Raw genomic sequence first — 273,218 nt, forward strand, 5'->3', positions numbered from 1 at the left:
CAGGGGCATTTGAGTTTGGTCCCTGGCTGGTTCCTGAGAGCCCCACATGGCTCTTTACCCATTTCTGAGCAGCTGGGGAACAGCCTTCTCCCTCTGGCACAGAGGGCAGACAAGCAGGATCAGTCACTCTCCTCCCCAGTGATTTGTCACCCTGTAAGTGACACATCTTAGTGGCTTTTCCAAGAGCTCTGGCTGCTCCATGGGGAGCTGTGCCTCTGGGATGCTCCTTTTTTATCCTCCTTTATTCAGTTACTACTGAATAAAGCTGAGGATGGTGATGAGCAGAAGCCAGACAGGCTCTGTGCCAGGCTCTCCTTCAGCCACTGCAGGAGCTGAGCCCAAAGCAATGGGAGCCCCAAAGCTTTGTGGATTGTGATTTTCCAAGTGCTGGCCCATGATGCCTATTTCTTGTTACCTTATTTTTTTATTTTTTTTTTTCCCTCTCAAGTCAGAGCAAGTTTATTGAATGCAATAAACATTAAAATTTAAAATTGAATACTGCAACAAGCAATAGGCAGGGCCAGGAATCCTTTTATAGCACTCTGATGGGTGTTTTGACTTGGAGAAAAGCAGAGAAGGAGCTGAATAAGGCCTGAAGTGTCTTTAGCTAGGGTGAAAAAAAATTGCCAGAGATTTGGTTTCAAACCCAGATTTGAAGCAGAGGAGCTATTTTGCCAGGTGGGGTTGACAATGGATTAATCTGGGCAGCCTTGGCTGGGCTGGAAGGCAGCAGCCAGCAAACAGCTTGTGGTGGGATGAGGAGGAGAGTGAATTAAATTACAAACAGAACATTTCTACTGGCTGCCTAAATCACAACCTATCTCATACATTAAAGGCTCTCCTTGTGAAAAAAAAAATTCACTGTTCTGGTAAATTTAAAAAGGTTTAATAAAAAAGACAATAAGAAACAACGACAATAAAGCAAAGGGTTAAAAAGTGCTTGGCACTCTGCAAAAAGCACACCTGGTGTTTTGGAAACACTCTTTATAGAACATTTCTATTGCACCAACTTGATGCATGTTCATAGATCTTCATGCAAATTCAGACTTTTCTATTAACTAGTTTACATTTTCCAGGAACTGTTTAGCCACTCCTTGGATCCACCTTTTTAGAGCACGTGTGTTTTTTGGTTTGTGGTTTTAATCCTCTTCTTATCACCTTTTAATTTGGGCTTTGGCTCCTTCTTTCCACAGAGGGTGAGTGTTGATAATCAGCAGGGTCCCCATCACTTGTTCATTGAATGTCATCCTAACTGAGCACCCAGTTCAAACATTTTAATGTTATACATATAGCATTCATCTGATTCATCTGATTTCATCCATTCATACTTGTGAAAAGCCAATTTTCTACTCTGTATCTGTAAAATCCTTCAGAAAGGGTGTGAGACAGGGCTGGCCCTTGGTGGCACTCAGGGTGTGATGAGTTTGCTGTTCTGCTTCACAGAGTTCGTGTTTGATGGACAAGAAAGTTTTGTCTCTTGAGAAGGGAGCAGGGGCAGCTCATCACCTTCAGTGCCACCTGGTCATTTTCTGGATGAGATACAGCCCAACAAATGCTGCCTGGGGGATTTTCTTTCCAGCTCTTTGTTTGGAGAGGGGGAAGTTTCCAACTAGAGAAATTCCCTCTTAAGCTGCCTGACTGCTCAAGGGAAGGTAGTGGAGATGTGCTGCTTTGGTGATGTTTGCTGCCTTTACCAGTTCTGTCTTTAGGCTCAGTCTCTGCTCTCTGGCACTGAGTCACTGCCTGAGACAGTCCAAGGGTCTGACTGAACTCTGGGAGAGCTAGACCAGCTTTTTATTTTCCTTGCAACTGCTATTGAGCTAACCCTGGGTAGTGTTCCCACTGTATTCTCTTTGGGGGTGAGCTGCTCCTGATGGCAGTTTTTAAGGTTGGCTGCAGAGGATGGTGGCTGATTTTTAAAATAATTTAACTCTTGCAGTTTTCCTGAAGGTTTTAGTTTGTCACAGACATAATAAATGATGTGAATGTGAATAAACAGATCTGTCCCCTACATTCATGTAGCTCTTAAAGGAGCTGCTATAACAACCAAAGGCTGTTGTGAGTGCTTGGAGTGAGTGATGATAAATCATGATCTCTTGCCAGTGCTTTGTGTCTGTATGTTTTTAAGCTTCATTTTTCCTGATGTAAAAATGGAAGTGACATCTGTGTCTAATGTGAGGCTGTGACCTCAGTGAAATGTGCTGATGGATGCTGCCAGGAGACCCTCATGCATCATCTAGGGCTGCTCTGCCCTTGCTCAGCTGCTTGGCAGGCACTGTCAGCATGTCCCAGGGCTCTTTTCCCTGCCTGGGAATATGGGAATGCTGCTGTTTCCCTGGTGCTGGCTGACACTGGCCACAGTGGAGTTCCTGTGGGCAGAGGATGCTCTCAGCTGCCCCACTGTGTGTTTAGACACCTGCTGTGGTGACAGATCTCACCCTCCAGCATGCAGGTATCATCTTGCAGCTGCTGCTGCTGGAGCCTCAGCTTTGCTGGGCCTTTGCTGCTCTGGAGCTTTAGGGCTGAGCAGTCTGCAGCTGGTAATCACCTGAGAGAAGAGCATGGCTTAGCCCTGGAAAGCAGAGAGGGCACCAGATCAGAGACACCCAACTAAACATTAATTTTGTTTCCTCCACATTATCATTGTGTGCTGCTGGAGAAGTCTGCCAGTGCTCTCCCAGGTTTTCTCTCTGCTGTCTGTTTTTCTGGGGCCATTTCTAATTAAGCTAACTACAGAAAATCAGGTTCAGCTTGCTCCCAGTGCATGGAGACAGGTAAATTTTTTTTTCTCCAGCACTGCTACTCTGAGCCCATTCCTCTGAGCTGAGGAAACTGCTGTTATAGATACATTTTATATTGTTGGCTTTTTGCAAATATTAAAATGAATGTTATGTGTATAAGAATGGAAATATTTGTTGTATTAATATAGTTTTCTTTATTTCTGTTATTGATGAAACTTAGAAATAGTGGTATAATACATATATGTTAAGCTATGACATAGCATTAAAACAAAAACTACTTTTGTCTGTATAACCCAAAGACTGAAAAAGATAGCTGGAGACACTTTATTTTTCCTTTTGTAAACTCTCTTATCCAGATGAAGACAGCAGTGACCAGAACTCTGGGGGGAGGAATTTATTGCATTTCTGGTATCAAGGAATGTAAATCTCAATGGCACCAAGAAGATTGATCTATTGGGAAGGGGGCAAGAGAAAACTGAACAGAAGAGCACCAAAGATCCTAAGAAGAATGTATGAATATGTATGAGAATTTATGGATATGCAGTAGGGTTCTGTTTTTAAGGGACAATCCTTTGTCAGCAAGGTGTGCTCTCTTGGCTGAATGCAGAGACATCCATCCATATCTGTATAATTTACTTTATTTTTTCTCCTAATTGGTTTTTTTTATTAATCTTTTAAATTCCATAAAAATCATGTGAACCTCGTTTTTCACACTGCCTTACCCACCTGACTCATACCAAATGATCTGCTCGTGTGGCAGCTGGATTTTGGGGGCACTGTGGGATGGTGTGGCAGCTGCCAGCAGGGTTAACTGTGTGCACATGTGGGACAGAGCTGGGATATCCTGGCAGGCACAGCCACACTCCCTGTCCTGTGTTTGAAGGGCAGGGAGCTGCTCCAGGAACCTGGGGAAGGCTGCTGGTGACCAGCTGCTAACCTGGTGTGCACTTGCAGCCTGCTGTCCCATTTATTAGCAGTTAAAACATGCTGTCTCTGCTCCAAATGGAGTGTTTACAGCATTGACATGAACAGCTGTCCTAGTCAGCCAGATCATAACAAATGGGAGCTGTGGCTGGAGTGTTATTTTGCTGCAAGGGGGCAATACATCTTATTACTAAACAGTGAAGGTCGTGATGGATGGTGATGAGTCAGTTTGCTGTCTTGCTTGATGATCACACTGAAAAATAAACATAAAACCAAAGATGTTTCCAGGGAGCTTTGGCAAAGCCTTGCATTGTACCTGGGAAGAGACAACACTGAGGTTCTCTGGTGTCTTGTCAGGTTATGCAACCTCCTCTCAAGAAAGGATGTGTTAGCTGGGAAAGAAAATTTGGGGAAGAGAGAGGAGGAGTTGCTGGTCAAAAGCTTCTTCTTCCTTGGGAACACTGCAGAGGTCTTGTCCTGGATAACGTTGATTATATGACAGTGTGGGCAGAACTGTGATGTTTGGATCCAGCCTGAAGCAGGGCTGTGTTATTGGGGGAGCTTAGAGCTCAAATTCAGGGCAAGGGGAGGGACTGGGAACAAACTACTACAGGAGGAAAATTATTATTTCTGTGGGGACAACAAAGTCCTCCTGAGGGCCAGGCATATCATGACATGCCTGGGGGACTGTAAGCCACAGCCTCTCTGAGCAGAAAGCTAGAGCAAATGAAATGCTTGTTTAATGCCAGCACAAAATTGGAGGAAACATGTTTGATGGAAAGGAGATGAGTTAGTCTGATCAGCCACCTCTGCATCCATAGAGCAGCAAAGCTCAACCCTGTGCAGGTGTGTTACCTCCAGCTCAGTCACTGCTGGGTTCTGCTCCAGCTCTGAAGGAGCTGCAGATGAGGAGTGTGGGCTGGCTAAGGATGCTGTGTGACTCACTGATGTTTCCAGCACCTTCACCCAATGCTGTCACCCTCTGATCCCCCCAGCACCTTCACCTGATGCTGTGTCACCCTCTGATCCCCCCCAGCACCTTCACCTGATGCTGTGTCACTCTGATCCCCCAGCACCTTCACCCAATGCTGTCACTCTCTGATCCCCCCAGCACCTTCACCCAATGCTGTGTCACCCTCTGATCTCTCCAGCACCTTCACCCAATGCTGTCACTCTCTGATCCCCCCAGCACCTTCACCCAATGCTGTGTCACTCTCTGATCCCCCCAGCACCTTCACCCAATGCTGTGTCACTCTCTGATCCCCCAGCACCTTCACCTGATGCTGTGTCACTCTCTGATCTCTCCAGCACCTTCACCCACACACCTTTTCCCTCCTGTTTTCAAGAGCAGGATTACAAGGACTGCTGGATTCTCTTATAGGCCCTCATCCACCCTAAGGGTGTTTTCTTTTAAATGGGAGCTTTGACATGATCAGAACAGGTGGTGCTGTGATTTCACAGCAGAATAAATGAGTGGGACATACAGAACAGCCCCATAGCAGCCAGTGTCTCCTCTCCTTGGGCAGGTGTGGCAGAGGGAGGCTGGTGTGGGTGTGCAAGTGGCACAGGCAGTGTTGGGAAAACAATTAAAGCTTGTTTACACTATTGACATATCAGCAGGAAAGAATTTTTCCAACTGGATTGGTTTCTCTAAAGGATTGGGCAATAGGGCCAGCATTCATCTGGCAGCTTTTCTTTGAGCACTCTTGCATTCATCATTTGCCCTGTCAGTGCAGAGCAGGGATCTGCTGGGGCAGAGCAGCAGAGAGGCTTGGCTATCCCTGCAGAAAAATATTCCCTGCAGGAAGATATTCCCTGCAGGAAGGTCTTCCCTGCAGAAAGGTATTCCCAGCAGGAAGATATTCCCAGCAGAAAGGTATTCCCTGCAGAAAAATATTCCCTGCAGGAAGATATTCCCTGCAGAAAGGTATTCCCTGCAGAAAGGTATTCCCTGCAGGAAGATATTCCCTACAGAAAGGTATTCTTTGCAGAAAGGTATTCCCTGCAGAAAGATATTCCCTGCAGGAAGATATTCCCAGCAGGAAGATATTCCCTACAGAAAGGTATTCTCAGCAGATATTCCCAGCAGATATTCCCAGCAGGAAGATATTCCCAGCAGAAAGGTATTCCCTGCAGAAAGGTATTCCCTGCAGAAAGGTATTCCCTGCAGGAAGATATTCCCTACAGAAAGGTATTCCCAGCAGATATTCCCAGCAGATATTCCCAGCAGATATTCCCTACAGAAAGGTATTCCCAGCAGATATTCCCAGCAGATATTCCCTGCAGATATTCCCTACAGAAAGGTATTCCCAGCACTGCACTCTGCAGCAGAAGCTGTGGCAATGAATGCCAGCAGAGGAGGGATGAGCTCTCAATTAGAAACCATGAAAGCCAAAAACAAAGCAGCTCTGCTCTGGTGTGTTTGTGGAGTAGATGAAGGACAGGGAAGACTTTAAAAATCCCTGTCCTCTTTTTCCCCCAACACATTCTCCTGGCTATATATTTATATTTAGTGTCTATTTAGCAGAGAGGAGGGGAGGGCTGGCTGGGAAGGGCCTTTGCTGGGAGAGGATGGGTTTGTAATGCAGACAGATTCAAAGACTAACTTAAATAGAGCATTAAGGGAAGAGAGGGAAGCTTTGAGATTGCAGCTTTCTATTCTGGCAAAAAAATAAAAAAAAGGAGCTTTCTGTGCATGCCAGCTGCTGCTGGAGTGCAGGGGTGGCTGGGAGAAGCTTTCATTTGTGTGCACACAGGCACTGCTGAGGGCCTCCTTGCTGATTGGGGGAATTTTTTGGATCAAGTCTTAAAAAAGTCAGGAAGAGAGGGAATGGAGCTGGCTAACCATGTGTGAGTGCACCATGGTGGAAGGAGCAGTAAAGCCACCAGCTTTGGGCTCACTTGCCTTTCTCCAGACATAGCTGGAGCTGTCTGGCCTGATGACCTGCAAGTTGCTGCAGGACTCATCTGGGAAAGATCTGGTGGCTTTGTCTTTCTTCTCAGGTGGGAACTGAGGCTTTGAAGCACTGCTGAGCAGTGCCTCTCTCCCTGCTGCCTGGCTGTCTTCCAGGCTGGCTCTGCTGAGCTCCCATTACCTTGCTCCTGTACTCCTTTCCCTTAAAATCGTACTGAAATTGGAAAGCCCAGTGCTGAAAGATTTGCTGAACATCAGACAGAAGCTGAAATCATTATATACTCCTTTTTACTTTTTTTTCTTCTTGTCAAGGTCATGGTGCATCTGAAGATTTTATTTCTGATTGTTCAGTAAAGATGAGTACCAAAAACTCATCTGCACTAGATCTGTGCCCAGGGATTGTCTGGGTGCAGGCTGCAGGTTCCTCAGGTGCATTTGCTCTTTGGGGTCAGCCAAACCCTGATTTCTTTGCATTTGTATTTTTGTCGATAAATATTGATATTTGAAAATTTCAGTCATGTTGCCTGGTTACCATGAAGTAGAGAAATGGACTTGACTTCTGTGGGTGGAGTGTGAGCAATTCCCGAGCAGCTCTCTGGGGTAGGAGGGAAATTTGGGACCTGTGGTATGGCATGGGGACATCAAAATACAGAGCCAGCAGGAGTGAGAGACTGAAATAGGAGTTAGGTGATGAAATACTTAACTTCTGTGGAGCTGTGTACTTGATATTACATGAAAATAATCTGAAGTCTCTGCACTCCTGTACTAGTAGTAGATAGGAAAATTTATTCTCTGCTACCTCCATATCAGCAAAGAAATCACAATTTGGTCCCACAACACAGACTTTGAGAATCATTTCCTACAAATGCTCTGGCCAGTGAGTCTGTCACTCCAATATTTGCTGAGAGATGTGTTCTTAGCTCAGTCTGTGCCTGGCTGAGTCCTTGCCAAGGAGGGATGGGGATGATGGAAGGGGTGACCTGGGCTGGTGTCGGTTTCTGCACTTAGAGGAGTTTTCCTTCTGAAAAATGCAAATGTGGTTGGAACCAATTTTGTTCAAGAACGTGAACAGACACTCAAAGGACCTTTTTTCAATCTCTCTGTGACTTCTTCTCTAATTGCTAGGATGAATGCATAAACCCTTATACTGAAGTGTTCACAAGAGTCAGTTTACTCATTTTATTCTTCTTCTTGGCATAAAAGTTGTCTTATTAAGCGGGTTTGAACGTTTGCTCACCGAGAGACATGGATTATAAAGCTTCAGAAATAACTTGCATCTGGAAAAGCCAATTAATAAAACAAAAAATTCTGATGTCATATTCTCATAAATTAACAATTTATAGATAACTTACAGTGCTCATGTCATTAGGCAAATGGACTTTAAATTGATTTCAAATTAGTGGGTTAATGATTTCCCACAGGTACCTTTTCAAGGGACAGCTTATGCAAGGTGTTTTTTCAGCAGATGTGCAGGAGTACACTTGTGTCTGTAATTGAGGCAGTAATTGGAGTGGTGGTCACATTTAAGTTCAGTATTGATCTGTGAAAAAAGTGCTGACTGTCTCCATCACTGCAGCAAACAGGAGGTGAGAAAGGCTCTGGGAAAGACTCTTTGCATATTCCTTGTGTTGTAACTTTCTTTTGGTACACATTAACTCCAGGTGCAATATTAAGGTAGCAGTAAATAGCCTTGGAGTTCATAGCACTGTAAAAAAACACACATCTGAATTCTTGTTATGGTTTTAAGAGAGGAAGGTGTCCCCAAATCTATTAAAACTGGGGTGGTGAGGAGTCTGAGGTGGAGTCTGAGGCCAGCCTGAGGTGGTTGTGAGAGCCCAGGAGGCAGCCTCAGTCTCCTGCTGCCACTCTGGTGTCAGCTCTGTCCATCTGACTTTTTGTACTCTATGGTTTTTTACTCTTTGGTTTTTTTACCCTTTGGTTTTGTTTTTTTTTCCTGCCATTTCACTGTGCCTGCAAATGTTGTGAATGCTTTGGGGGCAGCCTGAGTGGTTTGTGTGTGCTGGCACAGGGGGTGCAGCTCAGAGGTGCCAGGGATGGATGGTCCAGTTTGGTCAGTGCTCAGGAGGTCCAGCCTGGTGTCAGCTGGAGCAGCTCTGCTGCCTTGGTTAGCATTTCCATGGGCTTCTGCTGGCATTAATAATGTCACAGTCTGGGCTTCTTGTGCCACATCACCTTTTCTGTCCCTCAGCAGAATTTCTGCTGAATTCCTCCTCCAGGAGGTGAGTGCTACCCCAGGCTGAGTGGCTACAGGAGGGACACAGGGAGAGATGTCCAACCAAGGCCATGGGAGGGACAAAGGGGCTTCCCACACATGGCTCAGGTGTTTTTGGAGTGGGAGGCTGTGGAGGATTCTCTGCTGTACTGCCCAAACTGGCAGCACCCCAGACAATGCCCTCAGTGCCGTGGATGGGCAGGCTGAGTGCCTGGAGGATTATGTTCTCAGTGTCACAGACAATAACTTGTGAATTAAAAGGCCATGGAGATGGATTTTGTTGGCAGTGCTTGTGGAGTGCAGTCTCCAGTCTGTGGCTGGATGTTTACATGAGCTATTGCTTCCAACCTTTGCAAAATTGACCTCCTCCTCGCCATTAAAAATTTATTTTGGATGTAAAGATCAGACTATTGAAATTTAGTGGGAATATCTCCCTCCCTGCACCATACACATCACATTTAGATGTACCTTTCTTGTAAATGCCAGCTGATGATTCAAATAATTTAAGATAAAGCTATAATTTCCTTCTACCAGTGCTCTTTATCAAGTGGAAAGGTGCCTTTAAACAGTGGGTGATCATTGTAAAGATGAAATTTATACCAACTGAGAAGTTATTGCATCCTTTGGCCTTACCTGTGCTTCCAGAGGTGTTGAAAAGAACCTAGAGAGAGAGATTTATGGCAAAGCATCTTTCCACAAGATGGTTTTTTGGCACAAGCTAATGCTGAGTGGCTGGGTATGTGAATGAATTAACTTCCACTGGGGATCTCAAACTGTGCCAAGGGAAATATAGGTTGGATATTAGGAAAAAGTTTCTACACAAAGAGTGATAAAATATTGGAATTCTCTGCCTGGGGAGGTGCTGGAGTCAGCATCCCTGGCTGTGTTTAAAAAAAGACTGGATGTGGCACTGATGGTTTAGTTGAGGTGTTAGGGCTGGGTTGGATTCAATGATCTTAAAGGTCTCTTCCATCCTGGTGGCTCTGGGATCTTGGCTGTATGAAAGCTCCAGCCAGGCTCAGCTGGCAATCCCTGTGTTCCCCCTGAAGAAGTTTCTCCCATGAGCTAATATTTTACCAGACTGGTGGTTGTTACTTAGGAGAGCAGCTGGACAGGGGAGAGACACCACTCCTAATGCTTTTCCTTCATGTCTCAATTATGCAAAGTCTTTTCATTACTATTGCCTTTCTGAAAAGCTTAGCTTCCAGCTTTCCTTGGTCCTCTTTGCCTAATCTGGTTCTTACTGATGCAGCCATGATGAGAAATCTGGCAGCCAAAACCCACAACATAATCCTTCCCACCACTCTCTGTGGTCAGATGTTTTTGGGGTGGTGATCACTGCAGGTGATAATGGCACCAAGTGTGTGCCCACCAAGGTGGTGGCAGTTCTCTTCCATGAAGAACAAGAGCCTCTCATGTTTCCAGCAATCCCCAAAAGCCAGCAGCATGCCTTATTCAGGCTCCTTCACAGCCATGCAATTACCCCTGCACCAAAGCCACGGCTGCCCATGCTCTAACACTACTGCAAATTACACTCATAAATTCAGAGTGCGGCTAATTGTTGTTTTATGGAGTAGATGTTCTTTTGGGGAAAGAAAAATTAATCTGTAAACACTCTGATGCCCTGCTGAGCAGAGGGCTATTTATCCTGGGTGAGGAATAGCCTTCCAGAGCGATGGGAGGTGGAGCAGACTTTTCAAGGGCACTCACATTCCCCTGATGTGGTTTCTGGGCAAATGTGATCTGCAAGAGGTTTTTATAATGTGGGGTTTCACCTGCTGCTAGAGTAATATGCCTTGTGATTACAGTGTTATTACTTTTTCTGGAGGCTCGTCTGGCCTGGCTGAGATCAGGGCTCCCCTGTGCCACCCACTGCCCTTGTGAAGGGGAAGGATGCAGTTGGTTTGAAGGATTACACTCAAAGTGGATGTGACTGGCAGGGGACAGAGGTATCCAGCTCATTCTGCAGGGGAAGTGAGGTGCCTGTTTACCAAGATGCTGTTGTGTGGCATTTGTCACCATTAGGAGGTGCCACCAGAAGGTTTCTGCTCTTCATCTATCGTGAGTCTGTCCTGAAGATTGATGGGAGAAGCAGAAATGAGGTGCTCTGGAGACTTGGCCCAGAGCCCTGATCTTCACTGGCCTCATCCTGCACATGGGCAAATTGGTGCTGAAGCAGCCCCATCATTTTCTTGTCCAGGCTCCCACTGTGGAATGACCCTAGCTAGGGTTCAGCTCCCTCCATCCAGCCCCTAACACTTGTAGGCCAGCCAAAACCTGCCAGTTCTTGTGGTGACAGTCCCAGTCTCAGACACTGCTCCCCTATCCTGCCAGCACCATGTTCTGCATGCAAATACAGCCTTTTAAAAAGCCCAATTGCTGAGCCCTTCCTTCTATTCCTAATTGCATCTCTATACTCAGCTGTCTTCATCTCTGGAAATGTTATGAGTGTGAGTTTTCAGCCCTTTTTTCTTATGATAGTTTATTGTATTTTAATTTTGGTTTCAGTGTGTACTGGCTTGGCAGGATATATGATTTGCCAGGAGGCAGAGAGTGGGAGGTTTTATAAATAAAAAAACCCTGCATCTGCTCCATCTCTCTTCACAACCAGGGGCTGATCTTTGTTGCATCAGGAACAAACCTGGAAAGCTTTTCACTAAAATTTAGGGTAGCAACAGCAAGGTGTGGGTGTAGCAGAGATGAAAATGAGTGCATGTAAATTGTCGAGGCTGTGGCTCTTGGGGCTCTAAAGAACTAATATATGTGTATTTTAATAACTGCAGCCTTTGCAGCAAGCACAGTTTCTGCTGAATGTGCAGAATGTAAACCTGCAATATAATAGCTGGAAAGGTTGTTTGTGGTAGGTCTTGATATTGTTTGGACTGGGCTTTGCTTTGTTTCAGGGGGCTGTAAGGAGACTTTGGAAGATGATGTGCTAATGCAGAATTCAGCAAATAACAGCTTTTTAAAGGTCTTTGTTTGGTAAGGTAAGAGGTATCTGTAAAAACAACACTTTCACTGGCTAGACCTGCATAAGGGGATGTCCTCATGCTGAACTGGGACACTGTAATTACAAGTAATAACTGTGCTTTGACCTTTGCAAATGCTCTTTATAATCAAAATGCTTTTGTCCCTTCCTTGTAGTGCTGAGGTGAAGCATGTAAGGACAGGGGAAGTTTTTCCTTCCAGTGCTCTGGGAGCTGTACTGAAGGTGCTGTCTTTTGCTCCAGAAAAGGATTTGGATGCTGTGGGGAGCTTTGGAGTGACTGCCAAGGCTGGCACACGTCTGGTGAATATTGTATAATTGTATTGTGAATACTGTACAGCTGGGCTAAGATCTGACACTGTGCCAAGTGGGACCTAGTGGGAATCAGACTTAAAGCACATAATCTGCTTTATCAGGCTCTCACCAGGGGGACTCCTATTGTAACACCACTCGTTTAAGTGGGAAAAGTGAGCAGAAGCATTTGAAATGCCAGGGTTGAGCCAGGCTTTCATATAAACAATGTGCCTTTCCCCTGCAGGGTGGGGAGGATTGTGGGGAGTGCCCACTCTGCTGCCAGCCCAGGAATGTTGGAGTCTGAAATACAGAGTATGTGCCCTTGTTTCTGATACTTAGTTATAAGATCTAGAAAAAACACTGAATTTCATACAATATGAAATTCATGAGCATGTTTTCATGGTGATACATGAAAACAAATGTTGAAGTTAGATAGAAAAAGCTAAAAGTGTGTGTAGATTAGAAAGTTTTTAAAATCACTGGATGAAAAAGTTAGTTTAGAGAACAGGAGACAAGATGGAGGATTCAGAGTGTTGTCCCTTGTCCCTTCTTTCTTCTTCATGTTCTTCTCTTAGAGGTTTTTGGGTGGTAATAAATGATTGGATAGAAAATGCCACAGTGCAGCACAGAGGTGATGGCTCATTGGGTCATTAAGAAAAATAATCTATGTGTCTATTGTTAATTGGGTAAAAATAGGTATAAAGATAAAAGAACTGTGTATTTTGGGGCCATTCTGTGCATCAGACACAAAGTGAGCCACAAGGCCTTGTTTGTACCATCAGAAGAAAGAAATGTACCAGATTGCAAAGATTAACCTTGTAACCAGCCTGGAGAGATCAGTTTTGTGATCACCTGTTAATAAACACGAGAAACAAGATTCTAACGAGCTGGGGAGTTTTCTTCCATTCACAAGAACTGAGATAAGCAGGGCTCCCCACCAGGGAGGATCCCAAAAGAATTCAGTCCAAAGGAGGCTGAGAAATCCAAGAATAAAAAGAAAAATACAGAAGAGATGCAGCAGAATCAGAAAAACAGAAAAAAAGACTTTTTAGAGAAAAGTTACAAGGAGGAGCTGATGGGGGGGGTCTCCCCAGGTGCTGGATCACTGCTGGGGTCTGAGCCAGCTCCAGGAGGAGCAGGAGCAGCCAGGGATGGGAACAGCAGTGGAGCACTGGGCTGTGTTCCAGCTCTGCTGCTGGTGCCTGAACTCCTCACAGAGGAGCTGAGCTGGAGCTCCTCAGTTCTGCTGCTGAATCAAGGCTTGCTCTGCCATGGAGTGAGGGAGGAAAAGGCTCTGTGCTGTGATTGCCAGGCTAGAGCAGGTTAGTGCAGAAATTGGAATGCTGGCTCTTGGCAATCAGTCAGAACGAGCTGAGGGGGAGAAAGATCTTCACCCACTCCAAGACCAGCCATTATTTAAAGGCACCAGGGTCTTGGTTTAGAGACAAATTTAGGAGAAAACATTGAGCTGAGTGTTTTCTCTAAAATGAAGGGCTTCAGTAACCTCCCTTTTCTGCCAATGAGGGAAATGACCTGCAGGTCCTGGAAGATCACATCAGCGACCACCCAACTTCAGACTGAAAACCAGAACAGTTCCAAACAAAACAACACAGATGCTGCTGAAAGGATTGCTGATGCAGGCCAGGGGAAGGAAAAAAAAGGAAATTTCTTTCTTAAACTAGCAAAATAAATAATCTAGCCAAAGCAACAGTGTAAGATCTGATGCACAGCAGCCGTGCTGCTCCAGAGGGAATCTCTGAACAGGATCCCCCAAGGCTCCCCACCCCTCAATGGAATCCCTCCCTCCCCTTCACCCCTTTAATGTGAATGCAGAATCCTCTGCATTCACATTAAAGCTACAGCAGCCATTTCTGGGCATGAAGCAGAGGATTAGGAAATACAGTATCCTCATAAAATCACCCCAAGATAGTTTTTATTCCTGGTCTTAGTGTGAGGTTGCTCTGTCACTGTGAGTATGCTCAGCTGAGTTTGCTGTAGTCCCTCTTGGTGCTGTATTTGGGCTCCTTGGGCTTCCCCTGCTGTACTTCAGCTGTGACCTATTTAGATTTCTTGGCAAAAGTTTTCAAGCAGAGCACCAGGCTTTGCAGGCAGTGCGTGGGTGAATGTCAGCAAAGCCTGCAAGGTGTTCGAATCATCCTTTCCAAAACATTCCTTTCCCAAATCCTCCCTTCCCAAAGCATTTCTACCCTGATCATCCCTTCCCAAATCATCCCTTCCTTTCTCAAATCATCCCTACCCAAACCTCACCTGCCCAAGTCAGACCTCCCTAAATTATCCCCACTCAAATCAGCCTTTCCCAAACTTTCCTTTTCTAAAATCTCCCTACCCAAACCCTCCCTACCCAAATATCCCTTTCCCAAATCATCCCTTCCCAAATCTTCCTTACCCAAATAATTTATTCCCAGATCATCCCAACCCAAAACTTCTCTTTCCAAATCATCCTCTCCAAAATCAGCTCTACCCAAATCAATCATTCATAAATCATCCTTTCCCCAATCCTGCCTACCCAAACCATCCCTTCCTAGATATTCCCCATTCAAACCATCCCTTCCCAAACCTTCTATTCCTGAATCCTCATTTCCCAAAACATTTCTTCCCAGATCCTCCCAAAACTTCCCAAATCATCCCCATCCAAAATCAGCCCTTCCCCATATCATCCCCACCCAAAGCAGACCATCCCAAATCCTCCCAGCTCTTCCCTACCCAAACCTCCCTTTCCCAAATCATCCCTTCCCTGATATTCCCCACCCAAATCATCCCTATCCAGATCCTCCCCACCCAAAACTTCCTTACCCAAATCATCCCTACCCAAATCATTGCTTCCCCCAAATAATTCCTGCTCAAATATCCCCATCCCAAAAACCTCCACTCTCAAATCCCATCTTCTCACAAACCTTCCTTTTCCATTCCCAAATCCTCCCCACCCAGATCTTCCTTTCCCAAACCACACCTGCCCAAATCAGCCCTTCCAAAATTATCAGGATCCAAATCATCCCCTCCCACACCTCCCTGCTGAAACATTCCATACCCAAATCATCCCTCTCCAAACCTTCCCTTCCCAAATCTCCCCACCCAAATCATCCCTCTCCAAACCTTCCCTTCCCAAATCTCCCCACCCAAATCATCCCTCTCCAAACCTTCCCTTCCCAAATCTCCCCACCCAAATCATCCCTCTCCAAACCTTCCCTTCCCAAATCTCCCCACCCAAATCATCCCTCTCCAAACCTTCCCTTCCCAAATCTCCCCACCCAAATCATCCCTCTCCAAACCTTCCCTTCCCAAATCTCCCCACCCAAATCATCCCTCTCCAAACCTTCCCTTCCCAAATCTCCCCACCCAAATCATCCCTCTCCAAACCTTCCCTTCCCAAATCTCCCCACCCAAATCATCCCTCTCCAAACATTCCATTCCTGTCTCAAGGAGAGATGTTCTTTGTCAGGGTTCTCAATCCCTGAGGCTGTGCAGATAAATCTAAGATCTGGAAAGAAGGAAGGAAGGAGGATGTGGATAGTCATGGAGACACTGAAGAAGGAGCACTGGGAGGGCAGTGGGGAGAGAGAGGTTAGGAGAGGGTAAGTTGTGTCACATTTTTCATTTGTATAACTTGTCCTATTCTTCTAAGATATTGTGATTTGGAACAGAATCAGCAGAAATTTGGTCTCTCAGCCGAGGCATCAGGAGCTGATGTACAGGGATTTAGCCATCTGATGTTTTTATTATTTGATTTGACAGTGCAGTGTGACTGGGATCAGTCACAGTTTGGGATAGCTTTTCTGAGACACCTGTCCAAGGCAGCATTACCCAGAGCTCACAGGAGCTGGGCTGTTCCAGCCTTTACAGGAATATTGCAGGGATTTTGCTTTGTGAAGAGCTGTGTACTTAAATCCTCTTCATCTCTTTTATGACTGGTGCTGCTCACGTAAGTAACTTTCTCTTCTGATAACTCTGCTCCTTGTGTTACAGGAGAGGAATGTCCATCACTTCACAGGCTAAGGCATAAATTAACTATAAATAATATTAACTATAAATAATATTAACTATAAATAATATTAACTATAAATAATATTAACTATAAATAATAATTAACCAACTTTGCTGGTTTTCTGAAGGCATTTGGCTTGCAGGATGAAATGGGCTAGGCAGCCTGTAACCAGAGTCCCAGTTCAGATCCAGACCAGTGCTGCTGGTCTGGATCTGAACTGGGGGAGTGATCTCCAGGTCCTGGCAGGTCCAGAGCCTGTGTGCTAGGCAGGTATGGGGGAAGAGACCTTTTGAGGCTCCTCAACCACACTCACTCCTTACTGATCCAGGTGAAGACAGCAGCACTTCTCCCCAGTGACTCTCTTAGCAGAACATGCTTGGGACTGTGACTTCCAGCAGGAGAGGTTTGGAGCTTGAGATGTGTATCAAGGATTAAATGTAATTAATGAGGGCATAGATGGAAATGAATTGGTTCATTTATAAAATCATCATCTTCAGGCTACTTAGCTTTTTGATGTCTCACCAGTATTTAATTGTCTTAACTTGGTCTTAATAGAATTATTAGGTTTTATATCTCTGTAGGTCTTGATTTATTTCCCTGCTCTCAATTTATTGGCCTGTGGCAACACTTCTGCTTAGCTTTGATTTTTAGGGGGGGAAAAGTTATTAGACCAGCAAGTTTGTTCTGCATTAGTAAAGGGAATTCTTCTTGACCAAATCATCTATGTTTTGTGATGTAGGTTAAACAAACTATGGCAATACTTCCCACACTGGATGCTATCTTGATGAGTTAATTATTCTCTTTTCCCATCTTGGGATAACCTCTGTCCCTCAATATTGCATTTCTGAGTTTGAGGAATAAAGCTTTTTTCAAAAAAAAAGTGAAATGAAGTTTTGAGCCAAAGTTGGTGCCAGGAGGGTGAAGTGAGGCAGGAAGATAATTATTTTAAGTTTCAGAATTTGTGTTTTGTTCTGAAATGTTTAAGTATGTTTTAAAACAAAGTCTTTATTTTTCTTCCATTTGATACAAACCAGAATTTTCTGGACTTGAACCAACAGGAAATTTCACTTTTCACATCTTTCTCGGTGAATTACAAAGTTAAAGCAAACAAAGAAATGAACTCATTGAATCAAGTCCTTCCCCAGGCTGCCGAGGTTTTGGCTGAGAAAGGAGAGGTTGGCCCAGGATCCTTGGGGATCCTGGAGTTTTTGGAGAATGTGAAAAACGAGGTTCACATAATTTTTATAGAATTTAAAAGTTTAATAAAAAAAAAACAATTAGGAGAAAAAAATAAAGTATACAGATACTGTCTCTGCATTCAGCCAAGAGAGCACACCTTGCTGACAAAGGATTGTCCCTTAAAAACAGAACCCTACTGCATATCCATAAATGCTCATACATATTCATACATTCTTCTTAGGGTCTTTGGTGTTCTTCTGTTCAGTTTTCTCTTGCCCCCTTCCCAATAGATCAATCCTCTTGGCACCATCGAGATTTACATTCCCTGATACCAGAAATGCAATAAATTCCTCCCCCAGAGTTCTGGTCACTGCTGTCTTCATCTGGATAAGAGAGTTTATAAAAGAAAAAAAAGATCTCCAGCTATCTTTTTCAGTCTTTGGGTTATACAAACAAAAGTAGTTTTTGTTTTAATGCTATGTCATAGCTTAACATATATATATTATACACTATTTCTAAGTTTCATTAATAACAGAGATAAAAAAGACTATATTATTACAGCTAAATTTTCTAATCTCATACATATAATATTCATTACAATACTTTTGAAAAGCCAATAATATGATTTATAACATTTATAACATTTATATGCATATGATTTATAGCATTTATAACAAGAAGAAGGTGGCCAGCAGCAGACTGGGGAAGGCATCTTGGCATTCATTCATTTATTGGTGAATGAATTCAGCTCAAAACAGCAGCTGGGGTCAGTGACTGCTCTGTCTGTGGCTGAGAAGACCAAGCTCAGAGCTGCAGGTCAAAAAACAGCAGCTGCCATTACCAGAGAAGCCCTGATAACATAATCCTTTAATAATATCAACATAAAACCAGCAGCTGAGGGCAGAGCTGGGAAAGCTGGCCCTGACCTGGTGTGGATTGATGGGAGAGAGGACAGTGTGTGCCCAGGCTGGGCCACAGGTGAGGGTGGGTCTCTCTGAGCACAGCATGCATGCCTCAATTACTTTTAATTACAATCAATTTTAATTACTGCTGGTTTTAACTTTTTCCCCACTCCAAAGGGAGCAGGAGGATTTGTGCTCCTATTCATGCCCTGAACCAACACTGCAGCTGCCTGCTGGGAGAGGAGGAATCCCCTTTGGAGCTGGGGATCTTGGAGAGCTTGGGATGAGAGGGCTGTGTCCTCCTCAGGCATTGCAGCTTTTCAGAAGTGGGGAATTTGTGCAGAGCATTGAAAATAATGCAAAAAGTGTAGCTTGCCTCTTACTGGATGTGCTGTCCCTCTGCCCCCACTTAAGAAAATATTGCCCTCCAAATTCAATCCTGTAGCCCATTATTCATGAGGTCATTACTGTTTAATTTAATCACCAAATGTCAGCTGAATCCCATTTATTCTGCCAGCTCACTAGAGATTTACCTATTTATTTTACATTTCAAATGAATTGCTCATTATTCTGTCATTCTGGGATTTTATTCTGTAATTTATTTCGCGGGCCCTGACAAGTTGAAAATGAGCCCTGGTTCTTTCCTGTCTCACATGTTAATTGTCAGGTCCATGGCTCAACTGTTTTCTTGCAGGACCAAGGGACCTGACCCTTAATTCAGGGAGGGAGGGCAGCCAGGTTTTGTAATCCCACAGCTGCTGGTGGTGATTCAAATGTGACAAGAAGGAAATACTTTTTCTCTTTCCTCCCTACCACGCCTCTTGGGTCAATGTGAAAGGACAAGTTATCCTGTGCAGCTTGCCCCTGGAGCACATCACAGCAAATCAGAGCTGTGTGGGCATGGGAATGTGTGCTTGAAGTCCTGAGAGAAAGGCTTTAAAAATAAATGTGGGAGAGAAAACAGCATTTCAGGTGCAAATCCCAGCCCTCTTTTAATGAGGTGAGGGTGAAATGGTCCTGAGTGAGGAATAATCCTTACATCTGCTATTTCTAGCTGCAGTTTTCTCTCCTTTGCTCTTGTTTTTGGCTAGTGTTGGTGCTGGACAAGACAGACCAGGCTCCTGTGGTGTCCCTTCACCTGGATGAGGTTTGACTTTCTCTAGTGGGTCCAGGTGTTATAAATGCATATCATATTATTGGCTTTTCACAAGCATTATAATGAATATTATATGTATAAGATTAGAAAATTTAGCTGTAATAATATAGTCTTTTTTATCTCTGTTATTAATGAAACTTAGAAATAGTGGTATAATACATATATGTTAAGCTATGACATAGCATTAAAACAAAAATAACTTTTGTCTGTATAACCCAAAGACTGAAAAAGATAGCTGGAGATCTTTATTTTTGTAAACTATCTTATCCAGATGAAGACAGCAGTGACCAGAACTCTGGAGGGAGAAATTTATTGCATTTCTGGTATCAGGGAATGTAAATCTCGATGGTGCCAAGAGGATTGATCTATTGGGAAGGGGGCAAGAGAAAACTGAACAGAAGAACACCAAAGATCCACAGAAGAATGTATGAATATGGATGAGAATTTATGGATATGCAGCAGGGTTCTGTTTTTAAGGGACAATCCTTTGTCAGTAAGGTGTGCTCTCTTGGCTGAATGCAGAGACAGTGCCTGTATACTTTATTTTTTTCTCCTAATTGTTTTTTTTTATTAAACTTTTAAATTCTATAAAACTTATGTGCACCTCGTTTTTCACACAGGGATGCTGTGTGGCCCAGCTCAGCTCCTTGCAGACAGGTCTCACAGTATAACAATGATTGCTGAGTACAATCTGAGCCCCCTCCAGCCTCTTCCATTTTCCTTTTGCAGAATGCACAATATTATGGAAAACAAATTTTCTGTTGGGATTAGTTCTTTATCTGCCAATTGAGGAGTCTGGGTTTTTTCTCAGTTGCCCTGTAAGCTGCTGGGACCTGTGGGCCCTGCAGTCTGCCCCATTCTAATTCAGTTGAAGAACAGCTCTTCTGTGCCAGAGAGAAGACTTGTTAAGGAAATTCAAAAAAGGCCAAAGACACTGGAAGGAGCAGGAGGAGGAATTTGGAGGATATGAAAGGGTACTTCAATCTTCAGGCTCATTCCTTGGTGGAATATAAACTGAGCATCATCTCAGCTCGATTGGAGCAAACAGATGAAAAGAAGTAAAAATCCATTGTGTTTATCTTTGATGCTTTCCCTGTCACTGACACAAATCCCAAGCACCTCATTGATTTTCTGCTTTGCCCAGCCTGAGATCAGCAGTGTGACATTGCTCCTGTTTGCTGGGCTGAGTTACTGCCTGTGAGTGAACTTCCCTGGCAGGTTGTGAGAGTGGATGAAGTAAAACTGTTTGGCTCTTTTCTTGGACGTGGTATTTTCCCACCCTGCTCAGCTTGGGCAATCAAGGGCATGTTTTGGAATTCAGCATTTACAGGACTGGAAAAAGCTTTCTTGCATGTGCCTCACTATCTCTGCAAGCCAGGACTCCTGTAGCTGTGCTGGGAAACCTGAGGAACTGTAAGGAGCTGAGAGTGACCAGACTGTGCCTCCTTGTCTGTGTGTCTCTCTTCTGATAGCCAGGGCAGTGGCTCTGCAAGCCAGGCTGGTCCAGCTGGGGTTTTCCATGGTCCCACGTGCCCTGTGCAGATCTGTGGGTGATGAGAACGAGCTCTCTGCCTCCTGGTGTGTGTTTGTGGTCCAGGCTGCTTCAAGCACGGAGCACTTTTCAGTCCCACTGTGCTGATTCAGGGCCTTTTAGACCTGGCTGGAGTATGAGCAATTGCAAAAGCACCTAAATGTATGTGACTTGCTCAGGTGCTGATGCCTGGGTTTCCTCCCTCTTCCCATGGTCTGGTTTGATGAAGCCTCCCAGCTGATGAGTAGGAATTGCCTGGCTTGCACTTGCTCAGTCCAGGGAGGAATGGGGTGGCCAAGTGCTCAGTACTTGCCCAATGGCTTGGAAAGCATAATTGTCTATCCAGATGTCAGGCATCTTTATTTCTGGATACTTAAGTACTCTTGACTTGGCCCTAACTGAATTTGTGTCCTAGCATTTTTCTTAATTAGGTTCTCTGATTCCTCTATGTCAGTGTTTAATTGGAGCTTAATTGGGAAAAAACAGTGGTACACATCCTGCTGGAGTAAATGGATTATCTGCCTGTCTCCTCCATGCTCCCCTCTAGGCTCAGGGGAGGAGCCAAGTTAAATTTTGGCCTGTCCTCTCCTTTCAAGGATATGGTCTTTGCTTCCTTCTCTGCTGCCTTGCTGATGCCAGGGAGGATTTCTGAGTCTCTGGGTTGGTAGCAGTCCTGGGCAGGGTGGCTGTGCTGGGAAATTCGTTTCTATTCGAGATTCTGCTGTGACTGGGGCTGAGCAGGCTCTCCCTTGTGCCCCTGGCTCTTTGGGGTGTCATGGGGAGGGGTGCTGGATCATCAGTGGGGGTTTGGTGGAGGCCCTGCCTCGTTGGATCCTGGCAGAAGAAAGACTCTGGAGTGCTGCTGAGCACTCCTGGCTCTGCCTTCAGCTGAGCACGGGATGATGAATAGAGGTTATTGCTGCAAATGCTCCTTCCACCCATTAACAAGTGGTTAATGGCACAGAGATGCAGTAACAATCCCTCAGACTGACTCCAGAGCTGGTATGGCAGTGTCCCTGCCAGACAGCATCTCTTGGTTTGTCCTGAGCCTGGGGGAGCAGTGAAGGGGATGAGGAAACCACGAGGAGAAGCTGGAGTGACACAGATGGAGGGGCTGGGGTGTCTCTGCTGGCCAGGGCATGCAGGTCTCAGCCACTGACAGTTCTGCATTTGTTTCCAGCCCATGTTCCCCAGACACTCCAGGGAAGGCAAGAGCACACTTTGCTCAGTTCTGCAGGGCTGGGGTGGTTGTTTGATGTTGCAGAGCTCCCTGCACCTCTTAACTGTAAAAACTCTGCTCCTTTTCAAGCTCCATAAGCAGTCCTATTACTGAGAGCACTAAGAAAATAAGAGCCCATCCAACATCTTCCCTGCTGGTAACACATTGTGAAAAGCTTCCTTTCCTTTAAAAAGGAACAAAGAGCCTTGCTTTACTGTCAATAGAAGATGCATTTCTCTGGCGAGTGGCATAAAATAAATCTATTTAAATACAGGTAATTTGGTGCAGAGGAATTGATTTTGCTATCATGGTGTGTTAGATAACAGTAATTTCTTTTCTTTTTTTTTTTTTTTTCTTTTAAATGAAAGGCTGTGGGACAGGTCCATGGTTTGTTCCTGTGCACAGCTGAATAGCTGCTTCCCTCCATATTTTTACAGACTGTCTCAGAGGGTTGTTGCTATGTGTCCCTCCTGACAGGTTTTGTTTTTCTGTCCCATTTAGCATGAGAAATGCCTGGCCAGTTAGTCCAGCCCCATGCTCCAGAAATGCTCATTTTGAGTGATCCCATTTCTAAAGGGTGGCATAGAGATGGCAGGAGTAACCCTTCAAACACCCCTTGGCAGGAAGATGCAGGGGCTTAGAGCATCTGGTAATTGCTCCACTGGGTACCTGGGCACTAAATATGAGATGTCTGAGGAAAATGGCTATTTGAGATGTAGAGCTGGCTCATTTTGTCTCAGCTTTTCTCCCTTTATCAATAGGGTTCTGCCATGGTTTAACCCCATCTGGAACCTGAGCACTCCCAGCCACTCACTGTGGCATCATCCCCCAGGGATGGGGGAAATCAGAAAAGGTAAAACCTTTGGTGGGTTGAGATAAGAACAGTTTAATAATTGAAATAAAGCAAAATACCATAATAATTGAAGTGAAAAAAAATAAAAATACAGAGAGAGAGAGAAATAAACCCCAGGAAAGCCAAGTGATGCACAATACAGTTAAAATATTCCCAGCTTGGGCAAGAGGCTTTGTCTTTTGGCCCAGTGGGCACTGTCTGAGGGTGCAGAGAGCAGAGCCCTGGCAGGTGTTGAGTGGGAACAGTGGGTAGGGATGGAGCTGTGTCTCCTTTCCTTGGTGCCTGTCACTCATAGAATCCATCAGACTTTTGAGGGCAGAGGTGAGATGTGAAGGGTAGGATTGAATTATGGCAGGAAAAGCACCAGATTTCTCCTTTTTTATTCAGAATCTTATGTTCAGATTTACCTTTGTGGCCTGGCTAGTCTAATACTGAATTGATTTCTCCGTGCCTTGGCACAGTGTACTGAAACCCTGTCAATACAACACACTTGATTTAATCAGTAAAAAATGGGCTGGGGACTTCAGACTGGGATTTAATCATTGCAACATTACTGGTGACATTTCAAGTGACAGATTCCCCATTAACCTGGGGTACCCTGCTCAGCCTGTTCCTGCAGTGCCCTCTGACCAGCTGGTGTTTGGAGGGAAAGCCCTGCACTGACACTGCTGTTTGTGAGCAGTGATGGGCAAGAGTGAGACTCCAGATGGGGATGGTGCTCCTGCCTCGGCAGATGTGCTGTACCTATATCCCACTGTCAAGCTGCACACTTAATAATGTTTGGCAGCAATCAATTAACACTGTAACAACTGTTTTCTGCCAGGAAATTGCACAGATCAGGGTGCTCTGCCCTGCTGGTGGGAGGCTGGGGCAAAGATGACCTCAGTCAGTAACAGCAGCACCCCCAAAAATGAGGGAAAAACCCTCCTTGCCTCTGAGGAAAGGTCAGCACTGCAGAGGGTGCAGCCTGTGGGCACAATGGGGAGTTGTAAGACACAGGAGGATAAATGAACTGTCTTTTTCCCTTGCTCACATATTTCAGAAGCACTGTGAAACACTTGTCTCCCCTCCAGGTTGGTCAGAAATGAGGGTATTCCCAGTGTATTCCCAGTGTGCTGTGGGGTAGCTCTGACCTGTCCAACTGCATCTCAGTGCTGGTAGAAATACTGTTCAGCTTGGGGTTGATTTGTACTTGGAGGCAGGACATAGCTCTGCAGAGTTTGTAGTTATTCTGCAGTGGTGATGAAGTCTGTGGAAAGCTGAGACTACAGCAGGCTCCAGAGTGTCCAGGAAACCTCACTGCTCCATCTCCCACCAGAGCCAAATGGGTGTGAGGCAGTGAGGTTCTCCCTGGGAGGACACGTGTTGTCCTTGTTATGTCATCTGGGTAGGGAGCTGCTGCTTGCTCTTCATCCCTGGCATTCTCTTCATCCCTGATATTCTCTTCATCCCAGGCATTCTCTCCATCCCTGGCATTCTCTTCATCCCTGGCATTCTCTTCATCCCTGGCATTCTCTTCATCCCTAATATTCTCTTCATCCCTGGTATTTTCTCTCCATCCCTGGCTTTCTCTCCATCCCTGGCATTCTCTCCATCCCTGGCATTCTCTTCATCCCTGGTATTTTCTCCATCCCTGATATTCTCTTTATCCCTGGTATTCTCTCTCCATCCCTGGCATTCTCTCCATCCCTGCTATTCTCTCTCCATCCCTGCTATTCTCTCCATCCCTGACATTCTCTTCATCCCTGGCATTCTCTCCATCCCTGATATTCTCTTCATCCCTGGTATTCTCTCCATCCCTGACATTCTCTCCATCCCTGGTATTCTCTCTCCATCCCTGGCATTCTCTCCATCCCTGGTATTCTCTCCATCCCTGGCATTCTCTTCATCCCTGCTATTCTCTCCATCCCTGACATTCTCTCCATCCCTGGTATTCTCTCTCCATCCCTGGCATTCTCTCCATCCCTGGTATTCTCTCTCCATCCCTGGCATTCTCTCCATCCCTGGTATTCTCTCCATCCCTGACATTCTCTCCATCCCTGGTATTCTCTCTCCATCCCTGCTATTCTCTCCATCCCTGGTATTTCCCTCTGACTTGTGGCTGCCTCTGTGAGGCTCAGTCCCTGTTCCCCACACTGTGCACTGTTCCCTGGCTGCTGAGGGAAGAGATCTCTCTCTGTTGCTCCAGTGGAGCTGAAATGCTGCCAGCTCTGCCTTTCACAAGAGCCCTTTCTTCTCAGCAGGGCAGATGGAAAACCCACCACCCCCTCTGCTGGCAGTCATCTCTCGTTGAAATATAATTTCAAGCCAATACAAGATTCATTCACATCATCAGTGTGAAATGAAGAGGCAAGGGGTTTCCTTGTTTTTCCCATTAAGAATAAACCTGTCCTCTGAGGCAGCCTGCTCACAGCCTGAAATAAGCCTCCCTGTCTGAAGCAGGATCATTGCAGGATGAGTAATTCTTGCTGGACAAGCTTTTTATATATATATATATATATATTTGTTAATAAGCAGGGTTGGTTTTTTTTTTTTCACTTTCAACCCCTGATATCCATTTCTCAGAATCACCAGGTTGGAAGAGACCTTTGAGATCATCGAGTCCAAAACTTTGCATAATTGAAGGAAAAGCATTAGGAGTGGTGTCTCTCCCCTGTCCAGCTGCTCTCCTAAGTAACAACCACCAGTCTGGTAAAATATTAGCTCATGGGAGAAACTTCTTCAGGGGGAACACAGGGATTGCCAGCTGAGCCTGGCTGGAGCTTTCATACAGCCAAGATCCCAGAGCCACCAGGATGGAAGAGACCTTTAAGATCATTGAATCCAACCCAGCCCTAACACCTCAACTAAACCACGAGTGCCACATCCAGTCTTTTTTTAAACACAGCCAGGGATGCTGACTCCAGCACCTCCCCAGGCAGAGAATTCCAATATTTTATCTCTCTTTGTGTAAAAAAACTTTTTCCTAATATCCAACTTATATTTCCCTTGGCACAGTTGAAGTTTTTGTCCCCTCGTTCTGCCAGTGGCTGTCTGGAGAAAGAGACTGACCCCACCTGACTGCAGAAACCTTTCAGGGAGTTGTAGAGAGTGACAAAGATTCTTCTCTCATTGGCAGAAGAAAAGGGAGTTATTGAAGCCCTTTCTCCTTAGAGGAAATGTTCATTCCAGGGCGTTTTCTCCTGAAATTTGTCTCGAAATTGAGACACTATGGAAACTGGATGATATCCTGAGCTGGCACTTGGCTGTGAAACACTCTGCTCTGCCATGGCCAGGATTATGGAGGAGGATGATGCATGTTTGTACACCAGCTGTGCTGCTGACCTAGTAAATAGGAAGTTAGGGGTTTGTTTGGTAGGGGTTTTATTTTGTTGTTAAAGGATGGAATTGGTCCAGTTTGGCCTGTACAAAGCAGCTTTTTGAAGCTGGTCCTGCTGTGTGAGTTGAAAGCATGAATAAAAAGAAACCCTCATAAAGAAGTGATCCTGAAAACTTTATCCTAATTCTATGGATGCTTTCTGCATTAAAGCATTACTGTAATGAAAATGTGTCAAAGGCTTTGCTGGAAAAGCCATTAAAACAGATTAGTGCATCTATCTGCACCACAGAAAGGTCCTTTTAGTAGGACTGCCCATAATTCCAGCTGGGACAAAACAAGAGACTCCTGAAATGCCCAGTGAGCAGTCATTAAAAATGGGGAAGACTCAACCACATGATCCTGCTTTGATTTCAGTGAAAAAAGTGTTTTGACCTCTGGGCTGTCATTGCTGGGGAACATCTGCCTGGAGGAATTAATGAACCTTCATTATATCAAGATAATAGTCACCTCATTTCCCAGGCAGCTGCGGGGAGGAGGATGAGGGCAGTGCCATGGGATCCTGTGGCTTCCCCTTGGTGCCCTGAGCTGTCCCCACCTCCCTGAACACAAATGTGAGCTGGTCACACAAAGGCTGATGTGAGCCAGGGCCTGAGAGGGGCAAGCTCCAGAAAAACTGGGGGAAAGGAGCCCCCCAGAGAGGCAGGGACACTAGTCAAGGTGGGATGAGAAACTTTGGAGCTATAAACAATCACTGGAACAACTTGGATGCCTATCCACATCCCCACCTCTAACAAATACTGGTTTTGTAAACATAAAATCCTCACCCACCTCTGAGACTGTTTTAGGTGAAGTTACATTTTCACATGAAAAATGTGATGAAGAGGAATATCTTGCCATGGTTTCTCCCTCACCCTCAGTGAAGTAATGGAGATATAAAGACAGATGCACAGGGCTGAAGGAGCTGGGGAGCATCTGAGAGACCAGAGGCAGGACATATTTTAGCATCAATGCATTTGAGTTTCTGTCCTAGCAACAATGCAGACACCAGTCCCCAGATCATTGTTTTGATCCTTTTGAGCTGGGAATATAAAAGGAGGGCTCTTCCATATTCAACAGATGCATCTGAAGAAAGAACAAAGGGGAGAGAAAGTGCCAGATCCTTTAACTTCTTCGAGAAACTTATTTTAAGTGGGGAGGGGGAAGGAAATTAGCAGGGTTTAAAAATACAAGAGACAGAGGGGAGGAAAATCGTAATTTTAACCTGTAACTGTCCTCTCTGCTCCTTTCCTTTGCTGAAAGCTCCAGGCTGTGTGTCAGATAAAGGTATTTGGGATGATGTCTGATTTTCCATCCTTTAACAGATGTTTATGTCATCTGAAAAATATACATTGCATTCCCAAACAAACAGCCACAGCTTTTGATGGGTGAAGAGGGACAACTGTGCTTAGGTTTGGGGGCATCTATGAACTTGAGATAATAGCAGCTGCTTTAACAGTGAGACTACATTTTTTCTTCAATGGTTTGATTGTATATATAAATTATAATCCAGTTTTCTCCATTGGGATTTTTTGGGGGAATTCTGGTTTTGTTTAGCAGTTCTTTTAATGACAATGTAGGAGGGCAAGTAGTTTTTATAGTGTGTGCAGCTATGGAAGTGACCACATGGCAGCTACAGGGCTGAGATTGTTTTAACAGAGGTGCCAATTACTGCTGTTCTTGTATTGAATCCTAAAGCAGGTGGAATTCTTCCTCAAGAGAAAATGCCAAGGAAAGTCACATCATAGCTTTGCTGTTTCTGCAGAGCACTGAGCAGTGACTGCAAAGTGCTGCTGCATTTTATTTGCTTCCATTTACAGTCCATTGACTGACCTGCACTCTGCAGGAACAGCCCTGGGATTAGAATTTAATGAGTCAGTGGCAAGGGGGACAGAGACAGGTGTCTCCTCTAAGCATGGGTGAAAGGGCCATTTATGTGTCCTATGAATTATGTTAAAATCCATGGGAGTAGATAACATCCAAAGCACTCTGGCATTTAAAAGGGCTCTCAGTGGTCACCCAGACAGGCACCTTGGGGCTGCTCTGTGTGTCCTGAGGGTTTGGTCCCCATGGGAAGCTGCTTAGGTTTGTCCTGTTTCTGTGCCAAAACAGCTTGTGCAGACACAGGGATCTGCTGTGGAGTGATTGCAGAGGGATTGTTCCAGGGGCAGAACTGCCACGGACACATCAGCTGTGGTTTATGCCACGTGCCAGCTTCCTTTGGGCAGGGTGGTGTTGGGAAGGTAGAATTAGAAAGAAATTATAAATATGACTCTTTAGCCAGAAAGGCTAAGGAAGAAATACAAATGAAAGCATGGTTTGAATAATTCAAATAAACCAGGCTGGTATGCCAGAACACATTCTGTCCCCCAGTAAAACCAAGCTGAGACCCCTCTCCCCACCCTTATAAGGTCTGAAGGACCCTGAGATAACTAAAAATATGCAAAAGCAGCAATTTCTATAGGTCACACACAAATGTTACTGTATTAGTGTACTTAGAAAGATTGGTTAGTGAAGGAATAGAATATTCAGATGTATAGGTTATATAAGTAATTGTAAAAGAGAGTTCTCTCTCTTGGTCTCTCTTGGTCTCTCTTGCTATGCTCTTTTAGCCCTCTTGCCTCTTGCTGCTCTTTTTCCCCAGCTCTCTCAATTTTGTTCTGTCTCTTTCTTAGCAATCTTAAGTCTTGAGCTCATGTATTCATATTTTACCCCTTTTTGTATTGTTGTCTCTGAGCCTGCTTTGAGCTCTATCTGCTGGCTCATAGCAGGCTCTGTCTCTCTCCCAAGCCCTGAAATAAACTTCTAACACCTCACTCGATTATAGAGGTCATTGCTGTGTCTCAGACCGTCCCCAGAAAGTGTCTCCTACAGGGTGGAGCTGTGCCTTGCTTCCAGGCTGCCTCATTTTGGGGAAAAGCAGCAGGTCCCAGCCCTTCCGAGGCAATTCCTGTCCCAGTGCATCCTGCAGAGCCACAGTGCCAGGCTCACAGCACCCCCATCCCATCCTTGCTAGAACCAGCCTTGTAAGGACCAGCCTTGTAAGGACCAGCCTTGTAAGGACCTGCCCAGCCCAGGGAGTGCTGAGTGATCCCATTGGTACAGCTGCTTTGTAACATAAAATAAACCATTTTCTATATCTGAAAGCCTGCAAGGTAATTAATATCCTAGCCATTAAATTCCACTGCAGTATACTCAGTGTTAATAAGCTAGCTAAGAGCTCTGCTTGAAATTAATAAGTTGCAAATGACCTAAGGGCCACTGCTTCATGCTTGCTTTTTACCTCATGTACCCCCCCAGAATTACAGAATTTAAATAGAAAGACAATTTTCATTTATAAACTAGTATAATTATTCATAACTGGAGAGTTTTAAGGAATAAAAAGCTTTTCTGGTTAATTAGAAACTCCAGCGTCTCAAGGAAATTAGGAAGGCAATAAAATCTGGGTTTGACTGAGGTGCACAAATATAAAGCACAAATCAAATGGAAGGGTAATGCAATTTCTGCAGAAATGTTTAAATGCATGATCCTGAGGGTCTAGCTGTCTGTGCAGGGAGCATGAAGCACACCAAAGGTGCAGCTGCCACATGTCCAGACTATTTCCCCAACTCCTGGCTACTCTCAGGGGAGGAAGATAGAGGGGTTTGCTTCAAGGATTGATCAGCCTCTGATCTGAAGGATCAGAAATGCTCTGGAGCTCCCCTGGCACTGACCTGCTTGGTCTGCCTTGAGCTGAGCTGCCTGGGAGATGTGAGAGGGGTGCTTGTACAGGAGCAGAACTGGGCAGCTGCCCTTGGAGTCACAAAGCTGAGATGATTGGGCCAAAATCTCCTCTCCCCTTCAAAAAGGGGGCAATGGTGGGAGAAACTTGGAATGTTTTTATGTGTAACTGGCTTTTGTTTCTTGCTCACATGACAGTCACCTACCAGCAGCAGAATCTCTAATAGATACAAATTAGGACAAGAAGATGTAGAATTGCAGCAATGCTCTGCTAATTATGTGGCTTGTTTAGCAGGACAGCTGGGCTGTGGTTTTGTTCCTGTCTTTTCTAAGGTGGCATTGCTCAGAGATGCTGAGGAAAGGGAGGGAACAGCCTTGGAAACTCAGGTTATTTGCATCCCTTGTATGTGTGTGGGTTGCCTCTGTGCCAAGCTATCAGCCTGATTCCCATTTCCCTGTACTTAGGCAGTTCTCTCCACACTCTGTGAATTCTGGGTGCTTCTGCTGAGCTGCTGTGCTCAGAAGCATCACTGATGTGTACAATCTCCCTGTAGCTCCAGATGCTCATCTTTTCTCCCATCCCTACCCTATCCCTTAGGGACAATTAGGGAAGAGCTTGTAAATTCATAATTGTGGACCTTCTCAAACCCAGATTAGTTCCTCCAGTCTATCAGATGAATACATATTTATAAGTGTGCTTAAAAATGCACCATCCTTCACTCAATGAGGTGTAATGAATCCATCATGTAAATACATGCTCAGGTGCAGAATGGAAAAATCCTCAGGGAATTTTTTAGGATTAATAGAAGGATGTTCTTTGAGTTGCTTGGCTTCTTTCAAAAGTGATAATAAAAGTGATTTAACTATATACAATGCACAGGAGTAAGTTAAAAGAGCTTAAGGATGATCTCACCTATGCTGCTGAGATCAGACTCTGAAAAGTACATCTTCCCATTCATAAAACAAAAGAAATCAGTTATTGATACAAGAAAAGGTGTTTGGCATATGTGAATCTGAAATTTCTTCCTATCTAGTCCCTTTTCTGCTCTGGTAAGACATAACCAGTTTTGTATCTCTAGTTTTCTATGGAACATGTAGTAAAGGCTTTCTGGGGATGCTGGGCTGGCAGAAGCTGTCCCAGTGCTGTGAGCAGGGACAGGAATACCTGAAGCCAGAGCTTTCTGTGTCTGAGGTAGTGCTTGAGGCACAGCAGGTGGATCTGGTGTGACCAGGAGCCTGCTGAGCAGCAGAACCATCGGAGAGATGGGCTCACAAAGGGTGAGGAATGTGATCTGGTGCACAGCAGCAGCTGTGCCCTGGTGGGACTGAGGGAAGAGATGGGAATCCAGAGAACTTTCACTCATCTGGGCTCCACAAGCCACATGTTTGTGGAAAGTGCTACTGCTCTGTGCCTTGGTTTCCCTGGTTTCTCTTGGTTTCTCAGGTCTGTGAGCTACACCTGGAATATTGGCTGTGGAACTGCTGAGTCTTACTGGGCTCTGATAAATGCACTCTTGCCAAGGTTTTACACCTCCCTGTAGTCTCCTGGTGTCTGATGTGTGCCACTGGCCCAGTGGTTCTGTGTTTCTGTCTTTGGGGAAGGTGCTGCTGAGAGGGCTGAGGCTCTGGAGGAGAGCTGGTAGTGATTGCTGTACAGGGGGGCTTGCAGTGAGGGTTGGGGTTTGGGACTGTTCCCCTGGTCAGTCAGACTTTTCTTTCTTCCTCCACGTGAGCACTTCTGAGCTCTGCTGTGGGAAACCACAGTGGGAGAATCCCCTCTCTCCTAAGGCAGGTGCTGGGTCTGGGAGGTGACTGGGAGCAGGCTGAGGAGAAGGCTCTGGGGAGATGTCACTGCAGCCTTCCAGAACTTGAAAAGAGCTTATAAAAAAGGAGGGAGAGTGGCTTCATATCATGGATAGTGATAGGAGAAGGAGGAATGTTTTTAAACTAAAATAGGAGAGATTTAGATTAGATGTTAGGAAGAAGTTCTTTATTCAGAGCATGGTAAACATTCAGAGCACAGGTTGCCCAGAGAAGCTGTGGCTGCCCCATCCCTGGAAATGTTCATGACCAGGCTGAATGGGGCCCTGAGCAACCAGATCTAGGGGAAAATGTCCCTGGCCATGGCAGGGAGGTTGGAACTGGATGGTCTTTAAGGGCCCTTCCAGCCCAGGCCTTTCTATCATTTTGATTTGTGTGTCCATCATTATCACACAAAGTGGTGCTGACTCATGGGGAGCCCTTACACAACCACATCTGTTTTCCTTCCTTGTACTGCAATTTCTCTGTCTGCAGAATCAGCCTTTATTACCGTTTTGAGTGTTTAGTTTAGCATTTTTCTACTCACAAATATATAGTAGTGAATCTTAAAATAACACCAGGGCATGTCTCTAGGACATACCTGTGATTACAGTTAATCAGGGCTCTAAGTGCTTCATTGGGCTGATGCCAGGGCTCTCAAGCACACTCAGAGCCAAGCTTGCCTCTCAGTTTCTTCTGCTGTGAACTTCCTCCAGGTTACTGTTTGCCAGGGGAGGGAAAACTCAGAATTACAGCTGGAAGTGAGCCTTTCTCATCTCAAGTTAGGAAAATCTGCAGACTCTTATCCTGCTCCTAATTAATAGAATCTATTCTACTTTCATTGCATGACACTACTTAACTCCTTAGAAAGGAGAAGGCAATTATTTTGGAGCATTAACAACTATTCTAATTTAATGTTGCATGGAATAGCTGATGCAGAAAGAAATCTGAAATTTTATGGCTACAACTGTCCAGAGTCTGCCTGCCCAAAAGGAAAAGACTTTTTTACCTAGAACAAAGGGAGGAATGAGTCAATAAACAGAAAAGGGGCAAAACATTTTTCTCCCATGTCTCTTTTCCCACAGATTCATTAATTGCTGTGTGCCAGAAGACAGCAGCTGGTCCTTGTCATACTTGTAGAGGGAATATTGTACCCTCAGCTCTGATATTTGCAGGTGAGTCCTGTGGCAGCATTTGTGATGCTGAGTTACCTCTGTGCCATGATGTAATTTACTACAAACCTAGAGATGCTGCAGACAAAAAGCTGAGCATAATAAAAGTTTTCATTTTAGTCCAGGCTGAGCTTGTGTGAATGTTCCTCCCATCAAATCCACGAGCAATAGGGCAGGTGCTGCATGTTACCAGTTGCCACAGGTCCCAAAATCTTAAAAATAAAATAAAACCTGGTGGCACACCCAAGCATGGGACTGCTGGTCAGAACAGAAATCAGTTTGCAGATGAGGCACCTCTTTTATTGCTGGCACACTTTTTCTCCTGAACATTAGACCTCTCTCTTTGTTCTCTGTTTGAAGCCAGCTTGATGGTGCTGTGTAAATTCTCTGGGTTTTTTTCCCCCAGGATCAGGGTTGATGAGCAGCTTTCACGTTCAGACTTGGGATGTTTATTTTTCCTTATCTATATTGCATTTTTACAGGCAGTAAGCACTTCTACACACTAACCTGACAAGCCACAGATGGCGACCTCAGGCTCTGTCTACCAGGCCTTTTAAACATAAATTATGCAATTATCAACTGCCAACTAATTTATTTTTACTTTTAACCCAATAGCCAAACACCTGTGTTCCACACCACAGACTTTTCTGTCCAATCCCCCCAATACCACCCAAAACCATGGAGAAGGAAGAAAGGCAAAGGTAAGAACCAAGAACCTCCATCCTGCCTCTTATTCATTTCTATATATCAAACTCTGTATTTTTCACCCAGTGACTTAACCTAATTCTGTCTAATTCACATATTCACATTCCCAGCTTCTCCACTCAGTTTTAGAAGCCTTCTCCATGGTCTTAAGTTAAACCTGGTGTTCTCTTGAGTGCCTGAGCTTGTCAGCACAGATAAAGGGACATTTTCTGTGCCTGGGACTCCAACAGTGCTATGTTTCTCCTACAAGGTTCTGATACTCCCCCACTGAGCTCTGATACAGAGAATTACTTTTAAATGCCTTTCTAAACCTCGATTTCTTGTACTGTAAGCAGTTGTGGGGCTGTGTATTTGGGATACACAAATACAAATACAATCTGTGTAAAGCTGGGGCACTGCTAGGTGAAGGTGTTCCAGCTGTTCAGGTATGGCCTTTCCAAGGGCCCTGTGCCTGTTTTGGTGACAATTGGGTACAAAACACCTTTGGGGGGTCCAACCCCTTCCCACCTTGTGCTCCTGGGAGGCTGCCACGACTGTCCCTGGGGTGTGGCATGCTGTTGATGGGTAGGATCAGCTCCTTGGCATCGACAGCCAGCAGATCCTTCCTCAATGATCTTTCTCCTATAGTGTCCTTTTATGTTTTTCTTTAAACATTACCATTTCTAAAGTTAAAGCCTAAAGATATTGTTGAAAAGTTTCATTAAATGTTACAGCTCATTATGGCTTTGATTACTGTAATTTTTAATGTGGGATGTGCCTTCTGTAATGTGAGTCTCTTTGTGCTCCCTTTTTTTCTCACATAAAGCAGAGTGTTTTACCATCCAATTACAGTGGACTTCACAGAGGTAGCTGAGGGGAAATATTAATTACCCTTTGTCCCAGCTCATCTCTTGATACATTTTGTAATATCTCAATTATTTCTTTTTACATTCTTCGCATTGTGAAGCCAATGTGTAAATTAAAAACAACCAGGAAGGTCAAGGTTTGGGGAGGGTGTGCAAAATCCTCATCAGCTGGGATTCTTTACTGTTTGTGTTGCTGCAGCAAGGAATCCAGGGCTGGGGCACAGAACTGGGCCCTGGTTCACCTGATCCCTGTTCTGCTCCTGATGTCAAAGGGGTGATGGATTTCATGCCCTAACCTCAGCAACTGACTAAACCTAGTGGTAAATTGGGAGAGCAGAGGAGATGGAAAGATCTGGCTATAGTTCCTGTGGCCAGGTACTCATTGAAGTCCCCTCCAACTCTGTAATGACCATTAATGACTAATTAATGGCTCCCAGTACCCCTACTGATTAACTTAACCAGAGTGGCATGTTGCTGCTGAATATGAATAGATCACAGGCACACAGGTCGAGGTGTGGTGAAAAGAAGAGAGAGTTTATTTCTTCTCCCAGGTTTTATAGGTTTCTGACCACAGCCAGGGATTGGATGGTCAGGATAACACTTTCCCACTGCACTGGCCATGAGAGATGCCCATCACAAGACGTGTAACAGAAGGAATGTACACATATCTATGTTTACAGTTACTGTCCTGGGAAAGTCCTTAGAAAACTTAGCAAGCTCAGAAGCTGAGTTTTCAGGGTGACATCTCACCCTTTTTGGCTTAACAAAAAGAAAAGAAAAAATGAACAAAGAAACTAGCAACATTATAAACAATCAAAAGGATAAATAACAGGAAAATACAATACTCCATACAATCAGAAGGCTGTAATTTCAGGGTGATAGTGGTACCCATGCAGAAAAGGGGGGTCTTCAGGGCATTCAGGGCCCTGCTGGCACGAGGATCCCCCCAGCCTGAGCAGTGGCCAAGGAATCAGCTGTGCTGCTGTGGCCAAGGCTGGGGATGGGTTTGGCTGTCTGTGAATCCAGCTCTGCTGGGACAAGCTTCCTCCCTGGCAGCGAGCACTGGGGAATGCTGGCAGCTCTCTGCCCCAGAGGAGCAGGAAGGAGATGGTTTTCAGCCCATGCTCATGGTGGCCTGCTTGCTCCTCTGGCTCCTGCTGTAATTGACTGAGGCCCAGTGCTTTATAAACTGCACTCTTGGAATGATGGATGGCAAGCCTGCCTTTGCTGCTGCTACCTCAGCAGCTGCAGGTTTGTTTTCTCCCCTCCCCTGCATCAGAGCTGGGATCAGGGCAAGGCAGAGATTTCTCTGACCTTGATCTCAGCATGAGTTTGCTCCTTTTCCTCCCACCCCACCACGCACCTGCTTTCCCCCTTGCCTTGGGAAGGGTCCAGGGCAGAGAGGGCTGCTCAGAGAAGCAGGAGAAGCCTGGGGACAGCCAGGTAGTGCCCCATGGGTGCCAGGGGCTTTGCTGAGGGAAGGAACGAGGAGCAGGCAGCAAACAGCACCTGGCTGGCAGCTGGGCAGAGCCAGGGCAGGGACACAGAGCTGCCCCTCCTGTCCCTCCAGCTGCACCTCTGCAGGGGCACTCTGCTCTGCCCAGTGTTCCAACAGCACTGCCTGCCTGCTGGGCCTGCAGGAGTTGAAATTCCTGCTCTGTCTGGCTCTCCTGTGCATCCCCCAAGAGAAAATACCACCTGGGAGATGATCTGCAGCAGCTTGGTGCTGGGCAGAGGCAAGAGCCAGCCTTGCCATGGGGGACAAGCTGGCCTGGCCCCACTGGTGTGTGTGGGAGGTTCATTCATTGCTTGGTGGTTCTGTGTTACACGACCCACTTTAAAAAAAAGGCAACTTTTTCTTGTCTGTTTTGAAACTGTGAAATGAGGTGCAGTAATCAAGGAGGATTTTAATAACCATCCCAGCCCTGACATTTAAATTACAGATGGCATTTTCAATTAAACAAGCACTCTCAGCAGGCTTAATTTAGCTATCAGTTCTGCTTTGTTCTTTAAGTGTTTCCTTAAAAACAGTGATGAATTTAAAACTTGCTCCAAAGGGAGAAAAAAAAAATAAAATAAGGCATCAGAGATGAGTGGAAAAGGGGAAGCCCCTTCAGGGATTGCTGAGTGTGCAGGGGGAAGCCAGAGGCTGAGTGGATCAGGTCTGTGCAGAGGGTGTCTACCTGTGTTTATAATAATAAATAATAAATACTAAAGAAATAATATATAATAACTCTATAATGCTGTTGTTATATTATTATATTATTAGAATAATTATATTATTGTAATAATATTATATATAATTATAATCCTGTTGTCATCATTATGTAGGAAGAAAAAATTCATTTGCTAAATACATTGTTTTTTCAAAGCATTCTTCAGAGGAATGAGATGATGATTCCTCAGGTCAGTGAAATTCTATTGACTCAGTTAAAAAAATCATAAAAACCTCTTTTCCAGTAATACACACAATGCCTTCAAACTGCACACTAGCATGGTTTTTCAAGGTTTCCTTTTTTGCCCATCCTCCAAAGCAGGAGGTCAGAACTCACACTAGCTTGGCTTACAGCCATGCCTCTCAGATAATGCCTCTCACATTAACAATGCTTATCTGAAACTGAATCTTTGCCTCCCTGAGGCACCTCACACCAGGGGATGGGCAGTGTGAGCCCTGGATGAAGTTACCCCACCCCAGACCCCTTGTGAGGGGTGACCCAGGGGTTCTGATTGGGTTTGAGCCCCTGGAGTTTCTCCCCTGTTGTGTTTCTGGTGGTCCCTAACCCTAAACTCCATCCTCAAAGGTGGAGAGCCTCAAGGGTTCTGTCCCTCAAAACCCCTCACCCTGCCTTTGCTCAGAGCTCTCTGTCTGTGGATCTGAGTTTGTTCCATGCTGAAGAAATGGTTTCATGAACAGAAACCTGTCTCATTCACATGCTGAATAAATGATTTCATGATCAGAAGCCTGTCTCATTCCTGTCCCATGCTGGTTCCCAGTATCTGCAGCTTCCCTGGACATGATCCTGAGGTTGCAGACTGCAGCACCAGTTGTGTTGTGCAGCTGGGACAAGTGCTGCTCTCCAGAGCCTGTCTGGCCCTCTGAGTTCCAGTGGTCTGTTTGGTAACCCAAGACAAAGCTCAGGGCTGCATCTTCCACATCTCCTCTTGATCTCCATGAATGAAATCCTGCCTGAGTTTTCTTGTGTGTTTCCAGTCCTCTGTGGCAGAGCTCACAGTCCCTTAGGTCAGAAACTTCTCCTGTTACCTCCATCCCCAGGTGAAAAGCTGGATTTCTGCCCAGCACAATTTCAGGTCAGCTATCACTCCTGATACTGAAGTGTTATGAATCCAAATTCAACAAAACAATTTGGGAACGTCCTGCCTGGGCCAGAGCTCAAAAAGGGAAAGGGATCAGGAATTGCAATGCCAATATCTGGGTTTACATGAAGGGCCTGGATGCCACAGCTCTCTGAGGGTGTAATTCTCTTGGCCATCATCTGCTCGTGGTCCCCAGCTGGTGACTTCAGTGACAGAAGTGTGTTGCATGAATTGAGGCCAAGGTCCTGCTCCTTCCTTTGGAGGGGCTATTATGGCACTTGGAGAAGAGCCTTTCCCTTTTTTTCTGCTGAAGAGATCACCCACTCCTTGTAGCTGGCACGAGGAGGCTCCTGCATTTCTTTCCAGTGTAAAACAAGGCTGGATAATTTCATCACCGCTAATAACATTTCTAGCAAGGCAAGCTACCATAATGATAAGGGTAATTTAATCTCATGCTTCAGGGATAAGCTGAGCTCAGGAGGGGAATCAGGGAGGAATTCATTTCCCCCTTCCCTGTGGAAGCTGCTTTGCACAGTTGATCATTTGAGTTGAAAGGCTGATGCTCTCCGTGGCACAGGGGCTGGGCTGACCCTAACAGCTGGTACAGAACATCCCTATTTCCTGCTGTCCGTCCTGGCTCCCTGATCTGGGGAAAATTGAGAGCCAAATTCGCCTGCAGTTGTTCCAGAAGGGGAGAGGGTGATGAGGGGAAGGTCCTGAGAGTCCCAGTCCCTTCCAGCCTGCTGGCACGTGCAGGTGTGTGCTGAGAGATGATCGTAGAGGACAAGGGGGACAGGAGGAAGAGGAGAAAACTCTGAAGTTATCCCCTATCAGGTATCCTGTGCAAGGAGCTTGGTGTAGAAAAACACACAAACTTTGATAGTGGTGAATTTTAATGCTCAGCCCTGCTTGGATTTTTAACTTTTTGGGGGCATGAGCTAACCTATAGGTTATAACCTATAGGGACAGGCAATGAAGTGGACAATATGAAGCCAGGATGAGAATACCAACTCTACTAAAATCTGTGAGCTGTGGTAAATCTAAGTCCCAGGACTTAGAAAGTCTCTTCCTATCTGTCATCAATAGCAAGGAGTTCTAATTCCTGCAGTCACATTACAAAAAATGTTCATGGTATTTATGGTGGAAACTTTATTTCAAATACCTTAATTGGAGAAAATCCTGAGTGAGTCAAAACTAAGAGGAGTCTTAGGAAGCAAAATGTGTCTGCATAACTTGTACTCCCAGCTTCTAATTTCATCTAGAGGTGAATGCATTTTAGTGGGGTCTGAGGAGATCTCTTAGTACCTTTCTTTCCCCTCAAAGGAGCAATGTCATTTAATTGCCTTATTTATGCTTGTTGGGAAGACAAAGTATTCTGGGCTGTGGGAATGAGAGGGACTATAGAGAATAATTTCACACAGAATCACAGAACCAGCTAGGCTGGGAAAAACCTTTGAAATCATCAAGTCCAACCTCTGACCTAACATCTCCTTGTCACCCAGAGCATGGCACTGAGAGTCACATCCAGTATTTCCTTAAACACCTCCAGGGACAGAGACTCCACCACCTCCCTGGGCAGCCCATTCCAATGCCCAGTCACCCTTTCTGTGAAGAATTTCTTCTAAATGCCCAACCTAAACCTTTTTCAGGGTTTTAGATGTTTTCAGGACCTTTCTGGTGGGGTCTCACTAGAAGGACCTGGCTGGCTGAGCTGGAGAGAGCAGATGTCTGGCACACAGTGAAAGAAAGATGTCAGCAGACAGTCATCTGCCCCAGCCCTCTCACTGTACTCCATAACTGTACTTTTAAATGGATTTATTTCCTCCAGTGCTCCATTTGGATAGGATCAGGTGGTAGAGTTGTTTCAAGGTCTGTGAGTGGGCATCTGAGACTTTGAAAATGAAATTATATGTTCAAGAGCCATGCAGGGAAACCATACAGAGCAACTTTTTTTCTTTCTTTTTTTTTCTCTTATTTATTTTTTTTTTAAAATATTTATTTCTTTACTCACTTCTAGGAGACAAAACCCTATACTCAGCTATGCTAGTCCTGGAGGGTGGGGTGGTGGGGGCACAGGCACAGGAGGCAAGAAAGCATTTCTATTCATTTTTTACCTCAGAGCAAGTGTGAATTATTCATGGAGCTCCAATGACTCAGTGCTGAGTTGTTTTTTGGGTTTTTTTTAACCTCAGATCTCTCAAGGAACAGGAGAAGTTTGGCCCCCAGGACTTTCAAGGAGTCCTTTGTCATGTACCTTTGTTATTTATTCTTTATAATGAAGCTTCTAGAATTAATTCCTAAGAAAGACAGTGCAAAGAAACATTCCTGTCACTGAACAGTCTTCAGAGCTGTGCTTAAAAGATTTCCAGGTGGCAAATAAATGCCTCAGTGGACTCTAAGTCAATTGACTCATGATGTGATGGATGGTGTCTACTCTTGTATTGAAGCTGTCCTTGATGTCCATCACCTGCTTCCTTCCCTGGCTGTGAACACGGGATGGGAACGCTGCAGTGGGATGCACAAAAGCAGCTCAGCCTGGGACTAGGTCTCTTTTGAGGTTACCAATCCCCAAAGTATTGAGGATATTGAAGTAGATTCAGATTAACAGATTCAGATATCAGATTTCTTGACATTCACTTGCATTCCTGCACGTGCCAGGAGGAACACTGAGTTTGCTTTTCACTGGAGTTTTGTCTCTCTTTTTCCAGCCCTAGCACTCTGTACAGTCGTTGCAAACCCTGTGTTGTTGCTTTATTTTTTTTATGGGATATTTGCTGCTTTCTAAAGGTTCTGTTCCTATTTTTCTAGTGACCTGCAGTTTACATACAGGGTAATTTCTCCAGGTCTCTTTCCAGGTAGGACTGTGATAGTATCAAGTATTTATTTGGGCTGTCTCTGAGCCCAGCCTCAGACTCCTGATTTGCTGTGCATGTCGATGAAAACGAGATCCCTGTGGGATGGGTTGGGATGATGAGCAAGGAGAAGACCCAGAGAGGGGAGCAGTGGCTGCTGTCATGGTCAGGATGGGAATTGCACAGCAGGTTTGAAACAAACCCTGTGTAGCACTGGCAAGCAGGGCAGTGTCTGGAGCAGAGCCCTCTCATGATTGTCTTCATGATTGTCTGTCAGCAGCATCTCCTTTTCTGTAATGAATTTGTCACACCATAGGTACTGCAACTACTCATTTCTTTGAGCTGAAGCCCTCAATGGCAACAAATCAATATAATTTCCTTTGTTTTATCTGGTTTTCCTTATAAATGCTGCTACCATTAAAATCTAGAGGAATCCTGTGCTTCTTCGAATGTGCCACATTTTCAGCACCCCCTTCCCCAGGTGGTGCAGCCAATGCCCTGAGAGTGCATCAGGAGGGATTAGTGCTCCTAGTGAGCACCCAGCCTTCCTGTGAAAGGCTGAGCTGAAGGGTCTTACCTCAGATATTCCAGCAAACAGCCCCTGAGGTGTCATCGAGGAGCTGGTGTTGCCTCTGGGGGTCCCCAGATGTGCCAGTTAACCCCCCCAGGCAAAGTGTCAGAGGCTGGACAGGAAGAAGAAGAGTCAGCTGCTGTGTGCTGCCCCCCCAGACACGACATCCTGCAGGCTTGGCCCAAGACAGGACAAAGGAGGAGTGTTTTCATGTTTATTTCGGTGATTTTGGATCATCACTGAGTCATCCACTCTGCCTGGCCTCTCACACCGAGTGCTGTGTTTTGTGGTGGTGTTTGCTCAGCAGCCTTGGACAGGTCATTGTGCCTCCAATCCCTGTGGTGGGGGTGGGCTGGAGCTGTGCTCTCTGCTCTGCCCAGCCCACTGATAGTGGGTGACTGCTCTGAGGACTGGGGGACACGAGCATCTGTCTGGGGATGCTCCCCGATTTCTTTAAAAGTTGCCTAGAAACCAAACTCAATATTGCTGAACTTCACCAGGTCTGCAGTGCAGAACTTGCTGCACAGGGAAAAGGATTTTTTTTTTTGTTTTTATTATTATTTTCTACTTTTTTTTTTTTTTCTCTCTCTCTCTTACAAGAAATAACTCACTTTTCAGCTGTTGGAGAAGGTAGTAATTGATCTAGAGCTTTGCAGTTTGCCTTCCGGAATGGTTTTTTTATTCTTGATGTAGGAATAAAATTCTGTTAGGTCAAATACACAGCAATAAATACAAGAAGCACATTAACTTTAATATATTGGATTATTCCACTTGGTGGTGACGGGGAAAAAAACAAGATTTAATTCCCCTGGCAATGCAGGCAAAGAAAATCGCTTTCCCTGCCCATGGTTTTTTTTTTCTGTTAAGTCATTTTTGTCTGTCAATGCTGGTGCTGCAGGCTTTGGAGGGGTTTAATTTTACATTTTTTTTTAACCTGGTGTGAAAGTAAGAAGTATTTTCTCCAAGTAAATTGCTCACAAATTCTCTCAAGGCCTTTCATTTCTGGCTGTTGCAGACTCCTTCCCCTGTGAGCTTTGTGGGGCTCTCGGTACTGTCAGAGAAAGGAGGATTGTCATGAGTTGGAAAGGTAGGGTGTGTTTTAGCTTCACTCTGCCATGGCAGTGGGGCACTTCAGGTGTTCTCCTTTTTCCAGGTATTCTGGTGTTGGTTTCTCTTCTTTCCCTGAAACTTCTCAGTTAAAATTAGGATTTGCTTTTCCATGCCAACTATTTTTTGTGATATACCACTGCCCTTCAGTGCCACATCTGTGGTACCTTTCCTCGTGTCCCACACTCCAGGGCTGCCTTAGGGCTCCCACACAGTGGGGAATGTTCCAGCAGTGCCTGAACCACTCCCAGGTGATATTCCTTGCAGTGCTGAAGTCTTTCCTCAGGTCTCACAGTCAGTCCTTGTGCTGAGGCTTCCCTCATTTTTCTGGGAGAGCAGTGACATTAGAAACTTCTCCCACAGTCGTTGCCTTTTCACAGATTTCTGGTTTATATTTTATATTACTTCCTTGCTTGTCATCATGGCAGGCAGGTAGAAGATGTCTCTGCTATGGACAAATAGCAGAAAGTCTGCAACAGGGATTTTGTCTGGGTGAGAGAGGAAACAGCTCACCATGATGGAGAACTGTGAGAAAGCATTTGCAAGGATAAAGCCTTTCTAGCCAGAAAGCTTTGAAAAAAGGCTGGGTGAATCAGTCAGGAGAGAGGTACAGGTGGGAAGGGATCTGAGTGAGACAGGAGAAAGGGACTTGGAGCAGGCATTTGGGTTGTAAGGTTGGAAATGTGTGCTGGTTCCTAAGCATCTCTCTCCTGTGTGCAAGTTGGCAGGAGAGACTGGGGAAAAGCAAGGTAGGAGTGTCTGTAGGTACCTGAGTCTTTGCAGAGTTTTTATCTGCCTAGGCAGAGTTACCAATAAATCAGCCTCCTGCACCAGCACACAAACTCTGTCTGATTGTATTTGTCTGGGAGAAGAAAGACTTCATGAAAATCCTGCTGACAATTAATTGGCTTTTGTTCAGCAAGAGTGAACAAGATCTCATCTTAATCTGTTTCATTATTTCGCCTTGTATGGCACAGTCAACACAAGATTAGGTTTAATTTTCAAATAAAATGCGAAGTCATTACTCATATCTGGATCAGGATTTTATCTGCTTCATTTTGCAGTGCTTCGTGTGTCAATATTAACGAGAGGAGCTGCACTGTGTGTGGTGAGGTGGAAATAGCACTGCTTGACTTCAGGACCTTCAGCAAGGATTGCAAGTAGCACAGCTCTGGTACCATCCTTTCTCTACCCTCAGCTCTTCAGAGAAGAAGCTTTGTGCTCAGGGAGGCTTGGATTTTTATATCCCACTGCATTTAGTGCTTCTGAGCATCTGCAATGTGCTCTGTGGGAGGCACGGCACTGCCAAAGCTTCCTCCCCTCCCTGTCAGTGCCCGGCTCCTGCAGCAGTGGATTTGTTTCCCCAGATCCATCAGCCCAGGGAGAGCTCTCAGGGCTTTATTGCAGGCTCTCAGGGAGCACTGATTGCACTGTGGTTAATGGGTCTGCACAGATACCAGCTCCAGATGAGCTGCTCTGAGTGCCTGCAGGGGAGGTCAGCCAGTGTGGGATGGATCTGGGACTCCTGCCTGGCTGGGGAGGGATGCAGGGGGGTGGGCAGAGGGGCTGTGAGACACACACAGCCCTGCTGCTCTGGGTGAGACTCTTCTGAGTCTTGTGGGCTGCAATAAGGTTAGGAAATACTCTGCAAGGAAAGGCATGTCACTAATTTGAGTGATACTTCAACTCTAGCATAGTGTTGAGCAAATTGTGCTGCTTCCACTTGAATTTGAAAGGCTTTAGTCTATGTTCAGGCAGCTTTCAGTGCTCTGGTTACTCACTGCAGTTTAAAAGGCTGCCTGCATGCAAATCCAAGAGACAACAATCCTTCCAGAGTGTGCTCAGGTGTCCCAGATGGCAGGGATAAACACTGGGGGCTGAGCAGCAAACCACGCCAGCAGGCACTGCAGGAGGGGGAGAAGCAAACACTCACTCCAGCCTAAGCTGCAGGCAGCGAGAAGAAGGTGCAGGGCTCAGCAGCAGACCCAAACCGCAGCACCCAGAGCGCTACATTGCAGCTCCTGTGCATCCTGTGCATCTCCTGCAGCCCGAGTGCCCTCTGCTGTCACAGCCCAGGGACACGGCTCCAGGAGGGTGACACAGCCCCCAGCTGAGCCTGCCTGGCTGTGGATGGCTTCTCTGTGTGAAAAACCAGGTTCACATAATTTTTATAGAATTTAAAAGTTTAATAAAAAAAAACAATTAGGAGAAAAAATAAAGTAAAGTACACAGATATGGCCAGGTGTCTCTGCATTCAGCCAAGAGAGCACACCTTACTAACAAAGGATTGTCCCTTAAAAACAGAACCCTACTGCATATCCATAAATTCTCATCCATATTCATACATTCTTCTTAGGATCTTTGGTGTTCTTCTGTTTAGTTTTCTCTTGCCCCCTTCCCAATAGATCAATCCTCTTGGCACCATCGAGATTTACATTCCCTGATACCAGAAATGCAATAAATTCCTCCCCCAGAGTTCTGGTCACTGCTGTCTTCATCTGGATAAGAGAGTTTACAAATGCAGTTCTCCAGCTATTTATTTATTTTTTCTCAGTCTTTGGGTTATACAAACAAAAGCAGTTTTTATTTTAATACTATGCCATAGCCTAACATATATGTATTATACCACTATTTCTAAATTTCATCAATAACAGAAATAAAGAAAACTATATTAATACAACAAAATTTCTCATTCTTATACACATAACATTCATTTTAATATTTGCAAAAAGCCAACAATATAAAATGTATCTATAACATCTGTACCTGTGACATCTCTTCCTCAAGTGTCAGGCTTGCCCACGAGTGTGTTCTGTGAACAGCACAGGCTTTACCCACAGGCTGCTGTGCAGGGAGCCCAGCAATCCTTGTGCTTGCCAGGTTCTGTGAGAATTTCCAGCTGAACCCACTGGAGCTGCTCTCTCTGGAATTCCAAAGTGTCTCCCTGGTAAGAAAGCATATTTAGGTCTTTATTTCCCTGCTAGGTAAGGACTGAGGCCAGGGGAGTCACTGCTCTGAGGACATCAGAGGAGATAACTGCATGGAAGGAGGAGCAGGGCGAGCTCAGGGCCAAGGATGCTGACAGGTGCACTCCTTTGTCCCCTGAGGTCCCTGTGTGATGTGGGACAGCAGTGGAGGACGTGGCTGCAAAGGGACAAAAGGACAAATGTGTACTCAGGGAGTGTTTCTTCACTAGCCCAGTGCTCTCCAGTTCTTGGGAGGGTTTCTGCTCTTGACAGGCAAGGATAAATAATAATAATGGTTTTCCATCCCACTACCTGTGACCCTATTGATACCTGACCCTGAGATTATCTCATTTTGTGCTAATAACTCATAACACCAAGGTTGTGGGGTTAACCCCTGTATGAGCTGAGTTTATTTAAGAGTTGGACTCTGATCATTTTGGGTCCTTTCCAACTCAGAATAATCTGTCAATCTATTAATCTCTGCTACAGTTTTTGGGTGGATTTCTCTGCTGCAGTAGTTGATGCTTTGCTAGCCTGTCTTTCAGGAAGTGCCATTCCCAACCTCTGTAAACTGATTTAGAAGGAATCAAATTCCTACACTACCCTTCCTTTTACAATTGGCTAGAACAGCTGGGCTGCAAGCAACAGGGAATTCTCAGATGGATTACTTTTATTTTCTCCCCCAACTGTCCCATCCCCAATCTTGAGTTGCCTAGTGGGGGAGAAAACTCCTCAATCTGTCCACAACCCCCCAGGTGGGCAATAATAGATGCTTCATATAGAAAAATTCAATTTGATTTGACAGGAGATGTATGATAGTGCTTCCTTGCCAGGACCCCATATTGCTCTGTTCTGTTCCTCTGCAAGAGACTTGCTGTAGAAGTTAATATGAAAAAAATCAACCAACCAACCAAAAAACCAAAACACACAAAAACCCCAAAAAAACCAAACAAAAAATCCACCACAAAACCAAAACCAGCACAAGAAAACCCAACCAAAACCAACAACAACAACAAAAAAAAAACCTAAAAACCCCAAGAGAGGGGGAAAAACCAAAAGAGAAAACAAACAAACAAACCCCTTTTAACTATAATGGCATTTATATCCAAGATTAATTATAGTGGGCTTTGTAGAAAAGGAAATTACAGTGGTATCTTGTACAACTGGAGACACAAGGTATGAGCAGAACAGGGTTGTTGTGCTGTGCTAGGGCCTCTCTTGGTGCCTGGGAGTATTAAAGCAGCTGGGGTAAGAGGGGTTCACGTGGTGTCTTGGCAAAGAGTGAAATGTTTCTGTCTTAAACTCTCCAGTTCCATCATCCACCTGTTCCCTCCCACTGTGGGTGTTTGGAAAATGGTTCTGTGTTCAGTGTAGCTCAGCACTGCTGGGGTGCCTCGTGGGCATGATGTGCAAAGGAACACTAGCCCTTTCTGCAGCTCTTGTTGCCATGATCAAGACTGGGACAGGACCCTTTTGGGTGGTTTTGGCTCTTTGGGAATTTTTTTCTTTCTTGGATTTTTTTCTTTTCTTGGATGGAAAAGTCATGGATTTTTCAGCAAGACTCAATCTTTGTGTTTTAATGCTCAGATTTCTAAATACTCTGAGTCTGGGGGATGCAAATATCTGATCTAAATCACGTGGGCAGACCTTTTTGTGTCTTTTTTTGTGTCTTTTTGTGTCTTTTTTTGTCTGTACAGCACACATCTGCATTGGTCACTAGTGTTCCCAGAAGATACTGTGTAGTGCCACACAGCTGCTCACTGGTGCTGGCCAGCAGAAAGCAGAAAAAAGTCACATTGAAGTGGTGGGTGACAGCACCCTGCAGCAGCTGGGAGATTTAATACATGTAAGGCCTTTTGTCACAGTTACACTTAGTTTCTGTAATCCTATGAAATTGCATCATCTCAATTTCCATGAGGTCTGTAAGGTGTGAGAAGCCATTATGTCTCTGAATTGATGTCACCTTGGAACTGGCTGTACGTGTATGGTGCAGCCTATTCGGATTTACAGTGTTTGATCAAAATTCAAAAGGCATTTGGAACAAAATATTTATGTGAGCAAGACTTTTTTTTTTCCCCATGTACCCAGACACTCACTTGCTTTGGGAATCTAGTACTGACATGGCTGAATGTGAGGAGTAATTGCTCCCCTGAGGTCAGCAGTGGTTTTTGTGAGCAGCTCTGTGAGCAACGAGGCTGCAGGCACCGAGTGTCTGGGAAAACACCTCTTGGAGGGGAGTGGGAAGGTCAGGACAAGCTTTGCAGGTTGCCTGACAGCCCTGTGAACTTGTGGGGTGCAGGCATAAAGAGAGGGGAGAAAAGGCCTTGGGCAGCTGCATTCACTGTACCAGAGCTGCTGGGGAGGCTGTGTGTGTTCAGTGCTTCAGCCCACATAAACCCCAAGTGGGGACCACGGTCCCACCTCCTATGGACAAGGGCCACAATATCATTAATCCTGAGGTTTATCCTGACTGTAAGATGGAGACTTAGGAGAGGTTCAGTTTAACAGTTGCACTGAGGTATGAAATATTGATCCTCTCACTTTACTGATTCCTTAGGAACAAATGTTTCTTCTGTGGGGCAGGGAGCTGGCAGTGAGCTGAATATTAACTAACAGCTGCATTAAAGACTAAGGGTGGGTAAAACAGCCCTGCATGACAGCGTGTGCAGGGGTAAGGCAAGGAAAATAATTAAATTCTGAACTGATTCTCGTGCCTCCTGGGTCACAACTAAGCTTGAACTCACAGCAGAGCTAGTGACAAGTGAGCTGGAGGGTGTGCAGCAGGGCTGGACTCTGTAGAATCCCTTCTCTACCTTCTCTTTGCCTTGAAAGAATTCCCACTATGTTTGAAATGCACTTCTGCTTGCTGGTACACTGCAGACCCATTGCACATCAAGTGCTTCCCCCAGGCCCAGGGTGCTGGGGAGCAGAGCATGAACCTCTTCCAGGGACACCCACGGCATTACACACGATAAACAACCCCTGCTTTCAGAGAGAACTGCCTGACATGCTCCACACAATCAGCACGGGGGACAAATACCCAGCACACAAGAGGAAATCCACACACAATTGTGTCACTTTATTATGTTTGCCTGGACTCTGGTGTGTGTGTGGCACCCAGCTGCAGCTGGGCAGGAAGCCTGAGGAAGTAGCAGGTACAGTGTCCAGGTGGGAAGCTCCTTCCCTTGGCTGCAGGCAGTAGCAGTCACTGCACATGAAGGGGGGCACTTAAATGGCAGCCCAGGATGGAAGACAGATGGATATAAAAATATAAATACACTCCCTAGGCAACACCAGCTCTGTCAGGGGATGCTCTTCTGAGTGGAATAATTAGCAGGGACAGTCTTGATTCAGGAAAACTCAGGGGTCTGTTCAGGATGGGGCTCACAGCCCTGAGTGATATCAAGAAGCACAAGTGGGAGATGAAGTGCTGTCCTGTCAGCAAGCACGAGGCAGACGTGTACTGCTTGCAGACAGTCAGCAGAGGTGGAAAAGCCAACAGCTTTCTGTGTCCTGCTAGCAGAGTCACACTGGATGACAGGAGGCTTGTTGCATGAAGCATGCAGAGGCCAGGAAGGGCTAAATGAGTTTGCTTTCATTTGTTCCCTATCCCATATTTTTTCTAACCCGTTCCCCTAAGTTGTTGTCATCTCTCTCCCTTAACAATTATTCTCAGATGCCATCTATCTGAGGGAGCTCCCTGAAGCCCCACGGTTGGACACCAGACAGGTTTCTCTTCCCAACACTTTCCTTGATAAATGCATTGTAAGAGAAAAGGATTCAGTATCTCTTGCTTTGCATTATCACTAAAAATTAAACTAATAGCACTGACAGCCAAGCTAGAGGCCCTCTGTGCTAAACAATGCTACCCATTTATAAATGGGAGAAGCCAAGGTTCTCACTGCAGGTCATGGAAACAGGCTCTGGGTTTCCCTGCTGTGTTTTGATCTGTGGTTTTCTTTATTCTTTTCTTTCCACACTAACTTTCAGAAAATAAAGTATCCCTTCAAGTTAAGGGGTGCCCAAGTCTGGAAGCGGGCAGGACAGAGTCTGACTCGGGCTGGGTGCTGGGGACTAGAGCTGTAAGAGAGAAGGTCTGCAGGATTTTTAGGTGATCTGTCTGACAGAGAACATCAGTGCAAGGGCTGAGCCTGAGTCTTGTGATGCATTCAGAAATTCATTCACATTCTTTGCATAGTCCTCTTGAGGAAGGATGGGTGGTGGCTCCTGGCATCTTGCACGCATGTTCCTATGCAGAAAGGCCTTATAGCCAGAAGCAGCACCATGCAGAAACCATCCAAAGGCTAAGGGATGCCCTGAGGGAAGTCAGCATGCAGATCCTGGTTAGGCACAGCTATGGCTCCACTGTCACACTGCTGTTGGTGACACGTACACCGTACCAGCCCTTCCAGAACAGCGTGTCCTGGCCACCGTGCTCAAAGTGGACAAAACGGACCCCAGGCCCATAGCTGGAAAAGGTGTGGGAGATCTTTGGGAAAAGAGACAAAATAGTTGTTAGTAAGTGTTAAACCACAACAAACCTAGCGTTGTTCAGGGCACAGAGCCTTCAGCCCCACTGGCCACATTCAGACCCACCAGGCTGAGTAACAGAGGGGACATTTACAGTGGGAGAAGTTTTGATCACATTGTTCTGAGGCCACTTTATCACTCCATTGACAACTGTCCCAGGTGGACATCACCTTACACCTGCTAGTGGTGACTCAGCAAGTTTCCAAGTTTCCTGTAAAGCAGCCTCCCTTTTCCTTTCTCAGTCATAGGGTTATGGCTCCACAGAACCCATGACAGAGCCTTCTACTCCCCTTGGAGAATTTTTCTGCTTAAAAATATTCCTAATTCATGTAAGTTGAGTTGATACTCAACCTGCTGAGCCCATTAACTCACCTCACTCCAGCTGCCATCATTTTCCTGTGGGATGGTGACAGTCTCACTTTTGTACTCAGCCAGCACATCCTCATTCTCAGAGAGCAGCTTCACGCACAGCTCATAGAGGCAGCCAGCATCCCTGCGTCCTGCATACCTACAAGGACATCCAAGCTGTTGGCATTACCTGGAAGAGCTCTGCCAAGGCTCCACCACACTCACCAAGTTACTGTGGCCTTGGTTTGAGATGGAAATCTGCCATGGTTCTCAGCCCAGCCCACCACCTCCCCTCATTCACCCCAGGAACCTGGGCTCCAGAGTTCATGTGCTCCAACAGTTTAAAGCCCAATATATATGAGGTCTATGTCCTCCCTACTTTTCCTTTCCTTTCCTTTCCTTTCCTTTCCTTTCCTTTCCTTTCCTTTCCTTTCCTTTCCTTTCCTTTCCTTTCCTTTCCTTTCCTTTCCTTTCCTTTCCTTTCCTTTCCTTTCCTTTCCTTTCCTTTCCTTTCCTTTCCTTTCCTTTCCCCTTTCCTTTCCCCTTTCCTTTCCCCTTTCCTTTCCCCTTTCCTTTCCCCTTTCCTTTCCCCTTTCCTTTCCCCTTTCCTTTCCCCTTTCCTTTCCCCTTTCCTTTCCCCTTTCCTTTCCCCTTTCCTTTCCCCTTTCCTTTCCCCTTTCCTTTCCCCTTTCCTTTCCCCTTTCCTTTCCCCTTTCCTTTCCCCTTTCCTTTCCCCTTTCCTTTCCCCTTTCCTTTCCCCTTTCCTTTCCCCTTTCCTTTCCCCTTTCCTTTCCCCTTTCCTTTCCCCTTTCCTTTCCCCTTTCCTTTCCCCTTTCCTTTCCCTCTGCCTGTCCTCAGAGCCTTCCTTAATACTTACCAGTCTCTTACCATGATTTTAGGCTGGGTTGTGTCCATCAGCTCTTCCCAGTAGCCCTCAGCCCTCAGGTCAATGACCTGAGCCTTTCGACACCACCTGAAACACAAGGTGTTAATTGGTATCACAGTCTCTCCTGGGACTGGGGGAACCAAAAATGCCCCCATTCCTGAATAAGAGAAGAAAGCAGCCTTACTCATAAGATGTAACAAAGTATTTATGGACTTCTTCACTAGGAAATTCTTTTCCAAAGTCCCCTGGGAGCTCTTCAATTTTCCAGCCATCACCTCCATTCTCTACCTCTCCCCAGTGCTCCAAGTCTTCTGCAAATGGCAGAAAAGAGACTTGGATGAGTCCTGTGGCTGTGGGGAACCTGAGAATCTCCCACTGGAACCTTCCTCTGGCTTGTGAAAGTTTGATATTGGACACAGCACTGATTTTGCATGTGGATATGGATATGTTAAGCAGAAGTCAGGCAGAAACCTTTAGTCTGACTGAGCCTAATCACACCAAACTTTAACATTCCCCAGCACAGTGCCTGTGTACAAGTGTTTAAGAATGTATTCCAGGAAAATAATTTAGGTATTCTGCACAGTGTTTCAGCATTTTAGTGTCACAGCACACAAAGACTCTGGGAACAGATGCTGATTGCTTTATTTCTAAGTTTTCTAAAGCACAAGTGATATTTCCTGAAGCAATAAGACCTTAAACATTGGGCTTTTTGACAGGGAAACCTGGATGTTGGAAAAGCTTGCAGAAGGTCATCTGTAAACAAAATGGGGAAGCTGTGTTGATACTGCTTTGGTCTATGATGTGTGAAATTATTGCTGCTTGGGTTGTGAGGCTTGGTTACTGCTGCTTATTGCTGAGCAGCTTGTAGCTCTGGCAAGTGAAGTTAGATTAAGAATAATGGCACATGGGGTGTGTGCCCAGTCTCTAACATGGGCTGAGGTGAGGAGGGTAAAAACACAACTGGCCTGAGCTGCTCCAAGGAAAGAAGCCTGAAGGGCTCTGTGGGCTGAGGGCAGACTCAGCCCTGAGCTGGGAAAGGCTTTATCTCTCCTGTCATGGCTTGGCAAGAAGCAATACAGAAACAAATGCCATGACCATTACTGTGTTGGATGTTCTGCACAGGACATCTTTGTGTCTCAAACATGATTTAGATCCCTGCAGAGGTTTTATAAAGTTATTGTCATGTAAAGCCCTTTGCAAAGGCTGATTATCAAAGGCCTTTGTGCACATTAAATGAATTGGCTGCACAGATTTAGTGACTTGACTCTTGGGCAGGGAGAAAATTCTGCAACCTGACAGCAACCAAGATCTATTCTCAGACTAGAGATTGCAATTCTCAGTGACTCGTCATCTCTCTGACACCTTGAAGCTTGTTGTGATGTCTCTCACCTTCACCACATGGGTTCTTGATGAGATTCTTCCTTTTCTTACTCAGGAAGTAAAAGTTTTGCCAGTTCTCTGCATCTGACTCATCTCTGGTGATGCCTTCCTGCTGACACTTCAGGATCCAAAGTGCAGCTCCATCCACCAGGTTTTTCCACTGGCAGCAGACCAGGCGGCACACCAGCACCAGATCCACCGCAGGTATGGAAGCCAGGATCCGGATCAGGACTGCTTCAGGGAGGGACTCCATCCCTAGGGCAGGCTGGGCAAAGCTGTCTGAGAAAGATGGAAAGGAGTGCTGAGGGTTTCCCACCCTCAGCAATGTCAGACACTGATACAGTAGAAAAAAAGGGAAAAGAAATGTGTTATGTGAAGGCATGATTTTGCTTCCTAGCCTCAAGGCCTCCTGTTCTTTAATAACTCAATATCCTAAAGCAGATTACTATTTTTATATTCTAAGTAAAAGCCCTGAATTAAATCTGCCCACAAAATGTATGTATTTGACAACTTCAACTGTGGGCAGTTCCAAGCTGGAACCAGTCCTTCCAGAATCTCTGCTGCTGTAAAAATCAGCTTCTTAATAATGATTTCCTCTGCAGAGGGAGGCACATGGGTGCTTTTTCTGCCTTTAAGAACAACCCTGATAACAAATTCTGCAATGCACTACTCAAATATCAGCATTAAGCATCTTGCCAGCCACCTTTGCAGTGGTTCACTCTGTATCTGACAGGCTTCCCTCAGAGTGCTGGCACTTAATCACCTTAATCAGGAGCCTGTATAAAGTAAACTGAATATAATTCAGCTGAATTTATATGTTACTTATAACTGAAAATAACTCAGCTGATATTCTCCAATATTCTATTGTCTGTGGCCTCCTAACTGGAGGAATTAAGCCAGAAGTGTTTACTTCTACTTCATGTGCTATTTCTGAACCCCAAGCAGCTCTCTGCTGCCCTGAGTTGCAGGTCCAGGTGCTGCAGGACAATGGAAAGATGAGTGTGCAGATTCAGAGCCCATGTCATCTGTGAGGGATGCACTGTGACATTGCTTTTATGTCAGCTGAGTCCTGGGAAACTGCTGAGATTGCAGCAAAACCCCATGGATGCAGCCAAAATCCTCAGGAATGACTCATTAAGCCTGGGAGAGCACTAAGAACACAGGTGAAATACCCTGGCGTGCAACTTAACAAAATACAGCAGCGCCAAACCTGGCAAGGAAGGGAAGAAACAGGGAGTCACTGCTGTAACAGCATCCTAAATCTGGACGTTCAGATGTGTCCTCTATCTGCATTGCACCCAGCAGGGACAAACTGTAATTTAAAATTAAAAAATTTAAAATTCCCTGGCTTTTATGGAGACAGAATTAGTGATTTTTCCCTTTTCCCCACACTTCCAACCCTCAACCACGGTCCCAAAGGCTAAAATGTAATTTTTTTAAAAGCAGGCTGGAGGGACCATGCTGTCTTAAAATTGAGAAGTCTGTCCTGCTCCCTGCCAGGATGGAGCACCGTTAGCCAGGCTTCCTCCCGCACTCGGGACAGGGGTACCTTTCCCTTCCCAGCCCTTATTTTATCCAAGCTTTACATCACGGACATGCTCCCGGGTGGCGCCCACCCCTTGACGTGCTCGGGACACACGCGTGTCCCTCCTGTGTCCCCGGCTGCCCAGGAGACACCCAGAAACCCCGCAGGGACCCGGGGGGGCACCGAGCGCTCTTACCTGGGCGGCGCTGCCCGGTCAGGGTCCGCGGGTCTGGGGAGAGCGGCTCGGGCTCCGGAGATAAAAAGGAACTCGGGCTCTGGTGATAAAAAAGACCCCGGCTCCGGTGATAAAAGGGAGCGGGACCCCGCCCCTGCCCCTCCCCTGCCCCTCCCCTGCCCCGCCCCTGCCCCGCCCCGGCCCCGGCCCGGCCCCGCCCCAGCCCCGCCCCAGCCCCGCCCGGCCCCGCCCCGCGGAAGGTCCCCAGCCCCGCCCCGCCCCCCGCCCCGCCCAGCCCCGCCCCCGCCCCGCCCCGCCCCTGCCCCGCCCCGCGGAAGGGCCGCAGCCCCGCACATCCGTGTCCGGGAGGCGCAGATGGGCGGAGCCAGGTGGGGCCGAGACCGGGACCGGGACAGGGACAGGGACACGGACACGGACACGGCGGGCAGCGGGCCTGGCGCCGGGCGGGCTCTCCGAGGGTCTGTCCGTAACGAGGCCAAACTGCCTTTGCTCCCGGCAGCTCGGCCCGCGGCGCCGCGGATTTCCCCTGGCGCTCCTGCGGCCCGCCGTCTGCCATGACAACCATCGGCGACCTCCCCGAGGACGTGCTGGTGGAGCTGCTGTCGCTGCTGCCCGCCCGGGACCTGCTCCGCACCTGCCGGCTGGTGTGCACGCAGTGGCGCTACGTGGTGGATCTCACCACCCTGTGGAAGCGCAAGTGCCAGCGCGATGGGTTTTATCGTCACAGCTTGGACAGAAGCATCTCGGACTGGAGGATCTTCTATATGCTCTGCCACTTGAAGAGAAACTTAATCAAAAACCCTTCTGCTGAAGGTTTGTTTCGTTATTTATAGTAAAGGACTGAGAGTTTCCGAGCAGTCAGAATGAGTCAGTGTTCTGCGTGCCTCAGCTGCTCCAGGGTGTGTAGCTCTGCTAGGTCAGATTCACAGCTCAACTCCTGCAATAAAACTGCTGTAGGTAGATAGGTTTGTATTTACCAATACTTTGTGGTTTTAGCCAGAAAAATCTGGAGTCATAAGGCTCCAGTGCAGCAGGCAGTGACAATTAATTTGCACTGCGAGTACAGTGTGGTAGTGAAACGATCAGGTATTGGGATTAAACATTTGGGCAGCTGGAGAACTTTTCTTACCAAAGACTTGATTAATATGACTATATTAATCCTAGTTTATTGCTGCTGCTGCTGATTTTCTGATGAGGTCAGAAATCTGCTACCTCCTGTCCTAGATGCTGACAGCCACATTAAAGGTAATGGCAGCATAATGACAGGAGTCACTTACAGCTGTAGGAAAAATACAGTGGATCTCAAAACACCAAGCAGCTTCCTAGAATTCTCCTGTTGCTGATTCTAATGAAAGCTGAGATCCTGCTGGTAGCTGAAGTGAGGTCCTAACCCTCACCTTGGACACCTGTGTTTTTAGAGGACTTCCAGCACTGGACACTTGATAATAACGAAGGAGATGAGTGGAAAATTGAGGATCTGCCTGGAGCTCACGGAAATGATATGCCAGACCCCACAGTACACAAATACTTTGTCACTTCATATGGGTAAGAACTGGATTCCAGTAACCTGGAACTGGAAACTGCTTCCTCCCATCTGTCTGAAAAGGCACCATGGTTAGGAGGCTGCTGGTGGGTCTGAACCTTAGGTCACCTGTGGGAAAAGGAAGGAGCTTCATTAACCCTTTATGCCAGTTAATCTAAAGAGATGGGTACTGCTGAGAGAATTGATCACAGCAGGTGCTAAATATCTCTGCCTACCAGCAACTTCCTGCAATTTTTATATTTAGGATAATCCACATGGGATCCCTGCTTCTCCTCTCCCAAAGGTGGTAGGGAAAGGTTAAGGGTCTGAGAAACTTAATCAACTTACATGACAAGGTCAAAGCTCTGTAACCTACAGGAGTGGTAGGTGTGTCACACTAAGACTTGTAGTAAAAGCTGTCATCAGAGGAGGATCAACAGCTTTTACAAGCACTAGGCACTGGTTTCCTGTTACCAATACATGAGTACAGAGTCTCCCCTTAATCCAGCTTGTAGGTAACTATTCTTTTTATCTTGGGGTGAAGCTAATTCAGTTAATTTTTTTGTCAGGTTCTGGCTAAGGATAAGGATATGGATAAGTCAGGGTTTAGCCAGGGTCAGCCTTGTGGGCCTTCAGGATCTGGGTGGGTATTAAAGCTGTCAGGGAAAGGACAGCAAGAGAGAAGAGATGTGTTCTGTGGAACTGTATTTCTATGTCTGTTTCAGGCCATGCTTCAAGTCTCAACTCATTACCCTGAAGAAAGAAGGCTATTGGAATCAGCTGATGGATGAGAAACGGCCTGAAATTACAGTCAAGGACTGGTGAGTGGAACCACTGAAAATTAGAATTACTGGCATTGGTCTAGAGGTAAGCTAGGCTTCTGGAACTTTTCATGCTAAAAATTCAGTTCTTTATTCTTTGAGAGGTGTAGTTCTTGAGTAAAGAGTAAACAAAATCTAAACTTAGTGGACTACAAGGTGGCAATCTGAAAGGTGATGAAATGATGAGATGACTGAAAGGTGGGAGAGCTTTAAATTCTAGAACTTCTCTATAGCTGTGGGGATGACATTCCTTTTCCTCTGCAGACAGGGATCCCCTTGAAGACTGCTTTTGAAAAATAAAGAGAACTGAATGCTGTATACACAGCCCTGCTCCTTGATTCCTCCTGCCTCTCCAGGTACGCTGCCAGGTTTGACTGCGGGTGCCGCTACGAACTCACCGTGAGGCTGCTCTCCAAAGATTACATCGTCCTGGAGGAATTCCACCCTGAGCCAGTGGTCATTGAGCAGTGGAGTGATGCCAAGTGGAGAGAGGTGAGCAGCAGCCCTGGAGGCAGGAGCTTTACAGCAGTGTTGTGACATTTGTGTGTTGCAAGTCTTACTTGGCCAAAAGTGCCAGTGGACTTTCTCTGCTCTTCAGCCTCCTCTACTCCATGGAGAAGGTGAGTCAGTCCTTGCTGTTGATGATGCTGAAGAAGCAGTTGTGTCCTCAATGAGACAGGTGCTATTTTTAGGTGCCCAGCATTTTCTAGATTATCTCCTGTGGGTTTCTGTGTTGTTTTAGTGCAGTCTTTTTAATTGTTTCTTGGTTTTGTGTAATATTCTATCTAAATAATTAAATAACAAGAGCAGATTTTAGGGATTTTTTTGGATCAAAAATCTGTTTTAAAACTACTGCATGGATAGCCAAGTATTGAAGACTTAACTTTTCTTAAACTGTTAGAGGTGTTTAACTGGTTTGATTTACTGTACATTCTGCATTAGATGTTACTTATACATGCACTTAAGAATCAAGGTTAATATTAGTTTAAGTCAGGATTTTGGGAGAATGAGAAAGGCTTCTTTCCCCTCCCCATCCCCCAAAAAAGGAAGAAAGGGCAGGTATGTTGCACTTTAAATGAAAGATACCTGAGCTCAGGAAGAGCTCATTCTAAGAACTCACACACTGTATTTTTCTGAGTTTCTAGGTGAGCGCTGGTTTATTTACACAAATTCAGAGGAATTCTCTTTTGTCTCCAGATTTCTCACACCTTCCAGAATTACCCAGAAGGAGTTCGTTACATCTGGTTTCAGCACGGAGGCCAGGACACCCAGTTCTGGGCAGGATGGTACGGGATCCGAGTGACAAACAGCAGCATCACCATTGGGCCCCAGACGTCGTTATGAAGCACAGTGCAAGGGTTTGCTTTTACCTCAGGACTGTAACCAGCTGGCCTCAGGTGCACTATTTGCCTGTACTCTCTGGGTGTGTCCTAGCTTTGTCTTGCAGCTCTTGTTCACAGCAGAACTTCTGCAGGCCCAGCCCTTTGGAAGGGCTTCTGTCTTCATCTCCGTCCTCGTCTACCATGGATGCTACTCCAGTACTGGTGCCCTTCCAGAGAAAAACTGGGACAATTAAATATGAGATCTATCTTTTCTAGTTAATACATTCTTATGCTAACACACAGAGTGTTAAAGATACTTTCTTGTTTATGGAACTTAAGAAAGATAAGGCTAAAATGTTTAATTTCAGATTACCAATGGTATCTACAAGGACTCTGCCACAGATTGCTTTGTATGGTATTTTCTTTCCTGTTTTCAGTTTTAAGATTCAGTTAAGATTTATGATCTGCATCAGACACTTCCTAGCACAGGAAACTGTCACCCTTTGTTCCTAAGTGCTGTGTCACTGGTAGTGAATTCCTTGCCCTTTCTGCAAGTGTGTGATCAAAATGGTATCTGCCTTCCTATCCAAAACAGTCCCTTGGTGTTTGAATAAACAGGGAGAGAAAGAGAAGGTAGGGAGTCCCTTCAGGCAGCTGCCTAACAACACAAGAGCCTTTTGATTGTGCTGGGCTTTTCTCACATCACCACTGGTTTGTACTGAGCAGTGTAACCCAATCTAAAATGTTAAAGCAGTGTCCAGCCTTGTTCTAGGAGGAAGCAGGAGGTACTGGACAGGCTAGTGTACCAAATTCTCTGACAAACAAGTTCAGCTCACTGTGAACAGTGTCTGCCACCCTTATATACTCAGAATTAATGCTAAGGCCGTATTCCATCTCCTCTGACAGGCATAGGATTAACAGTGCTTTCCTTACCTATTCTCTGTTAGGAGTAGGATACTTGGCAGGTGTCCTTGCTGGGCAGACAAATTCCACATTGCTAATGCCACCTCTGAGTGAAAGGGGAGAGACCAAGGTTGTACAGCCTTTCAGAGGAACTGACAGAGTCCACATATGGGCCAGAAAAGTGGTGGAAGCTCCACAGAAAATAAAAATACTTCCTCATCAAAGAAGGGAGCCTGGTTTTGACAGAACTCAGCCCAGTTCAGCTGGGGTAAAACTTAATATTTATTGAAGACTACTTGGGATAGTCACAGTAGACAGACACTACATAAGGCCTCACTCCCCCTTAGCACAAATGTTGCTCTCATGGATTGTGTGACAGCTCCTTGCTGTCTGTCACTGCCTGTGTGCAATGGAGCTGCCCTTTTCAGGTGAGAACTGGGCTGGTAATAAAGCACTGACTCCCCAGGGATGCACTGTATCAACTCCTGTACTCTCACACAAGTCAACATGGGAACAGGCTCTGGCTCCCCATCCCAAGTCAGTTCTTTATACAGTGGTAAGAGCACTTAAAACAAAGAGGCAGCAGCTGCTCTACATTCACCCAGAAGGCCAGCTGAAGAGATGGTCATCAAGATACAGTTTGTGACAGATCTTACTCCACTGGAAGATCAGATGAAGCTTGAAGGCAAGGAAGATTTGAAATCAGGTGCCTTTGTGAGCTCGCTCTTCTACGTACAGCTGCATCTAGAGGGAGAAAAAGCAACAGTCCAGTGTTGGTATACAGGTAGGTGAATGGAAAAAAAAAAGAAAGGCCTGCAACAGGCTGAATAGGTGTTGTTTATACCTTCCCCCATAACCAGGTTTCCTGTTTTACTATGAGGAATCTTGCCCTGCTTTGATTACTGGCACAGACATCTGTAAGACTAAGCTACTGCTCACCAGTATTTTTTAAAGTTGTAACACCACAGAAAACTGCAGAGCTGGTGTCAGAGCATTCAAAGTTCAGAACTACAGCAGGTTCAGCACCTCTTGGTCAGAATGTTCTGCTCACCTTTAAGATGTCAGATGTCATGGTTTTCAGGGGAATAAGCCGGGGGTCGTGCATATGCACATCTTGCTCATCAGCGAGGATCCAAGGGAAGTCCTGGGGGCAGGAACACAAGGTGTTACTGCCAGAACCCAGCAGTGCTGTGAGCTCCTCCTCAGCACTTGCTTTGTGTTAAAAGAGACAGACTGGCTGAGGGAACAGGTAATTCAAACCTTACACACTTGTCCCTCATGCTCAACATAATTATTTTCAGTTACAGCATCAAACTGTGAGATCAACCCACTTCACTTACTGCAGAAGTGACGTCTCACTTCTTTAAAGTGAGATGAGTAAGATACACTCTCAGCTGTCCTGAGCTACCATGCCTAGTTCAGTACACCAGGATTTAACTGCAACTCCAGAATGCTTAGGGCATGGGTTTCCATCCTGCCTTGGAAGTCTAAAGGTGGTTCTACTACACCACAAGTTTCCATTTCTAAGCAGTGCAGAACAGACTTTCATTTTGAAACAATTTTATACTTGGCTAGCTTTATTTCTTGTGCCTTAGGACACCTAAAATAACTTGACTCAGGAAAAAAGTTCCTTGTATCTAAGCAAAGATTCTTTAAAAATAGTCTTCCTTCATAAAGTGTTCTGCACAGTTTCCTGCAAGATAAAATGTATTTGTGCCCCCAAACCTACTCCTTACTTGAATCTTCGTCTTTCTTGTTCTTTACACAAAATCAGCTACCACATAGTGGATGGTGGGTGAGGGCTTTTTTTCTTGATTAAATTCAAGTACCTATTCTACATGCCTGAGTATTTCTAAGTGTTTCTAAGCAAGCACTGGGCAGTGAGTATTGTTACAATCTATTTCAAGACTTGAAGTTGTCTGAAGTTGTGGCTGTGTGTGGCAAATGTGTTCAGCTCACCAGCACATTTCACCACGTTTCAAGTACAGTTATGTTGTCATGTGACACCAACCTATGTTCAAAATACCTCTCAGCCTTAACCTTAGAGATGCCAAAACTGCACTGCCCAGTCTTTGCTCTGCAGCTTTTTACACACAATCAGGTGTCCAAGGGTATCACTCACCTTTATCACCTGGATCTTTTCCATGTTGCGTGTGGCAGCCTCCCGTGTGTGAACCAGAACTGTGAAGGTGCAACCTAAGAGAAGTATCAGGTTCCAGCTCAGGGGACAGCTCCCAGAGGATTGGCCAAGCCAAGGAATGCCAAGCATTAGGCTGCTGGGATCCAAGTGACATTTATTTACCTGGGGGGTTGTTGTCCAGCACAGCATCACAAACGCTGATTTTCAGGATGAAGGCACGCAGTAACTGCTCCACGTGGGACAGCAGGGACTCGGAACTGTGGAGGAGACAGCAGTTGTTACTGGCATGCAGCAAAGGCCTAAAGTTGCTCCCAGAATATCTCCCAGGACTGGGTGTTGGATGCCATGGGCAAGCAGGAGTGGAAACCTCACCTAATGGAAAGAAGAGGTGGCTGGGTGATCTCAAAGACAAATCTCTCCACGGGGTGGTGCTCTTTATCCAGGATTACAACCACAACTTTCTCCACGTCGTTCTGCAGGAACCAAGACAAAAAAATCTCTTCCTTAGTACGAGCTGTCTGCTGCCCACAGTGTGCTTCATGTACTTTGATGCAGTGGAGTACACTCAGTTGCTGGGGCCAAGAGAACAAACCTTTATCCAAAACCTTAGTCCAGATTATTCTTAGCAATCAGAAAAAATGCCTTTGCAAAGCCATTTCTTGCTGGGTGGCTAAGGCTGGGGGAGATGAAGTGTGCTAAATTCCTCTAGATCCTGTTTTGGAACAAGGGAGGAAATGCACAGCCATCTCACTGCATCACTCTGGACACCAATGAAGTTAAGATACATTCAGACCATTGCCTAAACAGAACAGCTTTATACAACCACAATTTAAAACAGACTTAATTCCATTTTCTACATGTGCATTCAAATTGTCTATAAAGAGTGAGGCATACAAAGCCTGCCAGCAGCCTCCTGGAATGTTTCATTGGTCACATCCTTCTCTCAAAAAACCTGGAGTCCAGACCTACCTTTGCTTGCTGGTTCACAGCAAAGCATTCAAACTGTTCTGCCACAACAGGTGCTTAAATTGGGATGGATTGTAAAGCAGAATGATAGAATGATGTAAATATACAGACATGTCCTTGTGTGGTATATGAGACAAGCAAGGCAGGGTCTTAACTGCCAGGAAAAGTTATGATTTTAGGTTTTAGTTTTGTTAGGAACTTTTATCAGCTACTATATTGTATATGGTAAATTTGTAAACTAATGTTGCAGTTAAGGTAATATTTATGTTGTCTTACTTTCTATCAAATCCTCTTGCAGTATTTTAGCCCAGGTCCCTGGTTTGAGCTCACCTTCTCCAGCAATGGCTTTACGCAGTGCAGTGTGTCCTGGATGTACTGGTTCAGCTCTGGGTGGCAGGACATCTGTAGCAAACACAGGGAAGAGTCAGAGCTGTGTTTGATTTGAGCCAGGACAATACTAAAAGGGAAGATTTAAACAGAAGCACCAGTGTGTACAAGGCATTCAAGTCATGCTTCAAATAGTGCTGGAAAATGCAGAGTTGCCCATTCAAACCAGCAATTCTTTCAGGGAAGGGTTAATCAGCTGAAGCAGATCATGGCACCCACACAGTTGTTGTATATCTGGAATGTATACCCACAACAGCATATTTGGAATAGCATATTCCAACCATCTCTACTTCCTAGGAAACATACTTTCCTGTTACCTCACTGCAGAGCTGGGCAGCCTTCCACTACTGTTGTCCATGACCTGTTTGTTCCATGAGCACTTGCTGTATCCTCAACTACAGGGCTTTTCTCTCTTATGAGAGGAACTAAGCTCTCCTCAAAAATCAGGCTGTACATTAAACAATCACTTCCAGAGTGTAAGTTTGTTCTGGTGAGTGTTGGCTGTTTTGTTTGTCCATGTGGTTGTCAGCTTCCAGGAAAAATCTCCTACCTGGACAGGTACATTGTATTTCTTCCTCTTCTGGAAGATCCCAATAGGGTAAACTTCTCTGACGTACAAGATGAGGTGAACAGCCACTTCCAGGAATTCAGAAAGAACATCTGCAACAACTGAAAAACAGAAGTAAAGGATGCTGGAATAGGGTGTGGGAAAGTAGAGCAATACCATAGGCTCAGGGGAATTTTTTTACAAGTATTTTTTTCTGCATAAATTCCACCTGCCTCCTCTTAGCTGCAGAAAGTTTAGAGCAACCTACAGCAACACTCCCCCAAGCTCAGTGCCCAAGAGCCTCACAAGGACACCAGCTGCCCTCAGTACAGCACCTTACCTTGCCCAAAGTTAAGGTCCTGCCGTGTGAGAGTGGTCATCTTCCCCAGGCCCTGGAAGTAACCACAAAAGGAATGGTTATCCTCTGGCTCCTGTATTATTCATCTAGTCAGTTCATGGAGCTGTATACCAGGAGACCTGTGAACCCACAGTGAGAGGTGTAAGCACCCCCCATAAGCACAACATGTCCTCAGGAATTACCAGCAGTGCACAAAACTCAGGATGAGAGATCATTCATAATTTAATTCCAGGGGTTTTCAGTCTCTCTCCCTTTCTGGGATGCAGGAAAGTTCAGACAAATACTTTCTAGTAACACAAGAAACACTGTTTTTCTAAAGCTTCACAGTACTTGCCTTTTCTAAGCCCTATCTCCTCCTATAACACAAGAACTTCTCAGGGTTTTGGGTTTATTCTAACACCACCATGAACCATTGCTTCTCCAAGCTTGGAGCTACATCCTCCACTGACACACCATCACACAGGTTCTCACCTGCTGCCACTGCCAACAGCTTCTGAGTTTCTCTGTGCAGTCCCAAGGAACCCAAACCCTGCAGAGCTGCATAATTAAGTCAACTTTGTCACACAGGATTATGGAATACCTCAGGTTGGAAGGCACCCATAAGGATCACAGAGTACAACTCCCTGCTCCTCACTACCTAAAGGACCACCTAAATTAAACTATGTGACCTAGAGCATCATTCAGCTGCTCCTTGAACTCTGTAGGGCTACATCCCTGGGGAGCCTGAAACTTGTGAGCTACAAAGGGCAACACATTATGGTGACAAATTGAGTTTCACATGCCAACAATCAAACAGCAGATGCTGAAGTTCAGCTTCCCAGAAGCTTTCCCTGCATAGCAGACTCCATGCCTTACACAATTTAAGCCACAGTGTACATAATTATCTATTAAAAACTTTAATTTGTTTCATTATTTTATCCACACTCTCTGCATGCAAGCAAATTCTAACCACTAACAGCAGCACCGTTCATGAACTGTAGAGGTCTTTAAATGCCTGTGGAGCACCCTGGCTCCACCAGTAACTCGGGTATCCTACAAAGACTTTTGACAAACCACAAATGTTCCAATCAGCTCTTTAGACACTGATTTTCAAGCTGTTTCAGCTGAAACAAAACATGTTTTTCAGACCTACGAAGAATTTGTTCAACCTGCACAAAACAGGGGCTACTCTCATCCCCAGTTTTTGAAAAACAGAGTTAAACCACTGTATACAAGGACTTCCTGGAATATTAGTGATCTGCTACACTAAATAAAATTAAGGTAGTTAAGCATCTCTCTAGCACTCCAGCCACAGTGTCTCAAACTAGTACAAAAAGTAATAATACAAACTAATACTAGTATTAGTATTAATGCTAGTATTAATTTGTACATATACACGTACAACACAAATACTCATACTAATACAAAAAAATCTAGAGTATCATAAACAATGTATGTTTCTAGGTTTAAGTTCACATCCTCACTTAAACTTCATCCCTTCTTAAAGAGAGGCTCAAGCAACCCGAAGGATCCACCCTTCCACACAGTCACAAAGTAGGAACTCAAGGACTGTGCAGGCTGGAAGATCATGGAATCACACAACAGTTTGGGTTGGAAGGGACCTTAAAGCTCATCGTATTCCAACACCCTGCCAGAAGCAGGGCCACCTTCCACTATCCCAGGCTGGTACAAACTCCATCCAAGCTGGCCTCGGACATTTCCAGGGATGGGGAATACCATGGGTTATACCATGGGTTATACCATGGGTTATACCATGGGTTATACCATGGGTTATACCATGTGCTATAACCCAGACTCTTCCCGTGCCTGTCACTGTAGAGCACTAGCCCAGCACAGCCGGCACAGGCCACCTCAGCAGCCCCGCCGTGCCCTGCCCGTGCCCACCGCCGCTCCCTCGCCCACTCCGGTGTCTCAACACAAGGGAGGGTGGACGGGGACAGCTCCCTGGAGCGTCCCGCTCCCACTGGACGCGCGGCACCGCCTTCCCTCAGCATTCCCGAGCCCCGGGACCGCCCGCTCGCCGCTGCTCCCTCCCGAAACGGGGCTCCTCGCACGGCCCGCCGCCCCACTGCGCCCAGCGCCGGCCGGCCCCGCCTCAGCACGGCCTCCTGCCCTCGTGTTTCCCCCTGTTCCCCCAGTGCCCGTCCCCGTGTCCCCTCCCGGTGTCGCTTCTCGCCCCGGCGCCCCCCCGCTCCCTACCGGGCCCGCCGCCCCTCACGCCCGCCCGGCGCGGGGGCGGTGGCGGCGCGCGCGGGTGACGTCACGCGGCGCCGGCAGCGCCCCCCGGCGGGCGGGAGGAGCGGGCGCGGGGTGGCCGCGCTGCCCCCGCGGGGTCCCGGCACCCCCGCAGCTCCCCCGCCACGCCGGGGCCGGGGGCTCGGTGCAGGGAGCGGGGCTCGCTGAGCCGCCGGCGGAGCCCCCACCCCGTGACCATAACGCGGGGGAACCCCCCGGGAGCGCGGAGCCCGCCCCACCGCGCAGGTGAGCGGGGCTCACCGGCTCACCCGCTCCCCCCTCCACTCCCCAGGGCTGCCACGCCTTTGTCTCCGGTCTTTGTCTGTCCCGTCCGTGCCCGGGGCGGGGACCGCTGCTGCCACCAGCACCCTGCGCTCTCGCACCCACCTCCTCCTTAGCGCCGGGCTGCCCCGCAGCGCGCTGCCCTGGCATGCCCCGCGCTCCCCCTGCGCCCCCCGCACGGCCGGAGCCCCGGAGCCCCTCCCAGCCCCACCTCCCCCCGCACCATGCACCCCGCTCCCCCGGGACTCCCCACGTCCCCGCTTCCTCTCCACATTCCCCCACTGCCTTCCCCCTGTCTCCTCCTCCTCCTCCTCCTCCTCCTCGCGGGTTTGAACACCCCTTGCCCCCCGCAGACCTGCCTCCCCTCCGCCGCTCGCACAGCTCTGCCGTGCCGTGCCGTGCCGTGCCGTGCCCTGCCGTGCCGTGCCGTGCCGTGCCGTGCCGTGCCGTGCCGTGCCGTGCCCTGCCGTGCCGTGCCGTGCCGTGCCCAGCCGTGCCCTGCCGTGCCGTGCCGTGCCGTGCCGTGCCGTGCCGTGCCCTGCCGTGCCCTGCCGTGCCGTGCCGTGCCGTGCCGTGCCGTGCCCTGCCGTGCCGTGCCGTGCCGTGCCGTGCCGTGCCGTGCCGTGCCTGCCGGGCTCCGCCACACCGGCACCTCCGCACAGGTAGGCAGCGCTGCTCGCGCCCTGCTCACCCCGCCCCGGGGTCGGGGGGTGGATGCTCCGTCGAGCTGATTCCCCTCTGCTGTCTCAGGGACTGGGGAGGAGTGGGGGACACCTTCCCGCTTTCCGTGCGCCCCGGAGGAGACAAAGACAGGGGGTGACGGGGATCCCCGGTCCTGCCGTCGGTGGGATGCGCGCGGAGCTCCGGGCACGGCGGCATCGCTCGGGGGGCGAGCGAGCACAGAGCTCGGACGGTGCCGGGGCGCCGTGCTTTCGGTCAGACCTATTGTCACCCGTGCAGGGGAGCGGGCTCCGGACTGTGCCGCCGCGGCTCTGTCACTCGGCTCGCCCCCGTGCCCTGCGCCGTGAGCCTCGCAGGGATGTGCGGAACGGGCTCCGGGGCTCGCGTCCCACCGCCCCACCGCGGGTCACTCCTGCAAGCTCCCTCCCCGCCTCGCTCCTGGAAGCAAAGTCGCCTCGGACAGAGGCACCGTCCCTCGCAGGGCCCGAGCCCCTCTGGCACACCAGGGGATGTCCCGGCTCCGAGCCAGAGATGCCGAGGGGCGACGGAAGCTTTTCCCACCGAGTCATTGTGTTCACAGAGCCGAGCGCTGCCATGCACCGAGCCCCTGGCTACCCGCGGCTTCTCCTCTCCTCTTCCTCTGGTGATAAACGTGAGGTCTCATTTCTGAATTAAATCGGTTTGGCATCAGTTAATGGCTTATTGCAGCTAGTAATTCATCACGTAGAATTTAAGTGACACTTCTCCAATTCACAGCTGAAGTTTTCTGTCAGCCAGAGGGTTTAATGGAAGTGGTTTTGCATTCCCGTCTCCTCTCCCTTGAAGAAGGAGGCATTAATTTTATAGGTACGGTTCAAAGTGAGAATGTCATTCAAGGGGGAATGTTGAAAGCACAGCCTAGCTGTTCTGCCAATCGGGACACATCCATGTCTCCCTCCCAGCAAAGATTAGGGTAAATCTATCCCATTCTTCCCTGTAACACTGACGAGTACTTTCCAGCCGGGTGAGCAATGACCTTTCCTATTGATTGTGTCCCATTTGTCACCTGGCATTGTGCATGAAACTGAAGAGTCTTCTCTGCCATGCTGACAGCAAGCAACTATATCTTGGATGCTAATCTCGGGCTCATTGCTGTTTTAGTCTCATTATTGGGTAGAATAGGCTCTGTTTGAGAGCAGGTCGCTTGTGATGGCTGCGTCAGGCACACTGTGAAGTCCCAGAGGGAAGCAGAGCAGAGGGTACTGCATATTCATGCATGGGCCCCTCTTCCCCTTCAATGCAGTGACTCGCTGGGCTGACCTGTCCCTGGCAGATGTTGTGCTGGGAAGATCTCTGGGCAGGTTGGACTAGGCTCGGAAGAAAGGGTGGCACAGCTGTGGCTAGGGGACACCTGAAGGTGTCCAGTGTAAAGCAGGGGTGCTGGAGCTCAGCAGGGACTCAGGAAGTTCACAAGCCTGGGCTGCAGGAGAGGGAGCTCCCTGGGCTGTGCTGTGTGAACTGATGACTTCTGTTCTGATCAGGAGGGTAGAGCACAGACTGCCAGCCAGAGCTGATGTGTGAGGGGAGTCCCAGCTCCAGCCCTACAACTAATGTTGAGTGAATCAAGTTTCAAGTTGTTTGTTCAATACAAATTGTCCCAGGGAGAGACTTTGTGAAGGGGCAGCTACAACTACAACTACTACTTAATGCCTTGCAAATCTGAATCCTTATGTCCTGTCTCTTGTGCCACTAATGCAACTGGTATATTACTGAATTTGGCCCTTTCTATTCTGGAGTGCTGTCTGGGGATAGCAAAAGTGAGAGAAAACAGCTCAGGTAAAGGAACCAGATGTTTCAAAGGGCAAAGGGAGTGGGGGGTGTTCACGTAGCCTGAATATCTGCAGAGAGGAAATGTCTTGCATCACAGCCATGAGGGACAAGGAAACTTTGGAGTCCTGTAAGTATGAAAAGCAAGATAGGGAGGAATGGTGATGATGGAAACAGGAAACCTAAAAAGCAGGGCAGCTCTGAAAAGGAACACAAAAGGACTGAAGATCTGTGAGTGGGGAATTCTGCTGTTCTGTCATCCCAAGGATGTCTGGGACAACAGCAAAAACAATTTAAATTCTTTGCAAATCAAGTATACAGGAAGTGTTGGAAAGAATAAAAGTGTTAGTACTTTTGCCCCAGAGAGGAAGAGAAGGGCAAATATTACCTGCCTGCTTTGGGAGACCCTAGAAAACTGGGATTGAGCTTTTAGAAATGGGAAAGTCTCTTGGCAGACTGTTTATGAAGCTTTCCAGCATTTGCCTCCAGAAACAGAAAAACAGATGGAAAGAGACCCAGCAGGGAAGTGAAATCTCATTTATCTGCACAATGCCATCCTCATGGCTCCAGCCAGCTCTCTGCATGTCAGCCACCATAGAGCCTACCCCATCCATTCTGCTCCAGGCCTTCTCAAGCCCATCCATCACCCCATGGCTTCTTATTTACAGGGAGCCTGGCACACAAAGCTGGGTTTATTGTCTGTCATCCCTGCCACACAGGCACATACACACAACACCCATGTAGATGCCCATACACTTTGTGTATTGCTGCAGGCTGGGATTGTCTGGAGTCCAGGAAATCTTAGCACACGTCTGCCAAAGTCTGAGCTTATCAGAGCCAAAAAGAAGCCTGGCCCAGCACATGTGCTTGGGTCCAACTTGGTTCAGCCCTTGAGCATGCTAAATGCATCAAGGATCTTGACAATCTCTTGGTTCAAGGGTTTTGTTCCTCTTGGCTGTGACATGAAGAACATGTGTGAAAAGTTAAAACTAGGACTGTCAGATATGATTTTAAGTGAGATATGTGAATGAATGTAAAGCAGGATCTGATGTTCCTGCTTTGTCCAATACAAAACAAATACACCAGGGACAGTTGCAGAGTCTATTTCAGAGCCAAGGTGACACAACTGTATTTGTAGGGGAAAAGCATGCATGAATTTCTGTGTACCTGCTCAGTGCAGAATTACAAATAGAGAGCAGAGAAATAGCAATTATATTAGTGAGTCCAGAGAAGGAGACTTCCTACAGGGAAAGTTATCCAAGATGCAATTTCACTTACAGGATTGTAACCATCTACTACTGACCCAAAATGGACCAGAAACTGTGGCTGGAAAACCACTGCAACTCGCTCCCCAGCCCTGAGTCTTTACTCTGGGCAGCTCTCTGCTGCACTTGTGTTCATGTGAGAGGCAGATTTGCTACCACAGGTGGCTTGTAATCCTGAAGGTATATAAAGCAGTGCAGGGAGAGGGGTGGAACAATAAGGATGTAGGTCTGGTGGTGTGAAGAAATACAGGGATAGCCTTACCTGGCAAATCTATTTCCCTTACTAATACATGAGCCCTAAGAAGAGGACAAATTCTGGGCTTTGTTGTAATGTATGTTTGTTTATAGCAATTTAGGAAAGGTAACACCTTATAAGACCAGACTTCTTTCTGCCTGGTGTGTGTCTCAGGCAGAATTTCATCCTTTGTTGTAGGTGACAGTAAAGCTCTCACCCTGCTGATGTAGCCTGCAGTGAGGCCAGGGCTAACATGGGCTTCTTTTGTGGACTCTGGTCCTGCTAGAAAAGAGGGTGAAGTTTATTTTGGTGCTCAGCCATTGAGGAACCTGAGCACTGAGAACTAGGGATGCTGTTATATTAGCTAGCTGTCTTCTGTAAGTGTGAATTCTATAGGGTAAGAAAAATGAAAGAGGTACGAAGAGGTTTCTGGAATTAAAGATAGATCAGGACATGGAAACAGAAGGCTGGGACTGTTTTGCCTCTAGCACAGCAGTGTTGCATCTAACCAAAACTTGTCCATGCAGTGGTTTAGTTTAGCAAACAGCTCAGATCTCCCCTGACAACAGTGTAGCACAGGTATTTATCTGCATTATTACTGCAAAATTCCCAGTAACAGTAACACAGCACATTAGCCTGCCCACTCTGCCAGTGCAGAGATGAGGCAATCTGTGTTTCTACCTGCATTTTCCTCCTGGCTCATGCCAACAAGACAGCTGGGCAGCTTAAATAAATGCCCCCTATGCTTTGAAGCAGACCTTCTGTTTAACTGCCCTGCAGCATTTAGCTGCCTCCCAGCTCCCATTGAAAATCAAAATGTGTCTGTCAGGTTTACCATCAAAGGGCCATGTCTGTGAGAGTGAGATTGGAGACACCCTTGCATTCTCTTTGCACTTGTTCTCTCCTCTTGGTATTTTGCCTCCAGATGAAAAGGTAAGATGCTCTTTCTAGCTCTTTGAGTTGTTCTGAGTGATGTCTTAATCCAGCTGGTTTGCTCTGGTTGTTAAAGAGAAAATCCTAGGAAAAAAACAAAGACCCCATGGTCTGGGGAAAAAGCAAATGACCCCATGCAGAGCTGTGCATTTCTATTTGTTCTAGTAGTTTTGAAGAAGAACTTCAAATGCTTTTTTTAATAGATTTAGCTGTCAGTCTGGTTTTCCTTTTTTCCACATAGTTGCCAATAAAATAATATTTCTAGCATTATGCCTCCAGCAAGTGAGCTTCCCAGTGCCTCCTAAATCAGTCCTCAAGGAACAGTTTATTGTCTTTTATGGCCAGTAGAAAGACCTGCTTTTTGAAAACTGCATGAAAAGAAGGCCCCTGTGCTGCCTGCCTATTTCCAGGGAATGGCTGAACTGAAAACATGTTCCCAGGCTATGAACAGCAACAGAGAGGAATCTTGGAAAGATTTGGAAGGAAGGGTTGGCTGGTGAGTACATGAGCAGGGCTTTGTCAAGTAACAGGATGAAGGCATCTCTCTCTTAACTCCAGGATGCTGGGCTCCTGTGATGGCAGAGTTTCCACTGACTCAAAATTCTCCACATCTGTCTCTCAGGCTGAAAGAAAAGGGGAAAGGAAAAGCCCAGGCTACTCCGAGGGTATCTTCTGTCAACTCCACAAAAATTGGAGTCAGAATTGGCCTCAAAGGCTGTTGCCTGCTGCCCTTCACAGGTGACAATGGCTGGTGTCATGATTTGATAGTGGTCAAACACCAGGCACCCACAAATGTTTGCTCACCCTCTTATGCTAAAGTTGGGCAGAGGAGAGGGAAAAAAAAATCACAAAGCTCATGAGTTAAGGATTAGGAGGAAAACACTCAAAGGGCGAAACAGATTCAAATTTAAAGGTGTAAGGTATAAAGGTTATTAACGGAGTCAGAGGAGGACAATGAGAAGTAAAAGCCTTCAAAACACCTTTTCCCCTCCCCAGCCCTTCTTTCCCACCGACAGCACAGGGAGACAGGGCATGGAGGTTTGGGCCAGTTCATTACTCGAGATCTTCTCGAGCAAACTCGAGTTCTGTTTGCTCAGGGAGGGGAATCTTTCCTCTGCTATGCCATGGGGTCCCTGCCACGGGCAAACAGCCTTCCCAAAACTGTTGTGGAGTGAGTCACTCGTCCTGGGGTGCAGTTCTCAAAGGATCAGCTGCTCTAGTTTGGGAGCAGAGCTCTCTCTCTCCATCTCTGGGATCAGGGGCCCTCTCTCTCCATCTCTGGGATCAGGGCCCTCTCTCCATCTCTGGGATCAGGGGCCCTCTCTCTCCATCTCTGGGATCAGGAACCCTCTCTGTCTATTCACGTCTCCCACTAGATCACAGCTTTCTCTGGCATCCACCCTCTCTGCTTTGAGCACTTTTCCCACAGGCTGTGAGTGGATCTCTGCATCCCCCGTGGACTTCATGCATGACCAGGGCACAGTTTGTTTCACCAAGCTCCTCACCATGGCCTGCAGAGGAATCTCAGCTCTGGTGCCTGAAGCGCCTCCTCCCCTTCCTTTTTCCCCACTGCCCTCGGTGCTGCCATGTTGTTTTCCCTCACACGTCCTCACTTCCTGCTCTCCTCTGAAGAAAACTGCTGCTCGTAGGTACCACTGCCAACAAGTTCCCCCAGTTGAAGAATGCTGGCAGGACCTCACATCACCAAGAAGTTGATCTGGTCTGGGTTCCGTGTCGGGAGTCGCTCCCACGTTTCTGCGGCCGGCCGGGCGGCCCAGCCGCCATGGTGCGGGCAGTGGCGGCCGCCGCGGCGCGGGCGCTGTTTGACGCCTCTCCTCGTGCAGGGAGCCGGGAGGAGAAGCCGCCGCCGGCCCTGCCCTTCTGCCCGTGGCACGGCTGCCCAGGCTCACCCCGGGCCACCCCAGGATGGCCACAGAACCTCGGCACCCCTGGGAAAACTGCACTTCTGCTGTTCTGATTTTCTTCTAAAATGTGTCATCGCAGCGGTGTTACCAACCTCTGACTGGGCCGGCAGCATGGGCATCTTCAGAGCCATCAGAGATTGGTTCTGTCAGATGTGGTGGAAGCTTCCAGCAGCTTCTCACAGAAGCCACCTCCGTGGCCCTCCCTGCTACCAAAAACCAGGCTGTGCCAAATCAACACACTGGTCAAGCAGAAAATCACCTGGAGAAGGGAGTGTGAGCCCTAAGCAGCAAAGTGACTCTCCTGGTGAACAGATGGAAATCAGGTACAGCCAAGGGCTGAAGTGCAGGAAAAACTGGGATGAGGCTGAGTGAAAAGCTGTGGCTGTAACTCTGTGACAGTATTTCTCAAATGTAAGCACAGGCCTGGTTTTCTGGCAGTCCCAGGGAACTTCGTTTTTAAGCATGTCTTCATGCTGTGCAGAGGGAAGGACAGTCTGGAAAAGCTGCACTAGAAATGCTGCAAATACCTTTCCCCATTTTGTGGGGAAGGACAGGGAAGAATGACTAAATAACTTAATTAGAGAATGCTCTGACCTGTGCAACATCCCAAAGCCATGTCTTGTAACACAAACACGAGGATGAAAGAGGATCCTCAAAAATACGACAGTGAAGCAGAATAAATGAGAACAGTCTTCAGCCATTGTGCTGGTGGACTGAATGAAACTTGGTCCCAATGTCCTTGGGACTTAAATTGCCCTCGCAGTGACAGCCTTGCCTGTCCTGTGCAGGATCAAGGAGGGAAAGTGGGACAAGCTAAAGAAACCTCAGTCTGCCTCTCTGCCCCTTGGTCCTTAGACCAGCAGCCCCTGCTCTGCTGAGACCCTTTTTATTTCCCTGCTATGCCATGAGGTACCAGCACAAAATCTCCCGTGTATTTTCTTTCTTTGACCAATTTCATCCACCCTGAAACAAGCATGTGTGGAAGTCTCTGTCTTGAGCTACTCAGGGCTGTTGCTGGTCCTGTGAGGCCACCATCTGCCCCCAGCTCTGTTCTTTTTGACATCTTCATTGCAAGGAAACCAGCTGTGAGGAGGGGCCAGTGCCCCTGGCCCAGGATGCCAACCTGGCAGCAGACAGCCCTGGCTGGGCAGCTGGTGTGGTGCCAAGCTTAGGAGCTGTGGGCAGGAGCCAGCCCCCCCAGCCCCTCAGATGGTGGGCTGTGAATAGGAGGGTAGGGGGGCTAGTGAGGAATCAAAGGGAAGTGTCCTACTGATTGATGGCCTCATTTGCACATGAAACTGGGACCTCTCAGCCCTGCAGGCCCTGCAGATGTGTCTCAGCTGCTGTAACCAGGGCTGGGAGAAGATAAGCAAAGAGGGAATAACTTGCTTCCAGCTCAGAACACCATAATGGTTTTCATCTAAGTGTCCTAGGACTGAATCTTCATGGCCTTTACATTTCCTAAGTGTTGGTTGTTATTTTTTTGTTTTTCTTTTTCAATTGCAGGTGAGACAGAGCACCCATGGTTATGGAAACTTCTTCCACCTTCTCCTCTTTCCTTTTCCTGTGCGTGCTGCTTCTTTCTGACATCAGTCTTGCAGTCTCCCTGAACCCTGGCACAAAGCTCAAAAATGCCCCAGAGAACAACAACCACCTTCAAAACCAAGAGTTGTGGCTGCAGCAGCCCAGAACTGGGCGCCATCACAGGCAAGGCTCGGCCAAGAAGGAGAGGGTCCATGCCATGCCTTCAAGAGGGCAGCTGGCTGGGGAAGAGACCCTCAAGATGGGCAGTGGAGCTTCAGCTGTGGAAGAGCTGGTGGCAGAGGGCCAGCCAGCAGCCCTGAAACAGAATAAGGATGTGTTCCTGGGGTTTGAATTGTTGTATCCTGAGAGAGAAAACCAGTCCCCGGGCTCTGAGAAAGGAAAGAAGCAGAACCGAGAGCAGCGTCGACACAGCCGCAGGGACAGGCTCAAACACCACCGAGGTAATTGAGCTCCAAGGGAAGCTGGGGCTGTTGTGTCACTGGAAATGAGCATCTCTTGTGTGAGGGCAAGAAGACGCAGCTGTGGTGGAGCCACATGGGTGTGTGGAGGGTGTGGAGTGTGTGCCTGCTCTGGGGAGAAATCTGCCAAACAAAAGAGGCACGAGAAAAAAGGGGAACTGCAGTACCAGAAAATTTTAGTGCTGGCTGCAATTTTGTGAAAATGACCTGGTTTGTCTTACAGGGGGAACTCTGAGAGTCCTTAAGACTTGAGGGGCTGTTTTAGGGTGGCCTGCTTTGTTGTTTTTTTTTTTTCCTTTTTAGTAAACGGCCCAATTTAGGAACAAGTATGTCCAAGCCATGCTCAGTCTCTCCATAACTTCAGAAAATGATGAGAATCAGAAAAAACACAACCCCCACCTTTTGCTTTGAAGACCAGTTTCTTCTCACCAGAGCTTCTGTACTTCTATGTTTATGCTGAACAACAACAACAACAAAAAAAAAATTCAGATTTTGCATATGTGAAATTGCACTGATAACTTTAAAATGTTGCTTGGTTTTGATTTGGGCTGCTTTCCTTTGCAGGTCAAGTTGTGGGTGTGTGTCTCTGTGGTATGAGCTCAGTGTGGTAAACCTTGAGTTCTGTTAAAGGGAGGCAATCTGTGTCAATCTACACTATGTAACAAGCTGGGTGTCACGTCCTTGAGTTCCATCTATCACTCCTTCCTGCCTCAGTAAGAAGAGCTCTATTGTTTTTTCAGGGGACCGACTAAACAGCTTGTGTTAGTAATATAGAAGAGTATGCAACAAAGCTGGTTTGAAGAAATATCTGCAGACTAAAAACAGGGCTTATTTTTTGAGGTTAACTTAAGGTCTATATTTAAATTAATACTTATGAAGAAGAGGGATGTATCTGTGAAGATAATTTCAAGTTAGGTAAGTCCTGATTTGAGCTAAATTGAAATAACTCACTACTAAAATCAAATAAGAACGCATTCACAGGTATTTGCAACAGCTTAATCCAATGCTTTAAAAATGGTTAAACAGGTACATTTTTTTACTCTAGAGACCAGAAAAAGACATGTTTTGCTCCTTAAACAAGGCATAGACATATCTTCAGGAAGGTGTGATTATGTATGTCTTAAGCATGCAAAAACCAAACTGCATATATTCTGGACCTGATTTATCACTGTAATAGCTCATTACTCTGTTTTACAGTGGTCTAAGCAGTGGCTCAGGGTCATGGAGCAGTGGTCAGTGACTGGATGAAACATGAATTCCTTTGACTCAAATCTGTCACATGGAGAAAAGGGGTGAGAAAGGTAATGCCACTGTACCTGTTGTCCTCTGCAGGGAAGAATCCTGATGCTGGGCCAAGCTCCCTGTACAAGAGACCCAAAAGCTTTGAAGAACAGTTTCAAAATCTTCAGGCAGAGGAAGCTACAAGACTGACTCCCACCATGCTCCTCACTGCTGCACTGGACACAGCTGTTTCCACAGAAGAGCCTCCTGTTCTTCCAGCCACTTCACCACGGTCACAGGTAAAGAGACAGCTGGCAACTGTTCTGTACCTCCAAGCTTTGCCTCTCCCTCCACTATCCAACTTCACTGAGTTTCAAGGACCAGAGAGACAGTAAGAGCCCTTGGCTGAAGAGCCAGCATGTCCTAATGCTCATTGCTCACCTTTTGTTCTCACACAGAAGAAGAGGAAACTTCTTTCTTGGCTTCAGCCTCAACAAGGGACAGCTCTTCACTTTTGAAAACCAGATGCCAGGAATCGCCAGTGGATAAGACAGGAGGGGAGGGGGGATCATAAAACCTTTTTAAAGTGTAAAAGCACCATGAAAATTTCCAAAGACTTCAATGTCTCTACAGAAGTGTAATTCATTGTCTGTCTGGCTTTTTTTGTGGTTTGCAGGCCCGTCACAGGCAAGATGGGGATGTAATGCCCACCTTGGATATGGCACTCTTTGACTGGACCGATTATGAGGATCTCAAACCAGAAATGTGGCCATCTGCTAAAAAGAAAGGTGCTAAACCTCCCTGTCCTCTTTCCCAAAAGTCATCCTGTAAGGCTTGTCTACGGTTAGTATTCATAGATATGCTGAAGGACATGAGATCATAGTGATGGGGAAAGAGAGAAGCAGCATAATGCCAATTGAGTTTCATGCTCAGCTTCAGAATGTTTCTCATTTTGGATGCATATTTGGAGGGCAGAGGAAAAATGATAAATGGAGAGTTGAGAAGTAAGGAGGAGATTAGACTATGAAGATTTAGACTTCAAACTTGAAATTTGAGGCTGTTTTTACCCTGGACCAATATATTCTCCAAAATGAAAACACTAGTGTGAAATTTTCTATCAGCACCTTTTTTTCTTTTTTTTTTTTCCCACAGAAAAACGCCGCAGTAAGAGCCCCAACAGTGGAAATGAAACCATGACAACTGAAGGAGAGCCATGTGATCACCACCTTGACTGCCTCCCAGGTCAGGATCGGTTTGGCAAAGTCATTTCTCCAAACATGAGATATTTGAAATCTAGCCCAGGTTTTAAGACATGCATCCTGATTTCTACTACTGATAAGAAGTGGTATGCAGGGGAAGGGCAGAGGGTCTCTAGGCATGTTGTGGGATGATGTCTGCATGATGGAGCTGTCATGGGTGTCAGTAGCCCTACAGGTGAGGGGATACCTGAGCTGTGCTGACCCCTGGTCCTCTGTTGCAGGCTCTTGCTGTGACTTGCGTGAACACCTCTGCAAACCACACAATCGAGGCCTTAACAACAAGTGTTATGATGACTGTATGTGCACTGAAGGTAAGGCCAGCTCTTTGCTCCCTGTCTTGGTTTAAAGGACAGGTGTCTGCCAAGGAAGGCGGGGACCTCCCTTGGAATGGAAAATATGAACCACTTCCCTCTGAATTATTATAACTGAAATGACGGGGCTTTCAGGCAAAGCTAAGGGCAAGGACTAGCAGTTGTTCCCGAGTGTGTGTGTGTGCCCCAGACGAGCAGGGAGCAGCAGCACAGCCCCAGCCCCGGCCGGCTCGGGCGCGTCCCCTGGCGCAGTTCCGGGCACGGCCGGCAGGGGCGCTGCTGGCTCCGGGCCGGGCGGGCCGGGGATTCCCCCGCGCCTGCAGGGGGCGCTGTGGCGGGGCCGCCTCTCCACACGGCAATGGCGGCGGGCCTGCGACGGGAAGGGATGGGAGAGAGGCTCTGCTTCTTCACAAACCCTCGGCAGCCGAGCACGGTGCCCCTCTGCGTGGCAAAATGGGCTGCAGCAGGAGCCTCAGAGCGGCAGGCTGGAATGGCAGAGACCCCCCCAGGGTGGTAAATCGAATTGTAGCACTAAGCCCCAAGCAGTGGCAGAAGCAGAAGCAGAAGCAGGGGAGGGTCCTGGTGGACAGTGGGTGTTGGGCTAAAGTGTAGCAAAATGTCCAAAGCAGTGACAAGAAACTGCAGGGTCTGGATGGGGGATCACTCCTTGGCACAGATCACTGGTGAGGAGTGTTTGGCCAGGGTCCTGGCACAGCACACACCGGCTCTGGGCTCCCGAGTGGCAGAGGAGCAAGCCCTGGTCACAGTGCTGAAGGGGAAAAAAAAAAGAAGAAGAGGGAAAAAAAAGGAAAAGGTAAAAACCACAGGGCAGCAGGATCTCAGGTCAGGCCCACCATACCGTGTGGCTGCCTCGCCAATCCCCCGCTGGAAGGAAGTGCAGTCCCTTGTCCACAAGCCCCACAGCATCCCGGGCTGGCCATCACCCATCACGATATTCCTGCAGCCAGGGTAGGCAGTGACTATTCTGGACACGAAACAAAACCAAAAATGGTTATGGGATATAAAGCATCCCCAAGACACTCCCCAGCTTTTTGCATTGACTTGGAATAGTGGTTTGTATGTAAAAGCAGGAGCCAAGCTCTCCTGCTCTTAGCCTTTCTCTGCCACTGGCTCACAGTGTTAGTGTTGAGTCTTCTAGATATCTTGTTTTCAGTCTAGAAAGCAAAGATCCTGATGCCTAACACAAGAAGCCACAATATATTAACATTTTAGTGGTGCTTTCAAGTATCATAGACTATGAAAACACTGGTTTTTGAGACCTTGTACCTAATATGACTTTCCCAAGTTAATTTCAATTGAGCTTGTAGCAATTTTGTAGATGTGGGAAGGACTCAGGCTTTTGTTTCTTAAAACTATTTCTGAAGAATCCACAGCAACCCTTACTAGGCAGGTGCATTACAAAAGTGTAAAAAGGCACTCTTCTAGTCTAAACATGTTCAGGATCAGCTCCAGGCACTGTGTCTTGCCTGCCAGAACAAAACTTTGCCAAGTTTTGTGACCTGCATTAGCTACCCAGTGATTTGTCCAGGCTGTTTGCCTACTTTTTACCCAGTTAAATGGGTAGCTTTCCTGGAGCTGCAATGTTAAATGATAGGCTTCACCTTGGGCGTGTTGTGTAACACCACAAGGTCCTAATCAGAGATGCCCTTGTGATAGACTATCCTGAAACGTGTTTCTGCAATCCCTAATGAGGCTGCCCCAGGCCCTGCTTTATCCTTAAGCTAGTTACAAGTTGATGGTAAATGTGCATCTTGTGTAGCATAAGAAAGATCCTCAGAGATGGGAGATCCAGGTAAGATAGACAAGAGGCTTAGATAGGAGCAGAGCTCTGATCTTGCATGCTCTCTTAGGAGGCCAGTTTGCCCTGGGGTGACTGGTAATGAGGGGCACAAACCCAACTTTTTAAGGTAGCTGGTCTCAGTGTAGTCCAGAGTCATAACTCCAAAAGACTGCTCTGTGACATCATCTGGGTCTCCAGTGTACAACCAAGGACAGTTTTGAGCTGTCTTATGACAAAACCTTATGACAAAACCTCTGCTGCCTGCTCTGGAAGTTGAAAGAGCTGCAGTTTCTAGAATGATCAAATTAGATCCTGCCAACCCCAATGATGAGATCCTGCACTACTGAAAAGCAGAGTTTTCATGAGAATTATTTACCCATAGGCTGTACCCTGTCTGGCCCAAGTAGTTATGCATTCTGGTGTAACATAGACAAGAAATACCATAAAATCAACCTCTTGGGGCCAGAAACCAAGTAGTTACCATGACCAGAGGCTCCCATTGCCTTCCACTGCCATGGCAGAGTATGTACTTATGGTTTTTACAAATAAAATGCCTTTTTCCCCTTCATACTCACCCATGCTATATTAGCTAGCTTTCTTCAGACTCTGCATATTGAGCATCTAAAACAGAGAAATTAAAGGAGATGAGCAATGGGTTTTGGATCAGACCTCCCAGTAATAACACTTCAAAGATTCTTCCCTTCTCTCTTGAAGCTTCAGGGAAATAAATAGCAAGGGGAGGTCCCTAGTCATTGCTGCTGCACATTAAGTCTATAGTAATTTCCCAATGGAGAGATTGCTTAGACAGTAATGGGAAGTAATAGGGGGAAACCAAGCAGGGCTTCCATAAAATCACTGGAAACAATTGGAATAATTCATTGGTATTTCAAGAAGCCAGTGAAACCTGCCTGAACAATGCATCCCAAACCAGAACAGTGAGCCAAACAGAATGCCAGTGCCCAGAGTGCAATATGCCTTGTCTGTGTGAGGCATTTCTCTGCCACCCTGTTTGACACAGCACTGGGATTGTTCCCAGTGCAGCAGTCTGAGGCAGAGAGATGGTGTTACTGTTGTGGTGAGCCCTGGTCTCTCCTCACTTCTGCATGTCTTTTCCATAGGGCTACGCTGTTATGCCAAATTCCACCGGAACCGAAGAGTGACCCGGAGGAAAGGGCGCTGTGTGGAGCCTGAATCTGCCAATGGAGAGCAGGGATCTTTCATTAATGTTTAGGAGGATGGGACTCCTGCCTCTATGGTCAGGAGCTGGGGTCAAACTGTTTATACCTAGCAATGGGAATTAGAGGGAAAAGTTGAGCAAATGATGGAAGCTGCAGGCTCTGAACATGCCAGGTCCCAGCTAGACTGAAACTCATGTTCATTATAAATAGAATGGCATGAACCTTTTCCATAGCAGGACTGCACTCCCCCTCCCTTCCCTCAGCACATTCCTGCCATTGAACTGAGTCCTCCTCTCCTAGTAAGTAAGCTATGATCATGACTCCCATTCTGATGGTCCTGGCAGGAAAAGGCTCTGCAGTTTCATCTCCTCCTCTCAAGAGAGGCAAGATGTGGAAGATCCTTCAGGGCAAAGGGGATATGAGCTTAAGCTTTGCCCCTTAATTATTGCTTGAGAATAAAGGTAGATAGATCCTCCTTAAGGACTGGGAAGTTCCTAGAAGAGAGGAAATTTGTAGCAGGTGGAAACAGATGGGAAATGGATCAGTGGGAAGCTGCCTGCTGAGGTGAGAGAGGACCCTCTGGCAGACCTCTTGCTCTCTCCCTTTTTCACTGCTCCAGACATATTCCCCAACTGTTACACACTTCCACTTCCTACCTGTCATCTTTGGGACCATCCAATCCCACTCCATCCTTCCTTCCTTTTCTGCTTACAGAGAACCACCTGGTTTCTGCAAGGATGTGGCAAGACATCCCAGCCTGTAGCTTTCACTCATTTAGCTATCCTGCCAGGTCTGTTATTTTTAATGATTATTTTTAGGAGCTTTCTGGGGAAGTGATAGTTTTCCTAGTGAGCCAAAAATAAAGTTTTTGATAACAAGAGATAGGGACAGGCTGTTCCATTGTAGTAAAACCTGTGACATGTTGCATGTGTGTTTCTGTGATATGTAAATAAAGATATAATGGATATCCTTTGTGAAACTCTTCTGCTTTTTGACTGCACCCAAGGATGTGGAGGAGCCAGAAAAGCCTATGAGGAAGTTGGTCAGCAGGTAACATTGATGACTTGAGGTAATCACACAGAACAATTGTGCCACTGGTAGAAAAATTTCTCTGCCCAAAGTTGCCTGTATTCTCAATCAAATTTCAGGTAGCTGTTTCTCCCTAGTGTAGCCACACAGATGTTTAAAACTTCTTTATATTAGTACTTAATTACTGATATATTGGAACAACAAAGGCTACCTGTGTTAACCTGGAGAGGTGGTAGCTGGTGAAGATGTTCTTTGCTACTGGTAACACCCCAATGCCCTGACTCCTGCAGGGAGGAAGCTATGAAGCTTTTTATATCCAAGAGCCTGGAGATGTATAGCACTTTCTTTAGGAGCAGAAATATTAATTGTGGTGCTGTGGGCAGAATCCTCTTTACACAGCTTCCCCAAACCCCCTGTGTTCCATCTAGTTAGTCAAACCTCCAATTTGCAATCCTGTTTACGCTGTGGTGCCACTTTGCATTGTGTATTCACTCAAAGACTGTGAACGTTACACTTTACATCTCTAATATAATGAGTGCCCAGTCATGGCCACAGAGAGATACTGTGAATAGAATGTCACTTCTGACCTGTGCACACCTGCTGAAGGAGGAATTTGTACAGGAGCTCTTAGGCAAAACCTACCACAGGGTGGGATGTAGATGTTTAGGTTTCTGTTTACAGCGTGACAGCCTTAGCACAAAAGACAGAAGTAAAGAAAGGTGGTTTGCCTTCAGCTCCATTCCACAGCAGCAAGGATTCAATTTGTTAACCCAGGGGAGGCAATGCAGCCCCTCCTTCAGTCCAGATGCAGAATAGTGGGTGGTGCTGCCAGTGCCATTGTCAGTGAAAGCATAAAAGGGAAAAAGACTCCTAATTGATCGCATTCAATTGCACAGCTCTCAGCCTCTGGTCTATGTGACACTGATGAGAACCACATGCACAGGCACTATCAAAACCAGGTTTGATATCACACTGCTTTTTAGTGTAGGAGCCAAGATATGGGGAGAAGAGTGCAACAGCAAGTGAGCAGGAAATTTTGCAGGTGTCTTCATCCTTGGTGATGCAGGTATTCCTTGCCTCTTACTCTACATATGGGGTCCTTGTAGGATCATGGACAGTGTTTAAGGCAAGACTGTGTTGCAAATTGTGAAATACAAGCAAGTCTGAATTTAGTCAGAGCTTTTAGACTCTAAAAGGAGACTTACTCCTTCAGTTCTTGCTTTTTCAGCCTTCAGTCTGCTATTAACTCTGAATATAAAGATTATTCTTAATTGGTGGGATTAGTTAAGGTCAGAGAAAATTCAGTTAACTATTATCAGACAAGTCAGGGATTACTGGATTGATTGCTCACATTGGAGTTTCAGAAAGACAGCCTGTGACCAAGTGTCATTCCTGACAAGTCAAGCTGTGGTGTTGCAGAGGTGGAGCAGGAAGGGTGAGCAGTGCTACAGGCACATGCTGCATAGCCACAGCAGCATGAAAAGAAGCAGCCTGAATTATGGATCAGCCAGATCAACTACTGACTTCACAATTGCAGTGCAAAGGAAAGCTGTTGAATAAATAACAAAGTGCAGAGGTGTGGAATGCAAGAGCAGCCTGTGATATAAAACCCCAGGGCAACATTTGTGTAAGTCCAACCCACTTGTGAGCACAGCAAAGCTTTTTAGTGCCACTCTGTGCTGTCTCAAAGGCATGACAGCAGCTGCAGAGCATCACCATCATGGGTTACTTTTAGCAGCTTTCCCCTTCCTTCCCAGTATCTTATAGTCATGGTGCCATCAGTGACAGTTTTGCCTTTGGGGGCATTAGGTCTGAACAAGAGAGAGATACAAATGTCAAGCAAGACCTGATTTATATGTTCTTCTCAACTGATTGTTTAAGTAACTCAAATTAAGAATTCACACAAGCTCAGTTTCTCTGCTGCCCCCAGAGAATTTAAGTCAGAGCCCTTGCAAGATTGTCTATTGTCTTGAAAGACTTTGGACCAGGCCCAAACCAGCCATAGCCCGGCTCTGTGCAATAATTTCTAAAGTTAATCACATAGCATGCATGCAAGAAAGGTGAGTGACAAAATCCCACCCAAAGTCCTGTTCTAAAGCTACTGCTGATAGTAGCCTCTGAGAGTCCAAGGGTTATACATCACTTTAAACTGCTTCTCCAAGGGTGAGAATCATTAAACATGGAAAAGAGAGAACAGCATGCTGATTTGACATAATCATTTCAGTAGCTGCCTGCTCTGCAAGTGCTGTTGAATCTCAGGGATGTTGCTGGTAGTTGCCAAAATTATGACTGCAAGAAAGGCAAGGAGTGGAAGCACAAATTAAAACACTTGGGAATCATTCTGTCTCGGGTCTGTAATAGTCTGCATTCATTTTCGTGCGGAGGTGTTTTATTGAAACCCTCTCTCTTCCCTCCCTCCCCCAGTAATTACCCTGTTGTAAATCCACAGTGTGTGAAAGTGCTTCAATTTGAAACCCATGCTGTACCAAATTGTTCACATCCATGACAGTCATTCTCTGCTACATGAAGCCTGGAAAAAACATCGCTTTCATATTTTTTATCAGAAAAAAAACCCGAGGGCTGTTGTTTTCTTGGAATGTTCTGAGTGAGCATATGTGCTCCATAAAACCACTTCTGGTATGTCAGTTCATTTTCTAGAGTGTCAGTGAATCTTGAAGAGTGGTCTCTTAATGATATCTCAAAGCTTTAGTTAGATTTTAGAAAATTAGAGGAGCAGGTTGTTGCTGCTGAGATCAGGACTTCCAAGTGCATTTGTCAAGACACCACATTAATGTGACCCTCTCCACTCCCCAAATCACCTTGCCATAGTCTGTTTTGCAGTGCAATTGCAGGAGGAGGTTTTCCACCAGCATTGCAAGATGCCTTCAGTTTCCCCTCCAGTCCAGATAATGATTCTGTTTGCTGATTTCCCACTGAGATTTAAAAGGGAGTTTGTAGAGTCAGGCAACTCTCTATATGCCCTTCCTCACTACTGATTCAGAAAGGCTCTGTGGCTAATATATGTATTTGTGCTGAGCTGGTGCCTTCATTGCTCTCAACTCCATAGCCAGGGGCAAAACTCAGAGATACCAGTGTCAGCTGCAGCCTCTAGTTATCTTCAGACTAAACCCCTAGGGAGGGGAAGAAGGGCAGAACTATGAGGGGTGAGCTTGTCTCCACCTCCATGGGCCAGATAAGGACAGCAGGAGCAATTGTATTAACTCCTTCACCTCCCTGTGGAATTGCTATCACCTTATCCACCAAGGGTACAGTGTCCTGAAAATGAAAAGGAAAACATTTCTGCCTTGTTAGCCTCACTTTTATTTTATCAGAATGGGATCCAGCTGTGTATTAGGCTTTTACTCAGTCTGCACAAGACAAACTGATAGATTTTTTGAAACAAGAGATTTTGCATAAAGCAGCTAATTGTTGGGTATTGGTTGCAGTGAACTGAACTCACCTGGAGCAGTCTTCTAGTCACAAAAATCTCTGTATCCAGTCTTCTGCGTCATCTGCTTCTCCCTGCAGGTCTTCTTTAACTTGCTGCTTATCTTCCTTGCCATGTTGTGTTGCTTTATCAAACCTGGGGAAAGGAAGAGAGTGGGTTACACAGAGAGGCAATTTACAAGGTACAAGCAGCACAAAGTAGAAATAAAAAACAAGCAATCCCCAGATCACACAGGTGTGAGAGACATAAATGCATAATGTTGGTTATAGCTCTCATTGTTTTCATATCCATGAGATCATTAAGATATTTCTATGTCCCTTGAGTCCATGATATGCAAGCCCAGGATATAATAAGCAGGGATGAATTAACTACACAATACATTGATGAACAAAATGAAGTAAAGAGCTTTTATTGTACAAGGAGAAATGCTTTGCATTAGACAGTGGACACATCAATTCAAATTATGGCTCATGCTGCATAAATGATAATGAGACTGTCTCAGGCTGAGTGAGAATGCTGAAAGGAGCAAAGACGCCCACGTGCTGCTGCATCCAAACAGTGCTTATCGTTCAGCTGGGACAGTGGAATTTGTCTTCATAACAAACAGTTCTCCTTTAATAAATACCTGTCTTGGCAGAAGGGCATCCTAGTGCACTTCACACTGAGCCAGAAAAATGACTATTCAGTCTGTCTTTCCCACCATCCCAAGTATGATATAATTTTGTCATTTACATTAAAATCCAGTCATTCCTTGACATTACTGGAACCACTAACATTGATCTCATTTGATTCCACTACTTTTGTAGACAGAGGCAGGACTTCTCTGCAAGACACAATAATGGAACTGAAGTCACAGCTCATGCGTCATGTGGCAATAGATGAGTTATATTTCAATCTTTCCTTTGAAAGTGACACATTCAGAGATTCCTGAGGGGACTTTCACAGCCTTTTTGGGTTTTTTATTGTTGTTCTGAGCTATGCAGCCAGTCAGTTTTATCCTGATGCTTTCTAGCATTTTCTAGGTAATTTCATTTTGGCACGTAATGCTTTGCCTTGGGAAATCTTGAAGTGTGCTGCATACAAGCAGTCAGTAACACTCAGGACATGGTCAAGGACAGGCTGGATAGCACTACATTTGTGGCTTGTTTGAGAATGTCTGTCAGGAGATTCAGCACTGCACAATTCTCACTGTTGAACTGGAAATGAGACTGAAGAATGACTCATGCATTTCCACATCCAACTTCTGCAATGAACATCTGACCCAGCTAATTTCTTAGAGGCCCCATCTTTTTTGTAAGAAGGAATAATGACAAGAAAGGAGCTGACCTAGTAAGACATTGCAGTCTTACACTGCAGACAGCACACATTAGGCAAGGATGGGAGGGTTTGAGAAGTGTCATCCTGACCTCTGGGCTCTGTTATTTTGTTTGTCAGACTTGGGGAGAAGGCTGCTGGCATGAACTGGACAGGAAATGGTAAGTTATAGCTGAACTGTGTGGGGTTGAAGTGGTCACTTACCAACTTCTCTAGCTCTAAAATGAAACCAGCTTTCCTTCAGAACAAGAAATTAAAAACTTGTTATTTGTACCAGGTTTTTAGGCAAAGGTTTCAGTCATCTAGTTCTAGGGAAAAATCCAGGGCCAAAGGAAGCAGCTAAGTACCTGCCAGCCATCCTAATCACCTGGCTCAACCCGTAAGACTGACCTTAACTTGACTTAGCTGTTGGGTGACATGGCTGAGCACAATCAGCATCTTAAAATAACATTTTTATTGGTGTATATCAACAGTTTCTTTGTCACTCCTCACTCTCTGGTCACAGATATATGCACAAAAACTCTCTTCCTGCAGAAAGCTCATAAGTCCTTCACAAGCAGCAGCTTTCCTGGACACTGATTACAATCAAAGTATAATGTCCAATCTTGTCTCACTACACAGCATGTGCAAGCAGCAGGAGGAGTTTGGCTGGGTGTTAGCAGCCAACAAACTGATCCGTGCGTATTTTTAACTTAGTGGCGGCTTTGGAAACAAAATCACAGAATTGTTAGGTTGGAAGGGGCCTCCCTCTGGAGATCATCTAGTCCAGCTCCCTGCAGCCAAGGCAGGGTCACCTGGAGCAGGTGACACAGGAACGTGTCTCCAGAGAGACTCCATGCCCTTCTCGGGCAGCCTGTCCCAGTGCTCCGCCACCCTCAACGTAAAGCTCTTTCTCATGTTGAGCTGGAAGTTGTGTTGTTTTATTTTATGCCCATTGTCCTGTGACTGGGTGCCACTGGGAAGAGTCTGGCACCATCCTCGTGGCACCGGCCTTGGAGGCATTACGGAGATCAGAAGCACAGCAGGCAGGCAGAGCAGCCGGACCCCGCCGGACACCCCCAGCCGCCACGGGCTCCCAGCCCCTCACGGAACCGAGCCAAGGCCCCGGCGCGTCCAGAACCGCCGGCACCGCCCGCCGTGGCCGGGCGCGGGCAGGGCGGGCCCGGGGGCGGTGTCCCGGCTCCTCCGCCCCTCGCCGGCCCCGAGCCCGGCCCTGCCCCGCGGAGCGGCCCCGCCGGCGGTCCCGGGGCTGCTGCGATGGAGCTGCCGGCCGTCAGCCTCAAGGTAGGGGCTTCCCCTGGCCCCGGGGCTCGGGAGCGGGGCCAGGGCAGCGGGAGGGCGGCTGGGGCTGAGCCGCGGGCGCTGGGATCGGCCCTCCCTGTATCCCTCCTCTCCTCTCGCATGTCCTCCAGCCCTGTGCCTGCTCCGCATCCTGGCTGAGGCCCTGCTCGGAGCTGCGGAGCCCTCTGAGGAGGGAAAACTGAAGTTCCTGCTTTTTTTTTCTTTTTCTTGGGCAAAGGCTGTAGAAGTTCTGAACGCCATGAAGCCGAGTCGGGGGAGGTTTAAGTTGGATATCAGGAAAACGTTTTTCCCAGAGGGTGATCAGGCACTGAACAGGCTCCCCAGGGCAGTGGTCACAGCACCAAGCCTGAGTTCAAGGAGTATTTGGGCAACGCTCTCAAGCACAGGGTGGAATTCTTGAAGTGTCTTGTGCAGGGCCAGGAGTTGGTGATCCTGATGGATCCCTTCCAACTCAGTGTATTCTATGATTCATGGTTAAACCCACCAGGTGATGACTCCACAATTTGCTCGCTCTTCAGGGATGTTGCTAAAGTGACCAAGGACTGGGCAGAGACAACAGCTGGCTATTAACTAGTGTCCATGGAGGTTTCCAGCTCAGCTGACCAGAGCTCAGCCAAGATAAACACTGCACGAGATCCTCAGGAGACAAAGTTTTTGCTTGTCAGGCAAAGTATCTTAGAAAAATAAGCCCACTTACTTGGGGGTTATCATCTGATGGATAACTGCAATTGCTTCTCCTCTGGGGAGGGCAGGCTCCACTTGAGGGCACTTTGGAAATTTCAGTGAATATCTGATAACCAGAGAAAGGAGATATAAGAGACTTAACCTTACATTTTTCACTTCTGGAAGAAGCACTTCCTTGCTGACAAGCCATGTGGATGTTAAAATCACGCTGTTTGCTTTTGAGGCTGATGTTTGATTCTGATGTCTTCTGTGCTATCAGACACGTGACATTTTCCTCTATTATTTTTTTGTCTTTTACATTTTCAGAGCCCTGAGATTTCTGAGTGTGTGTGCGTGTCCTTCCCCAGCTTCACTACTTTGTGATTTCATTTAATACAGCATGGTTCAGATGCTTTCTTTGGTTAAAGCTTTGCCCAGAGAGTGAAAGCATCACGGATCACATCAGAGTTTTTTTTTGCTGTGAGCAGTGGCCTTGGACCAGGCTGCCTATGGGCTGGATGTGAGAATAGTATTATCTCAGCTACCATTATTAATTCAGCTTTGTACAGGACAGCTTTCATGTGGCTGTATTAAATAAAAGATGGGTATTCATATAATGATGAATACCACTCTTACTAGTTCACCGAGAAAAGCAACTTCCCTTGTTAGAGGCAAGTAAGCAAATGGATTTTTCAAGGCCCAGCATGTGGATTATATTACATTCTGGAAACTAGCTGATACTTTGCTCTGACAAGTTTGGACTATTGTGTGATTCCCAGGGCACTAGGAATATTAAAAGATCTTGCCTTCTGCTTTGTTTTTTAACTTGATTTGATTATTTTTTCTCCATGCTAAAACAACAGTGAAAACAAGGGACATTTAATTAAAAAGTTTGCCAACGCGGAATGGGAATGGGAAATGGAGATAGGGGAGCTGAGAAACAGATTTTTCAATGAATGAGTCACAAAGACAACAAAACTAAAATGTTGCCTTTCTTCTCATGTTTCAGACAACCATTCCCCAATCTCTTACTAGATAAGCGTGTGTTTGTCCTGAGTGAACTGTTTTCAGCATTAAGAAATTCCTTGTCACGTCTGCCAGTTCTGCTCTGAGCTGCAAAGGCAGGAATAGGCAGTTAATAGTTGTACCTACACTTCATACCCAAGTTAGGGCCTGATTCCCTGCAAAATACCACAAAGGTGGGGAAGATTCTTACTCAGAAGGGGCCTGGAAATAACACACACTGCTACTATTCATTGGCATGATCTGCTTACTGGTTCTGTGAGATTATAAAGATGAGCCCGTGATAGAAGTAGTTCCAAGAAAGCTGCATGACTGAGCTGTGTTTGTGCCAGAATGTAGCAGTATCTTAGCCTCAGGGTCTCTCTTTAAGCTGCTTGAAGAGCTATAAAATTAATGTAGCAGGCTTTGCCCTGGAGTGGGTGGGGAATGTTCTCATGGAACAGGATCTACTGGCTTGGTTCTGACAGCCATGCTCAGCAAAACATGGGGGAAGCAGCAGAGCCATACTTCTACCATGACAGCTTGACACCTATGATTATTGAAATAATCATGCAGAGCTTTGAAATATAATGTTTGACTTTGATCAAGCCTAGGCAATGCTCTATAATCCGTGTGCCTGGAAACACACATTTTGTGCTTAGGCAATTTTAAATGCTAAGTCACAGAATCAAGGAATAATAGAGATGTCTGTATGTCATGTGATTAAACCTCCTGCTCAAATCAGGGCAAACTGCAAAGTTAGATCAAATAGCTCAACTCAGAAAAATCAGCTGAGTTTTAATAGAAGAGCAGAGCCATGACAGCCCCATTGGATAGCCTGTCCCACTGCTTAAGCATCTCATTATTATCATTCTGTTATAATAATGAGGAGCATCCTCACAGGTGGCCACTCAGATTCATATTTTGATTTTCTGTGGTTTTAGGTGAATGTCACTCATAGAGTAGGTGAGCTCACTCTAAAATAAAAAAAATACAAAAAAAGTAAGTAAAATAGAAATTTAGATACAACAAGAAAATAATTGTAATTTGGAACTGTTTCATTTTTAACTCAAAATTCAACCTTGTGCTAAGTTCTGTGCTGAAGCATGTTTAAAGGAGTTCCTATTCCAAAGAGTTTCCCATCTAATGAGACCCTGGCAGACCTAGGCTCTTTTTATGCTTGGCAATTAGTTCCATCACATGCTGGGATTTGCAAAGGAGGTAGGAATTCTCCTTAGCTCTCCCCAGTTTCCAATGGGATGCTTTTAATTACATGGCCATCCTTTTTCCCAGAAGAGATGGGGACAAAGGACCTACCTTTCTTATTTTCTGCTCTCACCACTAGTTCAAGTCTTAGGAATTAATGAAGAAATGTATGTCTGTCTTAGCAACAGTCTTAAATCCTTGGACAGATGGAAAAAATTTAAATTCTTCTGCTGTCTTATCAGGAGACTGCCTGCAAATTAACTAATCTCATATAGTAACTGTAGTTTTTCATTAACACTATATTTTCTTTGTTAAAGCATACTAACACCACCAGTCAATTCCACAGTGCACTGAAGTGCTGTCAGGTAAATGGGACTAATAACTAAAAAGGGAATATCTTGGTTTTATTTCAGCAGTCACTCATAGTATCAGCCTGGCTTTATGCTGATGACTAAACATACTTCATAATTTAGTAGCTGCAGTATTGATCTAGACAGCTTTAAATAAAAACCCACCCTGCCTAATTATGTTAACTGGTGAGCCTTGAGGGGTCTTGTGGGTATGTAACATGCAATTAAATACTACCTAATTAAGAATTTTCCTGATGTTGTAATAGTCTCTTGAGGAAATAGTATTTGCACGTCTCCATTCTTATCCAGGAGCATCTTGTATTTTACTGATTAGCAGTTTTTCCATTGTGTCTGTGGTACAATTTGGGAGAAGGGGAAGCGTGAGGGGTCGTGAAGCATTTTGTAAGCTTTCATGATCAATTAAAAAAAATAATTAATAAAAACTTGTCTAATGAGTGATGGAAGTTGGAAGCAAGGTCTAGTGAGTGCTCAGCAGCTGATGGGGCACTGCAGTGAAGGAAGAGCTGGAAGTCATTTGCATTGTGGTGTCCTGGCAGAGCAGTGTGAGCCGCAGTCAGTGGCCACCCCTGGGCTCTCCTGACTCTGCTTCACCTATGCCACAGCTCCACTCTCTTCTCCTACAACTTAAAAAGTTTTGTTTTAAGTTAGAACATGGAGAGATAAGTCAAAGAATCTAGCAGGGTGTCAGTAGATATTAATTTCTTCTTTGTGTCTTAATGTTCCTGTCTGCATACAGCTTTCCTGTGCCCACTGAGAAACTTAGGCTTTTGCTACGTACTCAGTTCCCAATTTTCTTTTCTTTCCTTTGGGAGAGAGTGTGCTTCAGAGGGGTTTTGGTAATGGGGGTTTGCTTTTTTTAGTACCAAGGCCAGCAGAAATGCCAAGCTGAAGCCTTTCTCACAGCTAGGAAAAAATGAAAGCATGCCTGTATCCCATGGATCCTCTGATGTGTCCAGGCTTCAGCCTTTCTTTAGTGAGGCTGATTATAGAGCTTGTCTTCCATATTTTTGTTTTCAAAACTTTTTAGAGAGCAAATATGAGGGATCTCCCTTTGTTGGAGTGACCAGCAGGCTATAGATGTAGAAGAAGCCTGGAGTGACAAATTGTTGTTCCCATTTGCTCTCTGAATAAACATGTAGGGTGTTTCCTTGGTTACAAAAATGGCAAGTGGTGGTGGTGAAGAGAATCCTTGTATCATTTATTACAGTATGATCCTTTCCTCTTGAATTTGTCCCATTAAGCACAAGGGCCAGGATCATTGAAGACACATGCAGAGTACAGAATTTGTGACAGCATTGTCTTACTGCTCCTCAGGGCACTGTTGGACCTGGTGGCTTCACTGGGAGTGAAAAGAGCTGTGTGCTCTGGCAGGATCAGTTCCCAGAGTTCTGGAAGAAGCCTTCAGGTCTGTTAATACTGCAGTGAGGTTGGACCACTGCTCTGAACAGACTGGAAAGAAGTATTTGCTGAGGACTGGAATGAAATTGTGGGAGCTGCAGGCATGGCTGTCCATGGGCTTTTTGGTAATGGGATGCCAGATTGGTCATGTATAAACTGTGCTAGCACAGCATGAATCAGATTGCCTGGCTTTCTGTGCAAACTTGTCTGGAGTTCCAAAATTAATAACCCATTTAGAAAAGGCTAAGTGGTCCCTGAATCAGCTGTGGACAGAGATGACAAGAAGAATGAATGATTACAGTGTAGCACCACAGGAAATACTCAGCAGCAGATGTGGAGAAAAATAGCTTTGTCTACACTGTCCCAGTTGCTTTACCATCTTTCTGCAGTGGTTCATGGGTCCAGGCTACTCTTCCACCCATCCCTTGGGAACAAGAACGTGCTGTTTCACATTGATCCTCCCAGAGTTCTCCCAACATGCTGACCTGTCTTCCTGTTTTGTTTTTTTTTCCATAGGCTATCATTCTGGTACATTGGCTGCTCACAGTGTGGTGAGTGATTAGTGTCTGGCCTGGGGGAGAAGAGGGTATTACTTCAAACTAAGAATGGGGTGTTCCCTGGGAATCAGCGCTCCCTGTTCGTGCCTGTGTGCAGGAAGATCCTAAATATAAGAGTGAGGTGTTTGTATGGGAACAGGGACAAAACCAAACTGTTGCAGGATTATTGTGAATGTGAGCTGGTTTTTTTGTCTCATTTGGTAGGGGATGCATGAATTACATGTTGCCAATCTCCTATGCCTGGGGGAATTTCAGTGTCCTTGCAGTTGGGATCTGGGCCATTGTGCAGCGAGATTCCCTTGATGCCATAACGATGGTGAGTGTATTGGTCTCCCCCAGGCTGCTCAGGAAGAGGGTGGAGGGCAGAGGCTTTGAGCTAGTGATGATTTTCATCTGTTCCCAATAAAGCAGTTCCCTGTTTGGGTGGGTTTGTTGTTTTTTTTTAAGAGAGCATATAAATCTATGAGCTCTGTAAACCATGGTGAGAAGCACTCACTGCCAATCATTTTTCTACTCAGAGAATAAACATACTAGATTCTTCCTTTTTTTATCTGCTGTTGTGACTTGTAATGCCAGATGAGGACTCAAAGTGTTTAATATGCTTGAATTGGAGGGGCTTTGTAAAACCCTTTTCTGAACATTGAATAGATTGGCAAACAAAAAGAAACAATTCTAGAATATATTATGAGAAAACATCTGACAGGAAAAGGCACAAAATACAAGATCATTCATCTAGGAGTATCTGTCTGCCTGAGGCAGTACCAAGAGTGCTGTGTGATACTGGGGTGAAGGATGATTGTGCAACATAGATCTCACAGGAAACAGATGCTGGCTGTTACTGTCAGTGGTTAAACCCTTGTTCTGTTCATGTCCCATTCTCTGTCCTTGTTTCTAGTTCTTGACCGGCCTGCTGCTCACAGTCCTCACAGACATCATTCACATCTCTATCTTCTACCCTTCACACGACTTCCTCAGTGATGCGAAGCGTTTCAGTATAGGCATGGCCATCTTCAGTCTCCTCCTCAAACCTGTGTCCTGCTACTTGGTGTATCGAATGTATCGCGAGCGTGGAGGAGAGTACACCTTTAACATAGGTAGGACATTTTTTCTGCTTCCATGTCAGTGTGGGCCAGCTCCTCAGGACTGCCTTGCACTCTGGGCCCTTCAGCTTGAGCTCTGGATTCTGCCCTCCTTTCCAGGCAGACAGGGTGCTTGCTCTGTATTGCTCATGTGTGTTCTCCCATGTTGTCATTCTGGTGTGTCTTTGGCTTTATGTTTATGTTCTTCCTCTCTCTCCTTGCAGACCTGAGGTTTTTGAAGCCATTTTTCCCACAATGGTGTTGAGCAGCTTTTCCTTCTTCCTCCTTCTGCATTTGTGTGTGTTTGTTGGAGTCTTTTGGGTGTCCATTCTTTGTCAACCCTTTCTTTTCCTTCTGCAAGAAAGTAGAGGCAGTATTTCCTCTGGCTGGATTATGACCAAGAGGGAAATAAAGCTGGATTTCTAACTCCAAGCTTTCTGTGTGCCTCAAATGTCCTATTTATCTTGATTGCTTTGGACTTTGTTCCTCACATGGAATATGGGACTAATGTTTACCTGATGGAAGTTAGCTTGGAGACATTTAATTTTTCCCCTGGTATTTGATAGTGATAATGTGGAAGATTTGCAGAGAGGATGTGTTCTGTCTAGATGTTCTGGGTCTTGGTCAGCTTTGCCAAGCATTCCTGGTACTAGTGCATGCCTGGGCAGCTGCCAGGGATTGATTGTTTGCCAGGGATTGTTTGAATTCATGCTGGCAAAACCTGCAGCTTGTCACAGTTCTATTTGTTATCCTAAGAACACTGTGCAGGACAAAAGATGGTGTACCTGCATTAGTGTCTGGAAGCTGTCTCTTACTCTGCTTTGGTGGCAGCAAAGATCACACTCCTGTGAAAAGAGGTGGAAACCTGCAGAGGAGGAGAAGCCATGGAAGGAAATGATGGCTTAGGGCACTGTGTGCTATTTGCACCTCTCTGCTAGTGGAGTGTGGATATCCTCTCTGCCAGCTACTTGTGAAAATCCAGATGGATAGGTTTTGGAGGAGAGGAGGCATGTGAATCACATGCAGTGCCTTTTTTGTGTCAGTTTTTACTAGCTGCTCACTGTGCTTCTCATTGGGGTTCAACCTGTGTATCCCATAGAAAGTCTAGGTATCATTGAGGAGTTTATCTCATTGCTTGGAATTTGGCAGCACTTCTTTTCAACCACACTATCCCAAACTGAGTCTCCTCTCAGGCACAGGTGGGAATTCAGATACTTTGTAGTTTCACATCCCCTCCTGAATTGCCTTTCTTACAAGATTTTCTGTACTGTGTTGCTGAATGTGCTTGACAAATTTCCTTTCATTCTCCTGCTATCTGGCATTTTCTTTTGAACCCAGCAGTGTTGAAATTTTCCTGGCCTTTTCTGTCTTGTTTTCCTTCTACATGAAGTCCCTCTTTGTTGCTTGGGAGCATCTTTGCTGCTTAGAACAAATCCCTCATAGTCTGGTGGCTATCTGTGATTCAGATTGCTTTCTCCCCATGGCAAATGCCTGGCCCATAGATAAAGAGTTATCCATGCACATTCTCTGCCTCCTCTTTCCCTGCTCATGCCCTGGAGAGTAACATGATTTTGCACAGATAAATTGTTGATAGTGCAGTTAGGAGTACTGTTTGATTCAAATTTGGTGCCACACTTGAGGCATAGCTGCATTGTTGGGAAGAGTGGTTTGTGGATGTAGCATGCCTTTATATCTATGCTGTCAGCTAGCTGCAGTTCCTGCAGCTTCTGGCTCTGTCTGTTCATTTTTCCATGAGCTCTCACACATTTTATCTTGATGAAATACACTGTTGCAGAAACCCGTTGAGCTGCTATGTGGGTCTTGCTTTGCACACAGCCATGTGGCTACTAAGAGAGCATTTCTCAAGGAAAGAATAGCCTTGTTGGAAGGGTGACTTTTCTTACCTCCTGCCTGTTCAGTGAGGATCACAGACCACAGGTGCTGGGACCTGGTAAAATGTGTGCTCCTGAGCTGTTGTTTTCTTCTACAGCATTCAGTTCTTGTGCTCTGACCCAAGATTGTTCTCTTCCTTCTCCATTCAGGTGTCACCAGTGCAGACCAGGACCGCAGCACCTACGAGCCCATCGATCAGCCAGATGTTCCTCCACAGTGGCCTTCCCCAGGCAAGGCAGCCCAGCCGCCGTACTGAGGCACCCTGCAGCCCAGCACAGACACTGCCCTCACCCAGCCCAGCCTCCTGCTCTTCCTGTGGAGCAGCACCTGCTACTGGGCAAACAGGACATCTGATATTTCTTTTGCCTACCTAACGGTTAGGCAGATGGGTTCTGCAGTAAGTCCAGAAGATTTTGGAGGTGTCGTGTTAAGCACAGTGACTCACTGTAATCCCAGTATTCTCCTTTCCTCCCTCCCCCTAAATCCCTTCTCTGTATGTGACTGGATGCACCTTCTGCAGTCCTCCAGTCTTTCCTTGTGCTTCCTCTTCATTTTAAGAGAACCACTCAAAGTACTCCTGGACAAGCAATCTTTAAAAGGCTTATGGATTTCCCTAAAACAATACAGTGTAGCCTGATTTTATGCAGATATATTTCCAGGTAACATGTGGGAGTTCCCAAGAGCTGTTTTTGATGGCATTATTTAACTTCTTGTGCTCCTGGTAGCTGGAATTGGGTTTTATTAAGTGATGCTTTTACACAAGTTGAATGTCCTTCAGGATACTTTAAATGACTGTTGAATGTAGATTATAGACCCTTTGTGCCTTGAAATATCCTTTTGCCTTCAGCTGCTTGTTTTAACAGAACTTGAAATGTTACATTTTTCTAAGAAAACTATAAAATGAACACAGTTTTTCTGTGTTAGAAAAAGTTACACTGGTCACTTTTGTCTCATTTGAAAATGTAGCTTTTCCTGAGGGTTTGGGACTATAGCCAGGGAGGGTCATTATGGGGGAAGGTCTACAGGGCCCCTATGGCTTTTATTCTAAGCTTTACTCTGAGAAGTAGAAGACACTGCTTATAATTGTGTGGGTGGGAAGATGGGCTAGTAAAATGGGAATTGAGAAAAGATAGACTTATTTACACTGTAGATGTGAGTTTATCATTGGGTGTGAAAACTATAGGCTCTGTTGTTACGTGTGATAAATCTGTCCTGCTGTGGCTTTCAAGTAAGATTCTAAAAATAGAAAACCAACTAAACAAAGCCCCAGAAGCAAACAAACAAATAAACAAATAAATTTCAACAGGACTCATTTACAGAAGAAAATGAGTATGTTAGCTTGGTGAGAATTCTAGTGTTAGGAAGATAGGTATTTTCCTGAAGCAAGTTCATTTTCAAAGTTTATATCTGTTATTTTACAACTGCATTTCTCTTGACAAGACCTGCTGCTGTGTTGATTCTTCAGTAACCAAGAACCCTGTTGACTTTGCTCTAACCTCCAGAAGCATGCCATTTGTATTTCTAAAACCAAGCAGTTTTCTCCCAACTTTGATCACTTCACACGTAAGCAGATGCTTCCTTTACTTCGCTGCACAAGCACTACAGTGATTTCTTGGTGTACCTAAACCAAGCACATGGTAAGTGCCATAGAAGTGTTGTGCATTCTTTTTACAAGCTTTACATATAATAGGGCACAAGAATAGGAATTGGCCTGTTCTTGTTGTTAGATAGCAAAGAAGGAAAGAGTAGGCAGAAATTGCTGGGGCTTGTTGAGTTCCAGAACCTTTATGTGATTGGGTTTTTTCAGCTTTTTAGAACTTTACAGAGACAGCATATATCCCTGAATAAGACATTTAAATGCTCAGGGCTTTTTTTTCCTAGACCAGTGGATCACCGAGTGCAAATCACTGCTTTTAATGCTGTGGGGTTTGGGTGTTGGGACAGTCAATTATACCTAGGGAGGCATTCCCAGATATTGTATATTGGAAATACTCATCTAGCTGACCTGCCATGTGTTTTACTGTGGAAAATTTGGTACATTTGGGAGCTCCAGGAAGCCGAGCAAGGCATGAGTAACACTCATCTAACAGTGCCTCAAGGATACCTATTTTGAGCAATAAATCAGCGGTGATGCTAAAAACAGAGCCCTCTCCTGACTGAGAAGGAAGAGAGTGTTTGTATCTGGTTCAGGAGGGCATGAGGGGGTTCACGGACCTGCAGTGCTGGAGCATGGCCTCGCTGGCTTCACCCTGGGGCTCTCAGCGAAATCTCACCCAGACAGGTGCCATGCTCCATGCGGCTGGTTTTGCTTTGTTTTTTTAGATGCTCGGGTCCTGCTGTGCCCGGGGTTTTGGTGGCAGCTCCCCAGGATGACGCCTGGCCCGCCCAGGGCCGGTGCCTCCCTCAGCGCTGGCGGGCTCGGCTACGGCGGAGCGTGAAGAGGAAGACATGGCGCCTGTCCTGAGGCACTGCCCGGGACGGGCACAGCTCCCGCCCGCCATGAGCCCCCCTCTCCCCGGCCGGGACCCGGCTTTAATTAGCCATGGCCCAGAGCGGCTTTCCCCGGCCATCTGTAGCCCCGGTCACCGACCTAATCGCGGGGATAAGCTGCTTACGGAGCCCCAGCTGGAGCGGGCCGAGGGTGGCTGTGGCCGCGAAGGAAGCGCGTGTGGCCGGTCCCCGGGGCCCAGCAGCGCAGCCGGTGCCTCTCGGTGCCTCTCGGGCTGGGTGAGTGCAGCCCTCGGGGGCAGCGGAGCCTGGGCTGTGGGCGAGGAGCTTCTCGGTTCTCGCTGCTGTAGCCTGGGACAGCGGCGGGTGTGCGGGTGGCAGCCCTGGGGAGGGAAGACACCTGTCTTGGTGTCTGATGGTTTGGTTTGGAGAGCTGAGCAGTGCTTGGGAAGAACCCGCTTTCTAAGGCAGATGGAGTGTGGTCTCGGAGTAATCACTGGACCCTGCTTGGAATATGAAATGGATCAGCCTTGGTCTGCAGGGATGGGGAAATAAGCTCTGGGTGTGCAGCCAAATGTGTTTATTATGGGTCTGGCGTTGTTACCGTATTGCTGAAATGGCATTTGCTTGAAAGAGCTTGATTTACCTTTCATGAACTCTGCTATTTATTTCCTTTTGCCTATAACAACATAAATAACTTGATCATCTTAATTTTTATTTGCTTAATTTAATTTGTTTCGGGTTTTAATGCATTAGCGAGTTGCTGTAAAGTGTGTATATTGTAAGCATGCATTAAATGTTTTAGTTGGAATCATAAAAACTAATATAAAATCCATTGGTCATGGATTTTGCAGTTCACAGAACGTGCAGTTTGCCTTGAGTATCTCTTTTGGCCTCAGAAGAAGTTTAAAAAAAGATCTTCATAAAATCGTGTTGTGAAATTAACCCTACTACTTAAAAGTTGTTATGTTAAAGTCCTGAGCAGTAATTTCAGAAGGTGGATAAACATGATTTTGAAAGGATGCTATTTCTTCCAGATCTCAATGAGACTGAAATTAGGAATGAGTGAGGTGAAGGACACCGCCTGAAATAACCATGGTGATGTGTTGAGAACTCGGTACCTAGCAAAAAGAACTGAAATGGAGAGCTAAAAAAAATCACAAGTTATCAAGAAAATAGGTTATTATCAAGAAAATAGATTATGTCCAGATTCTTGAGCATAAGGTAGTCCGGAGCCAGGTTTTGGGTATTCACAGAGGAAAACAACACTGAAAAACATGGTGGGTTTATGTCCTTTTGCAATTTGAATCCTTTGTAACCTCCTTTTGTGAGACATTGCTTGTTGATTGGATATTTCTGGGATGCAAGGAGTGCTTCCATGGAACACCAGTCCACTGCATTTTGTGGTTATATTCATGCAGCGATAGGCACCCTAAGGAAGGCAGCTGTGCTTTGTCTGTTCACTCTGTAGTTGCCAACTTCAACTTGTCTGGAAAAAATAATGGGATCTTTCCGTTCATGGCACCCTTGGTGATATATGAAAGGCAGTAACAGCAGTTCCCAGGGATAATTGCAGCACCGCCTGACTGTCTCCTGCTGCTTTAGGAACTGTGTTTGCTCCCCAGATTGTGGTGATTACTGAAGGAGTTTGCATGTGAGAGGGAAAAATGAGCTGTTACAAACAGGGACAACTGAGCCTCAAATGCTGTCTTAGAAGAGAATGAGATAAACACATCTTGGAAACAGTGCAATTTGACAAGAGGCTTTCTGGGAGTGTGTTTGAAAAAAACAATGGGCATTGATTTCATTGCTGTCTCTTCTCAGATTGACTAGGGGTTTTTAAGATGATAGAGAAGTGTGTGTCTTTATACAATACCATTTTCATTTTTTAAAGGAGAGGTGGAAAAAAATGGTGGTTAGAATGACAGTGATTGACAACTCGCTTTTAAAATCTGAGGGATTGGAAGCACAGTCCTCTCAAATTGCACTTACCTATTAGCAGCAATTTAAGAATCCATTTTCAGCACGAGTGTTATATGTATAACCATCAGACTTAGTGGCTAGACTGCAAAGTAGGTCTTTCAGCTATGCTGTAATTCTTCCAGATTAGGGGACAGTGTGGCTTTTATGAATATGTAAACATGGTTTCATCCTTTAGTGTGGACTAAGAAGAAATAGGTCTGTGTAGCCTTGGACCTTTGCAGGGCTGTAGCATGATATGTGAACAGATCTTCACTTGTAAAGCAGTTAAAGAGAACTTTAAATCAAGGCCCTACCTTTCCTACAAGCCCTGGAGAAAATATGAGTGTGGAGGAGATCTGAGCTGGATTTCCCATCAGTGATGAGGGGTAAGTGTTGTATGCCAGCTGGAACCATGTTGCTCTGACTTCCGTGAAAACATTTTTTTTAGACCTGTTGTTGGTCAGTGTCATGTAGAGCTGGTGAAATGCAAAGCATGCAGTAAAAGCTTCTGCACACTTTGTCTTGGCAGCAGGATAATTCAGCCTTGCTAGCAACAAATTCATTCTGAGTCTGCAGGTGTTTAATGCTGGAAGTCTTTGTTTTCCAGGTTTTTTGTTGAGAACTGAATCTGCCCTTTTCAGTCATACCTGCCAGGTATGATTGTCTGCTGTAGAACAGGAAGAGAGTAGTGTCCATAACACTTTCAGGACGAGACTGGTGGATCAGAGACAAGAAATTCACAAGTACCCAAAGGCTTTGGCAAACTAGACAAGATGAGATAGGAAATACATATGGTCCTTTGCTTATATTTCTTCTTCTTTTCCTTCAGAGCAAAGAAACATTCAGAAGAACGTGAATTTCAATCTGTATTTGGGCACTAGAAGTCGAGTAGACATTTCTCATCCCTGGCCTGAGGCTGCAGGATTTGATGTAAGCCCAGAGACAGCAGCACAGGGCTAGCTGTGTACCACACCTCTGTCAGATGGGAAGAGATCCCAGTCTGAGACAGACTAATCTCTCCTGCCCTTCTCAGCCGTTCCTGGACACTGCCAGCCAGTTCTGCAGTTCCTGCTTGCTGCAGCAGCATAATCTGTGCTCTAGGCTGCAGCAGCACAGCTCTAAGTGTGTGGTTCAGAGAGTCCCCATCTTGCCTTGTCAGTGCTCCCTGCTGTGAATCTCCCCCAGAGGCACTTGCACCTTGAGGCTTGTGTTTTGGAAGGGAGAAGGAGTGAGAGTATTGACTTTCCTTAACACCATCAGGAAGCAAAGGCAGCTGGTAGCTGCTGCATGCCCACTGCTCACCATCACTGTTCAGAAAGAAGGAACAAGAATTGTGACTATCTGGTGGAAAACCAACAGCATCAGCCTTCTGCTGCTTCTTGTATGGATCCTGTGAACCCTTCACTGGTCAATGCACATTTGTCATCCCATGCTGCAGATTCCCCTCTTGGGCATGAAGTGGTGGGTCCTTCTTTAAGGAGCCCAAGTAAAAGTGTGAACTCTTGTCACAGTTCAGCCCTGGGGAATCTCAATCCATCTAATTTGGAGTCTTTTCAGTGTCTTTCACAATCCTCACAGATTTCTGCTGGCTTGTACTGTTCAGTCCAGAGGCTTAAGCAAGAAACTGCTTTGATGGGGCTACGGGCTTCCCTCCCTCTGGAGCCCGAGTCTTCTCCAGCCAGTGGCCATTCATGCTTTGCTCCTGATAATTTAGGTCCCAGTATCCTGACCATGGGAGAACAGCTAGCTGCAGTAAAAACCAGTGCTGCTCAGGCAAGATTGAAATGGGGTGTCCCATTTGCTAAAGACTGGAGCCTTAGTGCAGTGACAAGGAACCTCAGTCCTGCTGAGCCTTTCTCTGTCTCTCACAGATATGGTTACATTGGCTCAAACACATGGAGAACCAACATTTCAGGTGGCATCCAACCACAAACCCTTGCTTCTGGAGTGGGCTCTGGCAGGCTAGTGGATACAGAAGCAGATTCTTCCTTCAATTGCTCCCCTTTCTTCAGATGCCAGTCCCTGGTAAAGCCATCTCTGGAAACTGGAAGTCTTTATGTTCACAGAAAAAGTCATTCTCCTGGAAAGGTTGTTAAAGGAGAACAGACATCTAATGGGGCATCTCCATGTGTTGAGTCTTGTAAGAAAGACATTTCAGCCAGACCAGATCCAGAGGGTCTGCAGGTGTTACTGGAGACAGATTTGGGGGGGGCTCAGATGAATGTTGGTGTAGCCATGTGTGGAACTCCTACAGAAGTGTGTGTGAGCATCACTTCTCATCCTGGCGATAAAGAGCTTAGACCAGGCCAGCAGCTTAGTGTTAAATCTGTAGAAGTCAACAAGTCTCATATTAAGTGCAGCAAAGAGTCAGAAGAGGTGTGTGACTCCAGATCACGAGCAGCCAGAAGAATGGCTGCAGTGGGCAGCAGCCAGTCCAATCCTTTGGGTACACCAGCTGAAGAAAGCTTTAATGAACATTCTGATGTAGATTGTATGAACATGAGCAGAGAAAGAAGGAGAAACAAATACTCCTACCAAAGCAGCCGGAGGAATTTGGAAGCTGATGGCAATCTCAAGCAGTCTGAAGAATGTTCTGTAGAAAGGAATGCCAAAGAACCACGGTGCTGTGAAGAAGGGAGCCAGACACAGAAAGCTGTGCCCAGAGAGGTGAGGGTGTGCTCACTGTGAAGCATCTCTGTTCACAGGTATTACTTGTGCTTGCTTCTGCCACTTGATAGAGGTGCAGAGTTGAGGTACAAGTGATGGTGATGCTTGTCCCTTGTATAGTTTTTTCTTCTCACTGAGTGGCCAGAATCTCGCCTCTTACTGTCCTTCTTCATCCCAACATATGCCTCTTTCCATCTCTTATGCTTCTTCCTAAAGACCAGCTTGTCAACTTGGTTGTTTTGGGAATGTAAACCCTGTTTATATTCTCTGATCTGCATGCCGAGGGAAAGCATTAAACTGGTTTTTACTCTGCACATTGTTGCAGGGTCCTGAGATTTCAGGCTTTTTGTGCCTTTTCATTTCTGAAGTATATAATAATATTCACACAGCAGTGGTGTGGGAGCAGTGTCCAAGGCATCCCACATAATACATGAACTTGAGGCAGTCCTGCTCTGGTCCCCATCCACAATGATGTGTGCCACAAAATCAAATTCTTCAACAGAGTGGAGTGGTGTGAATAACTGTGAATTTCTGTCTCTTGTCTGTTTGCAGATCTCAGAAAACAGCTCCTGGTCATTGAAGGTGAATGAGCAAAGGTAAAAAGACCCTGTGTTTAAGTAGGAGTGTGCTGGTAGTTAACAGAAGAGCACTTCTGGAAAGAGGCTAAGGAGCCATGTGCCTAGGAACATTTGGGTTTAGGACTTAGCCTACATTAATCTGCTGGGCTTGGCTGAGGAGCTGCATCCACTTCTTTTCAGAGGGTTGTCATTTGGAATGGAACATATTCTAAAAAATTATTTTTTTATCTTTTCAATGCTGTCTTCTAAATTCAGCCTTGGTTGTTGCTGGCAATGAAGAATTGTTGGTACCATCAGTGCTATTCTTCGATGCAGCAAATTCCAGTGTGCTCACTGCACAGAGAAGATCAAGAGCTAGACTTACCCATGAGGTGGAATTCAAATTTGTGGACAATACATGAATGAGGTTGCTACCAGTTTAGCAACAATTCCTAAATTTGGTGTGAGATTTCATGTTTTCCATTCTTTAGAGGGAATGATTTGAAATAACCTCTTTACAGCTTGATGGCTGAACTCTGATTGCCACCTCCTGGATGGTTTAACTTTCCCTTCTGTTAACAGGAACTCACCTCTGGTTTTTGTTTTTAAGTTTCTGGCACTTGTGTGACAAACAAATCCTAACAAGGTGTTTCCAAGCCTGGAGGAGACATATCCTTTGGAAGAGGGCAGCCAGGCAGCTTTACAGACACCAGCTGCTTCAGAAGGGCTTTGGTGCTCTGCAGTGGACTGTGCACCAAAGGAGGACACAATTGGAGGTGGCCCAGCAGAGATATGCTTCAACTCTGCTAGCTGCCAGCTTCCAGAAGGTGAGCACTGGCTGGGGACAGTGCTGTGAGCTTTCTGTTGTGCAGTCAGGCAGGGCGCAAATCCTGTTTGGATAGGGAGGAGAGAGGGGTACCCTGTGTGAAATTCAGTGATGTAAACCCTGGTACCAATACTCTGCCTGCAGTTTGTTCTAATCATGTAGTTTCTTCTTCAGTGGAAAGAAGCTGTGGCAAAACAGAGCAAGAAGAAAGCTCTGCAGCCTGAGCCTTACTCCTTTACCCAAAGTTCATCAGCAGGGATTTTTGGAGTAGGAAGATCAGCAACTATGACAACTTCAGCTCAGCATCAGCTTGGAACAGGATACTCAAAGGAAGCAGAGCAGGCTCGTAGGTAAGCAGAGAGCATTCTCTTTCTGTTATCTTGGACAAAGGGAGGTTTACAAACACAGGGAATTTTTTTTCTCAAATGATGGCAGACTTGTTTCCATGTCCTTGGATTTATTGCTGTGCACAAACGCTGCAAGAATTAGTAGTTTAGTGTCAAGAACTAAACAATCCTATTTCAGAGCTTCTGTGCCACCAGTGTTTGCAGTCTGATTTGAGTGTCTGACAGAAATACTCCTGTACTAATTCTTGGCTTCATCTATCACCTGCATATGTGATACAGGTGTAAATGAGTTTGGAGTGAGGCAATACTACAGTGTCTAGCAGTAGTTTGACAGTAGAGGTGTCAAAAGAAAAGCCTTTTGTTGAGGCTTCTAATTCTGAAGGTAGAAGGACAAAAAGAGAGAGGAAAGCCCTGGATTCTGCTCTGTGGACAGGTGGATGTTAAGGCATGCTGGTGGCTCTTTCAGGGTGGAGGGAGAGCTGTGGACACAGCTTTGTCATAGGCAGAGAGCAGCTGAGTTTTGCTGGAGAGCTGAAGCAATCAGAGACATGAGACGCCTGGCTGGTAAGCACACATTCCATAGCCTTGGAACAGCTTGGAGGTATTCACTGTTCCACCAGTTTTTGTGGTTTGTGTCTAGTTGTTGCTTTGAGCTCTTTCAGAATGTGATCTTGCAAGTAGCTGGGCCAGTATCTGTGATGGTGGAGGATGTCCACTCACCATGTCATACAAGTTCCCCCTCATTCCTTGTATTAATTCAGCTGCAGCATGTGTCGCTCCAGCAATGTGAGCTGCCTTCCTTAAGTGTCCTTCCTCTGGCAGCTTGGAGTAAAGCCAGGGAATGTTTGCTGTGTGACACTAAGCTGTTTGAAGTTCTTCTGTTATTTCTCTTCTGTCAATCTCTTCCTGCCCTGTGACACAGCAGCTTTCAGACTGTGGCGCCTGCAGAAGGAGCTGCTGAGCAAAGAGGAAGCCAGGCTTTTGGAAGCCCGGGCTCTGCTGGAAAAAAAGAAGTTACGAAACATTTTCTGGATGTGGCATTCCCGAAGCTTGGAAATGAAACAGGTTCTAACACTGACAGCTCAAATCGAAAGGAACTTGGTCTCCTGGTGAGTTGATGAGATCTGGTTTTCATGTGAAAAATCTGTTTGCTGTGAGAGTCCAAAGAATAACAGAGCCAACCCAGACAGTAGTAGTTGTTCCATCTTAAAGACATCTATCCTTTTGTTTTAGGAGTTAATAAAGATGAAAATAGGGGTAAAAATATGAAAAGGAACTGCTGTGGCCAGAAATGTTATGACTTACCTCCTATGCACTGCCAAAACTTTTTTGTCCCAACTTTTGATGTCCTGAAATACCAAATCCAAGAGCCACTGTGCTGCTGTGCTCTAAGCATGACAGTGGCTTTTTACTGAAATGAACAAATAGAAGCTCATGGGACAGCTTCTGCCTGTCTCTCCTGAACTAAACCCAGCCTTAGGAAGACACATAAGCTTGTGTGTTTTTCAGCATTTTCCTTTGGTATTCTCAGGTGCTTCTGTACATGGAAGGAGACTGTTGAGCAGAAGGCACTTGACAGGTGCAACCTGGCCCATCTCAGAGCAGTATCACTGAGGAAGCACTTCCAGCAGTGGGTTGAGATGCTGCAGGTCAGAGGAGGTGATAAGCAGGCAGTGGTGAACCTCTTCCTGCTACGATGGAGGCGGCATTATGGTGAGAAGTTTGGAGTCTGTGCAGAATCTAAACTTTAGAGGTGGTTAGGCTCCTTCCTCTTCTTGTACACTGAAAACAGCCTGAAAACAGAGGGGCTCAGATGATACAGATATGAACAAACCAGAGTGGGCAGAGAACTGGTTCTGGGTATGTCAGTGAAGGTACAGGGAGGTTTGTCACTCTGCTTCATAAACCAAACATAAACTCTTAAACCTTGCTGAAAAGAAGCAGTTTGAGGGTTGGGCTGGGCTGAGTTGGAATGCCTGCAGACAATCTCTTGTTCTTTTATGTAACTGGTTAAGGAGCAGTTATAAGCTCAGTAGCTGACGAGACTGTGACAAAGAGGCATGAAGGTCAGACATCATGGACTGGAGAGAGACAGATTCTGGAGAAAACAGTCTACTCTTTTGATGACTTCTGCCAAAAACTGAAGCTGCAGAGAGTATATCTGCTGTGGAAAACAAGGCTGTGTGAGCATCACAAAGCTGAGTGAGTGCAGAAGAGCCAGTCCCTGGAGTCCTGCCCCCATTAGTAGTGTCCACTTGACTTTCTGAACCTTTTGCAAGAACCCCTTTTACCCTATCTATTGTCCATCATGTCTGTGCTACTCACCCCCCCTCTGGTGTTCTTCTGTCACTTTACTGTCTCTCTTCTGTCTCAGTTCTTTCTCTCAGACTTTGGAGCAGTGTAAACTCAGAAAAATTTTGAAATTATGGCATCAAAAGTATCTCATGCTGAAGACAGTTGAACAAAGTTCTACGCACTTGCATAGAGCTGTCTATGAGGAACCTCTTGCCATGCTGTTTTCTGAGGATCTCTCAACATCATCTGGCTTTGACAGCAGTGCACCAGCTACTCTGACCTCTCAAAGCTCATTGGAAAAGGTGAGAAGGTCTTGGTACACCCAGACTGCTCTGAGGTATTAAATTGCTGGGATTTTTCAGGGGAAAATTTCTGCTTCAACATGATATTGTCATCAGCAAACTGTGCTTAAAATTTAGTGCTGAATCTGTGGGGTCCTGATGCTGAAATGAAATCTGAAACTGTAAAGTCAGTGCTCTCTGTGCCTTTTCTGGTTCATCATTTAGAGATGTGGGAAGGTGCTGAGCTAGTGAGGTTCCCTTGTACACTTGCTTCCGTTTGTGGCTGCAAGGTGGAAAGGATGAGATATAAAAACCTTCCTCCCTGAGACAGCCCATTTCCCCTTTTCTCAGTATAGAAATACATGCATTTCTGGATTCAGTATGGAAATTATTAGTATAGAAATAACTTTCCCATCACTTACATGTTTGCTCTCCAGAGGTATCATGGCTAGCCTGCAGTTCCTTCTGGATTTGCCTGAATCCTCAATAAAAAAGGGAGAAAATGGCATGGTCAGAGCTGTTAGCTGAGTTCTTGCACCGTGAGGACACTCACCTCACAGCATCTTCCTCCCTTCATACCTGCAGGAATGCAGTCTTAGTGAGAGCAGCCAGCATGGCTTCTCCTTTCTGACTGCTGAGGATGTCACCCACATCTCATGTCACAGCTCTTTCCTGCACCTCCACCAGTGCACAGAGCTGCCAGCTGAGCTGGGTGGGGAGCTGTGCTTGCAGACCTCCTTCTCTGGATCTGGGTGAGTTGGAGATTGTTTTTTGGGATGCTGGTAGGAGTGACCCCTTGTTTGAACTGGCTGAATTCCTTCCTTCTGGATAATCTCTCATGTCATGTCACACCATCCTTCCAGGGGACTTGATCTTCTTCTTCCTTTCCCTCCTCATCCAACCCTTTTGTCTTGCAGAAGAAATAGGTTTGTGGAGAATCAGTTCCAGTCTTTGGTGCTGCAGAGTCCAGATAATAATTCCCAGCCTCTCACCAGTTACTCTGCATGGGAAGAGGTGAGGCTAGAAAGTGCTGTATAAAATGTAAATATACAAGTGTTTTCTGCATATTCAAATTTAGCAAAGAGCCTTTGGGTTTCAATATCAGCATATGGAAGGTCTCACTGCTATTTTATCTTTTTTGTTCTCTCTCAAAGAGAAGATTCGGGAGATTGAGCCTTTTCTCAGGGTAACTCTTCCTCACCATTTGTCAGCTGAGTGGAAGTAGGGCAGGTGTCAAGGATTTAAAAGTGATGTGTTAGACCCTCGTGTCTGGGTGTTCATGTGGGGTGTGTGGGTTAGCAACAGAGCTGGGCAATCACAGAAGTCACAGTGACTCTGAGGCAGCTGAGCTGTGTGGAATAACTGACACTACAGCAGTTCAAGGCCCTTTCTTGCCTTTCTGGATTACAGGGCTTCAGTTCTGACAAGCAGGTGAAGAGTTGCTGGCAGCAAGCAGAGAAATACTGCCTGCAGAGATGCTTCCTTGTCTGGTCAGCTCAAACTCGACATCATGTGAAGGCCCAGCAGTACTGCAGGCACATTCAGCTGTCTCGGTAGGGATCATGCTTTCCAGAAGTTTCTTAAAGCTCTCTGTTTTGAAAGCTTTACACTTGCTTTAATAAAAAAAAAGGAAAATAATTCTCCCTCTAGCTTTTTTTGTCTTCAGTGGGAGTTTTGCAGCCCATTATTTTGGGGTTTTTCCAGCTTCACAATTGTTATATAGGAACACAATAATTTCTGGTTTGATGGGATGCCTCACAAATTAGAGCAAGCCCAGCTCTGCTCATAACAAGTCCTGGTAACTTCCTATCCACTGAACTGGCCTTGCTCTCTTCTGATTCTAGAGCTGAAGAGCACAACAGGCTTGGCACAGCCAAGACAGAACACTTTACTCCCAGCAGCTTGTCCATGTCCATCATTTCCCCTGACATTTCATGGGGAAAGGATGTTAACAGATCAGATATGTTTCCAAAATTCCCTCATGTGTATGTTTGTTGCTAAATATTCCATTACAAAGCTGTGTATCTCTGTGAGTTGTTCCTGCAGTCAGTGCATCAACCTTTGTTCTCCTCAGAGCCTTTCACAGCTGGCACCACTGGGTCATGGAAAATAAAAACCAAAAAGCAGCAGCAGCCTTAAAATACAGAGTTCATTGTTCCCAGATGGCTTTCAGCCTGTGGAAAACGAGACTGGCCCAGAAAGTGGAAGCTGACCGGAGATTCAGGTGTCACATTCACCGGATGACTGCTGATGCTCTGTGGCATTGGCATTCCTGCTGGCAAAGTGAGTTACCCCATCCCACTGCATCACTGGTGTCTATGGAAGACAGAAGCTCTGGCAATGGTTGGGATGGAGAAAGTCACACTTTTGGCTGTAATTCTGTGCACTGCTCCTGTGGAAAGTCACATACTAGTCCAGGAGTCAGTAGGTGCATGTGTCACTGCATTCTTCTGGCTGTCAGTAGGACACGTGCCCTGCTCTTTTGTAGTGCTTTATGTTAGGGAAGATGCTCCTTTGGCACTACCAAAAGAGTGTTCAAGCAGTGTATTCTAGCAGCTGAGGAGTTAAATGGAGTTCCATGCAGCATTCCAAGTTTGAACATGTCTCCTCAGCCCAAGCAGCACGTTTTGCTTCAGTGGGTGTGTCTTTTGGGTTGGCTTAACAATCCTTATCCCTCAAGGAATTCCATATGCTCTTAGTACTTATGCTGTGCCAGGGAAGAAAAACTCCCAATTTTTAATGGAAAACTGCCTTGCAGATAGAAGTGGTAGTAATCTGTGGTGTCTTGAAGGGAAAATTTGAAAGAGGGTCTGACTACTTTGCAGACAAAGAACTACAAGGTGAATTGAAAAGTCTCTAGCTACTGAAGAGGGGACAGGAAATCTTAGCAAGTTTGGTCCCATTTGGTGTTCACAGCAGATGTGTTCTTTGCTCTTGTCTGGACTCTGCAATGGAAAATCATTGGGCTGAGCTCAGGAAGCTGTGTTGTCTTGCAGGGAAGCATGCTCTGAGAGAACTGGAGCAGCAATGGGCTTGGCACAGCTGCCAGGAGAAGAAGAGGCTGGTCCTGCAGATATGGTATTGCCAAACAAGAAAGCAGAAATATGCTGTTTTATTCTGGGAACGTTTTCTCCTGCACAGGTTTGTTTCTTGCTCTCAAAGCATTTCGAAGGGAAGCACTGCATGAAGAGCAATTTATGTAGTAGAATCCACTGTATTAAGAGCAGAGTTTGGGTTTGAAAGTGTGAATAACTCATGCATAAATGAAGATGTGTCTATATTAAGAGCTCTCTTACCTAAAGCCTCACACCCCACCTCATTTTTCCCATTTAAAAATTATTTTCCTTCCAGAACTTGTATTCAGTCTTAGTTACACAGAGTGGTATTTGTGCACTAAGTGAGGGAGAGATGCAAACAAATTTGTGTAGTTTAAAAATTGAAAGCCTCATTTGCACTTCAGTATTTGCTGAAAGGAGTAGTGGGCAGAGATCTTACAGAGCTCTGATGTTTACAAATCTGAGTCTTTTAGGATTGTGGACACAGTGTGTTGATTTTAATTTAATATGAAAAATTGAGTTCAATTTGTTCCTGCAGCAAAGCAATATAAAGCTTACGGAGGGAGAACCATGATGTTCAACTCATCTTGGTTTTATTACGATATAGGTGAAGTTGTAGTCTGTCTTTGAGTCATATATTGCAGATCCCCAAAAGACAAGAATTTAATTTCTTTTCTCTCTTAATTGTGTTCAGTGGCCTTCTCATTGAAAACAGTTTTGTTTGTGCTTTATGTTGTATGAAGCTGGTGCCTGCCTGAAGTGCAGAGAAGTGTCCAGCTATAGTGATACAGGATTGCTGAAGTGTTTCTCTGAAATAATTCAGGAGGATAAGAATGAATAAGATTATTTATGCTAAGGGTTCATTTAAGGCATGAGAAATGCAGGTTTGTCCCTAGTAGGTTTTCTTTTGAATTGCAGATTCAGACTGAGAGGACACAAAGATCTGAAAGGAAAAAGCAACTAAAAACCCAGTAAAATTTTGGTGGCTGTGGTGTTTAGACTCTTCACTTACCCCACCCAATTGCATTTTCCTCTGCAAGTCCATCTGTATGGCTCCCTCGTGGGAATTGTATTTGGGAGAAACCCTTAATGTTGCTCCTTCCTGTTGAGTATGTCTCCATCATTAATCTTCTTTCTGAGTCTCCTTTGATGACAGAGTGCTTCTAATTTCTCACCTGGATATGGCACAGGCTGAGCTCTGTCTCTTCTGAGGGGGGCATTTTTCATGCTAGGATAACCTGCAATAGCTTCTCTTGATCTTCCATAAAGCTTGCCAGGCACAGGATATTTACACCTCTACCCTATGGTGCAGTGGGATGATTTGCATAATGAAAATGGAAAAAGGAACCAAAAGGATAAGCCAGGAGTTGAAAGCAGATTGGATTCTCTGGTTGCAGAGGAAGACTGGCCTCCTGTGTGTCAGCCTGCAAGATACAGAGAGATTATTGTGGGTGCAGATTTACAGTGCTGGTAATACTTAGCTCCCAAAGTTGTTGATTTTTTGGAATAAAAATGTCTTCATCAAGATTCTAGTTGTACATCCCACATACACAGGGCCTCAGTTTGTGACAGCCAAGAAACAAAATCTGAATCTTGACAACAAGCGGCTGTCATAAATTCTGCAAGCCAGGAATCTGCTGGGTTCCATGCTGAAGGAGATTTTAGCAGTTTTACTCTTATCCCATAATGAAAGAAAAAATAGAAACCTTCATCAAGCACCATCTTTCTGGTCAGCTGGTAGCACAGAGGTAGATTGAAGACTGACTAATTAATTATTTCCTTTTTTTTTTTTGTGAGGGCATCCAGTATGTGTACTGTCAAGGCAGCCTAGGAAAAAACATTTGTTTTGTAGGCAAAGGAAAAACGTAGTACAAGATTGGATTCAGTTTGCAGAGGCCTTTGAAGAGGAGGAAATGCTAAAATGGCCAGAGGGAAGCAGAGTCTCTTGGGCTTTGAGTAGGTAACAGTGCTGGGAACCTGAAGTAAAATGAGGGCAGGTTTTCTGCAGGATAGTTGAAGAGTCTGAACTTGGACCTCCCAAAGATGAGGCTCTGGAAAAATACCATAGCATGGAGATCAATGCATAAATCTTGATTGCAGAAGGAATAATAGGAGCAGGCTTTTTTCTTGTTGAATGCTCTTTGGCTTGCTTTGACCATCTATGAAGGACACTGCAGGGTAGGTGAGAAGGTGAAATTAGGCCTGACAAGGAATTGTTACTTTATGTATTTGCTTCTTTTCTGTGCTTGTAATTCTTTTTCAGGTGCATTGTCACTTGGGCCCAGGTCACTGCAGGTAGACTGAGGCAGCATGAAGCCCTCTCTTACTTCAGAAGAGTCAGAGAGCACCGTCTCCTGGTTGTGAGCTTTACAAAGTGGAGGGACAAACTCTTTAGAGCTGAACAAGTGCCAGGAGGGAGAAACCACAAGAGGCAGGAGCCCTCTCCAGGTAAAGCCTGTCACCGCTGGCGAGTGGCTGCAAGAGGACAGCAAGCCCTGCGCCTGGGATCCGTGGCTACTGTCAAACAAGTAAGAAAAGATACAGGTCCCTATGAGACAGTTATTATTAACTCAGTGAGTCACGAGGCACTGAGATAGTGTGACAAGGCTTGTATAAAAACCTGGTTTGATTTGTGGTGACTGCTTAGTTCCTGCTGTGAAATTCTTCACAGACTGCGCACACAACTTCATCACCATAATCTGGCACTGATTGCAGCAACCATATGGAGCACAGCAATAAGGAAAAGGGACATTTTGACCAGAGAGATGAGAGCACTCCTTCCTCTCTGCTCAAAGATAAGATGGGATAATCACTGTCCCTGCAGAGCAGAGTGAGCTGTCAGAGTTGCAGCTTTTTTCAAAAGATTCACAGCTAGCAAACTACAAAGAGGTCGATTGATTTGGAAGGGCTGAGTCAGTCCTGCTGAGATCTCATCTGTGCAGTTTCCAGCCTGGGGTCTAGCACATTAAGCTACCTGCAGAGCTGTGAGCCTGTCTCTCTAAGACTGATTTGTGTGAGTGCTGTGTGCATTGTGTTTACTCTTGGCTGCAGCTGTGTTATTTCTGTTTGCAGGCCTGCAACTACTGGACGAGAGCAGCTGCCTTTTCGCAGTGCTTACGGCAGCGCAGTACCCTCATAGGTGTTAGGAAGAGCAGGAAGATGGCTCTCTCTTGGCCCACGAGTAAGAAGATTCTCCCTCCTCTCTTCCTTTCACAGACCCATGTGGGGAGTGTGGGTGATGAGGGAAGGGGATTAGGGTTTACCAGCTTAATTACTGGAATTCCTCTGTGGAATAGGAGCTCATGGCAATCAAACACAGTGGATTTCTTCTGTGTTCATGAGTTGAAGGACTAAGGGCTCATGGCAGCTTTGATGTCTCCCTCTCTAGCTCCAAGGTTAGCTCCTATGTGATTCCTCTTTTGTTTCTTAGAAAGCAGCAGAGGCAGAGAAGAAGATTCAGCACCAACTGGACTTTTCCCCAGTGCCATTCAGCGCTGGCTGGTGATCTACAGGAGCCAAAAGAGGTCTGGAAGGCTGCTGGAGAGACCTGATGTGGTAGGACCCTCTCGTGCACATGGCAGGATCCAGGGGAACACAGCAGAGGTGGACTTGGAGGATTGGGCTAAGAGGTGTCTCGGGTAAGTGGAGGGCTCTGAGCTTCCTCTTGCTGATACCATCAGGGAAGGGCTCCCTTGTATGGCTGGTAAAACTCATTTGCTTCTTTTGCCTGCAGGAGGAAATATCTGAGGTGGTGGCATCACACAGTGGTACTGCACCAGTACCAGCATGACAGGAAACTGCTCTGTCTGGCAAGGGGATGGCATCAGTGGAGGGAAGCCAGCAGGGTGGTGATACTGGCTCAGGTGTTGGTGAGTGTCTGGGGCCACTGGGGTGGCAGTGATGGGTGTTAATGGGCAAGCCTGCTCTGCCTGTAGCCCCACATACATCCTAAGAGATGAGACCTGGGGGTTTAACAAGTCAGATCCTGGTTTAGTGCTGTGGCTAGTTTTTCCATTGTTCTTTTTGAAATGTCAGCTTGACAAACTGGCATATCCACAGATTTAGCTGTGCTTTGCCCTTACAGATGGGAAGCTGAAACAGGATTTGTCTAGATTGTCTGTAGACTGTGGAAAAAGTTCACAGCAATTATTACAATCTTTGTCCTCATCTGTGTGCCTGATGCATCCCACTGATGTCCACATCTTACCAAGAGCTGTCATTTTTACTTTCCTTTCTGCTCATACTCATTTCGGCCTGGTTCCTGGGCATTAGCTGTGTGAGATGTGCTCTGGCCTGCCCTGGTAACAAGATAATGTCTGTATAGTGTGAGGATATCTGTAGTCACAGAGGAGCTGTGCTGGAGCAGAGTCGGGCACTGTCCTCTCCCCAGGGTACTGGGACTTAGCCACGCTATGCTGGAGAGAGTAGTTCAGCAAGAGCTCTGTTACCAGTGCAAAGTCTTTTAAGAGGGACTCAGGAAAACAACTGGAACAAGGTGGGACTGGAGGGAAGTGAGGTAGTTTGCCTGCCAGAACCCAGTTAATCTGTGTGCTGCCTCTCTTCCTGGCAGGACCAGCAACGGCTGATAGAAAAGGCCTGGAGGGTGTGGAGACAAAGATATTTGCAAAGCTGTGTGGTGCAGAATCTTTTGGAGGAGGAAGCCAGGAGCCTCTTGTGTCAGGTAAGCATTTATGCCTTCTTCAATTCAGTGGTACAAAAAAGCACCCCCAAGGGACAACTGGTGCCCCCTGTATCTCTCTCCCTGCACTTGCTCAGGGAGAATTTGAATACATCAAGGAATGGGACTTGCCAGTAAAAAAGGAAAAAAGCTTCCAGCTTTACATGGGTTCATCTATGGGTGTTTTTCAAAGCTTTGTGTCAGGAGTCAATTTCCCTGACGTGTGCCCCCTTCTCTGCTGTTATTAGTGATGTTAATCCCCTAATCCCTGTCTCTTGAGACCCCATTCAGGGAAGAAACAGGCTCCACATTGGTGCAGGAGGACTGTGCTGACTTGCACCCAGGGGCAAGCAAATCACTATGAATTTGAGTAAGCAGGCAAAGCCTTAGAACTCATACCCAGTTTGCTCCCCTGCCTGCCTCCCAAAGATTGATGTAGGATTAGGTCCTGCTTTAAGGAGGTACTGAAATTAGAGGGTCTTTCTGGTCTTTCTTCTCCCACATTGATTTGTACTCTGCATGCCCTATATTGGCTCCAGGAGAGACAGGGAAAGGTTTTGAGTGAAGGGTGAGGCAGCTGGCAGAGCCATAGCTAGAAGAAAAACTATGTTTACTAGAAGGAAAGCTATGTTTACAGGTTCTGTGAGAATGGCTGCAGCCCCTCAGGGGTAACCCAAGTGTTTGATTTGTCCACTTTCCTCTTTCAGGCCTTTGGAAGGTGGCGGCAGCTCACAGCATTCCAGCGCAAGGACAAAGGATCCTGCTGAATGGAGGGGGCCTGCCTGCAGCTGCTGCTCATTTCAGAACACGTGGAGGATATGGCTCCTGTCACAACAAAGAGCTGGTCCTGTGCCATCAAGAGAGAGAACACTCTGCTCTTACAATAAAAGCAGCACTGCTGGCCAGAAGGATGACAGCCAAAGAACAACCAGGAAGAGATGGTACCTAGTGAAAGGTCCTCTTGAAAGGACTTCTATCTGCTTAGCAGCACAAATGGAAAAGTTACTCACAGTTGTGAGGTTGCATTCTCTTCTTCTCTGGACCCTGCTTTTGCTGGAGTTCTGATTAAAGGTCAAAAAAACCCACCTTACAGATGTTCCTTTTACTCGGTGTTTTTTCCCCCCTGGACAGGAGTTTGGTGTCAAGGGGGAGTATGCAAATAGGGTCTTAGAGATGGGCAGGAGTTTGTGGGTGCTGGATCCTGTTGATTCTGAAGTCAGCACCTGGGTAGGTGCAAACACAGGTCTTTATTTTTATTATTTTTAGATTTGGCTTTTACCCTGGTGGGGGTGGAATTTTCCACCAGGCACCAACCTCCTCCCCCTGTCTAGGTCCATCAGCTCTTCATTAAGCTTTTCAGTGGGTGGCCAACCTCCTGACTGCTTCCTGCTGGTTCATTTCTGTGCTGAATGGGCAAGGTATGAAGAAACCTGCTGGGAACAGCTGAGCACCAAAAGCGTTGCTGAGGCAAGACAGGCGTGTCTGATCCCCAGCCTTCCCATTACTTGCCTCTGTGATTGATGCCTTGTAATTACCCTGGATATATGAGCCCAGTCTCAGACAGCTGTAACAAGAGGGTCTGAAGAATCTGGACAAGGCTTTTCTTCCTTCTTGTTTGAAAGAGATGCTCACAGCATGGTGGGGATCTTGAAATCCCACTGGGAACTGCTCTGGGGTCATTTTCCTAGCCTGTGGCAGCTTTGCAGGATTGTTAAGTACACAAAGCAGTCTCAGTAGCTTTCCCAACCCCTTATTCCAATGCCATGGGGCCTAAGGCTGTTAAGAGTCATTAGGTCAGGAAAGAGAGGTTATCTTTCCTGATCTAAGCTTATCTTTCCCTACAGGCACGGGAAAAGAATACATGACCTTGCAGAATTGAGCTAAATAGCTTAAATCCTAGAATTTACCAAAAGTAAACAGCTACACTTTCTCCACTCTACCATGGAGCTTGGGCCATACTCAGGATATGCATTGAAAGTGAGGGCAGAACTGCCCCAGAAACAAAATCAATTCCCTTGTGCCAGGTGATTAATTAGTAAACACCACCAGTCTCTGCTAAAGCATGGCCTAGTACAAGAGACATTTGCATTTTATTGTATATTATCTAGGAAATACTGTCATTCCTACTTAGTGTTATCCAGAATGGGAATTCCCATAGTCCTATTAAAAAGAAAACAGGAAATACAATACAAGGAGAAAAGTTAGGAAGAGAATTTGAACCTTCTTCTGGAGTGAGTGCAAATGTGCCAGATGATCAACTATGAAGAAATACAGTTTAGGAGTGCAATATAAAAGCAATTTGACCTTCTTTTCCAGGTTGGTAACTGCTGATATAATCCCCTTGCATAGGTACAGCTGACAGGAGTGTTTCAGTCCCCCTGCCAGCATTTCTGGCATGGGAAAGTTACCAGAATCTGTTACTGTAATTGGCATAACCATGAGTAGCAGCTCTTCATCCTGCAGACCCTGGCCTTTGGGCTTAGTCTGGAGCCTGAGCTCAGAGGTTCAGGTAGCTCTGGCTGTTCAGTGAGAATGGCTCAGGGAGCCTTTGTGTTGGGGACAGAAGAGCACAGTGTGGGTGGATCAGAGCAGCACCCTGCTCATGGGTTAGGAGTGTGTCCATTGTCAGCACAGGAGCTGCTGCTTTCCCCAAAGTCAGTGGACGGAAGGAGGAAGAGATCAGAAGAATTTTCACTGCTGAGTTGGAGAGTTCAACAGCTCAAATGTATCCTCCACAACCTGCCAGAGGCAGTTCTCTAGTGGGAAGTCATTGTCCACCAGGTTGACCAAGTAATAGTTGTCATGGATGTACTGGATGATCATGCGAGAGGGTGACTCCTCTTCATAGAGCTTGGCCCATTGCTCAATCCACAGCGCAAAGGCCTCGTCCTGCCATGGGAATAAAAAAAGATTTGTCACTTGTGAAACATCTCCATGTTACTTAATTTAAGATACCCAGTGTTACACACGTCTGGCTAAACTGTGGCTTGTTTCTTCTCAGTAAAAATGGCAAGAGTTGAACAAGGAGCTTTGTACTTTCCAGTCAGTGGGAAGTACCCAGAGCTGAAAGGAGACACATTTGCAGTACAATGGATGGCTCAATGCTGCCCCTGTGCGTGTAAGAGGGGAGGAAGAGCCACTGTCCAGCACCCTGAGGCCTGGTGCAGTGACAGCAGTGGCTCCAGATCCCAATTACTGGGTGCTTTGTGTCTGGGAACAGCTCTTGCTGGAGCTGAAGCAGGAGGAGCAAGACCTGTACCTCTGCAAACCAACAGCCCTCAGCTGTGAGGAGTGTCAGAGACTAAAACTAAACCAGACATTCTCAACTTCCAGGGCATCACAGCAATGTATCCAACAGAAGGGAGGACTCACCTTCCAGGAGAGGAAGCTTACAGGATCCACCACAGTGGGCTGGATGATCTCCCTTCCTGGAAAGATACCCCAGGTGACAGCATTGGGTTGCAGATCTGGAGCATTGGTGATATTCTGGCCCTGCCAAAGGAAGGAAAAACCTTTCTGAAGCAAGTGCTGGAGGAGGAACTGAGTGAGTTGGAAGAAGTGTATTTACCCCCTCCTTGTTAAGGGACCAGACAGCTGCTGCACACCGCAGCTGACCTGCTTTACTTTCCCTTCCCTTCTTCAGCCCTCATGTCTGAATATTTGGTATTTCTCTTTCCCAGGGTGGTGAAAAGAGTGTCCTGTGAATAACAGCTGTACCTTGACATTGACAATGTGGTAGTTCACTCGTAACTCGTACTTCTTCAGCACTTTGAGCAGTGCCGTGACAATTTCGCTGGAGGTGAAGAACTCCAGGTACGCCTGCAGGGAGGGATGGAGAAGGGGGAAGAGAATCAGGGCCTTAAATCACAGCAAAACTGGACAAACACAGGTAAACTGTGACATTTGTAGAGTCTGGGCTGCTTTGTATGTTCATCCCCAGAGACATGTACTACAGAGGCTTGAGCAAAGGGCAGAGCAAATTAGTAAGTGAGCTAGGGAAAAACATAACTGAGGAGAACAGCCCAGGAACAGTGCACTGAAGAAAGCTACACACTTCCTGTTTTGCATCCACACAAGGAGACAAGTTGGAATGAACTCCAGTATTACCACAACTGCTGCACAAGGAAGCAGTCTGCCAGAATGCTTGGAAGAAGCCTGAGCTTAATCTTTATTTTACAGCAGTGTCTTGCCAAGGCAGCCCAGCCTGGTGAGAGCAGAACTCGGGGGTCTCAGCTGGGCTCTCCCAAGCACCACTCCCTGTCCTTGTCTTTTGTTCACAATTCTCCCCATGTGCTTATACAGCCAAATTCTGTGCTTGGCTGCTCCCAACAACTGCTTCCCCTCCCCCCATTTCCTGGCTATTTCGTGAGATGATGGATTTCCCTCACCTCAGGGGAATTTTTTCCTTTGAAAACATAACTGCATTTGCCATCTGCTGGTCTCTGGCTTTACCGTTTGGATCCCTTTTGAACAAGGATGCTTTGTTTTCCGGTATGAGTTACTTGCCTGACATCTACCTTGATGGGATATTCCTGTCACAGTCATTAGGCAAGGCTCTAGGGCCTGAAATACCTGACAGGGGAGACAGGCATGGCAGGCATGACTGTTTGCAGGCCAGGGAAGGAAAGGAACATTATTTGAACAGCACAGTGCATGGGCCAGGGGTAACTGTAGTGAACTCTGCCATACAGAAGGACAGAGGAAGTTTTTAAATACCCCTTTGTCACCATGAACTTGCTGGGTGGTAGGGATACTGCCTCACTGGTTCCCATTTTGTGAAAAACCTGGATGTTTTGTGCATCACTGAATTGGGGGCAGGCACATGTGTATATATAAAATCTCACAGCCCTGCTCTAGAAATAAATTACCAATAGTTACTTGCTGAGAATAACACTGTGAAACTCCACAGATGTTCAATAGATGTTTTGAGGTGGGGAAAAACAGCTGTGAAGTCAGCCATAGAGATGGAATTATGGCTCTTAAGACAGCAAAGGAGCTTTGCCTTATCTCACCAAGAACTCATTATGATAAGGCAAGAGCAGGATTATGTGGATGTGAGCCTGGGACCTCCCAGCCCAACACAAACCAAACTAGGTCAAACTTTGCTGCCTAGCCCAGAGTAATACAGTACCTTTTGGAAAACATAACCTCCACTGGGCCCCCAGCCTACAATGGGGTCTGTGGATGGTTTGCCATTGATGTTTGGCTGGGAGTTGATGGTCAGGATTCCTCGTCTGTTGACCTTCTCCAGTTGGTCCTTCAGAAGGTTGGTTTCAGTAGCAAGAGGGTCATCGTTCCAAGGCATACATGTAACCTACCATGAGGAGAAAGGATGGCTCACAATGGATGTAACAACCCTTTGATTAACCATCTAGGTGTTGAAGGAATTCAGCAGTGTCTTAGGAGGCTCAAACACACCTGCTTCAGGAGAGAATTCCCAAGTTTGGTTCAAGGGTTAGGATATGCACAACTGTAAGAATGACTGCTGAAGTCAATCAGTACTGGTCCTGTCATACTGTAGTACCTTTCCTTTTATGTTGAGCCTTAGCTCTGGCTGCTGGACCCCCTTCAACCAGTGTGCCAACAAATCCTTTTGGACAAAGTGCCAATTCTTCTTTAGAAGAACAATGTGGTACCAGGAGCAAGAGGAAATGTGCACTTATTGCTTGTGCTACACTGTCCATCCTTGCCTGGGCTCTTACTCACCTTGTACCCATTCCTGTTGGGTTCTCCAGTGATGTAACATGTGAACACCTCAAAGACACTTTCCTCACCAGTCAGTTCTTCTCCCCACATCTTCAGAAGCTCCTCCCGGGGAGACTTGCTCTTCAGGTAGAAGAGGTAATAGTCCTTCAGTTCCCCAAAAGCTGGAGAGGAGGAGTTACCCCTGTAAGGGTAGAAGACACACACCTGAAGTCACTGAGGAAGATGAGCTGATTTGGTGATGCAGGAAGACAGCCAACTAGCACTAGAAGTACACAACAAAACCCACCTAGACACCAAAAGTCTCAACATCTTGGTGCCATTCGCCTCACCTCACTCAAATCCAAGCAACAGGGAAGCACTTTGTTACAAAGCCACCTCAAGTGTGCCCAGGACATCAGGCTTTCTTACCACAGCTCTGCCTTACTGCAGTGACAGCTTACCATCGCCCATTGGGGAAGTCATCCCACTCCTGGGTTCGATAGATGTAACTCTTTGGCCTGGAGGCCCAGAAGATTGGCCTGACATCTTCCACTCTTCTCTTGGGGTGAGCACTGACTGCCCAGGGCAGAGGGCGCCTGCATGGGATGAGCAGATGTTAACACAGTTCCTCCGCTGACTTCCCACTAAAGGCTGGAAACCTTTCCCATGGTGCAATTTGCCCCTGGGGAAAAATAACAGGGGCTGAGAGGAGTTCTGTCTGTCAAGAAGTAGGACAGGAAACTCTTCTTCCTTTATGGAAAAAATTTCCTACTTAGTTCCTTCACAGGATGCTCAGGAGGGTCTATTTAATGTTAAGGTACGGGACTAACCCCTGAAATTGGAAAAGGTAAGGGCAAAGCACTATGGGAAGTTATTTCAAGGGAAAATAAAAAACAGCTGTCAATTTTCCTTTGCTTCATCTCGTCTGTGGACTCAGAAGTCCACATTCCCTTTCTCAGCTGCAGAGAACCCTAGAAATACACAGTGGGAGCATACCCCTACCCCATAAGGGGTTGTGATGGGCATCAAAAACATGCTTCTTAAGTGGCAGCTCTAAGCTCTAGGTTTTTTAAGTCCCAGAATGGCTACTTTAAAGCTACTTGACTAAAACAAATTCCTCCCTTGGCTGTCTCCTCTATTCCTCCCAGCTTTTGCTGGAGATCTGTGGGAAGGGTGAACTTGCAATGCAAAAGGTGATAAAAGAAAAAAAGGAAAAAAAGAAAAAAAGGAAAAAAAGAAAAAAAGGAAAAAAAGAAAAAAAGGAAAAAAAGAAAAAAAGGAAAAAAAGAAAAAAAGGAAAAAAAGAAAAAAAGGAAAAAAAGAAAAAAAGGAAAAAAAGAAAAAAAGGAAAAAAAGAAAAAAAGGAAAAAAAGAAAAAAAGGAAAAAAAGAAAAAAAGGAAAAAAAGGAAAAAAAGGAGAGTACAGGGGATGGAGGGATGGAGGGATGGAGGGATGGAGGGATGGAGGGATGGAGGGATGGAGGGATGGAGGGATGGAGGGATGGAGGGATGGAGGGATGGAGGGATGGAGGGATGGAGGGATGGAGGGATGGAGGGATGGAGGGATGGAGGGATGGAGGGATGGAGGGATGGAGGGATGGAGGGATGGAGGGATGGAGGGATCTAACAGCAGCCAACACATTCTGCTCACCTTGGATCCTCTTTCCATATGCCCAGGCGCTTCAGGACTTCAGTGGTAGCCACCTCCCGGTTGAGGGTGTAGAAGTGGAGCCCGTGCACCATTCCACTGTCCAGCAGCTCCCGGCACATGGACACTGCCAGCTCTACCCCATAGCTCCGGATAGCGGCGTCGTTGTCCTTGATGGGCTCAATCACATCTTTGATTTCCTGAGGCACTTCCAGCTTAGAGAGCTTCACCAGCTGGCGCAGGGAGTGGTAACCCTGCAATGAGGATGCAGATTGTCATTTTTCCAAGACCCCTTTTTGCCATCCCAGCAACACAGGTACTTGATCTCAATTTTGTGGCAGGAGATTTAGAATTTGGGCTCCTGGAATCTACTCCCTGGCCCCATCTCTGGGATTGTAACACAGTCCAGGTCATGTCACTTTAGGTGATTTCTCCCCACGTCCTTGCCTGAGCCCAGTATGCTGACAGTGACCTCAGGACTTGCAGACTATTGTCCTTTATATCCCGTTTTGCCATATGGGCACAAGAAACCTTTTCATCTTGTTAAAGCTGCCTAAGAATTTAATTTGGCAAAACACCTACAGCTTTATTACACTCAGCAGTCTCTCTTCCCTGCAATTTTGTGGAGGATATTTTACAGACCTCTCCCAGGCTCTGACCCACAAATACCAAACATCCTAGATCCTTATTCCCTCCCTAAATCCAAATTACTGGATTTCACCTGTATAGGGAAGATGCCAGGAATAATGGGGCAGGTAATGCCAATGGCTTGACAATCCTTCATGAACTTGAGGAAGGTTTCTGGACGGAAGAAAAGCTGTGTAATGATGAAGTCTGCTCCAGCAAAGACTTTCTCCTTCAGGTGCCTCAGGTCTGCCTCATAGCTCTCTGCTTCAGGATGACCCTTGGGGTAGCCTTCGGGAAGAAGGAATGAAAAATGTGGTCAGGACAACATGCAGGAATTATGAAGTATCCAATCTGATTGTACTGTCACAGCCCAGGTCCAGAGAGGGACTGCTGAGCTGATTTCTCTGTCTCAGACCCTAGCACACACTCTGTGACAGAAGGCATTTACCTGCCACACAGATGTCGAAGTAATCATCAAACTCATTGCGAATATGCTTAACCAGATCAACAGCGTAGTTGAAACCTTCTACTTCTTCCTCCCATTCCTCACCAGAAGGATCTGAAAAGAGAACAAATCCACAGTTCTCTCCAACTGTCTGCTGAACTCACATCTGCTAGTTCTGTAAAAACCTCCCAAATCTGCATTTCACCTATGGACTGGTTTTGTCTGCCCTTGAGCTGGAGGGACTGTTAACAAAGGGCTCAGGTGAAACACAGTCTTAGCATTTAATTTCTGCAGCAAGAGGCTCTAAACCTTCTCTGTTTTTACTCTGGAATGGAACACAACAGCAGCACAGCCTCACTACACATCACAGGACAGAAGGATTCACCTCCACGCAGCGCCATGATGTTCTTCAACCCAAGTCGCTTGGCCTTCTGCAGATGCCCTGTGATGTCATCCTTGGTCTGGTTGCAGCATGTCATGTGCAGGATGGTCTCCAGGCCACAGTAGTTCACTGCAGTGTTGGCAATAATCATGGAAGAGGTTTCCTTGTCAGATCCTGGGTCCCCTGCAGGGTGCCACGTCACATCAATGAAGAGGGGACCACCTGCTCCCATACGGTCAAACCTGCGGGGTTTAGAGCTGTGATAGCCTACACCAGGCAGCCAAATCTCCTCCCTGTGCCTCAAATACCTTGCTCACTGCTAGAATGCCAGCAGCAGCATAGACCACAAAAGTGTTGCACTAAGAGTTTAGCAAGTGGCCAATGGAAAAAAGGAAACACATCCTTGAAGGCTCAGTGGGGAAGAGCTTACAGTTTCTTAGAAGATGAGGCAACTGAGGTGTTCTCTGCACAACAGACTTTCTCCCTGCATGCTGCAATAGACTGATAAAGCTTCTGACAGATAGCAATCCCATTCTTTTTGAGATGGGAGACTATGCTGCAGCGCCGTGTTGCCAGTGTGAACTGTAGAGGCCACAAAAACAAAAAGATGGACCAGAACTCTGTTGTGTTCCTAAGTCTGCCTTAAAAAGGAGACAAGGGCTTCCCTAACTTGTCTCTCTCCTGTTCCAAGGTGTAACAGGTCCTTCTGCTTAACATATGGCATTGGCATATAACAATTACAAAAAGAATTATTTCCCCCAAGTAACTCCATGGTAGCTCCTGGGGTTCCAGAATAACTCCTAGCTCTGCTGAGACCTATCAGCTTTCATTTAGTATGTAGATGTGGACACCCATGCCAGAGGCTAAAACTGTAGTACTGAGGCACAAACCATAGTGGCTGGCTGAATATTGAAAGGAAATGGGAATCTGTTTCAGAGATTTTGCCACACTGTCCATCAAGGAATATTTTCTGCTTTTACCAGGTACTTTTCTGCCCAGCATTGTGCTTCAGACCCAGAATATGACATTGGGGCTACCCCATCTTCCCAGGGCATGGGAGAGGGGAAACAACCTGGCCCCTCAGTAATCCCACCGTGACACTTAACTCTTCAGGGCCTCCAAGGAAGACAAGTTACTTGGTGTCCATTACCCTCCTCAGCAGGAAAGCACAGCCCCATTACCTGCTTCATCATCACCTGGAAGGGGAGACAGAGCATGGGGCAGAGCCTGCCTCGTTAACTATTTCCCTGCCCTCCACCACAGATATATCCCCTCTCCTACCCTGCAGCGCTCACCTGGAGATGAGATTGACAGCAGCATTGGCTGTGCGTGGAGGGAAGAACTCCAGGGAGAACCACTTGTCTCCAGCATCCTGCCGGCGGCGCATCTTCTCCCGCAGCCGCTCGTGTCGGTCAGCATCAAGGACGGGCGTCGAGCAGCGCGAGTTGTCCTTGGAGCTCTCGCTTCCGCTGCTGCTGCCGCCATCAGACCTGGAGCTGGAACTGGCACTGCAGGTATGCTGGGTCTCATTAACCATGGTGAGAGCTCTGGAGAGGGGAGCAGAAGGGGCACGGTCAGTACATGGGTCTCTGCACAGGGAAGGTATTGCTGGGGTGGGCAGCAGATGATTAAAGAAGCCTACACCAAGACCCAACATTCATCACCATCGAGGAGTCCCTTTTGCCAGCTTTCACTGTAAGCTTTAGTGGGGGATCTGGCCAAAACACAATAAAAAGTGTATGTGATACTCAGATACAGCTGAGAAGAATAACTTCATGCCACTTTGGTGCAGCTCTTCTCTGCTGGGTCAAATTTGGCTCTCAGAAGAATCAGGTCAACATACTTTGGCCCTGACTACAGCTCAGCAAGCCAGGATGTCCATGTGAATTAGGTGGTGGCCTCTGTCATCTTGTGGCCTTGGGCTGGGCATGCCAGCAGATTTTTTTTTTGCCTACTGCAGCCACTTCTTAGACTGTATCCATCTTCAGAGTTTTCATCCTGTTTGCTCCCAAAAGGCAGCACTGCATTGCAGAGTAGTTAGGAAAGTCAGTGCTAATGGGTCAGGTACTCCAGAATGTTTCTGACATAGCAATACTTTGTGCAAAGTACAGAATCCCCTCTGACCAGGCCATCCCCACAAAGTGTCCTTTGTTTTCTTTGCTGGCATGACACCTGCATTTCCAACCATTAGCCTTCTCCACGAGACACACCATTTCCACAGACAACTGTCCCCTGTGCCAGTCCCATTGCACACACTCAACTAACTCTTTACCAGATACACTGTTCCCTTTGTCAGTAATTGTGGCTGTGTGGAAATAAGGCCAGCAGAGACCATCCTCCTCTCATTGCTTTGCAACAAGATCAGCTGTGTTTGCTTGGCTTTACAGAAAGCAAAACAGCACTGCAAGTCAGTGCTACAAGCAGGTTTAGGAAACCCAACTCCACTTAGCTCCACAAAATGCCCCAACCTGTGCCTTTAAAATGAAGTAGGGATTAAAGACAGTTATGCAAGAGCTAGCACAAAATTTGGATCTGTGTTATTTGCTTTAGTACCTGCCAAAACTAAAAATTGTCACTGGGAAGCAGCATGTTGTCCAAGCATTACATAACTTGGGAGCCCGTTTTGGAGGAAGCGGTTGCATGAGCCAGCACACTTTCAGTCCTTATCATAAGCTCTGTGGGTTTAGTTCAGCCAAGAAGACTTTGAACTCATCTTCTACTGTTTACACTTGAGTTGCCAAGCAAAACCCTTTAGGAGAAAGTCTACTTTTACCACCTGAGGAAACTCTCCAGCTGGCAGGAGATGTGAGAAAGAAGCGCAGGCCTTCTGTTCCAAGAGGAAGTGGGAGCCTTAGATCTCTTGTGTACCAACATAGCAGCTGTGGTAAAAATCAGCAGCACAGACTTAATGACAAGTGAAGCAAACCCAAATGGGTGAACAGTCACAGCCTTGACCAAGCTCAAAGGACTTTGCCTAACACCCACATGGCACTAATCTGGGAGAATTATCCACAAGCACACATTGGTGATCAAGCTAGCGGCTCACAATCACATGCTGTCAACTCCCAGTATCTCATTCCTAGCAAGCATAGCACAGCACTGTAGGTAAATCAAAGGAGCTTTGTTTTCTGATTTGAGATTTAACACCCATCACATGGAAAAAGCGTTCACGTCTTTATGCCTCTATAAAATGAGACTTGCTGTTGAGGAAAGGTCTGTATCTTACTAACAATATCAAATCACAAAGATATGAGAAAGGCTCACTTAGATTTTTGTCTACAGGCAGCATTTGAAACCATTTCCTTACCATGATATGCATCACAAATTTGCTGGCAGATACTTATTGCAAAGAGAAAAAAGATAAACCTAAACAACAAGAACAACAAAGTAAGACAATTTTAAACACCTGTCAACACTCCTGCTCCTGTCTGTATCACATTGCAGAGCTCAAAGATGCGTGGCTCAGCACATTGCTGATGCTCAGCATGGATTTACCTGCTGTGTCTTTATGATGCTGGTGGCATTCAAACTCCTTCCAGCCCCGAGCTGCCACCAACACACAGAGGGTGGGGTCTGCATCCCCCTAAGCTCAGTTTTACCCTCAAGACTAAACTGGGCTGCACCAGATGCACGTTTCTCACAGGCTGCTCCAGGGCCACGCTATCAGGAGGCTGAGCCCCGGGCCCGCGGGCCAGAACAGCTGAAGGGGCAGCGGCTCGGCCCCGGGACAGCCCGGGGGAAGGGCCGGAGGGAGCCCCACAGGCCGCCGGGGGAGAAGGGGAGCAGCAGCACCTGTGGTCGCTAGTGCCGGGGGAGGCTCGGGGCCGGACACTGCAACTCGATCGCCCCTTCGCCTCAGCTGACCCCGCCGGGAGCACAGCCCGGCCCGGAGCAGCCCGGCCCGCCGCGGGGAAGCCCCGGCGCTGCGGCGGCGATAGGATCCCCGTTCCCGGGCCCCGCTCACCTGCGGCCGGTGCCGGGCGCTGCCCGGGCCGCGCGCCCGCCGCTCTTTAAAGGCGGCCGCGGCCGGGCGGGTCACGTGGGGCCCTGCGGCTGCCCTCACCCGACATGGCGCCGCGGGGCGGGGCCGCCCGAGGGCCCGGGGGTGCGGCCAGAGCGGGCCGGCCAGGCGGGACCGGCGGGGCTCGGGGATCGCTGTCGCCAAGGGACGGGGACGCGGCCAGGTGGGGCGGCGCGGGCGGAAAAGGGCGGGAGTGCGGCGGGCCGGTTCTGGGAGCGTGGCCACGTGCAGGAGAGGCCAAGAGGGGCCGCAGGGGCTACGGGGTGCGGCCATGCTGTGGGGCGGGGCCATGTTATGGAGGCGGGGCCATGCTGTGGGGCGGGGCCATGTTATGGAGGCGGGGCCATGCTGTGGGGCGGGGCCATGCTGTGGGGCGGGGCCATGTTGTGGGGCGGGGCTATGTAATGAGCGGACCAGGCTGCGGGGCGGGGCCGGCGCACGGAGTGACGCGCGGCGGGGCGGGGCGGGTCTGGCGGCGGAAGATGGCGCGATGCGGGTGTGGGGCCGGGCTGTGCTGCTGCTGCTGCGGCGAGCGGGAGAGCCGCACCCCCGAGGAGCTGGTACGGCCGCCGCACCGCGCTCTCCCGGTCCCCTCTGACCCCCCCACCCCGGGCTCGTGCGTGCTGGCGGAGCCCCTTCAGCCCGGGTCTCGGCCCGGCCCCGCCCGGCTCTGGGGAGCGCCTGAGGGCGGGCGCTGAGCGCTGCTGTAGTGTCGGGCCCGGCGCCTCAGGGCGCGGTGTCGGCACCTCAGGGTGCTGCTTCTGGCTCAGTCTCTCCTGCGGTGCTCGTCCCGGCGCCACAGCCCGTTCCTGCTCCTTTTACTGCTGGGCCTGGCACTCCACCGCCAGTGCCGGAGCCCCGCGCTGTCCCTGCCCCGGCCCGCATTCCTTGTCTGGGCCTCGTATCCCAACCCCTGAAGCTTTTGCTCCTTGCAGCTGTACGTAGGAGTGGTGCTGGCAGGGGCTCTTTCTGAGTCTAGCACAGCAGAGTGCTCTCTTCAAAATTGTTGTCCTGTGCTCCCCTGTAACCTGTTGCTGTGAAGGAAACAGGATGTGGGTTAGGACTTTGTTGTCGGGAGCTCCTGTATACAAGTGATGTGTGTTCTGGGTGAGGGACAAGCTGTAAGGTAAGACCCTTTAGCGTTACCACAAAGTGGTGATCTGGTAATCTACTCTCAATTTATAAGCAACAATGGTGTAGGACTTCTGCAATTTTGACATTGCTGCCAGTGTTCGTGAACAGCTGTTGATGCATTCATTCCCTTCATGATTTTCCTTTCCTGCATTTGTTTTGCAGACAATCCTAGGAGAAACTCATGAAGAGGAGGATGAGATCCTTCCACGCAAAGACTATGAGGTGGGGAATTAACTAATAACAGCCTAATATTAATATGATAAGAAGTGCAGACAGGTTTTGATCTGTTTGAGTTTGTAATAGAGCAGGTACTCAATATGGATCACTAGGTTGTGTTGGCATCAGCAGAAATACCAGGTGTTGCTGTGCTTGCATAGAACTGTTCCTTGTCTTTGTATGTTTCTGGGATGAAGCCCTGTGAGTAGGTTGAATGGCTGCTCTCAAGTCAGACTCTTGTTGAGAAAATTCATTTTCAGAGTCTGATGCATTTTCTCACTTCTTCAATGTGAGATTCACAAGCTCTGGTGGCCTTGTTTTCTGGTGACTGTAGAGAGCATCTGTACCTTCTTGGTCACTGTTGCCTTTCTGCTGTCTGTGTTGTCATGTTGGCTCACAGCAGGTGTTCCCATATATCAGATTCTCCTGCTTACAGGAGATTTTTGGTTTTTACATCACTGTATGGTGGCCCTGAAGTATTTAGAGCAGTTGCTGTCAGTATGGGTGTCACCAGCCCAGCCTGTTACTGCTTGGCTTGAAAAGGTGAAGATATGGATAGAACTGGTGGAGTTTCATGAGTGTGACCGGGAAACTATTGCTGTTAATGTCCTGCTGTGATAAACTGAAGAATTGATACTGTTCATCTGGAGAGGAGTTCCTAGCTAGAGCTCCTAGCAGTTGCAGTGAGAGGGTGGATATAAAGATCCAGTGTGATCCCCTGCACTGTCAAAGTGGAGACACTTAAAGAAGTATAAAACTGTACAGTGTGGCTTCTCTAACATAAAGATATATAAATCAGTTGTGCTTCTGTTTGTTTCCCTGTCTCTCTCAGCTTGAGCAGTGAAATAGTTCTTTTCTTTCACTTTGTGATTTTCAGGGTCTGAATGATCGAAATATTTAAAGTTGTTTCCAGGAGTAATTTCTCCTACTGTTGTTTGGAAAATCAACAACACTACTGTGGGGGTAGTAATGACTTCTGTAGTCTTTAACAAGGTCTTCTAGACATACTTTTTTCACCATCTGTTGCAGCTGATTCTCCTAAATTGACCTTTTGGCATTTCAGAGCCTGGATTATGATCGCTGTATCAATGACCCCTACTTGGAAATTTTGGAGAGCATGGACAACAAGGTAGGACCTTGTTCTTTCATAAGTTCAAACTATGGAAATTATCTAGAGAAACTGTGGATTGGTACTGTTCAAAGCCTTTTTGGATGTGGCTTTGACACAGCCTGGAAGGAGAAGTTGTTCCTGTCCATGAGCTTTAAGGTCCCTTCCAACCCAGGTCATTCTGTGAATGTCATTCCTCCACTGCAGGAAGTTTTATGGTTTTTTCCTTCTTTATGACAGAAATGATATGTGTTCTCCTGGTTTCACTATTACAAAAAATATTGTGGAGATTATAGCTTCTAGCATCTCTTGTGATCCTTAGGTTTAAAGTGAGCAAGATGTTGAGTCTTTCAGTGTCCTATTTTCAATTTGCTCTTGTCACAATCTTCTGTTAATTTATCCTTCTGGCTGTTGAGCTGTCGAGCCTAAACCCACCTTCCAGAAAATCCTTGTTTCTGTGTTGCTTTTATTTTATTTGATTTTTTAATTTTTTTTTAATTCTCTTTCCAAACAGAAAGCCCAGAGATACGAAGCAGTGAAGTGGGTGCTGGTTTTTGCTATTGGAGTCTGTACAGGACTGGTAAGGATCGTGCTCTTTGGGGAATGAGGAATATTCAGGAGACTAAGCAGGAATAATTTAGAAGTCAGTGGCTAAGGATTAAAGAAGAGGAAGCATTCTCTTTCATGGTCATGAGAGCTTAGTAGCTGGAGTTGTATTCTGGGAATTATAGCATGTTGTTATAGACTATTTTTCAGGAAGCTTTTTCTTTTAGAACTTGCATGGTTTTCTTTTTAAAGTAGTCTGGCAAATCCTTTAATTTTGCAAACAGGAAAACTTGTCCAAAGCAAACAACATAATAAAAAAGGATGACAGTTTATGCCTCAATTAAATACCAGTTTTCTTCTGTACCCTTAAGTATGTTGAGGGTATTAAAAATGCTGCCAGATTAGTACTTTACTAAGGCTGCTAATCAGATGCAGAAGTGCATCTCTTCAGGAATAATTCTAGGATGGATCTGTACCAGTGAGGGAGAGGGAAGAGTTTCTAAAGCTGCTTTACTCTGCACGATGCTTCTTTTGTCTTTTTCATCTTCTGTTCTTCCCTGCTTAAATATTTCTGGTAAAACTAGCTAGAGGGTTAACTAGAGGGTGATATTTGTTATTTGTATGTTGAAATTTCTGATGGCAATTCTGTCTTCTTTTTCCCAGGTGGGCCTCTTTGTGGATTTCTTTGTGCGGCTCTTTACCCAGCTCAAGTTTCAGGTGGTACAGAGCTGTATCTTTTACCTTGGGCCTTGCTAGACTCAAGTGACCTTTTCCTTTCTGTTCCCATGTTTTGCTCAAAACAGCTGACTCTCACAATTCTGACACTGGGCATGTTGTTCATGATTAAGCAACTTTTCAACTTGCTTATGTAATTCAGCCCTTGAAACCAAGAAATGTTTCCAGTATCAGGTACATAAGCAGAGACTGAAAGAATGAGTGGTTTCCCTTATAATTCAGTACTGAGCTTTGAAAAGGAAACCTGTCTTCCTGACAGGTTGTGTTAGCTGCTCTGGTTGCATTAGGAAGCTCAGGCTTGGCTCTTGATGCCAGTGGGAGGCCCAGATATTACCAAGTGATTGTGTGTTGGTGTGGGGAATGTTGTTTTCCTTGACCTTGATCCCTGCAGCGGTGGAGGAATGCACTGAGAAGGGCTGCCTTGCACTGTCCTTGTTGGAGCTGCTGGGGTTCAACCTGACCTTTGTTTTTCTTGCCAGTCTTCTCGTCCTGATCCAAGTAAGACTTCAGTCCATTGCTGCTCTTCACACAACTTTCCTTTCCTCTCTCACAGGTCCTTGATATGAAATATCCTTGCTAAAAACACTTTTTTCCCCAAAACATCAAACTAGCTTCGCAGTGCTATTTGATTTAGCTAAGCATGGTCTCTTGGTCCCTTGCTCTCTGATGAGATGTTGTTGGTCAGGTATGAAATCAGTGTACCATAATGTCAGTGTTTCTTTTCCGTAGCCTGTAGCAGCTGGGTCAGGAATTCCTGAAATTAAGTGCTACCTCAATGGAGTGAAGGTTCCAGGGGTTGTGCGTCTGCGGACAGTGGTGTGCAAAGCTACAGGAGTGCTCTTCAGTGTGGCAGGAGGTAAGGAGGGCTCTGGGGGAAGGAGTCACTGAAGGGGAATAAATGCTTTCCCTGCTTACATAGGGCACAGAAGTCCCTGTCTTTCCAGTAAAATAATTTTGCTTATTTGTAGCAGAGTCATGAGCCCTGAGTGTATTTATAGAGAATAAACAGAATGATCAGGACTATGAGGGGAAAAAGGTGTTTTTCTGAGTGGGCTGGTCAGATGTGAGTCTTTGTAGCAGATTCCAGGAGAGAGATGTGGAATGTTCCAGGACACATTGTCAGGAGCAGCCTGAAGGCAACAGGGCAGAATAACCTGGAGAGTTCAGAGTCCTTGTAACAGTTGTTTTTCAATCATTCCACCCACTTGGAGTGCAGAATCTCTGCAAGTCTTCACAAACATTTGGGGTTGTTGAGTGAGCAGGAGGTCAGCACCTCCATGTGAGGAGCTGCAGGCTTGGCACACTGAGCTGTGCCATGGCATGGGAGTGGTGGGGCATAGGGCTGATCTCTTCTGGCCTTGTCAGCAAGGGAGGGAGGCAGTGGGGTAAGTGTGTTCCCTCATGAGCCCTGTTTTTCCAGGTCTTTTTGTCGGGAAGGAGGGTCCAATGATTCACAGTGGTGCTGTCGTGGGTGCAGGCTTGCCACAGGTTAGTGCTGGCCTGAATCACTGTCCTGGTCACACTTTGTAAGAGTAAGTTTCCATTTCCTGTGTTTCTAAATCCTTACTTTGTTTGTAGTTCCAGAGCATCTCTTTGAGGAAGATCCAGTTTAACTTTCCCTATTTCCGAAGTGACAGGTACTGTACCCAGGATGTGGAGGAGGGGAGAGGAGGATGAGTGAGCAGACTTCCTTGGGAGAAGGGTGGTGGGCTGGGCCAAACCAGTCAGTTGTTTTATCAGTCTCTTTCTAGAGTTCTGCAGTTATTCTGCAGCAAGACAACACCAGGATGTGACTCTTCCAAGCTGCTCTGATCTTCATGCTCACAGATGTTCTCTTGTGCTGCTCAGCAGATCTCTACCCATTTCAAACCTGTCATGTAGATGGTTGAAAGCTCAGTTACTCAACCCTTCTGATTAGGATATAGTACAGAGAAAGCTAGTTCTCCTGAATGTGAACAAATTCTTGCACTTTCATCTCTGTAATTCTTTCAAATGACACTGAAGTCCATGGTTTGGGATAGTTCCTCACACACCTGGCAGTTGTGTAGTACCAGAGTTCTGCTCTATGTTTGTACTCTACAGAAAGAGCAAGATGCTTCAGCTTAATAAACTAATAAATAAAATGGTCTGCCATGACCAGCTTTGCTCCCAGCTCTCATTCCTGAATCCCTGGGATATAGCCATAAATGGGGATGATCTTTTACTTTGCAGAACCTAAGCACCTCCAGAGCTCTAATTTGCTAAACTGAGATTGTTTTTCTCTTCATTTCAGGGATAAAAGGGATTTTGTATCTGCTGGAGCAGCTGCAGGGGTTGCAGCTGCCTTTGGAGCCCCAATTGGAGGCACTCTTTTTAGTCTGGAAGAGGGTTCCTCCTTCTGGAACCAGGGGCTTACATGGAAAGTGGTGAGTGATGATTCTGGCTGTCTGTCTCTTCCTTAAGAAGAGGGCTCCCCTTGGCAGGGGCTTATCCATGAGGGCATTCAGATTATCCTGTCTCTTCCTGAGCTCTCTTGGCAGGAGGGAGGTTATATGCTCCATCAGTGTTCCAGAACTACTACAGACCAAGGGCAGAGATGAGCCTGGTATTATCTAGAACTATGGGACAGCTTCAGGCAGCAGATTTAGTGTACCTGGGAGAGAGGGGCTTTTGTGCCTGTGCAGTCTGCAGTTTGAGCTCTTCCACAGTCAGTTCCTTCCCCCAGGCATAAGTCTCAGCAAAGAACTGACCGTGCCAATCTTAATTTTGGGAACCTTTGTTTCCCTTTTTTTTTGTTTTTTGTTCTACTTCCACAGCTTTTCTGTTCCATGGCTGCCACCTTCACCCTAAATTTTTTCCGCTCTGGGATTCAGTTTGGAAGCTGGGGGTCTTTCCAGCTCCCTGGGCTGCTGAACTTTGGGGAGTTTAAGGTAAGATTTATTGTTACTTCCCCACGCTCCAGTCTCTTCTTAGCCCTATGTTTCTTCTGTCTGTTAGTTTGGAGGCTTCTTTTGACACATGTATTACAGTGGAAGGCACTTGATACTTAGCTGCAATATGTTGATACCCTCAGATAGAATTGGTCTTAGCTACTCAAAATCTCTAGTTATGGAGACAGAAGCATTGGTAGGAAACTGCAGCAATTACTTTAATGCTTTTTTCTACATTTTTCCTGCACAGTGCTCTGAGTCTGATAAGAAATGCCACCTCTGGACAGCTGTGGACTTGGGCTTCTTCATTCTGATGGGGATTGTAGGAGGCCTTCTTGGAGCCACCTTTAACTGCCTGAACAAGAGACTTGCCAAGTACCGCATGCGCAATGTTCATCCCAAGCCAAAGCTGGTCAGGTATATGTGCTCTCTTGAGCTTGCACAGGGATCTCTGCTCCCATAGCAAAAGCATCAGTCTGGAAGTCCCTGTGAGTAGGATTGAAGGAAATCCCAGACTGGTTATTTTAAAAATCACAAAATGAAGCCTACACGGAATTTAAAAGTGAACACAAAAACCAAATATTACAGTTTCTGTAATTTCTAGATGAGTTCAGCGGTACAGAGAGAATTGCAATCCCTCTTATAAGGGCAGTAGAGGGACCTCTTTATTATAAAGGCTGAACAAACCATAGCTTTATGTCCATGCAGGATTTTTTTGTGTCCTTGTCCAAACTGATGTGGAAGGAATAGCTGATCTCACTTTCATAAATCATGCTGGTTAATTAAATCCACAGTATCTGTGCTATTTAGAGAGGGATCTTCTGTGTTATTCTGAAAGTAGCTGTTTGTTTGTTCTAGACATCTCCTAAACACAAAGCTCAGGTTTAAAAAGAAAAAGAAGTGTATTTCAGCAGTTAGAAAAGAGATAGGACTGGGCAGGGTGATGCACAGTCTATCTACCCTTTGACCCTGTAAAGATGTACAGAACATTGTTTCCATGTGAACAGCCTCATTACTGAACCCTGGGGCTTTTCATGTGTGACTGCTGTGTGTTCTCTGGGCAGAAATAACTTCTTTTTGGGGCAAGCAATTAAAAAGGGGAGCTAAGGCAATCCCTGGGAACCAAGTCATAATTCAACTTGATTTGCAGTGTCCCTTGTTCTGATGCTAAGCTACAGTGACTGCTGCTTCTTGCAGCCTTATCAAAGTCATTTGAGAACTGGGAATAGGTTACAGTGCTGAGTGTGGTTTCAATGTATGGTTTGTGTTGTGTCTTTCAGAGTCTTGGAGAGCTTGCTTGTGTCACTGACCACCACCGTCACGGTCTTTGTAGCCTCCATGGTTCTGGGGGAATGCCGGCAGATGTCTTCCAGCAGGCACAGTGGCAATGACACCCTGAGCCTGCAGGTGAGGGATTCTTATGTGAAGATTATATTCCCTGTCATATTGTTCACCGTGCAGAGAAGCACAGGCATGTAATGAGCTTTTGACAGCATGCAGTACATAACAGAACTGCAGTGAGAGCCCATGGAGGGCTGCAGGAGCTTAGGGTAATAATGAAAGCAACATTGTGCTTTTATAAAAAGCAACCCAGGCTCTGAGTCAAGGAGCCCATTGATGTTGCAGGCCCCATGTCTGCTATTGATGTTTGAACTTGCCAAAGCAAGGCTAACAGTAACAGAAGTGTTATTCCCATTCTGCCCAAAGGCTAATGTAGGAGACAGCGAATTCTAAAATTTTATTTGTGTCTTTTGTGTCCTGCATTAGGATATATCAGAGGATGTAAATTCAAGCATCAAAACTTTTTTTTGCCCAAATGAAACGTACAATGACATGGCCACACTCTTCTTCAACCCTCAAGAGTCAGCTATCCTGCAGCTTTTCCACCAGGACGGTGAGTACTTAGAAGAGATTGCCTCATCCCACACTTAAGCTTCAGAGCTTCATCTTACCTGAAACAACACCACAAGGCTAGGAGCATCTTCAGGCCTTCATGGCTCTGGAGGACTGCTAGTACAACTGGTGAAAGTCTCCTTTATGGGAAGAAAGGCCTGCTTTTCCTCTCTTTTCACTTACTCATTGTCTGTGTGTTTGGACTGGGAGGCTCAGTAGCTGTTGTGAGATGAGCCTGCTGTGAGCTGAGGGGTAGACGGTGCAAGACTCTATCTTGGACAGACCTCTACCCCTTTAGTCATGATTCTTCTTGTGTTGCAGGTACTTTCAGCCCAGTCACCCTATCCCTGTTCTTCCTTCTCTATTTCTTACTCTCCTGCTGGACATATGGGATCTCTGTGCCCAGTGGTCTGTTTGTACCATCACTGCTTTGTGGGGCTGCCTTCGGACGCCTGGTCGCCAACCTCCTCAAAAGGTGCATCAAGTGTGCGTGTGAGGGATGTGCTGCAGGTGCACCATGAGCTCTCAGGCAGGTTTTTCTAATCTGAGGGCTCTGTGCTTTGCTCTAGCTACATTGGCCTGGATCACATCTACTCAGGAACCTTTGCGCTGATCGGGGCAGCAGCATTCCTGGGAGGAGTGGTCCGCATGACCATCAGCCTGACTGTCATCCTCATCGAGTCCACCAACGAGATCACCTATGGGCTCCCCATAATGATCACCCTCATGGTGAGTGCAGATTGCTTGAACATGTGCTGGCCCTGAATCCTTGTTACTTTCAGGACTGTCATAAGCAAAGAAGTCTTGGAACAACAACTCAGTAGACCTTGTGTTTGCCATGCAGGTAGCCAAGTGGACAGGAGACTTTTTCAACAAAGGCATCTATGACATCCATGTGAACTTGCGAGGAGTGCCTCTTCTGGAGTGGGAAACAGAGGTGGAAATGGATAAGTAAGGCTGCTTCTCATGGCCAGGCTGTGGGTTAGAGTTTGTGGTGGGGATTTTTGCTCAGAAATGCTTTAATGCAGGAGGATGATGCTTCATCTCCAATGAACCTGGTTGCTCTGAGGAGCAACTGTGAGGGCTGCTGTGAAAGGACTTGTGCACCAGGCCTGCAGCAGGGAAGAGATGCTGAAGCCCTTTTTGAGGGATGTAAATCTGCAGGGTGCATTTGGGAGGTTCAGCAAGAACTTTGTGAAAACATTCCGTTGGACTTCCCTTCTTGTGGAATGTCATCTTCTTCCCAGCTGTTGTTTCTTCCCAGTAGTGTTTAGAAACATTATTATAAATTAGAATATTTTACCTTTCCTCTCTAGTGCATTACTGATACAATGTTTTGTTATAAAAAGAAAACAAATTTAAAAAAACAGATGTGCCATCACTGCTGATACCACAGTGAAGGTGAACATACAGGTAAAAAAGGAACTAGCAGAACTTAACTGCAGCAGATTCCTTCAGGATCTTGTTTAGGGACTGGTTTGTTTCCATGTGTGTTCATCACCAGCCTTCTGTCACTGATGTGATGCATGCAGCAATCTTGGATTTCTGTTTCTTCAGACTACGAGCCAGTGACATCATGGAACCCAACCTGACCTACGTGTACCCACACACCCGGATCCAGTCCCTCGTTAGCATCCTGCGCACGACTGTCCATCATGCCTTCCCTGTGGTGACAGAGAATCGGGGCAATGAGAGGGAGTTCATGAAGGGAAATCAGCTGATAAGTAACAACATCAAGTTCAAGGTAAAGAGTTGCTTGTTTGATAGGTTGAAGAGTAGAGAGATTTGTTTTGCTGTAGTTATTTAGGCTTTTGGGCAGAATTCAGGTCAGAGATAATACAAAATTTTTAAGAACTCCATTCCATTCTCTGGGTGATGGTAGAGACAAAAGAGTGGGGTGCATTCCTAGAGGCAGAAGTTAAGAGGACAAAGTAATCTGTTTAGCATAGACATGGAAACGTTTGGATTTGTTACTGAATTGCACAGTCCTATTGCCTATTATTGCAAGTCCTGCAGCAGGAGTGGTTAATGAACATGTTATGTGGTGGCACAAAGCTGTGACCTAATAGTTCATAGTCATTCTTGGACAATTGTTGACTTGCTTAGTGAGTATGTGATAATTGTTGTATCCAGAAATCCAGCATCCTCACCCGAGCTGGAGAGCAGCGCAAGCGTAGCCAGTCCATGAAATCCTACCCTTCGAGTGAGCTGAGGAACATGTGTGATGAGCACATAGCAACAGAGGAGCCTCCCGAAAAGGAGGATCTGCTGCAACAGATGCTGGAGAGAAGGTGAGGTCCTGGTAGGCACAGATGTATGGAAACAGGGTTTCTCCATATGTTGAGATGTATTGTAGAGAGTGTTTCATACAGTCTCTGTTGTTTCATATGTCAGTGGAGACAGTGCTGGTGTCCATGTTTTTTAGAAGTGATTTGTCAAGTCTTAGGAGCCAGTGCTGTGGCTCACACCTGTGACTAATCCCAGACAAGTGGGTTGATTATGTCCAGCTTCTTACATTTCCTTCCAACACCTATACAGACATATTTCCTGGAGAGGATGGAGTACCTGGGAAGATCTCTGTAGAAACCGATGTCCTCTTGTCTGCAAAAACGTGAGAGCTCTGGAAAGCTCACTTAATCCCAGCTAATGACCTGGTGCCATGATACTGATCCCATGATTACTTTCTGGTAACTGGGCTGAGTCACCAGGCTTGCCTTGCTGTTACTTCCAAGCAGAAGCACAGTCTAGTGGATAATTTCCTAAGTCAGTGATAGTGACTTTCATGAATGGCAGCATCCTGACCCTGACATTTTTCCAGATGCTTCAGCTTTTATTAGAATCTGAGTAATTTGGCACTGAAAATTGCTTTAATAGCAAGTGATTCGAAATGGAGTTATGAGACTGTCCTGTTCTGCTGCTCTGACCACTTAATGGCTCTTGACCCCTCTCTCCTATTATTTTTTTTGTGGATTGAAGACTTGCTTGTCCCTAGCAAGAGTCCCTGAAATGTTCAGGAGAGAGTTGCAAAGAGCTGAAATAGCTGCTCTTTTGGGAGCTGGGGTATGTGAAGCTTGTAACACATGGTGTTAAATCCATCACAGATACACTCCTTACCCCAACCTGTACCCTGACCAGTCTCCCAGTGAGGAGTGGACCATGGAGGAACGCTTCAGACCTTTGACCTTCCATGGCTTGATCTTGCGCTCACAGCTGGTCACCCTTCTTGACCGGGGGGTTTGCTACTCCGAGAGCCAGTCGGTGAGTCTTCCTCTTCAGGAATTGCAGCAGAGACATCCCTGTCTTCTCAGCTGAGGAGGCTGGGAACAATATTCATGGGCTGCCAAAAAGAATATATCTATTTTTACACTTTAAGGAATGCATGTGTATTCTAAAAGTTGCAGACAGGTAATGTGAATTCACTCTTGCAGCTCTTAGAGTAAATGAAGTTGAAAATATCCCTAGGGAAAGGACAGCCAGTGTTTAAAAAGTAATCCAGCAGACTCGTTTGTTTCATGAAGATACAAAGAATATAAGATATGAATCTATGGTATAAAGATATGCAGAACTGGAGAATAGAGGGCAGATATTAAATGCAAACAGAGCACCCAGTGGTATGTACTGTGTGTTTTACTGCTGTGTGTAGAGGTCTTAGCAGAACAATGTCAGCTGTGTCACTGAGATCAGTGAGAGTATCTGAGGCCCAGCTCCCACAAGGCTGGTTTCTGCTGCCCTCCAGTGTCGAGTGTAGATTTGTCAGAGTTTGGGGAGCAGGTCCATTCTCTATCAGCCAGAAGTCTGCATAGGTTTGAGTAACAGCACTTCTGCAGAAGGTGGATGTGGGTGTGGGAGGAGGAGATCTGGGGGAGCAATTAGGGAGCGTGGTTTGCTGTGCTGCTTGCATTGTCTGGAATGGTGACACATGAGTTTCTTTCAATTGCAGAGTGCAAGTCAGCCCCGTCTGTCCCACGCAGAGATGTCAGAGGATTATCCCCGCTATCCAGATATCCATGATCTGGACCTCACATTGCTGAACCCTCGTATGATAGTGGTAAGATATGCACTGCAGTGTGACAGTGTCTTCTGATACATATTTACAACTAAAAACATTGAGAGCATGTTTGATACACTCTTTGGTGCAGTGACCAACATCCTGTGCTCCTCAAGCGCTCAGCCTTCTCTGCATGTGGAAATCCTCTGCTGTGAGGTAACAGTGTCCATTTGTGCTTCTAAAATAAGGTGTTGCCTGTCCAATGCTTCTCAACAAACCAAACCAAATTAGTGTCATATTAGTGCAGAAATAGAAGATGACCACAGTCAAATACTTTGTCCAGGCATCAGTGCCATGGAGGACTTGTAGGAGTTGCTTGTTAATGATTCCCAGAAACAGTGAAAATGCCTCTGGTAAATAACATGATGGTTTTTCTTTCTTAGGATGTCACCCCATACATGAACCCATCACCCTTTACTGTCTCTCCAAATACTCATGTGTCACAAGTCTTCAACCTGTTCAGGACAATGGGACTCAGGCATTTACCGGTTGTGAATGCAGTTGGAGAGGTGAGTCCTTGTCTTGTCTTAGCACAGCAACGAAGCCACAGTATTTGTGCAACATTTTCCATCTTTGGGACAATTAAGATCTTTTCTAACATCAAACAGAAATGCTTTAAAGAGATCAGAATGTGATTTTTTTAGGGCCATGAAGGCTTGATTACTGTGACTGTTGCCATCTTTGGGTCCTAGCCTGCTTCCCCTTTACCTGCAAAGAGCTGGATGTGCATCTCTCCTGTCTCAGAAGCTCTGTGTGGGACAGAAACTGTCCCATTTTCATATCTGTTGAGAGGCCTTGAGCTCATCAGAAGCTACTAATTTGCCTTTCCTTTCACAGCTTTATTCAAAGCCAGGAGCAAAATTTCCTGTATGTCGGGGCAAGAAGCTTTTCTGTAGGAAGGGAGTTGTATTCTGTTCCTACTCAAAGGAGCAGCAAAGCAAAGGAGTGTTTAAATGGTTTGTGCTTGACTCACTGTCCTTGTCTCTGCCATCTACAATGCTCAGGAACAGTCAGTAGATGTCAGCAACCTCCTATAACCACAATGAGGAACTGTTTCCCTTAAGCCTGACCTGGTCTGTGTAAGGCAGCACTGCTTTTTCTGCCTCAGGGTTCCCCATAGTTACTCTGCAAGGCCTGTGAGTTGCACACAGGAGATGTTGGCTTGTCCCATTTTAGTACAAGATGCTCTTGCAGTACCAGAGAACAGCCTAGTTCTAAAATCTTTCCATGTGTAAAATCAGTGAGGTGTTTCATCAGCTGAAATGAGTGGTTTGACTGCATCCACAGCAGGCTGGGAGAGGGTCCCTTTTGTCACCTGCCAGTGTGCAGTCACCTCTTAGCTAGAATTGGCCATTTCTCTGTTTTGGAATGTATCTGGTAGGTGCTATCTGAAGTCATGCCATGTGGAATACGAGAAATGTCTTGAATGAAGCCCTGAAAGACAGCTCTGTTATTTCCAACTGCAGTTTTCACTTCCTGAAGGATTTTACATCCTTATGCCATCTGACATGGGAAGGATTTCCCTTCCTGCTGGTGCCAGACACCACAGCAGTGGTTACACTGTTTGTTTGGGTGTAATTAAATCAGCATCCTTGCCTGGAGAGTAAATGTTGGGAGAGGGGAGGGACTTTGTTTCTGTGAATTTCAACTTGAATCCACTTTAACTCAGCATTGATCAAGAACTGCTTTCAGGTTTCCTCTTTTTGGGGTGTTGAAAAGAACGACCACTTTGTTATGGATGTCTCTTAGTGGCGCATCTCTGATATTGACATTTCTCTTTTCTTCCTCTTTTCTTCCTGTTTAAGGTTGTTGGGATAATCACTCGGCACAACCTGACCCACGAATTCCTGCAGGCAAGGCTGAGACAACACTATCAGACCATTTGATGCCCCTGCCCCTCTGTCAGTGTGGCTTCCTCCCTCCTCCAAGCCTGCACACACGCTCGCATTCTGCTTGGGCCGCTCCAGGCCCAGGACTCGCCGTTTGGCTTCTCACATGCATATCAAGCCTGGGGAACTGGAAAACATCTTGCTTGCCAGAGAATTAGAGGAGCTGCCTGAGCCCAGAGCTGTTGATTGGCCTCAGGCACTTGGTTTGACAACTCTTGATCCAGGTGTTTTCTTCCCCTGTCCCCCAGTTATCTCCTTCCATCAGATGTTGTCCTGACACTGCGTGTTCTGCCGTTTTGTTTTGGGGTTTTCTGGAGAGTTGGAAAAAAGAATCATTTCCCTCCACTGCCCTTACTCTGGGCAAAGAACTGCAGTATCTTTCCCTTCCTCCTGTATGTCTCCCTTTTCCTCTTCCTCCCTTGTTCCTGCAACTGTTGCCTTATTTGTGTGAGAAGGCGGTTGCTGTCACCGCTGAGAGGAGATACTGAAGTTTGCAGATATCAAGTAGCTGCTCTGGAGGGTGGTTTCTTGCAAAAGCAGTATTAAAAAATCCAGCATTTTGGAAATACACCTGTCTTTGCAAGACAGACATACTTCTTTTCTATATATATATATCCTTTGCCCATGTTTTTTCACTCTGGATTCATTAATTTCTGTCCTTCTTTCATGAGGAAGTGTTTCTTCTGTAATGTTTTTGACAGCAGATGACTTTTGAGAGCAGCTCAGCAGATTTGGAGTTCAAAATGGTTACATTTCAGTTACTGTTTGGGTTTATAAATGTTTAATACATTTGCAAAGCATCTCAGAGAAGGCATATCTCTTTCCTGTTAGCTGTTGATATTATTTCCCTCTAAGAGACTGTTCTGAGGTGCTTGGTGGCACTCTACTTTGACATTCCTGCATTTCTTGGCATTTGTAGGCACTTTGTCCTTGCACTGCTCCAACAGTGAGAGCCTGGTGCACCTTTCCAGGTGGAGTCAGAGACCAGGGAACTCCACATCCTGAGAGCATGGAGAAGTGTTGCTGGAGGCAAAAAGAACTGACGGTCTCTGGGCTTGGTTGAGTTATCTCTGTGTCATGAAGGATCTGCTGTAGTTTCAGGCTGCCATAAGGAGGGATACTTAGTGCTGGTGACTAAGGCAGGATCTCCTACAGGTGATAAGTGGGGCTGTCTGTGCTCTAAAAACGTTTGGGATAATGTTTGCAATCTGTAAGGGTAAAATCAGCACTTAGGAACCAGTTGGAGCCAGTTCAGTGCTTTAGCAGGTACCATCCTGGCCAGCACCTGTATTGTTCCAGCAGGTACCTGCCCTCCTGAGTTCTCTGTGCAGATAACCCTCAGTGGGAAGCCAGTGCTGTGCCTCAGGGACTGCAGAGCTGATTGGCTTGATAAAGCACAGAGCATTCTCTCAGCCAAGATCCTGGGACAAGTTACATGGGGAATGTATTCCAGAAAAGCTTCTACTTCAGCCTCTGAGCCATCCAGTTAACCTGTTGTCTGCCATAAGGAGCTGCTTAGGTGGGAACTGGGACAGAAGAAAGGCAATTGTTGATTTTCTCTATTTCCTTAGAGAATAGGAGTTTGCATCAGCTACTACTCTTTGATTTGTGAGTTCTTTCCCTTTAAGTAGAGTAAGGATGTTTGTTCTGTCAGGATAGTCTCTGCAGGTGTTGTCTAAAATGCCTTTTCCCTGAGCTCTGGTCTTAAACTGAGCTATCCCAGGAACCTTCCAGCACCCATTTGCACTCCCTGAAGTTGGACTCTACATTTGTAATATGCTTATGTTAGGCTACCTTTCATTCAAAAGATTTGTGCTCCTGAGTAGTTACAAATCATAGCAATCCTGTGGGATTTTGTGGGATTTCAGATCACTCATGTGGAATTGGCAATCCTGTACTGTTAGAGCACCTGTCAAGAATGCCCTGTGTCCCCCCATGACAAATGTTTTTCCTCTTGCTCATGTTGAGTGTGTGTGGAAGGGAGGGTTCCTCTTCCTGCACATGAATAAGGCTCCTTAGGTTGTTTGCCATGAGCTGGTCCTATTTTATTTCTTTACACAAACAGCAGGGTATTTTGCTGCAGGATGTCTTTGCTGCTGAGGCTAGAGTCGGTCAATTCAGACAAGTCAGGCTGGAGAATCTTGTTGAGGTTTTTCTGGGCACCAGATGCTTCCCCAAGTACCTGTTGGTAGCACTGTCTGCTCTGTCTGGGCATCTTATTCGAATTTTTCAGCTGGAAAACACACCCTTTCATTCTTTCAGTAAAGAAATTTTCAGTGAGGATGGTGGGTGACCCTGTCAGCTGCTTTAAAGGGAAATCTCAGTGTCCAGTTGCCATTCTGTAGCCTGCAGAAAAGGAATGTCAAGTTCAGTTGACATTTGGAGATGCAGCATTTCCCTTCTGATGAGGACTGATGCCAAGGAGCTTGTGTTGAATCCATCTTTTTCTCACACTTCAGTTACTTAATTCCCTTCTTACAACACACTACTTCTACCCTGGCTGTAGTTGCTTAGTGATTTATCAAGAAACTTACTCTAACATAGGTGCCTGTAACATTTTAACAGAGCAACACTAAGGGAAAGATAACCCAGAACTGGGTTAGTTCTGAGGGCAAGGTTAGGGGCTTAGTCTGGGGCCTTCTCCCTTGCCTCGTGGTTTCCTGTGCAGTGTTAATTATGCAGTTTTGAATTATTATTTACTATTATTAATTACTGTGAACCATTCCAATGGTAGCAACTTACCTTTCCATTTGTGGGGTTTTTTTTTGCACTGTTTTTTGTTATGAAATGATGTAAGCTAATTCCATGGTGTGTGTGTATATAAATTGTATTTTTTTTAAATTTGTATGAATATATTTTTATTTGAACTATGGCACTTGGGAAGTATTCATGTAGCTGTAACATGTCTGAGAGTAAAATGTTGTGTGTCTCCTTCAGCACTTTCAAGGCCATTTGATGTTTCTAGTTTTGTTTTATTTTTGCCCTTTATGATAATAAAACTAGTAGAACATGACAGCATCCAAGAGAATGATTTGAAGTAGTTGAATAGCTGCTGTTTGTGAGCTGTGTGGATCTAACAGTTTGTGCAGAAGGTGCCCTGAGCCAGGCAGAGAGGAATGGCTGTGATCCATTAGGTTGTGACCACTGGAGTTCCACATTCTCACAACAGCTGTTTCAAAAGGAGGGAATTGCCATGTTTGATAAGGAGCTGAATTGTGCACATTGTGCTGCTTTTCTTACCTGGGAACTCACCTTCCTCCCAGTATGTTTATGAAAGAGGTTTAGACTACAGTGTGGCACCTCTTGTTTTACCTCTCCAGGATGTGAGAGATCTTAATTCCATCTTTAATGTTTATTTAATTTTTGGCTATCTTTCCTGCTGTGTCCTGCTGTCTGCCTTACAGAAAAGAATTTGTGACAATTTTTGAGTTTTCATCACATGCTTACAGCCAAAAAATACAAGTCTTTGAGCACTGTAGAAATAATCTGACCCAAAAGCTCGCTGCCTTTCCATGTTTCTGTGCATCAGGGGGCTGTGTTGCACAGGATGCACGTGATAGCTCTCTGAGGCTCTGTAACACAGAGTTAGCCAGCAGCTTGTCTGCCTCCTGCCCTCTGGCTCTCCCTTGGTGGGTATCTCATGCCAGGGAAAGCCTGAGTTAGGTAAAACCATCTCTTGGGAGTGAATGGCAGAAAATCTGATTTGAGGAGCTGAAGAAGTGCCACAGTGGTCTTAACTAAGCAGGGAATAGGAGGGATACCCTAGCAGAGGTAGGAAGGAGTCATCAGGAGCAAGGACTGGGGGAACTGCTGCAGCTCTGTGCTGCCTGAGGTGATAAATGCAGCAACACAGGAGGGAATGGGAGAGGTTTATAGACTTGTTGAGTCCAGCCACGTGTTATTGTCCCTGTAACAACACACTGGGGCCTTGCAGAAAAAATTACTGGTGTCCAGTGAGATTATTATTATTATTATTTAAATTTTTGCGTTGCTAGCAGGATACAAGCTGCCTCTTCAGTGTGTGTCCATCCTCACAGGCATGTGCATTCCCAGTTGTGATCATGCAGCAGGCACTGGAAGGAACAGAGGATGGCTGCCCAGAGCTTTGGCTGTTGCAGGGGAGGAAGGAGAGAGTGAAGCTGCTCTTCTTGTCCAGGGTGCTGAAGGGCTTTTCAGCGGCAGTGGGACACACTCAGCCTCCTCTGCATCCACTGCTCAAATGCAGAGTCTGAAAAGGCTTCCTGGGAGCTGGGATGAGACATCAGTGAGCTCCACTGCTGTCTGGGAAGGAAGGGGAGTCAGTCAGTGAGGTCTGGAGATTGAGATCATGGTTTAAAAGTGAGCAGGATATCCCTTTCTCCAGGCTGCTTCAATTCCTGCATGGACTATGGTTTAACACACATCTTACTGATCCTCTAAGCATTTTGGAGCAGAGACTGGAGCCCATATATACAGTTTCAGCAGAAAACAATACTGTGTTGAAAACTTACAACAAACGGATTAGACATGACAACTCTGAGACCTTTGTTGACTCCCCCAGCAGCTTTTTGTTGCCTATATCAGCAGAGAGAATACCTCTCTGGGATGGCTGAATTAACACACCAGTTTTATCTTTCTATCCTCCCAATTCCCAGCATGACTGGCCTGACTCTAGCTGCCTTCTGTTTTCATAAACTTCTCCTCCTCCCCACTCTGCTCTTTAAGTACAAGATTGTGCTGGCTTTCCAAGAGAGCAGTCAGGAGATGGTAATAGAGGGGGGAAATTCTTACAAATCTTCCTTCCTTCCCACATAAAAGTGCAGGACACACTTATCAAGCAGATGTCAATCAGCAAAGGCCTTTGGGGGCCAAGATTCAGGGGAAGTAAATCAAGCAAGCTGGCTGCAGCCAGACTGGGATGTGACCTGGCACAGCTCCACATCTCCCTGCAGCACTGGAGGGTGTGTGCCCTGGACTTCACATAGGATTTCTTAGAGAAACCCAGCAGTGCTGACAGCTCCTCTTGGCAACCTTGCCTCCCAACTTGGATTTCAGTGGAAGCATTTGGTTTAGTGGGAGGCTGGATAGGGATAGTGCAGTGTCTGAGGGGGCAAAGAGATCACTAAATCTGATTTGCAAATATTACCCCATGCCAAGCAGACCCCTATTCCAAACAAGGCTCATGCCTTACAGAGTGCATGGAGCACACTAATGGAATTACTGTGTTTCAGAGTCCAAAGCAAAGCAAGCTGCTGAATTATGCAGGGCCCATCATGGGTACTGTTAGGAAGTTAGAATGAAGTCTGGCAGGGCAGGAGGTGGCAAATGTCACAATAGCTCTGTGGAGGGTGTTAGCCTGGTCTCTCCCTAGTCCTACAGGGATATTTCTTCATTTACATGATGGCTGTTCCCAGGATTGTTCCCTGCTCTCTCTGATCCAGCTCTCTGAGCAACAGTGGCAACTTTTTTTCATCCTTAGGGGTGATGTTTGCCTGTAGAGCTGATCACTGTCCAGTTTCTCCCATTCAGCTTTTCCCAGTGCTTACTCCTGACCTGGCTGTGAGATTTCCCTGAGGGTGCTTTACAGCTCAGTGTGTGTATGGGAGTAGCAGTAAAAATCCAGTCAGAAATGCTTTTTTCCTCGATTGCTTACCCTCAATTAGGTTCTCCCAGACCTCAGGGTCTATTAAAATACTGTCTGCAAGCCAATACAGACTTGTTCCACCAGGAACTGGCTTGCTGTTAATACTGGACCCACCTGGCTTTAGGTCAGTCTGCATTGCCTCTTCTTGCCATTTTTAGCACATTCCACTGAACTAATCAGTGTTTTGTGCCTTGAGGGGCTGACAGGGAGGGACAATTTACAGTGTCTGTGCAAGTTGTGCTTGACTGGGTAAAATTCAGCTCCAGCAAGAGCTATTGTTAGAGTACATGAATTGTTTCTACTTTCAGCAGCACAGGGGAAGTCAGGCTGTTTCCCAGTGCTGGTATGGAGGGGTCCATCTGCATGTTCCCATCGCTGCAGTGGGTGTGTTTGGAAAGCCTTTTTAGAAGACAAAGCTCCGTTGTCCCCACAAGGGCTCCCCAAAGGGTGACTTCACACCCCCTTGATCTGTGAAACTGCTTAAATGCAAAGTCACCGTAGCTTTCACTGCAGAGATTTTCCATGGATACTGCTGGGAATCTTAACCTGGGAATTTATTCTTCTTTCAGGGAAATCTGTGTGGACACTATTCCACAAAGTATTTTATCTGTAGCTGGTGCTGCTGGAAGGAGAGGATTTATATGACACTGTCTGTGGTTTCCTGTTGGAGTGCAGCAAAATTATTCCCTCAGATTGGACTTCTGCCCTTCTTCCCTAGGAAAGAATCCCAAGGCCCAGTGTGGAGAGGAGCACACAGATCCCTCTTGGAGCCCATGTCAGCAGTACAGGGAGCGATTGGGAGGGTGTCAGAAATGTGATGTGTGACATGAGCCCCAGTGAAGTGTTTGCAGCAGCCTTAGCTGTGACTGGCCCTGTGCAGGACGAGTGTGTGCTTGAGTTTACCCTTTCCCTGGAGCTGTGGTGCCTGAGAGCTGTTGTCAGCAGCTCTGCAACACCTGCCTTCCATACCTTATCCTCACCAGGTAGCATTTCTGTCCCCAGGTGCATTTGCACAAGCAGAGTCAGAATTGGACTGTTCCAGCTGAGTCTGTCCTGGTGTTGCCTTCTTAAGCCCTGAACAAGCTTCTCAGGGTACTCAGGTACATGGGAATGAGGCTGGGAATGCCCTGAGATTCTGGGAATGAGGCTCATGAGGTGCTCAAAATAACACAGTCCCTAGCAGTACGTGCAGTCACTCACAGGACAGTTGTGTTGAGCTGGGCTCGATGCCATTGCCAGGGCTCACATGGGGATCCAAGCTCTTTTCTCTTGGGATGCTGACTGAATGTGTTTTTGGCAATATTACCTTCTTTGGTGGGCTACTAGAATATGTTTTGGGTCAAATTCAGCTCCTAGGTGTGAAATCTAGCAACTAAGGTTAAATAAATCTTAATGAGACTTCCAATGTTGCCATTAGCTGTGTTAGAACAGCTTTGTGAGGAGCCATTCCCAGAAAGTGATAAATGTTCTGTACAAGCTGCAGTGCAGTTAAGTGATCCCACCTGCCCTCTCATGAGGAACATCATGATAATATTCAAACCCTTTGAGGAACCTTCAAGAAATTCTGGGAATCAGCATCTCAGCCAGGTGCAGAGTGAGACAAGACACAGTTAATGATGTTATCTTTCTGTTGATGCTCGTAACCTTTATTTGGTCACTGCTAGAAAACAGATACAATTAATTCCCTTTCCTCCCTCTGGATATTTTAAAACTTGTGGAGTGTTACGATTTTATTTATTTCTTTTCATGTAACTTTTGCTTGCATGAAGCATTTGTGGTAGTTCCCATGACTGAATAATCTAAATCAGCAAAAGGACTCTCTTATTACTGAAACCCTGTCTATAGGAGGACTTGTGATGATCTTTCAATGTTAAGCAAGTTGGTTTTTTTTTTTCCCTGCTAACCTCTTAGCATTTTACTGCAGAGGGAAAGCCTCTAGTCAAAAACTCATTTTCATTTTTACCAAGTTGATGCTTTCTCTGTCTCATGTAAGATCCAGGCTTTTACCAGAATATCAAGGAAATTTAAGATTTTTAACTTTAGGCAAACACAAGATAATTTAATGCAACAGACAGGAGAGAGGTCCAGCACAGATGTCTAATGTGTTAGTTTTATTTAAAGATGGTCTGTCAGTGCTAGAGTAAGAAATGTTCTTTAAAAAAAACATCAAATAAATAAATAAATAAATAAATAAAAATAGGAATAACTTTCTGTTGAGGAGCTTAGAAAGCATCTGGCTTTCATCTTGGGAGGAAGGGGTACTGTAAAGCATTCTTCAGAGCAGGGAACAGGGAAGTTGATCCTAATTTCTCCGGGAACCTGCGAACCAAACATGAAATAAATGTTGTTAGAATCTGTTTTTGTCTTGGTGCATGTCACCATTGTCAGCAGTGCTTTTGAAAAACCAGCACTAGCTTAAATACTGGGCTCAGATTAATTCCATTCTCAAACTGTGTCTTTCTAAAGACTTAAAAGGGAAGCTGTTCCCTCTCTGTCCCACGGCACAGGAGAGTTAAATTAAAAGAGAGTAAATTAAAAGTCTGTGCTATTCAGGGAAGTGGCTTAGACAGGACTCACCATTGCAACCCATCCCACTCAGGGAGCCGATCCTATCAATCCTCCTCCCAAAACAGCCAGAATCTCTCATCATCCTGGGCATCTGCAGCCCCCTCAGTCTCTTGAGGAAGGGGTTCCTGTAGGACAGAGGGGTGTTGGGTGCGATCCTGGGTTCAGCCTTCTGGTTGTCACTGTCATCAATGAGTTCTGACTGGATCTCCTCTTGGGTTTTGGGCTCTTGCAGGTCAGGGTTGGACTCCAGGGCTTCAATCATTGCAAACTTATCCTCCAGTCTCTCCAGCAGAGCCTGCAGGAGAAGAATTAAATTAATGAAACTCCTTGTTTTGTGGTCATTTGCTAACTCTTCCAGTGATTCTGTTCTGCATTTATTGATGGTCCCATAGCCCACCCTAGGGACTGACAGGTTGAATCCTGGCCTTACTGGTGGTGGTTGGGCTCTGTCCTCTGCATTATATTTCCCTGTTCACAGTAATTCCATCTATGGGAAGACACAGCTTCACCCTGTGAACTGAGTGAAGCTGCTTGCCACCATGTGTGTCCTACTGGCAAGGTTAGAAGATACTTTGGCAGAGGAGAGGGTGCAAGATGTGGGTTGCACAGGGAGATACCACTCAGCCACCCATGGTACAGTCTGAGAGAACCTCTAGCCACACAGCCCGCTCCCACATTCCCAGAAGTTGCTGATTTGTCACCCCTGGCTATTTCACTTGGAGAAGCTCTTGGTGTTTTCATTAATCTCTGTCCCAGGGATTGCAGGATTGCTACTGCTTAAAGTAACTGAAAATACCTGTATGGTAAAATCATGTGTGATTGCTTCCTGGGTACCATTTGTAATTTGTAAAGCTTTGTGTCAGATAAACTCCTCAAGGGCAGCTCTAATTCCCAATTAGAGGAATGTAATTTCCCATCTCTGGAATATGAATAGAGAGGAATGAGCCTTATGGCTTGCCTGACAGTGAGTGCATTTGGAAGCCACTCTTCCTGGCTGCTGAAAACAGCCCAGAGGCAGCTTTAGCTTCAGTTGTCCTTATTAGCTCAGGGAGTTTGTTCTTAGGGCCTGAGAACAGCTTTGAGAAGCTGGGCACTGGTACCAGCCCAAGGAAAGGTTTGAGCTTTCAGATCCCATCAGAGTCTCAAGTTTGTACTGTGCTGTAACAATGGATTTTCTTTATAATTTATTAAAATTCTTAGCTGGTAACTTTATAGCTCTGGAACAAGACACACTAAATGATTGTTATTCCTCTAGTAATATTTCTATAAGTTTGTCTTTGGGTGCTCCACTTTGCCTCCTCATCGTCCATACACAACCAGATCTCTCAAATTCATAGAGCTAGAGCCACATGGCTGCCCTGTGGAGCAGGGATAGACAGACAGCAGGACAGACAGGACCCCACCTCAAAGTTTTCTGTTTGTTCTTACAGAGCTACTCTGATGATTTTTTACTTCCCTGGAACTTTGTTCCCAGGCAGATGTATCTTTAAAAGAAAAATAACTGAAATGCCAAAGCACATATCCTACAACATCCCAATTTTGGTTCCTACTGCTGTCCAGGAGCTCAGGTGAACCAAACAAGGGAAGATATTTCCCTACAGAGCTTCTCTGAACCCCTTTGTAGAGCTGAGGCTTTGTCCCCTGGCATGGGATGGCTGATGCGGTTATTGCAGTCCAGTCATGCAAAAGGAGGGCAAAGCAACCAGCTCACACTCCAAAAGCACACCTCACACCCCAAAAGTTTAAAATGAGAGTGCTCACCTCCATGCTGGCCAGTTCTTTGGCAGGGCTGAGGCTGTGGATAGGGTTGGCTCTGCTGGGCTGGAGCTGGATGAGCAGCAGCAAGAGGAAGCCATAGAAAAATGAGCCTTTAGTGTCCATGGCGCTGCCTTGGTTGGGAATGGGGAAGTTCAAGCTGTTTCTTCTGAGATGTCCCTTCAAGTCTCTCTCTTCCTTGTCCTGTTGTCTGCCTTCTGAAGCTTGTCTTTTATACTCTTTGGGTGATCCCTGCTTCCTAGGTTATCAGTGGGTTTATCTTGGGCACATTCCAGTCCCACTGCAGGCATGCAGCTCTGTCAAGGGAAGATTCCCTTTATTAGCTGTCATTAGGCAGCAGCTGCTGTTGCTGAGGAATGTTTGTCACAAGTCAGTGATTTCATGTCACTCCCCCTCCTCTTGATACCAGGAGCTGTGATTACATAGTCCAGTTGGAAATTCTTAGCAATTCTCTTTCAAGAGACCCCTATGGTCAGATTTACAGAGATGGGAAACAATCCCAAAACTCCTCTAAACTTTGCTCAGTTAGAAGATTTCCATAAGGAAATTGCCTTTTACAGGGGAAACAACAGGTTTATTTCGTGAAGAGTCAAGAATGAAGATAAATTGACTTTCAGGAGGTGCTTTCCTTCTATATATGGAATACGCGCGGCCGCCGCACGCCACGGAGTGTGCTGAAAATCCCAGATTTTTTTCCCATTGCTGCTGAGGTGATCTCACCACTGAGATTTTGTGTTTTACCAACAAGGGCAGCACCTCCATCTGCACCTCAGTGCACGCTGAGAGCGAGTGGCTCCAGCCCTCAGCGACAACGGCGTCGGCACCGCTGAAAAGCGTTAATGTTTATTAACAGCCAAACGTTTAAATAATGGGATTTCTTTAAGAATTGATGGTAAGGCTTGACCCTGCATCAATAAAATTTAAAGAACAATCAGTCAGATTCAGCATTAATCTTCTTTTACAAGAAACTTGTTTGATGAGAATTTAAATAGATAGCTTTTGGTGTTATTCAGAAAGGTATCAGAATTTTTCCCAAAGAAAGAGTGGGTGAATTTGTGTGTATGTGTGTTTTGTGAGGAGTTAAAACAAAATCTTTAATTTAATATATCAAAAAAAAAAAGTATTTATTTGTTTTGTTACATGCTGAATGTCTTAAAATTAGCTAGCAACTGCCTATTCTTAAATAAGAAATTACAAAAGTACAGAAATGCTTCAAATTTCTCTTCCACTGTTGTCATTGTGCTTAGAGTATAAGTAAAAATTAATCTTTTTACAGAAATGCATGAGTTCTAAATCGTGAAGCAATGGCTTTTTTTTACATTTTCCTAATGTTTCTTGTTATTTTAAATTGAAACAACAACAAATTATGAGTAAGTTGAATGTCAGTCTAGTAATAATTTGTTGACTCTTTATATGAACATAGATCTTGAAAGAATCTCCTGAGTACACTTTTAAAATAATAATAGAATGATAAAATATTTCCCATGTCTTCAATGTCTTAACATGGTGTTTATGTACAAACATGTGCACATACTGTTCACATGATCAGCTCCCAAAATTATACTAGAAAGGACATTCTCAAGGTTGTGAAGTCACACTCAAATGCTACTTTTGCTATTTTTTCCTAATACATCCCAAAGTCAGCCTAACTCTGCATGTGTTCTGATGAAGTATTTTATTATAAGAGCTCTATTTTTCCTCAATGTTTTTCTTTTCAGAATATGGAGGCAATACCAGTTTTTTTCCTATTATTATGTGCTCCAACACTTTCCTATTTTAAAAAATAGCTAAGATCCTGATAGCTTCATTTTTAAAATTAATACTCTGTACTGCAGTGTCTGTATAATTTGTTAATTAGTTACAAGTATTCTCTTCCTGCTGCTCTTGCTGTGTGTATGTTTGTGCCAAGGTGTTTGTTTGTTTTGTAAACTGCAAAAATGGGAGAAGATAAACCAGAATTATTCATTGATTTTGAGTGTGGAATTTAAGATAATTAGAATCTGTTATTGTTGTATTTCTTGTTTCTTTCCTTTCACACCCCCCTACACACTAAGTATTCTCTACTGCTCGCTGTGTACAAAAATACTTGTAGCTTGCTCTGAGTTCTCCTTTGTGTCTGTTTTTTGGGGTTTTTTTTTTGTACAGCAGCCCCTGGAGCACAAACCCAGCAGCAAGAAATGTGAGAAATACAATATTAAAATCTCAGATGTGAAATATTTTGCTTTGAGTGACCTGTCCCTGTGAAACAATCTAATTTCCCACAATTTTAGTCATTAAGTTTGACCCCGAGATTGTCCTTTCTTTACTGCTTCATTCCTTTTCATCTTCTGTGTTCCATGGCAGATAAATAAGATGCAGCAGCATGACTTCAGCCTCAACAATACTTTTCTAGGACAGGAAGTTTTGTGCTGTATTCCATGTACAATGCACTCAAGTGTAGAGATGGGATTAAATGATTGCCCAGCACAGCAGCAGCTGTATTCTCACAGCCAAATTCTGCCCTCAATTATCCATCTTGCAGTTCTGCTAAAGCAGAAATGTCAGAACTCAGCTCATCATTGTTAAAGCTATAAAAGTCACTTGCTTATCTCAGTGTTATCACCTTGGTAAATTAATATGAACTTTATATTAATTATATAAAGCAGTGGAGAGTCAAGATCCAGGCGTTGCCCATGCTCAGCTGGACATTTTCCTAGTGAAATGTCTGCCTTGGCAGGGCAGCAGGGTCTTCTAAAAAGTTTACTGTGACTGGTTTTAGGGTTGGGAATCTGGCCCATTTCCCCCTTCCCAGGGGATGGGATGGGAGGTGTGGTGACATGAGGCTGCCTTAGAGCAGCTCTGGATGCTCAGATCAGAGAGGGAGAGCACCAAGGGTTCTGCTGGCAGCCCATGTGTGGATCCTGTGGTGACGATGGACAGAGCTCAGCTGAGGTGACATTGTCCCTTCCCCTGCAAGACGATGCTGTGTCCTTGTTTTTCAGCCCTGTAAGGCTAAGGACCACAAACCTGGGGGCTGGCACCATGTGGGTTCCATCTGCTGATGGATGGAGCTGCCCCAGGTGCTGCCCTGACCTGCTGCACATCCTGCCGGTGGTGCCTGTTCTCCTACTGCCATTCTGAGCTGGAGAGTGTGAGCTGCTTGTACACAGCCTCCTGCTCTGAGGAAGAGGCTGCAATTGGATTCTTTTCATCTCCCGGTGACCAAACCTTCGATAAAACTATGCCACATCCCACCCAGGCTCTCTCCCTGCATGTTAGTTAGCTTGAGAAGGAAATTAATAGGTGAGGCCATCAGACAAGAATCAAAACACAAATATAAAAATGTCTGGTCATCCTGCAATGAAGTGCTGCCTCATTTCTCATTTTTTCCAAGGGGAGAAATTAATTTTCGGATTGTTTCTCCCGGTGATGGTGGTACATTATCTCTGAGCTGTCCCTTCCTCTGCAGAGCGCAGGCTGCAGGGAGCCCCGGGGCCATTGGCGTCTGTCCCGGGTGCTGAAGCCTTCTCACCCCTTCTCCTGCAGCAGCAGCGCTGCCAGGTGTATTTTTAAAGCCTTGGAGCCCCTCTGCCTTTAGAAACCCCCCTGTGCCAAGCCTGGCACTGATGCGGCTCAGCCCATGGTACAGCGGCGTGTGTAGGACAGTACCTGGAATTAACCCCTATGCTCCGGGGGGGATTCCTGAAGCCATCGGGAAAGGCATGGCTTTCTCACTGCCACGGTCCCATTTCAGTACAGTGTGCAGGGTCACTGACAGTCCTGGAAAGATGCATCCAGCATCCTTGCTGCTGCTTTCAGCAAGCAAAAGGCTTTCCAGGGCGGGTGGGATGTTCTAGGCAGGGTCAGGATGGAGCCCTTAAAGCAGAGGGAGACGAACGCTCTGGAGGGAGTTTTGTATCCTCTGACCATCTGCTAAATGATGACCGGACCGAGCTCCTGTGCCCCGGTACCCGCAGGGACCACACCTCTGCACCGAGCTCCTCTGCCCAGGGCATAGCGAGCAGCAGCACAGAGCCGGGACCTGCATCCTAACCCTATCCCTGCCCCTATCCCTGCCCCTATCCCTATCCCTATCCCTATCCCTGTCCTTATCCCTATCCCTATCCCTATCCCTATCCCTATCCCTATCCCTATCCCTATCCCTGCCCCTATCCCTATCCCTATCCCTATCCCTATCCCTATCCCTATCCCTATCCCTATCCCTATCCCTATCCCTATCCCTATCCCTGCCCCTATCCCTATCCCTATCCCTATCCCTGTCCTTATCCCTATCCCTATCCCTATCCCTATCCCTATCCCTATCCCTATCCCTATCCCTGCCCCTATCCCTGCCCCTATCCCTGCCCCTATCCCTATCCCTATCCCTATCCCTATCCCTATCCCTATCCCTGCCCCTATCCCTGCCCCTATCCCTGCCCCTATCCCTGCCCCTATCCCTATCCCTATCCCTATCCCTATCCCTATCCCTATCCTTATCCCTATCCCTATCCCTATCTATTCTTTTCCCTATCCTTATCCCTATATCCCCCTCTATCTCTATATCTCTATCTCTATCTCTATCTCTATCTCTATCTCTATCTATCTCTATCTCTATCTCTATCTCTATCTCTATCTCTATCTATCTCTATCTCTATCTCTATCTCTATCTCTATCTCTATCTATCTCTATCTCTATCTCTATCTCTATCTCTATCTCTATCTCTATCTCTCTCTATCTCTATCTCTATCTCTATCTCTATCTCTATATCTCTATCTCTCTCTATCTCTATCTCTATCTCTATCTCTATCTCTCTCTATCTCTATCTCTATCTCTATCTCTATATCTCTATCTCTATCTCTATCTCTATCTCTATCTCTATCTCTATCTCTATCTCTATTTCTCTCTATCTCTCTATCTCTATCTCTATCTCTATCTCTATCTCTATCTCTATCTCTATCTCTATCTATCTCTATCTCTATCTCCATCTATCTCTATCTCTCTCTATCTCTATCTCTATCTCTATCTCTATCTCTATCTCTATCTCTATCTCTATCTCTATCTATCTCTATCTCTATCTCTATCTCTATCTCTATCTCTATCTCTATCTCTATATCTCTATCTCTATCTCTATCTCTATCTCTATCTCTATCTCTATCTCTATCTATCTCTATCTCTATCTCTATCTATCTCTATCTCTATCTCCATCTATCTCTATCTCTCTCTATCTCTATCTCTATCTCTATCTCTATCTCTATCTCTATCTCTATCTCTATCTCTATCTCTATCTATCTCTATCATGTAGATTCTGCATTGTTTCTTTGCCCACGGATGTCTGTCCTTCTATCCCCGTTCTGCCCGGAGGGAGCTCAGCTGCCTCCTGCCAGATCCCTTTAGAAGCTGAGGTGCTGCACTGGAGCCTCTGGCTCCAGGCTTTCTGCCCCACAGGTCACCCTGCAGGAGCTGGGGGTCTTCTGAGTGCAGCAGCTGCTCCAGAGGGACAGAAGTGCCCTTAGCCATCTCTCCTGCCTGGCACCAGCTCTTCCAGTGATTTCCTCTCCCTTCACTCTCCATCACTGTTAGGAAGGAGCTGATGCAGTGAAAGAACTTTGCACTTTCAGCCTGTTTGCTCTGCCTCAGACACACAGGAGCTGAGAGCTGGGTTGATTTCCCCTCCAGGGGGCTGAGGGATAGATCATTTCTCTGTGAAGGAGACAAGTGGGAGGAATTAAAAGTGTTCATCTGTCTGCAGCAGCTCTTGGGACAGCAGCTTTTTCATCTCTGTATACAAATTTCTGTGCTATGTGAGTAGACCATGTCCTGAGACTTGGGTTTAGGAGATTTTCCTTCTTTGAAAGTTCCTCTGACATTGTCACCAAACCCTTCCCTTACTTTTCCCTCTGTAAGAGGCAGAACAGCAGGCTGGGTCCTTTCATTCACTGCCTGGATAATATTAAAACAATTTCACTAAGCCTCTGCCTTCTGCCCTCTTCATTTGCTTAGAATGGAATGAAACCAGCAATATCAACTGGTGTGGGACAGTGATTTTTGCATCCAGCTGTTTTAACAGCTGGCAAGTGGGTTTGTTTAAAGCAGCACAGCAAAGAACCTGGCAGAGAAAGGAGATGTGTCTTTTGAAAGCACAGTACCTGAATGAAGGATGATGTCAGGTGAGAGGGTTATTGTTGATAGAAAATGAAAGCAGATCTGGGTGAGGATGTGCATTATCCTCAATTTTGTGTGTACTGAAGACAGGAGTGGAGAAGGATAAAGCAGTGAGACTGAACAGGATCTGTGTGATGATCAAGGGGAATAAATAAAACTGTCCCTCTATTAATAAACTAGCCAGAAGTGAATATTTGATGAGACCAAACCTCAATTGCTGTCTAACATCACTTAAAATCAGGTACATCAAAAGCACACATATTTGAGAAGATATCTGCTTGTTTCTTTCCATGTAGGAGTTCTTTTATTGGAGGCTTTTCTCCTCAGCAACTGCTGTTACCCTGGGCTGTAAATTCATGCACTGCTTCTTAGCAAAGATGGAAATGGCACAGCTCAAGATGAGCTTCCCTCATCTGAGTGGCATCCTCACTTCAAAGCTTAGCTTTGATTATTTAAATGCTAATAGAACTCAGCAAATTACCTGAATTACAAACACACCTGGCTTCAGTCCTGGGGATCTAATTATAGAGCCTTTAATGTGAAATAAATTGTTCTTGCTTTGAGAAAAGTGCCTTTTTAAAATGTTTCCACAAAATGCCAGGTGATGGCACATTACCAGCTCAACCTCTGTAATTGCAACTCTTATCTGTTTCTTATTCATCTTCTGAAGGATTCTGTTCACAAGTGCTCACAGCTCAGACTTCAACCAACTCTGAACTCTTTTATTTTTGTGCAAATAAACTTCACTAGTGCTTGTCCTTCACTGGGTTTTCAGTGAAATTTCAACATTAAAAACCCTTTATGTCTGTGAGATCCTCCCTGCTGTAGAATTACTGGGAGCTGTGAACAAGCTTTAGGCTCAGATTTATTAGAAAGGAGGCTGTAAACCTCCCATTAGCACCAGCTCTACATTGTTTGACACCCTGATGGGCTCTGGGGATTATTAACCTTTCCACCACAGGGGCTGTACCTGGGTCAGCCCCTGGGGTAGCACACCTGAAGAGGGACTCCAAGAAAGCTGGATGCTTTCTGTTGAGCTCCCCCAAGTAATCTGCTTCTTCTTAGCCTAAGTAAATACTTGGTTTTAAGCCATGTATAGACTAGCTATTGGTATGGAATTATGCTGGAAGAATAACACAGTTTTCATTCTGGACTTTAATTCTTTATTTGATTAGTTTAAATCTTAATTTTCTTGTTATTTTTTTTCCTTAGGAAAGGCAATTCAGAGTGTAATAAATTCATTATGGACTAATCCATCAGTGGAGAGCTGTCTATATTGTCTATGCATGTGGCAGCAAATAGTTTTCACAGCTGCTGCTGCTTTGTTAATAAAGTTAATTTAAACAGATTAACTAGCAAACAACATAAGACCTAACCAAAAATGTTAAACAAAGAAGCCTTCAGGATATGTTTTTCAATTTTCTTCTCAGTGCTTTGAAATACCTGGATCTGCCTATGGAAGAGTAGGGTGCCTTTGAATTTCCTTCAAAGGAGGGTAGTATTGTTTTGGGGTTTTTTTGTTTGGTTGGGGGTTCTTTTTTTCTTCTTTTCTTTTTTTTTTTAATGAGTTATACTACTAAGAAAAATTTGTTTTTCTCCTTCAGTGGCAGATCTAAACACAGACTAGTGATGTCTGCTAAGAGAGCTGCCCTTTGTTCAAACTGTGGGGCAGAGACTTGGGGCTTTGTGTCCTGGTTTGTGTTTAGCAGACAGCAGCCCTCAGAATCACTCCTGAATTCTCATGTCTAACTGCAAACTAGGGCTCTGGTTTAGGAATGAAATATGAACAAATCACACAGCAAACCTTGAAGCAAATTCATTACATTATGGAAAACAATTTATTATCTGTGATATAATGAGACTTGTTCATTTATACATTCAGTAAACAAACAGTACAAATGTATTTTCTGTAATTAATTTTCAGATAGATGTTCACAAATAACTACTCTGATACAAACAGGCAGTAGAGCAAAGGTGTGTTCTGTTGGCCAGGTGTATCAGGGGAGAGGTGTGTGCATTTGTACATCAGGTAGAAAGCGAGGGGTGCTTTGAAACACCACAATCCTGTCAATAAAGATGAATAAGTCATAGAAAGATAACCATACAGCATTACACACATGGAAATTAACTGGTTTCTCACTGTTCTAGTGGCAGATTAAGCTCCACTGCTCTGCTCAGAATTTGGATGGAAACAAGTATTCCCTGTGCAGCTGGTGAAAAAGCTCTCTCATCTTCTGATACAATATGAAATGCTTACAGCTGACTCAGAGGAAGGAGGGAAAGCAAGAAAAGCAGAGGTGTGGCATTCACAGATTTTAAGTCTACATCAGTGAATTCTGAGGAAGGTAAAATAATAAACTGATAGGAAAGTAAAACTTACTTTAAGGCACCATTTCCTTGAAGCTGAATTAATGCTGCTTTTTTGCATATTTCTGTAAGTTATACATGAATACACAGAGCAGCAGCCTCTGCCTTTCTCTTACCATAGCAGAGTCAGCATCCTAGTCCACTCAGTGACCCAATTCTGTCTAGTCTGACACCAAAACAGCCCCTGGAGAGCCCCTTTTTTCTTCTGCCTTGGTATCTACGGGACAAACTCAGGAGGTCACTGAAGAATCTCTGGATCGCGCCGTCACCCATGGAAACGTTCTCGGGCTGGTCCCTGGGGTTTGGGATCCACTGGAGTTCAGTGTCTTGCTGATCAAAGACTCCTGCTGGGATCAGCTCATCCTGCTCATGGTCCCTCTCTTCTGAGACAGGGGGCTGCTCCAGCTCCTCGCTTAGCAATTTGGCCAGACTCTGGGAAAAGGGAAGAGAAGAAGGTGGAAAGGGAAGAGAGGAGAGGAGAAGAGAGGAGAAGAGAGGAGAAGAGAGGAGAAGAGAGGAGAAGAGAGGAGAAGAGAGGAGAAGAGAGGAGAAGAGAGGAGAAGAGAAGAGAAGAGAAGAGAAGAGAAGAGAAGAGAAGAGAAGAGAAGAGAAGAGAAGAGAAGAGAAGAGAAGAGAAGAGAAGAGAAGAGAAGAGAAGAGAAGAGAAGAGAAGAGAAGAGAAGAGAAGAGAAGAGAAGAGAAGAGAAGAGAAGAGAAGAGAAGAGAAGAGAAGAGAAGAGAAGAGAAGAGAAGAGAAGAGAAGAGAAGAGAAGAGAAGAGAAGAGAAGGAGGGGTTTGGGGAACTCTCATTATTTCCATATAAGCCATACTCAGTGCTAAGTTTGAGGATGTATTTCTGAGCTGTCAGACTGCCAGTGAAGTCTTTCCTGGAATTGGGCTCATGGGATAAATGATGAAAAATTTGAAAAAGGCCTGATAAAGTGTGAATAAGGAACAAGAAAAAAAAATAGTTGATATCTAAGAGAATTAATGCAATGGCAGGAGACGTGCTGAAATTGGTTCTGAAGGATTATGTTATGCATTTCTTTGCACACTGGCAATTCCAGCTCCCTAGTGCAGAAACTGAAATGTTTTTCTTAATGACTTGGAATTCCTGCACAGGCAAATACACATAGGTACACACACACACTTTTTCTTCTATTTTACAGTAGTCACAAGCAGGGACTGCATTTCTGCAGAGCTGAGGAGGAGATCCTGCAGGTACAGCCCATTAATTCCTTTTTCAGCTAAAACTGGGGGCTTCAGGGAGGAGCATTCAGGTGACTGCTCTAGGGCTTTAGACCACAGTCCTTCCAGAATAATTTCTTTTACTCCAAAAACTTATTGCTACACTCAGTAACAGGATGAGCCTAAATGTACAATCCCCTAACTGAACCCACAGGGAAAAAACCCCAAATATTTTCATTTCAGTTGCCTCATGTGATTAGAAATTTAAATCCAGTGATCAATCACTTTAGTCTCCTCCATTTAACAGCTTTGTGTCTGCCCATCTCAGCATTCCTGCTGTCATGATGTCTCTTTTAGATGGTTTGGAAGAAACAGAGCTCATCTGACATGTCTAATTCCTAAAGAAGAATCTCTTGAGCAGCCCATCACTTACCTGCAAGCTGGAAATGGATCTGGCTCCTGCCTGGTTTTGACTGACAACAAGCAGCAGAAGGAATCCAGGGGAAAAAAGAAGTTTCAGATTCATTTTGGTGTCTCTGACTCCTCTTCCCTTAAGTGTCTCCAGTTCAGTGTTGCTCTGTGTCTCCAGCTATCAGCATTTATATCTTCCTCCAACCCCTCCCAAATCTACCTTTTGAGTTCCTTCTAGAGCAAGGATTGGTTTGAGGTTTTGATCTGTTTTCATCCACCCAGGAGGAGGAGGAGGAGGAAGAGGAGGAGGAGGAGGGAAGAAATAGTTCTCTTTTCTGGTGGTGAATTAAAGGAGCATTTTCCACTTAGGCAATGCAGCATCATTCTGCTGCTTTGGTGCCACTGATGTACAAGAGTGAGCAGAGCTCTGTGTTCCTTGGGCTGACTGCTAAACCTTTCTTTTTCATCCAGAGAAAAACAACTGTGAGAGAACCATAAATTGAGAAAGGAGGTGAATGCTATCCACCACACATTCACCTGGCTCCTTTGTCACTGTCAATGCACCAAACCAGAGTGAGGGGCTAGGAAAACAGGCTGTGTAAGAACTGAGTGTTATTACTTAATAATGATATCACAACATTATAATATAACTTATTAATATGATATTATTGACTGAAGAGGTGAAAGAGTGTGGAGAAGAAGGGAAAAATCAAGTATTACAGATATGACAAGTTGCAGTGGTTATTGGCCTGAATGACTGTGAGTGTGACCAAAACCAGACTGACATGCACAGACAGCTTCTACAAGGCTTAAACTGAGGAAGAAATTCCTCTTTCCCTGGATCCAGCTTAAAATAGTTCCTTTATGTTATCTTTCTCAGTCTCTTGTACACAATTTATATTAAATTTGCAATCAGTCTGAAAGGAAGAACAGGCTTGAAATCTGGCTTCACTGAAAAATGGAAATGTTCCTGAGTATGCAATAATACTTCTTGCCCTTTCATGGCATTTTTGCACCCATGTGATGCACAGAGTTAAAGGCCATCAAGCTGGATCTCAACAGAGAAAATAGAAATTAAGGACCATCTGGCATTTTTCATCTGATATTTGACTTACTGAAAGCTTGCAAACCAGTTTTCAGTATCAACTTGCTGAACCTGGAAGCTTGGAAAAATAATTCCGTGATGTGCCAGCAGGTTTAATGTTTTCAATGTTTTTTCATGGGCAGATCAGTTTGAGGCATAATTTTAAGTGTCTCTAGAAATGGGTGTTGTAAGGAAACAGCTTAAAAACATCCCTCTGTGACAGAAGGGATGTCTGATGTTATTATATTGTTGGGTTTTTTTTGTTCTTGATGTTTGTGAAAAGCACATTTGATATGAATCTTATTAGTAAATGAAATCATCATCCCAGAGGTTTGAGGTGTGCACTTGTCAGGGTAACAACACAGCAAGAAAAGGTCAGAGCAGTTTCAGGTTCATCTTTTCCCCTCTCCAAAAGCCCAGGATTGTTTTGTTGCTTTGATTGGCTTGTCACAGGTCTGTATAATGTGGATAATAAATCTTCTGGACCTCAAGATCTCTGAAGTTGTTCTGGGGCTCTGCTGAATTGTCTCTGGTTGCTGCTGGACATTCATACACCAGTACAGTCCTCATCTATGACTATGTTGGTAAAAGAATAATTAAGGCTGGACAGGGCTTCTAGAGGTCTGTGGTGCAATCTTGTGCTAAAGCAGAGCCAGCTTAGACAAAATTTCTCAATGCCTTGTCAAGCTGAATTTTGGAAACCTTTAAGTAACAGTGATTTACTAATATCTACTTGGAATTTTTCCTGTTGCCATTTGTGTCATTGTCTCTCAATGCACTGCAGCTGGATGCTGTCCATAAGAAAAAAAAGAAAAGAACAAATAAGAACAAAAAGATGTTCCATCTCCCCAGACAATGCCATTCCATGGGATTGTATTTCAGAGTGCTGCATAACCCAGGCAGCGAGGGCAGCTTCAGTGCAGGTAACCCACAGCTGGGTTCAGTTCAGGTTTGGTGCAGTGGCAAGTAGCTAGAAACAGAAATACACCCAGCAAATGTCTCTGCTTTACATTCCAGATCTTCTCAGGGCTCAGATGAGCATCAAACTCAGTGTGTGAATATTCACAGAGATTTATCATTGAGGTGGTGCAGCTAAGACAGAGACTTCAGCACAAACATCAGCCTAGGAGAAGGGAGGAAACCCTGAGGACAGCAGAAAATATTTTGGAGGTAGGAAATGGCTTTGTGTCCCTTTTTTGAAGTGTTCCTTTGTGTGGCAAGTCCTTCATACAGGATGGAAGGAAGAATCAAGAAGGCAGCAGGTTGTGTTGCTCATCTCCAACAACAAATTGTTTCCCAGCTTCCTGAGATATTTCTCCTGTATCATCAGAAATCTGATTAAAGAGCAGGACTGGGCAAACTATTCCTCTGGGGATAGATTCTGATCCTGGAATTGTGTGATGTGTGTCCTCATCCTGTGAGGAAGCTGAGCTCTGAAGCTGATAGCACATCTTAGGCTTAGGAAAGGTATCATGAGAGCACTGCTGCAGTAACTCATCTCCCTCCTCCCTGGCTCAGTGACCCCTTTAGCCTCCCTCTCCTCCCCAGCTGCTCAGGCCAACATTCCCTGCCTGGCTGAAAGGGCAGTGACGTTTCTGCAGTGCTTTTGTCACAGTGGGATCTCAAGCTGGCACCAGGGGCCCCTCACTGAGGCTTTAACATTTAGCTCTGACATCTGCCTGGTGTCCCCCCCCTGCCCTGACCCCTCTCTGCCCACTGCTCTGCTCTGGGGTGTGCCAAGGATGTATTTGCTTTGATCTGTTCTGTGCTCACCAATTAATGCTCACTGATCTCTTTGAATGGATGGAGAGGGGATGTTTTCCTCTCCAGCCCTTTGGCAAAAGAAGGGCCCAAGGCCAGCTGAGGACAAGGAGGGCAGCAGGCTGGTGTTTAGGAGCAGGTTGTAGGTGGTTCTGGAGAACTGGGTTTTGGTCTCAAAATTTTAGTTTTAGGCTTGTTAGGCACATTTATCACCTTCCTCTGATGCTAATGAAGCCCAGCAGGGAAGCTGCAGTGATGGAGAGGAAACAAACTGAGGAATTCAGAGCAAAGGCACAAGAGCCTGGTGAGAGGCAGAGGCCTAAAGAAGAACTCACATTCCACAAATCCTCACCACAAATCCTCATCTTTTTTGGCTAAGATTCATCTCTAGCAAAATGAGCATCAGTTCATCTTGTTTTGGAAAGGTGGGAATGTCTACATGGACAAATAGATATTCACATTCCAGCCAGGACATGGATTAGCTGTGCTTCTAAACCATGTAGGTCTTTTTAGTCCTGTGGCAGCCATTCTTGCTTCCCCATGATTTTTAAATTGGATCTCAGAAATTCATGGGCTGATCTTGCACTAAACTGCTCAGAATCCAAATTTTTCCTTCTCTGTGTTTTGTGAGACACCTTTGGTGCTTGGTCTGAGGTCTGATTTGTCTACATGTTATTATTGCCTTGCTGTAGAAAGGCTGGATTTTCCATGGGAGCAGCTGCACACAGGGAAGTTGTGGCATCAGTCTGCACTTCCTAACTTCTGACAGGAGAAAGAGAACCCTTTGTGGGCAGCGTGGACATGGCAAATCCCCAGCTGTTTCCAGCTATTTACCCAGCCCAACCAGAAGGTCCCTCCTGTGAGATCCCATCAACATCTTTTGGTTATTGAGGTGTGTGGTGACCTCTCCTGGTGAGCAGAGAACGTGCCTCAAGTGTGAGAACAACTGCTAAAACCAGAGAAAACACACCACACACACCGAGAGGTTTCAGTAAAATGATTACTTCATAGTCAAAAACACTGCATGCATTACAACAAGGTTCTGAGTGTCTCTTTTTGGGGGGTTTAGCCATGGAAGTGTGAGTGGCTGTGTTTTGGGAAGGCCCTTGGTATATGTGTGTGGTATATGAATGGTTGTGCTGAAATTTCAAAGTTTGAGTGTCACATGGATGGCTGAGTTTAGTTTAACACTAGATATCTTAATCTGGACTCTCATGGTGGATTTTGCAGAATGTGAGTTTGTGTAAGAAGAGACAAAGGTATTTCTTAAGCATTTTGTCTGGGATAACTCTTGCCAGGTTTTTCTTTGCAGCTCAGCTCGTCCTGGCATGGCTGGGAACAGTGTCACCAGCGCCCATTGATCAAGGTTTTCTTGCCAAGCAGCCAAATCAAGGGGCAAGAGGTCACACTATCCCATTGTGCTATTTATTGCTGCATGCCATTTGTCAGTGTGGAGCGTGCAGAAGGTGAAGCCATTTCTAGAAATGGCCAAACAGCTACAGGAATGAAACAGCTCCTGTCCTAGACATTGCAGGCTTGTTTACTTCCCTTCTCCCTCCCCTAATAGACTGGTGATGCACCTAAAAATAACCTAACTAACTAAAAATGTGATCATTACATAAAGCCTGTCCTCCACAAAACCCTCAGCAGATTTTGTTCAGCCTGTGAGAGTGGCACTGTACATAACCTCAATTTTGTATTCCCAGAGCAAGGTCCCAAGTGTCCAACAGTTTTTGACACATCTCAGATTTGTGGAATGTGCCTGGCTAGAGAGTGTTGTAGGTCAGTCCCTGTGTTTTGAGAACAGGGAGATAAACTACCCTGATTTTTGTCTGGGATTCGTGCATGTATTCTTCTTCCTACAAACATTTATGGTCCTTTTCATCAGTGCTGCCAATCAGTTCAGGTACAACTGCAAACTTGCACGTACCCACTCTTGCTAATTGTGATTAGAAGGCAAATCCCTCATGTCAAGCACTGCAGTTTGTGCCAGGATGGCCTCCCTGGAATTCTGCAGTGGATGCACATTGGGCTGTGTGTGAACAGAGGGCACCTTCTTGCCTTGGGTGGGTGAGCTGCAGTGGGAAGGATGCAGCTTCATCCAGAGCTTGGGGAAGCTGCTCTCTCTCTCAGGAGCTCAGCGTGGCTGTGGTGGCTCTTATCACCCACTGTTCTCAATTTGACAACTCTTCTTTGTTTTCCCAGAAAATACTCACGGTGATTGCCAAGCTTCTGGAAATAGCTGAAACCTTTTGTGGTGGAGGGTGGCATGGCAGTGGGCCAGAGGGGCAGGATATTTTAGCTGTTGCTTCTCAGCCCAGCGTGATTGGCGAGCAGCCTTTCAAAAACTTAACACTCCTAAAGCTGTGATAAGGTGCTCAGGCTGCAGGGCTGGAGGCTGTGTTCATGCTTGAGATAAAATCCGGTGTCAGCACCACACTGACACCTCCCCTGTCACACCAGGCACCCCGTGGTCCTGCCATTCCCACCACCCTGCAAAGCCTCAGCACTGGGGGATCAGGCCCTGTGCTGCTGTCCCCAGGGGCTGCACAGCTCCCTGTGCCCTTGTGGTGACATTGAGCTGCTTGGAGGGAATGCTGTGGGGTGGAAGAGATTTGTCACCAAGGATTGTCACCCACAACTTTGGAGTCAACCCCTTTCCCTTGGGATGCGCTGTCTGGATAAAAGAGTGGGGCAGATAAAAGGGGATGTGCAGAGCTTCCCCCTGGGGATGCAAACACCAAATGCATTCCCTGAAACAGAAATCGTGGGCAGGCAGTTAAATCTTCCTGTGGATGCTGAGGAAAGCAATGATTTCTCCCAAGTTGCTTACAGTCTCACTCCATAAAAGTTAATTTGGAGTCAATTGGTTAGTGTCTATGGGCTGGCAGAGTTTTCTGGAATTAAATAAATTAATTAAAGTAATTTATGGGGGCAAAAGACACATTTGTGTTAAACAACTGAATGCCACTAGAAAACTGAAGCCTTTGCAGCTCTGCCAATGGGCAGGAGAATCATTCCTGTAATCAAAATAGTTTAATCACTGCAAAACCCAGAGTTTAAACCCCTCCTTCAGGATGAGGGCAGCTTCAAAGGCTTCCACCTACACGTGTGGTGTCAGCTTCAGCTCACAAAATCGCTCCTTTGTAATGGCAAGCTGTGTCATTCCCACACTTTCAATGGATTTATATGGATGGGGAAAATGAGCAGAAATTTTCACCAAGGCTTTCAGTTCACCAAGTCATTGGAAAATTGAGGTTTCTAGTTAAGTTAATATGACTGTGAACCAGACTGGGATCAAGAAACTGGTTGTGCTGATCAGCTGCACAGTTACAGCTGTAGCTCTCTCTCCCTCTCTCGAGATGTTTCAGTCCAAACCTTGAAAGATTTTCAACCTATATGGGACTAAAATCCCTACTGTTATAAATGTTACAGCTCTGTTGATGCAGGGAAGGCTTTGGCTGATTGCACAAATAAAACCATTGACCTACAGCTCCCAGTGAGCACAGTCAGCTTTGTGTGCCACTCAGCAAATAGCATTTCTACAGTTTGTTTGTACTCAGGGGAGCAGTCAGGGCTGAGCAGCAGCAGCACATGGAAGGGTTGTGCAGTGTGTCTGTGTGTCCCTGAGAGGCTGCAGGAAATGTTGGACTCATTTTCCTCCATGGTCACCCTTAATTCAGACCTTAAACACCCCAGGTAACATCGCTGTGCCCCTCTGCTCAGAGCAGAATGGCCAAGTCTAAGTTTGATCTCTGAACTTCCTGGGAGCAATTTATTCTGTGTATCCATTCACTCCATCCCCCCAGACCGGGCTCTATCTGCTCTGATTTTAAAGTTGGATGGGAAAGGTATGCAAGAATAAGCAGTAATGGGAAGGTGGGGTAAGAATACAGCCACACAACCTGCTTTCTATAGAAAATATATTTTCAGTGCTTTCTGAAACATGGGAGAACCCTCCAAAGGGCCTTCATTTCAGCACTCAAAATCCATCTCTGAAAAAAACTGCTTTATGAACAGTTGCCTGTGCTTTAAATGCCTTAACTGTTTTGTGAAAACCAACACATCAGTATGGGCTGCACAGACAGAAGCCACAGAACCTCCGAGGCAGAAAATGCTTTTAGTATCCCTTTCCCACTGGAGATTCCTCACATAACTCCTGTGTTGTTTGACCAAGAGGATTTGCTTTACCCTGTCACCTCCCCGAGGATAACAGCACATTTTCTGCGTGGTGTTGAAGTGTGAGGACCATTGTGAGCCATGACATCATATCTGAGGCCAGAGCAGAACAGGAAATGACCAAGAAGGCCTAAAATATTGGCCATGGGAAGAATGAACATTCTTTGGCCTAGATAGGTCAGATGCACCTGACAAGTCTAACAGGACAAGGAGATCTTTCACACTTTAGCACATGATGGTATTTTAGTGCAGAGAGAGGGTTTGTAAGAGGCAGAGGTGAATCAGGGTGCAAATCCTCCAGATGACACACTAAATAAAATGAATGCATAGATGACACATAAATAAATGACAATAAAATAAACCCTCTAGATGACACACTAAATAAAATAAATGCATAGATGACACATAAATAAATGACAATAAAATAAACCCTCTAGATGACACACTAAATAAAATAAATACATAGATGACACATAAATAAATGACAATAAAATAAACCCTCTAGATGACACACTAAATAAAATAAATGCATAGATGACACATAAAATAAATGACAATAAAATAAACCCTCTAGATGACACACTAAATAAAATAAATGCATAGATGACACATAAATAAAATAAATGACAATAAAATAAACCCTCTGGATGACACACTAATAAAGCAGAGCTGCTCTCACACAGTGAGGAGTAAAGGCCTGAATAACTACACTGCTCCAATTCTGACCTTTATTTAACTTCAGTAGGCTTAAGATGAATTCTGGGTCCCAACTTCCAAACACAGCTAGAACAGTAATTCCCCTCCAGATAAATCAGAAAAGACACCAATATTAATGGCTATGGCTTTTTTGGGAAGTGGAAGGGAGGGAAGGTAGTAATAGGAGAAAAACAGCAAACTTTCTTTTCTAGGAAATTTAATGGTGATTTGCAAAAATAAATCATTATTGGATCAAAAACTGAATTTTCAACTGATTTTGTTTTCAACTGAATTTTTAACTGATGTAAACCAAAAAATTAGTCAGTTTAAAAAAAAATAATTTTTAAAAAGGGAGTCAGGGAGGTTTTTAAGCTAAATAATGTGTGAGGTCTTACTCAGTGGGTTACAAAGCTGAGGACTTTTTTTGGTCCATGGTTCCATGGGTTGATCACTGAAGTCAGAGCCAAGATGAACCTTTGAATTCATGGGCTGAGTCATTTGGACTCATTTTTCCCACAGCACAGGAAACCTTGATTAAAGTCCAAACAGACCTGACTTGCAGGTAGGTTTCATGTTCTCTTGCTGCTGGTTTTGTAGGCACTCACTTCTCCAAATTGCTAGAGCACATTCACTCTGTTCATCTTTCACCATGGATCAAGTATTGAGAGCAGAATGACTTTTAAGTCTTTTTAGACTTTTAAGACTTTTTAGATTTTTAAGACTTTTTAGACTTAGCTACTTTAGGTCTTTTATTCTGTATTTGTACGGGGGCCATACAATTACATTTGTATGCCAAGGATTGACCAAGGATTTAAGTATTGCTTTGAGAAGTGGAAATGTGAATCATTTTGATGATCTCGGCTGTAGCCTAAGTAACTGTTTGTATTTCTCCCCTGCAAAAATGTGTGTGTGTTGCACCCCTGAGATAATTGTGCATCTTTACACAGACCTCGAGACATCACAGAAGCAAGAATGAATGAGAGCTTTTGCAGGCACTCATGACCAGCAAATTTCTACTGGAAGAGAGATTCTGCATTTAAAACTTTCACACTTCCCCGCTGTAACACCGTGTGGCTTTTCCAGAGCTATTTTTTCCCACATCCCTAATCACTACAGCTTTAAACCTCAGAACAGACCTCTGCTTGTGCAGCTCTGAGAGCTTGATCTGGTACTCCTTAGCTTAGCTTCAAAGCAAGTACCTTCACTGAGGAAACACCCCTGACCCTCCAGGCTGAGCTTTTCTAGGCCCAGTGCCCACCAATGTGTTCCCTACTGATCCCGCCAGCCTGCGAAGCACAAGCGCTGTGCGGAAGGCAGAGAGCTCGGACGGCAGGAATTCCTGGAGCAGCAAGAGGAGGGGGGCATGAGAGGAAGAGGAGGCTGATACTTTGCTGAAGAGGCCCTGACAAATGGTGCAAGAATAGCAGCTGTGTGTGCTGGCTGCAGATTCCCTTATCGGGGAGCGCGGGGCGCGGGGTGCTGTCGACGCCTCTGCCTCGCGCAGATACTGAGTGCCCTGAACAGCTTCCATCCCCGAGCTTCCCAGGACCCTTCCATGCAGAACCAGGTGACATCACTGCCAAATGCCATCTAGGAGCTTCCTGTGTCACATTCCCAACTGGAGAGCCTCTTGCCAAGTCCTTGTCATTCTACACGGTCTTTTTAGGAACGAATGGTCTAATTTTAACCCTCCTGCCACAAACACCTTCCTGAAATAAGTTCTCGCTCTCTCCTGCCTTGTACATCTACTTGAGAGTTTAAAAACAAAATCCCTCATTTGTAGTGTCCAGAGCTAAGGCCTGTGAGCCCTGGGAAGGAGCAGGAGGCTGTGCCAGAGTCTGGTGTCACTGTGAGACCCATACTGAGCTGTGAGGAGAGGAATGTTCCACAGACACACACTCAGGTGATGCCCATCACAAAGCTGCATGGGTCTGATCCAATCTGAATGAGCTGTTCTGTATTTCAAGGACGTTGCAATAGAAAGAACTTGTTGTTTCCCAGACTGGCTGCAGCCAGATAGGTGCAATAAATGGGTTTAGTGTCCTCTGTGGTGTGCCTAGAACAACTGCTCTAATCACAGCCCTTTATTTTTTGGGGTCTAACTAGGTGAGGCCTGGCCTAGGAGTGAACAAACTAGTTCTGACCCCACTGTGATGTCAGTTCCCCTCTGTTGTGCTGTCCTTGAAGGACAAAGCAGTGACCTGCTTTGAGAACAAGTAAAAAACACAGGAGAAACAGGAATTATTGTGAGATGAGGACAAGGAGTACAAACTCCACAAAATCACTGGGGTTTATGCTCCTGCCTTCTGCAGTTTCCATGGAGGTGAATATGTGAGCCCTTACACCAAATGATCAATACAAGCCTGAACCGTTTTTAATTAGCAGAGTGTAAAAAGCCACATCTTTAAAGAACCCTCTAAACAGGAAAGGAAAATGTGTTTTCAGGCAGCTGCTGTCTTTATGTTGCCCTCTTGGGGGTGACACACAGATCTTTCATGTTCCTTTAGACCTGGTAAAAGCAACTCCTTGTACCTGCAGGTTATTTGATCAGGTAATGGACTCCCTGGGGTCTCCAGTGAACTAAAGGATAAATAGAAAAAGGCAAAAAGTCCTTGGGGATGTCACCAGATCCCAGCCTGACTTGTCCATGGGGCCTTTTCTGGGCAGAACTTCAAGCAAAGAGCAGCAGCCCCCAGGCTGATCCCCAGGGCTTTGCCAGGGTCGCTGTGAGGTGGCCCAGCCCCTGCAGGGTGGGAGGCTGGTGGCCACAGCAGCTCCCCAGCTTGCCCCCACTCAGCTGAGGACTAAAACAGTGTAGGCTCACATAAAGTGAATGAAAAGTGGTTGGTGGTACTGGGTACCCTGAGGGTCGAACCCCTGGTCCCATCTGGACTTCAGTGGATGAAAACAAATGTGAGCTTCATGTGCTGAGCATCCCAGCAGGAGCTGGGAGCACACCAGCACAGTGGTAGAAGGACAGAAGGGACTTGGGGGATAGGATTTATCCACTCTGGGTGAGCACCTGAATTACCCCAGCTCTTGCACAGGCTGGCATAGAGTTTGCTCTCTTCTCTAGCAGGACCATACAGGATCTTTGAAATGTCACTGGCAAGAACTTTGTCGAACTGATTGATTTCAATGAGCTAGTTTTGTCTCCAGCTTCCCACTCTCCTCTCATTTTGACATATTTTTATTAGCCAATTCTTAACACCCTGAGAAACAGTGCAGAGCCTGCAGGTTGGGTCATTTCCCAGTGTGTTTGGGAATGAGGACCAGCTGGGAGCTGTCAAATACTCCAGAACGTGCATATGCTGTTTTCTATGTCATGTTATCAATCTTCCTCTCTTTTTCCTGCTCTCTGGTTTCAAGGCCACATTCCCTTTTATGTCTTGTTAACAAAGACTTGTTTTGGCCTTTTAACTTCTCTGGCCTTCATCTCGAGAGGAAAATGCTGTGATGGTCCAGTGATGTTCCCTTCTCCTTTCCCTGGCTGTGGCTGCGTGTGCCGCAGTCCTGGCTCTCCTGGGGCCCCTTCCCCGGCTCTGTGTCCCCTTTCCCTGGCTCTGTGTCCCCTGTCCCTGGTTCTGTGTCCCCTTTCCCTGGTTCTGTGTCCCCTGTCCCAGTTCTGTCCCTGTCCCGCTATTCTGGTCCTGTCCCAGTTCTGTCCCGGTTCTGTCCCGGCTCTGTGTCCCCCTGTCCTGGCTCTGTCCCGGTTCTGTCCCGCTATCCCTGTCCCGGTTCTGTCCCGGTTCTGTCCCCTATCCCTGTCCCGGTTCTGTCCCGGTTCTATCCCGGTTCTGTCCAGGTTCTATCCTGGTTCTGTCCCGGTTCTGTCCCGGTTCTATCCTGGTTCTGTCCCGATTCTGTCCCGGTTCTGTCCCCTATCCCTGTCCCGGTTCTGTCCCGGTTCTGTCCCGGTTCTGTCCCGGTTCTGTCCCCTATCCCTGTCCCGGTTCTGTCCCGGTTCTATCCTGGTTCTGTCCCGGTTCTGTCCCGGTTCTGTCCCCCATCCCTGTCCCTCTCTCCGGGCCCTTTCCCGGCGCTGCTCGGGCCCGCAGCGGCCCCTGGCGGTGGCTGCGGGCAGTGCCGGGTGTTGGCTCTGCGGGATCCAGCTGTGACCCCTGGGGATCCAGCTGTGACCCCTGCGGGATCCAGCTGTGACCCCTGCTGGATCCAGCTGTGACCCCTGCTGGATCCAGCTGTGACCTCTGCGGGATCCAGCTGTGACCCCTGCTGGATCCAGCTGTGACCTCTGTTGGATCCAGCTGTGACCTCTGCTGATCCAGCTGTGACCCCTGCAGATCCAGCTGTGACCCCTGCAGGATCCAGCTGTGACCTCTGCAGGATCCAGCTGTGACCCCTGCGGGATCCAGCTGTGACCCCTGCGGGATCCAGCTGTGACCCCTGCGGGATCCAGCTGTGACATCTGCGGATCCAGCTGTGACCTCTGCTGATCCTGCTGTGACCTCTGTGGGATCCAGCTGTGACCTCTGCAGGATCCAGCTGTGACCTCTGTGGGATCCAGCTGTGACCCCTGCAGGATCCAGCTGTGACCTCTGCTGATCCAGCTGTGACCTCTGCGGATCCAGCTGTGACCCCTGCGGATCCAGCTGTGACCTCTGCACATCTGGTGAGAGCAGCTGGACGTTTCATTTCCCAGGCTTTGCATCCCATCTGTCGTGACTGATGCAGGATGGCTGAAACATCCCGTCTGATCTTTATGGAAATGAAGTGTTGTGGAGAAACTGTCTTTGTACGTCAGACCCTGAGCTGGACACTCCTCCCTGCAGGATTTCTCTAGCTGGAATATCTCTGTGCCTTTGGCTATTGGGTTGAAATCACCCATAAGAAACTTGAGACTTTGAGTTAGCCTGATCCAGAGCAAGGTTTTCAGTCCAGAAAATGTTTCATGGTGCCAAATTCAGTCTCAGAGTTAAGCCAGACAACCTGGTACAGCCTTAACATTCATCCAGCCCAAGCCTTGCTACATGTTGGGTGTAAACAACACAAAAATCTTCAGGAGCCAAGCCACCATGTCAAAACATCAGCCACATGCAAAGCAAGGAGCACATCACTTCCTTCTTCCCTGAGGAAGGGAAAGGGACTGCTCAGAGTTGATCCAAAGCATGTTTTCTTAATAAACACTAATTGCCATCTATCAAGCACACATATTTTTTCTAATTTAAAAATCCACACTGAAGCCTCTGAAGAGATGAAGATCAGAACAGGCTCAATTTTCCATGCAAATCATTTGCTTCTGATCCTGACCCAGGATTTTCATAACAATTAGAGACAGGGTGGGGCTGCTGTGTCTGTGAGGTGCCCACAGTGCCCAGCTGTCCCTCTCCCCCTGGGGTTCCTTTCATGCCTGGCTCTGAAGGGATATGTGCACCTGAGACATTTTCCCTCTCTGAGCTGAAAGTCATGGCTCTTCAACCACGTTTATTTCTGTCTCTCATTTTCCTGTTTTGGTTTTTTTTTTTTACACATTTGATCCCACTTGCTGAGTGCTGACCAGATGAAAAGATTCCAGCCTTTCAGTGTCAATATTGGACATCAACCTAGATTTATATATGTTTGAATACAGGGGTTGTGTGCTTATGTGAGCACACCTGTGCAGGTTCCATACATCTTTAGTTATATCATCATCAGGCACCTTAAAACCACACCTCAACACCATGCCCCTGGATTCAAGAGATTGACTTTAAAAAGAGGGATTTGGGGGTTTGTTTGTTTTGGAAGTGGCTTTCCAGGATGCAGCATGCTGCAATGTGATTTATCTTTGTTTTCTTTGGTGTGAAAGAATTAGAGCAACTTCCAAGCCACCTTAATGGAAAACTCTGAATCACATGCTTGCAGATACCTTTTAACAGAAATGAAATTGTATTTACACCCACATAAATGTCCCATGTGGACAGGTTCTGAGATCTGGAGAGGTGGGAGGGAAAGTTGTGCTTGAGATTAGCAAAGTACCTTATTAGGTTGTTTTATTAAATTATAATCCTGGAGTGACAGTTGTGGCCACTGATGCAAAGTCCTGCATGAATTGAAGCACTGAATTTGCCTGAAATATTTCTTACCTGAACTGGAGAATGTATTTTTAGAACAACACCTGACCTTGATTCATTAAACACCAATGATGGAGTTAATTCTGTTTCATTCTTTCCCACGTGGAAGTGGGAATTTTTATTTACTTATGTACAAAACCAAACAGTTCTTCATCTGACCTTCAGAGTTCCTACTTCAGGCTGAGCTTGGAGCCACACAAACACTCCTGCAGTGACTTTCTCTGACCTGACTTTAAGAAAGAGCTCTTGCCTTTGACTCTGCAAGGAGTCAATTTATACAAGATTTTCCAGCTGTTCTTATAATAGGTCAATTGAATGTCAAAGAGATATTCCAACCAGCTTCCTTTGAAACCCATAAAATGACTTTATTCCAGGAAAAAGAAATTATTAAAAACCAAGACAAACCACAGCTTTTCAAGCTTGACTTCCTCTTAAATTCACACCTTCATTTGTGTTGCCTTTTGCAACCTTTAAGCACTGCCTTGCTTCTTTTAGAAAGAACTTTAATTTGCTAAATCTCTCTGATGCTCTGCATGAACCTATCAGCTGGGAGAAGAGACCAAACCCTGTCCCCACACTTGTCCTCCTGTTCTCTCTTCCTGGAACTGCTAAAAGAAGGCAGCAGGCAGGATGGGGTTAATAGGATGTGCAGCTCTCTTGTAAATGAATGGAACGCTGCAATTAGAGTTACTAATTGCCAACATGAGGAAGTAATTCAGTTTGCTTTGATATCTCTGAGTCATACATAGAAGAGGAATTTACTGCTCATCCTGCAGAGACTCTTACTCCAACAAGGAAAGAAAAAGAGAAAAGAGAAAAGGGAAAAGAGGGGAAAGGAGAGGAAAGAAGAGGAGAGGAGAAGGAGAAGGAGAAGGAGGAGAAGGAGAAGGAGAAGGAGAAGGAGAAGGAGAAGGAGAAGGAGAAGGAGAAGGAGAAGGAGAAGGAGAAGGAGAAGGAGAAGGAGAAGGAGAAGGAGGAAAATGGGAGAAGTAGCTTGTCTTTCTCACATCTTCCACAAAGCTGGACTGCCTCTTTGCCTCTCCACCAAGCCCCCAGGAGACTGATAATGCAAAAATACATGTCTGGAGAGGAGATTCCACTGCAGGGGAGAGGAGCTGGAAAGACCAAGTGCTACAGAAACTTACTATAAGCAATTCATTGTTGTCCTCACTTCATTTGTATCTCTGAAACAATAATCAAAAAGAGTTACTACCTTCTCCATCAGGATTTTGCTACTCCCTCTCCTGCTATCCAAAGTTCCACATTTTTCAAGCTATAGTTCCCTGGGGAGCTGTAAATAAGCAGCTTGCTGTAAAGTGTCAGTGTCTCAAACTACCCTCACTATTCTGGACTTTGATGGCTGCATTGTGTCACCTACAGGGATAAATCTGGAATGGCTTTCGTGAAGTGAAAGAGTCACACTGCTGTACATCTTTTATTTCCCAGTCATGCTCCTGGTGGAACCCCACCTATAGTTTTTCTACAGGTAATTTCTCCTTTTTTTGAGACACCTTCCTAAATTTATGCTGGTCTTTCAGTTTCCCACATTAACATACTGGCTAAAAGTACCAGGAGCAAAAAGAGAATGTTATTTAAAGGAGCTGTGTGTGCCTGGGACAGCTCTTACACTATCACACCTCATCTACAAAACCTGGAAGAAGTTCATTTTTCCATGATATTTTAGTACCATGTGACCTGCATTCTGAATTGGCACCTTGGTCACCCTCCCCCAAAGCAGGTGAGCCTGGAGAAGGGAGGTTCTCCTGCAGGCTGTGGTGAAAGCCATTCTTCTGCTTTGGGCTCACTCCAGGGGTGACACTCTGGGGGCTCCAGTCTGGTTTGGAGCCTCTCTGAGTGTGAATATCCGGGCTCAGCTCATCCCAGGACAAGGCAGGGCTCTGTGCAGCTGCTCCCAGCCCAGCCTGTTGGCAGAGAGAAACACACACTGGAGCTGCTCTGCACACAGCAGAGCCCTCTGCTCCCAGGGCAAAGATGAAATTGCCACTTGTCCCAGTCTGTAGTGAACGTCTAGGAAAGCTCCCCCAGCCAGGTGTTCACCTCCTTACTTGTTGGACAGATCCCTGGCTACTTTCCATCTTTCTTTTCTTGGAGATTGCTGGATTCCAGTGGCACACCAGGCTGTCATTTTGAACACTGTAATTCTTGTTTCCAAGAAGCCAGTAGGTTTTCATTTTCCCTTTGCCCTGAACAAGAAAAGCAGAGAGAAGAAAACAGCTGTTTTCATAGGATCACTGTGGCCAGAGTTACTCCCTGTCCTGCATTTATTCTCTCTCCTCTCATAAGTGGCTGATCAGGGAGAGAATTATAATTTATGTGCAGTTTGGGTGCTAATAATCTCTTTTGTTCAGAGGTCACTGCTTTGCTGGTCACTGGCAGTGTTGCTAGGGGTTTAAAATCAGCCTTAAACCCATGTCTCGTTGACTGAATCCTTCCACTTTGGGCTGTATTTACACGGTTCCATGCAGCTGCAGACATAGCAGCCATGTTTCAAAGCACAAAGAACACTTTTTCATCAACTTTGAGGAGTGATGTATAGTCACTTCCAGGTGAATTAGCAAAAAAACCTCGAGGATGTGGTTAAAAGTTGGCTTGCTCTTCACAGAAGAGTGATGGCCAAATCTACCATCTCCTCCCTATCCCATTAAATGCCTTTATTGCTGTAAAGTTGCAGAAAAACTGTTACCTTGACTTCAATTTCTCCTCTCAGCTCAATTTCATATGCATCATCTGTGAGAAGGGCTTCATATGTAGCAGAGCTGATGTGGATCTTCTGTGCTAGGATTCAGAGCAGAGCAGGAATTAATGATTCCCTAAATCCCAGGGAACACACACCAGCCCTCCTGCATTTATCAGCCCAGTGTTTGCACCTCCTCTTTTGGCATTAAGGGATGTGACTCTCCATGCCCATGCCAGTCCACAGGAGTTTCTCTTGTCTGTTTGGTAAAACATTTTGCATGTGCAGGGACAGCAGGGATGGCAGCTCAAGGATGTGCTTCTTCCTTAGACCGGTGATCATTTGTTCTCTGACCTGGGATGGTCAGGAGAAAGCTCCTTCTCCTCTAGAGACCTTATTTCACACTTGGCTGTGCCTGGTGTGAGGGGGTTTGGGGTTTTCCCTGCACTGCAATGCCTTGGAGGGGCAGAGCATGGGGCTGGCTCCCGGACACTCACGCAGGCTGGTGGATTCCATGCGGGAAGCTGTGTTTACAGTGTCCCCAAAGAGGCAGTAACGAGGCATCTTGTACCCCACAACTCCAGCTACACAGGGTCCTGAGAAAACACAAGGCAGAGAGAGACCCCAAAAAGAAACAAGTGGTAAGAGGCAGTGAGAAGTGCAGGGCAGTGTCAAATGGCAGCACCTTTGCCAGTCACTGTATCCTCAGAGAGATGTGGGAATTGGGAGTGCTCTGTGCATCTGGGGCTTGGCTGCAGATTTATATTTATTTATACATATACAGATCCTGTATTTACTTAGTGAGAAAAGTCACAATTTGATTAGCTGTAGATAATTGGTGGTGATAAGACCAATACTAAATTGCTTCCCAGACCTTTCCACACTGATACAGGCAAAAGTCATTTCACCCCTTTGCTCCTGCTGGAACCAAAAGAAATATTTATCCTGTGGTGTGGGGAGAGGCAGAGGCTCATACAGAAATGCAGAATCGCTTTCTCCTCTCACAACTGGACCGTGCCTGATTGTGTTTTTGTCCTGCCTTCAGCTCAGCCTGTGTACCTGTGTGTATCCCAGCCCGCAGCTGCAGCCTGCCTGCTGGCATGTGAGGGATCACCACCTGCCGCACAGCTGCCACCAGATCCAGCGACATTTTGGCAATCTCATCGGCGTGTCTGCTGCCATTCCTCTCTGGCAGGCCACTCACCACCATGTAGGCATCCCCAATGGTCTCCACCTGATGGGAAGGGGCACGTGTCACTAAGTGATGGGAACTGAGCTTCCCTTGGGAAAGAAAATCAGAATAAAATTTATTTTAGCTCCTCAGCACTTGCCAAAATGTGGTGTAGTCCCTGTAGGATGACAGGTCTCATATTTCTCCTGGTCTGGGGTGTTTGTTACTCACCAGAAAGCTGAGTAAGGAAGATCTCAGCAGCTTGCAGATTCCTTTCCTGAGGATTTGTACTCACCTTGTACACGTCGTAAGACTCAATCCTGGTGTCAAAGCAGACGTAGAGATTGTTGAGCATCTCAACCACTTGCAGGGGAGTACAGGAGGCAGCAATGCTTGTGAAGCCCACGATGTCAGAGAAAAAGATAGTCACCTGTTCAGGGGAGAAGGAGATGAAGCCAAAGCTCCAGACAACAGTGGTGAAGCCTTTGGGGAGTTTGGGGATTTGTGAAATCCTGAGCACAACAGCCTGCACTTAGTACCAGTCTTAGCTCAATAGATCCTGAATTAACAATTGGCTCTGAATTGTTTTCTACTACTCTGAAAGATAAAATTATTTTTATCTCCAAAGTTTATCACCTGCACTTCTGTGAATACCTCTTGCTAATGGGAGACTGAAAGTCGAATGATTTGAATCTTGTGAGCAGCGATCAAGAGACTTCTTACAGAAGTGGGGTCTCATTTTCCTTTAAAAGGAAAATTTCAACTGTGATAGGGATAAAAGTAGGTGCCAAAAAAATCTGTGAAATAAAATCCCAACTGCTGTCTCTGCTCTTGTTGAATTAGAAAATATTAACTGGGTTTTGTTTCTCTTCAAATGATGTTTTTCATGATAAAGTAATTTACAGAAAAGATTGCTTTTAAAAAAATTAAACTTATAAAAGAAAGAATGGAACTGAGGAGGAGAAATGTGTGTTGCAGCTGTTGGCAAAGAATTTTCTTTGTGCCTGTCTGAATTGTGTCAGTGTTTAAACAAATCATCCTTCTAATACCAATTAATCTGGAACAAGCACCTTTTCACTCTGCCTTGGTTCAGCACTTTTGATGTCAAGACTGTTGTGGATTATAATTAATTGTGCAATTACAGGTTGTTGTTTTGATAATGACACCTACAGATTAAATGCAAACATTTAGTAGCATGTTTCACAGCTGAAAATAAGGGGGTGTCCAGGGAAAAGGAGAGAACAGAATTGCAATTACTGTAGCATGAGGATTTGGGCTGAGGGCTATGCAGCTAAATTCAATACTGAAAGCAGCAATTCTTTTATTCTTCATGTTTTACAAGGAGCAGACTCATTTCTTGCTCCTATGGACTCCTGATCCAGTGGTGCTGGCTGGCTGTTGTGGGTAGGTCTTACATGCAAAGACAACTTGCCAGTTTAAATGTTTGACATTTAAATCTATGCATTTGGAATTCTCAGCTCTTCTTCCTTCCCATCAGCCTAAGTGCTCCATGGCATATTGCACAGCTCTTTTGGGAGTGTTTGGATTTCCATCCACACTCAACTCCAGGTGCAAACCCAGGATCCCCAAATCTGTGACAAGGTAAGTGCTATTTTAGGTGAATACTTTTTACCCTTTGGTGGCATCATCCTTTCTGTTTGCTCACCTGATCATAGTTTTCTGCCTCAACTTTTTGGCATTTCCTTAGCTGCTTGGCCACAGATTTTGGCAGCATCTGGTGCAAGAGGTCCTCAGCTAGGCGCCTCTCCCTCTTCAAGTCCTCTGTCTTTTCCTTGAGGTTCCTGGCATAACTGTGTATCCAATCTATCATTTGCTTGAAGGACATCAGTACAATGGGATAAATGAGACAGGCCACCATCAACAGGCTGATCTTCAGGCTTATTGCACACAGGATTTCCTTGGATTTCCTGCTCAGCTTTTCCTGTCCTTCCTGCAGCAGACAGCTCTGTGCATAGTGCAGTCCCCTTAGCGTGGCCTCCAGGGACACAAAGTCACCCAAGCCCAGGAATGGGGTAAGGAAAGAGATTCCTTCACAGGGGGTGAAATAAAGTGACAGATTGACATTATCTGTCCAGCACTTATGTGCAGTCTCTGAGGAGAGGAGAGCATAGTTCAGAATGGCAGAATGTTGATGCAATGTGGTTTGAAGGCTCACAGGCTCTGGCTGAGCTTTGAGCACGGCTTCTCTGATTTGGAGGATGAGTTTAAAAGCTACGGTGTCTGCCCAGTCAGGATTGTGTCTCATGGCTTTGAGGTCCTCATGGGGACTCCTGAAACGCTCAAGCAGTTCAGAGATGGCCCTGGACAGCACCTGCCTGGCTTCAGTGACCCCTGAGATATTCAATTTGTGTCTCAAGTCACTCATGTAAAATCTACAAATGGAGATTTTCTCCTCCTTGCACTGGCAATTCTCACAGTGCAGTTCAGCTTCACTTGCCGTGCAGAGGGAGTTTAAATTCCCCAAGAACTGAGACTGGAATGATCTGTTCCTTGTGCCTGCTGCTGGGAACAGCCAGCTGTGCCTTTCTTCCTGCAGGACAGAGATGAGGTGAACAGCCCAAAGGTTTTCACAGGACACAAGTTCCTGAAGGGCTTTGCCTGTGCTTTTCCATATTTCCAAGCTGTTTCTCAAATCAAAAGAAATGGCCCCAAGGAGGCTGCAGAGGGAGACCATGCATGCTGCCAGAATCCTTTGAACTGTTTTTCTACCACCAGCATTGGAGGAGGGAAAACACCTAAAAAAAAAAGAATTTTTAAAAAAATAAATTAAAAAAACAATAGTGGTATTGTCTGGTCCTGGGAGTGTTTCTTCCAGCTCCTGAAACCACAGCTGGATCTAGCAGTGATATTTAACAATTCCCATGCATTCTGGAACAAAGCAAAAAGAGCATGCATTATCAGGATGTTTTTTAAAGACATATTTTATTTTATTTTGTTCCACCTGACATTCATTTTAAAAGAAAAGCTGTATTTAAGAGACTGCTTCCTTGACACACTCTGATCTGCAAAAACAGATGAATGATACAATTTTTCTGTGACAAAAAAAGCTAATAAAACCATTTGCTGTAGGTTTTATTCTCTATGATACTTCTCTCCAAATCTTAAAGGGCCATGAAAAGATAGGTTGTTTATTCCCCCAGTGATTCCAGTGATCACAAAGTGGAACTGTTGATTTTTTTAGATCAAACTTTGGGAATTTGTTCTTAATAAGCATTTCCATATGATGAGTAATTTCTGTTGATGTGTTCAAATGAGCTCAGATAATTTTTACAATATTCCCTATATATTTCAGAAGGAAAACAAATCACATTTCTGTTTTGTTTCAGTTTTTACTGAAGCATTTGCACATCCAATTTTTATTGTTTGAGCTTCATAATCACCTTTCTGTCTCTCTCTCATGCTGAACATCATGAACATCCATACTCCATATTTTAGTTTTCAAAACTATTCCATCATTTACAATCTTACACTAACAACATTTATGAAAAAAACTCAGGATGTTATGCTGTAGCTGATGACTCCTGAATAACTGGGTAATCCTTTTTCCCACTGATAAAGAACAAAGTTCTGCATAGTAAAACTGATTGAAAAAAGCCCTCCTCAGATCCCCTGTTCTTTCAGATATAGGAAATCACACTTTTAGTCAGGCAAATTAAACCAAATAAAGCCTATTATTTCTCAACAGAGGCTGATACTAAGCAAAACAAATTCTTGCTGGGCAGATTGGTGATCAATGGCTGTAAAGTAGAAGAAAAGTGATAAAAACACTGTCCCCAAAGATGATAAACAGCCTTGCTTTCTCTTATTAATTTAATGAAATTTCTGTTTAGTAATATATTTGCTTTCAGTCCAAAGGTTAACATCTGCAAAATATCAAACCAAAAGGAACTGCAAACCTAGAAAATGTATCTCTGAGCATTTCTGTTCTCACAATGATCTTCCAACCTTTTCCTTTATCTACTGCTTACCTTTGGCTCACTTGCCCTCCGTTTATAATAATTCCTTTTACTTCTGGGAACATCTACTATGTGCTGGGGGAAGAAAAACACAACAAAAATCCACCTTGATTTTATACTGCCTGTCTTCTATAACAGTGAAAGAAATATAAAGAGGGTGTTTAATTGAGTGCTGAGCTAAAAGTGATGATTCTTCTTCGCTTTGCCCAAAATCCCCGCTGGTGCCAGCGTGGCAGCTCCGAGCTCTGCACCTGAATGACTCCAAAACAGAGACATCTCTTCCCCCAGAGCTGCATCCTGCCCTTCCCCTTGCTGGCTCTGGGATCACAGGTGCAAATCCCCTCTGTAAAAGCGTTTTGTGGAGCTCCTGCACCCACCTGCAGGGATCTGCTGGCTCCTCTGCCTTCCCTCCGGGCATCGCTGCCTCTGCCAGGGTCCTGCTCCAGCCCTGAGTCTCTGAGCCCTCCTCTGAGCCCCCAGGGATCTTCTGTGATGCTCTGGCTCTTCCTTCTGCCCACCCCCTGCACATCTGGGACAGGGAAAAACATCCAGAGTTCTCCCCAAACACAGGCTTGCCAACAGTCAGGAAGAAGTGACAGAGACACGTTTTGTTTTCATCTTGCCAAAAATACTGTTTATTGCACTAGTGTTTGGTTTAATGCTTGTGTTGTTAAAGGGTTATTTCCCAGTTTTTTGTGGTCAAAGGTGTCACAATTGTGACTTTATTCAAACTGTTTTCCTTCTTGGCATCTCTCATCCAGTTCTCATTGGATTAGTTGGTTGCCATAACCTACAAAAAAGTAAAACAAATGAAAGATGGGATAATGAGATGCAGGAATTTGTGAACAGTATGTGTTGTGTCTAAGTCACTGGATTTAAATAACTGAAATAAGATTTTTGCTTCTCAGTCAAAGTTTATATTAAATTCAAAGATGTTTAAAAGACATTCCAGACTTGAGCTGCATGTTCCACCTTTTAGGATGCAATTGCAACAATCAGTGTGTGGATGAATGCAAATTTGAGTAATCCCTTCTGAAATACACAATAAATCTTTATGATTACAGTTAAGCTCTAAGATAAAGGAAGAACACATTGCTATTATCAAAACTTATTTAAATAAGTGAAAAAAAAAATTAGATATCTGTTCCAGAGGAGGACATTTTTGGCTGAATCAAGAGTGCTGCAGCTCCCTGGGCAGGTGGCAGAAATGGCAGTGAGGGAGTGTCTGTCTGTCTGTTCTGCAGCAGCACCTGCCAGCGCTCACCTGCTCGATCCAGCTGTTGTAGGCAGAGACACGAGTGAACACTGAGGGCTTCTGGAAGTAGTTGCAGCCCAGGGAAGAGCCAAAGCTGACGATGCCGTGCACTTCCCACCTGCCATCAGCCCCTTGGCAGTTCAGGGGGCCCCCAGAGTCCCCCTGGGAGGAAGGAGAACACAATCACAGCGTGAGCAGCTCCTCTGTGGGGTTCTTTCCCTTTCCTTCCCATCAGTTTGTCCAAAGCCAAGCCCTGAGAGTGGACTCACGTTACAACTGGAGGTGATTCCATCCCCACCAGCACAAACCATGGTGGGTTTCACTATGTCTCCCCACCAGGAAGGTTCAGAGCAGGTTGCATAATCCACCACCAGCAGAAGGCCTTGCTGCAGGTCATCGGGCAGGGGTCCATTTGCTGAGAGAGAACAGAAACACAAAGTCATGGTGGCACTGGAGGAAAAATAAAACTGCTCTGCTAAATTTCTCCTGGGATCTGGGTACCACCACTCCAGGTAAAACACTCCAGAGGGGCTATATTAAAGGAGAAGCTGTTACAGGTATGAATGTCCTTTAGTTCTATAACTTTTAAAATTTGTTTCTTTCTCTCTTTTGATTCTGCTGTGCTTCTTCTGCACTTCTCCTCACTCCTGGATTTCTCAGCTTCTCTGAGCTGAGCTCCTTCAGGATACTCCTTCACAGGGAGTTCCACTTATCTCAGTTTCTCAGAAGAAAACTCCAAAGCTCGTTAGGATCTTGTTTCCCATGTTTATCAGGATGTTATCACAAAACTTGGCAGGTCTTTCCAGACTTTCTGCACAAGTTTAATTCACTGCAACCTGGCACATTTCGGCACTGATGGCACAAAATGGCCCTGAACTACTCAGTTCTTTTATCTTTATATTTATTCTTATCCAATTAACAATAGACACGTAAATTATTTTTCTTAATGACCCAATGACCCATCACCTGTGTGCTGCACTGTGGCATTTTCTATCCAATCACCTCCTACTACCCAAAAACCTCTAGAAGAAGAACATGAAGAAGAAATAAGAAGGAAAAGAGACAACATTTTAAATTCTCCATCTTGTCTTCTATTTTCTAAACTGGTTTAAACTCTAAACTTTAACTTTTTCACTCAGTGACTTAAGGAAAGTCTCTAATTTACACACTCACACTTTCAGCTTTTCTATCTAACTTTAACAGTTGTTTTCATGTAACACCATGAAAACATGCCTATAAATTTCATGTTGTATGGAATTCAGTGTTCTCCTGGATGTCAGAGCCAGGGATCAGAGACAAGGGCTCACACTCTGTGTCTCAGACTCCAACGAGTTCCATTCTTTCATGTACACATGAACTTACTAAAAACTTGCATTCCATTAAAAAATGTCTCATTGTTAGAGAAATAAAGGGCTATTCTTTTTTTCAGGAGTTTACAATTACTTGTCCATCAAGGAATTGCCTCCTGAGCCAAGCTGACACCTAACTCTCTAATATTTTCTTCATTTCTATTCCCTTATGTGTCTTCAGATATTCAGCAGGTGTGTTGGGATTAGCAAATGCACCAGTCTGCACACTATTAACATTTGAATTACAACAGCTCCTAAAAGCTCAATGAAGGCCCCTCTGTTACAAGTAAAATAATCTTGAAAGGAAAAAAATCACAATGTGTGAGTGAAGTGGGGCCAAATATAACAAACCACCTCACTCCACTGAGTTTTGAGGGGATCTGGAGCACCATCAATAATTTTTGCTGTCAGTCTCAGAGGAGAAGGAACTTCTGAAAGGTTTTTTTGTTGTTGTTGTATGGTTTTGCAGATACCCAGGTACTCACTCTGCAGTCTCCCCCAGCCGGTGACGTAGCAGGCGGTGTTGGAGGGCAGGATGCTCTGGGCAGAGGGAAGGCAGGCCAGCTCAATCTGATCACTTAAGGTGACGTGCTCAGAGAGTTTGATCAGAGCAATGTCGTACCTGTGGTAACATTCACAGGTTGTGGGGACAAAGGGAAGGTCAGAAGGTTTGAAGGATGGATTAGGACACAGTACCTAACCTGAGTACTCAATTACACAGTGTAGGAGACACTTTCTGGGGATGGTCTGAGACACAGCAATGACCTCTATAATCGAGTGAGGTGTTAGAAGTTTATTTCAGGGTGTGGGAGAGAGACAGAGCCTGCTATGAGCCAGCACATAGAGCTCAAAGCAGGCTCAGAGACAACAATACAAAAGGGGGTAAAATATGAATACATGAGCTCAAGACTTAAGATTGCTAAGAAAGAGAGTGACAGAACAGAAGTGAGAGAGCTGGGGAAAAAGAGCAGCAAGAGTCAAGAGGGCTAAGAGAGCATAGCAAGAGAGACCAAGAGAGACCAAGAGAGAGAACTCTCTTTTACAATTACTTATATAACCTATACATCTGAATATTCTATTCCTTCACTAACCAATCTTTCTAAGTACACTAATACAGCAACATTTGTGTATGACCTATAGAAATTGCTGCTTTTGTATATTTTTAGTTATCTCAGGGTCCTTCAGACCTTATAAGGGTGGGGAGAGGGGTCTCAGCTTGGTTTTACTGGGGGACAGAATGTGTTCTGGCATACCAGCCTGGTTTATTTGAATTATTCAAACCATGCTTTCATTTGTATTTCTTCCTTAGCCTTTCTGGCTAAAGAGTCATATTTATAATTTCTTTCTAATTCTACCTTCCCAACAACACAGCATTTGGCCTGTTCAAAAGAGAAGCAAGGGAGCAAAAGCAGCAAAGATTCCTGCACCCCAAAGCCATGAGGAAATTCATGGACTGGAAGGTTATTCCCTGCAGAACTGCCTGTTTTCCTGATGGTTAAAAATTGTCTTTTATGGGTTTTTTTCCCACCAAAACCAAGCATATGTTAGGATTCACTCCAAGGACTGGAAGTGAGGGGATTTCTTTGTTACTGCCCCTCGCCTGCAGCAGGACACAGGGGTCCTTCAGCCACATGGATATTAATAATCAGTAATTCTGTGTCTGTGCTGCTGGGAGGAGAGCTTCAAAGAGTGCTGTATAAAATGCTTCATTCATTTTCACTGTACAGAAGAGATCACTGCATGGAACAGCTTCTGACCCAAGCATGAACATGAAAAATGGCTTCTGGAGACATTATTAATCAATAAGAAATTGATACTGTTGGTTGTTAATTGGAAGGTTCGAACTGAACACTGTAACAGGAGGCTCTAAACATGAATTTAATTGCCATAACTCCAGGTGAGTGGGATTCAGGCAGTTGGATTTTTACCCTCCACCTAAAAACTGAAAAAATACCTGCCACCAGCTTACCCATTTGCAACATCCTCTGGATTCCAGTTCTCATTAACAATGATCTTTTCTGGAGAAAGTGCAATTGATCCTTTTTCCTCAACTGCTAGGTTGTATTTTCCAAGAAAAACTCGATATGTCATGAAAGAACTGGGCAAGAAAAAGATGAACACTCAATTACTCAGTTGCTGCTCAGGCATCCACATCAGGCTCCTGAGAGATTCACTCATCTGTGATAGATGTAATATGTAGGATTTATAAAAATAACACACCAATCCTTCATGTTTCATATTATGATATTTGCTACAACTTAATGTTACTCTAATCATTTGCTACAAGGGAAAATGGGGTTGTATTTGTGGAAACAGTTCTCTTGATGAAATGACATCACTGTACCTGATAATTTTTTTGTTGCATTGCCACATAATATGAGGAGTTTACTGAAAAAGATTGGTTTGTTCAAAATATTTGTGATTATTTATTCAGGGAGGGGATTGATTAGTTAACTTGTGGATCTCACTGACATGTGTATTACAGAAATAGGCAACACAGCTGAATTTTAATAGCAGCTTGAAAACAGAAGGATGTTCATAGCTGGTTTATAGAAAATGAAAAATATTTAATTCAGGTAACTGGGGTTTTCCCCCTCTTTTACATTGAGAAAATAAAGAGGTGTCATTCTCCTGGCTTTTAATCAAAAGATATTATGTGAAACCCAGAGCTTTCAACTGGGAAAGGGAGAACTGGCATTGATAGAGATTTCATTCACCTCTTTCTGCTCATGTGCTGCTTCCTGGGTCAGATTTCTCTTCCTTACCTGATGCAGTGGGCAGCTGTCAGTACCCAGTTGGTGGCAATGAGGGTTCCCCCACAGGTGTGATACCACTTGCCATTGGAACGGTATTGAAGGGAGGCCTGGAATCAAGGAACCAAGCAAAGCTCAGGCTTTTGCTTACTCATTTTTCATCAGTGTTCTTCGTTCCTGAACCCAGAACACAACTTGTTGATGGTGGAAAGCTTTGAGGCTTCCAACTCCTGGCCACAGAAAAGCTTTCCCTCCTCCCCTGTCATCCAAAACTTGATTTTTAAAATAAATAGAACTTGCTTAAATAGCCCAAGTCCACTTGACTTAAAATGAGAGCCTGCATTGCCAGCAAAATGCAGCACATTGAGAACTTTCTTAAAAAACCTGGAAATTTTAGGATTGATCAGAAGAGATCAATCCTAAAATTGACCAGAAACCTAAGACATGTCAGGCAATGATGCATCAGATGGAATTTAAGCTGTGGTTTTGTTGAGCTGTGCTGTGCAGAGGTAGCACAGCCCCAGCTGTTCCAGGGAAAGCACAGAATGACCAACCTGCCAGGGCCAGCTGTATGGTCTTGCATCTTCCCCTCCAACAACTCTGGACACGAGAGGTGGGTAGGCAGGAACCCCGCAGCCAAAGGCTAGAGGACATACAAACAGGATGTTTTGAAAGTAGGTTTAAAAAAAGAGCTCTAAGACATGAAATAGCACAGCACCCAGTTCCTCTTTTGAGACAGCCTTGTAACCAACATCCTGCGCTGTATTTTTTTTCTGTATTTCTGTATTTCTATGATGCACAATGTTCAATTTGTCTAATAAAGGAAAGTTGTTTTTAGATTTTAATTCACTTTTTTAAAAGAAAAAACTAAAGCAGAAGTTGGACACATACCTGCAGGTGCCAGGGTCAACACAGCAAAGAGGACTCCAAGCATGGTGCCAGTTTCTGGGTGCTGCAGGCTCAACTCCACACCATTTTATACAGTGTCCTTTATCTCTGGAACATATGATTTATAATGCAGAGCTATTCCAATACCAATGGAAAACCTGTGTCACTGTGGGATAATTCTTTATATACATAAGTTGCTAAAAAAAAAAAATCCCCATTTTTTAGTTTGTATAGCCTTGGGTCCAGGCTGTATAAACAACTTGGTTAAAAGGAATTCCAAATGAATTGCTTATTATCTGTAGCAGCTGTTTGCATTTCCATTGCCTTGAAAGTTCATCACAAAGGTGTTCACAGAAGGAAAATGTTAAATTAATTATTCTAACACTTGGTGGCATGTCAGCAGTGTCTGATATATTCAGTGATAGATTCAGATGTGTTGGTGGGGTTGGACTAGTTGATCTCCAGAGGTTCCTTTCCTACCTTAATTATTGTACAATTCTACAACTGCTTGGGGTTTTATTTTGGTCTGAGGTCTGCTTTTGTTTTGTTTTATTTTGTATGTAACTGAATGGCATCTACCACATTGTACTGGCTGAAAACTTGTATTTTCATTCCCAGATCAAGTTGCATGTGTTTCAGCATGCCAGACTTCTTCAATAAACCAGCCTGTAATCCCTTTGAAGTGGAATGTACTTCAAGCCATACAAAGAACCAGCTGTCCATGATGAAGCAGAAATCCTGGTATGCTGTGGTGAGTCAGACTCTGCTCCTTTCCTATTTCCCTTTGTTAGATCAGCAGCACAGCCCTGGAAGAGAACAGGGTTCCTGCAGCACTGCAAATGAGCCTGTGCACACCCCAGAGCAGCGCTGACCTGGGCTGTAACACACTGTGAGCTTGTTCTTGAGAAGAGCAAAGCACTCACAGGACAAAGCAGGCAAGAGCAGGCACTTGCACCCCTCCAGAGATGCTGCCAAAAAGGAAATGTCCTAATTCATTAACTGATATTTGAGATCAGTGACTAGATATCAGTGATATCAGTGCTTACCCCTGTCTCTTTTTTTTTTTCTTATCTTCTACTACAAGAATTTTCCATCCTTTGCTACCTTTCTATCCACCAACCATTGTTGCTGGTTATTTGAAAACCAAACATCTCTATCCCATAAGGCAGGACATTAAATTCCCCATAGGGAACAAACTTACTAGAATGGAAACAAATATCATAATGCCAGTTTTGGAACCAGAGCTTGTGTTGTACAGAGACACCAAACAAGAGGTTCAAACATGCTGAAATAAATCTAATGTTTAATGTCAGGATTAACAAGCAGCAAAATCCCTGATTTCCAGAGCTTCCATTCAGCAGTAGGTACTGTTTTGGATGAAAGATGCCTGGAGCACACATGTGGAAAGCAGAAATATAGAATGTTTTGCTGTTTTGTCTGCTTCTCAAGAATGTATTTTCCTACCCAGACAATAGCACTTGAGAAAGCTGCATTTTGGATTGCAAATTGGATCAACCAAACCCTGTTCTGGCATCTTGTATTTATTATCTGACAAAAGCAGAAACCAGGATTAACAGTGCAGAATTGAGATTCTAAATTTTTTTTTCCATTAATTTGTTGGCTCTTTTCTTTGTGTCTGAATTTACAAGCTGAACATGTTGTGCTGCTCAGTTTAACTTCAATGTCACTATCATTTTCACTGAATTCCAACTAAAAGTATAAATTTTGGATGGTCAGTTACTATTTTAACTTTCTTCATTTGTTGTGTGCTTGTAAACCTGGAACTTTGTTTAGTTCTTTAAGCACTTCTGCATTTCACAAATACAACCTTCTGTTCTCTTGCATACTGTAAATAGAGAAACCTTTCCTTTTCCCCTTCCTCATGGAGGAATTCTGAAACACTTCTTTTGTTATGGAGGAAATGCTCATAGGAATCCAAATATATTTACTGTAAAACACTCTGAAATCTGGTTTGTTTTTTTTTTTTCTATTCATGCTTTATGTGATGGCAGCTTATCCATCTTTTCCAGTCTTCCTTGGGCTCCATGGGTGTCATGCTGCTGGCAATTCTGCCAGGGAACATCAAATGGCTCAGCCTCCAGCTGATACCATGGTGGCTTGGAAATAGCCCCTGGAAGTTCTTATCTTCATGCCAGATGTTTCAGACACTAAGCAGCTCGTGGAAGTTCAGTCAGAAAGAGAAGGAGCTTCTGGAATCTTCTGTTAAAGCAGAATAGTAAATATCTCCTTCAATACACAATTTACCTGTATACAACTTATGATGGAATCTGTTGCTTCCCTGGTTTTATTCCCTTGAAGGGCAGTAACTCTGCTATACGAATTAGTAAATGGAATTGTCTGCAGAAAAGCCACAGACACTGAAATCTGCTTTCCTGAGGGATGTTTTTCATCTGAAACCAGACCCCTTTGAAAATTTGAATTTAAATCCTGACCCAGTTTTTCCTTGGGACCACAAACTGTGCCAAATTTATTACTTGCTGGATGGATGTTAAATCTGCTGCTTGATGGTTCCCTGGGATCATTTCTGTGCTCTTCAAAGTAGTTTGGCCTGCATTCCTCAAGATAGAATAAGGTCATGCTGAGCTATATATACTCATAAGGAAATGGAGATGAGCTTTACCCTGTGTGGTTTTGTCACTTCTTGTGCCTTCCAAATTGTCTTATAGCTGGCTTATATCCATTTATATATTATTTTCCACACTGTATTTGCAGTCAATACTGGCCACAGATGTACCATAAGGCTCTGCTTATCTAAACTGGGTGGGGAGCAAAGGCAGGAGAGAACAGAGACAAAACCAACAAAAAAGCCCAACCACACTGCAGCAGTCAGATTAGACTGAAAGATATTTATTTAGAAACAACAGCTTTGGTATTTTAAAACCAAACAACCTGTAAGTCACTAGAAAGTGGGATGTCTTCCCCTTAGCCAAAACAAATCAATGCACAAAGTCTCAATAGGCTTAGAACAGGAAACCTGTAGATCAGCATTTCCAAGTGTATATCCAGAAAACAATTTCATTAAATTGATTTTGCACTCTACAGTCATAAAAGCTGAAAAACCTGTTATGAGAACTTAGATATCTACAGTTCAATTGACTGTTACTGAAGTGGAGGAAAAATTAACATACTCCCCCTCCCCCCCAAGCAATAAATTAAAAACTGTATACCAGAAAGGAAGTTACACTGAAGTTTTCTAGTTAACTCTCAGAAGGGAATCATCATCCTTTATTTTTCTGTAGAATTAAAAAAAAAAGAACCAGATCAAAATATCAAAGGACTTAGTACATCTTCAAGTATTTTCACCAAATGGATTACTCCTAGGGAACTGAACAGCTTACAGGGAAAGGAAACGTCTGTTACACAAGCTTCTGGGATAAACTGTTAAATCACCTTCCAAGTCTCAGACTCCTGTCATAGCAAGGCACAAAAGGATTGTTGCTTTCAAATGGTCCTTATTCTCAGCTGCAAAATTGCCAGGTGTCTTGTGCAAGTGGAGGCTGAAAGCAGGACTAAGCTCACTCGGATGTGGGGATGTTCCCATTCAGTTAATGGTACAGGTTATTTCAAGACCATCTATCTTGCTTACTGCTACGGATTCTGAGCTTCAGCTGGCTTCCACTTCTTCCCCATTTCTGGAATCAAGTTCTGCACCACCTTCATCTGAAGCAGGTCCAACAAAGAGGAGGAGCAGAGCTGTTTGCCCTGCAGTGCCCAGGAGGATGAGGTGTCAGGGCAGCCCTGGGCTGTGGCTCTGAAGCCTCTGGGCACTTCAGCGGGCAGAGTCGGGGACAGTCACCTGCAGCAACGGTTAACAAGTCACTTGGTAAAAGGCAGAAGGCAAGTCTTGGAGATGACAAAGGCAACTGGATAGACAACAGTGAAAGGACATAATTACGTAATTCCAAGGACACATTTCAGGTGTGTGTCAGGGCACAGCTATTACACAAAAACTGACATCACCTCCTAACCCCTCCCTCCCTTTGCACCGAGGTTCTGATCCTGATCAGAGGCTTTAACTGCAGCTGTCTGATACACATTTCTATCCTACCTCTTCCTAGGTTAGTTTGGCTACAAGCACCTCCCACTCAACCTTTTATTGGATCACAGGTATTCAGACCTGCTTGGGATCAGGTTTGATCTCCAGTGCTCAAAATGACAAAACCAGTGAGATGACAGGGAAATTTCCAACTCACTTTAAACACCCCATACATATCAGCTGTCAAGTTCAACACCTCCTGCTCAGCCTTAGCTATCCAAAATCCAATTTGATTTTATAATTTGGAATAACAGTACAATCTATAGCTAGAACTTTTCCTCTGACAGCTCTGTTTAAATATCTCCTTTTTTTAAAAACAAAACCTACATTTAACTCTGTTCAGCCCTCAGGAGGGAAGCCTCTGAACAGCACAACTAGCTCACACAGCAAATCCAGTCTGGTCCTGCATTTCCACTTCATATCAACACACAGACAGAAAGTCCCAGTACTAAGAGCAGAACTCACCATCTACTGCCTATTCTGTGCTAAGTTTTTACAGCAAGTAAGTTTTCCAAAGCAACTCAAAACAACTTGGGAATTCTTTACAGCCAGGTAAGATGCGTAAGAGCTTGGAGCCAGAACCTTCAACTCACAGTAAAAAGCAGTCAGTACTTTCCTTAACACAGCTTTGTTTTTTATCTGACTGGGAGAAACAGCAATTCAGCATCTTCCCAAAATGATGGCGGTGTGATTTGATGGAGGACTGCACAGTGTCTATAATATGAACATGTACCACGAGTCCCAGCAGATCAGCACCTTCACCTCAGAACACCAGCCTGCCTTTGGGTGTTCCTGTGTGACACTCAGAGCAGGCAGGCAGGTGTGCAGACCTCCACACAGCAGTACAGACAAGTACAGCAGCTCTCTCACATGCTTGCTGGTACTGAATAAGAAGCATCATCTCATGACAACTGCGGGCCTAGGAACAAGCAAAGTCCTACACTGATGTGTGGAAAAAGGACAGAAAGCTGTGTTTGCCTCCACCTGCAGCCTCACAAATGTCTAAGGACAGACAATGAGTTTATCTTTTCTAACGATTGTGAGCCCTGCTGCTCCAATCCCTGCCCTAATCCTCCTTCTTCCAAGGATTGCTTCTTTCAAGGGAGGCTGAAAATCATCACAGTCCAAGACAGAGCCTGCCCAGGCACAGCTGACACAACATCAGGCTGACAACACTCAGGGGACAGCAGCCAAAAGCAGCAGCCTTATACCTTACTCCTGAAGAGTGGCTTGGCTCCCGGCCCACAATATTCATTGTAGATGAGTTTGAACAGAAACAAGTGAAACAAAGTAATTAAGGAGGCCACACTGAACCAGAACAGGAAGGGTAAGCCTGGGTATTGCTTGGCCATGTGTTCCTCATGAGCCAGAATAGCTTTTAGGTGGAGTGTGTGTCTTAGGTCCTGCAAGTGAACCAAATCTGTTGATATATAAAGCAGTGGTGTGATGGGCTGAGTCACCATGACAGGGAAGGTATGACCCCGTGCCTCCGAGGTCAGCTCCACGGGCTCGTTCATACAGCCTGCCTCACACGCGTACAGTCTGACAGGCTTGTCCTGGAACTTCACAGACACATGCAGGAAGGGCTTTCCTTCAGCATCCAGGAGAACAGCTAAATTGATCAAGTCCTTATTGTAATGGATCCCACGTAAGGAATAGCTGTTATGAAGTACGTCAGGGTCAGCCTGAAACTGAAGATGGTTTTCTGTGAACTGCAGACCCCCAAAACTAAGCACCATTCCCTGCATCAGTCCATGCACTCCAGCTGTCACAAGACCCTTGCATCCCCGTTTCTGGAGAGTCAGCTTCCACAGGTCTGAGAGCTGCAGGATCTGGGTGACACTGGTCAGCCTTGGTGGCCACAGGTTCTCGGCGTGCATGGTGGCGTGGCCGCTGAAGCAGTGGTCAGCATAGTTCAGGCTGGCTTCAATCTTCTCCCTGTCCTCACCCCCGATGAGTGGGTCTAGCAGGGGGGCTGGCACAGTTGACAGCACGTAGTAGAGGGTCATGTTGACAGTCTCACTGGATGGGGTATGTGCATCTGTGATCTTTCTCATTTCAATCCCTGTAGCAAAAGAAAACAGCCAATAGTCAGAAATTGACTAGCAGGAAAAGAAGATCAAACATATGTTCAATATGCAGGTGTTCTTTATAACATCTAAGAAGCCTTTTCCCATAAAAACACCAAAGTGAAATGTTTCCTTGTGCTTGTCTAAGAAGATACTCTCTCTGCTACTTGGGAGTTTGAAAGGCAAGCACCTACTAATGACAAAGCTAATTTAATATACAGATGCCTTACAGGCCTGCCATCATGACTCTGCAAGAATGATCTGTCAAAAGATCACAATCTTTATATAAAGTTGTGAGTTCTACATTATTTAGTCAGCTACTCTTTTATGTAAGACATTAAAATCTTAAGAAAAAGCATCTTTGTAGAACGGCCCTTAGCTTCCATGCAGAATCTGTCTTTTATACTATCACTAAAGGTCAACTTTATTTCCAACTGACATGCAGGGCAAGTCAGTGAAGTTCCTGAAGCCACAAAAAGCAGCACACACAGAATAATGATTATAAATGTTCTTCTATCGCTTCCTATACATAGTCAGGAGTACTCTTTGTAAGATAGGCTGGGTTCCAAATCAGGAACACTGTTTTACTGTCCCAAAACCCATCAGGAAGACCAGAGCCTTCGGTGACCTCACAACAACCAGCACACTGAGCTTTCAGCCGCCCCCTAAAGCAACCCTATGGAAGCTGAACATCACTTTCCTCACCTGAAATGAACAAGTCAGACCAGGTCTGCTGGTGCTCCTGGAAAAGATCGTCCACCCCCATCTGCATCACCTCCAGCATCTCTTTCTTGGCAGCCTCCCTCAGCTTGCTGAAGGTCTCCTCCAGCCTGGAGGCCTCGATGGGCTCCGAGGTGTACACCACAGACAGCACGGTCTCGTCAAAGTGCGACTTGGGCGCGACCTGCACCCGGCTCACGAGTTTCTTGGCAGCCACCACCACCAGCACCACCTTGGGGCCGCCGGCCAGCAGCAGGCGGCCGGAGGAGAGCAGGAACTGCCGCTCCTCCACCTTCTCCAGGCTGGTGGCGAAGCGCCCGCCCAGCGCGGAGGCGGCGGCGGGGGCCGAGGCCTCGAAGGCGGCCACCCGCTCGGTGGGGTTGGCGATGCGGATGCGCTGCAGGTAGAGGTGCGGCCGGCTCCGGTGGGCCACCACCTCCTCCCGCAGCGTCACGCAGTCCCCGGAGCCGGGCCCGGTCTGGACGCACCGCACCCTCCTCACGGCCCCGTCCCGCAGCGCCGCCAGCGCCGCCCGCGCCTCGCCGCGCCCGCCCAGCGCCCTCAGCCGCACCAGCGCCGGGTACTCGGTGGCGAGCGCCGGGCCCCCGCCGGGCCCCGCGGGCCGCACCCAGAGCCGCCCGGCGGACACGTCCAGCAGCAGGAACCCATTGCCCGCCACCGCCAGCCCCGGGGGCCCGCCGGCCCCGGCCGCCTCCTCAGGCAGCGGCAGCGCATCGCCGCGCTGGGTCTGCGCCCGCCAGGCGCCCGCGGCCGCCTGAACGCAGAGGGCGGCGGGACCCCGGGGCTCGGCCCCGCGCCCCGCGCCCCGCGCCCGCGCCGCGCCCAGGTACCAGTAAGCGACGAGCAACAGCACCAGCAGCAGCAGCAGGCGCCGCGCCCAGCTGCTGGACAGCAGCCCCGGCAGCCCCTTCAGCCGCTGCTGCAGCCACATGGGCGGCGGCGGGGGAGCCCCGGCCCGGCCCTTCCCGGCCCCGGCCCCGGCCCCGCACCGGCCCTAAGCCGCCATCGCCGCCGCGCCCTGCGGCAGCTCCGCCGCGATTGACGGCGCTTTGCAGCGCTTTGCGACAGCCGCGCTCCCCGCCCCTGAGGGGGCTTGGCCGGGAGGCGCGGCCCGCTTGGATCCCCCGGAACCGCCGGGACCCCCGGCCTCAACTGCCCCGACTTCCAACTGCCCCGGCTTCAGCTGACCCGGCTTCAACTGACCCGGCTTCAAATGCCCCGGCTCCAGGTCCCCTCCCTGCTCGGGGCCCCGCCGGCTCCGGGACCCCCCGGCTCCCCTGGCTCCGGGCCCTCCCTGCCCTGCCCCGCTCCCTCTGCTGTATCGAGCAGCTCCAGCCCAGGGCCGAGGTTCTGTGTCTCCTGTCACTGCACCCATCGAAAAGGCCTGGAGCGGTGTTCAGTAATTCCCGTGGAAGTTTACTGGCTTACCGCAACTATGCGGGAAAAGAAGTTGTTTTTATCAACCTGGATCCCACTGTGTGTAAATAGAGGAACAAACTTTCTCAAGCGTCTTAGATGCGCACAGGAAGGCTTTGTATCCAGAGCAGTGTTGGAAAGAGAGAACGAGAAACACAGTTTCAAGCAAGTCAGACAGAAACACTGTGAGATAAAGTGAAACGTGAAATTCTCGACCGGGCAATGAACCAGCTCAATGACGGGAAACAGAGGAGACACGTTCTTAATTTATTCCTGCAAATGAGCTGTTTGTTTGGGGGTGAGGCATCCCAAAAGGATGGGTGAGACCCCATTCCTCGCAGGTTTCACTGCGGCTGGTGGTGTCTCAGCTTTGAGGCTGCTGGAAGAGCACAGCTCCGACCCTCCCAGTTTTTAGGAAGTTGCTGCTCCGCCTGCAGCACGTGTTGCACGTACTCACTGGAACATCTGCACCGGCAGCTGGCTCTGTTTAAAAAGACAGGCACACAGAGCAGGGCAAACACACAAACAGGGGGAAAAAATGCTGGCTTGGCATAGCTGCAGAATACAAAGCTGTCAAACAGAGACAGACTGGGTACAGTAGCATAAACAATGAGGCATTCATGATTTTGAGTGTGCAAAACCGCTTTCGTTTTAGTCTGGAGAGATTTAACTTCATTAAAATGAGAAACTCGCAAATTTAAAAATCCATGTTGAGTCACAGCTCTCAGTCTGAGGTCTGAAGGTGGAGGACTGAACAACTTTGCTGTGGCTCCTGCCTTAAACTGTTGAAACAGGCACAGATTTATCACAGGCTTTGTCTGGGCCTGCAAAGTACTGAAGAAATATAAAGTGAAAGTATGTTCTCATTTTATTTTATTTTATTTTTTTTAATTTAGGGGAACTGGCAGCTTTGCAAAAGGAAGTTTTCTGAAATCACCATCTTAAAGAGAACTAGTATTTGCTTGGGTTGTTGCCTGGAATGCTCATCACTTGAGCATGAGGACTGTTCTGTTTGCCTGGTAATTATGAGGGAATTCCTGCACTGGGGAGAAGGGAGGCAAGGAAAAGTGCTCTGAACACACTCAAGAATATTCTCATTGAACAAATAAATAGTAATGGGAATTCTCTGGGATGATACTGTTATGGATTATGGAGAATATCAGCTACTGTGTGATCCTTCTAATGTGCTTGATTTTTTTCTCCTCATGCCTTCTTGTGGGGTTTTTTTTTGTTTTGTTTTTTTTGGTTTTTTTAAACACAAATCCTGTTATATCTGTGGTTTCTGTTCATTTAGAGGGATGATTTACTGCCAGCCTCACACAGGGTCTGTGTCAGTAGTAGCTGGTGTCCTGCAGGCTCAAAATGGTTCCCCTACATCTATCTAAACCTTACATTCACTGCAGCGTAGAAGTGACCAAAAAGCAAATGTTAATTTTAAGAAGTGTAACTTTCTAAGACAGGGTTATTTTGCTTATTCTCATAGGCAGAATGAAAAAGATGCCTGGGTAAGTGATCAGGGCTACAGCAAAAAAACCCAGCACAAGGCCACAGAGATTAATGTAAGACTTAAAGATGTGTATATGGCCAGAGAAAACCAGCTAATGCAGGAAACAAAAACACTGCAGATTTTGTGTTCACCGAGGAAATATAGGAGGTGACAGGCAGGAAGAAGGTATGAAGAAGGTATTTAATAAGGCTTCCAGTTTCTAGAGCTGTGCATAACATTATAATCCATGGGATATAAATCTCCCATAAGTGTCAGCCAGCTGCAGCCCACCAGTAGCTGATCTGGTCAGAGAGTGACTCCTCTCCTCCTCCACCGGCGTTTGCTCCATGCTCCCTGGGATTCACTGCCCGCTGTCCCGGGCAAGCTCCGCTGGAGCCCGAGCCGCAGGCAGAGCCGCTGCAGCTCCGGGATCAACCCTTCGAGCTCCTCGTCTCGCCGTTCCCTCGCTTCCCACGCGGTCCCAGCCGCTCCTGCCCCGTCCCGCAGCCCCGGGCCGGCTGCCCGCCCGCCTCTCGGGGGCTGCCGGGAGGAGGAGCCGGCTCCTCCCGCTTCCTCCGCCCGTGGCGGCCGGGCGGGGCTGGTGCGTGGCACGGCTCCGTCCCGCAGGCATCGGCCGCGCTCGGGGGCAGCTCCCGGAGCGGGGAAATCGCCTCCATGGTGCCTCCGGCCGTGCTGCTGCTGTGCGCCGTGCTGGCGCTGCTCGGGGGTGGCCGTGCCTCGGAGCAGGAAGGTAAGCGGGGCTGCTCGGGGTACGGGGGGGAGCGGCTGCTGGGCGGGCACAGCCGCCGTGGGTACCGCTGCTGGCCTCCGAGTCCTGCTCTCGCTCCCAGCATTGCCAGACCCGAGCCTCAGTGTCGTGTTGTGAGCCCCTGGCTCGGAGTTCCGTGAGACAACATCATTTCATCCCATGGAGGGAGGCTCGGTCCCGTGGGTTGCATCCCACCTGGGTCAGCCCCTCCCTGCTTTTGAACTGAAGCGGTTCAAGACTCAGGGAACGGGAGAGCGTTTGATCCCAGACTGGCCACGCTGTGGCTCAAGATCAGGGATGCTCCTAAAATAGCATCAGTCTGCTTCCCCCATAAACAGCTGGCAGAAGCTCTAGAGTAGTTGGTTGAACAGCGGGGGATTAGGGCAGCTACAGAATGTCAGCAGCACTGACAAAAAGTGGTTCACACACTGTCACTGTGCCAAGAAGTTGGGATAATTATCTCTGCCTTCATTAGAGAAGTGGTAATTAGGAGGAGATTTAATCTTATTATGTAGAATGTTTCCCTTCAGAGTGTGATTCTGCTATAACTACCTTTATTATGTATGTGCATTACTTAATACAGTTAGTGTGTATCTATGGGGGTGTTGGGAGTTCTTTGGCCATAGTTCTTTGGCATAATTAAAACAAAGAATCTCTGTGCTATCCTGCCTTCCTTGCACATCCCAAATCTTCCAAAATTCTAAGTTTTTTTCCAACACTCTTAAGGTTTTAGAGTGTACTAGAGATATAAAACTGAGGGCTGGGAAAGAGAATGAGGTAAATTAGTTAGGAAGAGGGATTTGGAATTAACTGTTTTTTGAATCCATCACTTTTGGCACTGCCCAAAGAGAAAATGCCTCATCTTCCCTGTGCCTCAGCTTCCCCAGAGTAATGTGACAGTAATGATACCTGTCTTCTCTCTTGCATGTTCTTTCAGATCTCTGCAGAAGCTCTCAGCATAGTTATTTGTAGTTGATAGAATTAAAAAAAATCTTCTGTAAATGTAATACAGAGATTATATTATCCACTGTTAAATTGTGTACTGTTTCTTTTCTATTTGATCCCCATATTAATGTTATTTTCTTAGACACTATCTTAACAGGAAGTGGCACAGTAAGATTTCCCAAATCATAGCCTAGGGATAAATTCATTCCTTGTCCTAAAATGCAGCTGCAGCTGTGCTTTCCCTGTAGACTTAGGGCAGAAGTAAATAACTTCAATTTTTTTGTTACTGAACTCATCTGGTTTCTGATTTTTATTCTTTATAAAAACTCAGAAGTTTACTGAATCATTTCATTGTGTTCTTGGTTTCAGAGTTCCTGCTCCAGAACCCTTTTCATGTATAAAGCTCTAAAGCTTTCACAAAAGTGCTAAATGTTCTCTTTTATCATTCTACAGTTGGAAAAACAGGGATAGCAGGACTGGCTCGTGGTTGCATAGCAGAACCAGCAATCCAGGCCAGCTCCCCTGGTTCTGAGTGCAGTGCTTGCTTTGTTAACCACCCTGTGTTTGTATTTTGCATCCATGCCATGATTAAATGAATTTGTACAATTCCTAATTGTCAGTGTGGCCCAGGGAGCCTTTGGGCCCAGGAGGCCCAGCTTAGCAGAACAGGCTGCATTTCTGCACATGGAAATCGACTGCAAAATGGGAAACAGAGAAGCATCAATCTGTTTGGGATGTTTTGAAAAGCTTGCATGTGATGCTGAAAAAAAGAGGGTTTACTGCTCTGTCCTCAAAAGTACCTATCAGCTGCATCAGTGTTTAGCAAAATCTTTGGGAAAGAGAAGAAGGGGTTAAAGCAGAAGGAGTGGAGGCAACATAGCTCAGCACAAACTTCCAGTGCTGGGCTGAAGGAATGTCTCTTGGGATAGAAAGCTCTCACTACTGCAGAGAGTTCTTAGAACAGAAACTGAGCTTAGTGTCTCTCAGTGTGCTACCTGACAGGGAATCTGTAACTTGGAATTCTGCTGGGGATGAGAGTGGTCTATGTGCTGCTTTTTTGTGCTCCTCTGAGTTCACAAACTGCATGGGGAGAACTTTTTCTGTCTCAGAAATAGGACACTTCTTCCTGTTCTGCATGAGCCTTTAGTGTTCATCCTGTCCAGCAAACTTTTGGCAGTCAAGTCATAAACAGTGTGTGGCTTTCTTAGGGTGGCAGCATGAAAATGAATTAGTGATTTATTTAATGTGTGAGATGCCTGAGATTTTGGGCTGAAATAATTGCATAGCAGTTAGGATCCTTTCTTTCCTTCTTTCTTTCCTTCTTTCTTTCCTTCTTTCCTCCTTCTTTCCTCCTTCTTTCCTCCTTCTTTCCTCCTTCTTTCCTCCTTCTTTCCTCCTTCTTTCCTCCTTCTTTCCTCCTTCTTTCCTCCTTCTTTCCTCCTTCTTTCCTCCTTCTTTCCTCCTTCTTTCCTCCTTCTTTCCTCCTTCTTTCCTCCTTCTTTCCTCCTTCTTTCCTCCTTCTTTCCTCCTTCTTTCCTCCTTCTTTCCTCCTTCTTTCCTCCTTCTTTCCTCCTTCTTTCCTCCTTCTTTCCTCCTTCTTTCCTCCTTCTTTCCTCCTTCTTTCCTCCTTCTTTCCTCCTTCTTTCCTCCTTCTTTCCTCCTTCTTTCCTCCTTCTTTCCTCCTTCTTTCCTCCTTCTTTCCTCCTTCTTTCCTCCTTCTTTCCTCCTTCTTTCCTCCTTCTTTCCTCCTTCTTTCCTCCTTCTTTCCTCCTTCTTTCCTCCTTCTTTCCTCCTTCTTTCCTCCTTCTTTCCTCCTTCTTTCCTCCTTCTTCCCTCCTTCTTCCCTCCTTCTTCCCTCCTTCTTCCCTCCTTCTTCCCTCCTTCTTCCCTCCTTCTTCCCTCCTTCTTCCCTCCTTCTTCCCTCCTTCTTCCCTCCTTCTTCCCTCCTTCTTCCCTCCTTCTTCCCTCCTTCTTCCCTCCTTCTTCCCTCCTTCTTCCCTCCTTCTTCCCTCCTTCTTCCCTCCTTCTTCCCTCCTTCTTCCCTCCTTCTTCCCTCCTTCTTCCCTCCTTCTTCCCTCCTTCTTCCCTCCTTCTTCCCTCCTTCTTCCCTCCTTCTTCCCTCCTTCTTCCCTCCTTCTTCCCTCCTTCTTTCCTCATTATTATATGGTTTCTCCCCTCATGTACTAGAATTTGAGGGTTGTCTACATTCCTCTCTGGCAAAGCCATGTTTGTCCCCTTCTTCACTAGCAGTATGAGCCTCACCTTCTCAGAATCCATGAGTTCAGAGCTCTCATAAAGCTGCTGTGGCTCTCTGTGTGCCATCACAGAGCTAGAAACTTTAATGGCTTTAACGTATTCCCTGAGGACATACAAATTTTACTCATTTGTTTGCTCCCTATGACTGGGCTGGACACTGGAGTGTGCTGGAGGTGCAGGAATGCACTTCATATGTCTAAAAATCTGCCCTTAAAAACTGCATCTATATGGGATTCCTATTCTTTTATTTATCACTTTTTGCATGTCTAATAAATACAATTAGACCTGATCTATTGACCTCAATCTCTCTTCTCTTTTTTTATTCTGATGCAGGTAAAGGATTTAAGGAATTTCTTTGGGAATATCTTCTTTCTTCCTAACTTGGAATCTTATTTTTTACTTTTGCTGCCTTTGTTTGTTCCATCTAAAACTCCAGCTTCTAGATCCTTCTTCTCTAAGACCAGGCAGAATATCAGTTTGGGTACATGAGGGAGATACATCTGGTACATCCATTGAAAAAAATCCTTGTTCCCAAAAATGCCTGCTGAGGCCAAGAAAATGTGCTTTCAGTTTTTCCTGGTATTTTCTGATGTTTAAATCGGATGGCCAAAATTTGCATTTAAGCACTGTTGCCAGAGCTTATACAAATTCCTACTTCAGCAAAACTGTTAAGGTGAAGTATAAAATTTCATCATTGCAATGAGGAAACCAGAATTTCCACATAAAAAAATCATATTCCAGGGTACTACAGAGAAACTTTTGAAATAGGGCTTCAGGATTTAATTTTATCATTTTTAAGAGATTGAACATTAAAAGCAAGTTTGTGAGAAAAATGTAAATGAAAATTACAGCACAATTAAATTTACATTGAATATGTATGAAAAACTGGAAAATGCCTCAGGAATGCAATAGAAAATTGAAGCAGCCATGGAGAGGGAATAATAACATTTAGTCTAATTTTGGTTTTCCCTACATCCAGTCAAAGCTGAGTGACAAAAAGCAGCTCTGTGGGGAGCAGAAAGTCAAAACTGCATTAAATTAATTACTTCCAAATGGGCATTCTGTAGTAGTTCTATTTTTTATCTTCAAGTTTAATTTCTTTTGTATTCTGTGTGAGAGAATAGAATTGTAGCTTTCACTAGCAAGGCAAAAAAAACTCACTTAATACATTTTATTTCCTTTTTTCTAGCTCTGAACTCAAGCACTAAAATTGTATCTCTCATTTTATACCCGCAATCAAGTTAGGTGTGGAACAGCAGGTTGTGGAAACAACACAAGCTGAGTATCTCTTGTGCTTTCCCCTGTGTGCAGAAAAGCTGCTGGTTCTGACTGTTGCCACCAAGCAGACTGAAGGATTCCAAAGGTTCAGAAGATCAGCCCAATTCTTCAACTACAAAGTCCAGGTGATGTCTAGCAGCTTCCATGGTGGTTGGTCAAAGGGAATTTCAAATTGTGGAATGGATAAGACTTGGGATTAAATAAAAGCTCAAGAGAGGACGCACACCTCCTCAAGTGGAAAAGTACCATGAGTGGGTCATTTCTGCAGTATCCTGAGTGTTGGTTTGGGATGAGATCCATAACTCCTGCTCAAGGGAGCCTCGTGGCCCTTTCCCATTGCACTGCCAAGACACACATGAGCATGCTTCTGTCCCTGTGGCTAGGAGTGCTTTGTCACTGTGCTATGTTGTGACACTGACTGTCAAGCCCAGAGGCTGAATCAAAGCCTGCCTAGTCCATTTGTCCTGGGGCTGTTATTTTTGCCGTGATTTGCACTGGGAGTTATTAGGACCAGTAAGTTTGTGGGTTCTGGCTCTTTCCTGTGAGCCTTGCTGGGAAAGTGCCCTGCTGAGGTGACCCTGTGCCTGTCGCTGTGCAGGTGCTGGGGCTGGATGAGGAGTGGCAGGGTGGAGATGACCAGCAGCCAGCTGGAGGTGGGCAGAAGGTCCGTCTCCTGAAGTCAGCTCTGAAGCAGTATGAGGATCAGGAGGACTTGATCATCCTTTTTGTAGAAAGGTAATGGTTGCAAAGAATTTGCCATGAACTGAATCTTACAGCTGTTTGGACAAGTTCTCACTGAGAACTGTGAAATCAATTGCTTTTGGAAAGTGTGTCCAGATCTCTGGGTTTTTTTCCCTGAATGTTCTGTAGTTTCCTGGGAATCACTCAGAGCTGCATCCGTGGCAGTTGGGGAAGTCTGACCCGAATAGGCTGGTGCCAATTCCTACATGAAGTTGATAGCATTGTACCCGATTCCGCCACAGTGGAATTTGGCTGCCTCTATTTGCAGAGAATGAACAGACAATTCCTATAGAACTAGGCAGGCCTTTCTTACCAGAGTTATTTGTTTTATAAGGTGAAGTGGGCTGCAGCATATCCTGAGAGCCAAGAATTAGTCTGCCAGAGAGGTAATGAGAGAAAAGGATGGGTTGGAGTGTCAGTGTCTTTCCATATACCCAGCATAAGACTACACTTTAAGTAGTTGCATTACAAAAAATGTAATACTGTTAAACAGGAAAAGGAAAGGGATTCCCAAAGAATTAGCTGTTTCTAAAAACTTATCATTGACATGTTTTTCTGACTCCATTCCTTTTGTCCTTTTTGTCTGTCTCTTCCTCCAGCTATGATGTACTCTTTGCTTCAGGCCCCGCAGAACTGCTGAAGAAGTTCAAACAAGCCAAGAGCAAGGTGGTTTTCTCAGCAGAGAATTACATCTATCCTAACAGAAAATTGGAAGCCAAGTATCCTCAGGTGCGAGATGGAAAACGCTTCCTAGGTTCTGGAGGTGAGACACAGAGCTTGCTGTCAGCTTTCTCCTCCTGTATCATCTGTGGGAGAAGTGGCAAAGCAAACTGAAAGCTGCTCTGCAGCAGCACAGGGTGTAGTGAGATTTCATCTGAGAGAAGTGAAAGTACATGTATACAAGAGTACTTCCATTTTTTGGTCATCTGGGTTGAAAAACCTCCTCATACTTATTCCCACAGGTTTCATAGGTTATGCTCCAAACCTGAAGAAGCTTGTGGAGGAGTGGAAAGGACAGGATGATGACAGTGACCAGCTCTTTTATACAAATATCTTCTTGGATCCAGAAAAAAGAGTAGGTGTATCTAGATTCAGATTCTGGGTTTCTGAAAATTTGCATTCTAGCCATTTTCTATTATCAGCAGTTTTTATATTTAAGCATAAAATGTGAATGGGAAGAGAAGTGTCTGAAAACAAGTCTTCCTGGAGGCTCATACCAGTATCTGTAGGTGCTGGTGTTTAAAGCCATTAAATGTGGAGGAACTAACCAGCCTCCTCCCAGGGGATGTGAAACTGCAGAGTGCAGTGCTGACTTAGAGATGTCCACTGAAGTAGATTTTAGGAAAATGCCATGTAACATCCTACAGGAGCCTGGAATGGACCCTGGAAGCAGCATTGTGATTCCAGCACTGGCCAGATCATCCAGTCCACAGGTCATTCTGGTTCTGCTGTCCTTGCCCAGTTGTGCATTACAGAGGCCAGTCTGTCCCTGGGGACAGGCCAAATGCATGGAGAACTCAAACTGTAACAGTAATGTACAAATCAAGAGGGAACATTTGAAATAAGGAACTGCTATCAGACTAATTAGAGACTTGCAATTTTATACCAGCAAGGCTGGTAGAAAATTTAGAACAGCTGGACATTTTTAGTTCCCCAAATCTGAGCATAGCCTGTGACACTTTAACATGAACAGTCCCTTTAAAGTTCTGATCTGCAGTTCTGGCCCTGTGCCATGCAAGGGCTGAGTAATTCCTCTGACTTGGCACTCAGACAGCGGATGTTAGCACCCTGCTGCCCTTTCCAGTAGTCTGTCTTAATAGAAGCCTGCAGGGACACAGAATTATGTTAGGTCAGAGCTGCATTTTAGTCCCACTCAGTCAGAGTGTGACTTGCTGCAGGGGATAAAAACAAAGATTGCACAAGCTGATCTTGCACCTTACTGTCCTCTGGTTTGACACTGGTACCTGGGGCAGTGCTTGGGGTCACACTTGCCCTGTGGATAGAAGGCAGGAAACTTCTCACAGCAGATGGTTTTGCTGTCTGGCATTCCTGTGTGTTATATGTCTTGTGGGGTTTATATGACTGTGTGTAACTCTGCTTCATTTGTATGATGCAGATTTATTGACACACCCATAGCAGCTTTAAAAGGGAGGGAGAGGGGGTTTGCAGTTTTGCCTAAGAGAATATATTTAATTTGTTCTAGAAAATGGTGAATTGTCCCAGATTTGAATGAAAATGATGATTATTATGTTTTAGGCTTCAGAGTTTGGAGAGTTTGCAAATGACTATAGGAATAGGATATATTTGACTGAGCATGGGGTCTGTTGCATGTAAAGAATGGATGCCTTTTGTGTTCTAATTAAGGTTATTTATCTAATTCTTTTAAAGGAAAGTATCAACATCAGTCTAGACCATAGAAGCCGGATCTTCCAAAACCTAAATGGAGCATTAGGTGAGATGAAAGAAGGAAGCTCATTTCTCCTTGGAATGCAACTTGTGTGTTGACACCAGAAATAAAGTTATGGCCAAAGGGATTGTATTTCAGAAATGGCTGTCCTCACAGGAAAAGCTTCACTAAGAGTCTCTGGCAGAGTTCTGGGATTTGTTTGTAATTCCCCTGTGACCAACTATGTTCTCATTGCAATTCCTTCTCCACTTCAGGGAATGCAGGTCAGGTTTTTCATCTCACACCTCCTTGCCACTTTGATCTCCAGGCATGTCGGATTGCATTAGCCTTGGGGATTGAAACTGGGAGGGACTTCCAGTGCAAGTAATTACACACAGCCCTGCCTAGGGCTTGCCTCTCTTTCCGCTTCAGATCCATGCTGGAATGCCATGGGAGGTGAGAAGCGGCCAGATATCTCTGTGAACACTCACTGATTGTACCAGGCTTCTGACCTGACCTGCTGATTGATTTTGCTAGTCCTGGCAAGAGAGATTCACTTCTCTCCTGGCAATGCTGTCTAATGTTTTTAGTCTTGCTCCATTCCATCTTTATTCTGGTCAAGTAAAAAGTGATAATGGCAGTGTAGTTTTTGGCTCCTGTGCTCATTATATCCACGATAGACTGCAGCTTGTATCTGTGATAGTCTTTTTTCCAAAGGATTTTGTATGGTTGTGTTGAGGCAACATTCTGGATGGTCTCTGCCAGGAGGATGGACTTTTGTAATGGGGTGACAAAGAGAGACATCGGGTGCATACTTAGGTGAGAAGGGCAAGTCCTCCCATCAGTAGCTGTCCCTGTCATCAGTAGCTGTTCCTCACTGCACAGTCAATGCCAGTTTTGAAAGAATCTTTCAGTATGGCTCCTGCCAGTTCCCAGTCATTGTCCAGCTTCCCAGCCATCCTCCTGTTACTTCTCAGGATCATTCTGAATGTTTTTTTTCTCCTTTAAAGATTTGGTCCATAGCTTTTAAACTACTTGTGCACTGTTATCCATTGTCCACACTTTCATCTTCCATCAGTCTTTCTGTATAAAAGGCATTGTGATTCTAATTATCAATAAAAGCCTTAACAAGATACAATGTCATTTCCAGATGAGATAGTTATGAAGTTTGAAAACTCCCGAGTGAGAGCAAGAAACTTGTTATATGACACTCTGCCTGTGGTGATCCATGGAAATGGACCCACCAAGGTAAGTGGACTGTCCTGAGAGAAAGATTTGGTCTCTTTTTGTTGCAAAGTGATCTTTTGGGCTCAATGGATCAGGTTTCTGCCTCTACATAAGACTTTCCCTATGTGCATTTACATTTGAGAGACGATAAGCAGCCCAGGCCCATAGCAGCAAGATGGATCTGGTTCCAAGACCCACATGTAGTTGGACCCTCAGGCTGTCATGCTTTTCAGATTCTTTAGCTCACTGAGAATGTAAACAAAGCTGAAACGTGATCCCACAAAGAAATTCCCCTGCCCTGTAATGCATAATCTGGCAAATTGCCTTTTGCAGCTGCAGCTGAACTACCTGGGAAACTACATTCCTCAAGTATGGACATTTGAGACTGGCTGCACGGTGTGTGATGAAGGTCTGAGAAGCCTCTCAGGGTTTAAGGTAAGGCTGCTGTGTCTATTCAAAGCTCCCAAACCAAGTCTTAAAATTGTTATGTGTCTGATGTGAAACATGACTCACCACTTGTCTCCTCTTGTCCCTGAATGTAGGATGAGGCATTGCCAATGATTCTGATAGGCATTTTCATTGAGCAGCCCACCCCGTTCCTCTCTCAGTTTTTCCTACGGCTTCGTAACCTTCATTACCCAAAGCAAAGAATCCAGCTCTTCATTCACAACCATGTAAGTGAAATTGGCTTGTGATAGTCTTAGGAAATGTGGGGAAAATGGTCACCTCATCCTCTACTCTAGGCACTTTTGCAACCTTGGGCTAGACTTCCAAGCTGTGTAATCACAGTACTTATCTGCAGTGACACCCATCCAGCTGCAAACATGTGGAAGTGGTCTTTAGAGCTGTGCCTGACTACTCATTTTCAAGAACAGGAGGCTGAGTGGCCTGGATGAGTCCATCTTACCTGTTTTTCCTTAATTTTGGAATAGGAGGAACATCACTTGATGGACGTGGAGTCTTTTGTAGAAGAGCACGGCAAAGAATATCTCGCTGTCAAATTGATTGGACCAGATGATGAGGTGGAGAATGCTGAGGCACGTAACTTGGGCATGTAAGTGAAGAGCCCATACATGATAGCCAGCAGAGATAGCTGAGATGTCCAAACTAAGACATCTGTTTTTCCTGAGCATCCCTGTCGAGTGGTTGCTCTTCTTTTCTCAGTCACCCTTTCAGTTTTCCTAGCATTAACTCTGATTCCCTTATATATTGGGAAAAATCAGCTTCCATACCAGCTCACTTTGTAGTTTCAGAAACAAAGTTCTCACTACTTTGTTCTGACAGGATAGCCCTGTATCTCCCACCCTCATCTACATACCCAGCCACAGAGCACAAAGGATATGTACCTATATCTCTGAAGAGGAGGAGTGTTGTAGCAAAACTAAGAATTAGTGGGAAAATATCTTCCTGTATGTGATCAGGAGGTTTGAGCTCAAGTGTGGATTTGGGCCAGCTGTAAATGGGAACTCTTCAGTTTGAGCTGAGGAAACAGTTTGTTAAATGTGATTTTGGCTGTGTCTCAGTGTTTGCTATTGGACACTGAATCTGATCTGCTTGTACCATGCTGTCCCTCTGGGTTGTTACATTAAACCAAACTTGTCTGAGCACCCAGAAGACCTTTAGAGTACAAGCTGAAGGAATTCTTGGTGCTCTGTCCTTTGTCTTTCTCTGGTTTAGGATGTGACTTTCCTTTTCTCTGGCTGTAGGGATTTGTGCAAGAAGGATCCTGACTGTGACTATTACTTCAGCTTGGATGCTGAGGTAGTTCTGAAGAACACAGAGACCCTGAGGATCCTGATTGAACAGAACAAGTGAGTTCTTTGGTCTGAGCAATGCTTACTGGTCATCTCACGTAAGGAATTCAGTGCACATCCCTGAGATGTGTGGGGAACCAGGAGAGCTGTGCCAGAGATGGGATGTTAGCCAAACACCTCTTATGTGGATTTATTTATTTTTTTCTCACTGTCTCTACTGGATTTTAGGCAGGGGATGTAAATCATCCTTAGCTTTGTTTTTTATAGTCACTAGAACAAACTGGATTCTAACAGACCCTGGTGCAGGGTGCAGTTAGAGAGGAGATTGGGACCGTATTTACCCTTATGTGGCATTTCATTCCAACAGAGTTAACAAAACAGCAACTCTGTGAGGGAGGAAATAGCTCTTAGAGTGCTGTGGTTTGTAAATATTTTCCTTTTCTTCCTGTGGTAACATCCTGCCCTGCAATTCCTTTTACTTTCCTGCTTCCAGGATGGTGATTGCCCCCCTGGTAAGTCGTCACGAGAAGCTGTGGTCCAATTTCTGGGGAGCACTGAGCCCTGATGGGTACTATGCCCGCTCAGAAGATTATGTGGATATTGTTCAAAGGCAGAGAGTGTGAGTATGCAAAGAGAGTTGTTCATTGATGTAATCCCTCCAATGTAAAGCTTGCAATCATCAAACTGATATCAAAGAACCAGAGAGCACAAGTGGTTTTGTGTATAGGACAGGAAAAGGAGTCTCTGCTCCCATTTGGAAGCTGCTTTATGTTCTCCCCTGAGCAGAGACAATAATGTACTTGGGGCAGATTTTCTTATGATCACAGTAAGGGTTTGAGAGTGCTGACTGCTGAAATCATCTCATCTTACTCATGTCATGTTTTCCCACCTGGGGATTATAGTTAGTGTGATGCTTAAAATCCTGTAAAGTGCTGTTTAATTTCTGTCAGATAAATCTTTAGGAAGTACCAGGTGATCCTTGAATGGAAGATTCACAAAATAGAACTGTTGATTCATTCATACACTTGAGGGACACTTTTTTATAGGCCATTGTGTGTGCAATAAACACTGGAAATCAGCTTATGCACTTTTGGCTGGTTCAGTTTCTTTAAATTACTGGAAAAAATATGTTGATCTCTCTGGGAAGAGATTCAAGCCATTAATTATGTCCCTAGCAAAAACACACAGTAGCAATTAATTGCTTTCACAGTGGACTAGCATTTGTGCAGCTTAAAAGCTGTGGGCAATATAAGTGATTTTTTCTGGAATGCCAATCTCTTTTGGTATGGTTTCTCCCTACTGTTCTGAGTTGGCTCATTTAGGCAAGCCTGGCTGATGCTGCAGTGCTGTCTGTCATCCTGTCAAGTCCAGCAGTATCTATCTTGGTGCTATTTCAAGTCTCACTTCTCTTCCTCTGTGTTTCAGTGGACTTTGGAATGTTCCCTACATCAGCAGTGTTTACATGGTTAAAGGCAAGGCCCTGCGCTCGGAGCTTGAGCAGGGAGATCTGTTCCACAGTGGCAAGCTGGATGCTGACATGGCTTTCTGCCACAACGTTCGGAATCAGGTCAGTCAAGGAGAGGCTGTCAGGGGAGAGCTGTGTGCCAGGGTGAAGGGTACAGGATTAAGTAGTTTAAGGCATTCAGCTCTGCCAGGGCAGGAACTGGTACTAGTCAGTACAGTGTAGACTTTGGAACAGCATGGGATTTCTGTCTGGCTGTGAAACCATGTGTAGCTATGGACCACTAAATGTGGATAACATTTTTGTTCTTGGTCCTTTTCAGGACTGCTCTAAATGGGATTTGACAGGGTAAGAGGGAAGACCCTAATTTCACAGCTGCTGCTTTCCTCTGCTTCCAGCCCTGGCTGACAGGACACAGAATCACTGTCTCTGCCTGTAACCTTTCAGAGTTGCTCATATCCAGGGTGGAAATAAAACTGAAAGCCCACAGGAGAAAGAATGAATAAATGAACAGCTTGGAGAACGATCCAGTGCTTGGTTTCACGGTGGCTCTCAGAAATATGAGGCCTTTATTATTTCTCTTTGTCCTGCAGGGAGTCTTTATGTACCTGACAAATCAGCATCAATTTGGACACATACTCTCCCTGGAGAATTACCAGACAAGTCACCTCCACAATGACCTCTGGCAAATATTCAGCAATCCTGAGGTGAGATAACCTGCATACTCAGAAGGCCCAGCAATGTGGAAACACTTGATATCAGCTTCACCACTACGGGAAGTCCAGGCTTTGTAATAATGATGTCTTTCAGGTGGGATGAGGAGCACAGGCACACAATTTAAAGAGAACATATTTTTGGGATTCTTAACATATGGATCTTCAAAACCTGTGAAATAGTGCTTGCATGAGTGCCTGGCCTTTTACTACCTCTTTAAGCAGGGGTCTCACAGAAATTACTGGTTTGCTTATCTTCTAATTGCAGGACTGGAGAGAAAAGTACATCCATGAAAACTACACAGCAGCTCTGAAAGGGAAATTGGTAGAAATGGTAAGAAAACATCACTCTTATCCATCAGAACAGGAGATAAGCTCTAGGACAATAGTTTATCATCGTTATTGTAATTCTGAGAAATAAGCAATTGAGCACAGGAAACATGACCTTGAAAGTACTTTTAGAACTAAATCATTCTCCTAGAAGTACATCTCCACTCTCTTAAGTAGAAGTAAGGCACATAAGTCAGAAGACAAATTTCTATCCTCACTATTTTAGTTTCCTTCACCTTACTCGGTCTATACTCAGTTTAGCCTTACTTTTTTTGCCTCAAGCACCTGTCCTTGTTTCTGCTGTTCTCACCTGTCTGCTATCTGCAGCCCTGCCCAGATGTTTACTGGTTCCCCATATTCACTGACACTGCCTGTGATGAGCTGGTGGAAGAAATGGAACATTATGGCCAGTGGTCCACAGGTGACAACACGGTAAGTAAAAGCAAGAGCTCTTTTGAGTTCTGGGCCACACCATTTTCTGTGCATATCTGGTGATAGCAGTGCCTCCTGTGGGAAGGCATTAGATCCTGAATTAAAGCAGAAAAGTAGAGACAATACTTGAATTTTGCTCCTGATTAACTCTGATTTTTCCCCGAGTTCTTTTTTGTGTCCTATGAGGTTCCAGCCTCTTTGATGGTAACATTATTTCCCTTAGGGTTTAATGATGTTTTGAAATGAGCTTTCCATCCTTCAAATTCTGATAAACAAACATAATATTTATTTGTAGTTACCAGGAACAAGTACTTTTCATTCCTGAACTCCAAGGTTCACATCCTTATGAGTATTTCTGTTGAATCTATTTCAGGACAGCAGAATACAAGGAGGATATGAGAATGTCCCTACTATTGACATACACATGAACCAAATTGGCTTTGAAAGAGAATGGTATAAGTTTCTTCTGGACTATATTGCACCTATCACAGAGAAACTGTACCCAGGATACTACACCAAGGTATGTCCACCTTAACAGCAAAACTCGTGGTCAGCTCAGCACCTCCTCCAGCTGCAGCTTTATGATAAGACTGCCAGAATCCTCCAGTAATACACACACTATTTCAATATTTATTACAGAGGAGCTGACCCTGCAGTGTGACATAAGTATGTGCATTAGGAAACACACAATTCCTCAATGACATTCTTCTGCCTCATTTTTGCCTTTCTCCTTTAGCAGTGGGATGCAATTTCAGTGTTACAGCCTGCCCCTGCAGCTCAGGAGCCACAGACCACCATAGCCCTCTAACAGAGTGCACACTGTTCTTCTCTCTCAGACCCAGTTTGAACTGGCCTTTGTGGTTCGCTACAAACCTGACGAGCAGCCATCCCTAATGCCCCACCACGACGCCTCCACCTTCACCATCAACATTGCCTTGAACAGAGTTGGCATTGACTATGAGGTGAGTGTCTGCCAGGGGGTCAGGAGTGCAGCACAGCACCTGGAGCAGCTGAAAACCCTTCCCTGATCCATATCAGGCTCCTTACACTAAGGATTACAATTGGCTTAGGCTAGGAAAGAGATTTCTGAATGCATGACAACACAGGGGGCTCCCCAAGCACCTTGTCACACTTTCAGAAGGAAGGGACCCCTTCCCTGAGGTGCTTTTTCCAAGCTGATGAGTCTCTTGTGTTCCCACCAGGGAGGAGGCTGCCGGTTCCTGCGCTACAACTGCTCCATTCGAGCTCCACGGAAAGGCTGGACCCTCATGCATCCAGGACGCCTGACCCACTACCATGAAGGTCTTCCAACCACCAAGGGAACCCGCTACATCGCAGTGTCCTTTCTTGACCCCTAGAGTTCTGCTTCCCAGGAAGGACCTTTCCCTGGCCCTGCTCACTGCTGACTTTGAGTGTCAACAGGGAATGCTGCTGAGAGTTTCTAAGGCATTGTTCAAATATTTGGATTTGATTTTTGTATGATTTTTAACGTGATTTTTAACTGATATTCTAAGACTCCGCTACTGGAAGATCTCCCTCTCTGATACTGCAGGTAATATCTAGGAATATTGCTGTAGAAGTCCAAAGGAGATTTTGTGCCTTCATTTTTGATTCTGCTCTACATCCACTCTTTCTTGAAAGTGCCATTTACTTGAAGATTCATCAGTGATTGAATTGCTTTAAAAAAATGCTTTTTTGGACCAGAAATCCAGCTTTTTGGAGGCAAGTTACAAGCTGGAAACCTGTTTTCATCCACAGAATTTTTATGGTACTGGGTGTTAGACAATAATTCCTGGACATTATTCCAAATATAAACCAATCAGGGAGCTGACTCCAGGAGTCATAAGAGTTAAGTGTCACACCAAATGAAACTGAGTTGGAAGAGCCTGAAGATCATCTGATTCCTTACCTCTTTGCTGTCTTTGCAAGCAAATCAACAAAGTTCAAAGCAACAGCAGTGGCAACATAGGTGCTTCTGGTTAGCTAAAGGAAGGTCCTCTGATGATGCTTTACCTCTGGGATTGGACTGAAGAGATAAAAGACCCTACCTTCTGTTCCTCCAGCTAAGAGCAACAGACATACCCACACAAATTCAGGCCATGTCAGTATGTAATTTAATCAAGTAGATTAAATTTAAGAAAGGGAAGGCTGGGAACAGCTGCATCAATCAGGAGGGCTTCACTGCAGAATTGTCTCTGTTCTATACCATGTTACGATAGTCAAAACACAGATCAGTCTCTGGATAACAACCCAGAGGTCCCAGTGGTCTTTGGTGGCCTCATTCCTCTTGTCAGAGATTGTTTTAATAATTTTCTTTGATGGGCCATTCACATTAGATGGAAGAGCTGTTCTCTGTCTCTTAGAGGAAATAATTATTCAGTGTTTCTATTATTTGAGATTGAAAACCAAAACACTACGTTGCAGAAACTTCTCCAGTGGGGTCAAGGCTGATAGAAATGGGTGACTGGGAAGTGCTGAGAGATTGTGGTAAACCAGTAGGTGTAAAAATACGTCTAGACTAGACCTGTGGTTAGAAGGGGAAGGGGCAGAAATCTTTTCTGCCTGTGCCTGTGAGATACCTGTTCTGTTTTTCAGACACTATTATGCCAGACTAGTGTGTTTCACAAGCAATAAATTCATAGCATGATTGTCCTTTGGGGAAAAAAAAAAAAAAATTAATCTGCCTTTTAGTTGTCTGTCTCCAGCTTCTCTGCCTGAAAGTCAGGGTAGAGCCCTTCTTCTGGGATGGGTCATTCTAATGGGGGCAGAATAGCTTTAGACATGTTTAGGAGTTCTGGCAGGAGCTGTACACAATTTTGAAATGTGCCTGAGGAAGGGGACATTCAGCTTTCCCCACTTTCCTTCACCTTTTTAGGTCTGTTTCAAAGCCACACACTCTCCATGCCCAGGAGAGAAAAATCCAGGCAGGGGCAATCATTTGAGAAGCAAAACTGTACTAAGCCCTGCGAAATCTAGAACTGTCTGTTATCAAACGAAGGGATTGATAAGCCAGTCGTCGAGATGTCCAAAATGTGTATTACGTATTTATTCAGCAGCAGGGTTGTTTGGGTTTTTTTTTTTGTTGTTATTTTGTTGTGTGTTACCTCGGGCCGGTTCGGAGCTGAGCGTTAACGAGCTGTACGGTTTGAGCGTGGGGAACTCGCATTAAACCCTTTCCCCTCACACGGTCTGTGGCTTCTGTTCCTGAGGCGCGCCCAGGCCGCCGCCGCCCGCCATGACACCCCGGAACTACACCTCCCAGCGTGTCCCGCGCGCGGCGCGCGGCGATGACGTAACGTTCCCGCGCGACGGCGCCGCGGAGTGACATGGCGGCTGTGTGGGAGCGGCGGTGAAGGTGAGCCCCGGGCGGGGCCGGGTTGGGCCGAGGGGACCCGAAGCTGCTCCAGGCCGGACCAGTCTCTCTGAGGGTCGCCTCCGGAGAAGCAGGGATAGGGATAGGGACAGGGACAAGGGCAGGGACGGGTGAGTGTCGGACCCTCTGGGGCAGGGTCCTAAGGGGGGGCGAGGCAGGTAGGAGGAGGGCGCTTCCCGCCCTTTTCTGCCGCCCCGAGGGCTGAGGGAGAGGCGGTGTCCGTCCGGAGCGTCAACCTAGCGCATTCTCTGGGCACCGGGATGGCGGGGAAGCACAGCCCAGAGCATCCCTGGGCATACCGGGATGGCGGGGAGCGGAGCCTGGAGCATTCTCTGGGCACCGGGATGGCGGGGAAGCACAGCCCAGAGCACCCCTGGGGCACACGGGGATGGCGGGGGAGCGGAGCCTGGAGCATTCCCCGGGCACACCGGGATGGCGGGGAAGCACAGCCCAGAGCATCCCTGGGCATACCGGGATGGCGGGGAGCGGAGCCCTTGAGGAGCTCGGTAGCCTGTGTCCCTCATCCGCGGTCACTCTGCCACAGGGGTGGAGACCGGCTGGACTCGGCGCCGCTGAAGGAGCTGCGGGACGGAGTGCGGCCGGGGCGAGGGAGAAGGCAGGGCAAACTGCTGCCATTTGTCTTCGAGAGGGCCTCAAGCTGGCCATGCCTGACTTGTGAAAACGTAACTCATCCTGAAAGTAAGCGGAGGATGGGGAGGAGTGATCACTGCGAGCCTGTTTATTGGAAGGGAGAAAGAGTTTTGACGTTTTTTCTTGATACATGAGTTGTATGAATTGGAACAGTTTCTTTGTGAAGGAAAGAAGATAGTTCTTAAAATGTACATTTATCTAGTTCTTGTAAAGATGCTCAGTTGGATCACAGAATCATGGAACGGTTTGGGTTGGAAGGGACCTTAAAGATTATCCAGTTCCACTCCCTGCTAGAGGCAGGAGCACATTCTGCCAGACCAGGTGGATCAAGTCCTGTCCAACTTGGCCTTGAGCACTTCCAGGGATGGAGTAGCCACAGCTTCACTGTGAAACCTGTACCAGGGCCTCCCCACCCTCACAGGGAAGAATTTTTTCCCAATATCCCATCTAACCCTGCCCTCTGTAAGTGGAAAGCTTTTCCCCCTTGTCCTATCACTACACCCCCTTGGGTAGCTGTTGACACTTGGTGACACTGGTCTTTACTGGATTTTTTCCCTTTAGCGCAATGTCCCTACTGTTCACTCGTTCCAACCCAATAGTTGCAGTGAAGAAGGATAAAAGACACATGGCTGAGGTAAATGCTTCTCCACTTAAACATTTTGTCACTGCAAAGAAGAAAATCAATGGTATCTTTGAACAGTTGGCTGCATACATCAACGAGAGCTCCTCATTCCTAGAAGGTAAGCTGAGTTCTTGAGCTACAAGTGTTTAACAGTGCTCTGCCATGTAAGATTTCCTCCAAAACATGCACCAAACCCCCTCAGTCAGTCAAATGGCACTGCCAAATCTGTGCTTATTTATACATGTGTGTCTGTTTATACAGTCATGTTTGTAAGAGAAACTGAAAATTGTTTTGTTGAATTTGGGTGGAGTTCAGTTTCTTATTTTGAAGATGAGCAATTCATGCATGTTAAGAAACTGAGCTAGTTAGGGAGCTATGGTTGATTTTTATGCTTGGGAGTTTTTTAATTAATTACACAACCCCAAGAGAGTTTTTTTGCCTATAATCCTTTAAATATTCTTGCCTGAACACATCATTGCTACTGACATGTAACGTACGCCAGTAATTGGCTTTAACAGCTTAAGGCACAGACAGATTTTATCTCTAAGGGTGCTGAACTGTTTGCAGTGTTGGCTGTTCTGTTCAAGGCAGTCCCATGAATGGGAACAGTTGAGATACACAAAGGAGTCCAGCTGATAAATGTTACTGTAGAATTGCTTCAGGGTGTCACTGCCTATGTCAGGATCACTCACGTGAACTGTGGGACACAGATAAATGTTCAGTGTTACCGTCACAGAGAGACTGACCCAGATGGCTTCTAGCATTCAGAGACATGATCTATTTTGATTTTAGAAACACACAAGAATGCAGAGCTTGATCCTGTCACCACAGAAGAGCAGGTACTGGAAGTCAAAGGCTACCTGTCAAAAGTCAGTGGTATTAGTGAAGTGTTGGCAAGACGGCATATGAAAGTTGCTTTTTTTGGGAGGTGAGTCAAGTGTTTGTGTTGCCTACACTCCCTGTTCAGTAAAGCATTTGAGTACTGTAGCTGGCAAAAAATACTAATATAAACACCAGCGCTTTAGCTTCTCCTTGTAATGTCCACATCCCTGATACAGGTGCTCTTGTAAATTTGAAACAGATGTTGTATCATGTAAATCTTCAATTTGAACAATTCTTAAAATAGGGAAATAGAAAAGTCTTTTTGCAGGTTGCCTCTGGCACCTAAATTGTTAATGGCTCTGATACAGCTTGGCTTTAGAGAACTTGGTTTTGTAATATGGAAATGAGCACACCTGGCGCATTGGAAACCTGAAACGTTGTCCTTAATCTGACTGCAGGACAAGCAATGGGAAGAGCACTGTGATAAATGCCATGCTGTGGGACAAAGTTCTTCCTTCAGGAATTGGACACACCACCAATTGCTTCTTGCGTGTGGAAGGGACAGATGGACATGAGGCTTTCCTGCTGACAGAAGGCTCAGAGGAAAAGAAGAGTGTTAAGGTACAATTTCCTTAAGCATAAGGTTAAGGATAAGAGCTCTTCAGAAATGTCAGAAAAGGGAAGAAAAAAAATAAGAAATTTCACAGCTAAGAATTGTAATCATTAAAGGAGATGAAGAATGTTAGATGTAGGAAGTAAGGAATGAAGCAGGTTGCAGGATGGGGACTTGTTCATTTTATGAAAGAGATTGATATGTTGCATTTATTAGTGATAGCAGGGAACAATGACTCAGGAAGTTCTGAGCCTTGTATAACTGTTGGAATCACAGACTTGATAATTCCTCAGTAGCATTTCCTGAGAGGAGAAATCTCTCATAAACTCTCGCTAGCAGTTGACCTTTTACTAGGACACTCAAGGTTTTATGTGAAAAACCTTCGAGAGAGAAAATAATTTGAACTTTAGCTTTATCTCTCAAATTGTCTGTGAACAGCCCTGAAGAGAGGTTAATTGTGTTAGTGGGTCTTGGCATACAGGAAATATTGTTTCCATCTTTTTGCAGACAGTAAACCAGCTGGCTCATGCCCTTCATCAAGATGAACATCTGAATGCTGGCAGCCTAGTCAGTGTAATGTGGCCCAATTCCAAATGTTCTCTCTTAAAGGACGACCTGGTGCTGATGGACAGGTGAGAAATAGCTTTCTTTCCTTTCCTGCTTATCACAGACTAATTAGGGAAATGTTTTCAAATATATATTTAACAAACATCAAGGGAATTGATCCTGTTCTAATCTAAGACAGTGACCAAAGTCCCTTGTGTGTTTTTCCTGGTCGTTACTTCCTGTTGGCCTGTTGTTTGTCACCTCAGGGCAGTGTAGCTCAGACATGGGAAATTAATGCTCCGAAAAACTCTTGTTAACTTTTTAAATTCGGTTTTTGCTGTATTCACAGCACAGTAATGTCTCATTTCTCTTTACTGTTAGCCCTGGCATTGATGTAACCACAGAGCTGGACAGCTGGATTGACAAATTCTGTCTCGATGCTGATGTATTTGTCCTGGTGGCAAATTCTGAATCAACGTTGATGCAAACTGTATGTGCAAGTCCACTTGTTCAATGAATTTGGCTAAAGGTTAAAAATATTTGACATATTAATCTAAAGAGGTGTTGTTTCATTTTCTTTAGGAGAAGCAGTTCTTTCACAAGGTGAATGAACGTCTGTCTCGACCCAATATATTTATTTTAAATAACCGTTGGGATGCATCTGCATCTGAACCAGAATATATGGAAGAGGTTTGTGATGTGTTTAAACTACTTCTCTTTGCATGGATATCATGGAGTCTGTTTTGATTCTGGTCCTTGGGGATCAGTACTATGTGTGATTGTTTTACTGGTTGGATTTTTATCACCTTAGCGTGGAGATTAGAGGGAACATAGAATAGTGATCAGGACGTGACTCTTGAAATTTCTGAGCAGGAAATCAAGAGTCTCACAGGGGCCCTTTGAGATTAGATAACTTCAGATAGGGCGTTTGGGTGCCTGGTCTAACCTTTAAGAGATGGATAATGTGGATTTAACATTGTGTGTTTTATCATGGTTATCCCTCAGGTGCGCCGGCAGCACATGGAGCGGTGCACCAGTTTCCTGGTGGATGAGCTGGGTGTGGTGGATCGAGCCCAGGCAGGGGATCGGATTTTCTTTGTGTCTGCAAAAGAAGTGCTGAATGCCAGGATTCAGAGGGCTCAAGGGATGCCAGAAGGAGGTGAGGAAGGCTAGCAGAAACTTACCATTGACTTACAGAGAAGAAAACAGAGAGTATCTTGTTTCAAAAAATGTATGAAACTGGGGAAGGCCAAATTATTAATAAGGCAATCACAACAGAAGGGGTGACTTAGTAGCACTTTTGCACTGCCTTCAGTGTAAAGCAAGAGCATTTCCTGATGTCCAACATCTGATTGCTTTCTCAAAATTTAAGTGGTTGTTTTGTGTGTTCCTTCTCTCAGGTGGAGCATTGGCAGATGGATTTCAAGTAAGAATGCTTGAATTTCAAAGCTTCGAGAGAAGATTTGAGGTGAGCATTACGTGTGCTGGTTGGATTTTACTCCTGAAAGACTGGCACTTTTGGGGACACATTTTGGAAAGCTGTGTTAGTATGGTCTTGCCTGCTGCTAATCTTGGGCTGCCTTTTGTATACAGGAATGTATCTCCCAGTCAGCAGTAAAAACAAAATTTGAGCAGCATACGGTGAGAGCGAAGCAGATCGCGGAAGATGTTCGCCTCATCATGGACTCTGTGCATGTTGCTGCCCAGGAACAGCGGTGAGAGCTGATGCTTGGTGCTTGCATAACTGAAGTTTGTATTCTGGGACAGATGTAAGGGAATGTGAGCATTTGAAAAGCAAAGCAGAATACAGTGTGTTTGAGAGCAGGAAGGACACGTATTGGTGGTCTTGCTTCTAGTGAATTATGGAAGTATTGGGAAAAGGACCGTATTTTTGTCCTGTGCCATGACTGTGTAATGTGTTGCAGATATTTTGTTACAGGGCAGGAAAATCCATCTTATTTCTGGGATTCAAATATATTTGTAGATCAAAAATGTATTTATCTGGCATTTTGATGGACAGGGTTTTTTTTCCACCAGAGTTTACTGTCTGGAAATGCGAGAGGAACGTCAGGATCGCCTAGGTTTTATTGACAAACAGCTGGAGCTCCTTACTCAAGACTACAAGCGGAAAATCAAACAAATCACTGAAGAGGTGGAAAGGCAGGTAAGGAGGAGTCTCTGCAGAAAACTGGATTGTCTGAAATGGCTGCCAGCATGGTGGGGAAAATGTGCAGTGCTGACAAAACTTTGAAGTACTAGAACTGTGGGAGTTACAGATGGGAAGGGGCGAAAAGCTTTCAGAAGCTCTATTTTCTCTCCTGTGCTGTTTCCCTAGGTGTCAAATGCAATGGCAGAAGAAATCAGACGGCTTTCAGTGTTGGTAGATGAATACCAAGCAGACTTCCATCCATCTCAAGTAGTTCTTAAAGTCTACAAGAGTGTAAGTGATGTTTGCTTAAGCAATTTAAGAGACCTTTTATAACTCTGAGTAATTATGCCAGCTCATTGAGATGTTTAACAGTCTTCCAACTAGAATATGAACTAGAGCTTTAGTTTTTTAATAACCTCAGTAATAAATTGATGCACATTATATAGATTGAACAGAACTTTTTTTGAACTAAAGAGTCCATGTGAAATTTTTTTGATTTGCCTTTTCATCCCCTTCACTGAAAAATGGGGGAAGTATGAAATTATGTCAGAACACTGGGCAGACAGATTGTGCCCTCCTGTTCTGGGAGGGTCTTTTTAACTAGTAAGCTCTAGCACCTTCAGCCTGCATCTTAGCCATGTTTATTCTAATCTTAATAACCCTCTCTTTCTTTGTCAGGAGCTGCATAAACACATAGAGGAAGGCCTGGGCCGTAACATGTCAGATCGTTGCTCCAGTGCTATCACAACTTCCCTGCAGACAATGCAGCAAGAAATGATAGGTCAGTTCCACAGGCAATATTGCCCTTTCTCTTCCCTTGAATTGCAGTGCAAAATAACTAGGTGGATGTTCTGGGTTTCTCATGAATTCAATGGCTGATGTGCAGCTGGCTCCATCTTAGCTTCCATCTTGAGGAGTAATGCTGTTGTGTTGAGGACTAATTCTGTGTCTGAACTTGTGCAGTGATTTCCTAATGAATATGTACAGTCACAGTGTAATCCTCATGACAGAGAGGAGCTGTGGCTTTGGAAATTTGGGAGATTCTCACACCAAATCCTAATGAAATAAAAATGACTTGTAACTAGGTGCCTGTCTGAGTATGGGACTAAGGTGCCTAAAGACTTGCAGAACTGGGTTTCAGATTTTGTTTTCCAAGGTTTTGCTAATCTGTAAACTTCACCAGCTACCTGTAAGGATTTTGGAGGGTCTGTGGAAAGATTTCCTTCTGGGTTGGTCTGAAGAACCGAGAATTGAATAATAATTGATGATGTATCTCTTACTTCGCAACATGCTTGGTTTGTGAAATTTAATAGACTGAGTAAACTAACTGTGGAGGATGAAACAAGCCATAAGTACCCTGATATGGAATATGAGACCAGTTAATTCTTGTGAACTCAACAGCAATTTTCTGCATGTTTTTGTTTCCTGTGTAGATGGTTTAAAACCCCTCCTCCCAGTCTCTGTGCGGGGCCAGATGGATATGTTAATTCCTCGGCAGTGCTTCATGCTCAGCTATGATCTGAACTGTGACAAGCTTTGTGCTGACTTCCAGGAGGATATAGAATTCCATTTCTCTCTTGGATGGACGATGCTGGTGAACAGATTTCTGGGACCAAAGAATGGTCGTCGGGCCTTGATGGGCTATAATGACCAGGTAGATTACTTCATTGAGCAGTTGGGGTAGATATTCATTATTTCAGTGGCTGCTGAAGTTCCTTTGGTGGGAAGAGCAGTGGTTCACCTTTTATTCTCTCTTCTGATTTTGTTTTGTCCCTGCTTTTCTAATCAGGTTCAGCGCCCTTTAACACCAGCAAATCCCAGTCTGCCTCCTTTGCCTCAGGGTTCTATGACCCAGGAAGAACTCATGGTGTCCATGGTGACTGGACTGGCCTCTTTAACTTCCCGAACTTCCATGGGGATCATTGTGGTTGGTGGTGTGGTAAGTGTGCACTCTAGGCAGCATTTTTATAACTTAAGTTGGAGCACTTATGTAAAAAGCACTTGCACTACCAAATCCTGTAGATATTTGCTATTCACAGATAGTGACCTATTTTCTCCTTTGATCTTCCATTTGAGTATAGTGAGCTGATTTTGCAATGCTCTGTGCACCATTGTTGGGAGTGAGCATCAGTCTGAGATGATGACTGTGTAATTTCTTTTCCTTTGTGTTTCTTTAGGTCTGGAAGGCCGTGGGTTGGAGATTGATTGCTCTCTCTTTTGGCCTTTACGGGCTGCTCTATGTGTATGAGCGCCTCACCTGGACCACCAAAGCCAAGGAGAGAGCTTTCAAGCGGCAGTTTGTGGAGTATGCTGGGGAGAAACTGCAGCTCATCGTCAGCTACACGGGCTCAAACTGCAGCCACCAAGTCCAGCAGTGAGTTCCCTATATTCCTTATGGAAATTCTGTTGTTTGGGGGTTTTTTTTAATGCTTGTTAAAAATAAAGATAACTAAAATAAAAAATTAAAGATAAATAAAGATTCCTTGTTAAAAATAAAGATAACTTCATGCTGAATTCTAGATTTAAAAAAATGTAATGACACATATTTTAAAATAATATATTTTTATTTTGACTATGTAGTGTTTGGGTGCTGTCAGGCATTAGTCTTAATGTACTTCCATGCCTCAAATCAAAATGCTCTGACATATTCTTATGCAGAAGTGGAAAGATGAGTGTCTGAGTCACAATACCATCATCCCATTCATCAAAAGGATTTATTCCTTGAATGTGCTGCTTGATCTTGCTTTCCATAATATTCAACTCTTCTTGTTTCATAGAGAGCTTGCTGGAACGTTTGCTCATTTGTGTCAGCAAGTGGATGTTACACGGGAGAATCTTGAGCAAGAAATTTCTGCCATGAATAAAAAAATTGAAGTTTTGGATTCACTGCAGAGCAAAGCAAAACTGCTCAGGTGAGATCTGATTATTCCATACAGTTGTTTTTCATGTGATTGCCCCAGGATGTTCATATGAGCTGTAGCTTAGAGTTCATTCTGTCTTCGTCATAGCACTTAATGTGCAGGTGTCAGCTTTTTTCCCTACCAAATAATGTTCCCTTTCACTAGGTACTTTCCTATGGACTATTGACAGTCATTTCAAGCTTCTGTCTCACAAACCACCTTTTTCTTCCTGTTTTTTATTTGTTTGGAATTACAGTTCCTTCCCATTTATGAAAACATACAGTCTTCCACTCCTACAAACTCCTTCAGGCCCTTAAAAAATTACACAAAAAGTCTTGCCTTCACCTTTGTAGGCAGTTGTCTGCAGAGGCTGTTGGGAAGACTTCTTCAAACATTCCTTACCTACACAGTAAGACCAGTGTGAAGTTGTGTCCAAGATCTCTGAACCTCAGAGCTTAGGGACTGACAGCAGGCAAGCATTCTTGACCTGCAAGGAACGGCAGCAGCCTTTTGGAATGAAACTCTGGCACTCCATGTCTTGCTTGTACTTGTTTTTGTTGCACTTCTTTCTGACTGGCTTGAGATGAGCTGTTTCATTCACCTAAAAAAATTTTCTGTCCTTGCAGGAACAAAGCAGGTTGGCTTGACAGCGAGCTCAACATGTTCACACATCAGTACCTGCAGCAAAGCAGATAGTGTGAGAAGAAGAGAAAAACAAGAGTTTTCCTTCAGTCCTCTCTTAATTACTGCAGAGAACATGGTGGGTGATGGAATTCCCTAAAGGGAATGAGCAAGAGCACATCGCTGTGTTTCCAGTTGCTGTGTGAACAGTAGGATTCTGCTTCCCTGTTCTGTGTCCCACATCTAAACACTAGCTGTTAATAACTCTTCTTTTTCCTTGTGAGACCACAGCCTACTTGAGGAGGAGTGTGTGCTTTATACATTTACAGGGGGCTTTTACTGTACTTCATTTTGCTTTAAACAAATTTAAAGCAGTCAAGCAAATGTTTGTCAAGTTGAAAGTTATTCCGACACATCTTTATGGAGTCAATTGTTTTACTTCATAAAGACAAAACTTTTGACTTCTTAGCCCCAGGTTGATGTATGTGTGACAAGCAGCTGTTTGACTAAACACAGATCCCACGCACACAGACCTGATGGTTTCACAAAGCATTTATAGCCCACACAGGCTTGTCTCTGAGGTTAATATTCCATTATTCTAGAACATAACAGAAAATCACAATGTCCCTTCATAGAAAGGTTTATTGCTCTCAGGATGCTTAAACCTGTGAACAAAACCCAGTTCTCTTCTGGAGCAAGAGGGACTAAGATTTTGCTTTGGTAAGCTTAGTGAATTTGGAGTTAGTTTCTTCCTCCTAAGAGCTCTTTAATAACACAGTCCTGCCCATTTCTTGTCATGGACAAATAGTTTGCAAGGACAGAACTAGTTCCTGTGAAGGAGCTAATTTGGAATAATTTGTCAGTTTGTTGAGGAGGAAAACCAGGAAAGAGAAGCCAGTTGGCAGAATGTAAAGCACTGCACTATGAGCTCAGTTGATGAATGTGGGTTTTCTTTGGAAAAGCACAGCTGTGTTTCTGGAAGCAGGCCTGTGGAATTCCATTACCACTATTTGGCCACAAGAACAGCATGTGGATTTCACGCTGTAAGAGATGTTGCTTCATGTAGAGTTCCCACAGGATGTTACAGTCCAGGCAGCAATAGGATTTGATATGTTTCTCTTCTGTTAAAAGTACCAGAACATGCTGGCAAGTACAGCTCCTCTGGGGTGGGGGAGTCATGGTCTTGTAGGTCATGCCAGGTCAGGAATGGCTTAAAGCAACTTGTTGTTTTTTTTTCAATACATTCTTTATTTGCAAATACATGAAATAAATTGTTGAGTTTTGCCCTGATGCATTTGGAGTATAATATTTGGTAACTGTAAGGACTTGAGTCTCTTCCTGTTGGAATTGATAGAGAAGAAATTATTGCTGATTTTAGAAACCTGAGTAGGATTAAGTTCCTCTATTACAAGCTTCTTTTCCTCTTTGTGGGTCAATATTTTGCCATGTGTTGGTTATAATCTTTCTGTTGCCTACAAAATGTCTGAGGAATCCAGGATCAGATCCTGTAGTTCTGAGGTTAGTGACAACCTAAATTTCTTCAACATCACACACAGAATATGGGCTATCTCTGATCAGGTCCCAGCTAAATTCGTAACTACTGAGCAGTGAGGTGTTTTTCTTATTGACAAAGAGACTTTTCCCTTGGAAATGGCTTTAGGAGTTCTCCTTCATGCTCAGGTGTGAATATATGCACCTGTGATAAGTCCCATGTTTCTCATATCAGGGAAGTTTCAGAAAGAAGCTGCCTGATACTTGAGGGAGTAAAAATAGTGAAATGTCAGTAACTACTTCTTAGGTAAGGCGATTCTGAGATTTGCAGAAAGACTTGAAGTGTCTTGATTATTGTGTAGGAGCTGGTGGTGAGGCTCTTTCATCCCTGGAATGCAGAAAGGAAACAAACCTTTCCCTTCCAGTAGAGTGCTTTGACTCCAACTCAAACTGAAAAGCTGTTTATATCAGAAAGTTTTTTGACCTTGACTGGGTTCCTCAGGCATCCACCAGGATGGGAATATAGATTTACAAGAAAGAAATTCAATTCCTTGCTTCTGGAAGTGTGTACTCTGAGCTTGTGCTAAAGTATATCGGAGTAAGTGGAATCACCTAGTCTTACTCTACTGTAGGTCTGGTTGAAAAAATTTGAATCTTTAGTCTCTCAAGATGTCACATACACAGTTACAATAAGCTATGTTCTGTTCTATTCAGTTGAAATCTTAAGTGCATCCCTAATACACAAGGATATTGTCAATTCCAGGTCAAGGCAGAGGATGATGTACTACTGCTCAGCAGCTCATGACTACTTGAAATGCTGACCTTGCTTTTGAAGAGGTAGTGTTAGCATCTCCTCAGTGGGCCCGTAGGGGAAATCTGATAAATGAGTTGATCTTTACGCCAGTGTCTTATCTGTGAAGGGAAAAGAGATTGGTGGGTTCTTAGAACCCGGTGTCTTGCTTCTGTGTGTGTGTCTGACTCTGCTCAGGCCGGGCTGCTGTCAGCATTCTCACTGCAGAGCTGAAGCCTAACCTACAGAACGGGGGAAAGAACCACTTGAACTTTTTCAGAAGCAAAGCTGCTAACATGTGTGGGTGTAGCCCTTGTCCTGGAAGCCCAAGTGATCAAGTATCAAACTTTTAACAGACAGGCCTATAAGCTGGATTTGTCTGAAACAAATTACAGCTGTACTTCTTTAATTGAGAGTGGTGGAAGAATGAACGCTAGCATGAGGAGTTTGTTCTCTTCTGATTTTCATGAAGAATGCTAAACTATTCCTTAAAACAGGTAATTCCAAAAACAGTCTTCCCCAAACTCCCATTAAAGAAGGTCAGCTAAATGCACTTTTATCTTATTGCTGCTACTTACTTTTCCTGTTGCATTATGTTGATGGAGCTCTTTGAAATACTCTTACCAGTGAGGTTTCTCTCTGCTGTATTTAAGGTGATAAATTTGCATGAGTTAGTCCTGTAACAGTGCTGTAAACAGTGGAAACCAAAATAAAAATGAATTGGAAAAACATTTCTCCTGATGTGTCCTGCATGTTGTGATACAGTGTAAGTTTATCAGCTTACATCAGTGTGTATAGCTTTGCTGCTTTGTGATACTGAATTGCATGTTTGACAATTCTTTCAAAACTATTTCTGTGTTCCTACTTTGAAAATTGACAAGGAAACCAGTGATACCAAATTGTTGGGATAGAAAATTTTAGTTGTACTGAAATTGTGGTATTGAATCAATGATTTCTGGAGAACATTGTAGGAAATAATAGTGAGGATTCAGTTTCAGCGGCCTGCGAGTGTGGTAGATCAGTACCCTCAGCTGTTAAATTACACCGGGCGGGTTAGAAAAGGGCAGATTTCCCGTGCCAAGTTTTCCAAATAAACAGTTTCCTTCGGTCTGTGGGGTTGCTGGGGGTACACCCCTTCCGCTACGGAGCGTTGGGGCGGGCTCCCGCCGCCAGGGCCGGCTCCGGAGCGGCTCCCCCGCCTCCTCCCGGCCGGGCGGGCCCCGCGCAGGCCGGAGCCGCGGGGTGAGACTGCCGCTAGAACGGGACCGGCCGGGGGAATCCCGGCGGGAGCGGCCCGGGCATCCCCCGCTGGGCCTGGGCATCCCCCGGCTCGGGCCCGGCTCTCCCGGCTCGGGCCAGGCTCCCCGGCTCGGGCCCGGCTCCCCGGCTCGGGCCCGGCTCCCCCGCTCGGGCCCGGCTCCCCGGCTCGGGCCCCGCTCCGCAGCCGTGAGGGCGGTGCAGGTGGGCCGGGAAACGCCGCAGGGCCTGGCGGGACTCGCGGGCTCCCCACACGGAGAGAGGGGAGGGTTCACCGTTCTCTGCCGGCTGCCTCTTCTCCTCTTGGAAAAGAAAGGGGAATTTTGCATTTCTCGGGCTCTCCCCCCTTCCTCGTGACCTTGGGAGGCCGAAGCAGCGCGTCTGTGGGTGTTGAACAACTTCCTCGCGGGGAGGGAGCTCTCAGCTCCCGAGACAGCCATTGTTTATTTCTAACTGCGGGAGGCGAAGCTCCTTATCACAAAGGTTTCAAATTAGAGCAGTTTCACAAGCTTGAGCCGCGGGGTTGGGCATGAAGGACTTGTAGATTGTGCCAAGAGTGGACCTCATCTGGTAAAACCCTTCCAGAAAGTCCCTCGACTTATGTTATTTTCAGAGTATTTGCTTTCTGATGAGCAATGATGAGAGGATGCTCATCAAAGCTATTAGCTTTGTCCTGTGAAGGCTGTGAGAACTGCTCATAAAATTTGGTTTATTTTAAAAAAATGTTTTTTTCAAGTTGTCTCAGATTTAGTGCCTCAACACTGCTATTTCTATTTTCATTTTCTCTCCCTTATTTTTTGTAAGAAAGAGATGTTGTAGTTGATTGTTAGCACTGCTCCCACTGCTGTTGTACCGCATGTGCATTTGATTCCTCGTGTCCAGTCGCCAGGGTAGCAGACACAAAAACAAATCAGATGAGATTTGCAGTAGTTTTTGGGGATCCTTGAGAACAAAAGGTCCCAGAGAAGCACATTGTTTTCTTGAGAACATAATTTATCAGTCTAGTCAAAAGCAGTGTGGGAGTTGAGGTTTTTTTATTTAAAAATCCACTTTCTGCAAATTTAGAGGAGCTCGTGATATTGTAAAGATGTTAAACAGTGTGACAACCTTTCAGTCAAACTAGGCTTTATTTATTTATCCATTTCACCTCTCTCTTTTAATAAAAGGGCATCCCTTTGTGGGATTTAATTTAATTAATTTGTGGGGTTGGAATTGCCAGAACCTGTAGTCCTGGGTCATAGCTGAGCCTTTTGGAGCCTTCCTGCCCAGGGAACATGGAAGACAGCTTTGACTCTGTATTTCTTTTGGATGGAGCAGATGCATTCATATTAATTAGTTATATTTTGAACTTATGAGCATTCTGGTGTTGCCACAATATAAATTTCATTGCTTCAAAGGAACATTACAGCAGAATTACATAAGTATGTCCTAAATAACAGCCTCTAAACCAAATGTCTTTTATTTAGCTTTTTGATGTGAATTTTCATGTTTGCTGTTTCCTCTGTCAGAGTTTCTTTCCTCTGTTAAGTCAGCTCCCAGTTTCTGAGTGTAAGATATTTGACAGTATATCCAAGGGGAGAGAAGCATCTAGTGGTGCTGGTTCTGAGCATAAGGAGCTTTGAGACTGGCTCATTTCTCAGGAGCAGGAATCAACATTTCAACAGCTGTAAGTATTTTTTAGGAAAACTCCCCTGAAAGTGGTTTCACCTGCGTCTGCTTCTTCACTTAATGTAGTGAATTTATATAGTTCACTCTTACTCTGGCTTTACCTTAAATTTTTTTTGTAGGATGGACTTAGAGCTCCTGAAGAGGCTGCGCCAGGTCAACCAGGACCTTCTACAAAGGCTGAAAATGAAGCAGGAAGAGATCAGAAAGAGAATTCCCAGCAAGCAACTCCTTCCAGCATCTCTTCATAGCAGTACAGCTGCTGACAGATGTGTCCCCTTGCCCAGGAGAGTGGTATGTGTGGTGTCTGTGCTAGAAATTCGGGGAAGAAAAGGGGATTCTGTGACAGCAGCTCTGCCTGTGGTGTGGTCACAAGAGACATATGGATGTGAAAGAGCTCTTAGAAGGAGTATGGAGTCTGTTAAAAAAGTAGCTGCCCTTTGGATATTGTTTGTTCTGTGGTCTCAGTCTGTTCTTCTGGCAAAGGGTTTGGAGATCAGTTCCTGCCTAAGAAAGGCAAGTTTCTTCTTGTAAGATAGGAGTGAACACTGTGGAACAAGGGCTGAAAGTTCATTGGTTCACAAATTTGAGGAAATCTGTGTTTAGCTGGAAGTGGATCTCTTTCTTACACTCTCCAGAACATAAGGATTTTTCTTTTTCCCCCACAGGAATTTAAAGGAGTGAACAGACTAGAATGAGAGGTTGATTTAGTGAGAGAAATGTTACTAAAAGTATTTGTAGTCTGACTGGTGCTATGTGTTAAGAGAGTCTCTGTCCTTACAGAAGGAAAATCAGGTTGATGCAGTAAAGTCTGCAGCTGATCCTGGAATAATGGTGATTGTGGAACCCAGAGCTGGCTCCAGTTCATCTCTTAAACACACCAGCAGGGACAGAGGGCTACAGCAACAGCAAACAAGGACACAGGAAGGAGCAGGTTTTGATTCCAGCTTTCCTGGGAAAGAGAAGAATGTTACACCAGTGCCTACAATCGTTATGTGTGGCAGAGAAATCTCCAGAGTAGATGGGGATGGCTGTGCTCAAGGAAGACCAGAGAAAGAATCCTCCTTCCTGGGACCTGGAGAGAACAGAGAACAGTCTGCTCTGCCACATGGTTCCCATGAGAAGACTCATCCAGGGCCATCACTGAGCAGAGAGCAAAATAAAGAGAGCAGTGAGCAGCACGTGGTCATCGGAGAGCCCCATGTCCCTACATCAGTCCTGCTGACATCTCAGTCCAGAGAGTTGAAGGTAAATGTTAAACCAATGCTTTGCTTTTTTTCTTTCCTAAGTCAACAGAATGATGGGGAGGAAGGGCCAGGAGAATGTTACCTGCCCTATTCCCACTGTGTAAATTGGAAGTTGGGGTCAGAACTGTTCTCAGCTATAGCAGCCAGGGGCTGTTGGCAGTTTGTTCAGGCTTTGTTTCCTTAACCAGTGAACTGAAAGACCAGAAATCCGTAACATTTCACTTTGAAGTTCCTGTCTTTTGCATGTGTTATCCACGTGCTGAGGGAGAACAGGCAGGTGCAGTGCTGCTGTTCCACAGTTTGCCTCCTTAGGCATGAAGGGCAGGCCCTGGTTCTGATCATCCTCCAAGGCAGAACAGGTTGCCTCATCTTTGGGGATGTGTGTTACAGCTCATCATTTTGTTTAAACCACTAAAAATTCCTGCCTTACTTGGGCAAGTCCCTGCCTCCTCTTTCTCTTTTGTTTATTGACAAGACAAAGGGCTGCTGAGCAAATTACTGGTAGAGGCATAGATAGAATCCAGTTTCAAACTAAGGCACAGCTGTCCTATCTGAACAGCTGCCACTTGTCCCCTCAGCTGTACCTCTGAATGTCCTGTCAGGTGATTAGGAAGTCACAATTTATGAATTGTTTTCTTTCAGAAGGAAGCTTCTCATGTGACTTCACAGCCTGACCCTGAAGAAGATACCATAAGTGTCAGCAGCTGCTCTGCCCATCCTTTCCTGGGCTATGACTGGATTGCAGGTGAATCCTAACTCTGAGGCAAAAGTGTGATGTGGTTCTATTAAAAGTTAAAACACCGTTCATGACCCCTTTGAGGTGTGATGGAACTGCTGTCCTAGGGCCAATGGAGCAAGTCCCAGTAAAGGGACAGCTTTGTTTGAGGCCCCTCTCCAGACTAGAGGTGACCTGTGCTCACCTGGAGTGGTGGAGTGGCAGTGGTATGGGAATCCAGGCAGCAAATGGCAAAGGTGAGGTCAGAAGGGATACCAAATACCTGGAATGAATAAATGCCATAAGGGACCCAAACCACACAGTAAACCTCTGGTTTGAGGTGATGTTCTGCCCTTCTCATTATCATTATTTTGTTTTGACTGTGTCTTGTGAGTCTTGCTTTGATACTTTCCCAAATTTTGTAAATCACTGAACTTTCCTCTATCCTTGGTGTTCTCAGGGCTCCTTGATATAAAGTCTTCAGTCACAGAAGAATCTGAGCAATACTTCACTGAGCTGCAGGAGTTCAGACAGTCCAACAGAGAAAGCTGTGTTCATCAGCAGGACCTGGAGTAAGGGGGAATGAGGAAGGGCTGAAGCAGCAATTTTCAATCCCTCAGTAATCCCTGTGGTAATGAGAACCATAGTCTGATTGGAGCAGGACACTGCAAACTTAGCTTTGAGGGTCTTTATTTACCCTCCCAGTCATGTGTGCTTGGAAAAGGCAGTGCTGTTCAGAGGGCCAGCCCCTCTGTCACTAACTGGTTTTCTTGTGTGTTTCTTTAGGCCCAAGGCTCTGGATTGCACAGGTCCTGAACAGGAACTGGATTTAATAACTGGTTCTCATAAGTGTAAGATCATATTTCTTCCTACTGCAATTTCTGTGAATAAACAACTTAGCTGTCTTTACCTGTCATCCTGAGAGAGCACCACATCATGTAAGACCAGCAAGAATGTGTTGTTTTCAGCTGCAGCTTTCCAACTAGATTCAACTTCCTATTCCAAAGATACTTGAGTCTTCTAGGGATCCTCTCTCAATGGCATTTTAACTTGTCAGGGTTTCTTGTAATTGGCTAATGCTTTGTTCCTAAATTGAAGAGGTTGAAGTTTTGGTTTTGCTTTTTAGGAACTTACTTGGGGACAGGAAATATGTAAGATATTTCAGGAAAAGCAGCTCTTTTTATAGAATGCAGGTGTAGCACTGTGATAGAGCACAGCTTTTTTGGCTGGGTTCAGGCACCTCGTGACAAACAAGAACTACGCTGAAGGTTTGTTGCTCCGTGCAGGTGTTTACTGTTACCGGTTAAACCAGCGCCTCTTCACCATCCCTGTGGATTCAGAATCTGCCTGCCATGTGTGTAAGATGCCACGTACCCACCAGCCCTCAGGGACACTGGAAGAGCCAACCCATGTCAGGTAAATAAGAATTACTGCTTTGTAAGAGGCACAGCTCAAGGAAACAGTAGGGAAGAAAAAGCTGATCAGGTGAAGGAGAAAAGAGCATCACAACAGGTCTGTAGAACAGAAGTTCTGCTCTTTCCAAGGCAGAGATCTCTTGCTTAAAGACTCCTTACTGATCTTCTCTATAAGCATGAACAGTCTTGAAATCAATGACAAATACATGTTTTGTCTGAATTTGGTCCTGAATCTGAATGTACATGTAAAGTGTCTCCTGTCCTAATCCAAAATGGTTCACTTTGGGGCTAGACCCTTGGTTTCTGAGTGGGAGGGCATGCAGATTCCCTGTGCCATGGCAGAGGTGTAGGCAGTTCCTTCCCTTGTGTGGTTCCAGGGTCAGCATTCCCAGGTCTGCCCTCTTGCCAGCCTACAAGTACAAAGCCCATCGCAGGAGGAGCTTTGAGCCGGCCGATGATCTAGCGCTGCCTTCGGTAAGTCGCTGTCTTCCTGTTGATGGCACTGCCCCAGCTGGTCCTTGCTTCATAGCAAGAAAGAAAGAGAATCTGGGACTCATTCTCTTGGCAGAGCTTCCACTAGAATTCTTGATATGCATGGGTGAGATACCCAGAACATCCTTTGGTGTGCTCTGGGTTCATGCCTTTGTGTGAGGGACATAAAGTGTATATGATATTTCCAGTGCTTTACACTGCACAAAAGAAAATTCTATGTGGAGCTGTATCCTTTTGGGACAGATATGCCTGACTTGTTTCAGGCATTGGCCTCTCAACATGATGAAGCACAGCTAAGAGTGCCTGTGTTTGTTTCCACAGATGTTAAGGAGTCTGAAAGGCAAGTGTCTATGAAGTGTTCACAAAATTAGTAGTGGCAAGGGTGGATTTAAAACTGCTGTTGTATTGCTGATCCTGTATTCCAGCCAGTAGTCAGCGCTGCAAGCAGTATTGCTAATCTAACCTAGCCCAGGCCTAGAGATTTCCAGGGAAGAGGTGGGAGGAAGCTTGATTTTGAGGTTTAGGGAACTGGATGAGTCAGCTGAGACAAGTTCAGAGGGGTCAGATACTTGAGTTCACGAAGTGAAAAGATCAGTTTAGAAAGCTGGAAGAGGGGACAGCTGTGTAGTTCTCATTTATTTGAGATTTCATTTATTTAAAAATGTAAACATTTCAAAAGTTTTATTTAAAATAATAGATTAATTACTCACTTAAACCTCCCTCTGCAAAAAGTTAGTTCTAAATAATAACAGGCCACAATAGATTAAAAAGGGTAAAACATTCCCATCTATTTTCACAGCATTGCTTGGCTGGCTGGGAAAATATGGTCCCTTCCAGCAACGCCCTGCTCAGCAGTTTGGATCTGCGAGCCTCACTGGAAGAGAAGCCTTCTCCCTGTCCTGTGGTAAGCACAGCCTCCAGAGTCCCAGGAGATGCTGGGAATTCACAGATGGAAACTGTGGCCCTGTCTCTAAAGGGTGTGATGATTATTGAGGGCTGAGCAAATGAAAATGCCTGGAGGAGTGTCTCCTTTACACTGCTGGGAAATGTTTTCCTTCTGCTGATTGGTGTGTGCAGAGACAAAAGAGCAAATGGAGCTGAGTTACAGGCAAAAGCCTGTTCAGCTCACCAGTCTTCATCAAAATGGGAAAAGTCACTTTGGCATTCTTTGATTAATATCCTCTTTATTTGGATTCCAGGGCTCATTGTCCAGGGTGTCAGGAGAAGCCAGAACTGACAAGTTTCTACACCTGCCTCGCTTGGCACACCCGAGGTTTAGCAGAGCAAACCAGGACCAAAGACAGCAGCTCTCAGTTCAGAGCCCATTCCCTCAACACTCTGGACCACTGACTTGATTGCCTTGGGAAAGGGATGGGCACAGCACATGGAAACAGCTGAGAAACAAAGATATTTGGATAAAAATAAATCTTTGGATGGATTTTCCCCGGTTTTCATAGTCATGCAGTGAGCAGCCAATATACAGATCTGAGTTTGTACAGTCCACTGTGTTCACTTTGCATTTTTTGCCTTTTACAGCTACTTCTGAGCAGCTGCCTGAGCTGTCCCAGCTAGGGCTGGATAAAGTCGTGTCCAGGATCAGTAGTGCATCTCCCACCTCAACTGAGTAACCAGCAGTGTAGCATTAACTCTGAATTAATGGTGAGGAATTGGCCTGTGAAGGTCCTGGCTCAGTGCAGTGACACAAATATGTTTATTTCCAAATATTTGAAACATAACACACAATTTTCTAGTGCCTTAAACTTGAGTTCTTCAATAATTTGTAAAAATTTTTAAAGTCCAGTTTATTCTCAGTGCAATGTGTGTAGCTACAGAGTGTGTTACTTCAGAGTAACTTGGAATGTGAAAAAACACCTTAAAGTAAAATGAGATTTTATTCATCAATGAGCTAGATAATGCCTTAAAATCTTTGCAAATTTTGCTTGCCTCTATTTTTCCAAGTTTCCTGGAGATAAACCAAAAAAGCATTTTAGAATTTTTAAATTGTACCAAACTAAACTACTTCATATAGAATGTGATTTGTTTGAACTTTATAGACCAATCTTATTTTTCTTGTCTGGAAACAATAAAACTGATGTTTTGTTTTACTTTGAATTTTCTGAAACAGAAATTCCTGCCTCAAATGTATTTTGGGGAGCTAACTTGAGAGAATGAATTTAGTTTGTGCAGCATTTCCAGGGAGAATCAGGAGAGGGTGGTGTGGGGCGGGTTTTGGGGTTGTGGGTTTGGAACACTGAAATGTTCTGATGATTTCCTAAGCCTCAAAATAATACAAATATTGGACTTGATTGTGTAGGCACAGAACTATGGGATAGCTTGTCTGCTCTCCCTGGAGGTAGGCTTGACCTGGATTTATGTTTTTTCCCCATTTCTAGCACTTAGGAACGTGCTGGTTTAATTTGGGAAGCTGTGTATCCTGTGAATGGCTGGCTCTGGGTGTGCTCATCTCAGTTCTTTTCTGCCTGATGTTTTGGTAGTCAAGCTGGTGGTTTAGTTCCCCTTCCTGATTATTACATGTATATAACACTGATTCATGAGATGGGAAATGCAGCTTTGCTTAATGAGGCAAATGAGATGCAGTAAATTACGTATTTGTGATTGATTTGAACAGAGCAATGTAGTTCAGCTGTTAAAATACAGCTCCCACCTCCTTCTCAGAACCAGTGTCAGATGGCCTTTAGTGTTTGTTTGCCTTCTCTTGAGATCATTTTCGTGGTGTCTCAGGTTCAGGTGTTTCTTGCTGTCAGTACATTATAAGAATTAATATCAAGAGTTTTGAATTAATGTAGTGCTGATTTATGTGTTCTGTTTTGTTATGAGCACATCAAGCAGTGACTCTCCCCAGAACTCCCAGGTGAAACAGCTGCATGTGGCTTGAACTTGCTTTTTGAATCATTTGCAAACTTTGATTTTGGGGCTTTCATCTCTTTGGAACTTGTGTTTTCAAAGTCCATAAAAATTTGCTTGCAGAATGTCTCAAATTTGAAAACACAAGAGAAGTTCTTCCCCTTCTCTTTGGAGTCAAGCCCCTCAATTGCACCAGCTCCCTGGATAATGGCAGACCAAAACTAAGGACTTGGTTTTCTCCCTTCCATTGGTTTCTGCAGAGCAAGACTGCCAGGAAGAAGAAAAACACCCTAAATTTTTATGGCTGAGACGCTCAATTAGTCAAAGAAAAGAAGTTTTACAGTCTTTGGAAAAACCTACATCCTGAAAATCTTCCCCTTTGATTCTTTCACAAAAATTATTTGATATTTCCCAAGTTTCTTTTGTTCATGTTCACACAGGGAAGTTCATCTGGCTTCTGTTGTTAAGCTTTAAAGCTTTAAAACTCAGCTTTTAGGTGAGGAGAGCCAGAGTATCAAGAAGGGATACAAGCTATATACATATATATATATATATGTATATATATATATATATATATCTACAAGCTATAATGAGCTACCCAAAATGTCTGTGACACTATGGGGAACTAATGAGTCCCACTTCTGTGTTTTAACCACCTGGCCAGTCTTCCCCAAACTTTTTTTATTTTCTATTTGGGATTAAAATGTATAGAATGGGAGCTCTTGGTGCTTTTTCAAACTGCTTTACCAAGAGCTTTTTCTATGGAGAATGACCATGTGTAAGTGTAGCACCCTTCCAGAAGCTGCAGTCAGAATTACTGAAAGTACAGACATGGTGTGATCTCTCATCTAAGGTCATTTCTCTCTCTCCCTCTCCCTCTCTTTCTCTCCCAGCCTGTGGGCATAGTAATTCTGTGATATGGTTTTGGTTTCTTTCATGGAAGCCTTGTCTTTCTTGAGAGAACTGAGTTCTGTGTCAGCTCTTCTCATTTTTCAGTCTGACTCAAAATCTACTTTAGTTTTGATGCTACTATGGGGGCAGTAAAAGACATTTTATACAGATTTTTTTTGTTGTTAGATTAGTTATTTTATCCCTTTATGCAAGGCAGTACTATTACTTGAGATAATGAAAACAAAGGTATAAGATTTTTTATCCAAGTAAAATCTTTCTAAATGACATGTAGAAGTGTAAGTGGAACTTAAGACAGGTTATCTTTATTATTAATGTGCTAACCTCTTTTTTTCCTGAAGGTAGCCAATTTTAAGCCATTGCTACATTTTAACAAGTGTGCAACAAGAGCTTTAAACCATCTTCATTGTTGATCACAGTGGACAAATACACCAAGGTAAATTTCTGAATTAAGACAGCTCTCAGATCATGTTCTCAAGAGCACCTGCAGTGTATTTAAGCCATTAAAGTGATGTAATTAAATAGATTGACAAATATTTAATACTAAGAATGAGCAGTGTATGTGCCAGCAAATAAATACCAGTACCAGAGTGGCACAGAGGGACAGAATTTTGCCAATCTCTGGCATAAATGAGGTTGTATTTCTTCTTTCATGTAGGATTTCAAACACTGTGTCAGCTACAGGCAGTTCAAACCCTGATGGGTGTGTGATGTATCTCAGTGAGATCCCAGTGCTGCTCTCCCTCCTGTCGGTCCTCTGGGCTGTGGAAAGATTTACTGAGAAGTTCAGTGTTTGGCTTTTCTTACAATGCCTAAAATCAGCAGGATCCTGCATGCTGTGTTGTCATCACAGTGTCACCATCCATCCCCAGAACAGCTCTTTGATGGCTAAAACGCCTAAATAGATCAAGAAAGGCTGCAAGATTAATTCTTGGCATTCTTCCTCTCAATTTCTTGTTTTTCTTCTTTTAAACCTGCGATTCTTTGCACTTTTCATTGCAGGAAATGCCTTAATTTCCCTTCTCTTTTAGTTTGTACCCCAAGGTATGTGGTGTGTATCTCAGCCAGCCCTGCTTTTGCTACTCCTGGGGCTCCTCAGGAAGTTTCAAGCTCTGGCATTGTTTCATCTGGGTAATGAGCAAGAATTTGGTGGTTTTTTTGTCAGCACACTGCTGACAAAATGCTCTTGATGTTGTTTCACCAGTCCTACAAGTATGATCCAGAGCCAGGTGATTTATAGGGATCCTTGGAGCACACAGAATGCCAGATGGAAAGTGCCAAAGATGCACACAGAACATAAAGCAGGTACAATTTCTGTGTGTTTAGTAAATTAGTATAACTGACAAGAATCCCCAATTAGAGGCACAGGTCATGAAGTAACTCCTCCCTGGTTCTACCCTTTCTGAAACCCTCCACCCTCTTAGACAGAAACTAAATTTTGTTTATGAAAATGTTTCTCAGAAAGCTGGTTTCAACCTTGGCTCCCAGAGAGTCAAACCTTGAATGTCCAGGGCTTGGAGCCACCAGGGAATTTATTTTGTCTTTTTGTGTAATAGGGTGGGTAAAATGCTAACTACAAACACAGTAACAGGCTACAGAGCTACAAATATATATTTAAAGAATACAGAGAATATATAAAGGCAAAAATCTATTTGGCATCATTCTGAATAGCAGCACTGACAGACACTGAAATACAGATTTTAGACAAGGTATTTTAATATGTATCCTTTTAAATTTCATGGTCTTTTTCATCTGTCTGACAGAAGTTTAGAGATGACACTTGTCATTTTTTCTTCCCTCACACAGCTAGATGTATATTAATTAGCTGAACATACGTATTCAAAAGCAGAAGAAACCATGGTAAAAGTACAACATGAGACTAAAATCAGCTACCTCAGAATTAGAGAAGGTCATGAGTAGTTTTGCTTGTGCACATGTGTAGCAATGCTCCTTCTGCAGTGTTCCATGGCCAGGCTCTCAGAGCACAGTGAGCAGACTTTGCTGAAGGGATGTTTTGGGATGTGGTGGAGACTTTCCCTTGAGGCTTAGTTGGGTCTCTGCATTCTCTTGCTCCAGGTATCAAGTGGCATTTGAACAACCCCTGACTTACAGGAGGTTTTCTGAATTGGTTAAACTAGAAAATGCCAAGAAATCTTGTCTGAGAGCATCACTACCTTTAACACCTAAAGCAAAAAGTGTTCCAAATATACATGTAATAAATAAACATTATAAATAATAACAGCATGCTCACAGGGGCTTCCTCTATTTTCCTGACAGATGCAAGAACAGAGAATAAGGGGTTGATTGTTTGCTTCTATTTGTTCTGTGGGGTTTTTTTTCATATTAATATAGGAGATTATTTTCTAGGAAATGGAGCCACCATGTAGAGAACAGCAGCGTGGGTTTGTTATAAAATGGGGGTGCTCCTTCCAGTCACTGAAAGGACTTCTTTTGGAAAGCCCCTTTTGTTGTATTTGAAATCAAAACACACAAAGTCTGAAAAACTGCATTCACTTGGAAATGCATGCAGGCTGGGATGTTCCTGTGGAATAAACTCTTCACCCTCTTTATTAATGTTGCTTTTATTACACACTTCCAATAACATTTTGTCTTGTAACAGCCTTTCCGAAAAGCCAGCAGCAACAATAAGCATTTTCCACTTCCTATCCTTTTAAATATCTAATGCAATCAAGAAAGAATTTAAGAAGTTCAGGGAAGACTGGCAGATGGGAAGCCCAGTTTCACTTTGGATGCATTTTTCTTCTGAGGAGCACCCTGGAGCCTTCCCTCAGTGAGTGCCATCAGTAACTTATCCCTTTACTCAAGTCATCTTGTTCCATGGATCTTTGTAGAATTTAATGGCATTGCTGTCTCAGACAAATCTGAATTAAGTTATCCGATGGATTTTAAAAATATTGACACCATTCATTAAAAAGGAACTGATATACATGTATATAAAAAATGCTCAGTACGCTTGTTTCAATCTTGCTTCCTCTGGAAAACAGGCCAGAAAACTCTCCCTGGTGCCAGTTCTGGGAAAAAAGTCTTTTACACTGAGATTTTTGCACTCACATAAGTGATTGTTGCATCAGATACTCTGACTTCAGCAGTGTAACTTAAACCTTCCAGGCTCTCTATGATGTTGGTGCCTGTCCTTTTGCTAGAAAAACTTGGATAGGGGCTGATAAGAGGAAAAAAAAGCAAAACACAGAGGGGAGGGAAAGAATACAAACAGATCTCATCAATTGTCCTGACTACTGTCATTTGAAACTGCATTAATAAATTGGGAGAATTGCCTAATGGAATATCACTACAGAAGATTAAGGTGTGTTCTAGCCCATTATTTAATTAAGAAAATCATGAATGCAACAATCTGGCATTGAAATTCTTCATTGTCTTTAGAAATATAAGGCACAGCTTCCCCAAGAGATTTTGTAGCTAGAAGAGTTGAGGAAGTGAGCAGTGCCCTGGCAGAGTGAGGAGAGGAGATTCATTGTGTGTCACACACAGTGTGCAGTGTGCTGAAAATGCCTGGGGTTTATGTGGTGGAGTTTTGGAGAAATCAATGGAGGCAGTTAAAATCGTCCCAGCTGAGAGCTGAAGGTGTTTACACAGGGTCCCTGTGGAATGCTCATCTTTGGTGCTTGGTTGTGGTGGCAGTGATGTAGCTGTGGGTCTTTAGTAAAATCATCATTTATCTGATTTTCAGTATTTTCTCGTTTCTTTTGTTGTTAATGATAAGGGTGAGAAGCAAAGAAAAAACAACCCAGAGGTGTGAGAATTCAAATTGTCATTATTTTCCTGTATACCTCAGAGGGTTTTCAAGGCACTTTGCCCTTTTGAAGTGGCTAACCTTCACTTTTGACAATACTTCTAGGGCAGATAAGGAGGCTTCATGGCATCTTCAACCAACTGAAATATTTCCAGGCATCAGAACAAAAACCAGAGTAACAAATGGAAGTGAGTGAAACGATGAGCAGAAGTCTTCAGGATGATTGTCACCAACAGGAATTAGTTTCTCTTGGGATTGGAGGAAAGGGAAGTTTTCTCAAGGGGAAAGTCTTCAGTATGTTGGTGTTTTAAGTGGCAACGTGTAAAGCCTAAAACTTAGAGGAGTCATTGTGGTTGATTGTGAGTCTTCACCCACTCATCCAAACAGGAGTAAAATGAGTGTACTGAAAGAATGTTTCTTACTGGGAACTTCCTTGAGGCTTGACTGCAGCTCTCGAAAAATTGACAGCTGTATGGGGCAGGGCTTGGACTTGTGCCTGTCCAAGGCTTTGGGGTGGTGAAGTGCTGAGGGCAGCCCAGATGAGTCAGGAGCCTGCACAGCCAGCCCTGTGCCGTGGGACACAACCTTGCTTCTCACACCCCACTCTCAGAGCTGACAGCACCGGGGCTGGACACCGAGGCACTTTTGTTTTGTTCTATTTTTACTTTTCTCTTTTGGGGCAGACCCCCTCCCCCCTCCTTCTAAATTGTTTTCTCAACTCAGTTGAATCTCAAAGCCTGTCTCCTGCTTGTCTTGAACAGCTGGAATGTCTCTGGGCTGAATGAACAGGCAAGGAGCATGACTTGGTGGGACCCTGGAAGGGTCTCAGCCTCCGGAAGGAACAACCTGCCCGTCTCACCTGCGATGCTGGGAGCCAGAGACATTTAACAGCACCTCAGATGGCTGCCTGCAGCCTGCCCCTGGCACTGGGGCTCCTGCTGCTCCTCCAGGACATCCACACAGCCCCACAGGTAAGGCAGGGGGACACCAGGGTCCTGCAGCAGGATGCAGGAGCTTGGTGAGGTCTGGGCTGCAGAGCCATCCTGCCCTTCAGCTGGGTGTCCACAGAAGCAGGGTTTGTGCAACACAGGGGGAAAAGGGTGAGAAGAGCTCTCAGGAGATAAAGCAGAGCAGCCAGGAGAGTTTGCCCTCTGTGGGATCTTTACAGGCAGGAGTGTGGGATGTGAGCTGTGATGTGCATCCTGTTGGCACTGCTGGAGCTGCTGCAGCTCCAGGACAGCACAGCTGGGGAGTGAGGGAAGGTTTGAGGTTGCTGGGGGTTTATTTTTGCCTGTGTGCTCAGTGACAGGCACATTGCTTGCAGAACTTGGTTCAGAGCTGCTGCTGATGCAAATCAGGAGGGGCAAGTTGAAAGGTGTAGAGGCTAAACAATAATAGACCTTTCCCTTTACACCCCTCACCCTGCTGACACCGACTTCCTCATGGATCCACTACTAATTCTGAATCAAAAATCACTTTAAATAGGCACAGCCCACTGGCTGCACTCAGCTGATGCAGTAGATGCACACCAGCTCCCTGCTCTGATCCTATCAGCTCTTGTGGGTTTGCTCTCACCCCCTGACTGAGACCTGTCCCCTCCTCCTGGGGATCACATGGCAGTGAGCCCGCAGCACCTGGCATCAATCCAGGTGATTTCCTTGACTGATGCTTTAAAATACACATTAAAAAAAAAAAGAAAAAAGGTCAGGCACAGAGAGGCTGCAGTGGTAAAGTCAAGCAGGTGAGTATTTGCATGGAGTGTTGGACTGGAAATGAGGATATTCCTTTACAGTAGAAATACAAATATATATTAGCATAAGACACCTGTCTGTACTCAGTAACTGAAAAATCCAGCACATCACTTGGGCTGCCAGATTTTTTTTTTTTACAAGACACTGACTCCAGTTAAATCTTTGATAGTAACCAAATTCTGTATCCTCTTAACAGACATTTGAAAAAGACCCTCCTGCTTCTTTTGGTAAGAGTAGGAGTTTGCTCTTGTGTCTTTAGTTGTAAATTCCCCTCCCTCATTGCAAGTTTGCTTTACTTTCCTCAGGTTATCTGTCCTGCCACTGTCTCCTTCCTGATGTGCAGAGGGATGAGTGATCTGTGGGAGTGGAGTCTGTAATCTTTGCTCACCAGAGGAATGTTTGGGAGGGCATTCAGATAAACTTGTCCAGTGTGCTGAAGGCAGACAGCTTTAGCAGGAAAGCCAAACAAAAAGATGATGCTTTTTGACATCAGTTTTGATGGTTTGTTCACAAAATGAATGGGGCAGAGAGAAAATTAGGTTTTGTGATACTCATTGTCAATATTCAGACTCACTGTAAAGTGATCAGTTACCTGGAATATAAATAATAAATGCACAGACACTGCTGGCATAAGCAGCTGCCTTTGCTCTGTCCTGCACTGCCTCTCTCACAGCAATACTTTTACTGCAGTACAAGTGATGCTGTCTCATGTGAGCAAGTCACTGCTTCCTGGTCACATTTTTAAACCATATTCCATCATACCTCAGTCCACAATTTAAGTTTTGTTTCTTTTTATAGCCAGAAAACTCTCACTTGTTGATAATGTCTTTATATCAAGCAAATGAAGCTTGACTACCTGAAGCTGTAGATTATCAGCTTTCTCTGTGCTGTCAGAATTTGGATAGAAGCTTGACAGACAGTTAACTGTTTTGCTGCAGTATTAGTCAGTTCTAGAATAGCCACTGCTGGTAGATTATTTTTTTTTTACGGTAATATGCTTTCTTCCTGACTTACAGCTCATTTGTAGCAAGCCAATTTCTTAGTCTGCCTCACAATCACTTTTTCTCTATGAGTTCAAAAAACCATAAATAAATGAGTCAAGCCTTGTCCTGACTGAATTGCAGAGTAGCCCACTGAATTCAGCACCACCTTTACAACTGCCATTATTTAAACTGGAATAGCAAACAGTTTTGCAGAAATAAGGAAAGTGAGAAGAGCTATAAAAAGCTTATTTTCTGAAACAAATTCACTCAAGCAAGTGTTGAAAACCCCAAATACTTCTGATCTATATGTTTGCTTTATTTAATTGGTCCTTGATCTGCAGTGCATTCAGAAAATAAAATAAAATAAAATAGTTGACTTGCTGAAATCTCAAAACCAGTGCCTCCCTCTGCATCTGCCACAGAGCAGTGCAAGCAGGAGAGGAATTGTCATCTTTCCTTACACAAGATGCATTCCACCTCCTGCTAAATCCAAAACTTTTATTTGAAGAGAAAGAGAGAGGAATAAAGACCTTCTGTCCACCACAGCCTTGCTCCAGTACGTGTGTGACCTTCCTTGAATGTTAAAGGGATTTTTAATAATACACATTAACAAACAGAAGTCGTAATGGCAAGAGCAGCTGCTATTGCAATAAAACTGGTATTTCTTCACTGAGCCCTTAGAGAATGCTGGGGACAAACCTTCCTGCTGAGTTGAGAGCAGAACTTTGCCTCATTGTGCTGCTGTTGAAGGAGTCAGACTGCTTCAGAACTGGAGGGAAAAAGAAGCCAAGGATGGGGGCAAGGTGACTGATGCTGAGCATTGATATGAAGGTTATTTATCACTGAAAGGATCTACACTAATTTTTATGCTCCTGAAACACCTCTACTGAACAGATCACAGGCATTTTGCTTCTGGGTTAGAAGCAGTGGGGTCTTCAGAAGGCTTTTTCTCAGTCACAGACATTCTGCTGTGATTTGTTAAAATTCCTCTCCCAGCAGAGCACCTTGGGTTTGGCTCAGTAAGAGCTCAGGTGGCTACAAAGCTTTGACAGCAGCATTTGTGGGGGAGCCATGGATGACCTGGATAAGGCAGGTGGCTGCAGTGCAGAGCTGCCCTCCCGTGGAAAGGGGGAAAATAAGGTTGAGTACTCTCTCATATGAATATCTGCATAATTTATTTAGTTTGTAGGCCTAGTTCATGCAGTGATTTATCACTGCACTGCCATCAGGTCAAATTCATAATCACAATGTGCACTGCTGGAACCAGGAGCAGAATCTAATACTAAACTCCTGATTTTCATATTCTTGGCAAGGTAAATTTTTTAAAAGCTGTTCTCTCACATTTTTACACAGACACTATTCTTTTATTTAAACCCCAAAACAGACAATTAAATAAACTGGAACCTTATATGCTGCATAAGTAATTCAATAATAATTTGTACTCTTATTTAAAGTTCAGCTTCATTTCAGCCAGAGTTGGTTGCCCAAGAGAACCAGGAAGAAAAAATTGGGTATTTGAGGTTCTTCTGTTCATTTCCTCCTTGACTGAAAGTTCCTGTTTTCCTGATGGGAGTTAAATAATTTTGTTTTGTGTATATTAAACAGGAGAGCAGGCTGTGAAATGAGTTAGGCAGTGAGATTCTGCACAGTGCACAGAGGGAACAGCAAGCAGTGTTTCAAAGACCAGTGGGAAATTCATCAGCAGAAAATGAGATGTAGAGTTTCTGAAATATTTACCTGCTCCACCAGTATCATGTGGGAAAATCTCTGGGGAATCTGTTTATCAATTCTTTACCTAAAAAAAAACCCAACAAATCACTGTTCATATCTTGTTGTAAATACTGAAAATGAAATTCAGATAACAACATTTTTAGGGGATTCTTAAGGGAGATGCCAAATTCAAAAATCAGATTTTCTCATCAGAACACTTGTAGCACTGTAATTTCCCAGAGCATGTAGTGGCCCAGCCATAATAAAACTAATTATGTGCTTCTTGTTACAAGCTGTAGCTGAGTCTCATTTTGTAAGCTAAAATCGAAACTATTCTGTGGTGGGGTTTTTTTTATTTAACTAAATAAATATTGGTTATGTAGTGGTGAAAGGTTATTTCTGAAAACCTTCACTCACAACAGAAGTGGGATCAGTTATTTGAATAAGGGCTTCATTGTGGGAGTATTTGCAGCATTCTTTTCAAGGCAAAAACTTCTTGTAGGATTTGTCCCTGAATAATAAGTAAAATAATTTATTGGTTTATAATAATTTTAGGTTTTTAAATTCAGTGTGACTGCATAACTAACAGAAAACTTGTATGCTGCAAACAGGAACGACCTCTGTGGATTACACCAAATCTATGTGGATTTAAATGATGCTGAATGTGGTATCACCTCTTACTCCAGTGCACACAGAGCTGGAAATCTGTTACAGATGTTGGGGATTTTATTCCTTTCCCTAAAAAAACCCTTAGCTCCAAATAACATGAAATCATTTGAGGACAGTATTTTTTATCCTTTTATTTTTTTTTTTTTTTAATTTGCTAACTGCAAATAAAGGAAATACAGACAATAATTTAGTTGCTTTGGGGATACTTGGATTTTCAGAAAAGCTGTGGGCTTTTCCTTACCATCTGCAGCTGCCATTGCTTGAGGCAGGCATTGGGATCTGCCCTAGTACAGAATTAGTTGTTTTCTAATTGTGTCTTTTGTCCCTTTCAATTTCCAGACATCATTAACCCCACCTCATTCCTGTGACACACAAGAGAATTGGTTCTATGATGAAACTTCACAAAACTGCTGTTTCCAGTGTCCCTCAGGTATGTTTAGAATTCAGTCCAACTTGCATGGAGCCCTTCTCACAGAGACCCTGTGTGTCTGCAGGGTTGTGTTTTGTCCCTGAAGAAAAGGGCATGAATTTTCTTCATGAAAAGATTCATGAATCACTGACTAATGTGGTTCCAGTTGTGAATCTCTTCTCCACTCTTCTGCTCCTGTGCAGTCTGCATGCAAACCAGATCATGTGATAGAATTTATATGGGATTTTATCACTTCACTTGACACTGATTTAGCCAGGTCAAAGAATCCATTTCAAACTTGCCCCCGGGGGTGAATTAGAAAAGTGAAATTTGCCTAAATGAGTTTCTTCTCAGAGATAAATAAATATGAAATGAAGGTATGGAAAATCTGACATCATTCTCGTAGTCACAGCAGTTTGGAAAGTGTCTCAGGTGAGGAACAGGCCCTGGTCAGGGGATCATTGAGCTGTGTTGGAAGCTGGGTGAGACTCAGAGGGACCTTGGTGGGACAGGAGTTGTGGAAATGTCTGAAACTGCCCCACTGGCCAAAACCCCCTCAGTGGGGTGGGTATTTTGTGGAACTTCACCACCATCTGTATCTTCTTGCAGAAATCTTTTATTTTGTTTTTCTTAAAGGAAATTCCTGAGCTGTATTTGTGCTCTGATGATACAGAGGGCTGTAGTGTTTGATTGCCAGCATTTACATCCAGTTCCATCAGGATTCCCACTGGGATATCCTGTGCTGCTGGCCACACCACAGTCCTTCAGCTGTTCAGGTGTAAATCAGAGCAAGGGATGGAGAAAATGGTCCAATAAAAGGAAATAATGGGTGGGGATGTGACTTTGACAGTCTCAAGAAAAGCTCTTTTCTCCTTCAAAACCATGATTTGCCAAAGCTCCTGGCATGAGAGATGTCACAGTGAGGTTGGGTGAGAAGCAGAAATCTGATTTACATCAGGCTCTAATGAGCCACAGGATCCATCAGTTCCCCTTTGCTGATTCTTTATCACTAAATCCTCATGGCAGTCCTGGACTCCTCCACTGTAAAAGTTGTTAAGAATCTTTTCCACCTTTATCCTCCACTACCCCTTCAAGCAATAACCTGCTCATATCTAACACTAACTCAGCTGCTCACTGCAAAGAAAGAGGAGTTTTTCTAAAAGTCCTTTTAATTAAAGGAAGGAAACTTGAAACCCATTTCCCCAGGAACTTAATAATGGCAGGACAATGGCCCTCATGGAGACTTGGCTGACTTTTCTGGCAGCACATGACTTGCCATCTGCCCATTCCACAGCAGTCCATTCCAGCTGGGATTATGTCCCTGCACCTTAGCACTTGAATGGGAAAGGCAAAAATGTCCTAGAGAAAGCAAATGACAAAGAGAAGACTGTGGTAATGCTAACAAGCAGACAAGAACATTTCAGGATGGTTTTCTGCCCATTTTGGATTGGTATTTTGTATATTTTGCTTTTTTTTCCTCCAGGCTATGTTAAAAAGAAAGCATGTCCTCAGGATCCAGCTGAAGACTGCATGACATGTGGACCTGATCAATATTTGAACAATGTGTCCCCAAAGCCACGATGTGATGCCTGTGTGTCATGCTCAAAAGGTTTCCTTTTCCCCACACATACCTCACAGTTATATTCTGTCACTGTATATTATATTTACACTTAATTTTTATTTTATTCATTTAGAATTTCCACAGCAAAATTATCCATCCTTGGTTACTGAGTTAAACAGCAGAATGTTACCTTGCACTTCATCCATGTTACTTCTTGTGTTTCCTGGGACTACCTAAAAATTCTCCTCCTCCAATGCTATCCCAGTCTGGTTTCTGCTTTCTGCCCATTTACAAGGTGTTATCTACAGGCTTCTCTAATTATTCATGACCTCAATTACCATCATATGGCTTTAAACCGAAAGAGGGCAGGTTTAGATTAGATACCAGGAGGAAATAGTTCCCCTGTGAGGGTGTGAGGCCCTGGCACAGAGAAGCTGTGGCTGCCCCAACCCTGGAAGTGTCCAAGTCCAGGTTGGACAGGGCTTGGAGCAGCCTGGGACAGTGAGAGGTGTCCCTGCCCATGGAGGGGGTGGGATGAGATCAGTGCTAAACTCATCTTCAACCCAAACCACTCTGAGGTGATCATGAGGAGGAGCAGCACCTTTTTCTTCTTCCTGAGCCTTAGACCTGGTGTCGCTCAGCTTTGGCCCCACTTCACCCTTCCCTTGCAAGGTGATCCTTTGTTCCTTGCCCACAGACACGGACCTTGTGGAGAAGCAGCCCTGCTCCTTCAACTCCAGCCGCACGTGCGAGTGCCGGCCCGGCCTGTTCTGCAGGATGATAGTCGAGAACACCTGCACTCGCTGCCAGCTCCACTCTGCTTGCAGGCCTGGCTTTGGAGTCAAAATCAGGGGTAGGAACTCCTGCCTGCCCAGATAACCTTTCATGTCCTGGCCACAGGCCTGGTGTGTTTTATTTGGACGGTTCTCGGTTGTTATTTTTATTCAGGCACCTCAACAAATGATGTCACTTGTGAAGAGTGCCCTCCTGGGACCTTCTCTGATCAAAACTCCAGCACAGACATCTGCAAACCCCACACCAAGTGAGTCTGTGCTTCTTTAATGGGAGTGACAAATTAACTGAAATTAATAAAGGATGAAACAGAGTATGTCACTTCTGGTGCAAAGTGTACAAATTCATCTCAGAAGCACAGGAATCACTTTGGGTTCATGTGCAGAGGTTAGAAGGCCTCAGCTCTGGGCTGGAGGAACAAGGGAAGGAAGGAATCCTGCTTGTCTCATTTTTAGTTTACTAAGTACAGTGGAATTGCACACCTGTGTGAGCAGCAGCTCTGCATCCAGGCCAAGAGTTACTGCCACAAGGATGAGAAGAATAATGACTTTTACAGCAAAAGCAATAACTGCAGTTGGTACAAAAATGACCAAGGGGATGTTTGTCACAGGGAAAACACTTGTACCTTGTACCTCAGCAGTGATACCTGTTCCTTTTCACTCCCAGCTGTGCCAAGTTGAACAAAGCAACGCTAAGGAAAGGAAATGCCACACATGATCAGGTTTGCCTGGACCAGCTGCCCACTTACCTCACCCCGAGCACTTTGTCTATGAGATCCAGCAATGAAACAAATAACTTTGACCTGAGGATGTTTAAGGAGAACCTGGTGACCTCTGCTAGTGGTGACCTTCTAAGTGTCACAACTGAAAATCCCAGTTCGACCCCTGAGGAGAAAGCCCAGGCTGGCACTTCTCCCACCTCAGCCAAGGGGGAGATGACAACAGGAGGTAACAAAGACACAGCATTTTCTCTCTAGCACTTTTTATTTGAAAGTATCTTTGGCAAACACAATTTTTATGTGGGAACTTCCTGCAAATCCCCTCTGACTTGTGAAATGATGTCTGTTCAAACACATGGATGTACCCAGGGCTTCCCCTCTGCCTTTTCTCTGTGCTCCCTCTCTGTGCTGTAGGTGTGGTGCTGTGGGCAGTGGTTCTCTCTGTGGCACTGCTTCTTGGGGGCATGCTGATATTTTGGAAGTGGAAGGTTTGCAAGAAGAGGATCCTCGTCCTCAGAAGAAAGTGTGAGTTTTTCAAGCTGTAACAGGTGATGTGCTGGTTGATCTGCCAAACAGCAGGTGGGAAACTCAAATGTGGGGATATTTGTGGAGGTCATTGGGGAAGAGAATGTTCTCTACAGGCCAGATAAGGGTTTAGGGCAAGCTGCTCATGCAGGATCTTGGAGAACATGAGAGATGGAGGCAGCTGGGAATTTCTGGAGGGAAGCAGGTGGGAGACCCACAGGTGGGGAAAGGGAAAGTTCATTCTCTAAGCACAGACACTTGTATTAAATGATACCTGAAGTGTTGTGTGAGTAGTTTTTGGTTCTGGGAACAGGACTGGGCTTTGAGCATAAGAGGAAGGGTGATTTTTACTGCCACTGACTCCCCATAGCTTTGCCTAGAGTTCCATGTGGGGTGTGCCTGCAAAACCACATTCCCTCTTTTATAGGAGGCAGGATGTGCACGCTGTAGGTTGGTTGTAGATCTGTGGGTGTGGTGAAGCTGTTGGAGCCCTCAGGCTCCATGGTGAGTTTGACTAAATGAAAGATTTCTTTTAGCAGCACATCTGGACTCGGTCATTGCTCACAAATACACGCTCAAATCTCAAGGTGAGTGACTGGTGGGCCAGCAGTGCCATCCCTCTGTCTGAAGAGTAAGTGGATAGCTGAACGTGGGATTTTATTTTATAGAGTTTTAATTTAAAAAGTGGAAGTTTCTCATGTCACACCTGTGTCCCTGCTGCCATGCAAGAGGCCTGTCCTGCTCCTCCTGAGCAGGCAGGGGACACACTGGATGTGTCCAGGTGCCACCAGATGGCACTTTGCTCCCATGGCAGGTGATGTGTCAGTGCTGGGAAATGCCTGACTGATTTCAGGGCACTCAAACATCGGAGAAACATGTTCAGAAAAAATCCTGTCCAGATCCCACAAAGTGCAAACATTTTACCCATTTAGCTGATCCCTTCTCAGCAATTCCACTGCCACTGACAGATCTGTTCTCTGTTGTGTCAGATTGTAATCACCACACAGCAGAGCTTTTTATATTCATTCATTCAGGAATACATTTTAAAGCCTCTTGTGTGCAGCCCAATTTTCTCAAAAAGGAATTTTTTCTCCCTCATTTGCCTTGCACAATAGAAACTGTTACTGTGCAGCATCACAGAGCTGTTGCTCTGAAAATAAAGATGATTGCACATCAGGGTGAAATTAGACAGTAGGTCTGAGCCCATCCACCTTCATGGTGCTGCAGAATGTTGTACACTCCCTCCTCCTCACCTCTCTTCTTTGCCCAGTGTTCCCTGGGATCATTAATGCAACTACCCATAAAATCCCACCCCCTTAATAATCATCTGACCAAATGATGAACTGACCTAATTTGTTAATCCAGTAGAAAGTTATTAACAATTCTTTTCCTTTTTTTTTCCTTTTTAATAAGCTTGTCTTGTGCTTTTCTAGGCAGTTTCATCAGTTCATTTTTTTCATAAGATGAATACTAGTTGTGGTGTGGGGACAGTGATGCAGAAGGGGACAGAAAGGTCTCACAGTCTTGGAGCAACCTGTCGCTGCTTCACCTCAGGAGTGTCATTTCAGTGTGCCCTGAGTTTTAAGGAAAGCATCATGCATGTGGAGTGGTTTAGGAAGCACATTGCTAGCTGATCTTTCAGAGCATATATCAACATCCTTGGGATTGTATGAGCTTTCTTCTGATAATGTTTTTGCTTTCCACTGCAGGGTCGGATCTCGTGAACAAATGTGCAGTAAGTGTGAACAATATTCCAAACCAGATTGCTTTCCATGCCAAAGTAAATGTTCTTTTCAAATGTCCAAGAAGTGCCAGCCTTTCAGTTTGGACTTCCCTCTACAATATGTAATCATTTAGGTCGGATGAGGTGTATTAGGACCTGTTATCTTCATATTTTGGGCTGATAAAATACACACATCTGTGCTGTTAAATAATGGGATGCCGCCAATCTTGCTTGTGAGGGGATTTGGTTTGGTGTTCAGCCATTCCTGGTGCATTCCATGGGACAAGATCTGAAATCACAGGATGAACATGCCTCTTCTTCCTTCTGGGAGAACTTTATGTGTGTGAGTCCCATTTGATCTCACTGCTCCAGTCACACAGATGGGATTTGTGCTTTTCTTCTCTCATTCTCCACATCCCCTTCCCTCTGCAGGGTTTGGCATGGCTGTGATATGGGTACACAGTGGGTTTGGTTTGTCATTCCTTCAGGACAAGCTCCTGGTGTCACAGGACAGTTTGCAGACGAGCAGGACAGACATCAGTTAGTGTGGCAACAACAGAAAGCAGTTCCTCAGCAGATGAAATGCTCACAGCTCGGTTTGATTTCCCCTCTGTCAGTGAAATTACAGCAACTTTCATTCTCTAAATCTTCTCAGTTCATTAGGCTTGTTAACTTTAAATGTCCAGATCTGCTAAACCACTCTTTAGACTGTTATTTTTTGTTGTTTTTAAATGAGTTTGCTTTTAAATGTTGTGCATCTACACACACACAAGATACTGCTTTTTCCAGTTACTCTGGTTGCAATCAGCTGTCATCATTTCAGTGTGTAATTGTTAATTCCTGAATTGTGAGGAGCTTCAATTCTTGTCTCTGTAGAGTCAGACCATGAGCAAGGGTTATAAAATCCAAATTTCAGATTTTTTTTTCTTTCCCAGCCTTGTGGAAACAGAAGATCAGAACCACCAGAAAATTGTGATTTAGGACCTTTAGCCTCTCTCAGATTTGATTCCTCTTTTAAAGAGCTGCTTGTAATTAATTCTTCATGTATTAGGTCATCTGAGCTTGTTTCTTCTACCTGATGTTCTGCTGAGGCAATTGCATTTTGAAGTTAAATCAGTTTGGCCTCTTGCTTGTTCTATTCTTCTTTAGGAGCATGACAGGTCTTTGCAAAATTCAAGAGGTAGCTAAAACATATTTTCTTTAGTGGAAAGGAGGTACATTCCTGAAAATGTGATTAGAAATCTGTGAATTCAGCTTAGAAACAGTATTTTGAAATATGGTTTTAAGTGATGCAGGAGCCTGGTTTGAAGTTCCCATACCTGTTAGATACTTTGGAACGTTTCACTCCCTGGGACAGTGGTGCTGGGAAGTACATTCTGTTATCCTGACTGCCACAGGAGGATTCTGTGGACCTGTTGCAGTGTCCACAGTGTTTTTACACTCACCCCACTTCTGCTCTCCTGTTTGTATTGGCAGAAGATCGTACTGACCACTGACAGTGGGCCAGAAGAGGAGGAGTTAATTGACAGAGCCCTTCCTTTGGAAACCAACAATAACTTGGTGTCCAGCACAGAAAAAGCACAAAGTCCTCACTGGGGTGTGACTGATGTGACACCAAGCAGTGGGAATGCCCCAGATTACCCTGTGGATTCTCGAGTCAGAGACCACACAAATAACAGAATTGGTGAGTCTTGGTTTTGTTTTGTTTTTTTTCCTTTTGTCATCTTCTTTTTTCAAATTTTCAAACATGGCACATAGTATCATTCCAAGATTACTGTTAAACTTCAAAGTGTCCAGATCTCCTCACAAAGATTGTGCTGAATCTCCAGATCTTTGACACAGAAATACCTATTCATCTGAATATAATGCTTTCTTTTTTTTTTCATGTTTATCTTAGTCACTATGAATTTGACAGAAGATTCCTTTCTTCCTCCTTTTCATTCTAGAAGATGTAAATTTTACAGAAGAAATCTGATTGTGTCTGCTGGAAGATGATGCTGTAATACTGAATGAGAATTGTACTTAGCTATCATTTTCTTCTCTGGTTTCATAATAATGAAATGTGTTCCTGTAAAGTCTTTGACCATGGCACAGGGTGGGAGATAAAGTCAGGCAAGGAGCTCATTCACAGGGGGAGAATTGTTACCTGAGACACCATCTGAGACATTCTGGCACTGCTTCCAAACCCAATTCTGAGGTTATTTGAAGGTATTATTTTACATATTACAAAAACTGACCTTTCCTTACTAAACACCCTTTCTGTTTTTACTGTGAGTGATGGATTGGGATGAATGTGATTATTTAATTTACCATATCCAAATATCTCCAAGCAATTAACCTACAGTGTCTGAAGTGCAGCATCCTCCTGAATTAAGAGCAGTGGTGCAAGCCATTGAAAAGGCCTTATTTACCTTTCTGGGAAGGACTAAAGACAACAAGTTGGACCCAAGATTCAGAAAATTTTGTAGTTTATTCTGAGCTAGAAAGAAACTAATTTCTTTGCAGGTCCTAAGACCCCAGAACTTCTGTACAGTGCTGATCTTTACCCAAAGGTTTCTTTTACATCCTGTTGTTTCTTGAAACAGCAGGAACATAAACCTTGGATTCTTTATATCTAGATCCCAATTAGTTGTTTCTTCTTACAGACTCTCGTGAATGTCTTCCGCCTTTTCCACTTTGTCTTTTCCTGTATTCACACCTTTAGCTCAGTGGCTTAATCCCATGGAAGCTCAATCGATTTGATCTGAAATGCCCAGAGTCCTGATAAAAATGTTGCATGAAAAAGCCATTTCTGGGGCAGCAGTGACTGTTCACCATGCTCAGCACTATTTCTTTCCTTCCTCAGAAAAACTCTACATCATGAAGGCCGACACTGTTATCGTGGGGTCTGTTTCAGAAGTGCCCAGTGGCAAGAACTGTGCTGTCAGAGGATGTGAAAATAACCTCGATGCCCAGGAAAGCATGGAAGAGGAACTGGAAATGCATTACCCAGAGCAGGAAACAGAGTCTTTTCCAGGGAATGATGTAATGGTTCCCGTGGAAGAGGAAGGAAAGGAATTTCACCACCCCACCACTGCCACTGAGAAGTGACAAGCCAGAGGAGGTGTGGGAAGATCCAGAATCATCCAGTGTGACACTAAGGCTGAATTTATGGCAAGGGAGATAAACCCACTGTTCCTTAGACTATTGGGAAACTCCTGGAAAACACTGAAACACATTCAAACCAGGAGAGCTAGAAGCTATTTCATCTAACAAATGAGAGCATCATCCAAACTGTTTGCCTTCAAGCTGACATCAAATATTTCTATTTCCCTCTCCCCTGGTATCACACTGAACACAAGTTTGAATCAAAGCTGCATAATTTAGAGGACATCTGGATGTCAGCTGAAGTTTCACAGCTTGTTTTCTCAGTGTGGAGGAATGGATTGAAATCTGTGTCTGGTTACTTCTATTAGCTGTGAAAATTCTGGCCAGGATTCTCAGTCAAGCTCGAGACTCAGCCATGTCTCTTATGTTGTTTCTATTCCAATATTTCCAATTTTGTCATTTATTTTGCAATATCTGGTATTTTCTCAAGGCTTCAAATAGGCTTTTGATTGAAAACAAGAATAATCTGTGTTTTCCTTAGCATAAACATAGCTCTCAAGTTTGTGGACTTCATATTTCTTGAGGAATTAGGATCAAAAGGTGCCACACAAGCTCTGAAAATAGAAGGCAAATAAAATTAATTGTACTTTATGCCATTCTTTCTAGGTTTTGAAGTCTGATTCTTATTTTTTTGACTACATCAGATCATGAGTAAGTGGATGTAAACAGCCTCTTCTGATGGAAGAACATTTGGCTTTTGGATGAACCATGGGTTAAGCCAAATGTGGAGTCTGTAAAAAGAGAAATGAAGAAATTATTTTTCTACTGAAAAAGAGACACAGCAGTTAATTCTTATAACATTGTTAATATCTACTTGTTTTAGAATTGTTCATAACTGTCAGGGTGACACTGATTTGCATATCCTTCAAAAACAAACCTGTTTGGTGGCCAACTGGCACTTGTTATGCTATTTTTAAATCTTTTGTGCTGTTTGTTCAATGTAATAGTGCTGACTGTACTTTTACACAGGACAATGGAAAATGAGCAATGTGACAAAGTGTTTCTTAATAATCAAAAAAAAAAGGAACCACAAAACCCATTACTTGCTTTGCAGCTTTGTACCTTTGTACCTTTGTACTGTGCAGCTGCAGTGACTTCTGTCTTAGAGCTCACACAAGGGCATAAAAACATAAAAACACCTTCTTGGGCCAGCCTGGAGCTTGAGCCCCACATTTCATCTCTGACAGTCACAGAAAGGGATTTGTTTGGAAGACCATGACTGCTGTTTGCACTCATCATAGTTGTGCAGTTGCAGCTGGCATTGGATTAATTGACTCAGCCTTTATTATTCTCTGATATCACCATTAGTTTTTCGTGTCTCTTTTGAATTTCCAAGTACAATCTGCCTCCATAAGCACCTGTGGCAAAAGAGTACAGATATCATGCACTGTGTAAAGGACTTTTAGCAGTTTTAAAACTGGCCTCTTTATTTCAGTGAATGTCATTTATTCTTACAGAAGTCAGTGAGTTGCTTTTTATTTTTTCTTTTCCAACCAAGTTGCTTTTGTGATTGATTGTATCTCAGCTTTGATTGAACTAAGCCTCAAAGATGAGTTCCCATCTTTTCATATTAGTATTCATGTTAGTATTACTCATGTAAGTTTGATGCTCCACTGCCTTGGTCACTTTAGTTGATCTTTTCCACATCTATTTTAACTTCACTACATACTTCATTTTAGAGAACACCAATTAGTGAATCCAAAAACTGAAAAACCACATTTACCTGGCTGTGATTGTTTGGGGCTGTTCTGCAATGACTGTGATTGTGTATTTCCACTCTGTATATTAATTAATCTTTTTTACTGGAACAGCTTTCTAAAAGAACCATATGCATTGCAACCTGCTGGATGTGTTATAGTTAGTTGGTTTAATAATGCTGGTAATCTGAATTAAAAATTACATGGATTGAAAACATGGCCACGCTTTTCCTGTTTGATATGTAAATATTTAATTGTTGGTAATTTCATTACCTATATTAGAAGAAATATTTTTGCAAGAAAGCCATTTGAACCTCATGGAGCTCTTTTTAGAGTTTTTTCTCTAGTTTAAGAGTTTTCTCTAGAGTTTTTAGAGTTTTTCTGAGGAGCAGGGCTGAATTTGTAGTGAAGTCTGTCTGTACCATCCCGGCTGCGAGTGGCACACGAGTGCCTGGTGCGGTGAGCAGTAAGGAATATTGGAATGCTGCGAAAGTACCCTCGTACGGTGGGGTGAAGGAGCTGGACTGCGATAGATCCAACCCGGATTCTGTCACCGCGGCTGAAGAGCCCCTCCAGGCACGGCCAGAGCCCCGCGGAGCAGCTCCGATGTGCGGGGGCTGGGGCCGCATCCTCGGCAGCGGAGCCGCCCCCGCCCCGCCCCCGGCGGCGATGGGGCCGCGCTGGGCGCCGCTCCCGGGGCTGCTCCCGGGGCTGCTCCCGGTGCCCATCCCGGTGATGGTGATGCTCCCTGAGCTGCTCCCGGTGCCCATCCCGGTGATGGTGATGCTCCCTGAGCTGCTCCCGGTGCTGCTCCCGGTGCTGCTGCCGGCGGTGACCGGCGCCGGGCGGGTGAGCGGGGCCGGGCGGGGCCGGGCGCTGCTCCAGGGCTCCCGGAGCGCTGCAGAGCGGGAGCGCAGCGGGGGAAGCGCGGGCGGGCATGGCCGGGTGATGCCGCTCTGGAGGGGTGCGGCGAGCGGGCAGCGGCTCACTGCTGTGTGAGCGGGTCACTTGTCACCTGCCCCTTGTCACCTGTCACCTGTCCCCTGTCCTTTGTTATCTGCCCCTTGTCACCTGTCCCCTGTCACCTGCCCTTTGTTATCTGCCCCTTGTCACCTGTCCCCTGTCCCCTGTCACCTGTCACCTGCCCTTTGTTATCTGCCCCTTGTCACCTGTCCCCTGTCCCCTGTCACCTGCCTCTTGTCACCTGCCTCTTGTCACCTGTCCCCTATCACCTGTCCCCTGCCCTTTGTTATCTGCCCCTTGTCCCCTGTCCCCTGCTCTTTGTTATCTGCCCCTTGTCACCTGTCCCCTGCCCCTTGTCACCTCCGTGCCCCTGTCCCCTGTCACCTGCCTCTTGTCACCTGCCTCTTGTCACTTGCCCCCTGTCACCTGTCCCTTGTCACCTGTCCTCTGTCGCCTGTCCCTTGTCACCTGTCTCCTGTCACCCGTCCCCTGCCCCTTGTCACCTGTCCTCTGTCACTTGCCCCCTGTCACCTGTCCCTTGTCACCTCCGTGCCCCTGTGCTTGGGCTGGATTCACCGCCATCTCTACAACAACCTCAAGTGCCTCTCTTAAAACTTGAAAGCTCCGCTTTGTCTATGTTGTTGTTACTCCTTGGCTCTCCAAAGGAACGACAAATCTTTTTTCCTGGATTTTTATCGGCAATAGGGTGATTTTGCAGGCTTATTTGAATGTTTGTAAAAGCCGTGGTGAGTGTCCTGGCAAGAGCAGAGTGGAAACCCCTATCCATTGTTTACACAGGAAGAGCTTGTGCTGAGTTGGTTCCCTAGAACGCTTCCCTATTTAAATAGAAAAGCCTTTTAATTTACAGTGAAGATCTGCCGTGCTGCAGCTGTGACTGTCCCATTCCCTGCAGAGGTGACTGTCCCTTTCCATGTCCAGCACGATTTGGCAATGAGGGTTTGTAGCTGTGCCAGCCAAAAAACCTCAATGGGATCTGTTTGCCTTCATCTCAGTGTTTTCTGTACTGGTGTATTGATGACACTTTTCTGTCTGATTTTAAAATGTTCAGGATTATGAAGATAAATATGGAAATGTTGCTGAGATGCCCAGGTCACTGTGTTCTTATGGGATATTTATGTTCTTTACATGTTTATTTAATCACAGGAATTTAGGAATAAGACAAAGGTTCAGTGAAATCAGGTGAGGATGTGTGTAGAACCTGGAATTACACAGTGGTCTTTTAAGGAGTACTGGGTGCTATAGTGAGCTGATAATATGTTAAAATAATTATTTTAACTGTTTCTCACTAATTTTTAATTCAGCTCTGGTTTTAAGGTGAGAGTGTTTTGAATCTGATTTACTGGACACCTTGCAGTGGATAGGAGAAAGGCGATAGAGAAGAGAGAGCCTCAGAATTGTAGCAGAACTTATCACTAGAATTTAAGTTTGTCATGCTTCATGCTGAGCAAAAGGCTTTTGTTCAAAAGGAATTAGCTCTCACTCTAAATATGACTGAAACATAATGATGGAAATAATGACAGAGAATCTCAGTGTCACTTTTTGCACTGTGACAAAACATAAAAAAAGGAAAAGCCTATATGAAAAGTTAGAGAAACAAATACAGTAGTTTCAGAAATACCCCATCTGCCACAGAGCTGGAGAAAACCATACATGTTCTATCAATTTTCAACAGTTATTTGTTAAAGAAAACTTACTTTATTTTTGAGAGAGACAAACTGTCAGAGCAATTGTTCTTGAGTGACACTGCTTGGGTTTTTCTCATTCATCTGGAAGTTTCTGAAAGTTCCCCGCCTTAGTCCCTGTGTTAGACACAGGAAGTGTCAAACATGATTTTTGCCATTTTGAACAATTGAGTCACCAAGATTATAGCCTGAAGTATTCAAACAGAAGAATTGCTGAAATGTGTATGTTTTTCCAACTACATATATAATAAAATATACCTTGTCTTGCTACAAACCTGAACTTTATAATTTTTGTGAACAGCTTCCATATTCTGTGCATCCCCAGCTTTCCCATCCTGGGAAGATGTTTTCATATTCTGGTGGTGAGTGGCAAAGCAGTAGAATTCCTGGCAAAGAGACACTGTTTTCTCAGGGAGGAGGATGTCAAACTGTGAGTCTGTTGGTGTGTGGCTCTGCAAGGACTCCTGCTTTGCAGAAGTGCAGAATAATTCACATAATGGAACCATAATCTCTGAGAGAGATGTGCAGCACAGCAGCTTTGAAAGGAACTTTACAGCCTGATACAACTCCATCTGATTTAAGACATGCTGTTATCTGGTAACTAAATGTCAACAGAATTTTTTTTAAATGAGAACTTTAAATATTTTAGACAGAATTCTGTTTTTTCCTGCCTTCAGTAGGTCTGGTAGCTCAGCAAATAGTGTCTCTGTACCTCAAAACCTTTCCATAGAAACCGATTTTACAACAGAGACCTCAGTGACTTCATTGTGGTTTCACGTGTGAAGAACATCATACACAGATGTTGTTCCTCTTCAGACTCCTCTGATTGACAGCTTAAGTTTGAAGGCAAATGTATAAAAAGGAGATCAACAGAAATGTAGACATATGAGTTAGGATTCAAATAAGTGCTTAAATATCTTAGTTTAAATGGCCTTGACTGAAAATGAACGCTATATGAATGGATTTATATTAACATTTAAGATACTTAAATTTAATTACACATAAAGACCTTTCAGTTGGTGTGAAGATTGCTGTTAGCCCATTCCTCTCCAGGGATAAATTAGGTCACATGTATAGTGATCTCTGTAGTGCAAACAGGAAAATGATCCAAACAATGCAGGAACTCCAGAGTCTGGAGTCAGTGATTTTGTGTATGTAACTTCTTAGTTATTGCCCAATGCAGAAGCATTGCAAAAATCTCCCCAGTGAGCTCTGAAGGCATGCATTTTACCCATTTCTATGCCAAAATGTATTGCTTAATTTGACCTGCATAGATCTAGACTAAATTTCATGTTTATGTGAATTTGTGCCTCTACTTATAGACAGATGAGGCATTTTATTTCTTTTTGTGCCTGTCAAATTAAATGAAGTCTTCCAAAGTCTTGATGTTGTCCATGTAAATTTCTTTTAAATCAGTTGCCATTAGACACTGCTACCTAAACTGAGAAGCTCTAAGGCTGTAATGCAAAATGTGCAGCATCAGGTTAGTTTCCCTTCACACAATCTGCTTGTAGAAAGAACACTGAATCACAGTGTAAACAGGATAAAATAAGGACTTGTGAGAGACACAAACACTAGCAAAATGCAAAGATTATGAAATAGAATCTGGATTCTGCTCATCAGTCTTTCATCCCACAGCAGCCAGTGGATCTGGATGCCAGACAGAAAACTCATATGGCCCAACTCAGACTTTAGGATTGCTGACATTGCTAGAAAATTTGGTCTTGTAGCAAAGAAATCCAGAGGAGCTTTAAAACTAGTAAAATGCCTACACTTCCTCTGACAGATTTGACAGCTCTGATTAAACTAGTTTATGCTGAGGGTAGCTACTAAATGAATTAAATCCTTCCAGGGCAAACCAAGCTGAGCTGTGTGTAAATTGTAGCTAAACCAGTCACAACTCCCTTTTAGTTTTCCATAATGTTCTTTGAGGACATTTGGGAAGAAAATGTCTATTGTAAGTCACTGAGAGCCACAGCTCATCAGATAAAATTTCAGGGAGATTGTATCAGACAGTAGAGCAATCCTTCCAAGCACAACTTCAGAGAAACAGGTGTGAACCCGGCAACCGACAGGTTTTCCTGTGTCTGCAGCTCACAGGGCTGGATTTACAACAGACAGGGAAGAGCATGAGATAAGAACCTTTATTTTTTTTGCCAGGAAACCTCACCAGCAGGGTAATTTGTGATGTGGTTTATTGTATTTCTCCTTTTTTTTTCCCCTGTGTCTGCTCTTGCAGTGAAGTTTTATGTTTTGAAAAGGCTCTCAACTGCTTGTTTTAATTAAGTTGATCATAGTGACTACAAAAACTGGATGACAACACTTTATCTTTCCTCTTTGAATAAAAAAGTAACTTAAATGAAAATACTTTTGATGAGAACGAAGTCCTTTTCTCCTTCATCAAATTTTAGTGTCAGCTCAAGTTTGCAAACAGGACGATTTATCATTGTCCATCCTACAATATCTAAACTCAAGAAGACTTTTTTTCTGCCTTCACATTCTCAGAAAAAGGTTTTTTTTGACACTGACCATTGAGTAGGTTGACAAAATCTTGCTTCTGATCACAGCTAATTAAGAGGTAGAATATTTCAATGAGCTGCATAAGAAAATGCTGAATTCCCTTTAAGCAATTGCTGAGGGTGGGAAATGTTAATCTCCTTTGTCAGTAATGTGAAAACACAATAGATACTCAACATGTTTTTCAGTAAGGCGGAAGGATATTTTCATTACCGGCCTCCCAAGAGCTTGTTCCTGTTTTGATTTCTCATTTTAGTAATGATTCCTCTAAATGTGTGTAGATTATGCATGAAGCAATCTCTTCAGACTGCAAAAAGCTGAGCAGTGTCACATCCTTTTCAAACAGTACCCTTTTGGTCTAGCAGGAAACTCCTACGCTTGTCCTACCTAACAGGAGCCTTCTTTAAGTGAGTGTATTTTTCCCTTTGAAAATCGTCAGTAAGTCATCAAATAATTTGACACTTGTTCATTGAAGTCATTGAGCTGTGTTGATCAGTGTGAGATGAAATTAGGCACCCTGTATTGTATAATGTATAATTATAATGTATATTATAATGTATAATTGTATAATGATTGTCTCGAGTGCATTTAACTTGCATATTTGTCTGCACCTTCTGCAAAAGTGCTGCTTCTCAGAAGCAGCAGTACAATTTTTGGAGACATCATTTTCAAAACATCAAGGCTTTTCTTGCTCAGGGAGGAATCACTGAGTATCTGGAAAGATAAAAAGCCTTTTTCCCTTTTCTTTGGAAAGATTGACTGAAGTTTTTGAGCCACTTTGCAGTAAATGTTTCTCCCACAAGCCCACAGGTAGGAATTGAGGTTTCTCTGGTGTTTTGTCAGATGTTATTGGAGCCATGGCAGCTGAGGCTAAGGCACTGAGCCCTTTGGTTTGGGGGATGCAGTAGTGACCTGGTGTGCTGCTAATGCCATAGTTCCACTGCACTCTTTTGAACCTAAAACCTGGAGAAATCACTTTGTTCAAACCTAAAACCTGGAGAAATCACTTTGTTCATGGTGGTGGATCTTTGGAAAACAAAGGAACCTCCAAACAGTCACATGCAGCTCATTAGCTGTTTACTGCCCTGCAGCCTCCTGGCATCTGCTGTGTTCTGTTTCTTTGGAGCTACATCAGTGCCTTGGAAAGGAATGTTCTTGTAATTGCACTGGTCTTTAGGTATTTGTCTCTTTTGAGTCTCTAATTCAGGGTCAGAATGGACTTGTGACTCATGACTTCCCTTTGATTTCTCCTAGGAATATTCATTACCTTATACACCGAAGTTTGCACGATGCAACAATCCCAGCACTGAATTCTATGATGAGGAACTTAATAAATGCTGCAGCCAGTGCCCTCCAGGTAGGTTATAATTCAAACTATTACTTTACACAGCCAAAACCACTCAATTTTCAGATAATCACAGTGTATTTGGATTACTTACACATCTAAAGTGCATCAGATTTTTGCTGTTGTAATGCATTCTTCCTCAAAGAAAATGAAACACTATGACTGCCAAACACCTGCAAAAGAGACACATTGTCCATCAGAACTGGAATTCTACAAGGTTAACCTGGCTGGGGCTTACCAGGAGATAGGCTCTGAGTTTGTGTAAGCACAGCTCTGCATGAGGTCTTCATTAAAGTAATTAAAGTAATTTTAGTCAACATTGGAGAGGAAGCAAGAGCTCACTAAAGAAATTACAAAAATTAGGTAACACAGGCCCAAGCCCACTAATAAAAATATACATTGTATAACAGGGCATGAAGTAAAGCTTAGTTTCTGTACTATGATAATATCACTTATCTAAGGGGCTTTCCATTGGACATGTCAATCTATCATTGCTCATTAAGGGAGTTTTGTTGTCTTTTACTGTAAATCAGATACTGCAGAGCACAGTCAGGCTGGGGACAGGACTGTCTGATCTGAGCTGGCGTGTCTCACACTCCAGGGGTGATTAGAAGTGACCTGTAGTTAGCCAAAGTCAGTGTCTGTGGGTTTTGGGATTTTTTTTGGGAAGGAGATAGTAATATTCTTTGGAGATTTTGGTAGTAGAGTTTTTGCAACAAGATGCAACTATATTATTATATTAAATAGGGAAAAAAACCTGCCTTTTTTTCCTCATTGCATGCTGAGCAAAGAAAATGTCTCTGTAAATGCTGAGTGTCTGTCAGATCTGGAAGTTTAAACAGGAAATCAGTATTTACTGAAACAGCTGCAGTTTCTTGAATTAAATGAAATTATTTAGATAGATCTGTTAAATTTCCTTTGTTCATGACGGATGAAAGATGATAATTCATAGGTAAAACTTTTCTTTTGTGTTATGTAGTGTTCAGTACTAAATAAGCCTAAATTATTAGGAGGATGTAGGATGCAGAATGTAAAGCTTCAATTAAGTACAGGAAAAAAAAAGTCTTTGGAAATAATTAATTTGGCTCACCTCCATGGCCTCTTCTTTTGAAAAATAGATTCTCCAAGCAGCTCTAAAAAAAAAATAATCAGTGTTATTCCTGCTTTCTGAGTATGTTTTCCAGGGTATTTTTGTAAAGTATATGAGACACTGACTTTTATCTTCTTTCTCCTTTCACATGAAAGGGAAATGGCAACTGAGGTGTTTTCGTTTCTCCAAAATGAATATGTTAGAACTCATATTTACATGCTTCCACCACTGTACTAAATTCTTTGGTGGTGAGAAGCTTTGGAGAAACTACCTTTGATAGCTTTTAACTTTGTCTGGAATGCCAGTAGTTTCAGAAACTCCGTGTTTGGTTCTGTTAGGGCTGGCTGGAAAGGTGAGGGAGAAAGAGTGGGCTCGTGTCCCTTTCATAGTGACAAGTGGTGAAGTTCTAATTCAGGCCTGTTTGTGATGTTACTTGATCTTGCCTTGTCCACTCACTGCCTGTAATAACAGTAAGGGTCTCACCCTGGCACATCATTCTAGCATGTGCCTGACTTTGGGTGTGAAACGTGTTCACCATGAAACAGCTTCTGCGAAGGTAAAATATTTGGTTTATGTATCGTGGTAGCTGCACCTAAATATGTGCTGAGGGGTTTTGTTCAGGATTATGGCTCCCTTGAATTGAATGTGACTGGAATTCACTGAACTGAATTAGGAAATGGGGTCAAACATGAGTGGACATAAATCAGACTTTCCCTGTAGAGACATGCAGGCCTCTACACCAACACTTGTTTGGTACAAGATACCAATCTGATAATGTCAGTGAAGGGAAGGGGTTCTACTTAATTCCTTAATTAGAGAGACTTAATTCCTAGTGATCTTTTCCAGTGAGATGCATTCTCAGTTTTGGTTTGGGTTATTTTTCTTTTAATAGGTCAATATAGAACAGGGAGCTGCAGCCACACCGTGGACACCAAGTGCAGCCCCTGCAGGCCTAAAACGTACACAGCGATCTGGAATCGTTCTCCACTGTGCTTTGCCTGCTCACCACCCTGCAGGAAAGGTAGGCTTGAATTAGCAAAGAGGCTTCCTCAAAGCCTGGGCTTGGTTTAACCTTGTCTTTTCTCCTAAGAAAACCAGGAGATTTTGTCAACCACTTTAAGGTTTAGGGACAGAGACAAGGAAAAGTCTTGCAGGGAGTCCTGCCTCTTTTTAAGTCCTAAAAATGAGACACCAGTCTTATATTATTAAAAACTAAGGCACTATATCACTAAAATATTCCAAATGCCATCAGTAGAATAAGTTCCTGCTTATAAAGTCCCATAAGGAGACCTTAAGAACTGACTTGGACAAGGGTAAATGTAATAAAAACATTTCCAGCATCCTGGAATTCTCATTTTGTCTGCTGACAACAGCAAACATGGGTTGTGATATTCCTCTCCTAATTTTATTTATTTTGCAAAGCAGCAGTCAGTGAGAGCACACTGGCTCACTGAAGCAGCTTAACAGCACAAAAGGTGGAACATTGTACCTTTACTTTGGGCTAATAGATCACCTGCATGAATGAACTTGGTCACGCTGCTCTCTGTCATTTCTAATGGAAATTGGTGTAGGACATTATATACTTGATTCACTGAGAAGTTTTAATGATACAGTCAACCTTTGGTCCCATCTAAATGGATAATCTTATAACGCTAGTTAATTACAATATGAAAATGTCTGTAGTAAAATCTCCAAGCACTTTAAATACAGTGACATGAGCTGCACAGACTGAAAATCTTGGTGGCCCCCAGGTCAAACAGTGATGAACACAATCCCATGTTTGGGGTTGTACAAAATATTACACAACTGCAGCTACAGAGTTTTAAGCCCTAAAGTTTTAAGTGTGTACTCTACAGGTGCAAATTTCTCCTTGCCTAGAGAGAGAAAACTCTTCTGAAAGTGTAGACATTGAGGAATGTAACACATTTGGTTTATGGTGCTATGTGAGCCCAAAACTTGTACGTGAACATCTCAGGCTGTGATTTTAAATGTTGCCAATGACATCTTGTTTTATTCTTGTTTTAAAACCAGGGCTTGTACAGAATCAAACATGCACGAGGTCCCAGGACAGAATCTGTAGCTGCCCACCCCACAAGTACTGCGTTTCCAAGCTAGACGAGTACTGTGAAGTGTGTAGAGCACATAAAAAATGTGGCAAAGGTTACCGGGTTTCCAGAAGAGGTAATTTGATTTTGAACACTCTGTTTACTGAACACTTACTCTGCCTAATTCCCTACAGTTGTGCATTCTTTTTAGGGCTTATTTTTACATTCTTAGCAAGTAGGCACTAAGAGTATTCTCCAGAGGTATATCCAAGGGGACAACATACTGCAATTTCTTACTGTCATATATCATAAAGTTCCCAGTCCAACTTAATCTTCGTTTTGCTGTACTGTGTGATTTATTCTGTACAAGTGACTGAAATCCAAGACCACTTAATGACTCCTTAAATCCTTGAAACAGGGCTTCAGGTAGAATTTTGGGTACTGTAAATAATGATGACGGTAAACTCTGTGCTGTCCTGCAGAATTGATCTGGTTTTATTAGCTGATGGAATCAGCTGATAATACATCTGTCTCAAAATGATAAATAATTTTCAAATATTCAAAACACTGAACATTTAAAAAAATTAGGAATCATTTGAGAATGAAACAGTAGCCAGTCAGTCAGGTGAAAAGCTCAGCTTTGTCTGCAGCACCACATCTGAACCTTTAATGATTCCAAATTTAGAGCTGGTTAATCTTCTCTTTGGGTTGGGTGCTTCAAGAGAATGTCTTGTGTGACACTTCTAGGCTGTGTTTTTGCACTGTGTCTGTATCACTGCCAGGATCTCTTGCAGACTCTGATTATTCATTCTTGTTTCTCACCAGATAAGTAACTGGAGTTTTTCTCTGTTTAAAGGGACGGACAGCACAGACACAGAATGTAAACCTTGTCCTCCTGGCACGTTTTCCCCTGAGGAATCCTACAACACCAGCTGTACACCCCATACAAGGTGAGCCAGTCCAACAGCAGCCTTAACTATGCAGGGCTTTCTGTCTTTCCTAACTTCTCTTGTTGCCTCTTGCAGGTGTGAATCAGTGGCTGTTCCTGGGAACAGCAGGAATGACACTGTTTGCAGTGACTCAGGAACAGCCACAGTTCTGCCTCACACCTTTTTGGACAAACTTCTGACCCAAAGCTCAGCTTCCCACAAACCTGAAATAATAACTCAACCTGTCACGTTAAACTCTGCATCTGACCTGTCCCACATCACTGGTGAGCTTTAACTCAATTAAAAGTCACTTTTGTCTGTACAGGAACCAAGCTTATATTTAGTTCTTGGTGTCTTTCCCAGACCAGTCACCTGTAGCCAAACAATCTCAGAAGAGCTCAATTAATTAATTGTGACTCTGCTTGTAGTGACCTGCATTTTTACCTGCACATCTGCACTACCCCAGTGCATTCTACAGTCCTTGTAAATCTGGAAATATTTCTAAAAAAACCCCAGACTAGATAATACCAGGTATTTCCTGAGAATTGTTGCTGTAGCTGGTAGAAAAGGTCATATCTTAGATTCTGGACTGAGGCAAACCTGACCTGGTGAGAGGTCTTTGGAATCTTCTGTCAGCCTTTCCTGGGACAGAAGGTCCTGATAGCATTCCCAGGAGTGGATGTGTTCTCTCCTGCTCACAGCCCATCCAGATGACAGAGATGTTTAGGAGCATTTTGAGCTATTTGGCCTTGTATGTGACAAACTCTTGCTTGCCTGGAAAAAAACCTATTGTGACCAAGGCCAAAAGTCTGTCCTCACTTTTCAGGAGAGGAGAATTCAGCTTTATGAAGTGGTGGTGACTGAAATGAGACCTTGGCATCTGACAACTGAGGCATCAAATGTGAATGTCAAACATACACAATACTTGTAAATTTAGCTTTTGTTGCCATGGACAGAAACTACAAAACTAAAACTAAACTACAAAATCTTTTTTAAATTTGATCCTTTGTTAGATCAACCTGCTAAATAATTTCTTCTTTTTATTTACTTTCAGGAGCAGTAGCAGGGCCATTGTTATTGGTCCTGATAATTGCTATTTTGGGGTATTGCATAGTCTCAAAAAAAAAAGGTAAGATTCATGAAGTGAAAACAAAAAAATCTGTAAAAACTGGGAGGTGTCCCCTTATTTCCCATTAACCTGAGCCTGCTGGTTGACTGAAATTAGTGTCTTAGAAGCCAACTTCAAATCTGTCTGATTCCTGAGATTTTAGGTAATTGTCTGAACAGACAACAGCCTTGGAGCTGGACAACTGTGTGACAGCTGTGCTTCTGCTTGTTAAATATTCCTTACTTCATCACTGAAATATTAGACAATTTCAGGTGTTACAACTAAACAGAGATGACTGTGGTTTATTGTCATCAATACCTTTTCTCACTGACACTACACAAGAAAAGTTACCAACTAATGCAGAGGCTTCTCTTTGCATCCTGGCTCAATTTAAGTTGCACAATTAATACCATACAGCTTTCAATGCGTTCAAACTGTGTGTAATAAATGTACATTTAGAGTTTATTCCAGCCTAGTTTAGGGTGCAGATGTTGCAAATGGAACAGGGTTGGGTGCTAATAAACTGTCTTTGCTCACTGGCAGCCCTGGCGTACTCTGCACCAGCTACAGATTTGGTGAGTGTCCTCTCTTTCCATCTCTTCCATTTATTCAGAAGTTATACAGAAATTATAAACTCTCACCTAATTACAAGTAGAAGAAAACTGCACAGCAGAAAGAAAGCTGGAGTGAGAATGGGGTAGTTTGGTCCCCAAGGCAGGGTGTTAGATGTACCTTATATATCCCACATAATGTCCCACCCTCACTTTATGTGAGGCTAAAAACAGCAGTAAAACCCGGGTGGGGTTTGAAAAACCAAATTTGACAGTCTTTGGTCCCCCGGCAATCAGAGTAGGGTTGTGGGTGCCTTCAGGAGATGGGTTCATTTTGTTGAACACCTAATGAGGTGTTACAGTTTTTACTTACACTCATCACTATGCAAATTAAAATAATTATAGAATGGCTTGGGTTGGAAGGGACCTTAAAGCTCCTCTAGTTCAAATCATCGCTGTTTCTTTCATCTGCCAAAATGCTGACCAGTTCTTTGCTAGTGGGTTGTTTGGTTTCTTTTTTAAAGATTAACATTTTGCATTTCTCTGCAAATGTTCCAGCCTTTTTCCCCTCCAGAAAAACAACGTGACAAAAGAGTGAGAGATACAGAATTGCAGAACTCCAGGAATTCTGAACAGGAGCAACAGCACCTCTTGGAAACTTCTGGGTCTAGCAGTAGCATCCTGAATAATCCAACTGGATGTGCAAACATCAGTGTAATCAGTAAAACTAATAATGAAAATAAAAACCCAGGAGGATTTCAGCAGCAACATTCACCTCCAGAAGGTTCTAAACTCCAGAGTGGAGACAGACACAGCTCTGCGAGTTCAGGTAGTAATGATTCTGAATGATCCAGAACCTCTTGAAATCTGATTAACAATAATGAGTCTTTTTAGCAAAAATTTAAATGGCAGGATAAAACATCTGAGTCCTGTTCAGCAGAGAGAAAATTTAGTAACTTTTGAAAAAGTGATGAAGTTGCCATCCTGAGACAGTAAAGAGAGTTTTCTCAGTGGAGAAACAGGGAGTAGGGGTCAGGTGGTTGGCACTTACCTGTGAGTTGAAGCCAAAGGGAGCAGTAACAAAAGAAGATGGTCAAAAGCATTTGAAATGACAACAGATGGGCAAGGAATTGTTTGCAATCCAGGTCTCTGCGTTAATTTTTGTAGCCTTTTTATCTCTGGGGTGATAGATGGATTTTATGGTACCAAAACATTACAGAACCAACTCAATCAGCTTGACTAAATTAAGTGAAGCAAAAAGATATTTAGTGCCTATTTTAACAGTAAGTCAAAGAGCAGGATAAAGAATCCAAGTGCCCCATTCTGGTTTCATTCTTCCATGCTTTGTGTTTATTTGACAGAACATTGTGGTAACGGAGGAACACAGGTGAATGTGACGTGTATTGTTACATTTTGTAGCCCAGATTGCAGCTCCCAGAGCCCTGAGCAGAATAGTTCAACTAGCAGGGATTATGGACACACCCCCTGTTATTCCCCAAGAGGGGAAGAAACCCACCTTTCCAAAGAAGAAAATGCCTTGAAAAAAGAAACTGAAATTCACATCCCAGTGGAAAATGAGGACAATTTACTTCAAAACTTACTTCCAGAAGAAAAGAAGATTCCTCTTGGTATTCAAGATGCTGGGATGAAAACCAGTTGAAGGAAAATACAGATCCATATGCTGATTGATTGACTGATTGATTGATAAAATTAACTGAACCTCTTGTTTTATAAAACAAACATTATGGTAAATGTAGCTTTCTTACAGAGATTTGAAATTTCAGATGAATATAGACACTGATGCTTTTGAGGTTTTTATCGTCTTCTGTCGCTTTGCAGTTTAAAAGAAAAAGCATTCAAACATTTTAAAACTGAATGGCCAACTCCTCCCTTTCTTCTATGATACCCTGAAAGGACCTTTATGAGACTTGAAAAGGAATGTTTTTCCAACTTTATGGTGCTAAGTTTTCCCCTCAGACCTCTTGTGATGATGATTTTTATTCAAGGCTGCCACGTGTCAAGAATATGGCTGTGACCAGCACTTCTAAGGAACTGGAGTTAAATTATCATTTTTTCAATGCTCAGGAATCATCAGTTTGATTTGAATTTTAAAGCTGTTGCATTCAGTTTCCTATCCTGTATCTTAGTTGCCATCCTTTCCCTCTTCCTCCTGGATATTTGTATTATTACTACAGTTTGGTTTTTCTCATTATCAGAACAAATTTCTCAAGTACATATAGGATATCAGGAAGTGAAATCTTTTACACAAGATTTTTTTTACAACTAAAATTACAACTGTTATGTCTAAACAGCAGCAATTCATTGCCTGTACATAGTTCATTTTGTTTTAGAAGGGAGAACCTAGATTGAACTGTTATCTT

At 45.0% G+C, this 273,218-nt stretch overlaps 18 protein-coding genes and 1 long non-coding RNA gene across 83 annotated transcripts in view; 10 read left to right on the plus strand and 9 right to left on the minus strand.

Moving 5' to 3' along the window:
• The first annotated feature begins 15,282 nt into the window (after positions 1–15,282).
• FBXO44 (F-box protein 44) lies at positions 15,283–62,749 on the plus strand. Of its 3 annotated transcripts, XM_086860298.1 has the most exons (11): positions 15,526–15,685; positions 32,896–32,985; positions 33,598–33,683; positions 43,442–43,551; positions 52,543–52,691; positions 54,708–55,021; positions 55,627–55,753; positions 56,456–56,551; positions 56,908–57,043; positions 57,749–59,560; positions 60,937–62,749. In XM_086860298.1, exons 6-10 carry the CDS (start codon positions 54,763–54,765, stop codon positions 57,893–57,895), a joined length of 765 nt encoding a protein of 254 aa, XP_086716424.1. In that variant the 5' UTR covers positions 15,526–15,685; positions 32,896–32,985; positions 33,598–33,683; positions 43,442–43,551; positions 52,543–52,691; positions 54,708–54,762; the 3' UTR covers positions 57,896–59,560; positions 60,937–62,749. The 3 variants fall into 3 exon arrangements, with proteins under 3 accessions (XP_086716423.1, XP_086716424.1, XP_086716422.1); XM_086860297.1 differs by lacking the exon at positions 43,442–43,551 and having other exon boundaries at positions 15,283–15,685; XM_086860296.1 differs by lacking the exons at positions 15,526–15,685; positions 32,896–32,985; positions 33,598–33,683; positions 43,442–43,551; positions 52,543–52,691 and adding an exon at positions 54,504–54,576.
• LOC111931880 (F-box only protein 2-like) lies at positions 48,402–55,859 on the minus strand. 5 transcript variants are annotated; one of them, XM_086860295.1, is made up of 8 exons: positions 54,843–55,859; positions 54,209–54,287; positions 53,698–53,799; positions 52,497–52,762; positions 51,292–51,418; positions 51,099–51,194; positions 50,246–50,381; positions 48,402–49,832 (listed from the first exon to the last, which is right to left on the minus strand). In XM_086860295.1, the coding sequence occupies exons 3-8, from the start codon at positions 53,778–53,780 to the stop codon at positions 49,698–49,700; spliced, it is 843 nt and encodes a 280-aa protein (XP_086716421.1). In that variant the 5' UTR covers positions 53,781–53,799; positions 54,209–54,287; positions 54,843–55,859; the 3' UTR covers positions 48,402–49,697. The 5 variants fall into 5 exon arrangements, 4 of the variants coding, with proteins under 4 accessions (XP_086716421.1, XP_086716420.1, XP_086716419.1 ...); XM_086860294.1 differs by lacking the exons at positions 53,698–53,799; positions 54,843–55,859 and having other exon boundaries at positions 54,209–54,294; XM_086860293.1 differs by lacking the exons at positions 53,698–53,799; positions 54,843–55,859 and having other exon boundaries at positions 52,497–52,766; positions 54,209–54,292.
• MAD2L2 (mitotic arrest deficient 2 like 2) lies at positions 57,680–66,124 on the minus strand. 5 transcript variants are annotated; one of them, XM_086860302.1, is made up of 9 exons: positions 66,047–66,124; positions 63,157–63,208; positions 62,820–62,938; positions 62,213–62,284; positions 61,289–61,389; positions 61,079–61,173; positions 60,899–60,972; positions 59,828–59,920; positions 57,680–59,520 (listed from the first exon to the last, which is right to left on the minus strand). In XM_086860302.1, exons 2-9 carry the CDS (start codon positions 63,194–63,196, stop codon positions 59,479–59,481), a joined length of 636 nt encoding a protein of 211 aa, XP_086716428.1. In that variant the 5' UTR covers positions 63,197–63,208; positions 66,047–66,124; the 3' UTR covers positions 57,680–59,478. The 5 variants fall into 5 exon arrangements, with proteins under 5 accessions (XP_086716428.1, XP_086716425.1, XP_086716426.1 ...); XM_086860299.1 differs by lacking the exon at positions 66,047–66,124 and adding an exon at positions 65,797–65,864; XM_086860300.1 differs by lacking the exon at positions 66,047–66,124 and adding an exon at positions 65,374–65,459.
• On the plus strand, positions 65,546–81,276 carry DRAXIN (dorsal inhibitory axon guidance protein). 3 transcript variants are annotated; one of them, XM_086860291.1, is made up of 7 exons: positions 65,546–65,655; positions 74,043–74,521; positions 75,872–76,059; positions 76,437–76,548; positions 76,913–77,002; positions 77,241–77,330; positions 80,250–81,276. In XM_086860291.1, the coding sequence occupies exons 2-7, from the start codon at positions 74,059–74,061 to the stop codon at positions 80,360–80,362; spliced, it is 1,056 nt and encodes a 351-aa protein (XP_086716417.1). In that variant the 5' UTR covers positions 65,546–65,655; positions 74,043–74,058; the 3' UTR covers positions 80,363–81,276. The 3 variants fall into 3 exon arrangements, with proteins under 3 accessions (XP_086716417.1, XP_086716415.1, XP_086716416.1); XM_086860289.1 differs by lacking the exon at positions 65,546–65,655 and adding an exon at positions 66,235–66,353; XM_086860290.1 differs by lacking the exon at positions 65,546–65,655 and adding an exon at positions 71,900–72,859.
• On the minus strand, positions 76,871–88,192 carry LOC111943319 (uncharacterized). Its single transcript, XR_015278674.1, has 4 exons — positions 88,100–88,192; positions 84,799–84,921; positions 79,707–79,752; positions 76,871–78,315 (listed from the first exon to the last, which is right to left on the minus strand). It is a non-coding gene; the product is annotated as an uncharacterized LOC111943319 (long non-coding RNA).
• On the plus strand, positions 87,270–96,500 carry AGTRAP (angiotensin II receptor associated protein). The gene is made up of 5 exons (XM_086860303.1): positions 87,270–87,384; positions 92,559–92,593; positions 92,804–92,915; positions 93,495–93,693; positions 95,721–96,500. Exons 1-5 carry the CDS (start codon positions 87,358–87,360, stop codon positions 95,825–95,827), a joined length of 480 nt encoding a protein of 159 aa, XP_086716429.1. The 5' UTR covers positions 87,270–87,357; the 3' UTR covers positions 95,828–96,500.
• Positions 96,501–97,034: 534 nt separating this feature from the next.
• C22H1orf167 (chromosome 22 C1orf167 homolog) lies at positions 97,035–115,778 on the plus strand. Of its 12 annotated transcripts, none has more exons than XM_023940614.2 (22): positions 97,035–97,208; positions 97,894–98,298; positions 100,811–102,648; positions 103,201–103,244; positions 103,816–104,032; positions 104,206–104,381; positions 104,845–104,942; positions 105,301–105,487; positions 105,910–106,091; positions 106,394–106,580; positions 106,753–106,975; positions 107,540–107,706; positions 107,872–107,968; positions 108,365–108,507; positions 109,029–109,237; positions 109,951–110,095; positions 112,274–112,538; positions 113,083–113,191; positions 113,441–113,648; positions 113,744–113,879; positions 114,581–114,691; positions 115,396–115,778. In XM_023940614.2, the coding sequence occupies exons 3-22, from the start codon at positions 101,269–101,271 to the stop codon at positions 115,453–115,455; spliced, it is 4,344 nt and encodes a 1,447-aa protein (XP_023796382.2). In that variant the 5' UTR covers positions 97,035–97,208; positions 97,894–98,298; positions 100,811–101,268; the 3' UTR covers positions 115,456–115,778. The 12 variants fall into 12 exon arrangements, with proteins under 12 accessions (XP_023796382.2, XP_086716379.1, XP_086716378.1 ...); XM_086860256.1 differs by lacking the exons at positions 97,035–97,208; positions 97,894–98,298 and adding exons at positions 97,780–97,852; positions 99,057–99,299 and having other exon boundaries at positions 105,304–105,487; XM_086860255.1 differs by lacking the exon at positions 97,035–97,208 and adding an exon at positions 99,057–99,299 and having other exon boundaries at positions 97,992–98,298; positions 105,304–105,487.
• A 966-nt stretch (positions 115,779–116,744) lies between these two features.
• MTHFR (methylenetetrahydrofolate reductase) lies at positions 116,745–127,576 on the minus strand. 24 transcript variants are annotated; one of them, XM_086860280.1, is made up of 15 exons: positions 126,971–127,469; positions 126,783–126,841; positions 126,252–126,354; positions 124,771–125,022; positions 124,582–124,671; positions 123,479–123,717; positions 123,097–123,207; positions 122,743–122,936; positions 122,025–122,275; positions 120,835–120,969; positions 120,395–120,575; positions 119,820–120,002; positions 118,406–118,507; positions 118,061–118,180; positions 116,745–117,577 (listed from the first exon to the last, which is right to left on the minus strand). In XM_086860280.1, exons 6-15 carry the CDS (start codon positions 123,705–123,707, stop codon positions 117,380–117,382), a joined length of 1,704 nt encoding a protein of 567 aa, XP_086716406.1. In that variant the 5' UTR covers positions 123,708–123,717; positions 124,582–124,671; positions 124,771–125,022; positions 126,252–126,354; positions 126,783–126,841; positions 126,971–127,469; the 3' UTR covers positions 116,745–117,379. The 24 variants fall into 24 exon arrangements, with proteins under 24 accessions (XP_086716406.1, XP_086716402.1, XP_086716403.1 ...); XM_086860276.1 differs by lacking the exon at positions 126,783–126,841 and having other exon boundaries at positions 126,029–126,354; positions 127,440–127,514; XM_086860277.1 differs by lacking the exon at positions 126,783–126,841 and having other exon boundaries at positions 127,440–127,512.
• A 277-nt stretch (positions 127,577–127,853) lies between these two features.
• On the plus strand, positions 127,854–144,987 carry CLCN6 (Cl-/H+ antiporter 6). Its single transcript, XM_086860261.1, has 23 exons — positions 127,854–128,056; positions 128,793–128,852; positions 129,910–129,975; positions 130,469–130,534; positions 131,164–131,230; positions 131,627–131,733; positions 131,965–132,091; positions 132,656–132,723; positions 132,814–132,872; positions 133,508–133,640; positions 134,031–134,144; positions 134,395–134,561; positions 135,425–135,551; positions 135,912–136,038; positions 136,359–136,512; positions 136,607–136,766; positions 136,882–136,988; positions 137,595–137,781; positions 138,171–138,328; positions 139,139–139,295; positions 139,978–140,085; positions 140,469–140,594; positions 141,891–144,987. Exons 1-23 carry the CDS (start codon positions 127,901–127,903, stop codon positions 141,969–141,971), a joined length of 2,682 nt encoding a protein of 893 aa, XP_086716387.1. The 5' UTR covers positions 127,854–127,900; the 3' UTR covers positions 141,972–144,987.
• Positions 144,988–149,816: 4,829 nt separating this feature from the next.
• NPPA (natriuretic peptide A) lies at positions 149,817–152,046 on the minus strand. The gene is made up of 3 exons (XM_023940622.2): positions 151,927–152,046; positions 150,175–150,460; positions 149,817–149,916 (listed from the first exon to the last, which is right to left on the minus strand). Exons 1-3 carry the CDS (start codon positions 152,044–152,046, stop codon positions 149,900–149,902), a joined length of 423 nt encoding a protein of 140 aa, XP_023796390.1. The 3' UTR covers positions 149,817–149,899.
• Positions 152,047–159,901: 7,855 nt separating this feature from the next.
• LOC111938706 (C-type natriuretic peptide 1) lies at positions 159,902–162,312 on the minus strand. The gene is made up of 2 exons (XM_023940602.2): positions 162,071–162,312; positions 159,902–160,881 (listed from the first exon to the last, which is right to left on the minus strand). Exons 1-2 carry the CDS (start codon positions 162,161–162,163, stop codon positions 160,576–160,578), a joined length of 399 nt encoding a protein of 132 aa, XP_023796370.2. The 5' UTR covers positions 162,164–162,312; the 3' UTR covers positions 159,902–160,575.
• A 21,973-nt stretch (positions 162,313–184,285) lies between these two features.
• On the minus strand, positions 184,286–190,082 carry LOC111938716 (chymotrypsin-like elastase family member 2A). The gene is made up of 8 exons (XM_023940624.2): positions 189,928–190,082; positions 189,591–189,679; positions 189,049–189,146; positions 188,253–188,381; positions 186,769–186,905; positions 185,204–185,349; positions 184,944–185,096; positions 184,286–184,469 (listed from the first exon to the last, which is right to left on the minus strand). Exons 1-8 carry the CDS (start codon positions 189,968–189,970, stop codon positions 184,452–184,454), a joined length of 813 nt encoding a protein of 270 aa, XP_023796392.2. The 5' UTR covers positions 189,971–190,082; the 3' UTR covers positions 184,286–184,451.
• Positions 190,083–192,771: 2,689 nt separating this feature from the next.
• On the minus strand, positions 192,772–197,722 carry KIAA2013 (KIAA2013 ortholog). Its single transcript, XM_023940600.2, has 3 exons — positions 196,756–197,722; positions 195,193–196,046; positions 192,772–193,741 (listed from the first exon to the last, which is right to left on the minus strand). The coding sequence occupies exons 1-3, from the start codon at positions 197,720–197,722 to the stop codon at positions 193,715–193,717; spliced, it is 1,848 nt and encodes a 615-aa protein (XP_023796368.2). The 3' UTR covers positions 192,772–193,714.
• On the plus strand, positions 197,548–217,169 carry PLOD1 (procollagen-lysine,2-oxoglutarate 5-dioxygenase 1). Its single transcript, XM_086860313.1, has 20 exons — positions 197,548–199,226; positions 199,691–200,444; positions 204,975–205,066; positions 205,540–205,676; positions 206,282–206,445; positions 206,645–206,757; positions 208,071–208,134; positions 209,219–209,316; positions 209,629–209,730; positions 209,838–209,969; positions 210,228–210,349; positions 211,002–211,106; positions 211,543–211,668; positions 212,475–212,616; positions 213,105–213,218; positions 213,493–213,558; positions 213,882–213,986; positions 214,360–214,506; positions 214,823–214,948; positions 215,189–217,169. Exons 2-20 carry the CDS (start codon positions 200,369–200,371, stop codon positions 215,342–215,344), a joined length of 2,187 nt encoding a protein of 728 aa, XP_086716439.1. The 5' UTR covers positions 197,548–199,226; positions 199,691–200,368; the 3' UTR covers positions 215,345–217,169.
• Positions 216,971–229,295, plus strand: MFN2 (mitofusin 2). Of its 4 annotated transcripts, none has more exons than XM_086860308.1 (19): positions 216,971–217,341; positions 217,904–218,058; positions 218,572–218,750; positions 219,425–219,560; positions 219,913–220,075; positions 220,575–220,699; positions 220,995–221,103; positions 221,196–221,303; positions 221,619–221,772; positions 222,014–222,081; positions 222,207–222,328; positions 222,651–222,777; positions 222,949–223,053; positions 223,441–223,543; positions 224,196–224,416; positions 224,552–224,701; positions 224,940–225,136; positions 225,540–225,674; positions 226,289–229,295. In XM_086860308.1, the coding sequence occupies exons 3-19, from the start codon at positions 218,576–218,578 to the stop codon at positions 226,356–226,358; spliced, it is 2,268 nt and encodes a 755-aa protein (XP_086716434.1). In that variant the 5' UTR covers positions 216,971–217,341; positions 217,904–218,058; positions 218,572–218,575; the 3' UTR covers positions 226,359–229,295. The 4 variants fall into 4 exon arrangements, with proteins under 4 accessions (XP_086716434.1, XP_086716436.1, XP_086716437.1 ...); XM_086860310.1 differs by having other exon boundaries at positions 217,209–217,341; positions 217,904–218,472; XM_086860311.1 differs by having other exon boundaries at positions 217,250–217,469; positions 217,904–218,472.
• Positions 229,296–229,625: 330 nt separating this feature from the next.
• MIIP (migration and invasion inhibitory protein) lies at positions 229,626–237,483 on the plus strand. Of its 5 annotated transcripts, none has more exons than XM_086860322.1 (11): positions 229,626–229,806; positions 231,330–231,487; positions 231,609–231,780; positions 232,270–232,734; positions 233,376–233,478; positions 233,909–234,020; positions 234,235–234,299; positions 234,735–234,864; positions 235,241–235,337; positions 236,155–236,259; positions 236,555–237,483. In XM_086860322.1, the coding sequence occupies exons 3-11, from the start codon at positions 231,610–231,612 to the stop codon at positions 236,708–236,710; spliced, it is 1,404 nt and encodes a 467-aa protein (XP_086716448.1). In that variant the 5' UTR covers positions 229,626–229,806; positions 231,330–231,487; position 231,609; the 3' UTR covers positions 236,711–237,483. The 5 variants fall into 5 exon arrangements, with proteins under 5 accessions (XP_086716448.1, XP_023796398.2, XP_023796397.2 ...); XM_023940630.2 differs by having other exon boundaries at positions 229,762–230,025; XM_023940629.2 differs by lacking the exon at positions 229,626–229,806 and adding an exon at positions 229,821–230,304.
• Positions 237,484–238,030: 547 nt separating this feature from the next.
• On the plus strand, positions 238,031–258,801 carry TNFRSF8 (TNF receptor superfamily member 8). Of its 6 annotated transcripts, XM_023940635.2 has the most exons (15): positions 238,031–238,227; positions 239,471–239,565; positions 240,334–240,434; positions 241,750–241,920; positions 243,663–243,872; positions 248,354–248,444; positions 249,907–250,032; positions 250,682–250,837; positions 250,933–251,026; positions 251,443–251,723; positions 251,909–252,019; positions 252,556–252,606; positions 253,729–253,754; positions 255,219–255,426; positions 256,588–258,801. In XM_023940635.2, the coding sequence occupies exons 5-15, from the start codon at positions 243,801–243,803 to the stop codon at positions 256,830–256,832; spliced, it is 1,461 nt and encodes a 486-aa protein (XP_023796403.2). In that variant the 5' UTR covers positions 238,031–238,227; positions 239,471–239,565; positions 240,334–240,434; positions 241,750–241,920; positions 243,663–243,800; the 3' UTR covers positions 256,833–258,801. The 6 variants fall into 6 exon arrangements, with proteins under 6 accessions (XP_023796403.2, XP_086716441.1, XP_023796402.2 ...); XM_086860315.1 differs by lacking the exon at positions 240,334–240,434 and having other exon boundaries at positions 238,036–238,227; XM_023940634.2 differs by lacking the exons at positions 238,031–238,227; positions 239,471–239,565; positions 240,334–240,434 and adding an exon at positions 243,007–243,089.
• Positions 256,194–273,218, minus strand: part of LOC147649525 (uncharacterized) — a 19,023-nt gene continuing 1,998 nt past the window's right edge. Inside the window, exons 1-5 of one of the 4 annotated variants that reach the window (XM_086860326.1) lie at positions 272,439–273,218; positions 266,205–266,247; positions 265,209–265,287; positions 261,265–261,369; positions 256,194–257,620 (exon numbers count right to left, since the gene is read on the minus strand). The exon at positions 272,439–273,218 is cut by the window's right edge and continues 1,920 nt beyond it. The gene's annotated coding sequence lies outside the window, so the exon portion shown is untranslated. Of the gene's footprint in view, positions 257,621–258,391; positions 259,157–259,575; positions 262,086–265,208; positions 265,288–266,204; positions 266,248–272,438 lie in introns of those variants that run through there. The other 3 variants (XM_086860324.1, XM_086860325.1, XM_086860327.1) reach the window with 3 other exon arrangements.
• LOC111938704 (tumor necrosis factor receptor superfamily member 1B-like) lies at positions 259,244–272,653 on the plus strand. Of its 4 annotated transcripts, none has more exons than XM_086860319.1 (11): positions 259,244–259,284; positions 259,340–259,435; positions 265,024–265,126; positions 267,097–267,225; positions 268,236–268,385; positions 269,106–269,199; positions 269,275–269,462; positions 270,233–270,307; positions 270,830–270,861; positions 271,396–271,666; positions 272,199–272,653. In XM_086860319.1, the coding sequence occupies exons 2-11, from the start codon at positions 259,364–259,366 to the stop codon at positions 272,495–272,497; spliced, it is 1,413 nt and encodes a 470-aa protein (XP_086716445.1). In that variant the 5' UTR covers positions 259,244–259,284; positions 259,340–259,363; the 3' UTR covers positions 272,498–272,653. The 4 variants fall into 4 exon arrangements, with proteins under 4 accessions (XP_086716445.1, XP_086716447.1, XP_086716443.1 ...); XM_086860321.1 differs by having other exon boundaries at positions 272,257–272,653; XM_086860317.1 differs by having other exon boundaries at positions 259,268–259,435.

This window comes from Cyanistes caeruleus, chromosome 22 (assembly GCF_971803275.1).
Source record: "Cyanistes caeruleus chromosome 22, bCyaCae1.hap1.1, whole genome shotgun sequence".
NCBI lineage: Eukaryota > Metazoa > Chordata > Aves > Passeriformes > Paridae > Cyanistes > Cyanistes caeruleus.

Bases quoted from the DNA above. Each gene is read 5' to 3' on its own strand.
- LOC111931880 (XM_086860292.1), bottom strand. From the start codon at position 52,869: ATGCCTTCACATAACACATTTCTTTTCCCTTTTTTTCTACTGTATCAG. The intron at 50,382-51,098 runs GTAAGTATTAAG...ATGTCCTTGTAG, and splicing joins AAAATCATGGTAAGAGACTG to GTATGCAGGACGCAGGGATG. The intron at 49,833-50,245 runs GTGAGTTAATGG...CTTTTCCCAAAG, and splicing joins ATGATGGCAGCTGGAGTGAG to ATCTCCCACACCTTTTCCAG.
- FBXO44 (XM_086860296.1), top strand. The intron at 55,022-55,626 runs GTTTGTTTCGTT...CTGTGTTTTTAG, and splicing joins CAAAAACCCTTCTGCTGAAG to AGGACTTCCAGCACTGGACA. The intron at 56,552-56,907 runs GTGAGTGGAACC...CTGCCTCTCCAG, and splicing joins GAAATTACAGTCAAGGACTG to GTACGCTGCCAGGTTTGACT.
- MAD2L2 (XM_023940610.2), bottom strand. From the start codon at position 63,717: ATGCAGCTCTGCAGGGTTTGGGTTCCTTGGGACTGCACAGAGAAACTC. The intron at 61,390-62,212 runs GTGAGCTCAAAC...TGGTTCCTGCAG, and splicing joins TAAAGCCATTGCTGGAGAAG to AACGACGTGGAGAAAGTTGT. The intron at 59,921-60,898 runs GTGAGTGATACC...TCCTGCCCCCAG, and splicing joins AAAAGATCCAGGTGATAAAG to GACTTCCCTTGGATCCTCGC.
- DRAXIN (XM_086860291.1), top strand. From the start codon at position 74,059: ATGGTTATGGAAACTTCTTCCACCTTCTCCTCTTTCCTTTTCCTGTGC. The intron at 74,522-75,871 runs GTAATTGAGCTC...TGTCCTCTGCAG, and splicing joins CAGGCTCAAACACCACCGAG to GGAAGAATCCTGATGCTGGG. The intron at 77,331-80,249 runs GTAAGGCCAGCT...TCTTTTCCATAG, and splicing joins TGACTGTATGTGCACTGAAG to GGCTACGCTGTTATGCCAAA.
- AGTRAP (XM_086860303.1), top strand. From the start codon at position 87,358: ATGGAGCTGCCGGCCGTCAGCCTCAAG. The intron at 87,385-92,558 runs GTAGGGGCTTCC...TTTTTTCCATAG, and splicing joins TGCCGGCCGTCAGCCTCAAG to GCTATCATTCTGGTACATTG. The intron at 93,694-95,720 runs GTAGGACATTTT...TTCTCCATTCAG, and splicing joins AGAGTACACCTTTAACATAG to GTGTCACCAGTGCAGACCAG.
- C22H1orf167 (XM_086860249.1), top strand. From the start codon at position 101,269: ATGCCCACTGCTCACCATCACTGTTCAGAAAGAAGGAACAAGAATTGT. The intron at 105,488-105,909 runs GTGAGTTGATGA...TGGTATTCTCAG, and splicing joins GAAAGGAACTTGGTCTCCTG to GTGCTTCTGTACATGGAAGG. The intron at 113,880-114,580 runs GTGAGTGTCTGG...TCTTCCTGGCAG, and splicing joins TGATACTGGCTCAGGTGTTG to GACCAGCAACGGCTGATAGA.
- MTHFR (XM_023940616.2), bottom strand. From the start codon at position 125,132: ATGTTGGGTCTTGGTGTAGGCTTCTTTAATCATCTGCTGCCCACCCCA. The intron at 122,276-122,742 runs GTGAAATCCAGT...TCCTCATTGCAG, and splicing joins CTGGCATCTTCCCTATACAG to GGTTACCACTCCCTGCGCCA. The intron at 117,578-118,060 runs GTGAGTCCTCCC...TTCCCATGGCAG, and splicing joins TAAGCTTCCTCTCCTGGAAG to GACGAGGCCTTTGCGCTGTG.
- CLCN6 (XM_086860261.1), top strand. From the start codon at position 127,901: ATGAGCGGACCAGGCTGCGGGGCGGGGCCGGCGCACGGAGTGACGCGC. The intron at 136,767-136,881 runs GTGAGTGCAGAT...TTTGCCATGCAG, and splicing joins CCATAATGATCACCCTCATG to GTAGCCAAGTGGACAGGAGA. The intron at 136,989-137,594 runs GTAAGGCTGCTT...CTGTTTCTTCAG, and splicing joins ACAGAGGTGGAAATGGATAA to ACTACGAGCCAGTGACATCA.
- NPPA (XM_023940622.2), bottom strand. From the start codon at position 152,046: ATGGACACTAAAGGCTCATTTTTCTATGGCTTCCTCTTGCTGCTGCTC. The intron at 150,461-151,926 runs GTGAGCACTCTC...CTTCTCCTGCAG, and splicing joins AAGAACTGGCCAGCATGGAG to GCTCTGCTGGAGAGACTGGA.
- LOC111938706 (XM_023940602.2), bottom strand. From the start codon at position 162,163: ATGAATCTGAAACTTCTTTTTTCCCCTGGATTCCTTCTGCTGCTTGTT. The intron at 160,882-162,070 runs GTAAGTGATGGG...CCCTTTTCCCAG, and splicing joins GATCCATTTCCAGCTTGCAG to AGTCTGGCCAAATTGCTAAG.
- LOC111938716 (XM_023940624.2), bottom strand. From the start codon at position 189,970: ATGCTTGGAGTCCTCTTTGCTGTGTTGACCCTGGCACCTGCAG. The intron at 189,147-189,590 runs GTTGGTCATTCT...CCTTGATTCCAG, and splicing joins CATACAGCTGGCCCTGGCAG to GCCTCCCTTCAATACCGTTC. The intron at 188,382-189,048 runs GTAAGGAAGAGA...TTTCTTGCCCAG, and splicing joins ACAGCTGCCCACTGCATCAG to TTCTTTCATGACATATCGAG.
- KIAA2013 (XM_023940600.2), bottom strand. From the start codon at position 197,722: ATGTGGCTGCAGCAGCGGCTGAAGGGGCTGCCGGGGCTGCTGTCCAGC. The intron at 196,047-196,755 runs GTGAGGAAAGTG...CTTTTGCTACAG, and splicing joins GTCTGACTTGTTCATTTCAG to GGATTGAAATGAGAAAGATC. The intron at 193,742-195,192 runs GTATAAGGCTGC...CCGTTGCTGCAG, and splicing joins AGCCACTCTTCAGGAGTAAG to GTGACTGTCCCCGACTCTGC.
- PLOD1 (XM_086860313.1), top strand. From the start codon at position 200,369: ATGGTGCCTCCGGCCGTGCTGCTGCTGTGCGCCGTGCTGGCGCTGCTC. The intron at 206,446-206,644 runs GTGAGACACAGA...TTATTCCCACAG, and splicing joins ACGCTTCCTAGGTTCTGGAG to GTTTCATAGGTTATGCTCCA. The intron at 209,970-210,227 runs GTAAGTGAAATT...ATTTTGGAATAG, and splicing joins AGCTCTTCATTCACAACCAT to GAGGAACATCACTTGATGGA.
- MFN2 (XM_086860308.1), top strand. From the start codon at position 218,576: ATGTCCCTACTGTTCACTCGTTCCAACCCAATAGTTGCAGTGAAGAAG. The intron at 221,304-221,618 runs GTTTGTGATGTG...GTTATCCCTCAG, and splicing joins AACCAGAATATATGGAAGAG to GTGCGCCGGCAGCACATGGA. The intron at 224,417-224,551 runs GTAGATTACTTC...TTTTCTAATCAG, and splicing joins TGATGGGCTATAATGACCAG to GTTCAGCGCCCTTTAACACC.
- MIIP (XM_086860322.1), top strand. From the start codon at position 231,610: ATGGACTTAGAGCTCCTGAAGAGGCTGCGCCAGGTCAACCAGGACCTT. The intron at 234,300-234,734 runs GTAAGATCATAT...TGCTCCGTGCAG, and splicing joins AATAACTGGTTCTCATAAGT to GTGTTTACTGTTACCGGTTA. The intron at 234,865-235,240 runs GTAAATAAGAAT...GTGTGGTTCCAG, and splicing joins GAAGAGCCAACCCATGTCAG to GGTCAGCATTCCCAGGTCTG.
- TNFRSF8 (XM_023940635.2), top strand. From the start codon at position 243,801: ATGGCTGCCTGCAGCCTGCCCCTGGCACTGGGGCTCCTGCTGCTCCTC. The intron at 251,724-251,908 runs GTAACAAAGACA...TCTGTGCTGTAG, and splicing joins GGGGGAGATGACAACAGGAG to GTGTGGTGCTGTGGGCAGTG. The intron at 252,020-252,555 runs GTGAGTTTTTCA...GATTTCTTTTAG, and splicing joins CCTCGTCCTCAGAAGAAAGT to CAGCACATCTGGACTCGGTC.
- LOC111938704 (XM_086860317.1), top strand. From the start codon at position 259,322: ATGGTGATGCTCCCTGAGCTGCTCCCGGTGCCCATCCCGGTGATGGTG. The intron at 265,127-267,096 runs GTAGGTTATAAT...TTCTTTTAATAG, and splicing joins CTGCAGCCAGTGCCCTCCAG to GTCAATATAGAACAGGGAGC. The intron at 268,386-269,105 runs GTAATTTGATTT...CTCTGTTTAAAG, and splicing joins TTACCGGGTTTCCAGAAGAG to GGACGGACAGCACAGACACA.